Source organism: Oncorhynchus kisutch, linkage group LG1 (genome assembly GCF_002021735.2).
Source record: "Oncorhynchus kisutch isolate 150728-3 linkage group LG1, Okis_V2, whole genome shotgun sequence".
Classification (NCBI taxonomy): domain Eukaryota; kingdom Metazoa; phylum Chordata; class Actinopteri; order Salmoniformes; family Salmonidae; genus Oncorhynchus; species Oncorhynchus kisutch.
In genome coordinates, this window is record NC_034174.2 from 29,181,326 (window position 1) to 29,467,717 (window position 286,392).

Below are 286,392 nucleotides of genomic sequence, written 5' to 3' on the forward strand. Positions count from 1 at the left end.
GACGTAAATGCACCAAGGTGTTGTTGAGGTCCAGATAGTTGTCACCATGGCCTGGTATGAAAAATTCGATAGGCCCGTTATCGGTAATAGCAGAGAGAGGGGCTATCTCCACATAACTGGATCTATCTATTGAATGCTGCGTTAACGGTGCCGTGAAAAGATCAAGTTCTGTCTTTATAGCTTCAGAGGACATTCGATGTAAAAGAGCCATGTCACTTATTCTTTTAGAAAATACTTCCTAGTATTCTTTTAGCCTGTTTTGGTACAGACCTCCTCACTTTACCCCGTCTTTGACTTACTGAGGTTCTTTTAACAGTTAACCGCCGCTTTTTAGGTGCAGGTCTACGCCTTAAACCAGGAGGTCTCTTTTTTGGCCTTCGAGACAATATCATAAGCCCCGAGCCTTCTTGATGCTCCACCTCTGGTGACGCCCTTCGGGTCATAGCATTGGCTACAACCTCACTTACTATATTTTTAGCCGCTGATTTTAAATGTGGTTTGGCTATGCTGAAGCCTCTCTTCATAAACGGTAAAACCATCCTGAAGAGGTTACGGAATATACCTCCTATCCCCGAACCATACATTGTCGGCGCTCCATGATATCCTGGTAGTCCATTACCCACTTGATCCACATAGTATGAAACATAACGGTTAGGGTCGAGCTGATGGTGCTCCATAACCCTTTTATTTGTATTATGTTTATAAATATAATACAGCTATTATATATGTAGAGAGGTTTTGGTGGGTCTAAAGTGGAGTTTTACAATCGTTTTACCATAAGTAAATTCAATGTTTTCGTTCTGATCCGTTTTAAGCTCAACCAGAATGTTTTCAATATAGTTCTTGCTGACATGTACGTAGTGCGGCTTGTCATAATTGACAGTGACGATGTCCCCATCCTTGCCGTCTATATGAACTGTTCGCAGGAGGGGCACACAGCTGTCTCCGACCCTTTGATAGGTTATGATGTCGGTATAGACAAATATGTTGTAAAAGCCTGCATGTATATCCGCAGGGAATGGGAATAATTTATCGTTCACATACGTCCATTTATTGGGACCCATCCCCAACATGTAGGATAAATTACCGCTGGTCTTTATACCTCCGTTAGCAGGCCCTGAGATTTGTATCCTTTTATGGATTGGATTGTAGAATAGGAATATTTCCATCTTGTTCAGGGTTAGGTGTTCATTCAACTCTGAGACGATCCTGTCGACGGTTCTATAGAAACCTTTTTTAAGCTTAATAAGTTTCGCAGGTTCCGAGAACCTTTTGCAATAAAAATCACGGTCCTTAGCTTTGATATTATACCAACTATGGGGGTATGTAATCTCGCTGAGACCTACTTCCCAAGCCTCTGATAACTCTATAGGCTTTGGAAAATTGGTTGTATACTTCGAACTCTGATTATTACGATATATCTGTGCCGACGCATTACTGGGGAGAGTCAGGTAGAAGCCGCTGTGTTCCATGATGCCCAACTGTGTACACGCGAATGATGCGCTAGTTATCATGACTAGGGGTTTAAATTAACCCCCGTTGCCTCCACCACATCCTGCTCCAATACCCAACTGTTGAACTTTTGAGGCCAGTTTTTCCAGCGGACCAGCAACCATTTTTTACCCTTTTCTCTCTTCTGATCTAGAATCTCCTCCACGTGAAAGACTTTGTCTTTACCCAACTGGACCTTCTGTAATTCCTTCTCATAAAAAGATCCCTCTATAAGATCCCCGTCATAATCTTTTAATTTGTAGACCGGCGGAATGCGTGGCAGACATTCGGTAACGGTAAACAACTCCGAGCTAAAGCCTTGTTCGTATTTTTTGTCGAAAACACCCCTCAACTTTGATATACGCACCAAGTCACCCACTAGGAATTTAAAAGTCATTTTTTTCTTACGGCGAAGTGGGAACAAACCATACATATTTTTAAAGACTTGAAAAGAGTTTTCCGAAGAGACCTCCGAGGGCTTCATACGTATAGTCTTATGGTAGCTGTGGTTGTAACCGTTTACTAAATCCTGAACTATGTCTGTATATCGGTTGGTGTTGTGAGCTGTAAAATAGCGCCACATCCGCTCTTTCAAAGTCCTATTAAAGCGTTCCACAACCGAAGCTTTCAAATCAGAGCCTGTAGCAAAATGTACTATATTATACTTATTCATTAGCTTCTGAAATGTTTGATTAAAAAATTCTTTTCCGCCATCCGTCTGCACTTTCTTGGGGGCGCCTCCTGCCTTCAAGATCGATTCAAAGGCCCTGGTCACCTCTGCCCCGCTCTTATTTTTTAACACCCTTACATAGGCTAATTTAGAGAAAATATCTATAACCGTTAGCATGTAGCGATTTCCATCATTTTTATCGGCAAGGGACTGCATGTCACATAGATCCGCCTGAAATTGGGATAATGGATGCGTAGAAAAAACTCTATTTCTTGGAAAATGTTTTCTTACAGGTTTATGTAGAGTGTAGGCATCTTGCTCTGATAACCATTCATTCACTTTAGCATCGCTTAACAGACTACCTGTTTCTTCGACTATAGCTCTCTGTAAACGCTCTTTACCCCCATAAGACCCGGGGTTAGAGGGATTATAATATATGTTTTTCAACAGCTGCTCAGCCATCCTTCTTGCCTCTCTGAGGTACAATAACTGTAATGAGCCACTTTCATATAACGACAACATTTCAGTTTGTGAATTTTTATTTTAAGAATGCAACAATTATTACGTATACAGACAATTCAGGATTTGTTGCAAGATACAAGTCCCCGTTTTCTCAACAATCACAGCATGCAACACCCTGTATATATTGTTTAGATTTACAGGTTTGTTTCGCTGAATTTTTAAAACACACACGTCTGATATATAAGTATATAAACAACAAATATGATACACATTCACATTAAAGGGTGGTTCAAACAAATAATGTAAAATCTTAGCCAAAGTTATTTCTAGTTCTTCAGAATCCTCAACAAGCCTTGATACCATATGTGACCATTGTAAACTCTCGCCCGTATGTCGGACATGTTTCATGATTTGCTCCATTTTTAACACACGCTCTACAATAACCCCTGTATTGTGGGTTGTGTAGAACTTTACATTGTTCACTTTATTTTCAATAATCTGATGCATAACATTTGTAAGGTCTCTCAAAAGAAAAAATGTATTTATTCGCTCAAACATCGTAGACACATAGTTACCCATAGCTCTAAATAAACAAAATGTCACTCGGTCTCTTGGGATTTATTGAGCCAGAAAAGCATCACATCAGCCATCACAGCTTCCCTGTATTTGTTGTCGTCCACCAGGGTGTGTCGGATTTCTTTGAGTTTCTCATGGATGAAGAGGGCCTCCTTCAGTTCATGTAGGAAGGCTTCGGTTACCCCGTAAACTCTAGGGATAGACGGCGCAATACCCATAGACTCCAGGGCGATGACCAGCGCTGGTATAAAACGGCAGGACCACAGTCTTTTCACCAGCTCCTCAAAATGATTGAAAAAGTAGTATCTAGGAGGGTCGTAGAGGCAAGGATGACGACGCTGGCTGGGATGATTGATCTCACAGCCGATGCATTTTTCTCGTATATATTCGCCAATCACCACGTTTAAAAGTGTAGCTACAGAGGCCTTGATTGTATCCACAAAAACAGTACTGGCCACCCCATCAAACACATCCTCAGGCTGGGTAAATGTCGGGGGTGTCACGGGTCTTGCCAGGGGTGCGTAGAGTGTAGGGCTTCGTGGCATAGAGTCTTTAGTGTCGGGCCCCCATGACGTAGTGGCTTCCTCGTAGATGGTCTGGAGATCCATGGTGTATGCTGAAATGAAGAACTGTCTGCTTTTTTTCTTTTTATTGTAGAACAAGGCCCTTGGGTATCTGGGGGGGCGGGGTTAAAGCATCCGCTTACTTAGTTTTCTTCTGACGCTGTATCTTCTTGAGGCTCTTTTGCATCGTAATCTTTACGATTCGTATATATTATGCACTTCTTTAAATGAACAAGGCTCTGACGCTGTTGGCTCTGTACAAAGAGAGCATCCAACGGTTGCAACATTTTCAATTCCAGTACATCCCAACTGTTAAAAGGAATAAGCAGACGCAGTCGGGTATCCCCAGTCAGGCCACCACCCCTAAGTTTGTGGTTTCGGATTGCCTCGGTGCCGATATAGAACTCCACGCTGCCGCACGGTCGGCCATTCTTTCTTTGTATTTTCACCCTGTGAAATATTTGTCCTGAGGAGTCCGGGGTACCTTCCCAACGGGTCTCGTGGCCCGTGAACACACTATACCCCTTGGTGATAAGGCTCAGTTCAGGACACACAACCTTGCGAAAAACCGACCAGTCTTCAACACCATATTCCAAGCCTACAGTCTGGTCTGTATATTCTTCTCCTTCATCTACCGTATAGAGGGTCACTCTACAGGCCAGGTAATCAAACCGATACCCCCACTGCTGGCCATTAGACATCAACACTTGATCTGTCAGAGCATTTGCTGGCGGTATTTGGGTTCTATACACATTTAAAAAACGTTTTTTTGGCGCATCATATATTGCTGGTTGATACTTTGCCCTTGCTCTATGGGCAACCCGAAGGCCTGTTTCAGTTGTTACAGTCATCACTGCTTTGGTACCGATCCCAAATTCCATGGTTATTCTTAAGATCTTGTGCACTCTTAAACAGGTATTGTTCAGCGGCTTTATAAGGGGCCTTAACCAACCCAAACCGTGAGAAACAGTAACAGGTTGACCTGACACATGGTCACTTACTCAACCCAGGGCATGCACCCTTCTACATGACATAGGGTCATAAATCATTACATAGGGTCATAAATCAGGCTTGGGTCATCAATCATTAACGGCCTGTCAAAGGGACCCTTACTCACCCCATAGCCCCCACCTAACCAGGCTTGTCTATCAGGCTTGGGTCATCAATCATTAACGGCCTGTCAAATGGACCCTTACTCACCCCATAGCCCCCACCTAACCAGGCTTGCCTGACCAGAAGACATGCACACGTCATCACTACATAGGGTTCACATAGAGTTCACATAGGTTCACATAGGGTCATCAATCAAAATTTTGACCCGTGACATCTACTCTATTCTCTCTTAGGACATACATTATTTTTTGTTAACTAGTAAATAGTAGACTACAGCAAAGTGTGTTTAAATAATTTGTAACTTGTTAACAATTTCTGCTTGTTAGTATTTGCTACCATGTTGGTTTTAGCTTGCTTGAGCCTGCTAACTGAGGAGTGTTAATTCACCTGTTTCCATACATGTTTCATTTTAAAACATTTATCTTACAAAGGAGTTGTTTAATCTAACTGCTTAACTATTTATCTGTACATGGAATTGTATATTTGGGTTATTTTACAAAAAAAAATCTAATCTTTACAGGAAAATGCCACAGGCACTATCTGATGTGTGGAGACATTTCAATGCAGCTAATGTAGAAGGAAAAGCTGTGTACATTTGCAAATACTGTGCCAAATCATATGTGAAGAATGCAACAAAGATGCAGAATCATCTGGCCAAGTGCATAAAGTTCCCTCAGCGCTCACAACAAGCAACCTCTGACAAAAGTCCCTCTACTTCTATTCGAGTTGAAAATGATGAATCAGACACCTTATCGATAGCAACAGCTCATGGTCCTCCTGGAATCAGAAGTTTTTTTGACTCAATGGAGGAACGTAGTCAGATGAATGCTGATGAATGTCTTGCTCGAGCTGTGTATAGAACTGGTTCACCTCTGATGCTCACAGGCAATGTGTATTGGAAGAGATTTCTGAATGTTCTTCGCACAGCATACACCCCTCCAACCAGACATGCTTTATCTACTAATTTGCTGGATGCAAAGTTCAAGTGAAGGTCAAGCAAATCATAGAGAGAGAGGACTGTAATTGCAATAATTTCTGATGGGTGGTCGAATGTTCATGGGCAAGGAATAATTAACTACATCATCTCCACCCCTCAACCAGTATTCTACAAGAGCACAGACACAAGGGACAACAGACACACCATTCTCTACATTGCAGATGAGCTGAAGGCAGTCATCAATGACCTTGGACCACAGAAGGTATTTGCACTGGTGACAGACAATGGTGTGAACATGAAGGCTGCTTGGTCTAAAGTGGAGGAGTCCTACCCTCACATCACACCCATTGGTTGTGCTGCTCATGCATAGAATCTGCTCCTCAAGGACATCATGGCACTGAAAACAATGGATACAGCCTACAAGAGAGCCAAGGAATTGGTTAGGTATGTGAAGGGTAATCAAGTTATAGCAGCAATCTACCTAACCAAGCAAAGTGAGAAGAAAAAGAGCAGCACATTGAAGCTGCCCAGCAACACCTGTTGGGGTGGCGAGGTCATCATGTTTCAAATCAAATCAAATCAAATTTATTTATATAGCCCTTCGTACATCAGCTGATATCTCAAAGTGCTGTACAGAAACCCAGCCTAAAACCCCAAACAGCAAGCAATGCAGGTGTAGAAGCACGGTGGCTAGGAAAAACTCCCTAGAAAGGCCAAAACCTAGGAAGAAACCTAAAGAGGAACCAGGCTATGTGGGGTGGCCAGTCCTCTTCTGGCTGTGCCGGGTGGAGATTATAACAGAACATGGCCAAGATGTTCAAATGTTCATAAATGACCAGCATGGTCGAATAATAATACGGCAGAACAGTTGAAACTGGAGCAGCAGCACGGTCAGGTGGACTGGGGACAGCAAGGAGTCATCATGTCAGGTGGTCCTGGGGCATGGTCCTAGGGCTCAGGTCCTCCAAGAGAGAGAAAGAAAGAGAGAATTAGAGAGAGCATATGTGGGGTGGCCAGTCCTCTTCTGGCTGTGCCGGGTGGAGATTATAACAGAACATGGCCAAGATGTTCAAATGTTCATAAATGACCAGCATGGTCAAATAATAATAAGGCAGAACAGTTGAAACTGGAGCAGCAGCACGGCCAGGTGGACTGGGGACAGCAAGGAGTCATCATGTCAGGTAGTCCTGGGGCATGGTCCTAGGGCTCAGGTCCTCCGAGAGAGAGGAAAGAGAGAAGGAGAGAATTAGAGAATGCACACTTAGATTCACACAGGACACCGAATAGGACAGGAGAAGTACTCCAGATATAACGAACTGACCCTAGCCCCCCGACACATAAACTACTGCAGCATAAATACTGGAGGCTGAGACAGGAGGGGTCAGGAGACACTGTGGCCCCATCCGAGGACACCCCCGGACAGGGCCAAACAGGAAGGATATAACCCCACCCACTTTGCCAAAGCACAGCCCCCACACCACTAGAGGGATATCTTCAACCACCAACTTACCATCCTGAGACAAGGCTGAGTATAGCCCACAAAGATCTCCGCCATGGCACAACCCAAGGGGGGGCGCCAACCCAGACAGGATTACCACATCAGTGAATCAACCCACTCAGGTGATGCACCCCTTAAAGGTTGAGACCGAGTTTGCTTCTCTGACATGGGTAGGCAGACCGTTCCATAAAAATGGAGCTCTATAGGAGAAAGCCCTGCCTCCAGCTGTTTGCTTAGAAATTCTAGGGACAATTAGGAGGCCTGCGTCTTGTGACCGTAGCGTACGTGTAGGTATGTACGGCAGGACCAGGTAGGAGCAAGCCCATGTAATGCTTTGTAGGTTAGCAGTAAAACCTTGAAATCAGCCCTTGCTTTGACAGGAAGCCAGTGTAGAGAGGCTAGCACTGGAGTAATATGATCCAATTTTTTGGTTCTAGTCAGGATTCTAGCAGCCGTATTTAGCACTAACTGAAGTTTATTTAGTGCTTTATCCGGGTAGCAGGAAAGTAGAGTATTGCAGTAGTCTAAACTAGAAGTGACAAAAGCATGGATACATTTTTGGACAAAAAGTGTCTGATTTTTGCAATGTTACGTAGATGGAAAAAAGCTGTCCTTGAAATGGTCTTGATATGTTCTTTAAAAGAGAGATCAGGGTCCAGAGTAACGCCAAGGTAACGCCAAGGTCCTTCACAGTTATTTGAGACGACTGTACAACCATTAAGATTAATTGTCAGATTCAACAGAAGATCTCTTTGTTTCTTGGGACCTAGAAAAAGCATCTCTGTTTTGTCCGAGTTTAAAAGTAGAACGTTTGCAGCCATCCACTTCCTTATGTCTGAAACACATGCTTCTAGCAAAGGCAATTTTGGGGCTTCACCATGTTTCATTGAAATGTACAGCTGTGTGTCATCCGCATAGCAGTGAAAGTTAACATTATGTTTTCGAATAACATCCCCAAGAGGTAAAATATATAGTGAAAACAATAGTGGTCCTAAAACGGAACCTTGAGGAACACCGAAATTTACAGTTGATTTGTCAGAGGACAAACCATTCACAGAGACAAACTGATATCTTTCCGACAGATAAGATCTAAACCAGGCCAGAACTTGTCCGTGTAGACCAATTTGGGTTTCCAATCTCTCCAAAAGAACGTGGTGATCGATGGTATCAAAAGCAGCACTAAGGTCTAGGAGCACGAGGACCGATGCAGAGCCTCGATCCGATGCCATTAAAATGTCATTTACCACCTTCACAAGTGCCGTCTCAGTGCTATGATGGGGTCTAAAACCAGACTGAAGCATTTAGTATACATTGTTTGTCTTCAGGAAGGCAGTGAGTTACCAGGGAGCTAGTTTCTTATGAGAAATGTTTTTAGTTTTTATGGGTGCAACTGCATCTAGGGTATTGCGCAAGGTTAAATTGAGTTCCTCAGTTAGGTGGTTAACTGATTTTTTTCCTCTGGCGTCCTTGGGTAGACAGAGGGAATCTGGAAGGACATCAAGGAATCTTTGTGTTGTCTGTGAATTTATAGCACAACTTTTGATGTTCCTTGGTTGGGGTCTGAGCAGATTATTTGTTGATTTACACTGATTTACACACAGAAGCTATGTTGCACTTGGTGATCTCTGACTGTTTCATCCTAACATCGTTGGTGCCGACGTGGATAACAATATCTCTATACTCTCTACACTCGCCAGTTTTAGCTTTAGCCAGCACCATCTTCAGATTAGCCTTAACGTCGGTAGCCCTGCCCCCTGGTAAACAGTGTATGATCGCTGGATGATTCGTTTTAAGTCTAATACTGCGGGTAATGGAGTCGCCAATGACTAGAGTTTTCAATTTGTCAGAGCTAATGGTGGGAAGCTTCGGCGTCTCAGACCCTGTAACGGGAGGAGTAGAGACCAGAGAAGACTCGGCCTCTGACTCCGACCCGCTGCTTAATGGGGAAAACCGGTTGAAAGTTTCTGGCGGCTGAATGAGCGACACCGGTTGAGCGTTCCTACAGCATTTCCTTCCAGAAACCGTGAGAAAGTTGTCCGGCTGCGGGGACTGTGCCAGGGGATTTATACTACTGTCTGTACTTACTGATGGCACAGACGCTGTTTCATCCTTTCCTACACTGAAATTACCCTTGCCTTACGATTGCGTCTGAAGCTGGGCTTGTAGCACAGCTATCCTCGCCGTAAGGCGAGTACAGCGACTGCAATTAGAAGGCATCATGTTAATGTTACTACTTAGCTTCGGCTATTGGAGGTCCTGACGAATCGTGTCCAGATAAAGCGTCCGGAGTGAAAAAGTTGAGGAAAAAAAACAAAAATATAAACGGTAATTAAAAAGTAAAAACCGTAAAGTTGTCAGGTAGCAAAATAGGTTGGCAACAAAACGCACAGCAACTCGAAAACAAGTCTGCAAGTTGTGACAGTCTCCCGCAGGGGAAGGAGTCTCTCCAAGAAATGGCTATATCACAGTCTGCCGATCAAGAGGATCCTCCTGGATGATGTATTTTTTGAGAGAGTGGTAAGCCTGAAACTCCTGAAACCTATAGCAGTAGCCATTGCACTGATTGAAGGAGACAATGCCATCTTGTCTGATGTTCAGACTCTGCTTGCAGATGTAAGAGAAGAAATCCGTACTGCCCTGCACAGTTCACTGTTGCTCCAAGCAGAGGAAACTGCAGTTCTGAAATACATCAAAAGCGTGAAGTGTTCTGCCTGAAGCCCATACACGCCGCAGCGTACATGTTGGACCCCAAGTATACTGGCAAGAGCATCCTGTCTGGTGCAGAGATCAACAAGGCCTATGGTGTCATCACTACTGTGCCTCGCCACCTTGGCCTGGATGAGGGCAAGGTTCTTGGCAGTCTGGCGAAATACACTTCCAAGCAAGGGCTTTGGGATGGAGATGCAATATGGCAGTCGTGCCAACGTTTGCCAACGAGCCATCCTCAAAAAGGTTGGAAAGTGACAGTGAAGATGAGGCCTCAGTGTTTGATGTTCAATAGGTGGACATTGAGGAGGTCCAGGGAGAAGACATGGAAGCCTGAGAGGAAGACAACCAAATATTTAGTTTCTAGACTAAAGCTTTAGTTTCTAGACTATCATTTTACAGATGTATGTTGAAAATGTTTTTGGGAGATGCGATGGATCATTGGAGATCATTCAATATTCCCTTTTTTTGTTCAGTGAAATCATCCCATGTGAAGAGTCAACTCATTGAATTAAAGTTCAATGTTATTTCTGTTGGAAGGATTATGTCTACTTATGATAAGGTAAAAGGTTTATGTTTCTGCCTTGCCACATCCAACGAGCATCAGAGACAGTGTAGTAGGATTCAATCTTAGTCCTGTATTGACGCTTTACCTGTTTGATGGTTCGTCTGAGGTTCGTTATGGTCATATCTAATATGATCTAACAACATGTATTTCTAATCCACCTTGTTCAATTCTCTCCAATATCCTCAAGTCATCATCAGTTTTAATATCCTGCCTCCCAGACCTTTCCTTTTTGAGGCCTATGAGCTGGTGTCCCAGGCTTCACCTTAGCTTGTCCCCTGGTGAATGCAGCTCGGGCAAACAAGGAGGGGACCCCAGTCAGGCAGATGAAAGCAGCATGTTTTTAGATCTGGACCATAAGAGGAAACAGACCAGGGCTATCTGTGGCTTCCTCTTGATCAATGTTCTAATGTTCCGGGCAGTGACCAAGATATGATCAGGCTGCAGTACGGTGCAGTGTTAGTGTTACACCCCTACAGTCCTACTCAGACATTAACCCAGGCCCCACGGGAACAGTGGTGGTAATCCTTATCACTGGAGGTCACACAATACAGCCCACAAATGTAACCCAGTTCTTACATGTGGCAGAGTTCATAACAAATCACTTTTGAATGTAGCTATTAGTTAAAGAGTGTTTGTTTTCTGTTCTTTTTTACTATTTATTTAGGAACAGAATGTCCACTCCTGGGAAATACACAATTTATATTTGTCTGGTGTGTGTTCACTTTAGTAGTAATTGACAAAGCAGCACATAATGTGAGTCCTGGCTTGTGATTGTATATATGTATAATGTATAGATATCCTGCTGAGTTGGACACAGTGAAGGGGCAGATGTTCAGTGATATGATATTTTTCTGGGGGCTGCTGTGTGTGTCTGGGTGGGTGCCAGCAGTCGTTAACTGGCAGTAAGAATAAATGGGCCATGAATATATGGAGGACAGACTCACTGAAGGTCCAGTTGGTGGCCTGTTAAAATGTTATATGGTATGGACCATAGGATGGACAGTTCAGTGAGGCCTTCTCACTGTGTAGGGATAGCTCTGATCAGAACCAGCTAAATAGTCAGCTAGAGCAGAGAACACAGGCCTTTGTGTATGTGTATGTTTGTGTGTGTGTGTGTACGTGTGGACATACACACATTCATGTGCTCCTGTGCATCAGAAACAGGTTTATTTATACCCTTCTGGACAGTGGGCTGGTCATCTGAGCATTCAGAATCCTCTGACTAAACAAACTGGATGTTTTGAGACAGGGGTTAACTATTGGGTATTGGCGTCCAGATTTCATGTCACTCTGTCATTATGCTACAAGCTACCCCTATACACAGATATCCATCACGTGTAATTATAGCTGTATATTCTTCCCTGCCTGCCTGCCTGCTTGGTGAGTCAGTTTGACCCTGAGCTCCAGCCTTGTAGGCCTCCAGCCTCTAACCCTGACCTGGAGCATGGGCAAGCTTGGCTAGGCCTTTGGGCCCTCAGACAGCCTGCTTTGTCTTACAGAACGTAGAGATACAGTGATTGTAGTAGAAGTAGCTGTGGTTCATCAGTAATAAAACTATGAGTAGTGGTTATAGGAGCAGATTCAGGTTCAAATTATGTTGGCTCGGTGTTCATGATATGTACAATGAACCGTTCCAATTACCTCCTGAGAGAAAAGAGTAATAAAGCAAATGCAGCCCTTTCCTTTACATTGGCAGCTTGTCCTACAGTAATATAATAGAGTGAGGCTATGTGTGACTGGTCGCTCTGACTCTATGGAGGTCCACACAGTGGCAGGGACTGGATGGAAGGATATTGACATTTTACTTGAGGAACAGAGTTTACTGCAACTCACACCAACATCAGAGTAACTCATCTGGAGAAATTATAAATACTTTACCCCCATGACAGATATCAGGGGTATAGAAAAAGTAGCTTGAGTCTTCAACTTAACTCTCGATATTAAAAGGTCAGAAAATGTGCAGGACAGTAGTCCATTGCGTTTGAGTTTTCTTGTACCAGATACGGATGAAGGGGTTGGGGGACAATGTAGATGTAATGTGGGTTCAATGTGGATTAAGGTTACCTGTACCAGCACTGGAGACAAGAGCATCCCACTGCTGTCGCTTGGAGTCAGGTGAGGGTGTAGCCTGTGCACCAATCACCAGGCGACCCACTCATGATTTCAGAGGTCACTGGGTTAATCATCGTGGGAACCTGTTTTGACACCGAGGGAATCTTTATCATTGTTCTTGGTGATGAATAGTAATAATACATGTCTCGGCGTAGGGTTACAAACTCTCCTATAGACACATCTTGGCTTCTCCCTTCTCTCATTCTTCTTTCACAATTAGGTTATATCTTTCATTTTTGTTTAGCATACTCTAGTTAGTATCTATTATGGGCCTGGCTGTTTATTTCTATCCAGTACTGGTAGCATTTCCCCACTCCATTCTGTCTTCACTGTGAGGACAGGAAACCTTGTGGGACTTGATCCATGGCAATTCAGCATTCCTTCCCATTGAGCAGAATGACACATGAGCGGGACTCTGACCCAGCTTGAAACCTGGGAGCCACTCAGGTGTGTGTCCTCAGGGGGAGGATGCAGCCCCCCAGCCCCACTCTTCCTGACCCCATAGAAACGGACATGAAAACAGCCAGGACTTCCCCAGGGCCCCGGAGTCAGGTCCTTGATCTGCAGGTCATGTTCAGGTCACATTCTGTTCACAGGCAGGAGACAGGAATGTGTTATTTCCCTGGAATTTTACTCTGAGTGGAAAATCATCCTCACCGTATATGCTTAGTAGAACTACAGAAGAGGCATTTGTTTTGATATTTGGTGAATGGGGAATATAAAGCCCAGTGTTTTGGCATTTACATGTCCAGACGTTGTAAACTAGGAGAGAAATACCAGGTCTGTAATTGGCTGGTTAGTGCTGGCGGTGGCTTAATGCACTAAATATACATTGAAACAGGAAAACAACTCACCACCATTTCCTCTGGCAGTCCCAGAATCACTCCATGACTCTCCTCTGTTTATGGACATAGAGTGGGCTATAAAATGAGTAGTAGTGCCAAGCAAATACCCTCCTCCTCCTCCCCCTTTCTCTCTCATCACCCACTCATCTGTTCTTTCACAGCACTGTAGCATTCCTTCAATGGTATGAAGAAAGAAAAGCAGTCCTGTTGAAGACAGTTATATTACTTTACAGTCATCAATACCCTGATTGTACTGAATTTGTATGACCTTTGGAGGTTCACTTTTCCAGCTAAAGATAGATTGGTTTTCTGTCAGTACCTGATCCGGATCTGAGTCAGTGTGTGTATACAGTGAAGTGGAGAGAGAATACATGTGGTCAGTTGAATGACAGCTCTGACAGGCTGTGTAAGGGATATAGATGAGATGAAAACATGGTTGCTTTTTAAGGGCGCATTGCATTGCCATTATGTGATTGGCAGACTATCTGGTTGTCTGGTTTCTATTGGCTGAAATTCTGAGTTTCTCTCATCTGACCAGTGTGCTTTATTCATGTGCTGATGAAGGCGCTGGCAGGGGTTTTATGGTTACCAAGATGATGTCTTGAAAGCTTGTGGTTACATTCAAACTATGACATATATTTGAAACACATCTCAGAGAGTTGAGTTACATGAAAACTCACAGTAAGGTTGGTAAGTCAAACTAGACATATTAGGCTAATATCATAAATAATTGTTTAAACAAATCTGATGTGCCACATTGGATTACAGAGAGAGTCAGTTTTCTTACATTGGAGATTGAATATGTTGCCTAAAGATGGAAACTGGCCTGATAAGTGTTGTCATGACTTTCTGTAAGCTTTGAAGCAGCTCTTCCAAACCTCACAAACCAGACCCAAACTCATCCATGGAAGACATTGGAGTTAAACTCTATCTGACATGAAATGAAAGAGAAAGCTTTTTTTTCTACTTTTGTGGTTGAGGGAAGTTAGTTAATCAGTGACTAGCTGGTGTTCTGGCAGTTATTGCATGTCCCGTTAGGGGGAGAACATAATGATGGATGTTGTGTGTAATTTTCCAATTTAGTTAAACAAAAGGAAACACTTAACCCATCAGATATTTTCTAATTTCAAGGATAACAACAAACACTGCTTTCATTTCTTGTAGGTTATTTCTCACTCTTCAATCTTATTTCCTCAGCAATCATGATGCTAATGAATTCATGGTTATTTGTCATGACCGTGGCTCTGTCATTTAGAAGCACTGTCTCCTACAGTATTGTACTCTATTGATGTTTCTGTAACATTGGCACCATTAAGTATGCTACTGTGAGACTGATCCGTCTGTCTGTCCCTGTCAGATGTTAATGAGTGTGAGGAGACTAACGGAGGCTGTGAGGCTCTGTGCTGCAACACCATCGGCAGCTTCTACTGCAGTTGTCCCTCTGGTCAGCAGCTGAAGGACGACGGCAAGACCTGCCAAGGTAAGTCCTCCTCACCTCCTCTACCCCCACCACTACCAGCACTACTAATACCGCCACTACCACCATCAGTACCACTACCACCACCATCACTACCACCATCACCTCCAGTACTCCATCACCACTACCAATACTACTATCATCAATACTAACACCACCACTACCACCATCACTGCTACTACCACCATCACCACCACTACCACATCACCACTACCAATACTACTAATACCACCACTACCACCATCAGCACTACTAATACCACCACTACCACCACCACCACCACCACCACCACCTTCAGTACTACCATCACCACTCCTACCATCATCACCACTACCAGTACTACTATCATCAATACTAACACCACCACTACTACCACCATCACCACTACTACCACCATCACCGCTACTACCACCATCACCACCACTGCCACCATCACCTCCAGTACCACCATCACCACTACTACCATCATCACCACTACCAATACTACTACCATCAATACTAACACCCCCACTACCACCATCACCACCACTACCACACCACCACCAGTACGACCATCACCACTGCCACCATCATCACCATTACCACTACTACTATCACCACAACTACCATCCTCACCACCACTACCACCACCACTACCACCATCACCTCCAGTACCACTATCACCACTACTACCATCATCACCACCACCATCACATCCAGTACCACCACCACTACCACCATCACCACCACTACCACCATCACCTCCAGTACCACCATCACCACTACCAATACTACTATCATCAATACTGACACCACCACTACCACCATCACTGCTATTACCACATCACCGCTACCAATACTACTAATACCACCACTACCACCATCAGCACTACTAATACCACCACTACCACCACCACCACCTTCAGTACTATCATCACCACTCCTACCATCATCACCACTACCAGTACTACTATCATCAATACCAACACCACCACTACTACCACCATCACCACCACTACCACCATCACCGCTACTGCCACCATCACCACCACTGCCACCATCACCTCCAGTACCACCATCACCACTACTACCATCATCACCACTACCAATACTACTACCATCCATACTAACACCCCCACTACCACCATCACCACCACTACCACACCACCACCAGTACGACCATCACCACTGCCACCATCATCACCATTACCACTACTACTATCACCACAACTACCATCCTCACCACCACTACCACCACCACTACCACCATCACCACCACTACCACCATCACTGCTACTACCACATCACCGCTACCAATACTACTAATACCACCACTACCACCATCAACATCAGCACTACTAATACCACCACTACCACCACCACCACCTTCAGTACCACCATCACCACTACCAATACTACTATCATGAATATTAACACCACCACTACCACCATCACCACTACTACCATCATCACCACTACCAATACTACTACCATCAATACTAACACCCCCACTACCACCATCACCACCACACCACCACTACCAATACTACTAATACCACCACCATCACTACCAGCACTACTAATACCACCACTACCACCACCACCTCCAGTACGATCATCACCACTACCACTACTACCATCATCACCACTACCACTACTACTATCATCAATACTAACACCACCACTACCACCATCACTACCACTACCACCATCACTGCTACTACCACCATCACCTCCAGTACCACCATCACCACAACTACCATCATCACCACCATCACCTCCAGTACCACCATCACCTCCAGTACCACCATCACCTCCAGTACCACCATCACCACCACTACCACCATCACCACCACTACCACCATCACCACCACTACCACCATCACCACCAGTACCACCATCACCACTACCAATACGACTATCATGAATACTAACACCACCACTACCACCATCACTGCTACTACCACCATCACCACTACCACCACTACCACCACATCACCACTACCATCATCAATACTAACACCACTACTACCACCATCGTCACTACTATAATCAATACCATCGACACTACCACCACCATCACCACTACTGCTATCACCACCACTCCCTCCACCATCACTACCACAACCATCACTACCACTACCATAACCACTACCATCACCACTACCACCACCACTACCACCAACACCACCACTACCACCATCAACACCACTGCCTCCAAAGGAAAGAAAGAAAGCGAATACTGCTTGAACCCAAGTCTAATAGACAAATAAGCCACGCAGATCTAAAATTCCACTTACTCAAGGATTTTTGTTTTTGCTCAGCTTGATGTTTTCCATTGGAGAATGTCTGTAATTCGTTGAATACATGGCAGTGATAAGTTCAATATGTAGCTATACGCAGCCCTGAGGAGAAGCCTGTTTGGAATGATGTGCAGCGTGAATGCTAACTGAAGGAGCCAATAATGATACACTTTTCGAAAAAACCTGTGCTATCTAGAACCTAAAAGGGTTATTTGGCTGTCGCCATAGGATAATCCTTTGAAGAACCATTTTTGGTTCCAGGTAGAACCCTTTTGGGTTTCACGTAGGACCCTTTCCACAGAGGGTTCTACATGGAACCAAAAACAGTTCATCAATGGGGACTGCTGAATAACCATTTTTGAAATGTTTTTTAAAGACTTTATGTTGTGGTTATTAAGACTGCTAATAGGCATGTTATCACAGCTGTGGGTAATACCACTCTCTATGGACATCTGCTCTGATGTCTAATGGACAAAAACATATCAGCTCATTAGTAAGTTCATAATATTTACTGAACTTAACCTAAAAAGCCTGCTTTCAGTGCCTGTGTGGACAGCACTGTAATGGATGTAGGAAGATACAGTATGTGTATGGTATGTCTAACAGCATAGGGATGGTGAGTGCATTCCTACTGTATGACTGACAGTCTCTGTAGACGGTGCTGAGCTGTCTGAGATGTGGCAGGCCTACAGGCCTGTCCATCTCAACTAAAAACCCAGAAGTAATACCTCAACTTGTGAGGATAACAGCACTAAGACCTTTTCTAAAATGTTTTATGAGATTGGAGAACACATTAGGAAGGATCTTAGACCATTCCTCATACGGAGTCTTTCCAGATCCTTGATATCCTTCCACTTATGGACGGCCCTCTTCAAAACAAACAAACAAACCACAGGTTTTCAATGGGGTTCAAGTTTGGAGACTGAGATGGCAATTGGCAAATTATGATTTTGTGGATTTGATGTGTGCTTGGGGATATTGTCTTGATGGAAGAGTTTCAGCCTCTTGGCAGAGGCAACCAGGTTTTTGGCAAAAATGTCCTGGTACTGAGTAAAGTTCATGACACCTTTGACTTTAACAAGGGCCCCAGGACCAGTGGAAAAACAAATGTAGCCCAATAACATCAAAGATCCACCACCATGTTTTACTGTAAGTTTTTTTTTTCTCTTCTACTTTCTCATTTAGGCCCCAATCCCACCACTGGTGTGTGTGGCCAAAGAGCTCTATTGTCATGTTATACAACACATGTAAACACCTGGATTTGCTAAACCGCATTTGCACTTTGTTTGGAACGGGTGCTATGGTCAGATGACATGAAAATAGAGCTCTTTGGCCACGCACACCAGTGGTGGGATTGGGGTCTAAATGAGAATGTTTAAGTAGAAAATAACCCCATACCAGCTTCAGAGTTCTTTATATGAGCCATTTTTGGACAAATCATGACAATTGTTTTTGACCACGTTCATGCATTATTTTTCAACCCAATGAAGATCTGTCATGGTTCAGCCTCCACTGTTTAAATGTATGTGTTGGCAAGGGATGAGAGACTGCACTGAGCTCCCGAGTAGATGGGGTCACTGCAAGATTCATTATTTTCTCCGATGTTTGGTTTCGAAATATAAAATTGTACCCTTGGCACTTATCAGATCTGGCTATATTGTACTTTGGCAGTTATTTCTTATATTTCTATATCAAAAGAAAAGTTGAGATATTTTATAATAAATCTTCTTTTCACATTCCTTCTAGTACCTGCATGCCATATCCTATAAATCAATCACATTTTTTTTATACATACATCAGCCTTTGAAGTGGCAGGAAAAGCATTGCCAACTACAGTCCTAAATCACTATCATTTTAAATATTGGCTTTTTAACACTCACAATAATGTAATTTCTGTCAAATACGATATCATTATTCCAATGGTACATTATAGTAGCATGTGTGATCATAGGCTTGAGCATATGGGCTACTTGGAGGAGAGTGTGGAGGAGAGGAGGAGGAGGAGGGGGAGGGCCTTAAATGTCCAGGACATGGGAGACAGACATGGTGGAGGAGGCAGGCAGACTGAGAGAGGGAGAGACTAAAAAGAGAGAGATATAGAGTGGGGAGAAATCAGAGGGAGCAAGAAGTTGTTCTGCCTTTACACAAGATGTGACTGAAATGAAAAATCAAAACAGGGTTTAGATCTTTTGTATATTCATGTCTTGTTTTAACATATCTCAAACAGTATTGTAGTTGTCGTTTTGGCCATAAATTCATTTTTTCTATCTGTGAGAATATATAGTAGGCTAGTTCTTGGACATGGCATTGTCAGGATGGTTGATGCTCCTCGTGGGGTGTTTTGGGGCTCATATATATCCAGTCTTGGGTGCTAACAATCTGTACCACCGCTATCATAGAAGGATTTGCTATATGCCTGACTGCTTCCATGGATATAATGGCTACAATGGATACAACATGGGATATCATGGGCCAGGTGAGTGCTACAGTACACTCCACACCTCTGTTGTTATGTTTACCCTTGCATGGGCAATACTGCCTATAAACGAAATCTAAGTGGGTTTATGGCATATATGGAAAAGCCTGTTACACTATTGTTGGTTTTGAGTCATTTTAACTGAATGAAAATATACCTTATGATTAAGAGGTCATCTGGGTCAAGCTTTCCCCTATATAATATTTTCATCCAGATCATTAGACCAAGCCTGAACAACTCTTCCCATCACTTTCAGTTGGATGACTATCGTGCACTCTAGTAGGATCGTGTTTTATGTTATGTCAGCAATGCAGAGGAAGTCTCAGTGTTATCAGTCTACTCCTACTATGGAGATGGACTGGTGCCCTTGTGTGTAGCCCGGCACTGCCCACATAACTCCAGTAGAAGTGGAGGCTTCCACTTATCAGTGGAGAAATAAGAAGTCTTTACATGAAATATGCATGTAGAAACCCATGTTTAGTAATGCTAACATAAATATGACATGACTCCAGTTGTAAACTTAACAGGTCTTGTCACTATAAAAAATTACTAAACACTTTCAGTTTGAGAGTTACTTCAGTGCAGCTCTGGAAGATAGTCAAACTCTGGTTTATGTGAATGGGTTCCAATATCTTACATGCAGTACATCGTCCTATATCTGTCTGCATGAGTCAGGTGCATCCTAATTTGTATTCAAACCACACAACTGAGAATCAGCTAGAAATCCATGTAGATGTCATGCTTGCAGCAGCCATAAATACCAAAGCTAAACTAGTTTTCCATGAATAGTGAAAACTGGCCTAATGGCTCCTGGCCTTATGGCTGCTGTAAGCCTGTGGCTGCTGAGGCTTTGGGACCATGCTCTGTGGAATCATGTTCTAGACATGGAAACCAGCCTAGAGGGCTTTTACAGTATGCCATGGTCCACAGGGAAACCAGCCTAGAGGGCTTTTACAGTATGCCATGGTCCACAGGGAAACAGCGCCACATCTTTGGAGTGATTTCATTAAAAACCAAACACAAACATGCTGCATGGACAGAAAAGAGAGCACCCATCTGCCTGCCAGCTTTCCTGGATGGAACTGAGCTGAAGTTTGGCAGCAGTTTGGAGCTAAATTGGTATAATGTGTAGAGGATGTACTTTGTCCCAAAACACCATCTTAAAAGATGCCTCCAATGCGAGTGAATGGGTTCATCTATAGACAGAACTAGAGATGAGGAATACTGGTGGAGTAGGATGTACAGTACAGTAACGATTGAAATGGTTGCATGCTTCTCTAACCCACTGCACAGTGCACACTATGGCTTGGCTAAGTGTTTCTGATTATACAGTATTTAAATCTGTTCTGTTGGGGTTACAAGCAGCAAGGCCAAAAATAAATATTCATAAAATCTCCCCCTCCATTGTGTAGGTATTGTAACCCCCCAGGGGAGGGCTTCTGTTCCCTCCCAGAATCCACTGTGATACATTTTGTTCTGGATGTGGTCACAGGTTGTTAGTGTCTATCAGGCTGCTTTCATGTCAGACAGATATCGTTGGGGTGCCGTGTAATTACGGCAATGGAGCTCAGCTGTGCCAGTCCAGATCCCACATAGCGTGCCACCAGCCACCAGGGCTCTGGAAGGGGGGGGGGGGGGGGGGGTCTCTGGGCTCTCTCTTTATGGTACTGTGCCTCTGGAACTCATTTCCCCCTCCATGGCTCCAAGTGCATGAAAAGAGAAAGATTGATCATGTTAGGCACAGTTAAGTCACCACTGAAAAAAGGGGATGTGCCAGCATGACAGTGTAATGACATTAGCACACAATGACTACATTATTGTTCCAATTGAGGAGTTTATTATTGTTATGAGGGTTTTTATGTGTGATGAATGTTTATTATTGCTGAATATTACAAAGGAGAAATAGATCATGAAAAATGTGGGATTTGCCTTCAATAACTCGAGTAGTGCATAACACATGACTTCACAATTGCATATTGTTCACAATGCAAAGCACAACGCAATGACATAATTAAGTGATAATGCCCTCGAAGACAGTGTTTGGAGGATATATTGGCACGGGTGTTTTTAGGCCCAAGACAAAGTCGAAGCCCGGCAAACTGTGCTGATATATCCTCCAAACACCGGCTTCGATGGCATTATCACTTTTATACAACGGGTTACCAACATATTCAAATAATGATTTATATATTTTCTATTTTCATAGAAAAAAATATTTTGATGAATTCATTCATATTATTTTTATTTCGTTAATTTATTCATCCTTCCACAAAATATAGTCATGACAAAAATCTAAGGTTGCTACCCACGCTGGCTGGTTGTTCGTTCTATCGGTTCGGTTGCCAGAGTTGCGACTCAGTCATTAAGTCTTTTTTTTCTGTGTCTATGGATGGTACCCAGTTGTTCGTTCTCAATGTCCTATTGACATTCTGGCTGGCAACGTTCTTGTCCATTTCTTGTTAGCTAGCCAACTACGGCTAACTTATAGTCACGTCAAACAGTGCAGCCAGAATAACATAGCATTTGCATTTGTTTGAGCTGTTTTCTGGTGACATTTATTTGGATACATCAATAGAATACACCTGGCATAGAAAATGTCCTCTGTTGTTCAGAGGAGCTAGCCAACATCACAGCTAACACAATCACCTCAAACTGAAGCTGGGAAGACTGCAAACTAGCTGCACTTCGTTTCATTTGACATTTCTTTGTGTATATCCATAACAATTATGTTGACTCATGATTTCGACTGGCTGAGAAAAGCTGCCTACCTGTCGGTTTCATCCCGACACCTTCATTTCTTTGGGACAGCTGGAAATCAAATTTCAATTCTGAAACCATTTTTATTGAATTTTTTTGCCTTTTTTTAAACTAGGCAAGTCAGTTAAGAACATATTCTTATTTACACCAGCCAAACCTGAATGATGCTGGGCCAATTGTGCACCTCCCTATGGGACTCTCAATCACAGCCAGTTGTGATCTGGCCTGGATTTGAACCAGGGTGTCTGTAGTGACGCATCAAGCACTGAGAAGCAGTGCCTTAGACTGCAGCGCCACTCAGGAGCCAACAATGTTGCAAATGTCAGAGAGACAGACTGCAAGGTTTATACAAATCTTTATACAAAAGAAATGGAAGATAATGTCTAGATGCTTTTTATAGTGGAGATAAAGTTTATAAATTGTCTGGCTGGGCTGATGAGACAGTGGATTGCGCTGTCAGATGGAACAGAGTAGATAGGCATTTCAAAGTCATAACTAGCCAGTGGTAACTTGTGGAATAGACACCAGCTGGAATTATTATTATTATATTTATATTTTTTTACCTTTATTTAACTAGGCAAGTCAGTTAAGAACAAATTCTTATTTTACAATGACGGCCTACCGGGGAACCGTGGGTTAACTGCCTTGTTCAGGGGCAGAATGACAGATTTTTACCTTGTCAGCTCGGGGATTCGATCCAGCAACCCCAGTGCAGTTTTAACCAATCAGCATCCAGGATTAGACCCATTGTATAATAAGAACTAAACAATGGGAAGAGGATGATATTAGAGAAACTTGTCTACTAAGTCTTCCCTATCTTTCCTCTTGTTTAAAAAACACATTTTTAAGCTGAATTCTTCAAATAGTTTCTTCTTGAAGATAAATTCTCTGTGAGTGGACTTACTGAACTCCTCTGAGCGGCACATAACTCACTCTGCCGTAGTTATTTAAACTGGCCCCAACCATCAGTCATTTAATGGTGTGTTACTTATTGTACAGACAGTCAGATTAGCCGGAAACTGTTCACATCATAGTGATTCACAAGCCTAACATAAGGACTGTATGAAACTTCCGACATACGGAATGTTACCAGTCAAAACAGAATGGTTCACCTCTGATCTCACTGGGGGTCAGTTATGGCAGGCCTACAATTATTTGTTAACCCCTTGCATGAGCTATAAACTGGAAATTAGTTTTTAACATTTTGAAATGACATTGCAGAAAGGACAAGTAGTATTTTATTCCCCTGTTAAGTCTCCCTGATAAAGAACATCTGTCTTAATTGGTTTATAATCTCAGCATTTGGTTTGGTGGAATGTCTATGTTTTGTGTACTTCGATTTGGGTTTCCAAATGCTCCTGTGACATGTCCCTGAGACTGATAGAGAGAGTACAGGAATTTTAATTTGGATTTAACTGTTCAGTAGTTGTTACCACATGGAGGTTTTGTTTGTTTGGGCACTGGTGCACTGGCGGAGTACTTGTACCCTCATCCATCTTATTCCTTCCTCTTGGAGGGTGGCAGGTAACCTTGCAGTTAAGTGTATTGGGCCAGTAATCGAAAGGTTCCTGGTTTGAATCTCTGAGCTGACTAGGGGAAAGAATCTGTCGATGTGCCCTTGAGCAAGGCACTTAACTAGGGCTGGGACGATACCAGTATTGCAAAAATGTTTCCATGTCAAAATGAAAACACGAACACAGGCAGTTTTCCTGAAGAAGTTAAATCCGTTTTGTGTTTTATTTCCTTGCCATGATACTAACGAGTATCGAGATACTGATATCGTACCGTCCCTATACCCTACACTTAACCTTAAATGCTCTTGTAAGTCGCTCTGGATAAGAGAGTCTATAAAATGCCAAATGAAAAATGTAGGGGCGTATCTTTCTCTTAAAGCTGAGTCTAAATTCCTGTCTCAGCACATGGAAGCTTTCTGGAGCTGATTCTTCAGTGGTACCTTTCTGATAATGAGACAACCTTTAGGACAATTGCTATAAATTCCCTTCCTCGCTCTGTGTGTGTGTGTGTGGTGCGTGGCCCTGCAGATATTGATGAGTGCCAGGTCTATAACGGGGGCTGCCAGCACAGATGCGTGAACACCAGGGGCTCCTATCACTGTGAATGCAACCCAGGCTCTCGACTCCATGTGGATGGACGCACCTGCATCGGTGAGTAACAACAGCACCCAGTGGACAATTAACCTGATATCCCTATGTTATACAACATCATCATGATATACAAACCACAAACATATTATGTCATTCTAGTCAGTGGAAGCTTTTGGAAAACCCATTGCCAGGTAGGAGTTAGTATAGGCCTGAGGAACTACAGTATAGAAAGGTCTCAGTTTAGTTGAAAAGCCAATACTTCTCTACATTTCATTCTGTCAGTGTGGTATTTAAAGTCTTAGGCAATCTCATAGAGGCCGCTGGCCTAACTCTGTGAGATCCACTTACTCTCCAGCTCTCCCGCCTGTGTGTTTACGTTGTACCTGTAACTTGTCTCTATCATCGCCGAGATGCACGACTCAGTGTACAGCCCCAAGGCTTTTAAAAACAGCTGTTAGCACATGAGTATAAACTCAATCTCAATGCACACAGCAAGGAATGTACACAGGGCTCCTTCTCTGACATTGAGAATGGAAATGTATGCTGCTTTTCTTGGCTTTGGCAGAATGGATATGATATGAGTATAGGAATGAAACCGGATAGATAGGGGAACCCTAGTGTCACTGAGTTCTGTGATGGCTGCAGTGTGGAACACAGGGGATGATGACTGATTGCACTAATAATCACAATGCACATGTGGTCTGTCTCAGGGGTGATGCTTATCTGTGAGTCTGCATATCTTTCTCCTGACAGAGGTCTGGGAGCTGTGCTCTACCACTGGATGGGATGGATATACTGTACATCCCTCTCTTGCGAGAGAGCGAGAGAGAGAGAGAGAGAGAGAGAGAGAGAGAGAGAGAGAGAGAGAGAGAGAGAGAGAGAGAGAGAGAGAGAGAGAGAGAGAGAGAGAGAGAGAGAGAGAGAGAGAGAGAGAGAGAGAGAGAGAGAGAGAGAGAGAGAGAGAGAGAGAGAGAGAGAGAGAGAGAGAGAGAGAGAGAGAGAGAGAGAGAGAGAGAGAGAGAGAGAGAGAGAGAGAGAGAGAGAGAGAGAGACCAAGTCAACATATCTAGTCCTGCTCACTATACCTTATCCAACCTATTAGTTCCACCACCCACACATGCAATGACATCTCCTGGTTTCAACGATGTTTCTAGAGACAATATCTCTCTCTTCATCACTCAATACCTAGGTTTACCTCCACTGTATTCACATCCTGCCATACATTTGTCTGTACATTATACCTTGATGCTATTTTATCGCCCCCAGAAACCTCCTTTTACTCTATGTTCCAGACGTTCTAGACGACCAATTCTCATAGCTTTTAGCCGTACCCTTATTCTACTCCTCCTATGTTCCTCTGGCGATGTAGAGGTGAATCCAGGCCCTGCAGTGCCTAGCTCCACTCCTATTCCCCAGGCGCTCTCTTTTGACGACTTCTGTAACCGTAATAGCCTTGGTTTCATGCATGTTAACATTAGAAGCCTCCTCCCTAAGTTTGTTCTATTCACTGCTTTAGCACACTCTGCCAACCCGGATGTTCTAGCTGTGTCTGAATCCTGGCTTAGGAAGACCACCAAAAATTCTGAAGTTTTAATTCCAAACTACAACATTTTCAGACAAGATAGAACTGCCAAAGGGGGCGGTGTTGCAATCTACTGCAAAGATAGCCTGCAGAGTTCTGTCCTACTATCCAGGTCTGTACCCAAACAATTTGAACTTCTACTTTTAAAAATCCACCTCTCTAAAAACAAGTCTCTCACCGTTGCCGCCTGCTATAGACCACCCTCTGCCCCCAGCTGTGCTCTAGACACCATATGTGAACTGATTGCCCCCCATCTATCTTCAGAGTTCGTGCTGCTAGGCGACCTAAACTGGAACATGCTTAACACCCCAGCCATCCTACAATCTAAACTTGATGCCCTCAATCTCACACAAATAATCAATGAACCTACCAGGTACCTCCCCAAAACCTTAAACACGGGCACCCTCATAGATATCATCCTAACCAACTTCCCCTCTAAATACACCTCTGCTGTCTTCAACCAAGATCTCAGCGATCACTGCCTCATTGCCTGCATCCGTAATGGGTCAGCGGTCAAACGACCTCCACTCATCACTGTAAAACGCTCCCTGAAACACTTCTGCGAGCAGGCCTTTCTAATCGACCTGGCCGGGGTATCCTGGAAGGATATTGATCTCATCCCGTCAGTAGAGGATGCCTGGATATTTTTTAAAAATGCCTTCCTAACCATCTTAAATAAACATGCCCCATTCAAGAAATTTAGAACCAGGAACAGATATAGCCCTTGGTTCTCCCCAGACCTGACTGCCCTTAACCAACACAAAAACATCCTATGGCGTTCTGCATTAGCATCGAACAGCCCCCGTGATATGCAGCTGTTCAGGGAAGCTAGAAATCATTATACACAGGCAGTTAGAAAAGCCAAGGCTAGCTTTTTCAAGCAGAAATTTGCTTCCTGCAACACTAACTCAAAAAAGTTCTGGGACACTGTAAAGTCCATGGAGAATAAGAACACCTCCTCCCAGCTGCCCACTGCACTGAAGATAGGAAACACTGTCACCACTGATAAATCCACCATAATTGAGAATTTCAATAAGCATTTTTCTACGGCTGGCCATGCTTTCCACCTGGCTACTCCTACCCCGGACAACAGCACTGCACCCCCAACAGCAACTCGCCCAAGCCTTCCCCATTTCTCCTTCTCCCAAATCCATTCAGCTGATGTTCTGAAAGAGCTGCAAAATCTGGACCCCTACAAATCAGCCGGGCTAGACAATCTGGACCCTTTCTTTCTAAAATTATCTGCCGAAATTGTTGCCACCCCTATTACTAGCCTGTTCAACCTCTCTTTCGTGTCGTCTGAGATTCCCAAAGATTGGAAAGCAGCTGCGGTCATCCCCCTCTTCAAAGGGGGGGACACTCTTGACCCAAACTGCTACAGACCTATATCTATCCTACCGTGCCTTTCTAAGGTCTTCGAAAGCCAAGTCAACAAACAGATTACCGACCATTTCGAATCTCACCATACCTTCTCTGCTATGCAATCTGGTTTCAGAGCTGGTCATGGGTGCACCTCAGCCACGCTCAAGGTCCTAAACGATATCTTAACCGCCATCGATAAGAAACATTACTGTGCAGCCGTATTCATTGATCTGGCCAAGGCTTTCGACTCTGTCAATCACCATATCCTCATCGGCAGACTCGACAGCCTTGGTTTCTCAAATGATTGCCTCGCCTGGTTCACCAACTACTTCTCTGATAGAGTTCAGTGTGTCAAGTCGGAGGGTCTGCTGTCCGGACCTCTGGCAGTCTCTATGGGGGTGCCACAGGGTTCAATTCTTGGACCGACTCTCTTCTCTGTATACATCAATGAGGTCGCTCTTGCTGCTGGTGAGTCCCTGATCCACCTCTACGCAGACGACACCATTCTGTATACTTCCGGCCCTTCTTTGGACACTGTGTTAACAACCCTCCAGGCAAGCTTCAATGCCATACAACTCTCCTTCCGTGGCCTCCAATTGCTCTTAAATACAAGTAAAACTAAATGCATGCTCTTCAACCGATCGCTACCTGCACCTACCCGCCTGTCCAACATCACTACTCTGGACGGCTCTGACTTAGAATACGTGGACAACTACAAATACTTAGGTGTCTGGTTAGACTGTAAACTCTCCTTCCAGACCCATATCAAACATCTCCAATCCAAAGTTAAATCTAGAATTGGCTTCCTATTTCGCAACAAAGCATCCTTCACTCATGCTGCCAAACATACCCTTGTAAAACTGACCATCCTACCAATCCTCGACTTTGGCGATGTCATTTACAAAATAGCCTCCAATACCCTACTCAACAAATTGGATGCAGTCTATCACAGTGCAATCCGTTTTATCACCAAAGCCCCATATACTACCCACCATTGCGACCTGTACGCTCTCGTTGGCTGGCCCTCGCTTCATACTCGTCGCCAAACCCACTGGCTCCATGTCATCTACAAGACCCTGCTAGGTAAAGTCCCCCCTTATCTCAGCTCGCTGGTCACTATAGCATCTCCCACCTGTAGCACACGCTCCAGCAGGTATATCTCTCTAGTCACCCCCAAGACCAATTCTTTCTTTGGCCGCCTCTCCTTCCAGTTCTCTGCTGCCAATGACTGGAACGAACTACAAAAATCTCTGAAACTGGAAACACTTATCTCCCTCACTAGCTTTAAGCACCAACTGTCAGAGCAGCTCACAGATTACTGCACCTGTACATAGCCCACCTAAAATTTAGCCCAAACAACTACCTCTTTCCCAACTGTATTTAATTTTTATTTATTTATTTATTTTGCTCCTTTGCACCCCATTATTTTTTTATTTCTACTTTGCACATTCTTCCATTGCAAAACTACCATTCCAGTATTTTACTTGCTATATTGTATTTACTTTGCCATCATGGCCTTTTTTTGCCTTTACCTCCCTTCTCACCTCATTTGCTCACATTGTATATAGACTTGTTTATACTGCATTATTGACTGTATGTTTGTTTTTACTCCATGTGTAACTCTGTGTCGTTTTATCTGTCGAACTGCTTTGCTTTATCTTGGCCAGGTCGCAATTGTAAATGAGAACTTGTTCTCAACTTGCCTACCTGGTTAAATAAAGGTAAAATAAATAAATAAATAAATAAAATATCAGAGGTCCACCTAATCAAGCAGATGGATGCATATTGTGTCCAGCCAGTGTAGTTGATGGAGGGATCTAAGATTTTCAGATGGTGGATAGGCTCTGGTCTGTCCCTCACTTTATCAAAACACCATTAAACAACACCTGCTGTTAAAACCTCTACTTAATGTTCTCCCAGAGAACCAGGTCAAGCAGAGACATGCTATGGCTGCATGGGAGAGACAAAGAGATGTAGAAAGCAGAGATCAGTCAGTGAGCTGGCTCTGGCTTCAACTCATCATCTCAGAGTTTCCTTCACCACTGAGGACCTTCCTTCCGCTGTCTGTGTGATTATTGGCCCTTCAGGCCTGTTGATGGCTCTTTACTGGGTCAAAGTAGAACAAACCACTGAGGTGTTTAGCACAGTGTTTGTGTTGGTAGCACTTCTGAGCTTGCAGCCTTTCAGAAAGAGCAAAGGATGCAGAGTAAAGGTTACTGTGAAAATATAACAAAAATGTATTGTATCTGTCTGTCTGTGTCCAGCTGTCCAATCATGTGGCATCGGTAATGGAGGATGTGAGCATTTCTGTGTACAGCAGTCCCCTACTGCCTTCCGCTGCCGCTGTAGAGCCAACTACGTGCTTGCTGACGATGGAAAGCACTGCAAATGTGAGTGTACCCATCCTCTGGTCTTTCTACACTACTATGCACCCAACAGCACTCACATACTAACTCACAGATGAATAATCTATCCGAGCACTTACCAATTACTGAAATTCCCTCCATGTGAAAATAACATTTCAACCAATTAAATACAAATTAGAAATAAGCTCCCACGTCACATTTAATGGCGTTTCCTTTCACTCTCCCAGTGTATCGTTGGATCTCAGGTCTGACATGGGAAACTGCAGATGAAGTATGTTTAGTAGAAAGACTGCATAGCGGGCAAGTTGACAGAGTGTGATGTCACATTTTATTGTAAACATATACTTCTCTTTTTCAACACAAATATAGGCTACATTACTGATCGTGAATGCATACTGTCTTTGGCTGAAGTAACCACTAGTGCAGAGAGAGAGAGCAGCTTTCTGTTGAGTGACAGGCAGCTTAGAGAGAAAGCAGCCTGATACAGACATGAAACTAACTGTGGATAACCATGCTTGCAGGAGCTTTAAGCTGTAACTTTACAATTGCAACATGTCTAAGTAATGGATAGATGGAGAGGGGAGAGTGTAGGCATGATACAAGCACGACAGCATCTAGAGAGTTGAGGGAAAGGTATTTGGGAATCCAAGGTGTCCTTTTGAAGAGTTTGTCATAACAGTATAGATTCATAGCTGCCAATAGTTCATGTCCAACAAAATGTCGGAGGAAGGGTAAGTTGGACTTGATGAGAAGTTAAATTAGTGTGAATACGACCCTGATTTGAAGTGTTCACTCATCTTTCCTGTTTTCTCAACATTATGATGTTGTTTATCATAATGCTCTGACAGCCCAAGGCTCTCTCTCTCTCTCTCTCTCTCTCTCTCTCTCTCTCTCTCTCTCTCTCTCTCTCTCTCTCTCTCTCTCTCTCTCTCTCTCTCTCTCTCTCTCTCTCTCAGCGCTGAGGTGGACTAGTTTTCTCTGAGGGAAGGAAGATTATAGTTTTAGAATAATTACTGTCTTTTAGATGCTTTTATGTTGTAATGGTTGGCCAGGACCAGCTTCCTCTAATTTCTGCAGTGCTGAAGCTTCTCACTCCAGCTGCTGTAGTGTACAGGACAGGCAGACACAAGTTAAACGCACTTAAATGTGCAGAAAAATACTCAGCCCAGTGTAGAGTTGGGACCTTTGTCTTGAGTAGTTGTGTCAGTGTGTATTCAAAGTAAGCTGCATTTTAGATAAATGTCCTCCCCCTTCCCACTGATTTTAAAAATTGAACCTTTATGTAACTAGGCAAGTCAGTTAAGAACAAATTCTTATTTACAATGACAGCCTACTTCGGCCCAGCCCGGACGACACTGGGCCAATTGTGCACCGCCTTTCAATTATATTTGTTAGAAATGTAAAATATTTTTCAAGATAAAGTGCTGTCAACATTAAACATTGTGCGTCTCCTATGTTAAAGTGGGGAATCCATGTCATGATAAGAATGGCGGCTGCCAGCAAGACTGTCTTGTTGATGGTGACAAGAGCAACTGTGACTGTAGAAATGGGTACAAGCTGGCAGAGGACAGGAAGACCTGTGAGGGTAAGATGTCCACCTGTTGACTACTGCACTACTGTTCCTACAGGGTCAATCATGTCTCTGTATTTAAGTTCTAGAATAGATCCGTATATACTCTTTGTTTATCTGTCACAGATATTGATGAGTGTGAGTCTGAACAGACGGGATGTGCTCATGGCTGCCACAACATCCCGGGCTCCTTCGCCTGTGTGTGTGACACTGCCTACGAGCTGGGAGCAGACGGACGCCAGTGCTACCGTGAGTTTGGCTCCTATAATCATCATCTCTTTTGCCTGTTTGAAATGATCTGAAATGTACAAAATGTTTCAATCAGAAGTAATGGGAGAGTCATCTCGTGTTTCTGTGACAGGGATTGAGATGGAGATCGTCAACAGCTGTGAGAGCAACAACGGAGGCTGCTCCCATCACTGCCAGCACTCCACTGGTGGCCCTGTCTGCAGCTGTAACCAGGGTTACCGACTGGAGGATGACCTCAAGACCTGTGTCGGTCAGTCTAGAGACTAACCTTTACCATTCAGAGATTAACATTCCCCATTCAGCTCAGCTAAGATCAGTCTAGAGACTAACCTTTACCATTCAGAGATTAACCTTCACCATTCAGCTCAGCTAAGATCAGTCTAGAGACTAACCTTTATCATTCAGAGATTAACCTTCACCATTCAGCTCAGCTAAGATCAGTCTAGAGACTAACCTTTATCATTCAGAGATTAACCTTCACCATTCAGCTCAGCTAAGATCAGTCTAGAGACTAACCTTTACCATTCAGAGATTAACCTTTACCGCTCAGATCAGTCCTTTACCATTCAGTCTAGAAACTAACCTTTATCATTCAGTCTAGAGACTAACCTTTACAGTTCAGTCTAGACTAACCTTTACCATTCAGAGATTAACCTTCCACATTCAGCTCAGCTAAGATCAGTCTAGAGACTAACCTTTACCATTCAGAGATTAACCTTTACCGCTCAGATCAGTCCTTTACCATTCAGTCTAGAAACTAACCTTTATCATTCAGTCTAGAGACTAACCTTTACAGTTCAGTCTAGACTAACCTTTACCATTCAGAGATTAACCTTCCACATTCAGCTCAGCTAAAATCAATCTAGAGACTAACCTTTATCATTGAGTCTAGAGACTAACCTTTATCGTTCAGTCTAGAGACTAACCTTTACAGTTCAGTCTAGCGACTAACCTATACCATTCAATCTAGAGACCATTCAGCTCAGATTGGTGTTGGTCAGTCTAGAGATGAATCTTTACCCTTTAACTCAGGTCAGTTTAACATGTGCCTGGTTTGTAACATATCACAATATCATGATCATCCGAGTAATGCTTTTCATTGTGTGTGTTTTGTTTGGCAGACCTGGACGAGTGTGGAGAGGGAAGTTCATGCTGCGAGCAGGACTGTACCAACTACCCTGGGGGCTATGAGTGTTACTGCTCAGCGGGCTACCGCCTCAACTCAGATGGATGTAGCTGTGATGGTATGTTCACCCTCTATAACCTTAGAATAGTGATCTAGTGGGGCACTCATTATACAATATAACTGTTGAACCTGGAATGTGTGTGTGTGTATTGTGTAGATGTGGATGAGTGTCTGGCGGCCAACGGTGGCTGTGATCACACATGCCAGAACACCGCCGGCTCCTTCCAGTGTTTCTGCCGCCAGGGCTTCCGTCTGGGCCAGGACCGACGCTCCTGTGAACGTGAGTTCCACCAATCAAATGAAATGTTGTTGCCTAGGGCCACAGCACCATCACACCCCATGTGGACATCCTGGTAACCTAATCTCTCTCTCTCTGTCTCTCTCTCTGTCTCTCTCTCTCTCTCTCTTACTCTCTTACCCTGTAGTGCTGGGGAACACAGTTGAGGCCCTGTCTAGTGGGGGCCAGAATATTGTGGGGACCCTGGCTCAGCCCCAGCTCGCCCTGCTGCAGGACTACAACCAGCCCCTAGAGCGCTATGATGACTATGAGGATGATGATGCTAGAGAGCTGCTGGCTGAGAGCACGCTAGCAGAGAAATTTGGTGAGCCACTGAACCCGAACACAGACACTTTGGGCCTGTATCTTATTGCCTCTGTGTCTGAGCAACAGGAGGTAGACTGCCAGACCTCCTTATTTGCTTACTAGTTACTGGGCAATTAAATACCCCACAGCAGGTGGCAAATTGGTTAGCCTCATATTCTGAGGCTGTTTTTTGTTTACCTCTGTAGTAATGGGGAAGCTTATAGACTGTGGCAGGGGGCTATGGCAGAGAGCCATAGGATGTGTTTTGTGTTGTTCCTTGATTTATTCATGTGAAAACAGTAATCAGTATTGTATTATTTAAGGTAATCTCACCAGGGGTTGCTAGGAAGAATTTAGTTGAAGATTTGCAAATCCCTAACCACAAGCAGAAGGTTTCTAGAACGTTATAGTCGGTAATCTCTTCTGTCCTGTGTGCAGTGTGTCTGAACAACACGTTTGGCCATGACTGCAGCCTGACCTGTGAGGACTGCTCTAACGGAGGGCTGTGTGGCCCAGGGAGAGATGGATGTCACTGTCCCGATGGATGGACAGGCCTCATCTGCAACCAGAGTCAGTATATACACACAGTGTACACAGACACTGCCCCCTCAACACAGTACATCAGTAATCTGATCAATCTTATGTCGGTGTTTCTCTGTGGAATAACACGTCTCTCTCTGTATAATGGATAAATATATAACGTTTTATTCTACTCGGAACAGCTTGTTCCGAGGGATCCTTCGGCAAGAACTGCTCATTCCCCTGTAAGTGTAAGAACGGAGCCACCTGTGACCCTGTCAATGGGAACTGTCGCTGCCCACCTGGGGTCAGTGGAGACATGTGCCAGGATGGTGAGTCACTACTGTATGTACAGATACTGTACATACAAAAAACATTCTCAGTTATTCACACACTATTGAAACGTTCAGTTGCCTGATAACAATATATTGTTGTCTGTAGGCTGTCCTAAGGGCTTCTATGGGAAACAGTGCAATAAGAAGTGTAACTGTGCCAATAACGGGTGCTGCCACCGCACCTACGGAGCCTGTCTGTGTGACCCTGGACTCTACGGGAGGTTCTGCCATCTACGTGAGTCACTCACACTGCTGACCCCTCACCTCTAATCTCTACCTACACTGAGTGTACAAAACATTAACAACACTTTCCTAATATTGAGTTGCCTCCACCTTTAGCCCTCAGAACAGCCTCAATTCATCTGAGCATGAACTCTGCAAGGTGTTGAAAGCGTTCCACAGGGATGCTGGCCCATGTTGACTCTACAAGGTGTCTAAAGCGTTCCACAGGGATGCTGGCCCATGTTGACTCCAATGCAAGTGTTGAAAGCGTTCCACAGGGATGCTGGCCCATGTTGACTCCAATGCAAGTGTTGAAAGCGTTCCACAGGGATGCTGGCCCATGTTGACTCCAATGCAAGTGTTGAAAGCGTTCCACAGGGATGCTGGCCCATGTTGACTCCAATGCAAGTGTTGAAAGCGTTCCACAGGGATGCTGGCCCATGTTGACTCCAATACAAGTGTTGAGCGTGAAAAACCCGGCAGTGTTGAAGTTCTTGACACAAACCGATGCGCCTGGCACCTACTGCCATACCTCGTTCATAGGCACTTAAATATTTTGTCTAGCCCATTCACCCTCTGAATGGCACACATACACAATCCATGTCTCAATTGTCTCAAGGCTTAAAAATCCTTCTTTAACCTGTCTCCACCCCTTCATCTACATCCTGTTGGTCATCTATGAACATTTGAACATCTTGGCCATGTTCTGTTATAATATTCACCTGGCACAGCAAGAAGAGGACTGGTCACCAGTCATAGTTCCTCTCTAGGTTTCTTCCTAGGTTCCGGCCCTTCTAGTGAGTTTTTCCTAGCCACCATGCTTCTACATCTGCATTGCTTGCTGTTTGGGGTTTTAGGCTGGGTTTCTCTACAGCACTTTGTGACATCAGCTGATAAATACATTTGATTGATTGCTTAAAGTGAATTTAACAGGTGACATCAATAAGGGATCATAGCTTTCACCTGGATTAACCTGGTCAGTAAATGTCATGGAAAGAGCATGTTTTGTATACTCAGTGTATATCGATAACATTCAGGTCTTATTCAATATTTTTCATGTTATCTCCTTCCCTATCCAGTGTGTCCCAAGTGGGCCTTTGGACCGGGCTGTTCCGAGGAGTGTGAGTGTGTCCAGCAGAACACTCTGGAGTGTCACCGTCGCCATGGCACCTGCGTCTGCAAGCCCGGTTGGCAAGGCAACGCGTGCAGGGAAGGTTAGTGGCAGGAAAAAGTTATGATCATCTTCCTACATCACACACTGTTCTGTAGCTGTGGATGCAGCCCTTTACATCACACACTGTTCTGTAGCTGTGGATGCAGCCCTTTACATCACACACTGTTCTGTAGCTGTGGATGCAGCCCTTTACATCACACACTGTTCTGTAGCTGTGGATGCAGCCCTTTACATCACACATTGTTCTGTAGCTGTGGATGCAGCCCTTTACATCACACACTGTTCTGTAGCTGTGGATGCAACCCTTTACATCACACACTGTTCTGTAGCTGTGGATGCAGCCCTTTACATCACACACTGTTCTGTAGCTGTGGATGCAGCCCTTTACATCACACATTGTTCTGTAGCTGTGGATGCAGCCCTTTTGTAGGGATTTATGTGTCTAACTTTCCTCTCCTCCGCCTCCTCCTCAGAGTGTGACCCAGGCACGTTTGGCCCAGGCTGTGAGAACAAATGTGAGTGCCCGCTTAGAGTGTCTTGTGATCATGTGACCGGGCAGTGCCAACGCCTGTGCCCGGCTGGTCGCCGTGGAGACAACTGTGATCAAGGTAGGTTGTCCTGTTGGTCATATGGGAGGGGCATAATTCTCTGACGTCATGGGGTCACTATGTAGGAATATCGTATGCAGCCTCTCTTAGTAAGACTAGCATTGTCTCTCCGTCCTCTCCTTTAGACTGTCCAGAGGGGAGGTTTGGGCTAAGTTGCACTCAGGCCTGTGACTGCTCAGGGGCTCCATGTGACAGAGTGAGTGGCCAGTGCCAGTGTCCTGCAGGAACATCAGGAAAACGCTGTGAGAATGGTAAGAGAACAATCAGATAATTAAGTTGAGTTTATTTTATCATGTCACCCGACAACTAAGTCAAAACATTGTGATATATTGATGATGACGCTAACTCATACTCTTTATTTGTGCTATAGTGTGTGTGAAGGGCTTCTGGGGTGCGGGATGCCGTGAGGCCTGTCCAGCCTGTGAGAATGGAGGAGTGTGTGACAAACACAACGGGACGTGTTCCTGCCCTCCTGGGTACATGGGCAGGCTCTGTCAGAACTGTGAGTATGAGTGAGTCAATGGAAGAACTGTGATCAAAGATTCTTGTGGTAGTTGTGGTTTAATTTTTAGAAAGAGACGTTAAAAGATTGATGAGCTTGTTGTGGGTCATTAAAACATCAACCACACCACATTCCCCTCCGTCTGAGGCACAGACAGGTCATAAACACTGTTTTCATCAGGCGTGTTTTCACAGAGAAGGAAAATGTTATTCTTGTGTAACCAGCGGTTTTCTTGTTAAATGCCGTCAGATGCTTGCATGTCATTTCGACCAGTGTCATGGGAACTTACCGTACGGTATTCCAATATGTGTGTTCACAGTATGTAGAGTATGCGTGACTCTTTGGCTCACAGTGTTATCATACAGTATGTTTGTGTGCTGTAGCATGTCCGACGGGACGGTTTGGTGTTGGATGCCAGCTGCGCTGCCTGTGTGAAAACAGCGGGCGCTGCCACCCAGTCACGGGCCGTTGCACCTGTGCTCCTGGCTGGGCTGGATACAACTGCAGGAAAGGTAGAGTGGGTGTGGCATTGAACAACGTCTCGAAGGAATACAAAAGAAATAAATATAGCTTACGCTCACTGAATGTAAACTGTTCAATTAAAATGGCTCCTGTTTGTTTGTTTCCATAGCAGCCTGTGATGCCAGGCACTGGGGGGTGGACTGTGCTGAGAAATGTGACTGTAAGGATGGTGATGGGAGCTGTGATGCGGCGACGGGCCAGTGTAACTGTGAGGCCGGCTACACCGGGACACAATGCTATGACAGTATGTGTGTGAGAGTCCTCAACCAAAATATCTGATATCAGGTGTTTGTGGGTTGTTTCCTTTCAGTCTAGTCTTAGTACTAGCAGACTATCTCAGAGCACACACCTATCACTCCCTACTGTACTTGTGTTAATCTGTGTCTCAGAGTGTCCCGCGGGCTATTTTGGGCTAGGCTGTCTGCATCACTGTCAGTGTGACAACAAAGGGACATGTGACCATGTGAGCGGAGCCTGCACCTGTCTGGTGGGCTGGACTGGAACCTTCTGTGAGAAACGTAAGAGAACCTCCCAAAATCTCTCTAAACCTTATCCAGAACCCAAACTATAAATAGTATCCATAGACTGAACAGTATCTGTAATTATGTTCAATTAGCCTATAGGAATCATGGAGTTATTAACATTGTGGATTGATATGCTTTATTGCTTGCTGAGAAGTAAAGGATCTGTGTGTGTGTGTGTGTGCGTGCGTGCGTGTGTTTTAGCCTGTCCCCAGGGCTTCTATGGGTTGGACTGCCAGGAGAAGTGTGTGTGTGTGAACGGAGGTCACTGCAGCCATGTCACTGGGGTGTGTGTGTGTCCTGCAGGGTGGATTGGTCCTACCTGCAACCTGAGTTAGTATTGGACTTCCCACACTTCAGACAGCCTACAATATAAAACATGTCATATCAGATATGTATTACCAATGTGTGTTTAACATTGATATGATTTGTTCTTTAGAAGTAAACCGTTTCTTATCTTTTTCTTGCAGCATGCCAGGCTGGTTTCTACGGGGAGAGCTGCAGCCAAACCTGCGGTTGCCATAACAATGGTAGCTGCCACCCGGCGAGCGGGCAGTGTGTGTGTACACCAGGCTGGACAGGGCCAAGCTGCTTACAGGGTGAGTGTGGACAGGGAGAATAGGATCAGATCACTACTCCTCTCTTACTATCCACAATACATTGCATGTGTCCTGTATAGAAAATATTTGTAGGGCTATAAAGTAATGAACATGGGTCTACCATTTTCCCCCTTAGAATGCCCAGTAGGCTTCTATGGAACAGACTGCTGCCAGCGTTGCCTGTGCCAGAATGGAGCCACGTGTGACCGAATCAGTGGGCACTGTATGTGTGCCAGCGGGTGGATGGGCGCAGCCTGTGAGCTAGGTGAGTGGTACTGAAACAGCCATAGAGTCACCATGACCCTAAGTGACCATACTCATGCCTTACTACCATATAGTATCATGTTCTGTGACTGTTGACCTAAAGCATTTATCCAGTCAGGATAATTGTTCCCCATTCAGTACCAGTCAGTTACTAGAAATGCAGGCTATGGAAAAGCATCAAGGCTCTGTCTGGAGTCGTCTGGACAGACATGCCTAAGAATAGCTGAAATAGTAGAAACCCTTTAGAACAGTGGCCCTGTGGTTTGTTTTACTGTATTCTGGAAACACATTGAGTCTCCATCCTAATTTGCCCTGGTTTAGCTCATTTGTTTTTGCCTTGTGCTGTTCCCTGGCAGTGTGTGTGACACAGAGCTGCTCCTCAGACCGCAGACAGTCTGCTAGACCCCACAGTCTCCTGTCTGCCCTGTAAACATCTCACTCTAGACCCAACGCAGAGGCTCTATTTCACCACCCTACATCACACACTATCCTCCCATAGCACCCATATAAACCTTTCCATGGGTCGTCCATGCCAAACTCAGCTCCAGGCCCCTTATTCCACTCCAGGCACAGGAAACCTCTAATGCTGCTGCTGTGTTACCTAGCAACTCCACTCTGTGGCTAGTTATCACTTCCTTGAGCCAACTTTCTGCTAGGTCAAACCACCGGGTTTGGAGAAGGTATTGCTGTCCTCAGCAGAAACACTATAGGTTTCCCTGTTAAATCAAATCAAATGTATTTATATAGCCCTTCGTACATCAGCTGATATCTCAAAGCACTGTACAGAAACCCAGCCTAAAACCCCAAACAGCAAGCAATGCAGGTGTAGAAGCACGGTGGCTAGGAAAATCTCCCTAGAAAGGCCAAAACCTAGGAAGAAACCTAGAGAGAAACCAGGCTATGTGGGGTGGCCAGTCCTCTTCTGGCTGTGCCGGGTGGAGATTATAACAGAACATGGCCAAGATGTTGAAATGTTCATAAATGACCAGCATGGTCGAATAATAATAAGGCAGAACAGTTGAAACTGGAGCAGCAGCACGGCCAGGTGGACTGGGGACAGCAAGGAGTCATCATGTCAGGTGGTCCTGGGGCATGGTCCTAGGGCTCAGGTCCTCAGAGAGAGAGAAAGAAAGAGAGAAGGAGAGAATTAGAGAACGCACACTTAGATTCACACAGGACACCGAATAGGACAGGAGAAGTACTCCAGATATAACAAACTGACCCTAGCCCCCCGACACATAAACTACTGCAGCATAAATACTGGAGGCTGAGACAGGAGGGGTCAGGAGCCTGTGGTTGGTTAGCCTGTGGTTGGTTTCAATGCTCTGATGTGATGTCATGATGGTGTGTTGACGTTACAGAGTGTGGAGCGGAGCAGTTTGGGGCCGACTGCCAGAAGCAGTGTCAGTGTGAGAACGGGGGACAGTGTGACAGACAGACGGGCAAGTGCACCTGTAGTCCTGGCTGGGTCGGAAAGCGCTGTGAAAAAGGTGAGAGAGACAGAGAAGTGGACATGTTGGGTGCAGTGAACACAGCAGTGAACACAGCACCCTCTTGTGAGTGAATGTTCTTATCATATCCAGTCTCTGAGTTCCTCCTCTCTCCTTTTCCTCAGCCTGTGGGTCAGGCCTGTTTGGAGCTAGCTGTGAAGAGAGCTGTCAGTGTGAAAATGAAGCCTCCTGTCACCACGTCACCGGGCACTGCCTGTGTCCACCGGGTTGGAGGGGACCCCTTTGTGACAAAAGTAGCCCAGTTTTAATGACAACAACTTTTTATATTGTCATAGCCTGTTGCACACTGGTTATCGCTGAAAGGAGTTTCAGCCATACATGTTCAGGGTTTTTACTGCCACTCCTTTTCACCTCCAGCCTGTCTTCCTGGTACCCATGGCAAGGGCTGTGTGCAACGCTGCACCTGTCCCCAGGGTACTTCCTGTCACCATGTCTCTGGGGAGTGTGGCTGTCCCCCTGGATTCACTGGCAATGGCTGTGAACAAAGTGAGGACTGTACTACCCTCTCAGCTCTTCTCTTCTCCTCTCTGTCAATCTGGACTTTCAGCTGTAATGTCTCCTTTTTCATGTTGCTTACCTCTGTCTGTCTATCTGTCTGTCTGTCATTCTACCCCACCAGCCTGTCTATCAGGGACATATGGGCTCAACTGTAACCAGGTGTGCCAGTGTTCTGAGACCAACCAGCTCTGCCACCCAGTGACTGGGTTTTGTTACTGTGCCCCAGGCTTCCAGGGTCCAAAATGTAACCAAGGTATGTATTATACACTACCACCCTCTGCTGGTACCAACTCAGAGGCCTTGTTGTTAGAGTGTCCACCCTGAGATTGGAAGGTTGGGAGTTCGATCCCTGGTCAAGTCATACCAAAGACTGAAAAAAGGGACCTGATGTGTCTCTGTTTGGCACTAGGCATATTTTTTTCAACTAGGCAAGTCAGTTAAGAACAAATTCTTATTTACAATGATGGCCTACCCCGATGACTCTGGGCCAATTGTGCGCCACCCTATGGGACTCCCAATCATGGCCAGTTGTGATACAGACTGGAATCGAACCAGGGTCTGTAGTGACGCCTCTAGCACTGAGATGCAGTGTCTTAGACTGCTGCACCACCCGGCAGCCCCCAGAAACTACAGCCCCCTCTTGCAGCATGAACTGTCATGTTGTCCACCCAATCAAAGAGAATTAAGGTGCACACAGGTTGAGAGACAAATTTGAGGTGCCAGACAGTGACATTCAATACCGCCCTGCACAATCCTGCCTGCATCTAGCTGATATAGGGTGTAATCATTAGTCCAACAGTTGCAAACAATAGTTTCTATTGGACAAATTCAGGTATGTTTATGCCCGTTTTTGCTCCGTTTGCTTCCATTTAAGAAACAGAATCGTCGGAATGAATACACCCCTGATCACGCGCACAGTTCACTCTCTAAACAGCCACGTTGTATTCCTGCTCTTCCCTTCGCTTGTGGACTTCAACGCACAACACTTCAGCTGTATGTGACCAGGCGAAAAAAACTTCCAAGCCAAACCTCTACAAACAGCCTACATCGTTGTCACCATATTAGCTAATCTAACGTCATAGTCAGCATAATTAATAGAACTAACACGTTAGTAAACCCGCTACAATCATGCGGTAACGTTAGTGTACAGTCAGTAAGCAGTTACACCGGCGGCAATACATTTGTGATACCAAAAGCTTACCTTGACTTGGAAGAGTTCCAGTGTTGTGTTGGAAAGCCATAGCCGGCTGGCTAACATAGCATCCCTCTCTTTGAGAAGGGTCTTTTAAGTAGGCTAAACTAGCTAGATGCATTGGCTAGCTAAGTAAGTGAAACTGAAATTGAAAAAAAATGACAATCTCTCTGTCTATCTATTTCTCTCTTGCTTCTCCTTCATTTTGGAAGAAATTAATTTGTTCAATACTGTTCAACTATTGTCTTTCTCTCTTTGATTCAAATACTCAACACATTTTATACACTGCAGTGCTAGCTAGCTGTAGTTTATGATTCATTTTGATTGGGTGGACAACATGACATGTCATGCTGCAAGAGCTCTGATAGGTTGGAAGAGTTGTCATAATTACTGTGTATGTCTATGGAAGGGGGTGAGAACCAAGAGCCTCCTAGGTTTTGTATTGAAGTCAATGTACACAGAGGAGGACAGAAGCTAGCTGTCCTCTGGCTACACCATGGTGCTACCCTACAGAGTGCTGCTGAGGCTACTGTAGACCTTTGCAAAATATTGTGTTTTAATCAGTTATTTGGTGACGTGATTATATTTAGTAAAATTTTATCTAAAAGGGATAACTTAAATGTTCTACAATTTAAATTTTTATGAAATTCACTGAGGAGGATGGTCCTCCCCTTCCTCCTCTGAGGAGCCTCCAATGGTGTACTTGTACAGCAAGCTACCTCACGCTACAGAAACAGGAGAAAAGCTCCTGCTCCTTTGAGTCGTTCTGGCTCACACACGCCAAGGCTCGTGCACTTACTTACTTTACCCTCTGTTGACACCTTCATAACCTTCCATAGGGGATGTCATTGGTCTAGGGATTATTTAAGTTTTTTTTTCTTTCTCTTTTCGTGTGTTAAAAGATTTCTGGTCAAATGCTTTGTTTTGGCTCCTAGGGTGTGTGGAAGGTCGGTATGGTCCCAACTGCGAACGAGAGTGTCAGTGTCAAAACGGGGGGAAGTGCAGCTCCACCACTGGCACCTGTGAATGTACAGCAGGGTTCATCGGAGCACACTGCAACATCAGTGAGTTCATACTCAGCTTTTTAAATCACTTAATGTATATGCAGCATAGTATCTGCATTAACACTATGGTCCCTAATGCCCTGTACTCTTTTTACAGCATGCCTAGCGGGACGTTATGGGCATGATTGCGCCCGCGTGGTGCTGTGTGGAGAGGGGGCACAGAATGATCCTGTCAATGGTATATGTCACTGCAGCTCTGGACAAAGAGGAGAGGACTGTGGACAAGGTACGGTTCCTACTGAATCGAGTTGAACAGATCACAGTGCGGAATTATTTTTACAACACCAATATGATTGTGTGCGTCTCTGTCTGTCTATAAGGTAAAGAGATTTTTGTAATATGTGTGTGTTTGTAATGTGTAGTTTCTGTGTATTGGCAGGCTGTGCTCCTGGATGGTTTGGGGGGGACTGTGCTCAGCGCTGTAACTGCAGTAACGGAGGACTGTGTGACTCTGTCTCTGGAAGCTGTACCTGTGGTCTGGGCTGGACCGGGCCTCACTGTGATACAGGTGAGCGATACTGTACAATAAGTACAGTGCCTTGTGAAAGTATTCGGCCCCCTAGAACTTTGCGACCTTTTGCCACATTTCAGGCTTCAAACATAAAGATATAAAACTGTATTTTTTTGTGAAGAATCAACAACAAGTGGGACACAATCATGAAGTGGAACGATATTTCAAACTTTTTTAACAAAACAAAAACTGAAATTGGGCGTGCAAAATTATTCAGCCCCCTTAAGTTAATACTTTGTAGCGCCTCCTTTTGCTGCGATTACAGCTGTAAGTCGCTTGGGGTATGTCTCTATCAGTTTTGCACATCGAGAGACTGACATTTTTTCCCATTCCTCCTTGCAAAACAGCTCGAGCTCAGTGAGGTTGGATGGAGAGCATTTGTGAACAGCAGTTTTCAGTTCTTTCCACAGATTCTCGATTGGATTCAGGTCTGGACTTTGACTTGGCCATTCTAACACCTGGATATGTTTATTTTTGAACCATTCCATTGTAGATTTTGCTTTATGTTTTGGATCATTGTCTTGTTGGAAGACAAATCTCCGTCCCAGTCTCAGGTCTTTTGCAGACTCCATCAGGTTTTCTTCCAGAATGGTCCTGTATTTGGCTCCATCCATCTTCCCATCAATTTTAACCATCTTCCCTGTCCCTGCTGAAGAAAAGCAGGCCCAAACCATGATGCTGCCACCACCATGTTTGACAGTGGGGATGTGTGTTCAGGGTGATGAGCTGTGTTGCTTTTACGCCAAACATAACGTTTTGCATTATTGCCAAAAAGTTCAATTTTGGTTTCATCTGACCAGAGCACCTTCTTCCACATGTTTGGTGTGTCTCCCAGGTGGCTTGTGGCAAACTTTAAACAACACTTTTTATGGATATCTTTAAGAAATGGCTTTCTTCTTGCCTCTCTTCCATAAAGGCCAGATTTGTGCAATATACGACTGATTGTTGTCCTATGGACAGAGTCTCCCACCTCAGCTGTAGATCTCTGCAGTTCATCCAGAGTGATCATGGGCCTCTTGGCTGCATCTCTGATCAGTCTTCTCCTTGTATGAGCTGAAAGTTTAGAGGGACGGCCAGGTCTTGGTAGATTTGCAGTGGTCTGATACTCCTTCCATTTCAATATTATCGCTTGCACAGTGCTCCTTGGGATGTTTAAAGCTTGGGAAATCTTTTTGTATCCAAATCCGGCTTTAAACTTCTTCACAACAGTATCTCGGACCTACCTAGTGTGTTCCTTGTTCTTCATGATGCTCTCTGCGCTTTTAACGGACCTCTGAGACTATCACAGTGCAGGTGCATTTATATGGAGACTTGATTACACACAGGTGGATTGTATTTATCATCATTAGTCATTTAGGTCAACATTGGATCATTCAGAGATCCTCACTGAACTTCTGGAGAGAGTTTGCTGCACTGAAAGTAAAGGGGCTGAATAATTTTGTGCGCCCAATTTTTCAGTTTTTGATTTGTTAAAAAGTTTGAAATATCCAATAAATGTCGTTCTACTTCATTATTGTGTCCCACTTGTTGTTGATTCTTCACAAAAAATACAGTTTTATATCTTTATGTTTGAAGCCTGAAATGTGGCAAAAGTTCAAGGGGGCCGAATACTTTCGCAAGGCACTGTACACCTATGCAAAATCATAAGAAATGGCTAACTCATCCAGGAGATGAGATGGGTTTAACTGCTGTCTCACTGTGTCTGTCTGCTTGTGTGATAGAATGTCCTCCAGGGACGTTTGGAGCTAACTGCCAGCTGAAGTGTGACTGCCGGAACAACGGAACCTGTGACAGATTGACAGGAACCTGCCTGTGTATCCCAGGATACTATGGACGTCAGTGTGAAAATGGTGAGTGACACACACGTCAGCACTCAGTCAGAACAGTGAAAGCCACTGGCATTGCATCCTCTATCAAAAGTGTCCTGTGCCTGTCCTCAGCATGCCCCCCTGGTCTCCATGGCCCTCTGTGCCAGCTCCAGTGTGACTGTCTGAATGGGGCGTCCTGCCACCCCTCCACAGGCCTCTGTGTGTGTCCCCCTGGGTACCACAGCTCCCGCTGTCACAGAGGTGAGACATCTGCCACATAACTGACCTCATACTATCTACGATGAACCACCAATTGCAGGATCTATAGAAGAAAGACTAAATATGTTGTTGCTCTCCATCGTTCTCCACCATGTCAACTTTCAGAGTGTCACCAGGGTAGGTTTGGTGTGAACTGTGCCAAATCATGTGACTGTGTGGAGGGCACACCCTGTGACCCTGTGAGTGGCAGGTGTCTGTGCACCTCAGGGAAGACTGGACCCAGATGTGACATTGGTAAGAGCCAGTAATACTGTATGTTTAATTGGAAGCATTCAGTAATTTCCGTGTGATGGTAGTGCAGCAAGTGCGAACCCAATATTCCCCATCTGAGCCTATTTCCAATGATATTCTTGTGTCTGTCTTACCTGCATGTGTGTTTATTGTCAGACTGCAAAGCAAACCGCTATGGGCCAGACTGCACAGAGAGGTGTGAGTGTGACAACGGGGCTTATTGTGACCATCGGAACGGACGCTGTACCTGTCTCAACAGCTGGATCGGACTCACCTGTCAGGAAGGTAATAGTGACTCCCCAACACACACACACACCACACTTCCCTCACAGTACAGGACTGGGTATAATGAAGGTGGACTGGAGAGAAAAGTTGACTGGAACTGACATGTTTATAATGAACAACGTATTATAGTGCTGACAAGGTGTTTTGTCTGTAGTGAAATTGCACAGAATTATTGAGGTTGTATTTCTCCTCCGTGGTGCTGTTTGTCTATAATGAATGTGTGCTGAGATAAAGAGTAAACTGACAGCTCCTCTCACTGTGTGTGTCCTGTCCTCAGGTGGGCCTCCACGCCTCCCCTACAGAAGCAGGAGGGAGGATAACACACATCTGGACAATAACGCATTATAGCTCCCCCTTTTGGTTGAAGGCTCCAATCCCCTTAACGAGACTGAGGCAGCAGCACAAGCTTCACTGAAGCCGAACTGAAGTGGATTAAAAGTGTGGATATTATTATTTCAGACATACACACCCCAACAAAAGAGGATATTGCTGCACCCACAGTAGCTGGATGACAGACATAGAGAAATAGACTCTCAGGGGAAGTTTGCTCTGGGGTGGATAATGCTTTGGTGTGCGTGCGTATCTGTGTTTTGAAGAGTGAAGAGTTTTTCATTGTGTGTGTAGTATATATGTACGGTGCCCACTCAGGCATGGCCTGACTCATCAGTGATGAGGTCCTGGATGTTGTGACCTCCTTCTGGTAGTTAGAGGGAGGTCAGGTGTTACCAGGACTACCCTCCTCTGCACACTCCTATCCTGGACAAAGAACCTACGGTATATAGGAGATGTGTGTGGAGATGGGCTAAATGTCCAACACTAACACATTCTTGATTTCAGAGATCCACTGATTCACTCTGCTGTTCTTGAGATATTTGTTTTGTATACTTGGCAATGTTAAAATATTTAATGTTTATTTTTTTTGTAATTTCCCCCTGGAATTTTTATGGAATTTGTGCATATACCATATACAGTGGCTTGTGAAAGTATTCACCCCCTCTGAATTTTTCGTATATTGTTGCCTTACAACCTGGAATTAAAGTAGATTTTGGGGGGGTTTGTATCATTTGATTTATACAACCTGCCTTTCATTTTGAAGATGCAAAATATTTTTTATTGTGGAACACGAAATAACACAAAAAAACAGAAGACTTGAGCGTGCATAACTATTCACCCCTGCAAAGTCAATACTCTGTAGAACCACCTTTTGCAGCAATTACAGCTGCAAGTCTCTTGGGATATGTCTCTATAAGCTTGGCACATCTAGACACTGGGATTTTTGCCCATTCTTCAAGGCAAAACTGCTCCAGCTCCTTCAAGTTGGATGGGTTCCGCTGGTATACAGCAATCTTTAAGTCATGCCACAGATTCTCAATTCGATTGAGGTCTGGACTTTGACGAGGCCATTCCAAGACATTTAAATGTTTCTCCTTACACCACTCGAGTGTTGCTTTAGCAGTATGATAAAGATAATTATTTATTTCAGCTTTTATTTCTTTCATCACATTCCCAGTGGGTCAGAAGTTTACATACACTCAATTAGTATTTGGTAGCATTGCCTTTAAATTGTTTAACTTGGGTCAAACATTTCAGGTAGCCTTCCACAAGCTTCCCACAATAAGTTAGGTGAATTTTGGCCCATTCCTCTTGACAGAGCTGGTGTAACTGAGTCAGGTTTGTAGGCTTTACCTACACAGGTTTTACCCACACATTTTCTATAGGATTGAGGTCAGGGCTTCGTGATGGCCACTCCAATACCTTGACTTTGTTGTCCGTAAGCAATTTTGCCACAACTTTGGAAGTATGCTTGGGGTCATTGTCCATTTGGAAGACCCATTTGCGACCAAGCTTTAACTTCCTGAGTGATGTTTTGAGATGTAGCTTCAATATATTCACATAATTTTCATTTCTCATGACGCCATCTATTTTGTGACGTGCACCAGTCCCACAACATGATACTGCCACCCCCGTGCTTCACGGTTGGGATGGTGTTCTTCGGTTTGCGAGCCTCACCGTTTTTCTTCCAAACATAACGATGGTCATTATGATCAAACAGTTCTATTTTTATTTCATCAGACCAGAGGACATTTCTACAAAAAGTGTGATTTTTGTCCCCAAACTGTAGTCTGGCTTTTTTATGGCGGTTTTGGAGCAGTGTCTTCTTCCTTACAGAGCCGCCTTTCAGGTTATGTTGATATAGGACTCGTTTTACTGTTGATATAGATACTTTTGTACCCGTTTCCTCCAGCATCTTCACAAGGTCCTTTGCTGTTGTTCTGGGATTGATTTGCACTTTTCAAACCAAAGTACGTTAATCTCTAGGAGACTTCCTTCCTAAGCGGTATGACGGCTGCGTGGTCCCATGGTTTTTATACTTGCGTACTATTGTTTGTACTGATGAACGTGGTACCTTCAGGCATTTGTAAATTGCTCCCAAGGATGAACCAGACTTGTGGAGGTCTACAATATTTTTTGTGGTCTTGGCTCATTTCTTTTGAGTTACCCATGATATCAAGCAAAGAGGGCACTGAGTTTGAAGGTAGGCCTTGAAATACATCCACAGGTACACCTCCAATTGCCTGAAATGATGTCAATTAGCCTATCAGAAGCTTCTAAATCCATGACATAATTTTCTGGAATTTTCTAAGCTGTTTAAAGGCACAGTCAACTTAGTGTATGTAAACTTCTGACCCACTGGAATTGTGATACAGTGAATTATAAGTGAAATAATCTTTCTGTAAACAATTGTTGGAAAAATTACTTGTGTCATGCATAAAGTAGATGTCCTAACTGACTTGCCAAAACTATAGTTTGTTAACAAGACCTTTGTGGTGGTTGAAAAATGAGTTTTAATGACTCCAACCTAAGTGTATGTAAACTTCCGACTTCGACTGAATATATACTGAGATCATGTGACACTTAGCTTGCACACAGGTGGACTTGAACTAATTATGTGACTTTTGAAGGTAATTGGTTGCACCAGATCTTATTTAGGGGCGAAATACATATGCACGCACCACTCCATATGTCCATTACAATTTTGTCCATTACTGCATTGTCGGAACTAGAAGCACAAGCATTTCGCTACACTCGCATTAACATCTGGTAACCATGTGTATGTGACAAATATAATTTGATTTGAAATCCAAATTAAAATCCATTTAAATTACAGGTTGTAATGCAACAAAATAGGAAAAACGCCAAGGGAGATGAATACTATTGCAAGGCACTGTATATATTTGGCATTTTTGTCAGAGCAATCACTATATACATGTGTTTAGTTTTACATCATATACAGTCATTTTTTAATTTGTATGTCATCTGCTCTTACGAAGCCATCAAAGGCAATACATCACCCATCAAAACCAATCCATGTATCTATATAGTGTAGGAGAAGATGATGAATCCATATCATACAATGTAAAGCACTTTGAGCTCCTGAAAAGGTGCTTTATAAATCCAGTCCCGTATAATATGTCTATTGCAAGTTAATCTGGTTTTATCCGCTCAGATGTTCGTAGTCTGTCCACCAGAGATACATTTTCAGTAAATGCAGTAGTTATGTTTGATGTACAGTATATGAATTGACTTGTTATACACGTTGGTGCTATTGTGCTTTAATCTACTGTATGTTGATCAGTAGATTAACTACATTCTGTTCAGTACATTTGTTTACTACAGTGTTTGATTGGGCAATTTTGATCCATATCCTCAACGTTTAGTTCACCCCTTTGGATTGCAGTGAATCAGGAACCATATGACCTGAGCAGATAGTTGGCTCATCCCGGTAATATTATACAGTACTTTGTATAACATGTATAAAGTGCTCTTATATTGTATACAGGTCAAGACAATGGACAGGACTTTTTAATCAGGACACCCAGTTAATAACCCATAAGATAAAAACAATCAATGAATGAAACAGACACATGGAAGTGTTGTTTTTCAAATTCATATTTTTTTCCATTGTCATTTTATTAAAGACCGAACCTGTACATTTTGTCTAAATTCAGATTCAAGCACAGTGCAGTTAGCAATGCCCGCATATGAAAAGAAAAAAGAATGAAAAGGCAGAGGTGATCACAACCATAACTATATACAAAAAGGTCAAACTATGTACATACAAGAGATAAGACAATGCATACGCAATACAAATAAATTGCTTATTTTTGTCAATCTTTACATTGATGCAATATTAACAGAGGAAAATGCAGCACGGTGAAAGAAAGGCCAGAACATAAACAAATGATCTCTAACATACAGCATTCTGTGAGATGAGCGTCATTAATCTGCAGGTCTGATGTCATAGCAGTCGGAGCTGATAGTAACATCAATACTATAATATGTTACAGTGGCTGTGTGGAGGGGGCACTGGACAGGGGATCAAAACACACTGGAACACAGAGACCCTAACCCTGCAATGATGAGTCTACTCACTAAACAGCCTGACTTACACACACACGCACACACACACATACACAGGTCCTAGACCACCAAGGGTGACAAGCAGGTACTCCTGGAAAGGCTTGAATGGACCAGGAGATGGTAGGAACAGCCCAATGAATGCCAGTTCTACTGTGGACACAATGCAGCAAACCTATACGGACAGTAGTTCATCATGTGTGGTGTATCAATGCTGTTTAAAGTCAAACACACTACTATATTCAGATCAAATTCTGCAATAAAAATCCATAGTGCTTTACTAGTACTCCTACTGCTTTCCTAGCCCAATATGCCAGTAAGGAGCAAGCCAGACAATTGATGAGCTCTGTGGTTCTCATCAACCTCTACAGGGCAGCCTAGAGGTGCACTCAACACCATTACAATTATCACCAGGCAAATCAGTGCACAGCTCTGTGCATGTACATGTCAAATTCAATTGATATTGTGACAAAGACCACCAAAATACGTCCATGGAAAACACTCATCGTTGTGGCAATGCCTTTGAGCTATTTTATTTATTAAACGTTTGTGCTGAATATTTTTCATTAATTTCCCTGCTGAAGACAATAAGACAGAAAATCATGAACAAATATTAAACAGAGTTCTATTTTTTTTAGAAAACCACATTGGCCTTTTCTACTAATTCACTCAGACATACATTGCCAGACACAGCAAATCAAATGTACACAGTTTATATTTAACTCATAGATGCTAAAAACAAAAAGGAGCATTTGTTTCCACTATGCCAAGTATTTGTTGTCCGACCAGAGGGTCTAGCAAAGCATACACACCTCTTCACTTTGCCTGAGAAGCATCCAAACCTCACCCACCATTACATTTAGTCATACTCACTGACACTACAGTACTATACAACTGTAATCATTGAATCTGAGAATGAGATGTTGGTGAGTATTCCTTATAGTTCCACTTGTAAGCATGCCCTTGCTTGTCAGAATAATCCCCATAGGCTGGGGGACGAGGGCTCATGCTGGAGGATGTATGCATCACATGCTCTCCACTTTGTCTCACAGTAAGAGGACCCAACAGCTAGAGAGTGAATACTGATCCAGGGCAGCGTCAGATGTCTTCAGTGTGCAATGTATAGGATTATTGAAAATGTATTGATTATCATCTGCCAACTGAAAATAAACGGATCATTCCATAAGTAGTGTACAATGCATGTGTACTGTATATGTGGGTATAAGCGTAGAACAGCATGGTCAAGTGATTATGCTGTACACATGAAGAGAGTCCATAGATAATAAGCTAGATAGTACGCATTTTAAGTCGGTCGCTATACTCTTCCAACAAGCGACAGTCACTTAGATGTGTCGCTGAAAGATGTTGGAATATCTTTGGCTCAAGCCACGTGAAAATGTCTTGATTGGACATTGGACAGGTCCCCATCCACACGTGAAAATGTCTTGATTGGACATTGGACATGTCCCCATCCACACGTGAAAGACGTACACATTAAATGCAAGTACACACATTCCCTGTTCCAAATCCCTGAGCTGCTGACACAAACCAGCCCTTTCTTCCTAGCAAGCCTCGCACGCATATGTCACACATCAGTCTTCACTTTGATTGGGCAGGAACAGCTGCCACTAAAACCAATGAGTCTTTCCATATACCAGGGACCACTGTCTCAAGCCTTGTTCATAACTTGTGCCCTTTGTGATGATCTTGTCCATGATCTGATTGTGTCCACATTTTCTGAAATAGATCTAAACATGGTATTAAAATGTGTCTCATATCCGTCTACTGTGTCCTCAGATTTCCTGGTCCCTCCCTGCATGCAAATTATTTGACAGTTAGTCTTTCAAAATAATATGTATTCATTTTAAAACACATATTGATGCCGTAGGTCAATGTCACCAGTCAATGATGTTAAAAAGCAGAATAATGATCATTTAAATGGTTTCTCTTTCCAGATCTGTCTTGTAAGATATCCAGACACAATGCGTGCCTCACTACCTCCGGAATAGATCAGGAAGATCACAATGCGTCTTTTAGTCATCTACACCGGTCTGAAAATGTAGTCAGAATCAGAATGTGGACAAGATCAGGACAAAGGATTTATATCCGAACGAGGCATAAACGGGGCTCAAGACCAGTCTGTGCCCTGACTGCCAATGGCAGCTACGGGCCTGCTGTCTCAGCCCAGCACAGCTCAAAATGAGCCTAAATAAGGCAACACACACATTGAGCACAATTTAGGTAATGTGCCGTTTTCATGAGAATTTGCTCTAAAATGACTAATAAAGAGGTCTGTAAAACTGACTGAGTAGCACAATTAAGACCATTACGTCTGATGCAGTTACAGTAAAACTTCAGAAAGTAACACTGCCACACAAAGGTAAATACAGATACAGCCATCATTTTACATGGCCAGTAATTAACCCTTTCTATGGCAATCAACTAGCCTGCTCAAGGTTCTTAGTGACAGATGACAGACCTGGCGCACGAGAGAAGCAGAGCTCAGAGCAGAGCTAAATCATTCCACTAGGGGGCAGTCCTACACCCTGCTCCACCTGGCTAGTGCAGTTAGTGCAGCTCAGAGGTGGGACTCAGACTAGGGGTTAGTCTGCCTGGCAGAACCAGCACTGTGGAGACCAGATTGACTGAGGGGAACAGATAGGAAACTGAAACTGAAACAGGAGAGGAGATTCTGATTCTACACTGAAATGACTGACCATGTGTGAGACGGTTTAATTATTTCATCCTCTCACAATGTTCAATAACCTCTCAATGACTGAACTGTACAATACTAAAGTGCTGATTGTTCTGCCTGCAAGGAGGCTAGTACACAGATTCTGTAGACCACACAAATAAAACAGATGTTGAAGATAAACTGTTATGGACATGTACAGGCAATTGGAAACAGAACTCCAAAAAACAAATGTGTTGCTATACATGTGCAACAGAGTATTTGTTGTATATTTGTATAAACTTAAATTCCACTGGTAAGCATTCAGTATTTCGATTTTATTCCACCTAAAATACAATTATATCTGTCTGCCAAGCAAGCGTGTGCTTTTTATTTGATTTTTTAGAAATAATATTTTCTTCGGTTTTTAAACTGCAGCTTCGGCTGAATTGTATGTATAACAGATTCATCTAGTTAACCCCCTGTTCTCTGTATTTTTTCTACGTATCCTTCCTTCCATTGCGGAGGTCACATATCTATTTATCATCCTTTTCTTTTCCCTGTAAGTCTAAATGATGCTCACCAGGGTGGCCGAGGTGGGGCCAGACTCATGCGCCGGGGTCTCATTCAGTAAAGCTCAAGCAAACAGAGGATCAGGCAAAGGTGGGGCATGGACCTGCGCTGCAGTCCTGGAGCAGTCCTGGAGCAGCCCTGGAGCAGCCCTGGAGCAGCCCTGGCTGACTGGCGCGGTGGCGAAGCGTTAGGAACGGTAGTCCTTTTTACTGTACGGCTTGTTCCCCAGGATGCTATCTACCTCGTGCGTGATGGAGGAGGATAGTTTGGGAAGAACCTGCAGGAGAAATTACAGATGCATTGAAGGAAACAGAGAAGGCAAGAGGTAGTGGTTCACTTGTAAAGATTACACATACTTTGTACCATTTGTATATATAGTACTGTGTTGCCCCTGGTAATGTGGACATAACATTTGGAAACTAAATATCAAATGCACTGAGGGAGACCACACATATGCTGAACACACACATGCAAAAGCCCACACACACAAAGTACAGCCGTTACAGCTCTTGAACACAATGCCACACTGAATGTAGTATATAACAAAGAAGAACACAGAAGGTTCTGGTTCACAAATCCCACTTCGACTGAAATTTGAAATGTTTTGCTTTATAAAAAGGGCCATAAGGGAGAGCCATTTTAGGAATCTGACATCATTGTTATGGACTCGAAGGGGGTGACATTTTGAACCAATTAAACATGTTGATTGATTATCAAAACGAATTGACAAATTATGCAAATCTACACACTTTCGCTTGCTCAGACACACCCACCTGGACCTTCACTGTGTGGTCTCACTTGGACCCTCACTGTGTGGTCTCACCTGTATTGCTCCTATATTCTCCATCAGCTGGTCGGTGCTGGACGCCCCCAATAAGACGGAGCTCACCCCTTCGTTTCGTAGGCACCACGCTGTAGGGGACGGGTAAACAGCAATGACACCCCAATATACTACACAAACAAGTCTTTCTCTCCCACATAACCCTGTCCCTCCCCACCAGTGCCTCAAACATACTAAACACATACAGACCTCCTAACACAAACATGCTAGACACATGTACTGTATAACACTGCCTCATACGTGTCACAAACACCTAATCATGTCTCTCCACAAAATATAACTACTAGACATGCACCCCAGATACAACACCACACACAATAAACATAACCTACCCTTCCTGAACATACACACCCAGAACACAGCCCCACCTGCATTCACTAATCTTGATCTGGAGATGTGATATTGTCTAAAAGGAGTAGTGTACTTCTGTACGGAGACCTTATGCCACTGTGTTCAAACACGGTGTGGGATTAGAACCTCCAGACACACTGGTGATGATGAGACAGAGTCCACTTCCAGGAACAGATCTGACCCACCAAATCTCAGGCTTTCCCAGGATTGAATTTAAAATCCAAGGATCCTCAGGACAGGATGGGATGGGTGTAGTAGATTACATACAGTGGGGCAAAAAAGTATTTAGTCAGCCACCAATTGTGCAAGTTCTCCCACTTAAAAAGATGAGAGAGGCCTGTAATTTTCATCATAGGTACACTTCAACTATGACAGACAAAAATCCAGAAAATCACATTGTAGGATTTTTTATGAATTTATTTGCAAATTATGGTGGAAAATAAGTATTTGGTCACCTACAAACAAGCAAGATTTCTGGCTCTCACAGACCTGTAACTTCTTCTTTAAGAGGCTCCTCTGTCCTCCACTCGTTACCTGTATTAATGGCACCTGTTTGAACTTGTTATCAGTATAAAAGACACTTGTCCACAACCTCAAACAGTCACACTCCAAACTCCACTATGGCCAAGGCCAAAGAGCTGTCAAAGGACACCAGAAACAAAATTGTAGACCTGCACCAGGCTGGGAAGACTGAATCTGCAATAGGTAAGCAGCTTGGTTTGAAGAAATCAACTGTGGGAGCAATTATTAGGAAATGGAAGACATACAAGACCACTGATAATCTCCCTCGATCTGGGGCTCCACACAAGATCTCACCCCGTGGGGTCAAAATGATCACAAGAACAGTGAGCAAAAATCCCAGAACCACACGGGGGGACCTAGTGAATGACCTGCAGGGAGCCGGGACCAAAGTAACAAAGCCTACCATCAGTAACACACAACGCCGCCAGGGACTCAAATCCTGCAGTGCCAGACGTGTCCCCCTGCTTAAGCCAGTACATGTTCAGGCCCGTCTGAAGTTTGCTAGAGAGCATTTGGATGATCCAGAAGAAGATTGGGAGAATGTCATATGGTCAGATGAAACCAATATAGAACTTTTTGGTAAAAACTCAACTCGTCGTGTTTGGAGGACAAAGAATGCTGAGTTGCATCCAAAGAACACCATACCTACTGTGGAGCATGGGGGTGGAAACATCATTTGGGGCTGTTTTTCTGCAAAGGGACCAGGACGACTGATCCGTGTAAAGGAAAGAATGAATGGGGCCATGTATCGTGAGATTTTGAGTGAAAACCTCCTTCCATCAGCAAGGGCATTGAAGATGAAACGTGGCTGGGTCTTTCAGCATGACAATGATCCTAAACACACCGCCCGGGCAACGAAGGAGTGGCTTTGTAAGAAGCATTTCAAGGTTCTGGAGTGGCCTAGCCAGTCTCCATAGAGGGAGTTTGGAGGGAGTTGAAAGTTTGTGTTGCCCAGCAACAGCCCCAAAACATCACTGCTCTAGAGGAGATCTGCATGGAGGAATGGGCCAAAATACCAGCAACAGTGTGTGAAAACCTTGTGAAGACTCAGTAAAAAGTTTACTGAGATAAACTTTTGTTATTGACCAAATACTTATTTTCCACCATAATTTGCAAATAAATTAATAAAAAATCCTACAATCTGATTTGCTGGATTTTTTTTCTCTAATTTTGTCTGTCATAGTGTACCTATGATGAAAATTATAGGCCTCTCTCATCTTTTTAAATGGGAGAACTTGCACAATTGGTGGCTGACTAAATACTTTTTTGCCCCACTGTATATATGTCAAACAGATGACAGGGATTATTCACTCACTGGCCAAGGCTGCGTTTTTATGTTCTGGAATGTTCAATTCAACGAAAACAATTCTGTACTGAACGACCAGTTTAAAAACGAGGAGGGGATGCGTTGTGGGTTGTCAGCATAGCCACTGACTGCCCCCTTTAAATATGTCCCTCATTACTTCAAGCCACATCTCACCACACCCACCAAACAGGAGAAATGTAACTCAAAGTCTGTTCAAGATCATACCAGAATGTTTTGGGGAAAGGTGTCGTTTAGTACAAACTGTTCTGCAATGTAGCAAACGCACCGTAGGCCAATGCCATCTATGACGTCACACAGCTACTTTAAACATACGACAGCCCTAAAGCTAGGCTATCAAGTGTGTAAAATAACAGGCTCTAGGTAACTAACAGATACATTTTTTTCCAATGTAGCGACTCTCGGGTGACATAGAATTGTGGTCCCGGGACAGTCTCCCTCTCTCATCTGCCATGCTTTAATAACCCTCCACAGAGCTGGGAGTCTGTCAACAGGCTCCTTCCCCCTCGCCTCAGAGTTATGTCTGCCATTCCATGTTACTGCTGACGTGGGGAATAGGGACACTTGCTCATCGTAAATACACACACAGCAGTGCACGCGACAGTAAACTCACCAACAGAATCAGTAGCAAGTTATTACCACTGGCTTGATAAGGCTGACTTGGGTTTAGGAAAAGAATCCTGGCTGCTCTAGCGTCTAAGAACTAGATTACCACAAACAGACATACAACATAATACAGACAAACATTCTCACACACAAACCAACAGTTGATAACCACCAGAGGGACGAGGAACGGACAGACAGACAGAGAGAGAGAGAGCGGCAGTGTGTGTCGGCGTACCGATGGCGAGCTGGGGCAGAGTGCAGCCCAGCCGCTCTGCGATTGCCTGCAGCTCTTTCAACTTCGCCTGCTGACGCCGGCCCTCTTCGCTCAAGATCTTGTCCTTCAACCACTGGTAGCCCTGTTGAAACAGCCTGCTCAAAAACACAGCCCTGCCCAACACTGAGGCACTGTACCACCTGTGTCGAGCAGGGCCTGCTTTTAAACACGTGACTCTGTTTGGTAGACCAGGGCCTGCTTTTAAACACGTGATTCTGTTTGGTAGACCAGGGCCTGCTTTTAAACACGTGACTCTGTTTGGTAGACCAGGGCCTGCTTTTAAACACGTGACTCTGTTTGGTAGACCAGGGCCTGCTTTTAAACACGTGACTCTGTTTGGTAGACCAGGGCCTGCTTTTAAACACGTGACTCTGTTTGGTAGACCAGGGTCTGGTTGTCAACTATTGTACAGCCCCCAGCAGACAGAGAGAAGGAGGACCCTCTCTGGCTCATCTCTCATGTTTCACACACATACAGTGCAAACACACATTTGTTCCAGGATCTAAATAAATGTATAATTATTGTTGCGATTGTGTATAATTCCTTCTAAATATGAATGTACAGTCAACATATTTCAACAGGCTAAAAGCAACCTTGACAAAGGGATTTAATTTCCTGTGTAATAGCCTGTGTAATCCAATGACAAGACCAGGAACAAGCAACCCATCAGTGATTGGATCAGCCACCTACACTGTCATTGATCAGGCGCCAACACCACAACATACGAATTAATGATCCTTATGCAAAGCTCTACTCAGGAGAACATTATCCACGTAGTTAGATGGAGAAATGGTTTCCTTAACTGTACAGGGTTAAAAGACCATAGCAACCCTGCATACTTCTGCAACAACACAGGCACAGAGTAAGCCCTAGTTTCTGAATTGGTGATGCAGTATATGCATGTTGTTGTCATTTGATCTGTGTGTGTGCGCGTGTGAGTGTGCATGCACGTGCCTCTGTGTGTGTGTGTGTGCGTGTGAGTGTGCATGCACGTGCCTCTGTGTGTGTGTGTGTGTGTGTGTGTGTGTGTGTGTGTGTGTGTGTGTGTGTGTGTGTGCGCGTGAGTGAGTGTGCATGCACATGCCTCTGTGTGTGTGTGAAATGTGTGATAAGATGCTTGTGTTGACACCACCAAATAACTGCTGGTGGTAGAGTTGCTACAGAGCTGGTAAACAGAATGGATACACAGAGTTGGTACACAGAGTATGCCGTCACAGGGCACTCAAAAACAAACGTATCTAGGAGACATCAAGTTCTAGAACCTGAAAGACACAGAAAACAGCCATTAAGACAGGAACCAGCCAGGATAAGAAGAGGGCTGAGGGAGAAGAGGGGTTGACATGAGACCAAAGGAGAAACAAAAGCGGTGAACAGGGGGGGCAGGAGAGGGGTGCGGGTAACGCTACCTTAAGAGAGGCGCGGGAGTAAGGTGGTACCCCACTGTCGTATTTCCCTGAGATGATCCCACAGGCCAGCGGTGACCATGTCATCGCCCCCACACCTGAAAACATGGGAACATTGGGTCAGCGCCGTCACCATCACCACTCAGTCCAAATATGCTGTTCAGTCTATACTAAGTCGTCCAAAAATAGGAGACAGGACAGCATCCGGTATTTACCAAGAAAAACACAAAATTTACAAAGAAACCTTTGGTAGAGGCAGCATACTTTTATCTACGCAATCATAGAATTACATATTAGAGTTACAGTTGAAGTCGGAAGTTTACACACACCTTAGCCAAACACAATTAAACTCAGTTTCACAATTCCTGACATTTAATCCTAGCAACAATTCCCTGTGTTAGCTCAGTTAGGATCACCACTTTATTTTAAGAATGTGAAATGTCAGAATAATAGTAGAGAGAATGATTTATTTAAACTTTTATTTCTTTCATCACATTCCCAGTGGGTCAGAAATTGACATATACTCAATTAGTATTTGGTAGCATTGCCTTCAAATTGTTTAACTTAGGTCAAACGTTTTGGCTAGCCTTCCACAAGCTTCCCACAATAATAACAATTTTGGCCCATTCCCCCTGACAGAGCTGGTGCAACTGATTCAGGTTTGTAGGCCTCCTTGCTTGCACAAGCTTTTCAGTTCTGACCACAAATTTTCTATGGGATTGAGGTCAAGGCTTTGTGATGCATGCTTGGGGTCATTGTTCATTTGGAAGACCCATTTGCGACCAAGCTTTAACTTCCTGACTGATGTCTTGAGATGACGCTTCATTATATCCAAAATTTTCATTCCTCATGATGCCATCTATTTTGTGACGTGCACCAGTCCCTCGTGCAGCAAAGCACCCCCACAACATGATGCTGCCGCCCACGTGCTTCACGTTTGGGATGGTGTTCTTCGGCATGCAAGCATCCCCCTTTTTCCTCCAAATATAACAATGGTCATTATGGCCAAACAGTTCCATTTTTGTACGATCTTTGTCCCCAATTGCAGTTGCAAAACGTAGTCTGGCTTTTTTTATGGCGGTGGCTTCTTCCTTGCTCAGCGACCTTTCAGGTTATATATATAGAACTCGTTGTTTTTTAATTTTTTATATAAATGTATCTGTTATTTTACCAGGTAAGTTGACTGAGAACACGTTCTCATTTGCAGCAACAACCTGGGGAATAGTTACAGGGGAGAGGAGGGGGATTAATGAGCCAATTGTAAACTGGGGATTATTAGGTGACCGTGATGATTTGAGGGCCAGATTGGGAATTTAGCCAGGACACCGGGGTTAACACCCCTACTCTTAAGATATGTGCCATGGGATCGTTAATGACCTCAGAGAGTCAGGACACCCATTTAACGTCCCATCCGAAAGACGGCACCCTACACAGGGCAGTGTCCCCATTCACTGCCCTGGGGTATTGGGATATTTTTTTAGACCAGAGGAAAGAGTGCCTCCTACTGGCCCTCCAACACCACTTCCAGCAGCATCTGGTCTCCCATCCAGGAACTGACCAGGACCAACCCTGCTTAGCTTCAGAAGCAAGCCAGCAGTGGTATGCAGGGTGATATGCTGCTGGCATTTTTACTGTGGAGGCTGATACTTTTGTACCGGTTTCCTCCAGCATTTTCACAAGGTCCTTTGCTGTTGTTCTGGAAATTATTTGCTCTTTTCGCACCAAAGTACATTCACTTCTATGGGACAGAAAGCGTCTCCTTCACGGGATCCCATGGTGTTTATACTTGCGTACTATTGTTTGTACAGATGAACGTGGTACCTTCAGGCGTTTGGAAATTGCTCCCAAGGATTACCAAACTTGTGGAGGTCTTGGCTGATTTGTGATACAGTGAATTATAAGTGAAATAATCTATCTGTCAACAAATGTTGGAAAAATGACTTGTGTCATGCACAAAGTAGATGTCCTTACGGACATGTCAAAACTATAGTTGTTAACAAGAAATTTGTGGAGTGGTTGAAAAACGAGTTTTAATGACTCCAACCTAATTGTATGTAAGCTTCCGATAACTGTATAATAATGATACTATCTATACTGAACAGAAATATAAACGCAACATGAAACAATTTCAAGTTACAGTTCGTATAAGAGTTACAGTTCGTATAAGAGTTACAGTTCGTATAAGAGTTACAGTTCATATAAGAGTTACAGTTCGTATCAGAGTTACAGTTCGTATAAGAGTTACAGTTCGTATCAGAGTTACAGTTCGTATCAGAGTTACAGTTCGTATAAGGAAATCGGTCAAATTAAATTCATTATGCCCTAATCTATGGATTTCCCATGACTGGGTAGGGGTGCAGCCATGGGTGGGCCTGGGCCCACATGTGGAACGTACCGCCAAATTCAGCCAAATTCTATAAAACGTTGTAGGCACCTTATGGTAGAGAAGTTATCATGCAATTCTCTGGCAACAGCTCTGGTGGACATTCCTGCAGTCAGCATGTCAATTGCACACTAACTCACAACTTGAAACATCTGTGGCATTGTGTTGTGTGACAAAACTGCACATTTTAAAATGGCCTTTTATTGTCCCCAGCACGAGGTGCACCCATGCAATGATCATGCTGTTTAATCAGGTTCTTCATATACCACACCTGTCATGTGGATGTATTATCTTGGCAAAGGAGAATTGCTCACTAACAGGGCTGGAAACCAATTTGTGCACAACGTTTTAGTGAAATAAGTTTTTTGTGCATTTGAACAATTTCAGGTATTTTTTATTTCAGCTCATGAAACATGGGACCAACACTTTACATGTTGTGTTTATATTTTTGTTTGTAATCATTTAAAAAGGTAGACTCAGCTAAATGACATTTGCTACGAGCAGCACCACAGATATTGTGATGAGCAAGATGCAAGACAAAGTCACACACAGTATCTGCGCATGTGCAGGAGCTTGCTTCATTTTTAACTTTGCGTTTTAAGGCTCCTAGTTGTTGCAGAAATTGACCCACTATGCTGTTTACTTGGTTCATCTACGTCATATTGCTGAGTCTACCTTTAATAGCTATCTCAGTGTCCAGACCAGCTCCACTCACCTATCTTATGGAAGAGCTCTGGCAGCTGCACCTCCACCTTCTCCCTCTGGAACATGTGATACTCTGCCTGCTCACAGATGGGAGGGATCTGGTTGAACTGCCGCGCCACAGAGTACGCCTCCTACAGGACACACAGGGAACAGCAGCGGTTAGCCTGAAGAGTACTGTACAGTAGGCACTGGCTAATCAAAGCATGAACAATTTCAGGGATATTTTATTTCAGCTCAAGAAACATGAGACCAACACTTTACATGTTGGTCCCATGGCTGTGACGCCAATCAATCAATATTATGGAAGTCATGATCAGAATATGTCACAGTCAGTGAGAGGATGTTATAGTGGTGTCATGTCATTGCCGGTGCTGAGACTGGGTCTGGGCAGAATGATGACCGGAAGGAGAGGAGGCTGTTTGTGTGTGTTTGTCTCACCATGATCTCCATGGGGCTCCAGCGGGACGTGCCCCAGTACATGGCCATGCCCTGGTTGATCACGTGGGTCATCGCCCGCACCGTCTCTGTCAATCAAAAATAAAACAATACACACGCACACACTACAATGAGCAGAGAGACAAATGCTGTGTAGCAAACTGTTCTGATCCCAAGTAGAGCAAGTCAGTCAGACATGAGCAAGTGATTTACAGTTTGCCCGATGGCCATGTTTGAGCTTGTGTGCAACAAAAACAGAAAGCGCAAACACAATGAGGATGAGAGAGAAAGAGAGAGAGTAAAAGAGTGATTAGGAGAGCCTGTAACATTAACACAGCAGCAGCACCACTCTCTCCCTCTCTCTGTTCTGTCCTCAGGCTAGTGCCAGAGAGGTGCACCAGATGGCCAAAGTACTTCTTCAGGTACAGGTTCAAACCTTTCCCTGTGAACTACTGCAGTTTATCAACTGTTGAACTCCTAAAAGGGCAGATGGGTAAAACATAAGAAATGGATAAATCCAAAGCTCATGCATTTATTATTTTTACATACCAGCTATCCCTGGTTCAAGAGAGGCAGAAATAGAATGACAGGAGTAATGTTAGGTACAACAACAGCGGAGATGGTCTGTGTCAGGGCAGAGTAACAGTAACAGGGACAGTCTGAGGGTGTTGTAACCTTCCTACTGTAGCATGGCCCATAGAGGACAGATGAATACTGTATGACAGGAGAACACACAGAGTACTCTGTCATTTAAAGCTCTTCTGCAGACTTGTCTCCAACATTCTATAGGATCGTGCAGTTCCGGTTTTAAAACAATGTGTTGTCTTACAACACATTTCACTGCACCCATCCGGTGTACAGCATGTGACAATAAAACATATATTATTAGTATTATTTTTTAATTGTGTTATTTTTTGCTCCAGCAGTTTTCACTCATATTTAACATTCCCCAGGGCATTGGGAAGCAAGCCAGTAGGGAAGGATAGGGTGAAATGAGGACATAGTTTCATGCACTACACAGAAACATGTAGCCTAGTGAGTTAGAATGGACATAGGCATGTCAGAGAAGCTCATGGGATGGAGAGAACCCAGCAGGAGAATAGAGAAGAGGCAGACAGCAGAAGCCAGTGATAGAGGCAGACCAAGATGTTCCTCCTTACCTTCCATGGGAGTGTTGGGGTCCGGTCTGTTTGCAAACACCACGTCCACATACTCTAGCTGCAGTCTCTCCAGTGAGGCCTTTAAACCTACAACGACATGCATCACAGCCAGTTACACACACTATTATTGTTCAGGGACATGGTTGCAGTCATATCTTATTGAGTGTACTATTGCGAGTACAGCCCAACTGATGTTTCTGATGCCAATTAACATTTTTGGGGGGACAAAACCTAACAATAGCCAATCAAAAGAGCAATTGTCAAAGAAATATGCCTTAAATGTTGCTTTATTACATTGTGACATGAATGGCATCGTCAGAATGGCTGCAAGTGTTCAGATAAACATGACATTCCCTTTTGCCCCCCCCCTGGGCTCTAATTGCGAGGTAGTGCTTAATATTATCAAATAATGTGATTCTAATAAGGTGTTATTTTTCAGAGAAAACAGGAACTAGGATCTTTCTCAGCAAGACTCCTATACCCCAAGAGAGTCCACAATTATCAAATTGGAGTCTCTTCTCCCTGGAGCCAAAATTACTAATCAGGATGTTGTCTGATGCAATGTCAGCATTTAATTTCTCATTCTGCCCTTGCTCTGCGTGATCAAGGACAGGATGAGCTTACCTTCTATAATGTGTTTTCGGGACAACCCTCTTTCAGTCTCTGCTCTATGGATGAAAAACATATTCCAGAATCAGTTGAATTACAGCAGAGCCACAGCAAGGCTTTATTTTCTTTTCATCATATCATTCAGTCCATCACAGTAACATCCCAATATATACATTTCAGCTTGACTAAAAGCCCATTATAAACTGGGTTGCTCGAGCCCTAAATGCTGATTGGCCGACAGCTGTGATATATCAGACCGTATATCACGGGTATGACAAACCATGTCTTTTTACTGCTCTAATTGCTTTGGTAACCAGTTTATAATAGCAATAAGGCACCTCAGGGGTTTGTGGTATATGACCAATATAACACACCCCGTCGGGCCTTATTGCTTGATAATAACATCAGCACGGACTACACATAATCACATTAACCAGAGGGCCACTGGGAGGGAGGAATTATTTGCATGGCATTACATATATACTCTATGACAGTGCCAATCACTCACAGCCCCAGACACATTACAAAGAGCAGCATATTTCTCATTCAGACACACAACCAGAGAAGAGACAACATACTTTCCACCCCAGAAGATCTTTGTTGTGATCACCAGACTGGAACGTCTACATGAGAAGGGAGAGAAAACCCATTTCATGTGAGACCACACAGAACATATATAGACAATGAAGCACAGAGAGAGTGTTCCAAGGTTCTCTGGTTGACATTACAGAGAGGGTGTTCCAAGGTTCTCTGGTTGACATTACAGAGAGGGTGTTCCAAGGTTCTCTGGTTGACATTACAGAGAGGGTGTTCCAAGGTTCTCTGGTTGACATTACAGAGAGGGTGTTCCAAGGTTCTCTGGTTGACATTACAGAGAGGGTGTTCCAAGGTTCTCTGGTTGACATTACAGAGAGGGTGTTCCAAGGTTCTCTGGTTGACATTACAGAGAGGGTGTTCCAAGGTGCTCTGGTTGACATTACAGAGAGGGTGTTCCAAGGTGCTCTGGTTGACATTACAGAGAGGGTGTTCCAAGGTTCTCTGGTTGACATTACAGAGAGGGTGTTCCAAGGTTCTCTGGTTGACATTACAGAGAGGGTAATTACAGGAGAGGAAGAGTGAGGGCGCAGAAATGAAACATGGCTCATTATGAGAGTAACCTCCGTACGAACATACCTCCATCCTTTCTTCTTTATGACGTTCCCCAGCACAACCTCAGCCCTGAGAGAGAGAGGGAGAGAGAGATCAGATAATGGGCATGGTCAACTAACAACTACACATACTATGATGCAAAAGAAAACAGATCAGCCCTTGAAAAAGAAGATATCACAAAGTGTGGTGGTAACTCTTACAACCCTCACCAGTGTCTCTATAGACTTATAACAAAGCCCTCCTGCAGTGTGTGGAGTTAAACTCAGTGAACTGGCTGGTATGGCTAGTGTGTTACAGGCTCCACGTCAATCAGTCATTAGCAGCAGTGGGGGTGCCAATTAGGCCCAACGTGGCCTCCATTAGGGCTGGGATGACTCCTGTCACTGCGAGGGAGGAAGGGAGGCTACAAGGCTAACAAATGCCATGTTTTCCTATAATGTGAATTCTGTGTACGGCAAGCACAAAGTGTCTGAACTCCCCCTCTCTGTACCCCCTCTTCCCCTCTCTCTGCTTCTCTTTCCCTTGTCCCTCTCTCCCCCTCCCAATCCGATCTCTCTCTGCCTGTGTGTGCAGCCTGCTGGTTTGAGCAGAGGGAGCGGAGAGGGAGAGGGAGGGTAATTTCTGGAAGGCTAATGCCATCAATGTTCCCTCTAAGCTGTGCGCACGCTCAGTAGCACCGAGACTGCCATGCTGCTCCCTGGGTCTGCCGTGCAAAAATATCAGCCCACAGAGAGAAGAACGAGATTGAACTTCACTCAACTTTCTAGAGCAGGCCTCCCGAGTGGCTCAGTGGTCTAAGGCACTGCATCGCAGTGCTAGTTGCGAGATTCACTAGAGATTCTGGGTTTGAGTCCAGGCTCTTTCTCAGCCGGCCGCGACCAGGAGACCCATGGGGCGGCGCACAATTGGCCCAGCGTCGTCCGGGTTAAGGGAGGGTTTGGCCGGCAGGGATGTCCTTGTCCCATCGCACACTAGCGACTCCTGTGGCGCAGTACACGCTGACACAGTCGCCAGGTGCACAGTGTTTCCTCCGACACATTGGTGCGGCTGGCTTCTGGGTTAAGTGGGCATTGTGTCAAGAAGCAGTGTGGCTTGGTTGGGTTGTGTTTCGGAGGACGCACGGCTCTGGACCTTCGCCTCTCCCAAGACTGTACAGGATTTTGCAGCGATGAGACAAGACTAACTACCAAATGGATACCACAAAATTGGGGAGAAGAGGTACGGGGTAAAGAGGTACGGGGTAAAGAGGTACGGGGTAAAGAGGTACGGGGTAAAGAGGTAACTGGCCAATCAGATGGCTCAGATAACCGTTTCTGCAGGAACTTAGCAGGCATAAAAGAAAGCTACAGAAAAGTTGATTTCAAAATGTTTAAAACCATGACTAGAGAGAGAAACTGTCAACTTTATGAGTGAGTTCATGTTTAAGATCTTACTCAGCACTGTCAATACTTTTTATTCAAAACGTTTACAAGCCATAAAATGCGAGTTCTTCCTATTTCTACTCAGAGCTACAACAAGCAGTGCATCAGTAATGAATGAGTAGGAAAGTGTATCTATAGGCTTGAGTTGTTATTATTAGCGGCTTGGGTCTTTTTTAATATCGAGGAATATTTAACTTTCTCTGTTTATAGGAGTAACATGAATTTGTGCATGATGCAGTGTAACTTGAGTTTCGCCATCATCTGGAAGAATGTGTCACTTTTTGGTCAGTGTCAGTGGAGGAAAGGGAGAGTGGAGGGATGTTGAGATGCGGACCCTCAGTCTAATGCTCTTTCCCACATCTGAGACTGACCATCAGATGCAGGCACAAGAAGCCCCCCCCAAAAGTATGTAAATACAGTGCCTTGCGAAAGTATTCGGCCCCCTTGAACTTTGCGACCTTTTGCCACATTTCAGGCTTCAAACATAAAGATATAAAACTGTATTTTTTTGTGAAGAATCAACAACAAGTGGGACACAATCATGAAGTGGAACGACATTATTGGATATTTCAAACTTTTTTAACAATTCAAAAACGGAGAAATTGGGCGTGCAAAATTATTCAGCCCCCTTAAGTTAATACTTTGTAGCGCCACCTTTTTCTGCGATTACAGCTGTAAGTCGCTTGGGGTATGTCTCTATCAGTTTTGCACATTGAGAGACTGAAATTTTTTCCCATTCCTCCTTGCAAAACAGCTCGAGCTCAGTGAGGTTGGATGGAGAGCATTTGTGAACAGCAGTTTTCAGTTCTTTCCACAGATTCTCGATTGGATTCAGGTCTGGACTTTGACTTGGCCATTCTAACACCTGGATATGTTTATTTTTGAACCATTCCATTGTAGATTTTGCCTTATGTTTTGGATCATTGTCTTGTTGGAAGACAAATCTCCGTCCCAGTCGCAGGTCTTTTGCAGACTCCATCAGGTTTTCTTCCAGAATGGTCCTGCATCCATCTTCCCATCAATTTTAACCATCTTCCCTGTCCCTGCTGAAGAAAAGCAGGCCCAAACCATGATGCTGCCACCACCATGTTTGACAGTGGGGATGGTGTGTTCAGGGTGATGAGCTGTGTTGCTTTTACGCCAAACATAACGTTTTGCATTGTTGCCAAAAAGTTCAATTTTGGTTTCATCTGACCAGAGCACCTTCTTCCACATGTTTGGTGTGTCTCCCAGGTGGCTTGTGGCAAACTTTAAACGACACTTTTTATGGATATCTTTAAGAAATGGCTTCCTTCTTGCCACTCTTCCATAAAGGCCAGATTTGTGCAATATACGACTGATTGTTGTCCTATGGACAGAGTCTCCCACCTCAGCTGTAGATCTCTGCAGTTCATCCGGAGTGATCATGGGCCTCTTGGCTGCATCTCTGATCAGTCTTCTACTTGTATGAGCTGAAAGTTTAGAGGGACGGCCAGGTCTTGGTAGATTTGCAGTGGTCTGATACTCCTTCCATTTCAATATTATCGCTTGCACAGTGCTCCTTGGGATGTTTAAAGCTTGGGAAATCTTTTTGTATCCAAATCCGGCTTTAAACTTCTTCACAACAGTATCTCGGACCTGCCTGGTGTGTTCCTTGTTCTTCATGATGCTCTCTGCGCTTTTAACGGACCTCTGAGACTATCACAGTGCAGGTGCATTTATACAGAGACTTGATTACACACAGGTGGATTGTATTTATCATCATTAGTCATTTAGGTCAACACTGGATCATTCAGAGATCCTCACTGAACTTCTGGAGAGAGTTTGCTGCACTGAAAGTAAAGGGGCTGAATAATTTTGCACGCCCAATTTTTCAGTTTTTGATTTGTTAAAAAAGTTTGAAATATCCAATAAATGTCGTTCCACTTCATGATTGTGTCCCACTTGTTGTTGATTCTTCACAAAAAATACAGTTTTATATCTTTATGTTTGAAGCCTGAAATGTGTCAAAAGGTCACAAAGTTCAAGGGGGCCGAATACTTTCGCAAGGCACTGTATATGTTCACTCAGCTGTGCTTCACAAGTAATACAACAACGGATCTATGACCGGTGTGATCATAAATATATATTTTTAAATGGCCTGAACAACAATGCATTGACAGGGCAATTCAAGCAAAGCCAATATGCTACGATAACGTACGGTAGGCCTAAAGTTTACTGCACAAACTTGATTGCTACAGTACTGTTTTTAATTGGTTAATGTTCCTTAGGCTTATGTTTTTTAAGTCATGTTAAAAAAAATCTGAGTGGTAGATCTCAGCTTGAATTTTGAATCAAAGTGATCTTGACTCAGAAAAGGTTGGTGACCACTGTTCTAGAGTTTGCCTTTACTGTGGCAATTGTGATCGAATCAACACGATATTAGCCACTTTCAAAGCAACATACCGAAACAAAACAAACGACACAAGAGATTTTGTTGTCGGCAGAATGCATCGGAGTAGGATTCTTTTGCATTGACATGCACTACTCAGCTCGTACTCTACATAGACCGGTGCAGCATAAACAATCAGAGCTGCAGTAGGCTTATATGCAAATAGACCATTGCCATATATGGATCTGTGCCATTTACTTTGAACTGGACTGTGTTTACTGCATGAGCAATAGTCAGTAGATGCGCTTGTTTTGAGATCAAAGCCAGAGCTGCATTTAACCATGTGTGCACATTTAGTTCATATTCTTTGCTAGTTAGTGAGTTATTAGGGGTGAGTTATTAGGGGCTGCAGTTGGGAGCCTCTCTCCCGCTCTCTATCCACTCTACAAAACCAAAATGTTGACTTTGTGGCAAAATCAACAGTGAGGCCACTAACACATAATTATACCCATATCTAGACTCAGTCCACTTTACTGTTTGACTGACGAGGTCCTCATATTACTAGAGCTGGTGCTTCACAGAGACCGTGTGAAACGTGGTAGATATGTGCTCCTCTGTCTGCATTGAAGTCCCTCTCTTCTGGTGTGTGTGCTACACCTCGTGTAAAGCCTCTCAGCGCTGCAGTTTGCAGTAGGCTATAGGCTGTCAGGATTAGCACCCAAAGAAGACAGTCAGGGTTCTGACAGACTGTCAGATCCATTTGCATGGCACACAGATCTGTCACTCTGTTGATCTGCCAGTTCTAATGTCACCATTGTGTGGAATGATGATGGTAAAGGTCAACTTTATTTCCCTTGTCCTTCAAGTCTGCCACCACTACCTTATGTTACAGTTTGATATGTCCTCTCCTTTCCAAAGCTCAGCTACAGAAGCCACATGTAGGTGAATATTCAAAATAGTGCTGAGTGATTAGTGCTTTTTGAGGTTGGGTCTGTTTCGGATAGATTATTAAAAAGTATTCACAATTTTCCATTTCGGTTTCGATAATAAAAAAACAAACATGAAATGCACTATGCATTATGTGGGCTGAATGCTGTAATAACACAGAATAAAACAATGAATAAAAGTCTTATGATGGTAGTGACTGACCATTACTGCTTATCACTTATTAACCATTATTTATTCACATTACTACTTAATACAATATGTCAGTTGTTGTGTATATTACATGTGTTTCATTTGATGACTATTACTTCATTCCAAGTGACCATCTCATCTCTATAGAGCTACTGCCTATGGTGTCTGACAAAATACACTATTTTAGTAGTTCTTCAAAGTAAATAAGGCATACATTTATAACTGCTGAATAGCAACTATCAATAACTTAGATAATGTATTTTCTGGTAAAAATTCCTTGCGAAGCAACTGCTCTCTATGTATCCCTATTGATCGTGCATGTTTCTGTTTCTTATGTAGCAGGAGTCAAAGAAACACAGAACGGATAAGTAGGCGCGCAATAGATGATGGTAGTTAATTATCACATTTTCTGCACTAAACTATGTAGAACACTGGCCTGCTGGAAACTACAACTCCCAAATACATGGCACAGTTCGGGTGCGATCTGATTTATCTCTAGAGAAACTGCAGCGCAATGTGCGCATTGAGCTAAAAACAAACAAACAATGGAATTAAAATAATTGATCCGAAGTTGGTCAATGAACAAAAAATAGCCGACATTTCAGTTGAACACTCTTTTATCCACACGTGCCTTGGACAAGCCTGCAAAACTGTTTACATAAACATGAGTGATTAATTGCTCTGTAGCCTTGAGCTCCAGACCTGGGGGGAGAAACACCTCATTTATAACATTCATCATACTGAGTTCTAGTGGTATTTTTGATGAGAGGTCAAGGGTCGATCATTCATGATGGCTTGAATACCAGTAGAACCCGAACAGTGATATTTTGCCAACTCTAACCTTTGTAGGGCTTCATAACATCTCCTCAGACAGTTGTATACACCATTCTGGATTAATGGATCTTTGTTGTGAGGAAGGATGAACTCCTTTCCAACAGTACCTCAGATTAACAGACTCTAACTCTTCTCTAAATCCTCCCCAAGGAAATACTGGTCTCTCATTGTGGCGATATGGTATATTTCCCAAGGTGTTAATATTATGTAAAAGACTGAAGAAAGAAAATAACAAATGGTTGATGCCTTTATCATTTTGAAGTGGATAAAATTGTAAGGCCTTGTATTTGCAAACATGCCTGCCAACTATCTACGCGGGAGGCCGCAGAGGCGCACAGACTCATGGTAAGTGCATCAGTGAGCGTTTCATCTGAGCCTCTGGGCCTCAGATCCACCAAACCAGAGGTTTAATCAAATTGAATGAGTTCTCTAAAGATGTGTGATGGCCTGGGAGACTCCCTCAACGTGCTGTCGGCTAAATCATCACGACCACACTGGAAAGACTGGAGACCAGCACCAGCTTCATTGGTACTAAATGTGAGTCTACACCATATCATTTAGATGAGTCCCCCATCTCATTAATTAACACGCTCATACATTCATTGCCACCTGTTAGGTCAGCGCTCATTCAAACACACTACAGTACATGTGTTTGCCTATGCTTTGCTTGGCTATGTGGCTTTGTGTGGTATGATCCTGTGATTCAGCAGTCATTGATATCTAAGTGATGTCTGCATGAAGATGTGATGTGGACAGTCTGGATGATACTCACTTCCCTGCGGCGTAGACCTCTGCTGTGTCAAACAGATTGATGCCGTTCTCGTAGGCCAGACACAACAGCTGCTCCGCCATCTGTTGGCCGGAGAGTGGAGCGAGGGAGAGGAAAGAAAGAGGAAGGGAGGTGGTCGAGAGATCACTGATCGGCGCTTAAGTGTTTTCAACTATTAAAACCCGGTCTGCATGGGGTTGTAACCTTCCGTGCTATGGCACGCGTGTTGCTTCTCTGGCTCTCTATGTGTCAATATGTTTAGAGTGTAAGCAGTGGACTGCAGAAGCATGTAGATAGTTGTGAAATTGGAGTGTTGACTGACTGATAGAATAACAGAAAAAACACAATCCATCTGCTCTCACCTCATCTGTTATCTGCCCTCCGAACGTCACCCATGTTCCTACAGAGAGACGACAGGGAGACTGTGTTAGTAGTCTATCAGACTAGAGATACATAGAGAGAGCAGTGTTGAAGAGGCAGTGATGCCACACACTGACTACTGTAGCTGTTTAATTATAGTTGGAAGAGATGAGGCTTTGGCAGAGTTTGCCATAACAGTGTTAGTCAACAGATGGAGGTCTCAGCTTGCATATCTTCACTCTCCAAGATATTTGCTAGGAAAATTATTTGGTGTGAAATAAATTCCCTCTGTGGTTCACTTTGTGCATTTCTAGTGAAAACAACAGCAGTCTGGGTCACCTCTAACACATTTTTGTCTCCTAGCCCCTCCGCCACCCCCCCTCACACTCACCTAGTCCAAGGCAGGACACCCTCAGGCCAGACTTCCCAAGGTTTCTGTCAGAATACAGAGAAAACATTATCCTTAATATGGTGTTGATACTTGCGCTGTGCTTTTTAGTGCTGTAGCTTTTTTATATAGTCAAGCTTTGTTTAAAGTAGTTCCATGCTTCATGACAACTAATGTATCAGTGTCTCCACTGACACAGACTACTGGGAGGATGTAACAACTATGGCAGTTGACAACCATGACAGCTCACGAAAAAACATTTTGTCTCTCTGTACTCTGGATGCAGATGGAGGGTAGCAGGCCCACAGATGCCCACCAGGAACACGGATGCTGACAGTAGGATTATGTGACTTTGTGTGTGCATGTGCCTGGCCATGTGTGATTCCACAGGAGGGCTGACAAAAGAAGTGTGTGTTAATCTGGCCCAGCATGACATCCTGTGGAATATCTCAGTTCACACCAGGAAGCCTAGGCCCACGCCTCAATCCCCTATAGCCAATCACAAGCTTCGACTCCAGCTCAAACCCGTATAGCAAATCCCAGTCCCTAGAAAAATCGCAGCTCAGACACAGACTCCACTGCTGACAGACATACACAGGTTTGGTTAAGTTCTCTTTTACCTTTCAGTCTAAAAAGTCACAGGTAAAATAAATAATACACTGGGAAAATCTGCAGTAGGTAACAGGCTTATTCTAGTGTTAGAAATTCAGTGGCACAAAAAGCATATTTATTTTCTCCATCAACATTTCAAGCACATTCAATTATTAATTTGGGCAGTATTCAAAAGATCGAAAGCGTCAAGGTTGCATAGCTTTCTGTGCGGTGCATTTAACAGGCTAATATCATTTCACCAGGGCAGCTTTGTCATGGCCAATAACTTAAAAAACATTGTCATGGCAACACAGAACAGTGAACCACAGAGTACGATTTGAGGCGGAGCTAGGCTACAACCTTAAATGCTGCACTTGTCATAACAGGTACACCACAGAAATAAGTAGAACCATTTCATGCATTTCTATGGATTACACAATGTACAGTGCCTTGCGAAAGTATTCGGCCCCCTTGAACTTTGCGACCTTTTGCCACATTTCAGGCTTCAAACATAAAGATATAAAACTGTATTTTTTTGTGAAGAATCAACAACAAGTGGGACACAATCATGAAGTGGAACGACATTTATTGGATATTTCAAACTTTTTTAACAAATCAAAAACTGAAAAATTGGGCGTGCAAAATTATTCAGCCCCTTTACTTTCAGTGCAGCAAACTCTCTCCAGAAGTTCAGTGAGGATCTCTGAATGATCCAGTGTTGACCTAAATGACTAATGATGATAAATACAATCCACCTGTGTGTAATCAAGTCTCTGTATAAATGCACCTGCACTGTGATAGTCTCAGAGGTCCGTTAAAAGCGCAGAGAGCATCATGAAGAACAAGGAACACACCAGGCAGGTCCGAGATACTGTTGTGAAGAAGTTGAAAGCCGGATTTGGATACAAAAAATATTTTCCAAGCTTTAAACATCCCAAGGAGCACTGTGCAAGCGATAATATTGAAATGGAAGGAGTATCAGACCACTGCAAATCTACCAAGACCTGGCCGTCCCTCTAAACTTTCAGCTCATACAACGAGAAGACTGATCAGAGATGCAGCCAAGAGGCCCATGATCACTCTGGATGAACTGCAGAGATCTACAGCTGAGGTGGGAGACTCTGTCCATAGGACAACAATCAGTCGTGTATTGCACAAATCTGGCCTTTATGGAAGAGAGGCAAGAAGAAAGCCATTTCTTAAAGATATCCATAAAAAGTGTTGTTTAAAGTTTGCCACAAGCCACTTGGGAGACACACCAAACATGTGGAAGAAGGTGCTCTGGTCAGATGAAACCAAAATGGAACTTTTTGGCAACAATGCAAAACGTTATGTTTGGCGTAAAAGCAACACAGCTCATCACCCTGAACACACATCCCCACTGTCAAACATGGTGGTGGCAGCATCATGGTTTGGGCCTGCTTTTCTTCAGCAGGGACAGGGAAGATGGTTAAAATTGATGGGAAGACGGATGGAGCCAAATACAGGACCATTCTGGAAGAAAACCTGATGGAGTCTGCAAAAGACCTGAGACTGGGACGGATATTTGTCTTCCAACAAGACAATGATCCAAAACATAAAGCAAAAGCTACAATGGAATGGTTCAAAAATAAACATATCCAGGTGTTAGAATGGCCAAGTCAAAGTCCAGACCTGAATCCAATCGAGAATCTGTGGAAAGAACTGAAAACTGCTGTTCACAAATGCTCTCCATCCAACCTCACTGAGCTCGAGCTGTTTTGCAAGGAGGAATGGGAAAAAATTTCAGTCTCTCGATGTGCAAAACTGATAGAGACATACCCCAAGCGACTTACAGCTGTAATCGCAGCAAAAGGTGGCGCTACAAAGTATTAACTTAAGGGGGCTGAATAATTTTGCACGCCCAATTTTTCAGTTTTTGATTTGTTAAAAAAGTTTGAAATATTCAATAAATGTCGTTCCACTTCATGATTGTGTCCCACTTGTTGTTGATTCTTCACAAAAAAATACAGTTTTATATCTTTATGTTTGAAGCCTGAAATGTGGCAAAAGGTCGCAAAGTTCAAGGGGGCCGAATACTTTCGCAAGGCACTGTACCTTGTTCCTTCCTTCCTAAGCTCTCAATACAAAGAATCCAATCCAAATAGGAGATCCTTAAAGCCAGTGACCTTATCTCAAAACACAATGAACCATACCAACTAAAAACCGTGAGTAGAGAACCTCGAGTTGCCTTCTGCTGGAGGTAAGTAAGATGTGTGGGATATGGAATGATGTAATGGCTGTTGTGGGAGGAAGAGTGTGTAGGTATATGTGGGGGGCCTGTCTAATTTTGTAGGAGTATGATTGTGTGCATGTGGTTATTATTGGAATATACATTTTCGCACTTACTGTGTTTATGTATGAGAGTGTAGCCATGGCTGTGTGTGTGTGTGTGTGTGTGTGTGTGTGTGTGTGTAGGATTATGAGTGTGTGGGTGTCTTGTGAAGCCATGGAGGTTTTCTACATTGCTGTGGTGACTAAGAACAAAACAATCCATTTATGTTGCTCTGAAAAAGCAAGGGGATCCAAAAAGCCCACTTTACATGCGGACTGAGATTCAAAATAAACCAGCACCATTAACAAGCATATGCACTTGTTAATGGTGATTCTCTCTTCAAATGTCGGGTCCTTTAGGGTCTCTCATGATATCTTACCATGTGTTATCTGAAAGTCCAGCGCACTAAGAGAGGAAGAGGCGAAGCGAGAAGGCCGACTATGACCTGTGTGAAAATAAAGCATGGACGTGGGGATTTTTTGTACGGAGGTCAATGAGAGTTTCGAATTTGGTCCAAAATGAAATGTATTTGCTAACTTGCTACGTGTGGCCTATATAATCGAATAGAAGTTTCGTAACGCTAAGGTTGTAACAAATGTACTAATATAAGTGGACGTTCTTGACATAGCGCCAACTTTGCAAAAATAGATTTTATACCGTAGATGTGTCTGTTGTTGACATCCGAATCTGCCATCTCATTGGCTAGAATGTTCACGCTTCCTCCCGCCTGCCTTCTGCCTTTGCAGCCATTCATTCCCATTGTTAGTGCAGAGACTCCAGCATCTTGTAAGTATACAAAATAATATTTGGTGCAATACAGTACACAGACACACAGTCTGGTCCATTGGCTGGTCCACCTTTTGAAAGGCAACTTCTGGAGTTTTCCAGCAAATAAAAATGGAAGTTGCCTTTTCAAAACAATGGCAGGAAGATGGAACAGTAAACTTGCAAAAGGTGCCACCGATAAGTTTGCTAAATTAAGAAAGAATTGACAGATGAAGACATACAGGTGATGAAACCAGTATAACATTAACGATGTACCAGATTGTTTGCTTGCTAGCTAGCTAACATTTGTGTCTAACGAGGCAAACTACACTAACTAATTGTAAATTCAGATAAAGATAAAGATAGATAAAGATACACAAAGGTATGTGGACAACCCTTCAAATGAGTGGATTTGGCTATTTCAGCCACACGTTGCTGTCAGGTGTATAAAATCAAGCACACAGCCATGCAATCTCCATAGACAATCATTGCCAGTAGAATGGCCATACAGAAGAGCTCAGTGACTTTCAACATGGCACCGTTATAGGATGCCACCTTTCCAACAAGTCAGTTAGTCAAATTTATGCCCTGCTACAGCTGCCCCGGTCAACTGTAAGTGCTGTCATTGTGAAGTGGAAACGTCTAGGAGCAATAACAGCTCAGCAGCGAAGTGGTAGGCCACACAAGCTCACAGAACGGGACCGCAGAGTGCTGAAGCGCATAGAAAATCATATTTCCTTGGTTGCAACACTCACTCCAAAGTTCCAAACTGCCTGTGGAAACAACGTCAGGAGCTTCATGAAATGTGTTACTATGGCCGAGGCCCTTTCCTGTTTCACTATGACAATGCCCCCATGCAAAAAGCGAGGTCCATACAGAAATGGTTTGTCGAGATTGGTGTGGAAGAACTTTTTTGAATCTTTAATATAATCGTTTTTATTATATATATATATATATATATATATATATATATATGGCCTTCACACACACTCCGTGTAATCTGCCTGCTACAGTAAAGCAGTACAGTAAAGCTGTTAGCCCAGATAAATGGGGAAGCATGCTTCTGGACTACAGTCACAACAAATCGCCATAAATTGTTATTCCAGAATCACAGTATTGTTCAACTACAAGTGCAGGACAGGTGTTAATTTGAGTTAGGTTCTTCACAAAAAGTAACCGACAGTTCACACACCCAGTCTGGTCTATGTCATTGTTCACCTCGAGATGATACAGCCCTTTATCATTTCTGTGTAGTGCAAAATATTTTATCAGGCTGGCTGTTGATACTGCATGTTGGCTCTGGGCTATCATTCACCTCTATGCCCTCCCCTGCAGGAATCTGGTAGCAGTACTGTAGCAGGCTGGTTTGATCTGGGGTCAGTTTGCTGCTACGCCTCCCTGGACACAGACCGGAAGAGTAAGGTCACCTACATCTCTTACCCTGTTCAATTATGGACTACCGACGCACACTGCATTACACTACAGTCAGGAGCAGGAGTAGCCTCAACACATTGTGAGTGGACTCAATGACCACTGACTGTGTGAAAGTTATTTAACTGGCTGTAAATGAGACAAGTCAGAGCCTCCGGCCCATTTGTACTAGTGGCCTCATGCAGGGCCGGATTAAGAAATCATAGGCCCCAGTGCATTGTTAAATAAAATAAAAGTTGAGCAAAAGCGTTTTTAGGATTTCTACAGATTAACATTTTTTATTTTTTATTTTATTTTAATCAGGGCATCCCCCCTCAAGAATCAGCCTTTAAAAAACTGCATTTCATGCAATTCTATGTAATTTACATGACAGAAGACATTAGCTGAATCTTTTGTAATACCACACAAAATAATGAAATGAGTGGCCACTCTGACACTGACAAACTGAGATCAATCAAGTCTTGAATTCAAACAAATAATAGCCCAGGCCAATGACACGACACACAGATTGTACAATATTAGGAGGAGAAACAGAGCCTTGCAAAAGTATTCACCCCTTCGGTGTTTTTCCTATTTTGTTGCATTACAATCTGTAATTTATATAGATTTTTATTGGATTTCATGTAAACAGTCCACATTGGTGAAGTGAAATTAATAACTTGTTTAAATTATAATTTTTTTAAATGGAAAAGTGGTGCGTGCATATGTATACACCCCCTTTGCTATGAAGCCCCGTAATAAGATCTGGTGCAACCAATTACCTTCAGAAGTCACATAATTGATTAAATAAGTCCACCTGTGTGCAATCTAAGTGTCACATGATCTGTCACATGATCTCAGTACATACACACCTGTTCTGAAAGGCCTCAGAGTCTGCAACACCACTAAGCAAGGAGCACCACCAAGCAAGCGGAACTATGAAGACCAAGGAGCTCTCCAAACAGGTCAGGAACAAAGTTGTGGAGAAGTACAGATCAGGGTTGGGTTATTAAAAAATATCCGAAACATCCCACGGAGCCCCATTAAATCCATTATTTGAAAAAAAATGGAAAGAATATGGCACCATAACAAGCCTGCCAATAGAGGGCCGCCCACCGAAACTAACAGACCTGGCAAGGAGGGCATTAATCAGAGAGACAACAAAGAGACCAAAGATAACTCTGAAGGAGCTGCAAAGCTCCACGGCGGAGATTGGAGTATCTGTCCATAGGCCCACTTTAAGCAGTACACTCCACAGAGTTGGGCTTTAAAGAAGAGTGGCCAGAAAAAGTGGCATTGCTTCAAGAAAAAAATTAGCGACATGTTTGGTTTTCGCCAAAAGGCATTCTCTGGACACTGTGTTAACAACCCTCCAGGCAAGCTTCAATGCCATACAACTCTCCTTCCGTGGCCTCCAATTGCTCTTGAATGCAAGTAAAACTAAATGCATGCTCTTCAACCGATCGCTGCCTGCACCTACCCGCCTGTCCAACATCACTACTCTGGACGGCTCTGACTTAGAATACGTGGACAACTACAAATACTTAGGTGTCTGGTTAGATTGTAAACTCTCCTTCCAGACCCATATCAAACATCTCCAATCCAAAGTTAAATCTAGAATTGGCTTCCTATTTCGCAACAAAGCATCCTTCACTCATGCTGCCAAACATACCCTTGTAAAACTGACCATCCTACCAATCCTCGACTTTGGCGATGTCATTTACAAAATAGCCTCCAATACCCTACTCAACAAATTGGATGCAGTCTATCACAGTGCAATCCGTTTTATCACCAAAGCCCCATATACTACCCACCATTGCGACCTGTACGCTCTCGTTGGCTGGCCCTCGCTTCATACTCGTCGCCAAACCCACTGGCTCCATGTCATCTACAAGACCCTGCTAGGTAAAGTCCCCCCTTATCTCAGCTCGCTGGTCACCATAGCATCTCCCACCTGTAGCACACGCTCCAGCAGGTATATCTCTCTAGTCACCCCCAAAACCAATTCTTTCTTTGGCCGCCTCTCCTTCCAGTTCTCTGCTGCCAATGACTGGAACGAACTACAAAAATCTCTGAAACTGGAAACACTTATCTCCCTCACTAGCTTTAAGCACCAACTGTCAGAGAAGCTCACAGATTACTGCACCTGTACATAGCCCACCTATAATTTAGCCCAAACAACTACCTCTTTCCCAACTGTATTTAATTTAAATTTATTTATTTATTTTGCTCCTTTGCACCCCATTATTTTTTTTATTTCTACTTTGCACATTCTTCCATTGCAAAACTACCATTCCAGTATTTTACTTGCTATATTGTATTTACTTTGCCATCTTGGCCTTTTTTGCCTTTACCTCCCTTCTCACCTCATTTGCTCACATTGTATATAGACTTGTTTATACTGCATTATTGACTGTATGTTTGTTTTTACTCCATGTGTAACTCTGTGTCGTTTTATCTGTCGAACTGCTTTGCTTTATCTTGGCCAGGTCGCAATTGTAAATGAGAACTTGTTCTCAACTTGCCTACCTGGTTAAATAAAGGTAAAATAAAAATAAATAAATAAATGTGCGAGACTCCCCAAACATAAGGAAGAAGGTACTCTGGTCAGATGAGACTACAATTTAGCTTTTTGGCTATCAAGGAAAAAGCTATGTCTGGCACAAACCCCGAGAACACCATCCCACAGTGAAGCATGGTAGTGGCAGCATCCTGCTGTGGGGATGTTTTTCATTCGCAGGGACTGGGAAACTGGTTAGAATTGAAGGAACGATGGATGGCGCTAAATACAGGGAAATTCTTGAGAGCAGGACAATGACCCTAAGCATACTGCTAAAGCAACACTCGAGTGGTTTAAGGGGAAACATTTAAATGTCTTGGAATGGCCTAGTCAAAGCCCAGACCTCAATCCAATTGAGAATATGTGGTATGATTTAAAGATTGCTGTACACCAGCAGGAACCCATCCAACTTGAAGGAGCTGGAGCAGTTTTTCCTTGAAGAATGGGCAAAATTTCCAGTGGCTAGATGTGCCAAGCCTATAGAGACATATCCCAAGAGACTTGCAGCTGTAATTGATGCAAAAGTTATGCACGCTCAAAGTTCAGTTTTTTTGTCTTATTTTTTATTGTGAAACAAACAAATATTTTTCATCTTCAAAGTGGTAGGCATGTTGTGTAAATCAAATGATACAAACCCTCTCAAAATCTATTTTAATTCCAGGTTGTAAGGCAACAAAATAGGAAAAAAATTGACACACCTACTCATTCAAGGGTTTTTATTTTTACTATTTTCTACATTGTATAATAATAGTGAAGACATCAAAACTATGAAATAACACATAAGGAATTATGTAGCAAACCCCAAAAAAGTTAAACAAATCAAAAGATATTTTAGATTATTCAATGTAGCCACCTTGATGATAGCTTTGCGCACGCTTGGCATTCTCTCAACCAGCTTCTCCAACAGTCTTAAAGGAGTTCCCACATATGCTCAGCACTTGTTGGCTGCTTTTCCTTCACTCTGCGGTCCAACTCATCCCAAACCGTCTCAATTGGGTTGAGGTCGGGTGATTGTTGAGGCCAGGTTATCTGATCCAGCACTCCATCACTCTCCTTCTTGGTCAAATAGCCTTTACACAGCCTGGAGGTGTGTTGGGTCATTGTCCTGTTGAAAAACAAATGATAGTCCCACTCAGCGCACATCAGATGGGAGGGTGTATCACTGCAGAATGCTGTGGCAGCCATGCTGGTTAAATGTGCCTTGAATTCTAAATAAATCACCAACAGTATCAACAGCACAGCACCCCCACACCTCCTCCTCCATGCTTAATGGTGGGAACCACACATGCGGAGATCATCCATTCACCTACTCGGCGGTTGGAACCAAAAATCGCAAATTTGGACTCATCAGACCAAAGGACAGATTTCCACCGGTCTAATGTCCATTACTCGTGTCTATTGGCCCAAACAAGTCTCTTCTTCTTATTGGTGTCCTTTAGTAGTGGTTTCTTTGCAGAAATTTGACCATGAAGGCCTGATTCACACAGTCTCCTCTGTCGTTTCTCTTTGCTTATGTGACCTGTTCTTGCCATAATATGGACTTGGTCTTTTACCAAATAGGACCATCTTCTGTATACCACAACTGCCTGGCTCAACACATTTAGGAAAGAAATTCCACAAATGAACTTTTAATAAGGCACACCTGTTAATTGAAAAGCATTCCAGGTGAAGCTGGTTGAGAGAATGCCATCAGTGTGCAAAGGGTGGCTACTTTGAAGAATCTCAAATATAATATATATTTTGATTTGTTGACTTTTTGTGTGTGTGTGACTTGTTTGGTTACTACATGTTTCCATATGTGTTATTTCATAGTTGTGATGTCTTCACTATTATTCTACAATGTAGAAAATAGTAAAATAAAGAAAAACCCTTGAATGAGTAGGTGTGTCCAAACTTTTGACTTGTACTGTATGTGTGTTTATGTAATATCAATTCAGCCTGTATGAGCATCGAGTACACCACCTACATCAAGCATAAAAACAGCAGCATCCTACCTAAGAATGCACCCTGGGTCTGAATGCAAACCTATACACCCTGTCTCTATCATCCTGATGTAGTAGCGATGGGTACATGTACATGGAAATGAACATATTGCAGGCACAGAAGGCTTTCCATTCCCGAGGCTGGATCTGTCCTTTGCCTGGGGCTGGGCACTTCAAGAGGCTGAGTTAAGGTGCCCATAGGGGTGGAAATGGATCAGTTTCCCTAGGCAGGAGAGGGGTGGATCATTCATGGGATTAACTGTATACGCTAAAGAAAACTGGTGCAGAAAAGCTTACTCACTAGAGCACAGATCATGACCACACTGCATCATTTTTTGCCATATGACACTATTTACAGTAGAGTAGAACTGAAATATTCATAACACAGATAACCGTGCATCATCTTATATACTGTATACTTTAAAGGCCCAATGCAGTTCTCTCAATATCAAATCATTTCAACAGTAAGTCGAGACCCCGACTCAGTTAAAATAAATACAATTATATACACACACACACACACACACACAACCAGTCAAAAAGTGGACACGCCTACTTATTCAAGGGTTTTTCCATATTTTTACTATTTTCTACATTGTAGGATAATAGTGAAGACATCTAAACTATGAAATAACACATATGGAATTATGTAGTAACCTAAAAAGTGTTACATCAAAATATATTTTCTATTTGAGATTCTTCAAAGTAGCCACCCTTTGCCTTGATGACAGCTTTGCACACTCTTGGCATTCTCTCAACCAGCTACAGCAGGAATGCTTTTCCAACAGTCTTGAAGGAGTTCTCACATATGCTGAGAACTTGTTGGCTGCATTTCCTTCACTCTGCGGTCCCACTCATCCCAAACCATTTCAATTGGGTTGAGGTTGGGTGTATGTGGAGGCCAGGTCATCTGATGTAGCACTCCATCACTCTCCTTTCTTGGATATATACAGCATATCACAAAAGTGAGTACACCCCTCACATTTTGTAAATATTTTAGTATATCTTTTCATGTGACAACACTGAAGAAATTATACTTTGCTACAATGTAAAGTAGTGAGTGTACAGCTTGTATAACAGTGTAAATTTGCTGTCCCCTCAAAATAACTCAACACACAGACATTAATGTCTAAACCGATGGCAACAAAAGTGAGTACACCCCTAAGTATTTTCAACTATCAGGAAATAACACAAACATGTTGCACACTTTTACAGTGCAAGTTAAATCAGATGTTGTACAATATGATACAAAACCATAATTCTTACTGCACCGTGCCTTTAATGTGCTATTTACAGTCCATTATCCTTTACATTCCGTTTCCTGTGATTAAATAAAGCCTCTAAGCATCTCCCCATGGTATGCTATATTATTAAACCATTCTGCACCAATTCATTTAACACTAATCATGTCACATGGACGGTTTAAAGGCATGTTACAGAGAGTAACACAAAATGATTGTCAACATAACTGACACACTATCCTCAAAAAATATTAAAATGTCACTAATAATTTACAAATGTAAGCCCCTGCACTGTATATAACATCATCCAACATAGATGGTCTTTCTAAACAGTTTAGTCACACAATGTGGAAAACATGACATAATTCTATCTTTGTTTCCTTCATCAGCTTAGATATTGACACATATACAGATGTGCTTTAGTGGGATGTAGCCTAAGAAACAGGATGAAAATAGTCAACATAAATGTTTCCAAACATATTTGAAAGCGAAAAGGCGATTGGCATGTGAAAGAACTATTTGCTGACGGATATGAAAGCTAAATGTCTATTCCTTGCAGCACATAGCAGGATGGATTAATACATCTATTTCCAGTATGTTTAAGAAATACAATAACACGCTTAGAGAGAGGATGAAATGAGAGCAGAGTGCTGCTAACGCAGAAACACGCAGCTCAGCTCAGAGCAGCACAGGCTCTAATTAAACTGTCTCAGTCAGGCAAGGAGAAAACAGCTCTCTCCCCATTCACCTAAACATGCTCCCATCAGTGCACATCTCTCACACACATCCACACAGTGCACTTACTCAGACACAAACTCTATGCATATAGAGAGACACACACAAACATATCAATAAATTGACTACTCTACGGTTTGGCAATTCACCCTAACATGCCCCTAGCAAACAGACGCCAAGTGTTATTTTCTTGTGCATTAAAGATAGGCTGGTGTTTACAGTAAGTGGCTATGTATGTGGCTGAGGCTGCTGCAGTATACAGTCCTATCAGTGTTGGTACTGGAGTGGCTACAGTACAACAGGCCTAAGTATCCTGCTCTGTGTTCCTCTCTAAAGAGACAGATTTGAAGTAGGAGTAAAGCCCATGGAGAGCCTCTGAGTGCAATATGAAGTCCTTATGTTAGGACACCCAAATCACACACACCCACTCCTTTTGTCACAAATACCACACTGCCATCTGCTCAGGTACAGTCTAAAAACGGCAAGACTTTAAAGTAAAAACAGCCAATGCAGATGGACTGCTGAATCAGTTTTATAGGTAGGTGGGAGCAGGGTGGTGTTGCGTCTCCATCTCTGATAGCTAGCTCACACCTGAACACAGCAGTTTGATTTAAACCCCATCTGCTTAGTTCACACACAGACTCTGCCCGTTAGTTATACTGGGCACTGATTCAGTTTCAGCTTTACAACTATAACACTGGGTGTCCAGAGCCTGTCAGCAGTCCTAATTCCTGGCATCCAATTAATCTTTAACTACAGTGGGGAGGACAAGTATTTGATACACTGCCGATTTTGCAGGTTTTCCTACTTACAAAGCATGTAGAGGTCTGTCATTTTTATCATAGGTACACTTCAACTGTGAGAGACAGAATCTAAAAATCCAGAAAATCACATTGTATGATTTTTAAGTAATTCATTTGCATTTTATTGTATGACAAGATCCTTCAGGTTTTGGGGCTGTCGCTGGGCATTACGGACTATCAGCTCGCTCCAAAGATTTTCTATTGGGTTCAGGTCTGGAGACTGGCTAGGCCACTCCAGGACCTTGAGATGCTTCTTACGGAGTCACTCCTTTGTTGCCCTGGCTGTGTGTTTCGGGTCGTTGTCATGCTGGAAGACCCAGCTCAGACTCTGGTGAACCTTGTTGCACTTGGATGCTTTGCTTGGCCTTGTGGGCAGGGGAGAAGGAGATCCATAGAAAAATAATGAATTGAATATGCTTGGAAGCATCTAACCATGACAATTTGACTGATAAACTCATGGGTACACGCCATTGTATCAAATCAGATCTGTCTGATAACTCACAAACACTCATGGTATAGCTAAAAATAAAGTTTGGCAACAATATGCGGTCTTAACATTCGAAAAAGGTGACATCATCCACTGAACCACCATTCATCCTCAAAAGAGTCTGAGTTAATCTTACCAAAACCTTAAACCTGTAGCAAATATTGACTTTTTCCCATGAGCAAGTCACTAGCTAGCTAAGGTGTTCTGTGCCGGTAGAATCCGTATTTATGAAGTTCGAAATGTGCATGAAAGTTAGCTAGGTAGCGTCTGCTTGCTGGCTGTACAGTCTCAAATCAATCCATATGAAACTAAAAGGCAGAGATGCTAACAACACCAGTTCACACACTCAATGCTGTATACTCCCTCTAGCAACTAGGTGACATAAACTCATCAAAAAAAGAAATGTCCCCTTTTCAGGAACCTGTCTTTCAAAGATAATTCATACAAATTCATACAAATCCAAATAACTTCACAGATATTCATTGTAAAGGGTTTAAACAATGTTTCCCATGCTTGTTCAATGAACCATAAAAAACGAACATGCACCTGTGGAACGGTCGTTTAGACACTAACAGCTTACAGACGGTAGGCAATTAAGGTCAGTTATGAAAACTCAGGACACTAAAGAGGCCTTTCTACTGACTGAAAAACACCAAAAGAAAGATGCCCAGGGTCCCTGCTCATCTGTGTGAATGTGCCTTAGGAATGCTGCAAGGAGGCATGAGGACTGCAGATATGTCCAAGGCAATAAATTGCAATGTCCGTACTGTGAGACGTCTAAGACAGTGCTACAGGGAGACAGGACGGACAGCTGATTGTCCTCGCAGTGGCAGACCACGTGTAACAACACCTGCACAGGATCGGTACATCTGAACATTACAACTGCGGTACAGGATGGCAACAACTGCCCGAGTTACACCAGGAACGCACAATCCCTCCATCAGTGCTTAGACTGTCCGCAATAGGCTGAGAGAGGCTGGACTGAGGGCTTGTAAGCCTGTTGTAAGGCAGATCCTCACCAGACATCACTGGCAACAAAGTTGCCTATGGACACAAACCCACCGTCGCTGGACCAGACAGGACTGGCAAAAAGTGCTCTTTGCTGACGCGTCACAGTTGTCTCACCAGGGGAGTTGGTCGGATTCACGTTTATCATTGGAGGAATGAGCGTTACACCGAGGCCTGTACTCTGGAGCAGGATCAATTTGGAGGTGGAGGGTCCGTCATGATCTGGGGCGGTGTGTCACAGCATCATCGGACTGAGTTTGTTGTCATTACAGGCAATCTCAACGCTGTGCGTTACATCGGAGACATCATCATCACCTGGTATTGTGACACAATAACGTCAATGGTATTTTGGAATGTTAATTAAAATGATTCTAACTCATGTGGCTCATGCAATGGAATACCTTTTTGGAAATGTCTTGAGTTGACTCATCAAATCACAGAACAGATTGAAGGGTACACTTCCTTCTTTTACTCCCTGAAATGGGTACACTCAAAATAGGTGCTAGTTCACCCATTATGCCATCATTGACTTAATTCCATGGGGAGGTCAACCTCAAGTGAACAGCCTGCTGCCCCCAGGGATGGATCTGTTATCTTCAGATCACGGCATTTTTAAATAAAATGTTTATTTTTATTTCACCTTTATTTAACCCGGTAGGATAGTTGAGAACAAGTTCTCATTTACAACTGCGATCTGGCCAAAATAAAGCAAAGCAGTGCGAAGCAAACAACAACACAGAGTTACACATGGAATAAACAAGCATACAGTCAATAACACAATAGAAAAAAAGTATATATACAGTGTGTGCAAATGGCGTGAGGTAGGAAATAAATAGGCCATAGTAGCAAAGTAATTACAATTTAGCAGATTAAACACTGGAGTGAAAAATGAGCAGATGATGATGTGCAAGTAGAGATACAGGTGTGCAAAAGAGCAGAAAAGTAAATAAAACATGAGGATGAGGTAGGTAGATTGGGTGGACTATTTACAGATGGACTATGTACAGCTGCAGCGATCGGTTAGCTGCTCAGCTAGCTGATGTTTAAAGTTAGTGAGGGGAATATAAGTCTCCAGATTCAGTGATTTATGCAATTCGTTCCAGTCACTGGCAACAGAGAACTGGAAGGAAAGGCGGCCAAACGAGGTGTTGTCTTTGGGGATGACCAGTGAGATTTACCTGCTGGAGCGCGTGCCACGGGTGGGTGCTGTTATCGTGACCAGTGAGCTTTACCTAGCATAAATGTGTAGATGACCTGGAGCCAGTGGGTCTGGCGACGAATATGTAGCAAGGGCCAGCCCACTGGAGCATACAGGTCGCAGTGGTGGGTGGTATAAGGGGCTTTGGTAACAAAACGGATGGCACTGTGATAGACTGCATCCAGTTTGCTGAGTAGAGTATTGGAAGCTATTTTGTAGATGACATCGCCGAAGTTGAGGATCCGTAGGACCGTAGGCGGTCTGAGTGAAGGAGGCTTTGTTGCAAAATAGAAAGCCGATTCTAGATTTGATTTTGCATTGGAGATGTTTAATATGAATCTGGAAGGAGAGTTTACAGTCTAACCAGACACCTAGGTATTTGTAGTTGTCTACATATTCTAGGTCAGAACCGTCCAGGGTAGTGATGCTAGTCGGGTGGGTGCGGGCAGCGAACGGTTAAAAAGCATGCATTTGGTTTTACTAGTGTTTAAGAGCAGTTGGAGGCCACGGAAGGAGTGTTGTATGACATTGAAGCTTGTTTGGAGGTTAGTTAACACAGTGACCAAAGGGCCAGATGTATACAGAATGGTGTCGTCTGCGTAGAGGTGGGTCAGGGAATCCCCCGCAGCAAGAGCGACATCATTGATATATACAGCTCGAGAATTTAACCCTGTGGTACCCTCATAGAGACTGCCAGAGTTCCGGACAACAGGCCCTCCGATTTGACACACTGAACTCTGTCTGCGAAGTAGTTGGTGAACCAGGCGAGGCAGTCATTTGAGAAACCAAGGCTATTGAATTTGCCGATAAGAATACAGTGATTGACAGAGTCGAAAGCCTTGGCCAGGTCAATGACTGCACAGTACTGTATTTTATCGATGGCGGTTATGATATCGTTTAGTACCTTGAGCATGGCTGAGGTGCACCTGTGACCAGCTTGGAAACCGGATTGCACAGCGGAGAAGGTACGGTGGGATTTGAAATGGTCAGTAATCTGTTTATTAACTTGGCTTTCGAAGATTTTAGAGGCAGGGCAGGATGGATATAGGTCTATAACAGTTAAACATTGAAGTGGGAAAGAACTGACCCATGCAAACAAGGTTGACTTCAATATGAAGTCATGGACATGATATCCTCAACTCTCAACTGAACATGGAATGTTCTATCATGTGCAGGCAGACAAAAAAAAGAAAAGCCTACGGCCAGGTACACTGCCATAGCTAGGAGGTCTATAGGCATGTGGCCAAGTCGAACATTCTTCTCCAGTCATGGTCAAGCACAGGTTAGCCGGACAATATAAAGCTGTTCTTCCTCCATCTTTATGGTTTCATTTCACCTGGCCTGGGTCTCCATCAGCACACCTGTCTGTCCCCACATTACACATTCAACTCTAGAGAAATACCCACTAGAGAGGACTACAGACTGACTCCATGGGTTCTGTGCTTAATGAGTAGAAACAGAATTTCATTATGCTTGGAAAGCTTGTGTTTCTTTTAGGAGTTTGAGTAGTGAGGCTCTGTTTGATCCCCTGTGAGATGATTTTGCAGAAGGAAAATACAAATGAAACGGAATTGAAATTAGCTGCAGTGTGACCCATACGCCTGCTATTCTATGTTGTAACACAGAGCGAGGGGTCTCCCATGTACATTGGGTCCTGTGCTGAAATGTGAAATTGGAGAGTGTAGTGGCCCAGTTCTCTGCTCTGTAGCACTGGAGAGTTTACGTCAAGGGGCACGTCAGGGAAATGCACACTGACAAGAGCACAGAGTAGCCCAGCCTGCACCCTCCTGGGCACAGGGCTAATACTACGCTACGCTACACACACGCACACACAATCAAAAACATGTTCACAGCCAGGAAATGCTCAACACGTGCGCACACACACACAAAACAAATTGCCTTGAGCTGAGCCCATGTCCACTCATTCAATATCATCAAAAGGTCCAATGCAGCCATTTACAAATAAAATAATATCAATATCAAATCATTTCTGGATAACAATTACCTTACTGTTATTATTTTTGACCATTTAATTTGAAACAAACAAACAAAATATTATTAGAAGATAAGGGCAAGCAAGAATTTAGCTAGGACTGTCTGGGAGTGGTCTGAGTAGGGAGGGGAAAAATGAAAATGAGCTGTTATTGGCAGAGGTTAGGAACTCTTTCTTATTGGTCTATTAACTAATTTACTGCCAAAATAGCTCTTACACTTGTTGTGGAAATTTCCTCTATTTACCAAATCATGGGAGCAAACCACACACACAAGTCAGAGTTAGTTATCAAAGTCTATCTTTAATCATATCAGCTCTATCACAATCCAGTGACTCTCAGGTAATTCAGTGTCTAACCATGAATTCTCTGAGAGCCCCCCTACAATGCAACTGAGATCCTTTAATAGCAAAGAACACACATAGTCAGACAGCATAGACATAATAAATCGTTCAGCTTTGTCTCCTTACTCAAACCCCAGAACCATAAACCAATCCTCCATATCAACAGGCATATATCAAATTGTCATTTAGATACAACCAATTCTAAATACAACCAATCCTGGACAAACTCACGGAGAGGAGAATGAGGCTATAGGTTAAGATAAAAGGGACCATGAGAATGATTCCAGACACTGCCATCCTCCTTTTCCCCGATGGGAAAAATAGGGAGTGACTGATACACACATAGTGGAGCAAAAGATATGTTTACACATGATGACACTTTGACCTCTCCCCTCTCTGCGGCCCATGCAACTTAGTCTTGACATAGAACAGATAACTGCAACCCCGCCACAGCATTATACAAAAATACCATTCTGATGAGAAGTAACTTACACACATTTGATGAATATAAAACATCTTACATATGTTACCAACTAATTCTGAATCTCCCACGACACACTAAAAGGGACTTAGCAAAATTTTCACAACTGCACATTATTAATCCAACCTCAGTGTGGATATATTTATAAAACACAGGAAAATCACGTTTTTGACTTGGCCTTTCAACCCGATTATCATGGTGTCGGTCAACATGACTAAGCAGCCGCCAGCATATCAGATAAGAGCGCTGCTTCTGCACATTCAGACTTTGAAAATCGGGTCCATTCAACATCTGGCCCGTTCATATAAGTTTTCAGTGCACCCTCCCATCTTAATTGCAGTGAAAGCAATTGCTAAACAGTGGACTGATATTCAGAAGCAGCTAGAGTGGAAGTTGAGGATTGGTAAATAAGAATATCCTGAAACACTGAGCTTAACAAAGACTCCTCCTGTTCGTGCAAACATCTGCAGTTTATCTGAGTGCTGCAGCAATGCAAAAGGGATGCTCTTTCACTGGCAATGCAGATTAATCCCAGATCAATTTAACTTAAGGAAGCCATAGACATTTAGCCTAGACTGTGGGTTTAAGGCATTTCATTTGACAACCACCCCCCTAGCTTTCCAAGTACTGTCAGCTTATATGAAGAAGCTGTAATGACTAATTATTCACCTCACACAAACCATTTGCCATGTGTTTATGCAAGTAAATACCACCTTTAAATGTGAATAGTTTGCCATCTATTTTTTTGGTTTTAAAGAACACCGTAGACATTTGTACTAAATAGGTCCATTCGTGGCTCTGTTCTGTTATAATAGAAACACAGCTCAGCTTCCTTTTTGAGTCTTAAATACAGCCTAACATAGACCAGAACTAATGGAGTGTAGGTGTTAGTTGATAAGTTGAAAATATTTTTTACATCTTATTCAAACCACTAGAACAGAGAGTTGCTGATGATGGACTGATCTTTACTGAGAGGTTCAGGCTGCAGTCCACTGTGCACAGAATAATTATTAATATAGGTTGCCGGGGGAAAATTAGGTTATAATCATTTAAGAGAACAACTACCATCAATCCCAAACTATTAAAGCTTTAGAAGGCACATGACACTTTACAGTAAGGAGCTGTTTGAAGAATAATTGTACCGACAAGCCTGATTTTCATATACTGCTTACTGCCAAATACAGAACAGACCAGAAACATAACAATATGAATGATTTGTGCTGTGTTATGCATATCCATCAATTCAAATATGTCTGAGCAATTCCAATTCACATCAATCATATCCATACAACATTTAGAGGATGGCATGTAATCTATTAATAATTATGCAAAAGGAGCAGTAAAGGGGGGGGGCTCAGCATGAAACCCTTCTTCCTGTATGCAATCTGATACCAGTAAACATATATTATCTATATACCAGTCCCATTTTCGTTAAATCACCATCAGATATCCAGGTTTCGATCTTCCATACTGTGCTTTCACCCAGTAATTAAGTCTATCCTAATGTCATCACCCACATTCTCTGTATCAGGTCTACAGTGACTATGGTCTGTGCCTATGGCAGGGGTGTCAGACTCATTCCAGGGAGGGACTAGTGTTTGCAGGTTTTTGTTTTTTAATTTAAATTAAGCTGTAGACAACCAGGTGTGGGGAGTTAGTTATTAATTAGTGACTAATTCATAAATCAAGTAGGGAGGAGAGAAAATCTGCAGACACTTGGCCCTCCGTGGAATTAGTTTGACACCTGTGGTCTATGGTCTGTCCTTCCTAGGGTTGCAAAGCTACCGGTAATTTCCCAAAGTTACCGGACCCATTAGTAAGTTTGGTAATTAACAGAAAATCTGTCAATCTATCGTAACTTGGTAATTTATACTTAAATAACTTGTAAAAAATGTATTCATATACAGTACCAGTCAAACATTTGGACACACCTACTCATTCAAAGGTTTGTCTTTATTTGTACTATTTTCTATATTGTAGAATAATAGTTAAGACATCAAAACTATGAAATAACACATATGGAATCATGTAATAACCAAAAAACGTGTTAAACAAATCAAAATATGTTATATTTGAGATTCTTCAACGTAGCCACCCTTTGCCTTGATGACAGTTTTGTGCACGTTTGGCATTCTCTCAACCAGCTTCATGACGTAGTCACCTGGAATGCATTTCAATTAACAGGTGTGCCTTATTAAAAGTTCATTTGTGGAATTTCTTTCCTTCTTAATGCATTTGAGCCAATCAGTTGTGTTGTGACAAGGTAGGGTTGGTATACAGAAGATAGCCCTACTTGGTAAAAGACCAAGTCCATATTATGGTAAGAACAGTTCAAATAAGCAAAGAGAAATGACAGTCCATCATTACTTTAAGGCATAAAGGTCAGTCAATCTGGAACATTTCAAGAACTTTGAAAGTTTCTTCAAATGCTGTCGCAAAAACTGTCGCAAAAAACATCAAGCGCTATGATAAAACTGTCTCTCATGAGGACCGCCAGAGGAAAGGAAGACCTAGAGTTACCTCTGCTGCTGAGTCCATTAGAGTTACCAACCTCAGGCAATTAACTGCACCTCAGATTGCAACCCAAATAACAGACATCAACTGAGGAGACTGCGTGAATCAGACCATAATGGTTGAATTTATGCAAAGAAACCACTACTAAAGGACACCAATAAGAAGAAGAGACCTGCTTGGGCCAAGAAACACGAGCAATGGACATTAGACCGGTGGAAATCTGTCCTGTGGTCTGATGAGTCCAAATTTGAGATTTTTGGTTCCCACTGCTGTGTCTTTGTGAGACGAAGAGTAGGTGACCGTGAAGCATGGAGGGGGTGGTGTGATGGTGCTTTGCTGGTGATACTGTCTGTGATTTATATAGAATTGAAAGCACACTTAAGAGAGCCAGAAATCTTGCTTGTTTGTAGGTGACCAAATACTTATTTTCCACCATAATTTGCAAATAAATTCATAAAAAATCCTACAATGTGATTTTCTGGATTTTTTCCCCTCATTTTGCCTGTCATAGTTGAAGTGTACCTATGATGAGAATTACAGGCCTCTCTCATCTTTTTAAGTGGGAGAACTTGCACAATTGGTGGCTGACTAAATACTTTTTTGCCCCACTATACCTTTATTTAACAAGGCAAGTCAGTTAAGAACAAAATCTTATTTTCAATGATGGCCTAGTAGGGGGGGGTTAACTGCCTGTTCAGGGGCAGAACGACCGATTTGTACCTTGTCAGCTCGGGGATTTGACAATTCATGGTAATCTCGTAAATAATTCATTTAGACCAGACGATTATTTGAAACGCGCGTTTATTTTCAGAAGTGTATGCCATTGCCGGGCTATTAAAAAGGGACAGGCGGCTATTTGAGACTGCATTTAATTGAAGTTTTCAGGTATAATAAATAAAAGTGTGTACACATACACACACTTCATGCTGAAACCCTCATATTGAACACCAAATATATTCACTAAGTTTGTGGTTTATATTTAGGATAATGTTTTACAGCTTTGTCATTCTATTTGTTTATTTTAAAATCATCTTATTTAATGATTTCATATTTTACATGTGATAAGGCCACACTGAGGGCCAGAGATAATTAGACACGTGATAATCTGAAGTACCCAAAAGGGCCACGAGAGGTGATACCAAAATTCTTGTAGTTTACTGGTAAACTTAAAGTTGAAAATAATATACCCTCCCTTTGCAACCCTAGTCCTACCAATACTTCATACAGTCTTTCCTACCTGCAGTATACGGTCTGTCCTACATACACGTCATGCAGTCTGTCCTACCTATACGTCATTCAGTCTGTCCTACCTATACGTCATTCAGTCTGTCCTACCTATACGTCATTCTGTCTGTCCTACCTATAAGTCATGCAGTCTGTCCTACCTATAAGTCATGCAGTCTGTCCTACCTATACTTCATGCCGGTGCGTATGCTCTGGTCGCTGGACGTGGGCTGGCTCTGGACAGTGACCTGTCCAAGGCTACGGGCCACCATGGCCACAGCCCTGAACTTGCTGCGGGTGCCTGTGTTGGGGCTGTTGGCATTCTGGCGGTGGTTGAGCCGTTCCTCTGTACTGCGGCTCACCCCGCCACGATTGTGATCCGTACACACTAACGACACCTGCATCCTGGCTGGGACTGGGAGCCACCTGGAATGGCTTAAGGTGCTCTGGTTAGAGCTTGTGGTGGGTCAGTCTGTACGACAAGATGCCTCGACAAGACGTCTGGACAGTCTCTTGGTCAGGTCAAGCTATCTGTGCACAGAGCACACCAACACCCCCAGCTGTCAGTGTCAGGGTGGGCAGTTATGTCTGCAGAGAAAAGAGAAAAGGAGAGGAGCGAGGAGAGTTGTCTCCTACAGAGGGTGTCCTGCTTCAACACTGCCTCAGCCTGTGTGCTCTGTCTTCTTCAGAAAACAACACCCGGCCGCTGTAGACTGCAGGCACATGAACACCGTCCCGGTCCCGGCACAGACACAAAAACAGACGAAGATGCACCCTCCAAAAAAAAGTACAGCGTCCCATGAAGAGTGAAGCAGTTTAATGAATCTTCCTTTGCAGTCCCGACTGGCTTATCCTCGACTCATCCGTCTGTATCACTTACGCTTTCTGTAGGAATCAGAGGCTGACAGGCAGATTTAGTCATCCTGCAATTTCCTTTTAATCTGGAGCTCAGTGCTACAGATAACACCTCGCGCTGCAAAGATCTGAGACTGGAGACATCAGCACAAAGAGACAGAGGCAGGAGGATATGAACTATTCCAGGAGGTAAAATTCTGTTCCTTTACAATAAGTTCCCAGCAACAGCTGTCCTGGTTGTGTGAATACTCAGCAGATCTGTGTGTCAATCAGAGGGCAACCTCTCATTCAGTCTCCCATCCCTCCCGGATTAAACTTACATGTGTATGCCTCGCGCATGGCAAAGAGGCAGAGTGAGCACAGGGAGGAGAAGAGGAGAAAGAGAAAGGGAGGGAGGGATATGGAGAGATGCTATCGAGAGGAATATTGAGAGAGCTACAGTAGCGAGTGCAGGAGAGATAGAGGGGGGGGGGGGGGGTGAAGAGATGAGGGGGCCAAGAGAGGGAGACTCTCAGTGTCTACAGCTGCTGTCATAAGAGAGGCTGGCTAGTGTATTGTTAATCCACTTCTCATCTACTTCCCTGCTCCAGCATGGCTAAGTCACTATGGCAGAGTGTAGGCCTTCTTCATGGTGATCCAGCGTGGTCCAGTCAGGTTCAGTGTGACTCAGTCAAGTCCAGTCCGGTTTAGGGTTGTCCAGCTCAGGTCCAGTGTGATCCAGTCAAGTCCGGTAGTTCAGTGAGCGGCAAGTAGTTAAACTTGGTCGAGTCAGATGAGCGAGGCTCAGGAGTAGGCTGAATGCTCAGTGCTGCAGAATGGCTACTGGCCCCAGACCAGGGGACTGCTCTCACATGGGTTGGGCAACGGGGCATGAAATATTTATTATGTAACTTTATCTGCCCTGATGCATGTCTAAGCCAGGAGTGTCACAGGCGAATTACAGCTGAGTTCGCTGCATTGTTGTCTCTCCTCAGATCCCACTCAAACAATTAACTGAAAATAAATTATTCTGGGCATATTTATTCATTTGAATCATTTCATTACATCAGTAAGAATGAATAACAATACAGAGATAGAACATAGCCTGTATTCAATGACTGCCTACATCAGGTGTTACAGGCCCAATGCAGTTGTTTTTATACCTATATCAAATCATTTCTGGGTAAAAATGAAGTACCTTACTGCAATAGACTGCCATTAAAATGGGCAAGAAATGTAACAAAAAAACTATCCCAAGCAAGACTTTTACTAGGACTGTCTGTGAGTGGTCTGAGTGGGGAGGGGGAAACTAGCCGTTATTGGCAGAGAGGTTTGGAACTCTTATTGATCTATAACCGGGGTATTTTGAAATACCCACGGAATGGTTTTCATATACCGTCAATACCGCTGAAACCTTTTGACGTTTTTGAATACATTGGAATATTTTGAGCTACTTTTTAGTTAAATATCTGCAGACGACTTTTGCAATACGTTAGGAGATAAACCGCTATCTGCTTTTCATTTAGTCTGTCACATTATTTTTCACTATGAAGCTCACCGTAGTTCCCCAGAACAGCAGCCAATCATGTGTTCATTGTAAAGTCCATAGAGTTTGAAATTTATCGGTGAGTTGCTCCATGTTGAGCATTCTGGTAATAAGACGTCCAATAGGATCATTTGTTTGTTGTCTTAGCGCTCCCTTGTGTGCTATGCAGTTAATACCGTAAATCCCGAGTTGGCAGAAGAACGGTATGATGGCATGAAAATCAGTATAACTCCCCCCCAAAAAATGGTTGAACCGAAAGTAGTCTGTTCTTTCGACCAATCGATTGGTAGACATTTTTAAAAGTGTATTTTCACACACACACTATGTGTGTGGAGTTTAAATGTATTTGGCTAAGGTGTATGTAAACTTCAACTGTGTGTGTGTGTGTGTGTGTGTGTGTGTGTGTGTGTGTGTGTGTGTGTGTGTGTGTGTGTGTGTGTGTGTGTGTGTGTGTGTGTGTGTATGTATGTATGTATGTATGTATGTATGTATACACACACAACTGTTCAAAAGTTTGGGGTCACTTAGAAATGTCCTTGCTTTTGAAAGAAAAGCACATTTTTTGTCCATTAAAATAACATCAAATTGATCAAAAATACAGTGTAGACATTGTTAATGTTGTAAATGACTATTGTAGCTGGAAATGGCAGATTTTTTTATGGAATATCTACATAGGAGTACAGAGGCCCATTATCAGCAACCATCACTCTTGTGTTCCAATGGCACGCTGTGTTACCTAATCCAAGTTTATCATTATAAAAGGCTAATTTGATCATTATAAAACCCTTTTGCAATTATGCTAGCACAGCTGAAAACTGTTGTCCTGATTAAAGAAGCAATAAAACGGGCCATCTTTAGACTAGTTGAGCATCAGCATTTGTGGGTTCGATTACAGGCTCAAAATGGCTAGAAACAAAGAACTTTCTTCTGAAATTTGTCAGTCTATTCTTGTTCTGAGAAATGAAGGCTATTCCCCGTGAGAAATAGCCAAGAACCTGAAAATCTCATACAACACTGTACTACTCCCTTCAAAGAACAGTGCAAACTGGCCAGAATAGAAAGAGTGGGAGGCCCCTGTGTACAACTGAGCAAGAGGACAAGTACATTAGAGTGTCTAGTTTGAGAAACAGACACCTCACAAATCCTCAACTGGCAGCTTCATTAAATAGTACCAGCAAAACACCAGTCTCAACGTCAACAGTGAAGAGACGACTCCAGGATGATGGCCTTCTAGGTGGAGTTGCAAAGAAAAAGCCATATCTCAGACTGGCCAATAAAAATAAAATATTAAGATTGGCAAAAGAACACAGACACTGGACAGAGGAAGATTGGAAAAAAGTGTTATGGACAGGCAAATCTACGTTTGAGGTGTTTGGATCACAAAGAAGAACATTTGTGTGACGGAGAAAAAGATGAAAATATGCTGGAGGAGTGCTTGATGACATCTGTCAAGCATGGTGGATGCAATGTGATGGTCTGGGGGTGCTTTGGTGGTGGTAAAGTTGGCGATTTGTACAGGGTAAAATGGATCTTGAAGAAGGAAGGCTAGCACTCCATTTTGCAACACCATGCCATACCCTGTGGACAGCGCTTAATTATTGGAGCCAATTTCCTCCTCAACAAGGCAATGACCCAAAGCACAGCTCCAAACTATGCAAGAACTATTTAGGGAATAAGCAGTCAGCTGGTATTCCATCTATAATGGAGTGGCCACCACAGTCACAGGATCTCAACCCTATTGAGCTGTTGTGGGAGCAGCTTGACCGTATGGTACGTAAGAAGTGCCCATCAAGACAATCCAACTTGTGGGAGGTGCATCAGGAAGAATGGGGTGAAATCTCTTCAGATTACCTCAACAAATGGACAACTAGAATGCCAAAGGCCTGCAAGGCTGTAATGGCTGCAAATGGACGATTCTTTGATGAAAGTAAAGGTTGGAGGACACAATTGTTTTTAACTCATTATTTATAACCTGTCAACATCTTGACTATATTTCCTATTCATTTTGCAATTAATATATTCATGGATAACAAGGACATTTCTAAGTGACCCCAAACCTTTGGACGGTAGTGTATGTAAGTAAGGTATTTCTAAAAACACGTTTTCACTTTGTCAATATGGGATATTGTGTGTAGATTGATGAGGAAATTGTTTCATTACATTTTAGAATAAGGCTGTAATGTAACAAAATGTGGAAAAAGTCAAGGGGGCTGAATACTTTTCGAATGCACTGTATATGCTTTATAATGCTTTTGAATGACACTTCCGGTTTTGGTGGGAAATACCCGGGTTACCTGGTGGAAAAGTGATTTATTCTCGGGATGGAACATTAGTAAAATACCAGGAAAATATTCAACCCTAGTCTTACCCTGGAGGAGCCTCAGTGATGCTAAACACAAGCAGGCAGAAGAGGGTATGTTCTGCGGGGAGGGACAGATTATTCCGGTCCCTTTCTTTTCTACCCTTGGATTAGCACCAGACGTATTCCCCGGCCTGTGTAGGTCAGTTGAGTTTAGCGCTGCACACCTTGTTACGTGAGGCTTCACGCTGAATGCTCCGCAGGTCTGTCAACTCTCATGTCCTCTCTGCTGGGATGAAGCTGTAGTGGCCTGTCTCTCTCATACACTCCTATCCAGCCCTTGGGACCAGTGCCCTGACACAGCATCAATACAGCCACGTTACGTAAGCAGGCCTCCCTCTCCCCTCCTACGGTCTTCTCTCTGTTCTGCTCCACTTGGCTGCAGGGCCAGTTGAGGGGCTGTGTAAGGCGCAGTCTCATGAGGATCAGTGGCATTCAGGGTCATTGAACACAACTGACATATACTTTTTCCTGTTGATATTTTTCCTAATGAAGAAATCCTGATTTACTGACTTGATTATTATAATGGATGGGGTATTCAGGGTTGTAATTGACAACAGTAAGCTATGCTAATGATTACATCCCTGATGTCCCTTGAGAAGAGGGGCAATGGTATTTCCTGTGGTTAGGGAAGCAGTAACCGGGTCCCAAGGACTAGGAATGATAAGTAACAGATCCAGTGTTCAACCCAACACTCTGCCTTTCCACAAGATGTTGCCAGGCTAAGACAGTTGTAGCATTACTCTTATTTTAGTTTCGAAAAAGTTGACCCCTAGTTGATCTGGCTGGCTTCACTCTATGCTCGCATGGTTTGCAGTGGTGGACCTTAACCTAATATATCACTATTCCCTGCCTCAATGTCCCCTCCCCTGTTATGTCTATCTCAGACAGCCTCCTTGCTATCACGCCCTCTCACTCAATTATTGCAATCCTCTCTAATGCTTTTCAATTAAACTCTCGGCCAGCTGACCAACATTAACATGGCAACAATGTCTCGCTACTATGCTCCACACTGCAGTAACAAACACGGACTAGCCATACCTCTCACACTGTCTCAATGAGCTAAGAATTTTGGATGGAGAGAAAGAGACACAGAATGAGACGGTGGGAGGGAGTTCTATGTTTAGTGTTATACCAAACTCAGTAGAAGTTATTTTAAGACAATGATACCCCAATTTGATTACAGGCTTCAAAGGCATCCCTCTTCTCTGTGTCTGATGATCGGTGCAGTAGTCAGTAGTCATCATAGACTGCCTGGCAGGCAGGCAGAGCTACTGTGCACACACAGGCCTTGCTGGCCCCCTGCAGTGGTAGCTGTCAGTGTCGGAGCTAGCTACAACCCCAGAGAACAAATTAAGCGCCAGAAAGACAGAAAAACTTGTCTATCAACTCACAGTAGTTTTGTGGTGCCTATTATTTTATTCCTCCTGTGTTTATAAGAAGTGCATGCTTGAGAGTAGGCTAGGCAGTTAGACAATGTTATGTACTGTAGCATAGCTTTTGCTGTATAATAATCATGCAATCTTGGCAGGCTACTAGCCAGGTCTATTTCCAGCTCTACAGGGTCCGTGTCAGCAGCACAGGTTGTTGTTGCGGAGTGACTTCCCAGAGGAGTCATTATGATATGACTGCATCATCGATTGGCTAAGCTCCCTGCTGCCCAGGACAGGAGTGTGAAGGAGGACAGGCCAGAGACACTTATTTGTCAGCTGGGTGGGTTTGCGCATGTCATGTTGAGTGGCTGTAGTTGGTCAGAGAGCGAGATTCTACACTATCATTACTATTGTATATTTTTAGCTGTGAAATGTGGCATTACTTGCCAGTTCGGTTGTAGAGCTCTTCATCGCTGTGCCGCTAACAACATATGGACTATAGCCTAGCCGCTGTGCTGTAGTCGTGATCAGTGAAACCTGTGTGCACTGTTGTCCTAGTCACTGCCTCTCAAGCTCCTCTCTCTCGCTCTCCTCTTCCTCCCACTCTCAGTGAGTGGGCCCTATCAGCACACCGCACCCCTTCAGAATGATTGAGTGTCCAGGAGGGATTGTAGCAGCGTAATAGATTTGGGATAAATTCTGGTTGGGCTCTTAATCAAAGAGAGAACACAGAGAGCACAACATAAGAGAGAATGGGGATGTGGGAAGGGAGATCATGTATTTCTTCCTTTAGTTAGGGGCTTTGTTGAATTGCTGATAGACATAGAAAATCAAATGACATCAAGACCTTCCCTTCACCTCTACCAACAATAGACATAAATCGTTGATTCATTATTTATGGTAAGGATGATAGGTCTATATCTCCCACCACAACGGTGTGCTTTATCCTAAGATTAAAATATCTAGGGAAGACATGTATTCCTAAGCAAGCCCATCAACATAGTTGAACACTGGCCTGCAGTTGAAAAGATATTCAGCAACTCTTGGTAGGACAAAGGAGGTTTTCAGAAATAAATATTTGATTGTTAAATCTACATGCCTGCAGTGCCAGTACTATCGAGATTGTATTTTTATTTCTTATGGATCCTCATTAGCTGCTGCCTTACTCGGATCCAGCGCAATTAAGGCAGTTTAACCATTTTTAAAACATTACATTCACAACAGATTGTGTGCCCCCTCAGGCCCCTACTCTACTTCCACATATCTACAACACAAAATCCACGTGTACGTGTGTATAGGGCGTATGTTATCATGTGTGTGTAGTGTGTGTCTGTTTGTTGCTTCACAGTCCCCGTTGTTCCATAAGCTGTATTTTTATCAAATGTTATTGGTTGAATGAGTTACTTGATGCGGAATATAGTTCCAAGTAGTCATGTCTCTTTATAGTACTGTGGGCCTCCCATAGTCTTTTCTGGATTTGGGGACTGACCTCTGGTGGCATGTCTTGTGGGGTATGCATGGCTAGAGTATGATATAACCATTCTAATCATTATTGTGTAATACAGCAACACCTAAATGGCTCGATCCTTAAATTAATATTTTTCAAATGAAGCCCAAAGCACATCCTCCTGCCTATCCGTTTGTCCCGTGTGGCTCAGTTGGTAGAGCATGGCGCTTGCAATGCCAGGGTTGTAGGGTTTGATTCCCATGAGGGACCAGTATGAAAAAGTATACACTCACTACTGTAAGTAACTCTGGATAAGAGTATTACTGTAAATGACAAACTTATTTGTTTTAAGTCCCATATTGTTGATTTAGTTCGCTGCTTGCAAGGCCCAGGTAATATGAGGTCCAGGAGTGGAGAGAAGAGGCATTGTCATTAGGCCTATGTGTTGGATCAGCAGACTAGTTGCTACTTTGTGGCGGTTCCCTGGGTCTGATCTCTGCTGTGGGTGTTCCGTCCAGAATGTGGTGACTAGAAGAAGAAGCCAATTTGGACTATTGAGATGAGCTCACCCCCTGTGTGGGCATACATATTTATTCCAACAGACTTGTTTTCCATTCAACCCTAAACTCTCAGAGACAAGCGTGCTAAATGTGAGACACCATAAGCGGAGAGTCACCCTGCTCATTATGCTATGGTTCCTGTCACCCTGTCTCTCTGCTGCGGCTCTCCCCCACTTTCTTTCCTTCCTCCTCCACATGTCTGCAATAGCCTAGTCCAGTGTTTCTTAATACTGGTCCTGGGGACCCATAGGGGTACCATAGTATTGCCCCAGCACTACTACAATTTATTCAACAAATGATTTGAAACAGGTGCGTTGGTGCTAAGACAAAAACAAAGGTGCACCCCTTTGCGTCCCTAGAACCAGGAATTGAGAAACACTGGTCTAGTTTAATGGGGCAAAAACACATTAAAGTGCTGGAGTGGATTACATGTTGACACTATCTGGGCACCCTGCGCCACTGTGCCCTTTGTCCCAGCCTCTTCCTTGATTCTCCTGGAGCGCAGCTCCCCGTGCATTCAAGTTTCCGCAGCTTTTGGTGGAGAAGAGGAGCGTGCGTGTATGTGTGTGCCCCCCATTATCACACTTTGCTGGTCTACCATGAGAGGAGAGCTCCTCTAGCATCCTGCCCTCCAGTCAGGCACCCTGACCAGAACATTGAGAACAACCATACGACCCTGTTGCACAGAGCATGACTGAGGGTGTAAATTAGGGACTCAATGGTCTCCATGTGATGTGTCTACAGCTGTTGCTGGGAGTTACAGTTTGTATGATGAGTGTTGTGTAGAAGGAGCAGTACAGTGAAATCTAAAATTGTGCACTTTTTCTCCCCTAGATTCTATTTAAGTCATGGTGAACAAAAGTTCAGGGTTCTAAGAATAGACCTGTCAGTTTGTTGCAGCTTGTTTGCTGGATTCTTTTGATGGAAGTTGTTTTTCCACACTGCATTACTGCCTGTTTGTTCATCACAACATCTTTTGAATTATCTCCCAGCAGAACCAACTAGCTGCATGGGCCTGGTTAGACAAGGATCAGTATTAGATTCCTTGTAACGAGTGCGTCTACGGTCTCCTCACTCCTTCAACCAATAGTGTGTGGACTCCTATTACCAGTGTTGACTGTGACCTTCCACTATTATTATATTAAGCCAAGCTCCTCCACTCCCACTGAACACTGCAATTGTCTGACAGATCAATTGCACTGTCGACTCAAATGCCAAATGCAGTAAAAATGGTTTGCCCTGTGTTTTATATCATATTGTACACCAGCTGATGAAACTAACTGTAAAAGTGGAGAAAAATATTATTTCCTGATAGTTGCTGGCTGAAAATACAATCTACATTCAACCTTCTTATCAGCAGGTTTGCATAGGCGGGAGTTTCGGCTTTCCATGGTGACATCACCATGCGGTAGGCTTAGGAGTTAGTGCTGATCCCAATTAGTAAATTGTTTAGTTGATTATCTGGTCGACAAGATGTAGCATACATACAGTGCATTCGAAAAGTATTCAGATCTTTTGACTCCTGGATGCTGGCCTTCTAGGCAGAGTTCCTCTGTCCAGTGTCTGTTCTCTTTTGCCCATCATAATCTTTTATTTTTATTGGCCAGTCTGAGATATGGCTTTTCCTTTGCAACTCAGCCTAGAAGGCCAGCATCCCGGAGTTGCCTCTTCACTGTAGACGCACTGTAGACGTTAAGACTGGTGTTTTGCTGGCACTATTTAATTGAGCTGCCAGTTGAGGGCATGTGAGGCGTCTGCTTCTCAAACTAGACACTCTTGTCCTCTTGCTCAGTTGTGCACAGGAGCCTACCACTCTTTCCATTCTGGTTAGGGCCAGTTTGCACTGTTCTGTGAAGGGAGTAGTGCACAGCGTTGTACAAGAGTTCCTCTGCAGCACTCCACCAATCTGGCCTTTACGGTAGAGTGGCCAGACGAAAGCCACTCCTTGGAGTTTGCCAAAAGGCACCGCAAGGACAGAGTTCTTTAGGCATGTCATGAATTGCCGTCTTGGATGTAGATCAAAGGTGCCGGCTAACCAAAGGTTTGGTTTCAAAACCCTCCTCTCCTGGGGGTTGGCAAGTTTAATGATGGTCGTAAATACCTGGCAGGAACTGTCTCTCCATGGCCATGCAGTATTGAGGGGAAAGAACCCTTTTGTTACAAGAAGATTCTTCCTGCCAAAACTACAACATCCAAAAGTGGAGAATGAAACAATACTCCTAACACAAAAAATGTGGAAAATGGTCAGGGGGGACTTAAAGAACAATCAGGTCAGAACATTTATTGTTTGGTGATATCATTAAGACAGATATCTACATTGTGAAAGCTCTTAAAGTTGCCATGTTTCCGTTAAAGTTTCATCTAAATATTGTAAAACATAATGATTAAATATGAAACTATTTGTGAAAAGATAGCAATGTGATTTTAGCCTTCTAAATGAGAAATTGTATTTTATATAAAGTTTTATCCAGTCAGTAACCACACCCACGTGAGCACAGACATTATGCCGGCGTGATGGAATGCGCCCTTTGACCAGAGTGCTTAAAAAAGGACTCAATTTACGGGAGACCAAAACATGCCGGGTTGCTGCCAGTGTGGAAAGTGGTCTTTGCTGTACCCTGAATAATCACCCATTGAGGCCGGACAGCATGAAGCGGTGGCTACACAGCTGACAAATGGTTTAAAACTACAAGACCAGTACATTGCCAGGTTGCTACTGGCATGTAAAATGGTTTAAAACTACAAGACCAGTACATTGCCAGGTTGCTACTGGCATGTAAAATGGTTTAAAACTACAAGACCAGTACATTGCCAGGTTGCTACTGGCATGTAAAATGGTTTAAAACTACAAGACCAGTACATTGCCAGGTTTCTACTGGCATGTAAAATGGTTTAAAACTACAAGACCAGTACATTGCCAGGTTGCTACTGGCATGTAAAATGGTTTAAAACTACAAGACCAGTACATTGCCAGGTTGCTACTGGCATGTAAAATGGTTTAAAACTACAAGACCAGTACATTGCCAGGTTGCTACTGGCATGTAAAATGGTTTAAAACTACAAGACCAGTACATTGCCAGGTTTCTACTGGCATGTAAAATGGTTTAAAACTACAAGACCAGTACATTGCCAGGTTGCTACTGGCATGCGTGCAGCGCAAGCTGAATACATGACTATTACTATTATAGACTGGAATTTTGTACATCGCTCAAACCATGATAAAGAAGAGAACATGTGAATCTGGTGCAGCACGTGCGGTCTACAAATTATAGGCTAGCGAATTTGATTTTAATTTAGGAATATAAATAAATGAGGGCCTATTTGTATAACTAGTCGGCTGACGGATATACACACACACAGTTCATAATATTTCCCCTAATGTTATTAGCCTACATCTTTCTCTATTGTTGCTTCATTCCTTCCTTTCAACAGTTCAATTAAATATGTTTCGTTGTCCTTATCGTCATCATTCTAATAACAAGGACTTCACTTCTCTTCAAAGACTGAATGGTTATGGGTCTGAATACATAACTGCTATAGCCTACTGCCATTGTGCGTTCACGTTTCTTTCAAATTACCTGTGAGTTCAATTGGATGCAGTATTTAACATTCAGGGAAAAAAAGAGCCCTCTTCGAATAGTCTATTGGTATAAGAAATGCAGAAAAAAAAGTCTAGCAAGCCATTCTAGTCTAGCTTTTCCTGCATAGGACTACACGAGATAAGGAGTGTTTAAGGAGCACAGATGCGTGTCAATTGCGCAAGAGAGAGAGGCTATCAGTTAAGTTGAACGCATTACCCATCATTAATTAACTAAATATAAAGACTAATACTGCATTGAATGCATTACCTGATAGAGGTAGGCTAGGACATCTACAGTTGAAGTCGGAAGTTTAAATGTATTTGGCTAAGGTGTATGTAAACTCAGTTTCACAATTCCTGACATTTAATCCTAGTAAAAATTCCTTGCCTTAGGTCAGTTAGGATCACCACTTTATTTAAGAATGTGAAATGTCACACGTTCAGCTTTAAAATTTCTTTCATCACATTCCCAGTGGGTCAGAAGTTTACATACACTATTAGTATTTGGTAGCATTTCCTTTAAAATTGTTTAACTTGGGTCAAATGTTTCAGGTAGCCTTCCACAAGCTTCCCACCACAATAAGTTGGGTGAATATATGGCCCGTTCCTCTTGACAGAGCTGGTGTAACTGAGTCAGGTTTGTAGGCCTCCTTGCTTGCACATGCTTTTTCAGTTCTGCCCACAAATGTTCTATAGGATTGAGGTCAGGTCGTTGTGATGGCCACTCTAATACCTTGACTTTGTTGTCCTTAAGCCATTTTGTCACAACTTTGGAAGTATGCTTGGGGTCATTGTCCATTTGGAAGACCCATTTGAGACTAAGCTTTAACTTCCTGACTGACATCTTGAGATGTTGCTTCAATACATCCACAGTTTTCCTTTCCTCATGATGCCATCTATTTTGTGAAGTGCACTAGTCCCTCCTGCAGCAAAGTCCCCCCACAACATGATGCTGCCACCCCCGTTCTTCACGGTTGGGATGGTGTTCTTCGGCTTGCAAGCCTCCCTCTTATTCCTTCAAACATAACGATGGTCATTATGGCAAAACAGTTATATTTTTGTTTCATCAGACCAGAGGACATTTCTCCAAAAAGTATGATCTTTGTCCCCATGTGAAGTTGCAAACCATAGGCTGGCTTTTTGATGGCGGTTTTGGAGCAGTGGCTGCGGCCTTTCAGGTTATGTCGAAAGAGGACTCGTTTTACTGTGGATATAGATACTTTGTACCCATTTCCTCCAGCATCTTCACAAGGTCCTTTGCTGTTGTTCTGGGATTGATTTGCACTTTTCGCACCAAAGTACGTTCATCTCTAGGAGACAGAAAGCGTCTGGCATAGGCTATGCTGCAGCAAACATAGGCCTACATGTCACAAGAAAACTACATGCATTGTGAACTGCAGTCCATACTGAGACAGGCTGTCGGCACCACCCTGAGCATTGATTCATCAGAAGGAAGAGAAGCCAGATTTAGACAGAGCATATCATTTTAAAAAGTTCCATTTTACGCCATGCTGTTCATATAAATCATTTATTATAATTTTCCGGTTTCTCACAGTTATTTATCCAGGGAAAAGGGGAATGATTTGGGCGGTAAATCCTGCTAACCAGGTTCCCGCCATTCAACCCTAGGTAAGACCCTATGTTTTTTTAAGTCACTTAAAGAGTCACTTAAAGAGTTTTATAATTACAGTGCAGCCTAACAATGTCACAGTGTCCTACCCAAGACCACAACAGTGAAAAGTTTGTGTTGAACTCTTGAAGGTAAGCTACTCTCGTAAAAGAGAAACCATCTGGAGTGTCACACTCAGGCGGGTGTGACCACCAGTCCCTCTCTCTAACCAATGTAGGGCGATGTGTAGCTTATGTTGACCAGTTTTGGTGTGTTTATCTCTGGTCTTGGAGAGTGTCGACACACAGATTAGAGTTGAAGTTGAGACAGCTTGCTCTCCCATACACAGCTGTTGATAGGGTAACCCTCTGACATCTCTAGGGTGGACTTGTGACATCGGGTACCTGATGTCACAAGTCCAGCAATGGAATATATACTCCTCTCACATGGTGAGGGTGCTGCTGGAGTGATACCCAGATATACTGTTACCCACTCAGCTATATAGTTACCCAGTAAATCATTGACCTTCCTCAGCGTCTCAGTGTGGCTTGGTCTACTTTGGTGGTACTGCTAAGGGTCCCAAGGCTTAATGACACTGACACGAGGCCTTTAAATAACTCTGGGGCCGACGGAGGGAAAAAAGCAAAGCACTGCAAAGGACTGTACGGCAACAGCCTTGTTAGCTGGATCTGAGGGGGGGCTGTGAGGGAGAGGGAGGATGAGTTTTGGCCCACACAATACGAGGTAGGAGGAGTGGGCGCTGCATTGTGGATTTTTTTATTTTAAAACATTTGTCAAGTTACGCAAGTCCTGGAGAAGTGGCTTCTGCTAGACTGGATCCATTGTATTCTCCCTGGAGGGGTGGGAGACCTTAATAATACATGGGCAAAAGGGGCAAGTAGAGCAGAAAAAAAGGGCTCTATGGTCATAAGCCCGACAGAGTGGGGGTGTTGGGATTGAGAGAGGACAAAGAAAAAAAAGAAAAAAAAGAGTGGCCTGAAAACTTTTACAGATTGTTCTGGAAATTCTCAAAAAAACTTCATAGACGGGTTGGCTGATAACGTCACGAAATTGAAGCACACAGAAGGCCATGTGTTATGATTCTGAATGGTCAGATAGCTAGCAACAATGACATGAAGCTGCCACCTGGGGATTCATAGGTGTTTTGATACCATGTCTTGTTTTGAGGTGTTTTGACTCGTGTCATGTCTATGCTAATATGGCAAAAAACTTGCTAGCTAGATAATCAACAACTGTAACGACGTATTTGAGAGACAATTGATAATTGTGCAAATGTATTTGTTTTCAATAAACATTTGCAGACAAAATAGTTAACATGCTGTCAACAATCTAAGCCAACAGTCTGTCTTGCCCCATAGTTGTGCACGAGTTGGTTTTGTTGCTAAAAAACCAACCAGTCTATAGGGAGGAATGATATTTAACATGTTTTTTTTTACATTTGTACCACAAACCATTTGAGAAAATCATGATGAATGTGGCCATTTTAGGCCCCTTTTAGACCTATATTGTAGTCCAAAACATGCAGAACCGAAAGAAACAATTTGGACCAATGTTAACTTACTCTGCATTTAGTATTGCTCATGTAGGCAAAATGTACATTCATGAGAGGACTGGAATATACTGCATTTGAAAAGTACTCAAACAGACCCCTTCACTTTTTCCACATTTTGTTACGTTAAAGCCGTATTCTAGACTGGATGAAATTTAAAAATATATATCTTCAATCTACACGCAATAACCCATAATATTTGTTCAAATGTATTAAAAATAAAAACAGAAATACCTTATTTACATAGGTGGAGTTTGCCAAAAGGCACCTAAAGGACTCTCAGACTCTCTGGTGTGATAAAACCAATATTGAATACAAAGCGATCACGTCTGGAGGAAACGGGGAACAACTCATCAGCTGGCCAATACCATTCCTACAGTGAAGCATGGTGGTGGCAGCATCATGCGGTGAGGATGTTTTTCAACAGCAGGGACTGGAGACTAGTCAGGATTGAGGCAAAGATGCATGGAGCAAAGTACAGAGATCCTTGATGAAAACCTGCTCCAGGGTGCTCAGCACCTCAGACTGGGGTGAAGGTTCACCTTCCAACAGGACAATGACCCTAAGCACACAGACAAGGCAACGCAGGAGTGGCTTCGGGACAAGTCTCGGAATGTCCTTGAGCGGCACAGCCAGAGCCCGGACTTGAACCCGATCGAACATCTCTGGAGAGACCTGAAAATATCTGTGCAGCGACGCTTCCCATCCAACTGGACAGAACTTGAGAGGATCTGCAGAGAAGAAAAATGGAAGAAACGCCAAATACAGGTGTGCCAAGTTGTAAGGTCATACTCAAGAAGACTCTAGGCTGTAATCGCTGCCAAAGATGCTTCAACAAAGTACTGAGTAAAAGGTCTGAAAACTTATGTAAAATATAAAAAAATGTTATTTAAACATTTGCAAAAAAAATGTTTTGCTTTGTCATTATGGAGTATTGTGTGTAGACTGATACATTTTAGAATAAGGCTGTAACGTAACAAAAAGTGAAAAACATGTGGGGGTCTGAATACTTTGCGAATGCACTGTAAATAGCAGCGGAATAGTCACTCAACGAATTACAAGTACTTGTGCAATGAAACCCGACTAATGTCAAGGAGGACTTAAGAAAACATTCATACAGGTAGCTTACACTGTACAAGGACATGTGAATATGGAGCAACAACCACACAAACTTGGGTGCATCTTACAGGCTGGGGAGAGGAGCTACTTCCCTGTCACTCCAGTTTACACATAGTAATGTCATTTCCCTGCAGCAAACTACAGGAGTACAGGCTACAGGAGCGTACAGTCGTGGCCAAAAGTTGAGAATGACACGAATATTAATTTTCACAAAGTATGCTGCCTCAGTTTGTATGAAGGCAATTTGCAAATACCCTCTTTGCCATGCAAATGAACGGGATCCCCCAAAAACATTTCCACTGCATTTCAGCCCTGCCACAAAAGGACCAGCTGACATCATGTCAGTGATTCTCTTGTTAACACAGGTGTGAGTGTTGACGAAGACAAGGCTGGAGATCACTCGGTCATGCTGATTGAGTTCGAATAACAGACTGGAAGCTTCAAAAGGAGGGTGGTGCTTGGAATCATTGTTCTTCCTCTGTTAAACATGGTTACCTGCAAGGAAACATGTGCCGTCATCATTGCTTTGCACAAAAAGGGCTTCACAGGCAAAGATATTGCTGCCAGTAAGATTGCACCTAAATCAACCATTTATCGGATCATCAAGAACTTCAAGGAGAGCGGTTCAATTGTTGTGAAGAAGGCTTCAGGGTGCCCAAGAAAGTCCAGCAAGTGCCAGGACCGTCTCCTAAAATTGATTCAGCTGCGGGATCGGGACACCACCAGTACAGAGCTTGCTCAGGAATGGCAGCAGGCAGGTGTGAGTGCATCTGTACGCTCAGTGAGGCGAAGACTTTTGGAAGACGGTCTGGTGTCAAGAAGGGAAGCAAAGAAGCCACTTCTCTCCAGGAAAAACATCAGGGACAGATGGATAATCTGCCAAAGGTACAGGGATTGGACTGCTGAGGACTTGTCCGGAGAAAACACGGTGAGCGCGTGGTCATCGGTCCTGTGTCATGCCAACAGTAAAGCATCCTGAGACCATTCATGTGTGGGGTTGCTTCTCAGGCCAAGGGAGTGGGCTCACTCACAATTTTGCCTAAGAACACAGCCATGAATACAGAATGGTACCAACACATCCTCCGAGAGCAACTTCTCCCAACCATCCAGGAACAGTTTGGTGACGAACAATGCCTTTTCCAGCATGATGGAGCACCTTGCCATAAGGCAAAAGTGATAACTAAGTGGCTCGGGGAACAAAACATGAATATTTCGGGTCCATGGCCAGGAAACTCCCCAGACCTTAATCCCATTGAGAACTTGTGGTCAATCCTCAAGTGGCGGGTGGACAAACAAAAACCCACAAACTCCAAGCATGATTATGCAAGAATGGGCTACCATCAGTCAGGTGGCCCAGAAGTGGATTGACAGCATGCCAGGGCAGATTGAAGTCTTGAAGTCTTGAAAAAGAAGGGTCAACACTGCAAATATTGACTCTTTGCATGAACTTCATGTAATTGTCAATAAAAGCCTTTGACACTTATGAAATGCTTGTAATTATACTTCAGTATTCCATAGTAACATCTGACTAAAATATCTAGAGACATTGAAGCAGCAAACTTTGTGAAAATGAATATTTGTGTCATTCTCAAAACCTTTGGCCACGACTGTATACTTAATGACAATGACCTAATGTCGTTACACTGTTTTCTAACAGCTCTCTTTTCATTCGTCAAAATGGCAGGTGCACAGCTAGATACTGGAATTATTTGGTAGCCTTTAAGTGATTTGTTTGATATGGTTGTGTTCATGCCACAAAAGGCAATACATTTTTACAGTTAAAATACATGTTTTTACTATGTCACGGTATAATTCGCACTCTGCAGTAAGCCATTATCACAGATGGCTACTTACAAACCATTAGCCCTGAAATGAGATGACAGCCCTAAGTACTGCAGAGGGTGCAGGATAGAATACAGCAGACCAAATCTGAGGTGGAACATCTCTACCACCTAGTGGTCAACAACTCCCATTACAATTCAAGAAAAATATTGGCAACATGACACAATCTGTGTAGACTCCAAGCATTAACTATTGAATTATGGCCAACTCATGAACTAGTGTAACATTCAACTCTGAATCAACTCATGTATTAAATTGAATGTAGGCTACCTATTCTGTGTGTTCATGTGTTTAAAATTGCCTTGGCTGAGAGGGTAGGCTACCAGCAGTGGTTAGGCTCAGTGAAGGGTAAATGTAAGTAAATGCGATTTACCCACCTTAAAATAAAAAATGCACTTAAAGTATAGGAGCATGACTTTTTTCACAGTGACCGGCAATCACTTGACCCATGCACCTATTTTTTAAACACTACATCTCAGGTAGGTCTATTTGAAGTTCATGGGAATACACACTGTAGCCTAGTCTCATTAACGTACCTTGTGTGTTAGGGTGACCATCCTGTTTTTCCCGCGACAGTTTCAGCCCCATCGCAGGTGTCCCGAGTTTTCAGGCTACAAAAAAGGTCAATTTGTCAGCAAGACACGTCAATTAATGTAGGCCTAATCAATGGCAATCGCTTAGTCATGACTCACACCTTTTGGTGGTTTGCAGCAGATGTCTATTTCCATTCATCAAATGGATCTAGTAGTCTATACATGCAGTTTGAATGCTGGAATTATTTTAGAGTGGAAGAACGGTTACTTTAAGTGATATGTTTGACAAATCAGATTAAAATATCATTACTGGTTGTGTTCATGCCACATTAAAAATGTAATATATTTTTACTGTCATTATTAGGACCATTACAAAAAAAAATCTAAAATCATTACAAAGATCCCCCGAAAGCCAGGGTGTAAGTCGCACTCTGGTTAGGCCTATGCACTACCCATGATATGCATCTGCATTTAGTAAAACAAGTATTATTAAGAGATCAATATCATGCTCAGACCTCCGTTTGCTGAGACATGAGCCTCGAGAGCATCCAGTCTGCACTCTACAGTCTGGGAGGCTGTAACAACTACATCCATTAGGTGGCGACATACTCAAATTTGAGAATTCACTTTTTACAAATAGGCATAATTGTAAATCATTGTCATTTCAAGAAATAAGAAACATGATAATGAATGAAAAATACAGTTGAAAAAGAGGCCAATTCAGTAATTCCCACAGTAACACTATTTGGATAGTCTGTAGAGCATCTACAGATGGACTATCATTAACATTTTAACTATGTACTAACCATATCCCTAGTAGGTCTGAATATTTTCCCAGTATTTTACAAATGTTCCATCCTGAGAATAAATCACTTCTCTCGGGTAACCCGGTATTTCCCATTCAAAAGCATTATAGAGCATATAAATGTGTCTGGTTTTGATTAGCGCTTTGATTAGCATGAAAATTCAAACCTGATGCTACCGGAGCCTGATGAGACACATATTAAATACATTTTATGATCCCTACATTAACATTTAATGAGCAAAAGCCCAAAAAAGCCCAAATGATTTTGCCATTATCCAATACATATAGGCTACTGCACATTACGTACGACAGAAAAACATAAGCCCACAGATGTAGCTAGCTATATGCTCAAGTAAATAAATGAAACTAGCTCATGCAGGCTAATCTTTGAGTGTGAACTGTATTACTGTACTGCATTATACGGACTGGAATTACACACATCATTCAAACTATGATAAAGCAGAAGAGAACATTAAATTCTGGAAGATGAATCACCTTTAAGAAGGACAAAAAAATCTTTTTCAGAGAGCTATTCTTGTTTAGCTTTTTCCTGCATGGGCCTCTAAAAGCTGCTTGCGGAGCACAGGAGAAAGAGGCTATAAATTAGAAGCTTATCATGCATAACCCATTATAAATTAGAAAGTGGTAAGCTAGGACATATACACATATTGATAGATATCTATCTATATATAGGGCTATATAACAATTTAGAACAGGATTATTCATTTTGGATGGAATTTCAATGGAGTTGGAGAAAGTAAAAGACTGCGAGAGAGTGCTCACACGTGGACGGATTTAAAGCAATTATATTGAGTCAGAATGTTTTTAAAAAACGCTGCAGCTGCAATTTTAAAAAAGTATAACCTTAACAATTAAAAGAACAAGGTGAGCCCCGAAAGCCAGATGGAGATGGGTAAAGTAGACGTGCATTCGGTCTTTATATTACTGTAGCATAGGCTATGCTGCAGCAAATATAGGCCTACATGTCACAACTTGGATGGAAAATTACTGGAGGATAATAGCGGACGATATTGCCACTCCTATTTGCCAAATCTTCAATTTAAGCCTACAAGCAAGTGTGTGCCCTCAGGCCTGGAGGAAAGCAAAAGTTATTCCCCTACCTAAAGATAGTAAAGCCCCCTTTACTGGCTCAAATAGCCGACCAATCAGCCTGTTGACAAACCTTCGTAGACTTTTTGAAAAAATGGTGTTTGAGTAGATACAATGCTATTTTACAGTAAAACAAATTGATAAGACTTTCAGCACGCTTATAGGGAAGGACATTCAACAAGCACAGCACACACACAAATGACTGACGATTGGCTGAGAGAAATTGATGATTAACGAAACAGCCTCCCCCCCCATTTTTTTACTTCAGTGCGGCTACATTATCGATTATAGTCAGTTGCTTGAAAAACTTGTGTTATGGCCTTACAACCCCTGCTATATATTGTGGGTAAATAGTTACCTGTCTAACATAACACAGAGAATGTTCTTTGATGGAAGCCTCTCTGACAAAATCCAGGTAGAATCAGGAATTCACCAGGGCAGCTGTCTACGCCCCTTACTTTTTTCAATCATTACTAACAACATGCCACTTGCTCTGGGTAAAGCCAGTGTGTCTATATATGCGGCTGACTCAACACTATACACGTCAGCTACCACAGCGACTGAAATGACCGCAACACTTATGGCGCTGCAGTCAGTTTCAGAATGGGTGGCAAGGAATAAGTTAGTCCTAAATATTTCAAAAACTACAAGCATTGTATTTGGGACAAATCATTCACTAAACCCTAAACTAAAACTTGTAATAAATAAATGTGGTAATTTAGCAAGTTGAGACTAAACTGCTTGGAGTAACCCTGGATTGTAAACTGTCAAGGTCAAAACATATTGATACAACAGTAGCTGGGATGGGGAGAAGTCTGGCCATAATAAAGCACTATTCTGCATTCTTAACAGCACTATCAACAAGGCAGGCAGGACAGGCCCGAGTTTCGTCGCACCTGGACTACTGTTCAGTCGCCACAGAGGGATTTAGGAAAGTTGCAATTGGCTCAGAACAGGGCAACACGGCTAGCCCTTAGATGTACACAGACCGCTAAAATGAATAATATTCATGTCAATCTCTCCTGGCTCAAAGTGGGAGAGATTACCACTTACAAATACAAGTATTGATGAAGTCAATGACATGTTGAATGCATCAAGCTGTCGGTTGAACTACTAGCACACAGCTCAGACACCCATGCATACCCCACAAGACATGCCACCAGAGGTTTCTTCACAGTCCCCAAGTCCAGAACAGACATGGGAGGCGCACAGTACTACATAGAAATCTATTCCACATCAAGTAACTCATGCAAGCAGTAAAATTAGATTTAAAAAACAGATACAAATACACACAACAGCAGGGACTGTGAAACAACAAACATAGGCACAGACAGACAAACACATGGATTTTGTGTTGGAAGATACTGTACGAGGTAGTAGAGTAGGGGCCTGAGGGCACACACGTAATAAGTTGTGAAATCTGTTGTAAATGTATTGTAATGTTTTCAAAAATGTAGACAGACTGACTATCACCAAATCTATTCTATCAGGGATGGCTCCTTTACCTCATCCCCTTATGTCTATCCCTCTGCACTGGACAACTTTCCCTTCTCCACCACTCAAGATCCAAGTAAGCTTAGGCCTATACATGTCATTATTTCGTGTCAACCATTGACTAGGACTACGAGGCAATGTATAACCTTTTATATGAAACATTTGAGACCTGTGACACAACCACTGAAAATAAGTTTATTTTTACAGAATGTGTTATTCAAGCTAACAGTCATCAAGGGTGCGTTGGTAAATTCACTCTGGCGATCTACTTGGATTTCAGAGCTCTCTCGTCTGAGTGTGCCAGAGCGCAGAATAACTGAGGAATTTACCAACGTTCAACACCCATTGACTATGGCCGGTGTCCGTAAACATGGGCAAAAAAAGTGTAATTAAAACAACCTAACCAACTCTGCTAGGGTGAGTAAAATGGTCAGTGTGTTTCATTTGTTTCTGGATGTAGCTACTAGCAAGCTAGCCAACGTTAGCCAGTTGTGCGGTCAGAACGCTCGGATAAACCCTACTCCTCGGCCAGAGCGTCCAGTGTGTGCTCTGAACGAGCCGAGAGCGAAGCGCTCTGAATTTACAAAAGAACAATCTGACAACTGAACGCACTCTGGCACTCAAGATTGAATTTCCGAACACCCATTTTATAATTGATTAGTTTTCCCCCTCAATCTACACACAATTCAACATAATGACAAAGCAAAAACAAGTTGACATTTTTGCTAATTTATAAAAAATAAAAAAAACTGAAATATCACATTTGCATAAGTATTCAGACTCAGTAATTTGTTGAAGCACCTTTGGCAGCGATTACAGCACTGAGTCTTCTTGGGTATGACTCTACAAGCTTGGAACACCTGTATTTGGGGAGTTTCTCCCATTTTTCTTCTCTGCAGATCATCTCAGGATGGATGGGGAGCGTTGTTGCACAGCTATTTTCAGGTCTCTCCAGAGATGTTCAAATCGGGTTAAAGTCCGGGCTCTGGCTGGGCCACTCAAGGACATTCAGACACTTGTCCCGAAGCCACTCCGGCGTCGTCTTGGCTGTGTGCTTAGTCGTTGTCCTGTTGGAAGGTCAAGGATCTCTGTACTTTGCTCAGTTCACCTTTCTCCTCAATCCTGACTAGTCTCCCAGTCCCTGCCGCTGAAAAACATCCCCACAGCACTGTAGGGATGGTTCCAGGTTTCCTCCAGACGTGCCGCTTGGCATTCAGGCCAAAGAGTTCAATCTTGGTTTCATCAGAGCAGAAAAACTTGTTTCTCATGGCCTGAGAGTCCTTTAGGCAAACTCCAAGAGGGCCATCGTGTGCCTTTTACTGAAGTGTGGCTTCCATCTGGCCAGTCTACCATAAAGGCCTGATTTGTGGAGTGCTGCGGAGATGCTTGTCCTTCTGGATGGTTCTCCTATCTCCAGAGGAAGTCTGGAGCTCTGTCAGAGTGACCATCAGGTTCTTGGTCACCTCCCCATCCAATGCCCTTCTACCCAGATTGCTCAGTTTGGCAGGGCAGGCAGCTCTAGAAAGAGTCTTGGTTGTTCCAAACTTCTTCTATTCAAGAATGATGGGGCCACAGTGTTCTTGGGGACCTTCAATACTGCAGAATTGTTTTGGTACCCTTCCCCAGATCTGTGTCTCAACCCAATCCTGTCTCGGAGCTCTACGGACAATTGCTTCGACCTCCTGGCCTGATTTTTACTCAGACATGCAGCGTCAACTGTGGGACCTTATATAGACATGTGTGTACCTTTCAAATGATGTCCAATCAATTGAATTTACCACGTGGACTCCAATCAAGTTGTTGAAACATCAAGGAGGATCAATGGAAACAGGATGCACCTGATCTCAATTTTGAGTCTCACAGTAAAGTGTCTGAATACTTATGTAAATAAGGGATCTTTTTTTTATATAGAAATTTGCAAACATTTCTACAAACCTGTTTCGCTTTGTCATTATGGGGTATTGTGTGTAGATGGATTAAATAAATGCTTAACTCATCCATTTTAGAATAAGGCTGTCACGTAACAAAATGTGGAAAAGGTATCTCCAAATGCACAGTACTTGAGTAATGACATATTTAACCACTTGTCTATATGCTATCAAATCCACTCCTCTTGTTGATAAACAAAGGGTTGAATAAAGGGAAAATAACTTAAATCCTCAATTCGTCAGGTCATGAACTCCACAAGGTGTCGAAAGCATTCCACAGGGATGCTAGCCCATGTTGACTACAATGCTTCCCACAATTGTGTCAAGTTGGCTGGATGTCCTTTGGGTGGCGGAACATTCTTGATGCGTACGGAAAACTGTAGTGTGAATAACCCAGCAGCGTTGCCGTTTTTGACACAATCTGGTGCGTCTGGCACCTACTACCATAACCCTTTCAAAAGCACTTAACTTTTGTTTTGCCCATTCACCCTCTGAAGGGCACACAAACAATCCATGTTTCAATCGTCTCAAAGCTTAAAAACCTTTCTTTAACCCGTCTCCCCCCCATTCATCTACACCGATTTACCAATTGACATCAATAAGGAATCATATCTTTCACTTGCATTCACCTGCTCAGTCTCATGGAAAGAGCAGGTGTTCTTAATGTACACTCAGTTTATATAAAGGGCTAAGTGTTTTACAGTACAGTATCGATATCTGTCCATGTCTCATGGACTCATGACAGAGGTGTAATGTAGTGTAGCAGCCTGTCAGGTAGAACAGCTCAATAGTATTGTTCCTCTGGCTCTGACGACAAAAAAATTATGATGAGTGGCGTTGTATCTGTTGTGCTGACCTAATTGCAGACCTAATTACATAATTGTACACTGATCAGGATACAAGAGCTAGCTGGGTTATCCTTCAATATATTTGGTAACAAACACCAGTAGCTACATACTGTACCATAAGCCAGACTCAGACCTTTGTGTATACACATGGAATAGAATGAGTCAAATCCATCATGGACAACTGGGGGAAAATGACAGACTACAGAGGACAAAGGGATGAAGTCAGCACTCAGAGGGACTCTGGTTTGAAAATGGGAGAGGCACCATAGAGGTCCTTGTAACCTAATATAACTCCTTCTTACCTGCCTCATCACAATGCTCTATATCAGTCATCCTGCCACGGAACAATGAGTACAGCACATGAGCAATGGGGCCTGCAGTCCACCAATGTCAATGGCAAGCAACGCTGCCTGGTAGCCACTCAACTGCCTCTGACCCCTGGGAACAGACAGCAATCATCCCTTACTATAGCCAAAACAATAACAGACAGCACATGAGCAATGGGGCCTTGCAGTCCACCAATGTCAATGGCAAGCAACGCTGCCTGGTAGCCACTCAACTGCCTCTGACCCCTGGGAACAGACAGCAATCATTCCTTACTATAGCCAAAACAATAACAGACATCACTGGCCTTAGTCAAAACAACAGTATTCCCGGACTCCCTGCCCATCATCCAAACAGCTGCTTCAGACAAAGCAACCACCCCTGCACTAGGTTAAAACAGCAGCAGGTAGGCTACCCCTGCTTTACAGACCTCGTCATTAGTGACGATGCAGTGGGGCCTGATTCACATCATGGCTGTACTACACACATTTTTATTTATTTTTTACCTTTTTTTAACTAGGCAAGTCAGTTAAGAACAAATTCTTATTTTCAACAACAGCCTAGGAACAGTGGGCTGCCTGTCTGTTCAGGGGCAGAATGACAGATTTGTACCTTGCCAGCTCTGGGATTTGAACTTGCAACCTTTCGGTTACTAGTCCAACGCTCTAACCACTAGGCTACCCTGCCACCCCAAGGATGTGAGGTTGTGGAGCACACTACAGTTAATGCCAAACTGCACACATTATACCAGACAGTACTGAGTTTGAAGCCTTATTGAACTGCATCACTCTGGTTTAGGTTGGGGGTGAAAGTTAGGGGTTAGATTAATCTCTCGTTGATAGACTACATAAACATACATGGTAACATAGATCTGTCATGATACAACAGGATGTGCGAGATCGAGCAACATTAGTTCCAGTGTTTGGGTTTTTCATCACTGGTTAAATTGGACAAAGAACGATTTCACAGGTGTTAGCATCTTTTGAATTTCGGAAAGGAATGGGACATTTGGCCCATAGACTTTCCCGTAACGCGCAAAGAGAGGGTAGAGCTTTTCATTCTGGTTCGGATCCTCGTTTTATCGCTTCGCTTAACAAGTACGGACCCAGAACTCACTCGAGCATCTGACCAACTACGCAAAACTTTAATTTAGGGTTAACAGATTAGGGTTAGCCATGCGCAAACCACACTGCAAGAGTCGCATGTTATCACATAGTTAATGTACAGTATGTTACCTAACCTCTCAGAACACGACAACATGTCTACCATTTGACTACTCAGACAGAGTGGTGATGTGGGGCCAGAGTGACAGGGAGAATCTTCACTCTGGCTGATCAGGGGGGAAAAGGGGGGGGGGGGGGGGGAAACAGGGTCAGGTAAATCCTTATGGAACGGTGTGTCCTTCCCATCTTGTTGGGCAAATATGCCAGCGACCTAGATGATTAAAATAAAACGAGAGCCAGTACCATAAAGAGCAGTCTGGCCAGAGGAGAGTCCAACACTGCACAGCTTCATACCACTAGTGAAACAGCTCTATTCATACTTATACGTTGGCATTAACCCATACATTTGATCAGCACTGATTCATTACGTCAAAGACTTCCCCCAGAACAGGTAAATAAGCAGCTCCTTAGCCTGGATAAAAAAATGACAGAGCAAGGTGGGCAGTATACGTAGCACAAAGTAGACAATTAGAATCTGCCTGAGCCTCAGGTGGTCTACAGAACCTTCCTCACACCCACTCCTCTTGCCTGTACCCATACAGTATACTCTACCTGGTCAGCAGCAGCCTGTCTTCAGGTCTCACCTGCCCATTAAGCCAATCATTAGGTCTCACCTACCAAGCCCCAGGTATGCCCCGACCTTACCTGTACTTCATGCCAGTCTGGTAGGACACACACTCCTCCAGGGCCAGGCCGTTCATCTTCAGGAAGTCCTCCATGTTCTTGACCTGAGCGGCATGCCTCTGCTCCCTGAGGCGCTGCAGCTCCCCTGGGTCGGTGGGCCGTGGCTGGTTCAGGCCCTGGTCCGAGTGGTAGCGGCTAATGCCACTCCGCATGCTCTCGCTGTATGACATGGACAGCATCTTGCCGCTGCTGCTGCTTTTCCGTATAACACTGCCCGGCCTGCCTGCTTTGGGGATCTGTAGGTTTTCGGAATTAGCGTACATGGATTGACGCCTCACTGCCGCCCAGGGAGGATGACCCCCTGACAACCCTCCCGCAAACATCCCCCCTACTCTTGCTGTCGCCACAGCGACCCACCACTCAGTGAGAGCGAAAAGTGGGTCTGAGACAGGAGCTAGGAGCCAGCAGGACACAGCCACCTCCTTAAATAGCGCTGGACTACTCCCATAAGAGCTCTCTTACTGCTGCCCCTGAGCAGAGCATCACACAGCCATGCATCGTGTAATCAGAGTCACAGCACCACCCCCCAGGAAAGACACAATGGCAGGGTTAAACTGATAGGGTGCATTCAGCTGACCACCTTGTGGTTAACTAAGGAGCAGGACCATGCAAGAGGCATAGGTACATTGGGGACAGCAGGAGGAGGAGACATTCAGACATGGGCCAGGGCAGGCAGACACCGTTCTAGGTTTTCTACTTGGATGTAGGGGGAGAGCCAAGAGACAAACCTTCTGATAACTAGCCAGCACCCAAAACCCTGTTAAAGCTTCAAGTTATGGTAAAAAAATATATATATATTTTTAAATACATGCACCAAAAGGCATCAGTGTACACAATTTGTACTGTGAGTGGATCTGACAAAAGGTTGAGCTAATTCGATTTTCTCTACTTTCTCAGCAAAGGATTAGTCTCAGCGTCCGCAATGGATTAGCATGAATCAGACATTGTCTCGTGTGCCATAAAAAAATAGAAAAAAATACACACTATATGTCAAAAGTTTTAGAACACCTACTCAGTGTTATATTTTTTATTAACATTTTCTACATTGTAGAATAATAGTGAAGACATCAAAACTCATGTAGCAACCAGAAAAGTGGTAAAATATATTTTGATTTGTTTATATTTGAGATTCTTCAAAAAGCCACCCTATGCCTTGATGATAGCTTTGCACACTCTTGGCATTGTCTCAACCAGTTTCACCTGGAATGCTTTTCCAACAGTCTTAAAGGAGTTCCCACATTTGCTGAGCACTTGTTGGCTGCTTTTCCTTCAGTATGTGGTCTCACAAAGTCACAGCGGTTGGAACCAACCATCTCCAATTTGGACTCCAGACCAAAGGACACATTTTCACCGGTCAAATGTCCATTATTCATGTTTCTTGGCCCAAGAGAGTTACTTCTTATTGGTGTCCTTTAGTAATGGTTTCTTTGCAGCAATTCGACCACGAAAGCCTGATTCACGCAGTCTATTTGGACTGCAATTTCTGAGGCTGGTAACTCATCCTCTGCTGCAGAGGTAACTCTGGTCCTCCTTTCCTGTGGCAGTCCTCATGAGAGTCAGTTTCATCATAGCGCTTGATCGTTTTTGTTACTGTACTTGAATAAAACTTTAAGTTCATGAAATGTTCTGTATTGACTGACCTTCATGTCTTAAAGTAACGGACTGTTGTTTCTCTTTGCTTATTTAAGCTGTTCTTGCCATAATATGGACTTGGCCTTTTACCAAATAGGGCTGTCTTCTGTATTACCTCACAACATGTCACAACAACTGATTGGCTCAAACACATGAAGAAAATAAATTCCACAAATGAACATTTAATAAGGCACACCTGTTAATTGAAATGCATTCCTGTCGACTACCTCATGAAGCTGGTTGAGAGAATGCCAAGAGTGTGCAAAGCTGTCATGGCAAAGGGTGGCTATTTGAATAAATCTAAAATCTATTAAAATTTGTTTAACACTTTTGGTTACCACATGATTCCATATGCGTTATTTCATAGTTTCGACATCTTCACTATTATTCTACAATGTAGAAAATAGTTTTAAAAATGAAACCCTTGAAACCCTTGAATGAGTAGGTGTTCTAAAACGTTTGGCCAGGTCGCAATTGTAAATGAGAACTTGTTCTCAACTTGCCTACCTGGTTAAATAAAGGTAAAATAAAATAAAATAAAAATAGTGTGGAGTGGCAAGAAAAAGTATGTGAACCCGTAGGAACTCTGGAATTCTGCATAAATTGGTCTTAGATGAAGATCAGATCTAATTTTAAGTCACAAGACAAACACAGTCTGCTTAAACTACTAACACACATTATTGTATTTTTCTAGTCTATATTGAATACATCATTTAAACATTTACAGTGTAGGTTGGGGAAAGTATGTGAACCCCAAAGCTAATGACATCTCCAAAAGCTAATTGCTAACCTGGAGTACAATCATTGAGATGAGATTGGAGATGTTGGTTAGGGCTGCCCTGCCTTATAAAAATAAAAATCACACAATTTGAGTTTGCTATTCACAAGAAGCATTGTCCGATGTGAACCATGCCTCAAACAAAAGAGATCTCAGAAGACCTCAGATTAAGAATTGTTGACTTGCATAAAACTGGAACGGGTTACAAAAGTATCTCTAAAAGCCTTGATGTTCATCAGTCCACGGTAAGACAAATTGTCTATAAATGGAGAAAGTTCAGCACTGTTGCTGCTCTCCCTTGGAGTGGCCGTCCTGCAAAGATGACTGCAAGAGCACAGTGCAGAACGCTTAGTGACGTTAAGAGGAACCCTAGAGTGTCAGCTAAAGACTTACAGGAATCGCTGGAACATGTGAACATCTCTGTTGACAAGTCTACAATACGTAAAACAATAAACAAGAATGGTGTTCATGGGAGGACACCACAGAAGAAGCCACTGCTGTCCAAAAAAAACATTGCTGCACATCTGAAGTTCACAAAAGAGCATCTGGATGTTCCACAGCACTGCTGGCAACATATTCTGTGGACAGATGAAACTACAGTTGAGTTGTTTGGAAGGAACACACAACACTGTGTGGAGGAAAAAATGCACAGCACACCAACATCAAAACCTCATCCCAACTGTAAAATATGGTGGAGGGAGCATCATGGTTTGGGGCGGCTTTGCTGCCTCAGGGCCTGGACAGCTTGCTATCGTCGACGAAAAAAATGAATTCCCAAGTTAATCAAGACATGAAGACTGACTTGAAGATCAGATCAAATTTTATGGCCAATTTATGCAGAAGTTAACAACTCCTTGTGGGGGGCCGGGCGCATGCAGACTGACTTTGGTCATCAGTTGAACAGTGTTTCCTCCGACACATTGGTGCGGCTGACTTCCGGGTTATGAGGGTGGGTGTTAACAAGTGCAGTTTGGCAGGTCAAGTTTTGTTAAACGCGTGACTCGACCTTCGTCTCTTCCGAGCCTGTTTGGAAATTGCAGCAATGAGACAAGATCGTAATTTGATGTGACGAAATTAGGGGAGAAAAAGGAAATATCACATTTACATAAGTAATTCAGTATCCCTTTACTCAGATATTTGTTGAAGCACCGTTGGCAGCGATTACAGTCTCGAGTCTTCTTGGCTATGACGCTACAAGCTTGGCACACTTGTATTTGGGGAGTTTCTCCCATTCTACTCAAACACTGTCAGGTTGGATGGGGAGCGTCGCTGCACAGATATTTTCAGGTCTCTCCAAAGATGTGAGATCAGGTTCAAGTCTGGGCTCTGGCTGGGACACTCTTGGCTGTGTACTTAGGCTCATTGTCCTGTTGGAAAGTGAACCTTCGCCCCAGTCTGAGGTCCTGAACAGGTTTTCATCAAGGATCTCGCTGTACTTTGCACAGTTCATCTTTCCCTCGATCCTGACTAGTCTCCCAGTCCGTGCAGCTAAAAGACATCACCACAGCATGACCCTCCCATCACCATGCTTCAACGTAGGGATATTGCCAGGTTTCCTCCAGACATGATGCTTGGCATTCAGTGTACTGTACTGTTACAGTATCTAGAGTTTACAAAATGGTACAATAGAGATAAATAATTATACACAACAAAGAATGACATCAGTTCAATCTTGGTTTCATCAGACCAGTGTCTGGTTTCTCATGGTCAGAGTCCTTTAGGCAAACTCCAAGTGGGCTATCATTTGTCTTTTATTGAGGAGTGGCTTCCATCTGGCCATTCTACCATAAATGCCTGATTGGTGGAGTGCTGCAAAGATGGTTGTCCTTCTGGAAGCATCTCCACAGAGGAAGTCTGGAGCTCTGTCAGTGACCATTGGGTTCTTGGTCACCTCCCTGACCAATGCCCTTCTACCCCGATTGCTCAGTTTGGCAAGGCTGCCAGATCTAGAAAGATAGAGTCTTGGTGGGTCCAAACGTCTTCCATTCAAGCATGATGGGGCAATGGTGTGCTTGGGGACCTTCAATACTGCAGAATACTGCAGTACCCTTCCCCAGATCTGTGTCTCAACCCAATCCTGTCTCGGAGCTCTACGGACAATTCCTTTGATCTCATGGCTTGTTTTCTTTCCTCTCTGACAACTGTGGGTCATTATATACATGTGTGTACCTTTCCATCATGTCCAATCAATTGAATTTACCAAGTGGACTCCAATCAAGTTGTCAAAACATCTCAAGGATGATCAATGGAAACAGGATGCACCTGATCTCAATTTTTAGTCTCGTAGCAAAGTGTCTGAATACTTATGTAAATAAGGGCTCTCTTTTAAATAGAAGTTTGCAAACATTTCTACAAACCTGTTTCGCTTTGTCATTATAGGGTATTGTGTGTAGATGGATTAAATAAACACTTAACTCATCCATTTTAGAATAAGGCTGTAACGTAACAGAATGTGGAAAAAGTATTTCCGAATGCACAGTACTTCAGTAATTACATATTTAACCACTTGTCTATTTGCTATCAAATCCACTCGTTGATAAACAAAGGGTTTGTCACGCCCTGGTCTTAGTATTTTGTGTTTTCTATATATATATATATATATGGTCAGGCCAGGGTGTGACATGGGTTTATTTTATGTTGTGTTTATGTATGGGGTTTTTTCGTAGGTTTTGGGATTGTGGCTTAGTGGGGTGTTCTAGCAAAGTCTATGGTTGCCTGAGGCGGTTCTCAATCAGAGGCAGGTGATTCTCGTTGTCTCTGATTGGGAACCATATTCAGGCAGCCATATTCTTTGAGTGTTTCATGGGTGATTGTTCCCGGTCTTTGTGTTAGTTGTCACCAGATAGGCTCACGTTCCGTTTGTTGTTTTTGTATTGTCGTGTTTATTCGTCATTAAACATGTATCGTATTAACCACGCTGCATTTTGGTCCGACTCTCTTTCGACGGAAGAAAACCGTAACAGAATCACCCACCACACCCGGACCAAGCAGCGTGGTGACAGGCAGTGGCAGCAGGAGCAACCAAGGTTGGAATATACGACTTGGGAGGAAATTGACAGGTGGGCGGTCGACCCAGAGAGAGTGCCGGAGCCCGCCTGGGATTCGCTGGAGCAGTGCGAAGAGGGCTATAGGAGAATGGAATAGAAGAGGCAGCACGACAACGTGGATGGAAGCCCGAGAGTCAGCCCCAAAAATTAATTGGGGGGGGGGGGGGCTCACATGGAGAATGGCTACGCCAGGTAGGAGACCTGCGCTAACTTCCTGTGCTTACCGGGGGGCTTAAGAGACCGGGCAGGCACCGTGTTATGCTATGGAGCGCACGGTGCCTCCAGTGCGGGTGCATAGCCCGGTGCGGTACATACCAGCTCTTCGTATTGGCCGGGCTAGAGTGGGCATCGAGCCAGATAAGGTTGGGCAGGCTCGGTGCTCAAGAGCTCCAGTGCGCCTGCACGGTCCGGTCTATCCAGTGCCACCTCCACACACACCAGTCCTCCGGTGGCAGCTCCCCGCACCAGGCTTCCTGTGCGTGTCCTCGGCCCAGTACCACCAGTGCCAGCACCACGCACCAGGCCTTCAGTGCGCCTCGCCTGTTCAGCGCTGCCAGAGCCTTTCTCCTCTCCAGCGCTGTCGGAGTCTCCCGCCTGTTTAGCGCTGCCGGAGTCTCCCGCATGTTTAGCGCTGCCAGAGCCTTCCTCCTCTCCAGCGCTGCCGGAGTCTCCCGCCTGTCTAGCGCTATCAGAGCCTTCCTCCTCTCCAGTGCTGCCGGAGTCTCCTGCCTGTTTAGCGCTGCCAGAGCTGCCAGTCTGCATGGAGCGGCCAGAGCCGCCAGTCTGCATGGAGCGGCCAGAACCGCCAGTCTGCATGGAGCGGCCAGAGCCGCCAGTCTGCATGGAGCGGCCAGAGCCGCCAGTCTGCATGGAGCGGCCAGAGCCGCCAGTCTGCATGGAGCGGCCAGAGCCGCCAGTCTGCATGGAGCAGCCAGAGCCGCCAGTCTGCATGGAGCGGCCAGAGCCGCCAGTCTGCATGGAGCGGCCAGAGCCGCCAGTCAGCCAGGATCCGCCAGTCAGCCAGGATCTTCCAGATCCGCCAGTCAGCCAGGATCCGCCAGTCAGCCAGGATCCGCCAGTCAGCCAGGATCCTCCAGATCCGCCAGTCAGCCAGGATCCTCCAGATCCGCCAGTCAGCCAAGATCCGCCAGTCAGCCAGGATCTGCCAGAACCACCAGCTAGCCAGGATCAGCCAGAACCACCAGCTAGCCAGGATCCGCCAGTCAGCCAGGATCTGCCAGAACCACCAGCTAGCCAGGATCTGCCAGAGCCTACTACCTGCCTGAGTTCTCTCTCAGTACTAGGCATCCTCTCGGTACTAGGCATCCTCTCGGTACTAGGCATCCCCTCGGTGCCGAGCTTCCCCTCGGTGCCGAGCTTCCCCTCGGTCCCGAGCTGCCCCTCGGTCCAGTGGGGTCCTTGGTGAGGGTTATTAAGCCGGAGCCGCCCCCGTGGACAGACGCCCACCCGGACCCTCCCCTATGGGTTTAAGTGTGCGGCCGGGAGTCCGCACCTTGGGGGGGGGAGTTCTGTCACGCCCTGGTCTTAGTATTTTGTGTTTTCTATATTTATTTGGTCAGGCCAGGGTGTGACATGGGTTTATTTTGTGTTGTGTTTATGTATGGGGGTTTTTCGTAGGTTTTGGGATTGTGGCTTAGTGGGGTGTTCTAGCAAAGTCTATGGTTGCCTGAGGCGGTTCTCAGAGGCAGGTGATTCTCGTTGTCTCTGATTGGGAACCATATTTTGGCAGCCATATTCTTTGAGTGTTTCGTGGATGATTGTTCCTGTCTTTGTGTTAGTTGTCACCAGATAGGCTCACGTTCCGTTTGTTGTATTTGTATTGTCGTGTTTATTCGTCATTAAACATGTATCGTATTAACCACGCTGAATTTTGGTCCGACTCTCTTTCGACGGAAGAAAACCGTAACAGGGTTGAATAAATAGGAAATACCTTAAATCCATACATTTATAATTCTAGCGCAATTTATATCTATAGGCTACATTTCTATCATTATTTTAGGCTGTCTGGCATTAGTGCGTATGCCTAAGCTTTAGGGCTTAACTATACACATGCCAAATAGCCTCCACGACAATCTCCAAATGCATTTGGGAAAGGGCAAAAAAAATATCGATCCATGGAAGCAAAAAGGAAAAATCCAAGTTTAATTCAATAAGAGAAAAGCTGCTAAATGGAGAGCTGAAAGGGAGGACCAAAAAAGTCATGTTTGGAAAAGAGGTAAAAGAGAATGATAGCAGTGATAATGTGTGTGATGATTGAGAAGCACTATACATTCACAAGATGGGGACTTCAAATAGGCCTATGACATGTCAAGGGAACTGTTGCCTACTGTTCAGATGGGTGAAACTGAAATCTGGACACTGACTGTTGGTCTATAACCTGCACGTAGCCTTAATATTAACTCCTGCAGAATTTAGCATTTCTTCCACTAAAATAATACACCAAATGTAGCTGTAAGTATTTCAACCAAATAAAATATGCATCCAAGGAAAAGTGAACTCTTATCAGAAACATGTGTCATGTTTGCACGGCTTGCTATTTCCTTTGTCAAGCTGATGCCATTTGGAGACAACGCACAGAAAATCTGTCCAGTTTTTTTTGAGTAATTGCATTTTCTCTCTGGTCCCTAAACGTCATTGTTCTGCAAAAGTAGCAGAGATGACAGAAAACGTTACTGATGTCAACTAGATTGAAGCATTCAGTGTATTGATTTATGACATTCTGTTGAGCAAGTGTTTATTTAGTCTTCTAGGGCAGCATATGACAGAAGAAAGCTTTATGTAACTAATTATAGACAATTATTATTGACAAATAAATAGCCTACTAAAATGTCGCAAATTATAGGTAGAAACATATCTAAAATCAGGCACAATCAGGCACAATAAATAATAATACTGATACATTTTTTAAAGTGTCTGTTGCCTACAGTGCATTTTCTATATAACGGGTTTAGGTCGGGAGCAGGCCTGAGATTGACACTTTATCACATACTCAGGCGGTTGCAGATGGGTTATTAGCAATTGTGGACGGGTGCACAAATAGTTGACCCGTGCATCACGAAAGAGCCATGAGACTGTTCTTTTACAATCAGCAATGCTGTAGGGAAAGTGCTGTGCTCAATCCTGTCACTAGTGGGCAGCAGTGTTAAAGGTATTGTAATAGACAATACTTCTGCACAGCTTATTTCCCTTTGATAATGCTATGCAGAACAGACACTGAATGTACAAAACATTAAGAACACATTCCTAACATTGAGTTGCTCCGTTCCCCCCCTTGCCCCCAGAACAGCCTCAATTCGTCAGGGCATGAACTCAAAAGCTTTGTCAAAAGCGTTCCACAGGGATGCTGGCCCATGTTGACTCCAATGCTTCCTACAGTTGTGTCAAGTTGGCTGAATGTCGGTCCATTCTTGATAAACACAAGAAACTGTTGAGCTTGAAAAACCCAGCAGGAGTTGTACCCCGTTCAAAAAGGCGCACATCTTTAGTCTTGCACATTCACCCTCTGAATGGCACACACACAATCCATGTCTCAATTGTCTAAAGGCTTAAAAATCCTTTAACCGGTCTCAACGTCACCTACACTGATTGAAGTGACATCAATAGCGGATCATAGCTTTCACCTGGTCAGTCTCATGACAAGAGCATAATGTTTTGTACACTCGGTGTATGTCCTCAGTAACGAGACAAAAGACGAAACAGATCTTAAGATGGGCTAGCCTACAGATTATTGCATGATCTGACACGGATTACAGCATAACTTCAATTGTTATATCAAGCAACATATTTCACATTAACTATTACAATTAGTCCAACAAATAGCTTAGCTAAAACACAGTAGAAAAATAGAGAAACACCATGGCCATTTTCAAAAGCTGATGTTCAGTAGTATGTCGGATTCTGACATGGTCTTTGCTAGTGTGATAATTCAGCTCAGATTGAATACTTTATCAGTAGCCTATAGCTAAACAAAAAGTGCCAGTAAAGCACCTGAAATGTTTCAAATTACGATTTTAAAAACATACATCCTCGCTCTGGTGAAACACTGAACAAGAACCTTACAAAAGTGTTCTTATGCCCATTTTGGACAAATTAGCACTTTTCAGGCTGGGAGTTCTGTCAGCCTGTCATCATTGCCTTTGTAGTGAAAACAATAACATTGATCTTTACAGCACCGGGGACTCAGGACATTTTACCCTGTAGATCTACAACGGAAGTTCGAAGACATTAAACTGCTATTGATCCCTAAAGTATATTGACTGATGCAGACACTTGAACAGCACTTTGTTTCTCTCCCAGTCTGCTGAAGGAAAGCTGTGGTATTAACCCTGCCACAAAGCACAGCCTTCATCTAATGTCCTGCTCAGCTTAGAATCAACTGACAAAAAAGCTAGATAAAATCCTGAAGTCTTTCCATGTTTGCCATCAAGGGCGTAGGTGTCTTCCAGTTCTCCAGCTTCCCCTGTCCTTCCAGGCCAGTGGGCTCCACCGCCCATAGAGAAAGAGGGAGAGGGGTTCCAAGCCAGGCAGCATGCATCTGCTCCAAACTACACATACACATCCAGCCACCACCTCACACACAGTGCACTCAAACATATACAAGCAGTGGTCAATGGTCTTTGCTCAAACTCACCTGATGATTTCTAGGAGGCCGGCTCATGAGAGGGTGGCAGCCGGCTCTTATAAACACACACTGCCTGCAGCGTTGCAGCGTGTCCACCCAAACTGGGAGTGTCTTAAGTGTCTAAACCAATTAGTGGATGAGAAAGTGCCCTCCTACCACTCTGCCCTATACCATCAGCAACACCACCCCCCTTCCCTGTTAGATCTCATGGCGGAAATCCATTTATGTCATTTAGTGCCTCGTCTCGCTTCTGCTAACATCAGCAAATAATATCAGGCCTGAATTATTCACAAAAGCTTTTGCACTAAAAGCCTCTGTTGTTCCACAGGAAAGACTACCAAGAGCCAGTCAGAACCTAATGATTGTGTGTACAGTCAAGTACGTGCACATGTCTAGCAGTCATCATACATCTGCTAGGCTACATGTCAGCCTATAACTGACATGTAAAAACAGGAAAATAAGTTATTCACAAATACACCCAGAATCTTCTGCATTACATATTGAAAAGATAATACCTGGTCAGATCACTACACAGTACCTAGTCCATACATGTTTGAGCGGCAGGGTAGCCTAGTGGTTAGAGCGTTGGACTTGTAACCGAAAGGTTGCGAGATCGAATCCCCGAGCTGACAAGATAGAAATCTGTAGTTCTGCCCCTGAACAAGGCAGTTAACCCACTGTTCCTAGGCCATCATTGAAAATAAGAATTTGTTCTTAAGTGACTTCCCTAGTTAAATAAAAGGTTTAATAAAAAAATATGTAGAGAAAACCAAACAGTACCAAATTCAAAGAGCCTACATTTGAAAAATGTATTTTTCTCACTAAATACCAGAGTGACAGACAGAGTAGCCAACATGAGAAGTTTGGGGTTGAGGGACTACCCTTGACAGGAACACCCTCATTCCCCTGGACATAGTAAGAGGGTCAGAGCCGGAAATACTAAAAGCCTCGTTGTGTAAAATTGTAAACATTAAATGGCCATCTCTTGACTGCAATACCACCGACCAGACTGCATCACAGACTGAGATACAGTGCCTAGGGAAAGTCTATACAACCCTTGCACAGTTGTCAAATTTTGCTGCCTTAAAATTAAATCTAAAAAGTGATTACATTGGATTGTGAATTAGATTGTACCAACTCTGCACAGCTTAGGTCAACATATCCATTGTTTTTGTGAAAATTGCTCAAGCTCAGTAAATTTAGTTGGGAATCATTGATGGAAAGCTATGATTTAAGCTAATTTAAAGTCAGCCATTCTGGGTTAGGTATTGAGAAGACTGAGGCAGGTGTTCCTCAAACATTTTACCTGGGCTTTGCTCCTCTGATATTTATTTTGATCCTGACAAACCTCCCAGTCCCAGCCGGTGACAAGCATTCCATAACATGATGCTATCAACACAATACTTGAAAATACAGAGGGTTTCATAACATTGCATTTCCTTAAAATTACTGGTCTGTATGACAAAGTGAAAAGGAAGCCTTTGTTTAAAAAAAAACTATTTTTGAATTATCTGTTCAAAACAAGGTCCTGAAATAATACTGCAAGACAACGATATAAACTTTTTGGCTTAAAAAAAAAAAACTTCAGGTTTTGGTCAAAGCCAATACAACACATCAAAGTGATACCCAATCTATTTTCAAGTAATGTGTTTGCAGCATCATGTTAAGGGTATGCTTTTTACTGGTTAGAGGAAAACCTGCATCTGTCTTCTGAAAACCTAACTCTAGTATAGTGGGACATGTACACAAATTGTATTGCCAAATACACACCAGAATGGCTTTACAAGAGGTGTTGAGTGTTCCTGAGGGGGTCCAGTCTCACTCCTGAATAGAGACAATATTGCAGTCAATAATGAATCCCAACCAAATTTACTGAGCTTCACCAATTTTGACACACACAAACGGAGCAAAGAAATAAACGTCCTCTCACTGTCAACTGCGTTTATTTTCAGCAAACATAGCATGTGTAAATATTTGTATGAACATAAGATTCAACAACTGAGACAAACTGAACAAGTTCCACAGACATGTGACTAACAGAAATGTAATAATGTGTCCCTGAACAAAGGGGGGTCAGAATCAGAAGTAACAGTCAGTGCTGTGCATCTCCTCCTTATGGACTGCACCAGATGTGCCAGTTCTTGCTGTGAGATGTTATCACACTCTTCCAAGGCACCTGCAAGTTCCCAGACATTTCTGGGGGGGAATGGCCCTAGCCCTCGCCCACCGATCCAACAGGTCACAGATGTGCCCAATGGGATTGAGATCCGGGCTCTTCGCTGGCCATGGCAGAACACTGACATTCCGGTCTTGCAGGAAATCACTCACAGAACAAGCAGTATGGCTGGTGGCATTGTCATGCCAGGATGAGCCTGCAGTAAGGGTACCACATGAGGGAGGAAGATGTCTTCCCTGTAACGCACAGCGTTGCGATTGCCTGCAATGACGAGCTCAATCCGATGATGCTGTGACACACCGCCCAGACCATGACGGACTCTTCACCTCCAAATTGATCCCGCTCCAGAGTACAGGCCTCGGTGTGACGCGCATTCTTTCGACGATAACCGCAAATCCGACCATCACACCTGGTGAGACAACACCGCGACTCGTCAATGAAGAGCACTTTTTGCCAGGCCTGTCTGGTCCAGCGACGGTGGCTTTGTGCCCATAGGCGACGTTGTTGCCGGTGATGTCTGGTGAGGATCTGCCTTACAACAGGCCTACAAGCCCTCAGTCCAGCCTCTCTCAGCCTATTGCGGACAGTCTGAGCACTGATGGAGGGATTGTGCGTTCCTGGTGTAACTCGGGCAGTTGTTGTTGCCATCCTGTACCGCAGTTGTAATGTTCAAATGTACCGATCCTGTGCAGGTGTTGTTACACGTGGTCTGCCACTGCGAGGACGATCAGCTGTCCGTCCTGTAGCGCTGTCTTAGGCATCTCACAGTACGGACGTTGCAATTTATTGCATCTGCAGTCCTCAGGCCTCCTTGCAGCATGCCTAAGGCACGTTCACGCAGATGAGCAGGGACCCTAGGCACCTTTCTTTTGGTGTTTTTCCAGAGTCAGTAGAAAGGCCTTTTTAGTGTCCTAAGTTTTCATAACTGTGACCTTAATTGCCTACCGTCTGTAAGCTGTTAGTGCCTTAACCGTTCCACAGGTGCATGATAATTTTTTATGGTTCCTTGAACAAGCATGGGAAACAGTGTTTAAACCCTTTACAATGAAGATCTGTTTTCTTTAAAGACAGGGTTCTGAAAAAGGACATTTTTTTTCTCTGAAAACTGCCTCTGGAAGCAACGACACCAGAAGAACTGTTCGTTGGGAGCTTCACACACACACACACACTCAAATGTGCCATGCAACATACTCTCACATTACATCGGGTCAACACATTACCGGAAAAATAACTGCCATGTCCATTTAGTGTACAATGATGAAATGATTGAAAAGTGGTAAACTGCCCTTCCCATCACACTTCTAGCCAGTCTGTGTGAGACTGACAGAGAGTGAAGCAGTGATCGATCCTCTCTCTGTGCCAGGGTAGCAGCGGGACTCATTGCACTTAAAAAAAGGACAGAAATGTGCAAGAGAAGGCTCGGAGATCAAAACCCGATAGAGAGCTCATTACCCTGCATACACAGCGTCAGGATTTTTTATAACCAGATCAGCAGAATAAGGCTTCATCTCTCAGCCCATAAAACATGATGCCTCTCTGAAACAGCAAGACCGACAACCCGGATACCACACTACTGGGCAGGGCCGAGTACAGTACAGACTTTAAACTGAAGTATGAGGTCATTTTTACATGCAACACTTTGATAACTATTTGAAAGTCTTTGGCAGAGTGCAATGCAGACTACAACATAGCATTTGAACAACATTGCAAACAGCACAATTGGGTGTCCAGCAGAGACTAAATCTGACTGCTAATTAGCCAAACGGTAACTAGAAAAAATTCCATCAGTGCAGAGGATGATTCAGACTGACAGAAGTATGAGGCAGCAGTCCGAGCCGTGTTCCACTGTAAACACACACACAGAGAGAGACAGAGAGAGGTACCTGTAGAACTGCAGCTGTCGTTTGGGGCTCCCATAGCGTGCGCTGAGGCCAGCGGAAGAGATTAAGAGAGAGTGAAGAGGGAAGAGAGGAGGAGAGAGTACAGCTTAGATTAACATGTAGCAGAAGGGAGGAGGGAACAGCAAGCTACAAGAGAGAAAGGGGTACAACGTAGAACACATGCAGCATGTGAGAGGAAAGCCTATTTACACTACCTTTTACTATTCCTTGTGAATAACTGGACCCTGAATGTCATTCACTGACACTCAGACACCACACGAGAGGTGAACATAGACATGTAACATGTTGGTAGCATGTGGAAAAGCAGAAAAGGGGATGTGCTAGAACAGAAATGAGTGTTTCCACTACAAACAGAAGGACTGGATGGCACACGACTGCTTGCTGTTAGAATCCTGAATAGAATGGAAGTGGCATGAAGTATGGATGATGTATTTTTTATTAGACACTAAGGCCAGCTTCTTTAACTCTAACATTATAATGCTCATCTTTATTTAGCCTCCTTCTGTAGGCTACGCCTATACACGAAGTGTACAAAACAATAGGAACACCTGCTGTTTCCATGACAGACTGACGAGGTGAAAGCCATGATCCTTATTGATGTCACTTATTAAATCCACTTCAAGTCAGTGTAGATGAAGGGGAGGTGACAGGTTAAAGAAGGATTTTTAAGATTTAAGTACCTTTGAAGAGGGTATGGTAGTAGGTACCAATTTGAGTGTCAAGAACTACACTGCTGGGTTTATCACGCACAACAGTTTCCATTGTGTATATAGAATGGTCCACCACCCAAAGGACAGCCACCCAACTTGACAAAACTGTGGGAAGCATTGGAGTCAACATGGGCTAGCGTCCCTGTGGAATGCTATCGACACATTGCAGAATCCATGCTCTGACTAATTGAGGCTGTTCTGAGGGCAAAAGCAGGTGCAACTCAATATTAGGAAGGTGTTCCTAATGTTTTGTACATTCAATGTATCTGTATAGCAGTAGCCTATCTGACAAGAGCAAAAAATGCATTTCGGTGTTGGAACATGCTGCCCCTCATTCTTTCAACGTAAGTTTCTCTTTCTTTATATTTCTATATTTTGTATTATTGTCATGTATTATCGTCAAGGCTTATAGGCCTTTATGCATGCAATGCCCTGACACATTTAACACTTTAATCTACGACAGCTGAACTGTGTGGTGGACAAGTTTTGGAAAGTAAATAAACTAAAAATGCTGCACATAGAAAGACAAGAAATGGGACACGTAACACTAAGAAAAATGGTTCTCTGGCACCACATGCTGGTAGCATGTGGAAAAGCAGGAAAGGGGATGTGCTAGAACAGAAATGAGTGTTTCCACTACAAACAGAAGGATGGCACACAACTGCTTGCTGTTAGAATCCTGAATAGAATGGAAGTGGCATGAAGTATGGATGATGCATTTTTTATTAATCAGGCTTGACAAATTAACTGCATGCACCATCAGACCACCCCGAGTGTGTGTGTGTTTGGCCATGTCCGAAATCTGTCCTGCCTACTACATACTAAACTAATATTTAGAACGTAATGCTTAGTAAAAACGTATGCAGTAACAATAAATCGCAACATACTGAGGATTTATCGCGCTTGTTTCCCGCCATTCTCAAATTTGTTGAGTGCCTCCCCTATTCCCCTTTCCTTACTATCAACGGTGTTCAAACATGTGGGTGTGAAAAGACCATTCTCTTCCTGAATAGCATGCAGCAAATTCAACAAGATGAAAAGTAGAAATGAGTATAACATCCTTGCATTTAAACATACAAAATTCTTGATATTTCACATAGTATAAAACATTCTATTTTTGCATAACCAAAAAGCCTACTATTTAGAATGCAAGTATGGGTATTCGGACAGTCTGTATGTATTTGTGGACTTACTTGTAGATCATGCCAGGCGAGCCAGTTTGTCGGGAGAGGCGGGCAGGTGAGTCTGTGGTAGATTCAGGATACATGGAGGCGGGAGGGTGGGGATGTGGCCAGCCTGCAGAAGGGGTCTCTCTCTCACCGGGACAACAGGGGACTGTCTCTCACCAAACTGGGCTTCTGGAGGGGACAGAGCAAACACAGTCAGTCTGTATACTGTCTGGATGGTTATAGTGATCAGGAGGAAGACAACTTATATACATGACTAATTCAATTGTTTTTGTCAAATAGTCATTTCAGAGATGATAGAATATCACTACTATTCACCAGTCACTAGATGGCACCATTTCCACAGTTACCACAGGCAGCAGCTTCAATGCATATCAAACCAATAAGACTGCCTTCTCTGGGCTCAGTGGCTGTAACTGGGAATGTTAATAACTCTTTCATTTTGCAAACTACGGGAAAAAATGTTGCCCAGTCAGAGCTATGGTCTCTGCAGCCACATGATGTCAAAGCCCTGTACTACAACAACATCCTTATATACACCACATGCACAGACCTACCACACACCTTTACAAAGTCATGGACGTCCTCATACCTCCCCATCTTGCCCTTGCTGTGTGTGCGCTCAGAGCGACTAGTTTTGATGAATAATTCAACAGTTTTCACCCAAGAAGAGCACTGCTGAAGTAAGGGGCTATAACAAGAGAGAGGAGAGCTGGGAGGCAAGGGGAGGAGGGGAGGGATCTGTTTTTCTGTGCTTCGTTTTATTTACTTAAATTAGGGACACTCAAAATGTGCACTTGTAAATCAACCATTTTAATCAAAATACAGCTGTAGACAGAAGTCAAAGATCAAACATCACACATACAACTGATGTCTCTCCTGAGTTCTGCCCCATAGGAAAAGTCCCAAGTTATTTTATTAAGCTCGAAGTCCAGCCCCAGTGATGTCACTGCATACGTCATTACCTGCTACCAGTCAGACCAAGCCCATGCATACACAGCTATACAAACTTGCAAGAGAGATACAATAGTTCCAGTGTTTTCTAAAGTCTCAGCAGTAAATGTCCACTCCCCCAAGTTGATTTTAGGTATGTCGGACTAGCCTCATCTATTTTACTCCCCTGCAGGGTTCTAAGCTTAACTTTGAAGTGCTTTCTCACAGACCCCATGCAATAATTCACACATTTCTCAGACCATTTCTTCATAAGAGGCAAAGACTTAGAAAAGACTGTGGAACAATTTTAAAACCTTATCATGATTTCATATATATATATATAGAGTTCATCTATAGTCTAGGACCCAATAAATGTAGAGAGGTCCAATAGCCCCTCCCCTTCTATTAATACAACATAAGCATAGTCAATTATTATAATACATCAAACATTTGGTGCAGCCCCTATCATGACTGCAATTTGACCCCATCAGGACTACAGCCTGGTGAACAAAAAAAATCACAATTGCATTAAGCTGTACTGTACTCTGTGTTCCATTTCCCTTTACATTATAGTTCACATAGGACAGCATTGCTACAGTAACTATCCCTGTGTGTATGTGCAGGAGTAGAGACCGAGGTCTTTTACTGGCTGCCTGACAGGCATCTCAGCCTGACCAGCCTCTATTTCACTACACACTGAAATCATGTGAGCGGGCCAGCCATAAGCAGTCGCTGGTCTGCTGATAATGACGTGAAGGTGACTTTCTCCTCACACCAATCACAGAAAATAAGGTGTCCCCTTTTCAAAAACTAATTTAACGCTCGCTGGCCTCACCACTTCAATCATGCCAGGCAGGACGGAACAAACGCCCCTGCCTGGTCCCTTCTCCTACAAGGTGATGATGGCATCATGACTAGATGAAGCTGGGCTGTGTTGTAGATCTAAACGGACTGAGGGGATTCTAGAGGACTCCACCTGGCTCGAGAGTCATTTATCTATATCTATCTAATGCCACCGACTCCCTGATCACTAACAGAGGACGCTGGAGCTGTCATGTTGGATTTGGGGGCCCTTCCTTTAAGAGGCTGCATGGTTTCGTGGTACCAGACCTCAACACTGTATTATTGAATGGCTGGAGCAAAGGCTAAAGTGTTAGTAAATGGTATTTAGCCCATCCTGTTCAGCCTATCCTGTTCAGGAGACCTACAGTCTCAGTCAGTTAAGTGTTATGCCCTCAACACACCCCAGAAAAGTTAGGCTAGGCTGAGTGTTTTTCCCTTTGCCTTGACAGTTTACTATTGGTGCATCAAAGTCCTCTGTGTGTGTGTGGTAGAAGCATATACACTAGATGGCTGTGCTGCAGTAGGAAAGAGCGAGACACTTACTGCAGCACTGCGGTACAGACTCGTCCTGGCAGCACTTCACAGTTGGAGAGTTGAGCTCAGATTTACTGCTCTAATGGGCCAAGGTGCACTCTGCAGATTAAAACTGCAGGCAGGGAGACAGAGGTGCTCGACAGACCCTTATCGGATCAGAACCACCCTCTGGCCCAACACCACCATATGCTGATCCAAACACATCAGGACAGGCAGACTAAATAACAGTGTGAAGGAGGAGGATGGCCCAACGAGACAAGGTGGAGATGGATTTAAGTAGAGAGGTTGGAATAAAGACAAATAGAACAAATGCCTTAGTATTGCCTGTTTAGTCTTTAGCCCGTCTTACATACTGGAACCTACATAATGCTACCTTCATTCCTGTCCAACAAAAGGCAACATGGCTTTTCCATAGGCTCCAGCCAACCACACCTACACCCAGCCTGAGAGAGATTCCTCTTGAGACGGGGCTTATATAAGTAGGCAGCAGAGCAGTCCTGGCCTGGAATGTACAGTAGAGTGTTAGTAGGTGGAAACACACATGGATGCCACCAGATGGCACTGGAAGAGAGGACAGACAGGTAAATAATAATACTGAAGAGATCTCAATATGGATCTAAATAAAGTCCAGAAGGAGAATCAGAGGATTCAAAAACGGCTATATTCATGTCACGGTTCTCATAATTATTTGATAAATTATGAAAAGTTGTCTTTGTCACTGCATCCTAGTCTCATCATCATCAGCAGACAGACGGATGAGCTGTAACAGGCACGGCAGTGTGAAAATGGCCTCCTTTTTCATACATTGCAGAGAGCACTTGATTACAGAAGCAGTACAGGTCAGTCGCTGCCAGAAGAAAAGAAAAATGCTCATGAAAATAATTTGCATAAGTAGCCTATTTTTGCAGAAAACGTCTAACACCAATCATCTGCTCTCTGTTTGGAGTTAAAATCACATCCATGAGCCTCACTGTCAGGCACCATTAATGGAGGCCTACATTCAGGATAGCAACTTTGTATATCAATTAAACCATGCAAAACAAAGAGTTTGGAAAATGATCTTCAATATGGCATCATGAATGGATCAAAGGGAACACTTCATGTTGTTAGCATCTACTTCAGCTTGGCTGCTTAGCATAAACTCCATAATGGTTTGGCTTAATTACCACCATGCTACAGACCAGCGCTGTAGGGTGTACAGCACAGAGGTCTGAAGAACGATCATAATGTCCACTAAACCATCTCCTCAGGCAGCCTATGTGCTGCCTGAGTGATGAACAGTCACAGGCCAAAGATGACGACTCACCAATCCTCAGCACCTCATTCTGCTTCTGTGATGGGCTATTGGCAAATCGCTCACATGTAACGTGTTAGTTACAACACACAAACCACCGCATGCCATGTGTACTATGTGCAAGACAGCCCACATACTATGTTCTTGGGGCTGGGAATTGCCAGGGACCTCATAATACATATATCATATCGTATTGCAATTCTATATGTATTATGATTCTATATGTATTATGATTCTATACGTATTATGATTCTATACGTATTATGATTCTATACGTATTATGATTCTATACGTATTATGATTCTATACGTATTATGATTCTATACGTATTATGATTCTATACGTATTATGATTCTATATGTATTATGATTCGATACTGCGATTTGATGTTGCAAACATTGATCACTATAGGTCTGCTTCAGAAGGACAAGAGACAGCCATGAGTCTCCATTAGTGATGGAAATTTTTAAAAAGTGCTTAACACAAATTGGCTCCCTTTTTAAAAACAGTTACATAATCGGGATATTATTTACAATGTATCATATTCTTTTGACAATATCGCAATATTGTTTTCACACTAATTGGCTGGACATGCACCAAAACGCCAGTATTTATCCATTATAGCTCTTTTTAAATAGCGAGTCACACTCGTTTTCTCATGTCTCTTGTCCCTCTGCAGCAGACATACGCTGAGCAATATGTTTGGAACATCAAATCGTAATAAAATCACAGTATCGAATCGCAACAAATATAGAAGCGAGAGAATAGCAATAGATATCATATTGGGAGGTCCCTGGCAATTCCCAGCCCTAGTGGCCATCAGTGGCTGGTGAGAGCTGTTTTCTCCATTGGTTATGGAGCAGTACTAAAATGTATGGCTAACCTCAGACCAACCGTTCTCCCTCTCACCAAACCAAAGGTGCGATATTAGATAGTGTTCCATAGTGTCAGTCCAGCTTCACACATGGCGTGTGATCGGTCACTGTACAGGGGACAGAGGGAAGTAATGTTTTTAAGAGACTGTAACCTTGTTTCCCTCACTGAGGCATCCGCCTACCTAGCCACCATACTCCTACTCCACTCATTTAAGTCCATAGGTTGGCAACATGGTGTCTTCCATTTCAAACGGCTTTTGACTTCATTCTTATTTCTCACACACACACACCTTACAGTACCACCAACTACCACATACTGCAGCAAGGGAGAGAGGGCAGAGGAGACAGACTGAAGATATAAGATCTCTGCATACGTGCGCAAAATGCACAGTCAGAGGTGACATAAAAATATCTGCTGCAAACAGATATGGTGGAGCGGAGCAGATCGATCAGATGGAAACCAGAAGAGCCCAGCGGAGAGGACAGTGATATAGCAGTGAATACGAGCATACATGGTTCATCTCCTCAACAACAACAAAACACTGAATATATTCCGAAGATTAAACCTGTATCAGACTATATTACACACACTTCTGCAAATCAGACCCCTGACATTACATACCTCATTTGTATTCTAGCCAGAGGGCACAGAGATTTGAGCTGAACAATGTCGAATGAAATGGAACACTGGCAACCAGAGAGAGAGGGGTGGGGGGGGGTGTCAAGGGGAGAAGGTGATTGTAAAAGCCCTTGTTTAGTGCCAGAGAGCTGTGGTTTCTGGGCTGGTCCTGTGCCCATAGGGCTGGGCACACATAGCCTGTGAACACTGCCACTGCCCTGTTATATAAGAACCTGAGTGCCTCAGGCCAGGCCAAACAAACTTGGGAGAGGTGGAGAGTGGTTCTGACATTCAGGACAGCGTTATTGTTTAACTTGCCTGCTGGTTGGTTTGAGCTTTTGTGAAGTGAGCGAAGGATCCTGTGAGAGCAGAGAGAGAGTCACTGCAGCAGATAACGAGGCGCTCAAAAGAAACACACCTTCTGTTCTCCACCGTCGTCTTAGAAACACAGCCCTCCTAAATTATTCACACAGCAGCAGCTCTTTATACATCTTCGTCCTGTTGCTTTCCTCAACTCAGCATAAGCCACTGGCACTGCCAGTGAGGAGGGAGGGATGGAATATTCTTCCCTCAGGTTGCTAGTACTTCGCCAAAACCACTCTGATGGATGCCATTGTTAACTGAGGTGGGGGAAAGCAGAATGGTCCAGAATTCCTAATGAAATCTGCAGCCAATGCAGCCGGTGCCCGGGAAGTTCAGACCAACTGAACCAAGCTCCCCCAGAAGATATTTTCAGCCTGCGGCGACTGGCCAACACACACCTTGTGAAGGGAACAGTCCAGGGGGAAAACAGGAGGAGAAAGATATGAAAATGAATGGGAGAGAATAATGTTTTTTGTTTTTTTTAAACTGCAGTTGAAGGGAGCTTGCCTGCCCAGTCAGCTGTTCTGGGTAGGGATGAGAGAGCAGCGTGGTCTGGAGGGAAGCCCTGTGCTGCTGCAGCATGGCTTTACAAACACACACAGGCAGGCTAGGGCCATGCATCACTCCCTCCTGTGTGTCTCCTGGGCACACCTCACCTCGCTCTACTCCCTCTGGGCTCCATGCGTCACTACAGTCCCACTCAGTCTCCCAGTGGCAAGAGATCCATAGTTCAGTACACCAACATACATACACATCTAAAACACTTGTGGTGGTGATGGGGGGGGGGGGGTTATGCATATCGGGATATTCTATATGAAGACATCATAAATTGAAAATGTCACAATATTAATTTTGCACTAGTTGGCTATACTTGCACCAAAAGTCATGTATTTTTCCCATTGCTTGTTCTCAATCTTTTCAAATAGGGAGCCAATTTGTTTTCAGCACTTATTTCCATGACTGATCAGAAATGTTTCTCTTGTCCCTCTGCAGCAGACATACGCTGAGCAATATGTTTGGAACAGAATGGCAATAAAATCACAGTATTGAATCGCAATACATATACAAATTGTGAGTCGCAATACACATCGTATCGGCACCTAAGTATTATGATATCGTATCGTGAGGTCACTGGCAATTCCCAGCCCTATCTAAATTGTAGTATGTACACTGAATAAAAACAGAAGTGTTAGTCCCATGTTTCATAAGCTGAAATAAAAGAACCCAGAAATGTTCAATAAAGCACAAAAATCCATTTCTCTCTCAAATGTTCAGCACAAATTTGTTTACATCCCTGTTGGTGACCATTTCTCCTTTGCCAAGATAATCCATCCACCTGACAGGTGAGGCAAATCAAGAAGCTCATCAAACAGCATGATCATTACAAAGGTGCACCTTATGCTGGGGACAATAAAAGGCCATTGGAAAATGTGCAATTTTGTCATCACAACACAATGCCACAGATGTCTCAAGTTGAGGCAACAGAGCTGTTGCCAGAGAATGGAATGTTAATTTCTCTACAATAAGCTGTCTCAAGTCATTTTAGAGCTAGTACACGTCCAACCGGCCTCAGAACCGCAGACCACATGTATGGTATCGTGTGGGCGAGAGGTGTGCTGATGTCAACGTTGTGAACAGAGTGCCCCATGGTGGCAGGGGGGGGGTTATGGTATGGGCAGGCATAAACTACGGACAACGAACACAATTGCTTTTTATATATTGCAATTTGAATGCACAGCGATACCATGACGAGATCCTGAGGCCCATTGTCGTGCCATTCAGTCGCCACCATCACCTCATGTTTCAGCATGATAATGCACGGCCCCATGTTTCAAGGATCTGTACACAATTCCTAAAAGCTGAAAATGTCCCAGTTTTTTCATAGCCTGCATACTCACCAGACATGTCACCCATTGAGTATGCTTGAGATCCTCTGGGATTGTGTACTAAAACGCATTCCAGTCCCCGCCAACATCCAGCACCTTCGTACAGCCATTAAAGGGACAACATTCCACAATCAACATCCTGATCAACTCTATGCGAAGGAGACGTCGTGCTGCATGAGGCAAATGGTGGTCACACCAGATACTGACTGGGTTTCAGATCCACACCCCTCCTTTTTTTAAGGCCATCTGACCAACAGATGCATATCTGTATTCCCAGTCATGTTAAATCCATAGATTAGGGCCTCATGAATTGATTTAAATTGACTGATTTCCTTATATGAACTGTAACTCAGTAAAATGTTTGAAATTGTTTCATGTTCAGATTATATTTTTTTCAGTATACACAGGCTATTCCTGAGTGCACTGACAATCTGCCTCTGACACAGACCATCTGATTCAAATGGTCTCTACATGGTAGGCAGGCAGCTCAGAGGGAAGTTGTTCCTGGATCAGCTGTGGGACGGTACAGCACAGGCAGCCATGTCCCAGAAACACACACACTTAACAAAATCCTCAAGTGCACACACAATAAAAACACTGTGTTGGGTTCCATCTGTCTGATTTGATACATGTCCACACATCTGACTCACGCGCTAACAGATGCCATCGCAGGGTCACTTTCCACATACGCACCACCACCGCAGGACAGGCCAGGCTCCCACTGAGAGGGCAAGACACCCCTCTGACTCACTACGTCCAACACAATCCATTTAGCATAGGAAGTGAACAGGTTCATCTTTCAGCCTGCTGTATAAAAATAACATATACAAAGAGAGCTCTGATGTACGCTGCAAGTGCATGTTGCCGACTGAAAGCCAAGCAGGTACCCCTAGCAGCACAGTGTGTGTGTCATGGTCCATGACGAGAGGAGAGGAAATGGAATTCTTCCTTGGGGGTTATCATCATCGTGTTTGTGGCCACATGCCTGAGGCCTGGCTGTAACCTGTGTCACAGACAATCAATGTGTGGGGCCTGGCAAGTGCTTGTTTCCCAGTCTATTTCTGGGCTGTAGTGTTAGAACATGACTACTGCTAGAGTGCAAGTCTGTGTTTCACAATAAGAGAATAGACCACTGTTCTGTGTCACAGTGAAACAGTATGGGGTAGTGTGACAGGACTAGACGTCAAACACTTCAAATGTACCCAATGTTGGACAAAGAGTTGAGGTGCATCAATATGAATGGAACATCTTTCTGATCAATGTGAATGCCGCACTGTTCTCAGATATTTAATGCGAAAAAATGTGTAAGTCAAAGTGAATTGGTGAGTGTCAGTTTTACAAAGGACACAAAACAGGCTATTGCGTGATAGTGAATTGCATCTGTGTACAGAAAGTAAGCCACTCTGCATATTTCTGTTTGTATAAAGACAGTTTCTGTGTGTATCCATCAGTGTATGACTATCAGTGTGAATATCAGTGAGACATCCTCTGTGCTGTCAGGCTGTGTTCCACATGTCCTGCTGAGAGTCTGAGTCCGCAGCCCGAGGCTGCCAGTGCCACTGAGCTACAGTTTCAATGTGTCCTCTATCTCTCCCCCTTACTGGACCTGGCTGGCAGTCCCCAAATCCATGAGACAGCACAGAGCCAAGGTGGTGTGGGTCACACATCAAACACACACGCTGTCCTCCACGTAACAGAATAAACAGGCAGGCCCAGCCCATTGGTGAGTTGTCATGCAGCTCTGCAATGATTGGTCAGAGACCAGCCGCAGAGCAGTAAGCTATAGCTTTACTCAGCAATAAAGTAACGCTGCCCCGCCCTTCTCCACAAAGCCTCCCTTTGTTTATATCTCTCTCTCATACGCTTGCAGTGTTGTCTCTCATTTCTCCCTCCCTGTGTTCTGCCAGCTCTGGTGTTGTAACCCTATGCACAGCTCACACTGCAGCAGAGCAGACAGTAGATCTGTGAGCCCTACAGTAGATCTGTGAGCCCTCCATCGTGGAATTCTCCTTCACACTTCGGGCTGTCAATGTCCGACAGCCTTTCCTGTATACTGGGACAGTGGTCGTGTCCAAATTCACATACGGCAGGGTAGCCTAGTGGTTAGAGCGTTGGACTAGTAACCGAAAGGTTGCAAGTTCGAATCCCCGAGCTGACAAGGTACAAATCTGCAGTTAACCCACTGTTCCTAGGCCGTCATTGAAAATAAGAATTTGTTCTTAACTGACTTGCCTCGTTAAATAAAGGTAAAATCAATAAAAAAATAATACTTGCGTCGTAAATTGTAAGGAGTTTAATAGTATGTATGTGACATTTCAAAAATCAAGAATAGTTTAAATGACCAGATGTCATACAGTAGTCATTTCAGCTATGACAACAGCTGATCAATTCGATAAGATGCGCTACCGAAATCAACAAATGGCAGGAAACAACGCAATTGCGCATGAAACATTCTCAGTATGAGAAAAAAAGAACGTTTTATAGTAGGAATTTTCGAAAATTGTGTGTGTTAAATGCCAGGATGTTAAACCAATTGAGTCTTTTCATCAGGTAGAATTTCACAGCCACAACGCATTAGAAGAGGGGGGGCTGTGAGTTTTTGATAGCTAGATCAAGTAAACAATTTGGAAGATGGCGAAAAGCAAAGCGTCGGCAGTGGTGTTCAAATGCAAGTCGTTTTTGTTCTCCTTAAAATGGACTATTTCATCATAACGTTACATCTTTGAAAACAGATGTACTGCCTGCCGTGCCTTTAGCTTGCTATAGTGTCTTCAGAAAGTATTCAAACCCCTTGACTTTTCCCACATTTTGCTGTGTTATAGCCTGAATTTAAAGTTGATTAAATAATAGATTTTGTGTCACTGGCCTACATACCCCAGAATGTCAAAGTGAAATTATGCTTTTAGAAATGTTTACAAATGAATTAAAAATGGAAAGCTGAAATAACAAGTCAATAAGTATTCAACCTCTTATGGAAAGCCTAATGAAGTTCAAGAGTAAACATTTGCTTAACAAGTCACATAATAAATTGCACGGACTCACTGTGTGCAATAGTGGTTAACATGATCTTTGAGTGACTCTCTCTGTACCCCACACATACAGATAATTGTACGTTCCCTCAGTCAAACAGTCCACTTCAAAAAACAGAATCACAACCAGAGGGGTTTTCCAATGCCTCGCAAAGGGGTTTATATGTCAACATTGAAAAGCCAACATTGAATATCACTTTGCACGTGGTGAAGTTATTAATTACACTTTGAATGGTGTATCAATACACCCAGTTACTACAAATATACAGGCGTCCTTCCTAACTCAGTTGCCGGAGAGGAAGGAAACCACTCAGCGATTTCCCCGTGAGGCCAATGGTGACATTAAAACAGTTACAGGGTCTAATGGCTGTGATAGGTGAAAACTGAACATGGATCAACATTTTAGTTACTCCACAATACTAACCTAGTTGACAGAGTGAAAATGAAGCCTGTACAGAATAAAAAATGTTCAAACCATGCACCCTGTTTGCAACAAGGCACCAAAGTAACACCGTAAAAATTTGTCAAAAAATTTCAATGTATGGCACCCACTTGGGTGATGCCTCAGCAGCTATAGGTGCCAGAAAGCTCACCACATACAGTTAAGAGTCGCCAGGTCGCAATTGTAAATGAGAACTTGTTCTCAACTTGCCTACCTGGTTAAATAAAGGTAAAATAAAATAAATAAATAAAGAGTAATAGCCAGTCGTCTTCATTACGAGCCCTCTGCCTCATCACTGCATTCCACTACTGTATCTCCCATTGCTCTCAAGCTTCAGGTGACTCTTCAGTTTATAAGGCCTACGTAGGTGTAGACCTACTCAAGTTTACTCTAAAGACGTTCTAAATGCTATCTACTTAGCTAATGTTACCCCAAAACAACACAAAAAAGGTCACTGGGTGGGGCATAGGTGATTTCCGATTCATATGAAGCCTCAACTGATTCTGTTTCTGACTGAAAAAATATTTTGAACGGTCATCCACCTCGGAATTGCAAGTAAGAAACTTGGCAATCATTCTAGAGCTCCAACTTCGCCGACCTGAAGATCACCAATGTCACGATTTTTCCCAGTCGGAGCTCATTTAGTTCCCGAATTCCCAGTGGTCTTGAATGCACCAAAAGTAGTATATTTCGGCCATGGCATACTTTATACTAAACAGTATGTGCTAAATAGTACGATTAGTACACAGTATGCAATTTAAATAAGTAGAAGGCAAGCCAAATTTCAGACTCCGCCAGTGTCTATTTGGAGGCTACTGTATAGATCTCAGATTGCCCCAGCAGGGAGTGACATGCTGTAGCTTTTGTGTATCACTGTGCTGGAGCTAACTGGAGGCCCTGCAGCTAAATAACATCCATTAGTCCGAGTTGAGGGATGCGTGGCAAAACAAGCAAACGCACACAGCAGTGACACGAACCAGGCATCTGCTCTGTACATATTGCCTTTATCCCTCAGGGATATTGAGAGAACCTCAACCCCCTATTGACACAGAGCCCTGCACTACACCTACCTAGGGCCAGCACAGAGAAGACTGACAGTGGGGGCCCATATGTTTCAAGCATCTCAGAGTAGTAGGGCTGATTTAGGAACAGGTTTGTCTTTTAGATCAATGATTACATGGACGGACCTGATCCTAGAACAGACCCAGAGAGCACACATACAGTAGATGTAGAATCCACAGCCCACACTGAGCTGTTCTAATCAATCTGAAGCCACCGTGTCAGGAGCAGACATTTCCCTTATAACTCACATCACAAAATGCCATTGTCACATAAGTGACGTGTCTAAACCACACTAGATCATCATCATTCAGCGTCACAAAATATTGCCTAGCAGCTGTACTTCACCAGGCAGGACCAGCACACCTGTATAAAGAAGTACCACGGTGTTCAAAGTATACTGTACACACGGCAGAATTCACATGGCTTTTATATACACTGTAGTCAATAGCATAAGTGATATGTGGATTAGACTATGTGAATTTATTAATATAGGCTACCAGTCAAAGTATCTACTATTGGATCCCAAGTCAAACATTGCACTTTCTGCATTGGAACAGACAAGTTAGTCATTATCACATGTGAAGAAGCTGGGTAGGAAATTCTGAGAATGAATGTCATTTCTGTGACTTGTGAAAGTTGAAGTGTGGAGAGATGACTGCTGTGTGCAGGGCTGGGCCAGGGTCTGCTGCAGTGCGATATACAGCTAGGCCCCCTGTGAGGTGTGAACACTTCCAATTCTGATCAGCTCCGTCAGTGTCTGAGTGGGAGGTTGACATTACAACACTAACCCCAGAAAACATCAGAATGACTTTACCACGGAGGTCATTCATATGGCAATTGGCCATGCAGAGCTTCTACATTCTCATTAAGAGTTCAGTCAGACAATTCAATTCAGAAAAGTGTGTTAGTAATGCATCTGAACTGAGATAAAGTATTTACCATTGCTCAAGGTTATTTTGGCCTTACATTGCATTACTTGTTTAAATGTTGCCAAAAATGTTGAGTGGAGCTGAGCCCATCCAGCAGCTACGTCTACACTAAGCACTTTATCACTGGGAATCAATTAAGCCTTTTATTAGCCACGACATCCTCCTGCTTCCACTGAACGGCTATATTTTAGTGCTTGGCTCACTGTCATCAGGGTGATTTTAAAACCTATGAAGACAGAGTCCTGCCACACAGCATGGAGTGTGAGGCGCTGGCACAGCATTATGACAACAGCAGTAAGGGCCCTCTAGGCCACTCGGGGACCAAACCCTACAGCGAATCCAGCACTGGAAGACGCATTCTGTAGAAACTGGACGAAGCGATGTACTCAATAGGCCTGGTATCATGGCACTTTTTAGTCAGTGAAAATTCATAGCAGGCATAACACAGCCTAGCTATAGGCATCCTCAGAAGAACACCAGGAGGAAGCTTCCTCTGGGGAAGCCGTTCTTTTCTGGCCGTGTGGACTCCGTTTCCTGGGAAACAACAAACAGTATCGTCACAGAGCCAAACCAGTGTGAGGCTGTCTGTCGCCCTCTGAAAGAACACAGTAAACACATCACACTAATCCAACAGAGCTGGAACCGAGCTGAGGCTAGCTAGCGGAATCCTCAGTGAGGACAGAGAAAAGTCAACTGCAGGTCATTGGTATTTTATCCACTCTCACCAAATCAACTAGAATTTAGGTGACCAATGAGGTAATACAGAGTGGTCTTGTTAAGACGTACTGGTTAAGATGCACAGAAGGCAGTACGTAGCACTGACAGAGCAAGAGGGTCATTGAGTTGCATTAAGTTTGCTGTATAACTGTCAAGGTATACAGCTCTGCTGAACACTTCAGAGTACACGTTACACCTAAGAGGGACATATAAACCCCTCCCACAGTGGGTTGCTGTTAAGACTACTATGCATCACAGCCACAGAGGGCTGAGGAAGAAAACACACCTGCTGGGCAGATGTGTGACAATACACAGACAATATATATATATACACGTATGTATGTATGTATGTATGTATGTATGTATGTATGTATGTATGACACTACACAGACAATATATATATATATATGTATGTATGTATGTATGTATGTATGTATGTATGTATGTATGTATGTATGTATGTATGTATGTATGACAATACACAGACAATATATGTATGTATGTATGTATGTATGTATGTATGTATGTATGTATGTATGTATGTATGTATGTATGTGTGTATGTATGTATGTATGTATGTGTGTGTGTATGTATGGCCCATGAAGAGCGCTAATGACGTGAGACAGGCCACTACCTCTCAACTAGAGGATTATTACAGAGCTCTGTTTAGGGATGTCTCCCTCATGAGCATCCAGGAAGTTCTCCTCTGTGGGAGTACTGTACATCAGCCTGGTCATCCCTCAGCAGTCTGCTGCTGCTGCACAGTACGTCGGTCTCTGAAGACTACAAAGATCAGCTATAACACATCTACTTCCAATTACACCCAGTGTTCCTCTCCAATGTCCTATAGAAGGCCTCGTCAAGGCCGACCGAACATCACAGCTTTACAGTGTTAATGTTGGCTAAATGCATCACATAGTCTGTCATCTCAATATATTTATAACCACGCACAAAACATTAACGAAATTGTCATAACATTGCTGTCATACTAACTGTATAACTGACAACCACTTTCTGCAAGGCTGGTGTAAAAACTCACCTATATTCAGTATCAAAACAGAGATCTGCCTTGCTCTCCGTTCTCTGCTGCTGCTGGCTACATGCAACAACTTACTGCACCAAACCCCTGCAGCCAGCCTTTCCTGCGCTGCTCACCCCAGCCTTGGACAAGAGCCCAGAGGAAGCCTCAACGCCACTGTCAGCTGCTACAGCCCCAGCATGAGAAGGTGATGGAATAACCCACAGCCAGCCAGCCTGCCACAGCCAACTGTCACAACCGCTGGACTACAAGCATCACAACATTAGAAAATCAGGTTATTTACATGTCTTGCTGGGGTGTGTTGCATAAAGACGACATTGTCTGCAACAGATGGGCACTGCAGCATTGACAGAAGCAGGTAAGGGTTCCGGCTCAAAACTCACCACTCAGTACAGACTGTGTGCATTTGTGTCGTGCGTGTACCCTCACAGCAAAGCTATTTTAAGGTGGTTCTCTATAAATCCCACAGCATGGCCAGTCCCCGGGATTAATTTAAGAGGACAGGTCATGCATAAAACATGAGACAGACCGAGAGAGAGAGTGGGGAGACAGAGCAGAAATACACCCAGTGTCATATGGTATGCACAGACACCTCTCAGTGAAGCAAGAGCAACAAACCAAAGACTAGATCCATACGATGCTAATTACTGATGAATTGTATGTCATCTGCTGTGCTACAAGCACACACACTGAGGGAATGAGATAAGAGAAAGGGAAAGTGATGAAGGAGAGCGGCGCCTCAGCCACGATGCTGTAGTCTAACACCTACCTCTGCTCAGTGGTGCTGGCTACTGCTCAGGCAGCGATCTGATCCTCCTGACGTAGGGATGGGATGGAGGTAGAGCAGAGCAGGAACGGTACAGCAAGATTCCAAGAAGAAGGAGAGAGAGACAAGAGGAGAGTGGATGAATGAGACAGGACTGGTGGATGGCTCCCCTCTAGTATGCGTTCCTGTGTCAGTGGTTATGTTACTGAGTGACGGAGAGAATGAGCATGAGACAGCTAGAAAGAGACCGGGAGAGATAGAGAGAGGGAGAGAGAATGAATGTGTGATGAGTGAACCTTGCGAGTCAGTGAGAGTCCCTGAGAACAGATGCATTAAAAGGCACCCCCTACCTCCCTCACACCTCCTTTTGCACTGTCAGCAGCACTGGAGTAAGCATGCGGGGGGACAGGGGGAGAGAGCAAGAAACGGATCGAGTGTGATAAAAAAAAAGAAAAGGAAGCGGGAATCGGCTTTGTCCAATATTAATTAATTAAAGCGATGATTGGAGAGAACGGAGACAACGGCAGGGAACCATTTTCTCAGAGACAAGGGCAAGGCTTGTAGCTCATCACTGAAGCACAAAAAAGCCTTGAGCGGGTTCAAAGCCTGGCTGACACTGCATTATTTTTCCCTTTTTCCAGAGAGAAAACACAGCAATTAGGCTACACAATCTGACTGCCTTTCTTCTCAAAGCATTACATGAAATCTTGTATTAGACGGAGTACAAGGGCTGCAAACTACGCAATCCTTTTTGGCATCTGGTTTGAGGGGTATAGTAGTAGCGGTGTACACTGACTCGATGACTGCGTTCATCAGGAAGTGCATAGACAACGTTGTTCCTACTGTGATGATTAGAACTCATCCAAACCAAAAACACCACATTTAACCATGGCATGGTGACTGGGAATATGCATGGATGTGTACAAAACAGACCGACTATGACATCAGAAAGGCAATCAGAGGCAAAACGACAGTACAGGGAGAAAGAGGAGGAGTCGCAATTCAACTGCTCAGACACCGATGTGTATGTGGCAGGGACTCCAGATAGTCATGGATTATAAAAAGGGCAAGCCAGCCACATCGCAGACACCGATGCCTCGATTCCAGATAAGCTGAACACCTCCTTCACCCGCTTCAAGGAAAACAATGTCGGGCCACTAATGCGGGCCCCCCCACAAGCACTGTGTGCCTTTGTTCTCAGTGGCCGACATGAGGAAGTCATTTAAGTGTATTAACCCTCGCAAGGCTGCCGGCCCAGAGGGCATCCCAAGCCGCATCATCAGAGCATGTGCAGCCCAGCTGGCTGGAGTGTTTACGGACATATTCAATTTCTCCATTTCCCAGTCTGTTGGTCCCACTTGCTTCAAGATGTCCACCATTGTTCTGATAACCAAGAAAGCGAAGGTAACTGAACTAAAAAGCCTATCGCCCCATAGCACTCACGTCTCATCATGAAATACTTTGAGAGGCTTGTTAAGGACCATATTACCTCCAACTTACACGACACCCTAGACCTACTACAATTTGCATATCACCAACAGATCCAAGGACTTAAGCAATCACAATCACACCGTACACTGCCCTATCCCACCCTGACAAGAGATATACCTAATGTAAGCATGCTGTTCATCAACTACAGCTCAGCCTTCAACACCATAGTACCCTCAAGCTCATCACTAAGCTCAGGGCCCTGGGTCTGAACCCCTCACTGTGCAACTGGGTCCTGGACCTCCTGACAGGCCGACCCCAAGCGGTGAAGGTAGGCAACAACACCTCCGCCACACTGTTCCCCAACACAGGAGCCCCACAGGGTTGCATGCTCAGCTGCCTCCTGCACTCCCTGTTCTCCCACGACTGCGTGGCCACGCATGTTTGTGACAACAGTGGTAGGCATTAGAGGTCGACCGATTATGATTTTTCAACACCGATACCGACTATTGGAGGACCCAAAACAAAGCAGAAAACCGATTAATCGGCCGATTTCTTTTTATTTGTAATAATGACAATTACAATACTGAATATAACTTAATATAATACATCAATAAAATCAATTTAGCCTCAAATAAATAATGAAACCTGTTCAATTTGGTTTAAATAATGCAAAAAGAAAGTGTTGGAGAAGAAAGTAAAAGTGCAATATGTACTATGTAAGAAAGCTAACGTTTAAGTTCCTTGCTCAGAACATGAGAACATATGAAAGCTGTTGGTTCCTTTTAACATGAGTCTTCAATTTTCCCAGGTAAGAAGTTTTAGGCTGTAGTTATTATAGGACTCTCTCTCTGTACTTCATACACTGTTGACTATTGGATGTTCTTATAGGCACTTTAGTATTGCCAGTGTAACAGTATAGCTTCCGTCCCTCTCCTCGCCGCTACCTGGGCTCGAACCAGTACTGTAAAATGTACAGTATTTTCTTTAGGAATGTAGTGAAGTAAATGTTGTCAAAAATAAAAACAGTAAAGTACAGATACTTTAAAGTACTAAAGTCGTTTTTGTGGGGTATTTTACCACTGCACAATTGAGAATTTCCACACTGCCACATAGGGCTGCATGATATGGGCACATAATCTAGGACTTTTTTTAACCAAATGCTGCAGTTGCATAGTGACTTGCGAATTAGAGCAAAACTGTTGGAATGGAAATATGACTAATCTAATTCTATAGTTAGAATACAATAGTGGGCACTTTGAATACAGTGTTGTTTGAGATGACAACGAATTAAAATGCCAGTGAGGAGTTATTTTGACAGGGTCGGAACTAAAGTGTTGCTAAGTGTTTCCTAGGGGACCCTTTAAGCTTTGGCTGCATTGCATGTTCTCTTAGCTACTTCATGTAGCTATTCTTGCTTTGCATATTCCTCTTTAGATACTGTTGCACAAACATGCTGATTTAGGTCTACACCATCACTAATATTATCAGGCTGTATATCAGACAAATTATGTTAGCTAGATACGTTTGTTCTTACTCAGTACATGTATTATTATTATTATTATGTAAGATATGTAAGTTGTTGCTGGAGAAGGCGCCAGGCGTTTTACGTGCCCCCAGCCGATTGCGTTTTTTGTTCGTTCATTTGCGTTATTTATAAGTTTACTTATTTTGTACTTAACGTTGCCGCTACCGTCTCTCATGCCCGAAAATAACTTCTAGACATCAGGACTGCAATTACTCACCACGGACTAGCAGAATCCTTTTTTCCATTTCACGACTCTGACGCAAAGGATATACTGCTTCCTCGGGAACAGGTCCCGATCCCCGTGCTCAGCGTGAAGAGGAGGCAGAGAAAGAGGGGCCGAAGAGCGGGTTGCCTTCTGAGAATTCATAGGCGATCCGGAAAAAAAAACGCTTCCCTCAATTCTGCCATCAAACATGCAATCCTTGGAGAATAAAATTGACAAGTTAAACGGAAGATAAAACAACCAACGGAATATTAAAAAGGAACATCTAATGCTTCAAGGAGTCGTGGCTGAATGACAATATAAACCAGAGGCCAACCGATTAATCAGAATGGCTGATTAATTAAGGCCGATTACATGTTTTCATAACAATCGGAAATCTGTATTTTTGGGCGGCAATTTTTATATTTTTTATATACGTTTATTTAACTAGGCAAGTCAGTTAAGAACACATTCTTATTTTCAATGACGGCCTAGGAACGGTGGGTTAACTGCCTTGTTCAGGGGCAGAACGACAGATTTTCACCTTGTCAGCTCGGGGGATCCAATCTTGCAACCTTACAGTTAACTAGTCCAACGCTACAACCACCTGCCTCTCGTTGCTCTCCACAAGGAGACTGCCTGTTAAGCGAATGCGGAGTCAGCGTATATGCAACAGTTTGGGCAGCCTGGCTGATTGCGAACTCATTTGACATAACATTGAAGGTTGTGAAATGTAACAAGAATATTTAGACTTAGGGATGCCACCCGTTAGATATACGGAACCGTTCGGTATTTTTTCACTGAAATAATAACCGTTTTGTTTTCGAAATAATAGTTTCCGGATTCGACCATATTAATGACCAAAGGCTCATATTTCTGTGTGTTATAACTAAGTCTATGATTTGATAGAGCAGTCTGACTGAGCGATGGTAGGCAGCAGCAGGCTCCTAAGCATTCATTCAAACAGCACTTTTGTGCGTTTTGTCAGCAGCTCTTCGCAAGCACAGCGCTGTTTATGACTTCAAGCCTATCAGCCTAATGGCTGGTGTAACCGCACAGCGCTGTTTATGACTTCAAGCCTATCAGCCTAATGGCTGGTGTACCGATGTGAAATGGCTAGCTAGTTAGCAGGGTGCGCGCTAATAGCGTTTCAAATGTCACTCGCTCTGAGACTTGGAGTAGTTATTCCCCTTGCTCTGCAAGGCTTTGATCTCAAAACAAGTGCATCTACTCACTATTGCTCATGCTGTAATACAGTCCAGTTCAAAGTAAATGGCACAGATCCATATGGCAATGATCCATTTGTATATAGGCCTACTGTAGCTCTGATTGGTTATGCTGCACCAGTCTGTGTAGAGTATGGGTGGAGTAGTGTGTCTGTCAATGCAATAGAATCCTACTCCTATGCGTTCTGCCTACAACAAAATCTCTTGCATAGTTGGTTTTGTTTCAGTATGTCGCATTGAAAGGGTCTAATATTGCATTGATTCAAACACAATTGCCACAGTAAAGGGAAACGTTGATAGTGTTAACAGGGAAAACTCTAGAACAGTGGTCACCAACCTTTTCTGAGTCAAGATCAAGCCGAGATCTACCACTCAGATATTTTTCTTAACATGACTTTTAAAAAAAGCCTATGAAACAGTAACCAATTAAAAACAGTACTGTAGCAATGAGGTTTGTGAAGTAACCTATTGGCCCAATACATTATCACTGCATATTGGCTTTGCTTGAATTGCTCTGCCAATGGATTGTTCATTTTTGTCATTTATTTTTTATGTAGGCTATATGATCGCACCGCTAAAAGATCCGTTGTATTACTTGTGAAGCACAGCTGAGCGAGCATACATTAAAATCATTCGCTTTTTATTTTACTGGGCTGATGGTGCCTGCATCTGGTGGTCAGTCTCAGGTGTGGGAGAGAGCAGCAGACTGAACATCCCTCTGCTCTCCCTTTCCTCCACGGACTAAAAAAGGACACTGATGACAAAACTCGAGTCGCATCGCATTACTTCTGCGTCATGCATAAATTAAAGTTCTTACTCCTATGAACAGAGAAAGTGAAATATTCCTAGATATTAATACCCAAGCCGCTAATAACACCAACTCAAGCCTATCCATACACTTTCCTTCTCATTCATTAAGGCTGCAGTGCTTGTTGTAGCTCTGAGTAGAAATAGGAATGTGCATTTATGGCTTATAAAAGTGTTTAATACAAAGTGTTGACAAGTTCTTACTCAGCACTAAACATGAACTTACTCAAACAGAAGTGCTTTGTATTCGTTGAAAGTCTCTCTAGTCAGTTTTAAATGTTTTAAAACCTTACAGTATTAACTTTGCTGTAGCTTTCCATTATACCTGCTACGTTACTGCAGACATGGTAATCTGAGCTAAAGGTCGACCGATTAATCGGAATGGCCAATTAATTAGGGCCGATTTCAAGTTTTCATAGCAATCGGTAATCGGCATTTATGGACACCGATTATGGCCGATTACATTGCACTCCCCGAGGAGACTGCGTGGCAGGCTGACCACCTGTTATGCGAGTGCCGCAAGGAGCCACGGTAAGTAGCTAGCTAGCATTAAACTTATCTTTATAAAACACAATCAATCTTCACATAATCACTAGTTAACTACACATGGTTGATGATATTACTAGTTTATCTAGCTTGTCCTGCGTTGCATATAATCGATGCCTGTTAATTTATCATCGAATCATAGCCTACTTTGCCAAATGGGTGATGATTTAACAAGCGCATTCGCGACAAAAATCACTGTCGTTGCACAAAATGTTTCCCTAACTATAAACATCAATGCCTTTCCTAAAATCAATACACATTTTTAAACCTGCATATTTAGTTAATATTGCCTGCTAAAATGAATTAATTTTAACTAGGGAAATTGTGTCACTTCTTGCGTTCTGTGCAAGCAGAGTCAGGGTATATGCAGCTGTTTGGGCTGCCTGGCTCGGTGCGAACTGTGTGAAGACCATTTATTCCTAACAAGGACCGTAATTAATTTGCCAGAATTGTACATAATTATGGACATAACATTGAAGGTTGTGCAATGTAACAGCAATATTTAGACTCAGGGATGCCACCCGTTAGATAAAATACGGAATGGTTCCGTATTTCATAAAAATAATAAACGTTTTGTTTTCTAAATGAGTGTTTCCGTATTTGACCATATTAACTACGTAAGGCTCGTATTTCTGTGTTATATTATAATTAAGTCTATGATTTGATAGCATTCATTCAAACAGCACTCCTACATTTGCCAGCAGCACTTCGCTGCATTGTGCTGTTTATGACTAGCCTATCAACTCCCGAGATTAGGCTGGCAATACTATAGTTCCTATAAGAATTTCCATTAGTCAAAGGTATATGAAATACAAAATGGTATAGAGAGAAATAGTCCTATAATAATAACTACAACCTAAAACTTCTTACCTGGGAATATTGAAGACTCATGTTAAAACGAACCACCAGATTTCATATGTTCTCATGTTCTGAGCAAGGAACTTAAACGTTAGATTTCTTACATAGTACATATTGCACTTTTACTTTCTTCTCCAACACTTTCTTTTTCATTATTTAAACCAAAGGGAATGCGTTTCATTATGAGACTAAATTGATTTTGATGTATTATATTATGTTATTATAAAGGTGTTCATTCAGTATTGGTGTAATGGTTATTATATATAAAAATTTAAAAAAATATAAAATAAATATTGGCCAATTAAATTGGTATCATCTTTTTTAGGTCCTCCAATAATATCGGTGTTGAAAATCATAAAAATCGGTCGACCTCTAATCTGAGCCATCCAATTGGCCAGTGGAAGGCATAACAGTGTACTTGATATGCTCTCCGAGCCCACCGAGGAGACAGTGTGCCTTCAGCCACATGAAATGGTTAAAATGGCAACAGTTTGCCTACCCCGCGTGCAGGGCACCTGAAATTGGGTGCACCTACCACTAAAAAAATAAAGCTCTATCATTGTTTTTTTTGCAGAAATATTTGTAGATCGACTAGGCATGCTTTGGAGATCGACCGGTTGGTGACCGCTGCTCTAGAAAGTGTAGGGAAGTTAAATCGCGTGTTTCTCTCAGTGGACTGATATTTCCTTGTTCTGCGCAGCAGTCCCAGGGGAGCTGTGTGGCGGTATCGGGCTAGGGGGTAACATTTCTCCAGCTTCTGTGCCAGCTGTACCACCTCGCGTCAACCTTTGTCACATGTCCCAGCAGGGTCCCACAGACAGAAGACTAGGGGGCATAAATGCCATGTCTCTCCATTGGAAGTTGAAGGACCGCTGGATAGGAGAATGCAGCTTGGGCTTCTTCGAACCCTTTTCCATTATTAACATGATCACAGTTCCCAGGCGAGTATGCGCTGTATGCCCAGAGTGAGTGTCTGAAGTGTATTAGGATGTTCTCCTCTGGATCAGAGCCAGGCAATGACATAAGGGAGATCTGGGCACCATCTGTGCTCCTGTCCCTGACAGGCATTTAAGTGTTTGCCCTCCTCACTACCAACTGGGCACATATACACACACACACAGTTGAAGTTGGAAGGGCTGGAGTCATTCAAACGTATTTTTCAACCACTCCACAAATCTCACTAACCTTTTATGGCTGCATCCCTTGTTCTCAATTTCCACCTGAAGACATACCCTAATGCGACTGCCTGTAGCTCAGCCCCAGAGGCAAGGATATGCATATTCTTGGTATCATTTGAATGTAAACATTCTTGAAGTTTGTGGTAATGTTAATTGAAAGTAGGAGAATATAACACAGTAGATCTAGTGTTAGAAAAAAGAACATACGTTTTGTGTTTTTTTATTGTTGTAGCATCATCTTTCACATGTACTAGAATAGCCACACAGTCAGATAGGATGCTGGAGATAATTTTAATGGATAACACGAGGGCAACTGTAGGTGTGCAAAGTTTCAGACTGAAAACTTCAGGAATGGGTGAGCTACATTACATTTAGCATGAAGAACACACAAAAAAAAAGTTTATTTTAACAGTACACCCTTTGGAAGTCCTCTACACAATATTTTGCTGCCTCTGCCATGTCCCATAGCAAACTGAACAAGTGGTGCAGGTCATGCGACACAGAACACAACGACGCCTCCATGCTGTGCCCTTTTGGCCCTGAGGCATAGTCATGCCTGCAGTAATGAACACCACTGGAGGTAGAGTGGGCAGCTTGGCACCGGGGGCTCCCAGTCAGAGTCACTATCACTGTGAAAGAAAACATTTTTAAAAATTGTATTGTATGAGCCTTTTATCATCACATAAAATAAACATATGTATTGTATAGAGCAGAGGGAACGTACTTTGGTGCGAAAAGTGTAAATCAATCCCAGGACTACAGCAAAGGACTTTGTGAAGATGCTGGAGGAAACAGCTACAAAAGCATCTATATCCACAGCAAAACGAGACCTATATAGACATAAGCTGAAAGACCGCTCAGCAAGGAAGAAGCCACTGCTCCAAAACCACCATAAAAAAGCCAGACTACGATTTGCAACTGCACATGGGGACAAAGATTGTACTTTTTGGAGAAATATCCTCTGGTCTGATGAAACAAAAATAGAACTGTTTGGCCATAATGACCATCGTTGTGTTTGGAGGGAAAAGGGGGAGGCTTGCAAGCCGAAGAACACCATCCCAACCGTGAAGCAAGGGGGTGGCAGCATCATGTTGTGGGGGTGCTTTGCTGCAGGAGGGCTTAGTGCACTTCAAAATAGATGGCATCATGTGGATATATTGAAGCTACATCTCAAGACATCAGTCAGGAAGTTAAAGCATGGTTGCAAATGGGTCTTCCAAATGGACAATGTCCCCAAGCACACTTCCAAAGTTGGCTTAAGTTGGCAAATGGCTTAAGGACAACAAAGTCAAGGTATTGGAGTGGCCATCACAATCCTGACCTCAATCCTATAGAAAATTTGTGGGCAGATCTGAAAAAGCGTGTGCAAGCAAGGAGGTCTACAAACCCAGACTCAGTTACACCATCTGTCAGGAGGAATGGGCCAAAATGCACCCAACTTATTGTGGGAAGCTTGTGGAAGGCTACCCAAAACATTTGAGCTAAGTTAAACAATTTAAAAGGCAATGCTACCAAATACTAATTGAGTGCATGTAAACTTCTGACCTACTGGGAATGTGATGAAAGAAAGAAATAATTCTCTACACTTTATTTTAAGAATGTGAAATGTCAGAATAAATCGGTGATCCTAACAGACATAATTCAGGGAATTTTTACTCAGATTAAATGTCAGGAATTGTGAAAAGCTGAGTTTAAATGCATTTGGCTAAGGTGTATGTAAACTTCTGACTTCAACTGTATATAAATAAACCCACCCATTCATTTTAACCGCTCACTCACTACCCAGTGACAGTTATGCTCCCTGCATTTCTGTACGAAGACAGTCTTCACCTGGAACCAATCGGCTCTCATATCTGGATTGACAAACAGAGGGTTGCCAGTTGACGTACGACACCTCCTGGCGGATATGTTGGAAGACCACTGCATCAATTATTGACACAGTAATTAACCCAAGCTGCATGATAAAAATGCCTAAAACTAGTTGAGCCATTGCCAGGCAATATCTGTGCAGTATTTGGCTGCTCTAACAAGGTTGAAACACCAAGGAGATATGACTCAAGACCTGTCAGAAAAGAGAAGGGGGAAAATGGTTTTGCCCATCAAGATCTGGAGGATGACCTAGGGTCTGCTCCAATCATTTCATCACTGGTAAGTCTGATCAATTCCCAGTTTAGCTGTTATGCTAATATTACCTTGGCAGATCATTTGAGTTAGCCTGCACACAATGTTCATGTAGCCATCTTCAAAATATATTTGCTTACTTAAAATAGAGGACTTCTATAATTGCATCATTTAACCAATGAGTCAGTGTGACTTCACCCTGGCCCCCAACAACCCATCCAGAAAAGGGAAGGCATACAGGCCTCCATTGCTCTACTGTACAGCGCTAAATGTTAACATGACAGAAATAAGCTATCAAAGAGGATGACTGCGTAGTGACATGAATACGACAGTAGGCTAAGCTTGAATAACATACAGCATCATATGCATTTAGGTATAGGCTTATAGCACACAATATAATTTTGTAATACTATAGTGTAGATGTACACTGAGTGCACAAAACAGGAAGTGCCTGTGAACGGGGTATGGTAGTAGGTGCCTGGCGCACCAGTTTGAGTGTGTCAAGAACCGCAATGCTGCTGTGTTTTTCCACACGCAACAGTTTGTGTGTATGATGACTGCTAGCCAAGATTTAGAAAGTAAGATGTTCAATCAAAGCTACTGTAGGTATAACGTGATTTTAGGTAATTTTATCTGTGGTCAATGACCTTGAGCCCTTCTTGGATGGGCACTTATAATGTAACTCTATGGCAGCACCCAAGGGGCTAGAATTTGAGATATCTACCCTTAAACTTGGCAGTGACGTTCTGTCACTCATGGGGACACTACACGGAGCCGGTCACTGTATTTTCCGCTGGCTTGCCCCACCACAGAAAGCACTGAGCTAGGCTGAAACACGTGCATTTTGGAGCTCCCTTACTCAAGAAAAAGAAACCAGGTTTGTATGTACATTTGAAGTCCTATCACTGTCAATTGCGTTTATTTTCAGCAAACTTAACATGTGTAAACACATAAAAGATTCAACAACTGAGACAAACTGAACAAGTTCTGCAGACATGTGACTAACAGAAATTTTATAAATGTGTCCGTGAACAAGGGGGGGGGGTCCCAGGCGTGCTCAATGGAATTGAGATCTGGGCTCGTTGCAAGCAGAACACTGACATTACTGTCTTGCAGAAATCAGCTATACTGCTCGTTCTGTGCATGGTGGCATTGTTATGCTGGAGGGTCATGTCAGGATGAGCCTGGAGGAAGGGTACCACATGAGGGAGGATGATGTCTTCCCTGTAACCCACAGCGTTGAGATTGCCTGCAGTGACAAGCTCAGTCCGTTGATGCTGTGACACACCGCCCAAGACCATGATGGAGCCTCCACCTCTATCCTGCTCCAGAGTACAGGCCTCGGTGTAACACTCATTCCTTACAAGCCCTCATTCCAGCCTCTCTCAGCCTATTGCGGACAGTGTGAGCAGTGTTCCTCATGTACCAATCCTGTGCAGGTGTTACGTGGTCTGCCACTGCGAGGACAATCAGCTGTCCGTCCTGTCGCGTTGTCTTAGGCATCTCACAGTACGGATATTGCAATTTATTGCCCTGGCCACGTCTGCAGTTCTCATGCCTTCTTGCAGCATGCCTAAGGCACGTTCACGCAGATGAGCAGGAACCCTGGGCATCTTTCTTTTGGTGTTCTACAGAGTCAGTAGAAAGGTCTACAGTCTAAGCTGTTAGTTTCTTAACGACCGTTCCACAGGTGCATGTTCATGAATTGTTTTTGGTTCACTGAACAAGCATGGGAAACAGTGTTTAAACCCTTTACAATGAAGACATGTATAGTTCTTTGGATTTTTACAAATTGTATTTGAAAGACAGTCTTGAAAAAGGGATGTTTCACACACACACAGTTTTTTCTTTATTTTCTACATTGTAGAATAGTGAAGACATCAAAACAAGGAAATAACATTTGGAATCATGTGGTAACCAAAAGGGTTAAATCACAATAAATGTTAGATTTTTCAAAGTAGACAACCTTTGCACACTCTGCATTCTCTCAACCAGCATCACCTGAAATGCTTTTCCAACAGTCTTGAAGGAGTTCCCGCATATGCTGAGCACTTGTTGGCTGCTTTTCCTTCACTCTGCAGTCCAACACATCCCAAGCCATCTCAATTGGGTTAAGGTCGGGTGATTGTGGCGACTAGGTCATCTGATGCAGCACGCCATCACCCTCCTTCTTGGTCAAATAGCCCTAACATAGGCTGGAGGTGTTTTTTTGAGTCATTGTCCTGTGGAAAAACAAATGATAGTGGGACTAAGTGCAAACCAGATGAGATGGCGTAATGCTGCAGAATGTTGTTGTAGCCATGCTGGTTACAACAGAACTCCTTGTCGATGGTTCACGGTGGGAACCACACATGCAGAGATTATCCGTTCACCTACTCGGCATCTTGCAAAGACAGCGGTTGGAACAAAAAATTTCAGATTTGGATTAATCAAACCAAAAGGACAGATGTCCACGGGTCTAATGTCCATTGCAAGTGTTTCTTGGCCCAAGCAAGTCTCTTATTACTGGTATCCTTTAGTAGTGGTTTCTTTGCAGCAATTCAACCGCGAAGGCCTGATTCATTCTGAACAGTTGAAATGTGTCTGTTACTTGAACTCTGAAGCATTTATTTGGGATGCAATCTGAGGTGCAGTTAACTAATGAACTCTGGGTCTTCCTTTCCTGTGGTGGTCCTCATGAGAGCTTGATGGTTTTTGCAACTGCACTTGAAGAAACTTTGAAAGTCAATCTGGAAAATTTCAAGAACTAACCTTCATGTCTTACAGTAATGATGGACTGTTGTTTGTCTTTGCTTATTTTAACTGTTCTTGCCATAATATGGACTTGGTCTTTTACCAAATAGGGCTCTCTTCTATATACCACCCATACCTTGTCACAACACAACTGATAGGCTCAAAGGCATTAAGAACTAAATAAATTCTACAAATGAACTTTTAACAAGGCACACCTGTTAACTGAAACCATCCCAGCTGACTACCTGATGAAGCCGTTAGAGAGAATGCCAAAAGTGTGCAAAGATATCAAGGCAAAGGGTGGCTACATTGAAGAATCTCAATTATATTTAGATTTTTTTTGGGTTACTACATGATTCCATGTGTTAGTTTGTAGTTTTGATGTCTTCACTATTATTTTACAATGTAGAAAATAGTAAAAATAAACCTTGGAAGGTGTGGTGGTGTCCAAACCTTTGACTAGAAATTTAGAGGTCAACCAATTATGATTTTTCAATGCCGATACCGATTATTGGAGGACCAAAAAAGCCGATACCAATTAATATCCCAATTTCTTTCTTATATATACAGTGCCTTGCGAAAGTATTCGGCCCCCTTGAACTTTGCGACCTTTTGCCACATTTCAGGCTTCAAACAAAGATATAAAACTGTATTTTTTTGTGAAGAATCAACAACAAGTGGGACACTATCATGAAGTGGAACGACATTTATTGGATATTTCAAACTTTTTTAACAAATCAAAAACTGAAAAATTGGGCGTGCAAAATTATTCAGCCCCTTTACTTTCAGTGCAGCAAACTCTCTCCAGAGGTTCAGTGAGGATCTCTGAATGATCCAATGTTGACCTAAATGACTAATGATGATAAATACAATCCACCTGTGTGTAATCAAGTCTCCGTATAAATGCACCTGCACTGTGATAGTCTCAGAGGTCCGTTAAAAGCGCAGAGAGCATCATGAAAAACAAGGAACACACCAGGCAGGTCCGAGATACTGTTGTGAAGAAGTTTAAAGCCGGATTTGGATACAAAAAGATTTCCCAAGCTTTAAAACATCCCAAGGAGCACTGTGCAAGCGATAATATTGAAATGGAAGGAGTATCAGACCACTGCAAATCTACCAAGACCTGGCCGTCCCTCTAAACTTTCAGCTCATATAAGGAGAAGCCTGATCAGAGATGCAGCCAAGAGGCCCATGATCACTCTGGATGAACTGCAGAGATCTACAGCTGAGGTGGGAGACTCTGTCCATAGGACAACAATCAGTCATATATTGCATAAATCTGGCCTTTATGGAAAAGGGGCAAGAAGAAAGCCATTTCTTAAAGATATCCATAAAAAGTGTCGTTTAAAGTTTGCCACAAGCCACCTGGGAGACACACCAAACATATGGAAGAAGGTGCTCTGGTCAGATGAAACCAAAATTGAACTTTTTGGCAACAATGCAAAACGTTATGTTTGGCATAAAAGCAACACAGCTCATCACCCTGGACATATCATCCCCACTGTCAAACATGGTGTGGTGATGGCAGCATCATGGTTTGCGCCTGCTTTACTTCAGCAGGGACAGGGAAGATGGTTAAAATTGATGGGAAGATGGATGGAGCCAAATACAGGACCATTCTGGAAGAAAACCTGATGGAGTCTGCAAAAGACCTGAGACTGGGACGGAGATTTGTCTTCCAACAAGACAATGATCCAAAACATAAAGCAAAATCTACAATGGAATGGTTCAAAAATAAACATATCCAGGTGTTAGAATGGCCAAGTCAAAGTCCAGACCTGAATCCAATCGAATCTGTGGAAAGAACTGAAAACTGCTGTTCACAAATGCTCTCCATCCAACCTCACTGAGCTCGAGCTGTTTTGCAAGGAGGAATGGGAAAAAATTTCAGTCTCTCGATGTGCAAAACTGATACATACCCCAAGCGACTTACAGCTGTAATCGCAGCAAAAGGTGGCGCTACAAAGTATTAATCTAAGGGGGCTGAATAATTTTGCACGCCCAATTTTTCAGTTTCTGATTTGTTAAAAAAGTTTGAAATATCCAATAAATGTCATTCCACTTCATGATTGTGTCCCACTTGTTGATTCTTCACAAAAAATTGTTTTATATCTTTATGTTTGAAGCCTGAAATGTGGCAAAAGGTCGCAAAGTTCAAGGAGGCCGAATACTTTCGCATGGCACTGTATGTATGTGTATATATATATAAATAAAACAATGACAACTACAACAATACTGAATGAACACTTACTCCAGCTTAATATAATGCATAAATAAAAACTATTTAGTCTCAAATAAATAATGTAACATGTTCAATTTGGTTTAAATAACCTTGTTGGAGAAGTAAAAGTGCAATATGTGCCATGTAACATTTAAATTCCTTGCTCAGAACATGAGAACATATGAAAGCCGGTGGTTCAATATTCCCCGTTAAGTTTTAGGTTGTAGTTTTTATTGGAATAATGACGCGTCGACTATCTCTCTATACCATTTGTACTTCATATACCTTTGACTATTGTATGTTTTTATAGGCACTATAGTATTGTCAGCCTAATCTCGGGGGTTGATAGGCTTGAAGTCATAAACAGCGCTGTGCTTCAAGCATTGCTAAGAGCTGCTTGCAAATGCAGGAAAGTGCTGTTTGAATTAATGCTTATGAGCCTGCTGCCGCCTACCACCGCTCAGTCAGACTGCTCTATGAAATCATAGACTTAATTATAATAAACACACAGAAATACGAGCCTTACGTCATTAATATGGTCAAATCCAGAAACTATCATTTCAAAAACAAGACGTGTATTCTTTCAGTGAAATAGAGAACCATTCCATAATTTAGCAAATGGGTGGCAACCCTAAATCTAAATAGTGCTGTTACATTGCACAACCTTTAATGTCATAATTATGTAAAATTCTGGCAAATTGGTTCCCAGTTTGCAACGAGCCAGGCGGCCCGAACTGTTGCAAATACCCTGACTCTGCTTGCACTGAACTCAAGAAGTGATAATTTCCCGAGTTAATATTGCCTTTTAACATGCATTTCTTTTAACTAAATATGCAGGTTTAAAAAAATATGTCTGTATGTATTGATATTAAGAAAGGCATTGATGTTTAGGCAAACATTTGTGCAAAGATGGTGCTTTTTTCAGCAATGTGCTTTTGTTAAATCACCCGTTTGCGAAGTTGAAGTAGGCTGTGATTCGATGATAAATTAACAGGCACTGCATTGGTTATATGCAACGCAGGACAAACTAGTAATATCATCAACCATGTGTAGTTAACTAGTAATTGTAAAGGTTTTTTTTTATACGAAGTTTAATGCTAGCTAGCAACTTATCTTAGCTCCTTGCAGCCAACCAGGTCCTTTTGACGCTGCACTCAAGTAACAGGGTCAGCCTGCAACGCAGTCTCCTCGTGGATTGCAATGTAATCTGCCATAATCGGTGTCCAAAAAGGCTTGAAAATCGGTCAACCTCTATACATTATACACAAATGTATGTGGACACCTCTTCAAATTGGTGGATTCAGCTATTTCTGCCACACCTTTTGCTGACATGTGTATAAAATCAAGCACAAAGCCATGTAATCTCCATAGACAAACATTAGCAGTAGAATAGCCTTACTGAAGAGCTCAGTGACATTCAATGTAGCACCATCATAGGGTGGCACCTTTCCAACAAGTTAGTTCCTCAAATTTTTGCCCTGCTAGAGCTTTTCAGGTCAACTGTAAGTTCTGTTATTGTGAAGTGGAAACATATAGGAGAAACAACAGCTCAGCTGCGGAGTGGTAGGCCAAACAAGCTCACAGAATGGGACCGCCGAGAGCAGAAGCACGTAGAAATAGTCTGTCCTCAGTTGCAACACTCCAAACTGCCCCTGGAAGCAACGTCAGCACATGGTCGAGCAGCCACACACAAACCTAAGACCACCACGCGCAATGCCAAGCGTATGCTGGAGTGGTGTAAAGCTCACCGCAATTGGAAAAGTGTTCTCTGGAGTGATGAATCACAATTTACCACTTTTTTGTAAAAATACATTTTAAAAAAATTACATTTAACCTTTATTTAACTAGGTTAAGTCAGTTAAGAACAAATTCTTATTTACAAAGACGGCCTACCGGATCTAGGTTTGACGGATGCCAGGAGAACTGCAACTGCGAGTCAGGCCTAAATCGCCCAACATCAGCTGTATCACATCCGGCCGTGATTGTGAGTCCCATAGGGCGGCACACCATTGGCCCAGCGTCGTCCGGGTTTGGCCATCATTATAAATAAGAATGTCTTAACTGACTTCCCTAGTTAAATATATAAATAAAATAAAGCAGTGCCCGACCTCACTAATTCTTGTGGCTGAATGGAAGCAAGTCCCCATGGCAATGTTCCAACATCGAGTGGACAGCCATCCCATTAGTGGAGGCTGTTGTAGAAGTAAAGGGGGACCTATTCCATATTAATGCCTATGATTTTGTTTTAAGGTGTGTGTGGTTCTCCATCCATCCCCGATTCAGAATATACAATATTCAGTCATGGCATGCTTAATTTAATAACTATCGACGAGGGAAACCCGAATATCCAATATAAAACAAATATTATCTCGGTGAAAAAAAATATTCATTCTACAAAGTGAATCTGAAGACTTGGGTTCCGACTCAAGACAACCCATAATGGCATACAAGGCTCTGCTTCATGAGCGGTCACGTTTGCTTTGAAGAATCAATCACTAGTTGACTGCGATTACCGTACGGACCCAAAATCAAAAAGGCATCCATTAACAGAGATTTTGTGTAACCTTATGCCAGTCTCTCGTGCACTGTTATTTTTTGTAAAGCGTGTCGTGGTGGCACATAACGTCACTGTACTGTAGCTGACTAGCGAAACACCCTGAGTCAAAGCACAAGTAATGTTTTGTATACCAATTTACAATATTAAATTACTGTTAGTTAATACAATATTACATTGTAGACAACTACTAGTTCATCCAGCATCGAGTTGGCTGGCTAACTAACCCACTAATTTGCTTGAGAACTTGTATTCTGGAGGTTAGCTAGTTCAAATGGCTGAGTGAACAATACTACATTACCACATTCGTGACATTGCACAGCGACAACGTGATTTGGTACCGTATACAGTAGTGCGTTTACCTTTGTATTTTGTCAAAAATCCTCTGCTCGTCAATTAGTTAGCGTTTACCTTTGTATTTAGTTTAAAATCCTCTGCTCATCAAGCTGAACCACCAGCCCTTTGTTTTTACCGCGTTGACACTCACCATGCGCTGCTGCAGACCCACTCCGGTTTATTTGGGGCAATGCTTTCATTGGCTATTTACACGACACCACCATGCAAAGCTTTTCATTGGCTATACTCGTTGTCAATCAATTTAGCAGCTAGGCTTCCCACGCCCACCTGTGTTTTCGTAATCCATTTTACTGCAATCAGTCAAATCATATGTGAAGCTCTCAAATCTGTTGTTTAGCCTGCAGCACTGTCGATTCAGTAAGTTATTCAGCCATAACCTGATCGGTAGCCATTTATTTGTGTGGTGAAACACAAATATAACTTTGAGTTCATGCTGCGGCTACATTGTTGATGGCTTGATGATAATTCTAACGAAAGTCGAAGGGCAGTAACTACTGCTCTTGTTATTTCTGACTCGTGTCGAAAGCATACTCTCATATTACCTCCAGTGTCATTGTTATAAATATACACATACCGTCACTGTACCGAGAGTCTGAAGGGGGCTCAGTTGACTTTAATGATGAAGCTACATCAGTGCTTTTGGACAGTGAAGACAGCAATATATTTGATATTTAAATCAATACAATTTAACATTGGTGATTTTCCTATACAAAAGCAATAACAATCCCAAATCACTGATGCTTAAAGTGCAGGGGCAACATGTCCCAGGGAAGGATAGAAGAGAATAATAAAAATGCATATTCTTACTATTGCACATTATCCTGTAAATAATTATTCTTTGTTCACAATAATTGGCATTTGTACCATGATGAACAGTGCAGAGTACTTAGGGTTTAGTTGACAGTGCTTTAGTTTGAAAGGCTCAACACCACTCAGTCTTTCAGAACCAGGGGTGCTTTGACAGTAGCAGCAACTTCAGCCCCCATGAGCTCCTCTACAATGGCCAGGGCAAACTCAAAGCTGGTTCCTGGCCCGCGGCTGGTAATCAGATGGCCATCCTTCTGGACTCGAGCCTCAGAATACTTGTAGTGGCCTAGGGAGTGGAGAGGAACAGTGGTGAAGAGAGAGAAACACCATTGTGTAATACTCTGCAAATGGGGATTATTTAGTACCACTTGTTCAAATCAAGTTATTCATTGGTTTAACCTTCTTGCATTTATTACGTAATTTAACTTGTGTATATGCAGTCTTTCTTTGAATTATTTATGTTAGTGTTTACTGATTGAATCTGATCAAATGCTGGTGCATAATGACCTTGTATTGATGAATATCATAAAGTAAGAAACGTGTTACAGCATCCTCTGCTGGACACAAAGGACCACAATCGTTTGTCACCACTGTTCAGTAGTACTTGGGATCTGCTCATTGTGCTGCATTTCCTGCCACACAGCCTGCTGAGTCATCATACAGGAAGATTTCCTACATGTGCATGTATTTTGTGTAACATCCAACTAACAAACAAGTACCACAGTGGCTATCAACTAGCTATAGAGTGCAGAGATTAATCAACCTGAACTAGGGTTGCACATTTTATGGAATATTCAGAGGTGGGAACTTTCTGTGGAAATATACGCAATTTAATATTAATACCATTTAAACGTAGATGTTTTTTGCAATTGGATATATTTACAATATCATATGGAGACAAGGTAAAAGGTTTGTTTCTAAGTAGACAATTGAAAATGATTAAATCTTTCCAACAGAAATGAAGAAAAACATTTTAGTTCAATTTAACTTTAATTAAATGAGTGGACACTTCACATGGGATGATTTCACAGAACAAAATAAAGGGAATATTGAATGATCCCCAATGATCTATCGCATCTCCCAAATATGTTTTCAACATACATCTGTATAATGATAATATAGAAACTAAAGCTTTGGTTGTCTTCCTCTGAGGCTTCCATCTATTCTCCCTGGACCTCAATGTCCACCTCTTGAACATCAGAATCTGAGGCCTCATCTTCACGGTCACTTTCAAACCTTGTTGATGGCTTGTTGTCAAGCTCAAAAAGCTTCAGATTTGCCCAGATGGCCACCAATTTTTCAACCCTTGTATTGGTCAGCCTGTTGCATGCTTTGATGTGTGTGTTCCCAAACAAGGACCAGTTGTGCTCCGAGGCAGCGGATGTTGGTGGGATTTGGAGGATTATGGAGGCAACAGGGGAAAGAGCCTCAGATCCAAAGTCCTGATGATACGCTGGCACGACTGACATAAAGCATCTCCATCCCAAAGCCCTTGCTTGGAAGTGTACTTCGTCAGACTGCCAAGAACCTTGCCCTCATCCAGGTCAAAGTGGCGAGACACAGTAGTGATGACACCATATGCCTTGTTGATCGTTGCACCAGACAGGATGCTCTTGCCAGCACACATGGGGTCCAACATGTATGCTGCAGCGTGTATGGGCTTCAGGCAGAACTCTTCACGCTTTTGATGTATTTCAGAACTGCAGTTTCCTCTGCTTGGAGCAACAGTGAAGTGGGCAGGGCAGTACAGATTTCTTCTCTTACATCTGCAAGCAGAGTCTGAACATCAGACAGGATGGCATTGTCTCCCTCAATCCATGCAATGGCTACTGCTATAGGTTTCAGGCTTACCACTCTCTCCCAAAATACATCATCCAGGAGGATCCTCTTGATGGGGCTGTCCATATCGTCAGACTGTGATGTGGCCATTTATTGGAGAGACTCCTTCCCCTGCAGTAGTCAAACATGATGACATCACCACCCCAACGGGTTTTGCTGGGCAGCTTCAATGTGGTGCTCTTATTCTTCTCACTTTGCTTGGTGAGGTAGATTGTTGCTATAACTTGATGACCCTTCACATACCTAACCATTTCCTTGGCTTTTGTAGAGTGCATCCATTGTTTTCAGTGCCATGATGTCCTTGAGGAGCAGATTCAATGCATGAGCAGCACAGCCAATGGGTGTGATGTGAGGGTAGGACTCTCCCACTTTAGACCAAGCAGCCTTCATGCTCGCTGCATTGTCTGTCACCAGTGTTAATACCTTCTGTGGTCCAAGGTCATTGATGACTGCCTTCAGCTCATCTGCAATGTAGAGAATGGTGTGTCTGTTGTCCCTTGTGTCTGTGCGCTTGTAGAATACTGGTTGAGGGGTGGAGATTATGTAGTTAATTATTCCTTGCCCATGAACATTCGACCATCCATCAGAGATGATTGCAATACAGTCTGCTTTCTCTATGATTTGCTTGACCTCCACTTGAACTCTGCATCCAGCAAATAAGTAGATAAAGTATGTCTGGTTGGAGGGGTGTATGCTGGGTGAAAAACATTCAGAAATCTCTTCCAATACACATCGGCTGTGAGCAGAGGTGAACCAGTTGTATACACATCGAGCAAGACATTAGTCAGCATTTCTCTGACTACATTCCTCCCTTGTGTCAAAAAAAAAACCTCTGATTCCAGGAGGACCATGAGCTGTTGCTATCGATAAGGTGTCTGATTCATCATTTTCACCTCGACTAGAAGTAAAGGGACTTTTGTCAGAGTTTGCTTGTTGTGAGCACGGAGGGAACTTTATGCACTTTGCCAGATGATTCTGCATCTTTGTTGCATTCACATATGATTTGGCACAGTATTTGCAAAATGTACACAGATTTTCCTTCTACATTAGCTGCAGTGAAATGTCTCCACACATCAGATAGTGCCCGTGGAACTTTCCTGTAAAGATTGAGATTTTCTTTTGTAAAAAAACAAATACAATTCCATGTACAGATAAATAGTTAAGCAGTTAGATTAAACAGCTCCTTTGTAAGATACAGTGCCTTGCAAAAGTATTCGGCCCCCTTAAGTTAATACTTTGTAGCGCCCACCTTTTGCTGCGATTACAGCTGTAAGTCGCTTGGGGTATGACTATCAGTTTTGCACATCGAGAGACTGACATTTTTTCCCATTCCTCCTTGCAAAACAGCTCGAGCTCCGTGAGGTTGGATGGAGAGCATTTGTGAACAGCAGTTTTCAGTTCTTTCCACAGATTCTCGATTGGATTCAGGTCTGGACTTTGACTTGGCCATTCTAACACCTGGATATGTTCATTTTTGAACCATTCCAATGTAGATTTTGATTTATGTTTTGGATCATTGTCTTCTTGGAAGACAAATCTCCGTCCCAGTCTCAGGTCTTTTGCAGACTCCATCAGGTTTTCTTCCAGAATGGTCCTGTATTTGGCTCCATCCATCTTCCCATCCATTTTAACCATCTTCCCTTTCCCTGCTGAAGAAAAGCAGGCCCAAACCATGATGCTGCCACCACGTTTGACAGTGGGGATGGTGTGTTCAGGGTGATGAGCTGTGTTGCTTTTACGCCAAACATAACGTTTTGCATTGTTGCCAAAAAGTTCAATTTTGGTTTCATCTGACCAGAGCACCTTCTTCCACATGTTTGGTGTGTTTCCCAGGTGGCTTGTGGCAAACTTTAAACAACACTTTTTATGGATATCTTTAAGAAATGGCTTTCTTCTTGCCACTCTTCCATAAAGGCCAGATTTGTGCAATATACGACTGATTGTTGTCCTATGGACAGAGTCTCCCACCTCAGCTGTAGATCTCTGCAGTTCATCCAGAGTGATCATGGGCCTCTTGGTTGCATCTCTGATCAGTCTTCTCCTTGTATGAGCTGAAAGTTTAGAGGGACGGCCAGGTCTTGGTAGATTTGCAGTGGTCTGATACTCCTTCCATTTCAATATTATCGCTTGCACAGTGCTCCTTGGGATGTTTAAAGCTTGGGAAATCTTTTTGTATCCAAATCCGGCTTTAAACTTCTTCACAACAGTATCTCGGACCTGCCTGGTGTGTTCCTTGTTCTTCATGATGCTCTCTGCGCTTTTAACGGACCTCTGAGACTATCACAGTGCAGGTGCATTTATACGGAGACTTGATTACACACAGGTGGATTGTATTTATCATCATTAGTCATTTAGGTCAACATTGGATCATTCAGAGATCCTCACTGAACTTCTGGAGAGAGTTTGCTGCACTGAAAGTAAAGGGGCTGAATAATTTTGCACGCCCAATTTTTCAGTTTTTGATTTGTTAAAAAAGTTTGAAATATCCAATAAATGTCGTTCCACTTCATGATTGTGTCCCACTTGTTGTTGATTCTTCACAAAAAAATACAGTTTTATATCTTTATGTTTGAAGCCTGAAATGTGGCAAAAGGTCGCAAAGTTCAAGGGGGCCGAATACTTTCGCAAGGCACTGTACATGTTTATGAATTGCAAGCTAAAACCCACATTGTAGCAAAAACTAACTAGCAGGAATTGTTAACAAGTTAGAAAGAACTTGTTAACAAGTTCTAACAAGTTAGAAAGCAACACATGTTGCTGTAGGTTACTATTTACTAGTTAACAAAAAATGTCATAAAATATTTTCACCCCATCCAGTATTGTGATCAAAACTTACCAGAAAGCATGTAATCCTTGGCTCAGACACTGCACATGTGACGGAGGAGTGCACTGCACATGTGACGGAGGAGTGCACTGCACATGTGACGGAGAAGTGCACTGCACATGTGACGGAGGAGAGCACTGCACATGTGACGGAGGAGAGCACTGCACATGTGACGGAGGAGAGCACTGCACATGTGACGGAGGAGAGCACTGCACATGTGACGGAGGAGTGCACTGCACATGTGACGGAGGAGTGCACTGCACATGTGACGGAGGAGAGCACTGCACATGTGACGGAGGAGAGCACTGCACATGTGACGGAGGAGAGCACTGCACATGTGACGGAGGAGAGCACTGCACATGTGACGGAGGAGAGCACTGCACATGTGACGGAGGAGAGCACTGCACATGTGACGGAGGAGAGCACTGCACATGTGACGGAGGAGAGCACTGCACATGTGACGGAGGAGAGCACTGCACATGTGACGGAGGAGAGCACTGCACATGTGACGGAGGAGTGCACTGCACATGTGACGGAGGAGTGCACTGCACATGTGACGGAGGAGTGCACTGCACATGCGAGGGTTGCAATTCCATCGAATTCAGGATAGTTTCACCAAAATATGCCACAAGATCTAGAATTGCCTTTTTTTGTGGGATACACAAGGTTCACTGTTATAAGATAACTTTTTTTAATGAATTTAAGCAAAATTCCAAATTCCTGGGCTTAACTACCCATGGAAAATTTCCTGAAATTTCCCAGAAAGGTTCTGGCCCTTTGCAACCCTAACCTGAACCTTAGCCCTGTGGCAGCCAGGCTGTTTGTGTAGCTTTACCACCAGTCATCATTTTGTCCTTGGCACCAGGGTGGGTGGTGACTGTGCTGCCGTAGGCAATACCGTGTGCCAGGAGCGCTGTGGGACCTGAGGTGAGGAGGGAACAGGAGTTAGACCAATATCTTTCTCTGTATTCAATTCAAACTGTTCAAAACAGACATGGCACTCACTGGACAACAAAAGGTGTCAAATTATTCCTTCTCAAAAACCCAGAGGTGTCACAATCAATACACCTTAACTTTTGTTTGCATGTTACATTGAGGTGACATCCCAACTAAAAGCCAGACTCATTAATAGACATCACACTACCATAAAATAGGATCTAAAATTAACCACATAGCGTATACGGTTTCAATCCACCTCTGCACACCATATTTAGAGGAAGGGAGAAAACAGAGACTAAAAATAATAGCGTTTGTGTCTGCTGCATTAACATTGGCAATGTCCTAGCACTGCAGTAAGCTCATCCTCCGACTTAATAAATAGAAAGCTATTGATCATGGTCCTTGGCTGCCTTCCCATGCAGTCTAAAGATTAGACTCCTCTCTGGCAGGCAGAGCAGAGCAGGTTAAGTAGAGCCCAGCTCCTCCCGTTACATGCCTGCCTCCGCTCCGTCCTGAGGACACCAGGCTGGACAAACGGCCGTCTCCAGAGAGAGTGCCTGGCCAGGGCTGGGACAGCAGGAGGCAGTGCATCCCTCTCTCAGATGACGATGAAGATTATTATGCACAAACTTATAGTCTTCTAGTCTTTCCACTTATAGTCTTTCCACTTTTAGAAAGAGAAATATGAAATGGGAGACCAGAGGGTCTATGACATTACCTGCTATACATGGAGTAATTGAGTCAAGCACTTTTCACACTAGAAATAGAAAGCATTATTTTCACTTAAGCAGAGCACAATGTGACACTGCTGCTGGTCATCCATTTGGCAGGTTCATTATATATTCCTGTGGGAACAGATGTTTTCTAGGATGCCCTTTACTCTGCTCTGACAACATCCTTTCAGTGCCCTTCATCAGCACAGCAGGCAGAAAATCTCAGAGGTAGTGGGCTTTGTCAGTGGCACTAATATCTCGTTCTATCGTAATCTCATTGTGTATTGATTTCCTGCTTACTAATAATGGAAAGGTGGCAGCCTTATACTACACTCCCTGTCTGACAGAAATCACTGGTTACATATTTCACTCAAGATAAGCAATCTTGCCCCAGCTGTGGTCATTGGCACAGATACATCATGGAGTGTGTGAGCCATAATCTAGAGGTGGATTTGTACATTCTCGCAGAAGGAACAGTACCTGCACAGATGGCAGCGATCAGCCCTTTCCTGTCCTCCTGGTCCTTCAACACCTCTTTCACAGCAGGTGACTACAAGAGAACATGGAGGCCACATACAGAGAGTTGAGTCACTCTACACTCTCATACAGAATGTGTGTTATAACACTGACTTTTCAGTAAATAGACAGTCTGATAAATATTGAGGGCAATAGATGAGTCAATGTTTCCAGCAAGACTGAAAATCAATTTAAAGTTATTGTGAAACAACTTTCAGAGCTTGTAGTTGTAAGGGCTAAAACCATAACATTAATTAATTAAGCATCATATAGTCACTGTATATTTGCTTGTTTTTATAAACAAGAATAATCTCAAGAACATACCAATTAAATTATATTTAAAATGTAGGAAAAATAGTTCATAAAAATATATTTATTGTTTTTCAACCAAAACATGAACAAGAGACAAATGTTACAGTATCTACCTGCAACATTATATTGCCAATGCCAGGGACACACAGGAGAGATTAATCTGCAGCTAAAAGTTTTTGCAATGAATGCCAAACATTAACGGCATCCCTACCTCTGACAGGTGCTGGGCACCGAGAGCTCCCCCTGGCAGAAAAACCACATCATACGGACCCTGCATCAAAAGATACAAGGTCACGGATAACACATTTACAGTACCAATTTCCAATGCATCAACCTTGTACATTAAATCAATGAATAAAGTTTTAAAGTGGGAAAACATTTGATTCAGAATGCATTGTAAACGTTATGCAGTCAGAGAACAGCATGCTGTGTAGACTAATATGACTGCAGGGTCTGGAGGCAGGACCTGACCTGCTTGCGGGCATCCTCCAGGCTGGCATCAGGAACAAGGTAGACATCTCTGCTGCACTGCACAGGCTCTTTTCCCGTCAACCCTGCCAACATCACAGCAATCTGCAGGATGTGGACACAAAAAAAAGCACAACTACTTCAATGACCATCAGCAGACATTGCCCCTTAACCATAAATTCCCAATAATCAAAAGGAGTATGGGACTTTTCCTATCCTACAGTAGTTACAGTGCAGTCACCGTTGACATTTGCAGTGGCCTTTTACTCACCTTACATGTTTTGAATGTGCCAACACACTAGCTAGCTAGCTAACACAATGACAACACATTAGCTAACTAACCATGGATACAACTGTCGTTGTTCATCATGTCTGTTATATTTGGCCAGCTAAGGTAGATAATAGTTAAGTACAACATAAAGTTAGCTTGCTAGACTTGTTATAGCGGTGTTCTAGCAAGGTAGGTAACGTTAGCTACTTAGTGCAACAAATAAGGAGATGTATGTATGTGTGTCGAACTTGGACTGCAGCTTCAACTTGACTGTGGCTAGGTAAATAAAATATCTGCTAAAATACTAGCTAACTAAAATGCAGCTTTTAGCAAGCTAAATTGAGCCAGCCAGCTAACGTTAGCACAATCTCAAATTAACTATATCAGTGTTTGGTGTGCGCAACCCATTTAGCTAACTTGATAAGTTTACTAACCCCAGCTCTGCGCATTACGTCCACAGGTATAACTGTTTCCATCTCTTCTGCACCTTTAGAGAGGATTACTAATGCCTTTTTCCCTGCCATTCTTGAGAGAGTGGGTGTGTGACTGTCAGCAACAGGAAAGCAACTGTTTGTGAGAGGACTTTTATCTTGGCAGGAACATTCATACACGTAAGTTACAGCTACGGATTCGCTGAGGTGACAAACAATACGCTTGGATGAATTTATCAAAGAATATCACAGAATTTATTAGACCATTTCTATACACCGTAGCATATTTGTAGTCCTACGTAATTTATTATACGGAGTGTAAGATAATACATTTTCATTTAGATATGATGCAACATAATTCACTTTAAAATGCAACATATCTGCACTGGTAGGTTCAAGTACATCCACCAGGGGGAGGCATTCACCCATAAATTGTCAATAAAACTACTGTAAATATAGGTGTTTATAAAACAAGCCTTCAATTACGAGCATTTGTTTGCCCAAACATAAATGCGATTGAGGTTTATATTATTCAATAATGATTTAAAACCGTAATGTTTATTATACAGTGGTTAAAAGATCTGAAAGAAAACTAGTTCAAACTAATATGTGATTTTCTCAAGATTTTCTGAAATGAGGAAATGAAGGTAACTAAAAACTTGAAGCTCTGTCTAAGAACTTCTGCATCAAATCCCTCTCAATTGAAGAAGACATCTCTTAAAGCACCTCAGGGAATTATATTCCAGTGTAAATCCCAGATTTAATGTCTGGGGCTTTAGTGTGCCGACACTCTTCCCAGTTTAATGTGCAACTGTGCATTCTGCCGCAGAGATTCACTTTCACATTTGTGCGAAGAACAAGATCCCAGTGAAACAGCAGATTAGGCAAAGTGTAGGGGGTGCTGGCGGATTTTTTTTGTTGCGTGCCTTTGAGCCAATCCAAAAGGCACCGGTGATTACCGACAAATGCAGCTGGGATCAACTGAGCCAGACCCACAGTGGTACACCAGCTCATTTGCCTAAAACATGGATTTATTTATCCATTTACTCATTTCTTTACAGAAGGAGCTCATGGTATGTTTATGATCAAACTCAGGAAACGCCTGTTAGTGATTTGCAAACCAGGTAACCTGGTAAGAAAGTGGATTAGGCTGATACACTGACAATGCAAATTCAGTCTCTGAGCCATCTGTGCAAGGCCACAACTACTCAAATATTGCAGAGCAGACACATCTTTCCTGAATTTTATAACTTTATGAAGTAATCCTTTGTTGTTTAATAGAGAGATATTTTGCCAAATATAAGAAGGCCAGCATTCCGGGGGTCAATCTCTTCACTGTTGACGTTGAGACTGGTGTTTTGCTATTTAATGAAGCTGCCAGATGAGGAAGTGAGGAGTCTGTTTCTCAAACTAGACGCTCTAATGTACTTGGCCTCTTGCTCAGTTGTGCACCGGGGCTTCCCACTCCTCTTTCTATTCTGGTTAGGGCCAGTTTGCGCTGTTCTGTGAAGGGAGTAGTAAGCAGCGTTGTACCAGATCTTCAGTTTATTGGCAATTTCTCGCATGGAATAGCCTTCATTTCTCAGAACAAGAATAGACTAATGAATTTCAGAAGAAAGGTATTTGTTTCTAGCCATTTTGAGCCTGAATTCAAACCCACAAATGTTGATACTCCAGATACTCAATTAGTCTAAAGAACGTGCCATTGGAACACAGGAGTGATGGTTGCTGATAATGGGCCTCTGTATGCCTATGTAGATATTCCATTAAAAATCATCCGCTTCCAGCTACAAGAGTCACTTACAACATTAACAATGTCTACACTGTATTTCTGATCAAATTGATGTTATTTCATTGGACAAAAAATGTTATTTTCTTTCCAAAACAAGGACATTTCTAAGTGACCCCAAACTTTTGAACGGTAGTGTATATACAGTCGTGGCCAAAAGTTTGAGAATGACACAAATATGAATTTTCACAAAGTTTGCTGCTTCAGTGTCTTCAGATATTATTGTCAGATGTTACTATGGAATACTGAAGTATAATTACAAGCATTTCATAAGTGTCAAAGGCTTTTATTGACAATTACATGAAGTTGATGCAAAGAGTCAATATTTGCAGGGTTGACCCTTCTTTTTCAAGACCTCTTCAATCTGCCCTGGCATACTGTCAATTAACTTCTGGGCCACATCCTGACTGATGGCAGCCCATTCTTGCATAATCAATGCTTGGAGTTCATCAGAGTTTGTGGGGTTTTGTTTGTCCACCCGCGTCTTGAGGCTTGAAGACAAGTTCTCAATGGGATTAAGGTCTGGGTAGTTTCCTGGCCATGGACCCAAAATATCAATGTTTTGTTCCCAGAGCCACTTAGTTATCACTTTTGCCTTATGCCAAGGTGCTCCATCATGCTGGAAAAGGCATTGTTTGTCACCAAACTGTTCCTGGATGGTTGGGAGAAGTTGCTCTCGGAGGATGTGTTGGTACCATTCTTTATTCATGGCTGCGTTCTTAGGCAAAATTGTGAGTGAGCCCACTCCCTTGGCTGAGAAGCAACCCCACACATGAATGGTCTCAGGATGCTTTACTATTGGCATGACACAGGACTGATGGTGGTACTCACCTTGTCATCCGGACAAGCTTTTCTCCGGATGCCCCAAACAATCGGAAAGGGGAATCATCAGGGAAAATGACTTTACCCCAGTCCTCAGCAGTCCAATCCCTATACTTTTTGCAGAATATCAGTCTGTCCCTGATGTTTTTCCTGGAGAGATGTGGCTTCTTTTCTGCCCTTCTTGACACCAGGCCATCTTCCAAAAGCCAGATGCACTCACACCTGCCTCACACCTGCCTGCTGCCGTTCCTCAGCAAGCTCTGTACTGGTGGTGCCCCGATCCCGCAGCTGAATCAACTGTAGGATACGGTCCTGGCACTTGCTGGACTTTCTTGGGCGTCCCGAAGCCTTCTTCACAACAATTGAACCACTCTCCTTGAAGTTCTTGATGATCCGATAAATGGTTGATTTAGGTGCAATCTTACTGACAGCATTATCCTTGCCCGTGAAGCCCTTTTTGTGCAAAGCAATGATGATGTCACGTGTTTCCTTGCAGGTAACCATGGCTGACAGAGGAAGAACAATGATTCCAAGCACCACCCTTTTTTTGAAGCTTCCAGTCTGTTATTCGAACTCAATCAGCATGACCGAGTGATCTCCAGCCTTGTCTTCGTCAACACTCACACCTGTGTTAACAAGAGAATCACTGACATGATGTCAGCTTGTCCTTTTGTGGCAGGGCTGATATGCAGTGGAAATGTTTTGGGGGGATTCCGTTCATTTGCATGGCAAAGAGGGTATTTGCAATTAATTGCAATTCATCTGATCACTCTTCATAACATTCTGGAGTATATGCAAATTGCCATCATACAAACTGAGGCAGCAGACTTTGTGAAAATTTATATTTGTGTCATTCTCAAAACTTTTGGCCACGACTGTACACTAAACAAAAATCTAAATGCAACATGCAACAATTTCAAAGATTTTACTGCGTTACAGTTCATAGAAGGAAATCAGTCAATCAAAATAAATGCATTAGCCCCTAATCTATTGATTTCACATCACTGGGAATACAGATATGCATATGTTGGTCACAGATACCTTTAAAAAAGGTAGGGGCGTGGATCAGAAAACCAGTCAGTATCTGGTGTGACCACCATTTGCCACTTGCAGTGAGACACGTTTCCTTCGCATAGAGTTCATCAGGCTGGTGATTGTGGCCTGTGGAATGTTGTCCCGCTCCTCTTCAATGGCTGTGCGAAGTTGCTGGTTATTGGCAGGAACTGGAACACGCTGTCGTACCTGTCGATCCAGAGAATTCCAAACATACTCAATGGGTGACGTCTGGTGAGTATGCAGGCCCTGGGCCATTTTCAGCTTCCAGGAATTGCATACAGATCCTTGCAAAATGGGGCTGCGCATTATCATGCTGAAACATGAGGTGATGGCAGCAGATGAATGTCACAGCAATGGGCCTCAGGATCTCGTAACTCTGTGCATTAAAATGACCATCTATAAAATGCAATTGTGTTCATTGTCCGTAGCTTATGCCTGCCCATACCATAACCCATCCTCCACCATGGGGCACTCTGTTCACAACGTTGACATCAGCAAACTGCTCACCCAAATGACACCATACATGTTGTCTGCCATCTCTTCAGCATGCTAGTGGCCAACAAAGATGAGCATTTGCCCACTGTAGTCGGTTACGAAGCCAAACTGCAGTCAGGTCAAGACTCTGGTGACGACAACGAGCACACAGATGAACTTCCCTGAGACGGTTTCTGACAGTTTGTGCAGAAATTCTTCGGTTGTGCAAACTCACAGTTTCATCTGTTGTCCGGGTGGCTGGTCTCAGACGATATGCCACACCTGTCAGGTAGATGGATTGTCTTGGCCAAAGAGAAATGCTCACTAACAGGGATGTAAACAAATTTGTACACAAAGTTTGAGATAAATAAGCTTTTTATGCATATGGAACATTTCGGAGATATTTGTTTTCAGATCATGAAACATAGGACCAACACTTTACATGTAGCATTTATATTTTTGTTCCGTGTATATATCATATTTATTTGTTTGTTGTTGTTGAGATTTCTCTCTCTGGTGTTCTGCTCATTGGGCCACAGATGAGATCTTCATGCCGATGTCGGTTAGAGGAGCAGGAGCACGAGTGTTGATCAGTGAACTCTAGCTTATTATTTTCCCCAGCGAGTTCTGCCTCCTGCATGCCAGGCCATGCCAGGCCTTCCCTCTGCTCTGCTTTATCTGGCACACCACAGAGGTCTACTCATAAACCTGAAGGGCTTCTGGAATCCAACCACTGGGGATTCTACACTACAGAATCATTTTCAGAAAGAAAAAAAAACCAAAATCCACTGACTGAAATGAGGGAATTCCACCAATTACCGTTTGTCACAAAGTAATCCTGTTACCATTGCTCTGAATATGAAACGGTGTAAACATGGAAATAAACTCGTTTTTGCGACATGAATGTACATGCAAAGGCCCTGTTGGGTTAAGATACACAGCAGCAAACCCTGCTTCAGAAACTCAGGAAAGAGGTGCCACTACTCAATATGGTCACAGTAAAATTGGCTCTATGGGGAGAGATTAAAACATTTGAGGAGAGTTTTGAAAATACATTGAATTGCTACATTTCAGTCATAGTGTGGTGGTGTGATTCAAATCATACATCCACTACTCTATGGTAACTACTCTTGGTTGGGTTTTTACTCCCACTCAGGTAGAGCCTGTACCACTACAGTTGAATATGGGATGAATATTTAGTGACATTTTATCTGCCGATCTGTGCATAAGCTTTATCTTGTGTCTTTTTCACGCATTGTGAGCCTCCAAGAGCAGGCGATGAGTGGCAAGCATATAATCTTGATTGCATCTCGATGATATTACCTTATGCTACCAAGTGCTCAGGTGACAGCTGGAGGCCTGTGTGTGGAGGGATCTGGGGAACAAGGTGACAGTGAGTGAATGTTAAACACCTGGATTAGCAGATGGCCATTCAACAGACACAAGGTGGCGCCAGCTCAGTAACTTCAACTTTCAACAAGGAACCTCGATTTCAGGGAACTTAGATTTCCGAACTTCCATATTGTCAGTGTTTGCAGTCCAAAGGATACCATAAAAGAAAACTAATTTCACTCCCTTGGTCTAACAAAAGTTAGAAACAACATAATACTTATCATCAAGTCAAACAGAATAAAATTGTACCACTCACATAACTTATTTTCCAAGTTTTTATGTGCTCAAAGATATCCATGTAAATCCAGTTGAGAACATGTTGTTTACATCCAACAGAGACAATGTTGCAAATTGAAGCAGCAGCTCATGAATGTGCTGTTTTGATTAGAGTGTGTGTAACGACTCAAACACACAATTGCCCTAGAGCCATTTATGGTTGCAGTAATCTCCCTGCCCTCAGACTATGCCCCCTCCCAAACTATTTTGAGGGGGGTACAAGTGACACGGCCTGTCTCCCAACCCCCCCCCCCCCCCCCCTCTTTCTATCCCATTTTGTATGCAGTCTCTCTTTCTGTTAGTGTCTATATCTCTCTCTCTGCCTCCATTAGATCCCCTAATGCCATGCAGCATGGCCTATCTTCAAACACTAATGCTGATGACTGGTCCCTGCAGCGGTACCCCCTCCCCCCCAGCCACCCCCTAGCTCCTCCACAGAGAGGGTAATAAAGACACAAGCAGGATTAGTGTTTCGTGCCTAACGAAGTGGTGACAGAGAGAGAGGCCATGCCCACGGGCCGCTCCCCGACCCTGCTCTGCTCTGCTGAGGTCTCCCCTGCCTGTGCTTCCCTCTGGTCCGCTCTCTCTCCTCTCTCACAGGGTGCTCTGTGGCTCGCTGATAGACTCTGAGTGGCTGCATTCATAATATTCACATTAGATAAGCACAGAGTGACAGTAGTCTTAAGTGGCTTAAGTACTGTGAGTATCTACCCTTAACCAAGTAAATGTACTGTATGTGAAAACAATTGAATTCTCCATTCGCAAGAGTTTCCAGGTTTTCTGACAACATTCTTCCTGTGCAATGAGAAAGCATGTTTGAATTCATGTGCAGTTTAAAAAATGTCTGTATTAGGCTTTACATATAGTTGAAGTACATAGCTGTTTGCTGGTGACCTGGTGACTGGAGGTCATGGGGCCTATGTTTATGCGTATCATTCTTAAATCACTGTGGACTTAAACAAATGGAAAACCCTATCATTCTACATGTCTGCAGAACAGTGGGACTGGGATCTTGTAAATGTTGTCACATTAGATAAGTGTTACATGTGAGATTCCTTTGATTGTACACAAAGGAAGGTGCCGGCCTATGAAAAGGGAAGAGCCAGTGTTGATGGAGAGCCGTGTACAGGACAGGACAGGTGAACCATGCAGCTGCTGCTTCCTCTGTCACTCCCCAAAAACACAGCATGACCGATCAGGGCATGGCTTTCACACACAGCGGCCCACTTTCACACGATAGCTATCTCAGACCACGTTACGCACATCTCTTGGTTGGCTCACGTTGTGGGTTGGGTAATGTAATTTACTGTAGACCCCCAGTCTATGCACTACAGACATATGGTGACTATCAATGTTCTCCCTTCTTCAATACAAAACCCCATTATGGTCTCTCCCGCCTGTCTGTTTCAGGTCCTTTCCCCTCCTCAAGCTTTTTGCCTTTTACCTTAGTCACGCTAGTGTGGATTCACACGCCAGCAAGGCCCACTGTGTGTGGAGGAAAGGCCAAATTCTGTTAATACTTGGCTAAGCTTACATGTTCATTCACACATGATTATATGGAAAAGCCGATGCTTCTAAATGTTGATTGAAGAATATTGGTAAGGCAGAGAAACAGAGGCCTCAATTCACTCCCACTCATTATTTCTTATCAGATCCACAGAGCATAAAGAACTACACTAAAGATTGACTGTATGATCATTTAGATCACACTAAAGTATGATACATACAGGGAACTCCAAAAGTATTGGGACAATGACACATTTTTGGTTTGTTTTGGCTCTGTACTCCAGCACTTTGGATTTGAAATAATACATAATACAATGACTGTGAGGTTAAAGTGCACACTGGCAGCTTTCATTGGAGGGTATTCTCATCCATCTCGGGTGAATCGTTTAGAAATGACGAATAATCCTGAATGAATCGTGAGTAATGATAATTGAGAAAGTTAAAGAGGCACAAATATCATACCCCTCTCCGACTCATCATTACTCACAGTTCATTCAGGACTATTGTTAATCATGGTAGCATCCACATTAATGTAGAAGTGTTTAGAAACAAATTCTATTATTATTTACAATAGATGTGACTCCAAAATGACACAATGCATTATTTACCATTCATTTGTATTGGGCACAAAATCATCTGAAACACAACCAAAACAAACAGCAAATGCATCCAACAAGTTTGTAGAGTCACAAGCTTGATGTGATCATTGCGTACTAGGAATATGGGACCAAATACTGAACTTTGTACTACTTTAAAACACATATAAGTACATTTTTCCTGATACTTTTGGTCTCCTAAAATGTTGGGACTATGTTCAAAAAGTTCTGCACATTTTATACGGTTCACCTGGATGAAAATACCCTCAAATTAAAGATGATAGTCTGCCATTTAATCACAATTCAAAGTCCTGGAGTACAGAGCCAAAACAACAAATAATGTTCCACTGTCCCAATACTTTTGGAGATAACTCTATTACCTCATTGAGTAGCATCCCACTGGGCAAAAACTGGCTGAATCAACATTGTTTCCACATCATTTCATTTAAAAATATGAAATGTGATGATATTGAATCAACGTAGAAAACTGATTAGATTTGAAAAAAGTTATCAACGTAATGGAATGTTGTCTTTTTTTCATCCAAATGTTCAACTAAATCCAATGATTTGAAATGTTTTGTTGATTTAACATTGAATTCACATTAGTTGACAACTTGACCAAATGTAAATTAAAACGAGATGTTGAACTGACGTCTGTGCCCAGTGACATGGCTGGTTCTATTATTGATAAGGGCTGAAATTTGGAGGTAAAATATTGTTTCTTACTTTCTTTGTATTTGTAAATAATTGGCCTCAACCAGGGGCTTTGTGCAAGCGAAGAGGCATGCAGGTTTATTCTCTTTTTACCAGTATAAACCTTGTAGATTAACATAGTTTACCTGTCCCTGGTATGCTTTTGCTATTCTATCCACTAACTCCAGCTCAAATTAACTGGATTCCTCACATTTATTCCCACACTTTTTATAGTAAATGTGACTTCAATGTCTAAAACATTTCCAAACAATTTTCCCTCAACAACTTCTCAAAACTAGCATGAAAATATTTTCCTGAAATGAATGCTCTTTTTATTATTGGTGGAATGGACACTTTCAGCTTGGAGTGTAATTTTCCTGGCATTTGGATATAAAGTACCTATGGACAGATACAGTGGTATCTTAATTATGTCCACTTTTCTCTTTCTATTCACATACTTTTGATTTCCACTTAAAAGAGAAAGGTGATATATTCCTATGATTGGAAATGTTCAATGCCTCTTCTTGAAGGGGGTGCGCTGTCCTGTGCAGATAAGGCTGGGCATGCGAGATGTGCCTGTCTGAAATGAAACCCTGACAAACAGAAGAGCGCTGTCTTCCCAGACACAGTGGGAGAGGATGAGGCTGGGATGGAAGCCTTTGAGAGCAGTGCCTTTAATATCTGCACCGCTGTAACATCAGTAAAGTGACATTTCGGCAGCACCATCGAGATCCAACGGTGGCCATGCTGCTCCCACAATCAATTATCCATGCATAACATCCTGCCAGTGTGCGGACATGAATCAGTCCAGGACCAGGCCTCTCCTCCGCCTTGATTCACAAGAAAAGAGATGGGGCCTTTCATTCGACCCCTAAGAAAAGAGAAAAACACTCTGTTTGCTGATAAGAGGGAGGAGAGAACTTGCGAATAGACCTAAATCATTTTGGGATTATTCAGTGATGGTCAATGTGATTGCTTCACCAATGGTGCAATCTGATGGGCACTGGAATAATAATGACTATAAATGGAAGGAAGATATTCTTCATATGGCTCAATAAGGTCTTTCCTGATAAAACTGATAACTACACAGATAAGAAATATGGAGTGCTCAACGAAAACCAATACATAGATTGTTGCTATAGACAGGACATACAGAGGGTTTCAAACTGTGTTCTAATTCTATGGTCAGTCAAAGGTCAACTGGCCCTTTTGCGTTTTCCATCTCTGCTATTTCACTTTTCACTTCAAAATGTAGTGTATTTAGGGCTCTAAATAAAAATGTTTAATTGGTAGCATTACTGCTACTGAAGCACAATTTTAAAAAGTTAGGAGCACAACATAAAATGTAGGAGCACCAGAAAATAAGATGTTTTAACTTCCACTGAGATACAGTATTGCCTATATGAATTCTAGCTACTTCTGAAGCACATGATGTGCCCTAGAAAGTCATATATAACCATGTAAATACATTTGTTTATTACAAAAAGCAAAAATATTTCAAACAAATACCTGTCATTGAAATGAAAATGTAATTTGTGGAATATTAGGTTTCTACATGATGTAAAAGCACTATTTTTCTATTGAGATGCATTACATAGAAAACGGTACACTGTCCTTTAGAACGTCTGTGATGATGACGTGCAAGAGAGCTGAGGGAGTTTGATTCAAATGAACCACGGTACACCGGTCTATGGCCCATGACGTGAACAGGCAAAAGAGGTGAGGGAGGAGTGCCTTTCTCAACTCGAACAGTAGGCCTCATCTGTGTCGCTTGTTCATGTTGTTAACAAGGCAGGATGGTGTATCGTTCAGAAATTATTTCAATTTCAACATATATGTTCACATTTTCAAACTAGTTTTCATTGGGAAGGTAGATGAATAATTATCTGGGTGATTGTTTTTAGAGAAACACTTGTGCTCCCATAAAACAATTCCAGGTCGCACAGCAAAATATTAAGGAGCATATGTGATCAAAATGGTGGCACTTTAGAGCCCTGAGTGTACTGCTTCAGTGGCTCCCATGTATAACTATACCATTATTTGTCTTAAAACTGTGAGGTGTTTATTTGTTTATTATATCCCCATTAGCTTTTGCAGAGGCAGCAGCTATTCTCCCTGGGTTCCACAAAAAAAACACAAAACATGACATTTAAAATACTACGCTAATACAAACATTTAGTTTTATATAATAATACAAACAATACAACAACAACAATAATGTGTGTGTTACAGTGTGTCTGTGTTTGTTTGTGTTTGTTTGTGTGTGTGTCCCCTCACTGTCCCCGCCATTCCATGAGATGTTATGTAGTGAGGTGTACAGTATAGGAGTGGGAGTGATACTTTTATGGTCACAGTAGGCCTATATGGATGTTTAGGTAATGAGTTGTGTTACAGTGTGTGCCACGTGCAGCTGTGTGGTGTACATTGTTTTGAGTGATGAGCAGTAGTTCATCAGAAGCCAAGCCGGCTGTACATTTCCCAGCATTGTACAGTACTGCGAGGATTCAGACTCTGCAGCCAGTCAGCCAGCCAGCCAGCCCTGCTGTTTCTGACAAACAGAACCACTCCACTCCACTCCACCATTTCATTTCCATCTGTATGATATCACTGGGCCGTCAGCGGCCGGATTGGCCTGTAGTTTGCAGGATGAAAGGGGGGAGATCCTGTTGAGTGAATAATCTTGCCAGTTTACAGAAGAGAGTGGATGTCGACTTGATAGGCTGTGGGTTGGTTGCACACAGATTTGGGATTCATGGGCAATCCCATAGTCCCTTTAAGTCTGGACGTGTGAATGTGAAATCAATGGTACATCCATACAACAGTTTGTTTGCTGGGCTCTGAGACGCTTTGAGATGAAAATGAAAGTCATGGATCTTCACCTTAAGGCTTGAGGACATGGAAGAGAGAACCTTAACAATGTGTTTAAGCATTGAATATTCCGTTCTCTCCAACAATATGTTGAATTTTCCTGTATTATTTAAGTCTTTCTGTATTTTATAAAACAATACAATTAAACTAATAATTGTATATTTTTTGTATATGGTTGTTGGCATTAAGGTAGGCTATACATGTAACGTGGACCTCAGACAATACAGTGCATTTAGAAAGTATTCAGACCCCTTGACCTTTTCCACATTTTGTTATGTTACAGCCTTATTCTAAAATGGCCCTAAAATGACAAAGCCAAAACAGGTTTTTAGAAAGTTTTGCTAATTTCTAACAAATAAAAAACAGAAATACCTTATTTACATAAGTATTCAGACCCTTTGCTGTGAGCCTCGAAATTGAGCTCAGGTGCATCCTGTTTCCATTGATCATCCTTGAGATGTTTCTACAACTTGATTGGAGTCCACCTGTAGTAAATTCAAGTGATTGGACATGTCAAAGTGTGTACAGTACAGCCGTCTAGTTCGGCTAAGGCTCCCCATATTATGCTGCTGTTTACTTTATATGCAAAGTATGTCTGCAGTCTGTTGTGCTCCATGATCCCTGGTTAAAGTACTTTACTCTGAACATAACCCATAGTGGCAGTAGCAGGATCAAGGCCAGGACCGAGGTGGCTCTCTGTAATGTATAATACATTTAACTACCCTCCCTATTGATTGTCTGCATTATCTGCAAACAAACAGGAGGCAAAGCAAATAGGGAGGCTACTTTTCATTACAGTTGAACAGTGACAACATCAGAACAAGTCTTTCATTACTGTGTAAGTGGCCCTCCCATTCACATCAAGGTGTAAGCAGAACAGAATTGATGACTACTTACAGTGGTTATATTATTTATTGAAACTTAGTTGTACTGCATTTAACTGTAATTGAATATCAATAGAGGTGGGGGGGATCAATATACTGAAATATGACTCATGAAATCTGAATTATGAATATATATGTTGGCTGTTAAGACGGATACATTTAACCTTCCACCACACCCTCCACAACACTGCCTTAAGCCCAGTACGGTCCTCTTCCTTCCCAGAGTGCACCAGTGCAGCCCCAGACCCTCTCCAGCCAGCAGTCCATGCCACAGCAAAGTGCATGGAGGAGAGCATTATTCAATTGGCTTTGTGTAGGGCCTCCAGGTAGCTCCCTGGACCAGACGCAGAGAGAGTGGGAGGGGGCTGTTTAGTTGCTTATTATTAAGATGGATGGAGACTTAAGCCCCAATACGGAGCTTCAGCTCTTTTTCCCAGACAGACCCTCTTTTTTTCACTTGGCTCTCTCAAAATACAGAGCCTACATGCTGGAATTCTACAATTTCCTTTATCTTCCGTTATCATCATCAACAAGCCTATTTGTAGTTGGCTGAACCAATAATCAATAATAGTCATTAATAATCATTTCCACTGGAAAGCAGTGGGACCAATTATTAGAAACACTTAGTGTGTGCATGCGTGCATGCCTTTATGGTGTGTATGTGTATCTGCGTCTGTCTGTGAATGTATGTGTGGGCTCAACTGTGTCCCACTCAAGGTTCAGGAATAAGAGGAAAATGTGCAACAACAAAAAAGGAGTGATGGTTACACCCCGAGCAGCTCACACACTTTCTCACAGTTGTGTATATTGGAGCCAGCTGTCCCTTGATGACATAACGTCCTTCTCCAGCAGTAATGGTACAGTGACAGTAACATGTGTAGGCTTGCTTTTACACTGACACTGGAACACACAACATCTGCTCTCAACAAAGGAAAAGAAATCAGGAAGAAAGACCCCAAAAAAAACAAATATCACTTAACCCTCGCTACCAATGTTAACCTCACACCTTTCTGAACCTCTCCACAACCTCAACAGTAGAACATCACAGATGGGACTATTATGAATTGAGCAACTTACCAGGCATTCGTACAAAGAGCACTTTCTATGAGGTCTTTACATACTTTACAGGTATAGTACCTTCATACTAATCTTGGCACCCAGAACCAAATCTTGTATGCTGACTGGCCAGCTAGTTGATTCATATGTTACGAGAGGCTACATTTACACTGAGAGTACTGGACCTGTACAAAGTTCTGTCTAGAAGAATGCCTCTCAACTTTCTTATTTCAAAATGGTCTCATCTGCCTGCAGGGGAGTGCTGTGTCAAACCCCTGTTGTCACAACTGCAAAGCTATACCCACCTGGCATGGCATCACAGAGGGGGGGAGAGAGAGAGAGAGAGGGGGAGAGAGAGAGAGGGGGAGAGAGAGAGAGAGAGAGAGAGAGAGAGGGGGAGAGAGAGAGGGGGAGAGAGAGAGAGAGAGAGAGAGGGGGAGAGAGAGAGAGACAGAGAGACAGAGAGAGGGGATGGAGGGAAGAAAGGAGGGAGTAGAGTGGAGAGACCCAGCTGTTGTGCTGTCAGAACCCTGGGAAAATCTTCCCTCTCTCTTTCGTCTTGCCATGCAGGTCCAGACACTGTAGTTTTTCATGTATAGTGAACAGTAACACCTCTCTACTACACCAGCCTGAATACTTCCTAACACCCATGTTAACAGGCGGAGAACAAGGGAGAGGAGGGACATGGCAGTTCTCTCCTCATTGCCAAAATGGCTATCTCATATAAAATGGCTATCTCAGATAACTTTTAATGGCCTAGGTAAAATATAAATAAAATAAACAACAACACAATAATATTTATCCATGATTCAATCCAAATGTGGAACATAAGCTTTCAGTTAACTGAAAATGATGGTTTATTGCAATATACTGATAAAAAATAATGTTCAATGTTGAAGCATTACAAATCTCTCCTAAGGTTTTCTAAGGTGCAAAGCAGGGGGGGGGGGAATATTATATACAGTCTTCTCAATTTCATGAATGTTTCATTGAATAAAACAAACACTCGAGACTACTCGATCTACTTCTGTGCCTAACGTCTGAAATGAGACTTTATGTTTCATACCAACAGCATCTCGGTTCCACCAATAATCCTGCAAATGAAATCGATTTCCCCTCTCGCTCTTCCAATTGTGATCACAGCTGGGTTTCCATATGGTATTAATGGGGTTGAGCAGCCAGCTCTGATCTAAAGCCGGGGTATTCTGGGCACATCACTACATCAAATCCCACTGTAATTACCTTCATGTAAACACAGGGCCCTCTCTTACACAATATGGGTTTGAATAAATGGAATTTGTGGCCATTGTCTTGATGGTAAAATAAATCTTGAAAATTGTTTGATGCAATTTGTAACATACTGTTGCAATGTGCAATATTCACTTGGATTAAGGTGGACCACTAACCACGATTTGTGCTGGCATGCATGCCTTGAGAAAGCTAAAAAAAACTAGCAGTAAAAAGTCTTTGTGAGTCCCGTATGTAAATGCAATTGGTTTAGTTTTTTGCTTGACATGAAATTCTTCAAATCGGAGGTGAAACTAATTTTCTCCATAAAGATAGGTTAGCCATGGGATCTTTCCATTGAGCTTTTGTGTGTATTTTGAGCCCAATGTTGGCACAGTGAATGAAATGCTTTTTTGTTGTAACATTGGTCAGTGTATTAGATTAGGTTGGCTAACGTACAGCTATTGTTTGAGTGGCCTCAGGCACCAGTGGAGAAAAATCACTAAATATGTGGAGGGTGAGACTATATCCTGTTTTACAGACTTCCACATTTCATCCCTATCCCACCATCCCATCCATCCCACCATCCCATCCATCACACCATCCCATCCATCCCACCATCCCATCCATCCCACCATCCCATCCATCCGATCCCAACCCTCTCTGTCTCTCCAGCAGGTGGGGGTGGTCATGCACTACGCAACAGGACCACAGTGGCTAATCTGCATCTTGAAATGACGACTTCTTCTGTCTGTCACACTAACTTACTGGAAGAGAGATGAGTTGGTTCATTTCGGGTACTGCAATTTAAACAAACTGAATAGGCCAAATATTTGAGTCAGAATTATTCAAAAGTCAGAATTATTCAATAGAGTCCTGACCTTTTTTTTCATCACTTTCATGGCCGTTCCATTCACCGTAGGTTAGTGTTTCTGTATTTGAGACAGAAAATATTCTTACTGCTAATGTGAGTGTTGCAGCGAGAGAGATAAAGAGAGAGAGAGTTTGTGCGTTCATGCATTTCACATGCAGTATATCTTTGCAGTCTTGTCCATAGTAAAGGGTCTGACCTGGTCTTCTGCTCCGGGGTCTCAGGTGTGTGTTATCTCTGTCTGAGCCCCTGGGAACAAACCATCCACAGATATGCCTGTCAGTCAGCCCAGCCAGGGTTGAACTGCTCTTGTAAATGACTCACTAAACAGCCCTACCCTGGATTCTGCATTTGGAGGAAAATCAATTATTTTACACCCCCCCCATACATTTCACAGTCCATTTGGAGCATGCTAGGCCCAATTACACCCCAGCAGAAAGACCAGTTTTTATACCATTCCCACAATGACCACCATCTAGCAGTGCCACACGGAGCACTGCTAACTAACCCTTGGGCCAATTAGGAGCGTACTAATGCCCTGGTTACCAACACTTTAGCCCCACCATGGACACAGCAGTGGAGAGCACTGGACACTGCTGCCTCGTGCCGCTCATCCACTGTAGTGTCTACGGGCTGGGAGATGATCACCCCGTGTCCAGTGGAGGTGTGCGAACGGCGTTGACGCTTTGACAGGCCTAATGAAAGCTGATTACCAGGAGGCATCTATTCATTTGTCACTAATCATGACAAAGAGAGTTGCTGGCTAACAGCTGTGAAATGGCAGCCACCGCAAGGAAATGAGGCAGGGGAAAGGCCGGGGACGTGGGGTTAGGGCCTGCGCCGTCATCACCGCCTGCCATTGTGTGTGCTCGCTCAGAGCTTAGCTACAGGTAACTCAATAAGCGAACACGCAGGGGACTTTATACCAGGTCTTTGTGAGGGACCATCCTGGAGGATTCTAGACGGCTGGGGAGAGAAAGAGAGGGGATTGGTTTGCATGGCCTGAGTGGGAGCTCTTATGATCCAGGTGAGAAGCTGACTGTAACAGGTTTAAGCCCTCCTCCTTTATCTGCTGAGAGTAAGGGATTTGTCATGGACTCCGTTCTCAACTGAATGTACTGAGGAAGCCCGTCAGTGTGGAGTGTGAGGTAGAAGACTAACCTTTGGGCAGAAGGTTAGAGGGCTACTGTTAACAACCACATGCGTAGTCAAAGCTTCTTATGGGCAATTCATGAACCTCAGAAGAAGATAGGTTTAAATTCATTTCCTAATATCCAGAATTGAATAATGGTGTAAATTAGGATTGTGCCTGACAATAAAAAATAAATGATCGGCCTACATATCCCATGAACGATATATACAGACATCACCAAGTGCAAAGTAACATGTTAATGGAGTTATCAAATTCATACATGCTGAGGTGTGTGTTTAATAAGTCTCTATGTCTATGCTTGACTCTCCTAGCGACCAGACCACTCATACAGAACATTTTCCCATCCCTCATTCACAGATGCACTGCAGTTTGGTGTTCAGGGGAGGTCTCCTCACATAAGCCTAAATCAACTGCCTGGCTAGTGGCTAATGTGGTTTATAGGACCGTAGGGAAGCTCTTTTCCATGGCTGTCATTTAAGGCCTGCGATCTTACAACACACAGAGCGTTTAACCAACACTGAGCATTTCTCATTCTCCTCCTGATCTTCTTATTGTGCCTGTTGGCCAAGTAGAGAAGAGTTGGCCAAGCAATTGGCTCCTCTCTCTCTCTCTGTCTCTCTCTCTCTGTCTCCCTCTCTCTCTCTCTCTCTCTCTCTCTCTCTCTCTCTCTCTCTCTCACACACACACACACACACACACACACACACACACACACACGCACACATACATACACACACATAAACACGCACTCACCCCTAAATACACTCATGGTCCCGGGCACAGCAGCGGGGAGGGGGGTGGATATCCCCCCCTGGCAGAGACTGGCAACCACAGCACAGAGCACAGTTACCTTCCATTATGGGCATAATTAGGGACCTGGGGTGCCAGGCTGCTGAAAAGAGGCTTTTGATGTTGTCCCCTCTTAGTGTAGCGAGGGAGGGTGGGAATCCAATACCAGGAGGAAATCACTCATCTGAGAGTGTTGAAAACATCCTCCCACATTTAGGTAGGAGTAAGAGATGTGCATAAATATTATTTAGCCTTGAGAGTTATTTTACTGTAAGTCTACATATTACAGTAAAAATATGATGTTTGAGCCAGAAGGTGTTGATAATTGTATGACCAATCGGCAATCCTTCTATTACACCACAGTTATCTCTTTCGCTTTGGACAATTACTTGTATGTACCAACATGCCTGTAATGGTAACACACCTACAGTAAATGCCGTTTTTTAAATTGCTTTGGTGCTATTTTCAGTACAAAACTGGTCACAATTCAAAACCTGTCATTGTGCATTCCTTTGGATTGTAAACATCTCTCACCATACAACTATTGATTAAAAATGTACATTTATTCTGAAATGTAATGAGAACATTGGTTTACTCACCTTTAAAACACAACTTAATTATATATTTTCAATTTAGTAGTTTTAACTACCAGTTCATCCAATAGCAAACAATGCAAGATAGGTGTTTCAAATCACCCTTAGAAGTGATGAAAGTAATATGCTACAATACTGTAAATTACATAATAATAATTCACAATAATCAGTACACTTACATTACCCAACAAAATGTACAGAAAATCAATAATTTCCATAATACTCTATCTATCCAATGTGTGATCAATGAACACGTCCTCTACAATCATTCATGCAAAAAAATCATTTCGATCTTTCAGATAATTGCAACATAGGTGTACTGTCTGTAATCAAATGTAAGAAATTAAATGAAACAACTTAAATCAATGAAAATAAACATAATGTTTAGCATGCATTCATATGCATCAAGCCTGTCTTGAGCATTTGGCCATACATTTTCATCCACATCACAGTGAATGTCCCCATTCATGCATCGCGGGAAAAAGCTTTTGACATGGCGAATCCAAGCTTGACATTGGTCTGCATTGAAGTCATCGCATGCCTCATCCATAGCCAGAAGGAGGGTGGCACGCTTATGGGGATGGCGATATTAGGGGGCAGAAAAAAAATATGGGGGCAGAATCAGGGATGGGCCAAGAAACAATGCCTGAACCATCTATGCATGGTGGATGTCATTCCAGGCCCCCACCATTCCACCCATGCCCAGTCCTGCTGGTTGGTCAGCACACTACCACGGCCACCACCATGGGTATATCGTACTGTAAGAATACTGGAACATGTTTGGTCAATTTGCATGTAATGTCATTTACTGTAAATGTAATGGTAAAGCATAGTGCATATTCTTGGCGAAATGTTCTCATGATCGAATTGACATGGTCAACTACGATGTCCTGGACTTCATCAGACAGTTCCCTGTCCTCTGCCTCCCGCTCTCTGATGTCCACTTCTTTGATGGGGCTCATGCCCACCTCTTTGAACTCTTTGACGGGGCCCATGCCCACGTCTTTGAACTCTTTGACGGGGCCCATGCCCACCTCTTTGAACTCTTTGATGGGGCCCATGCCCACCTCTTTGAAATCTTTGATGGGGCCCATGCCCACCTCTTTGAACTCTTTGACGGGGCCCATGCCCACCTCTTTGAACTCTTTGACGGGGCCCATGCCCACCTCTTTGAACTCTTTGATGGGGCCCATGCCCACCTCTTTGAACTCTTTGACGGGGCCCATGCCCACCTCTTTGAATTCTTTGACTAGGCCCATGCCCACCTCTTTGACCTCTCTGCCGGCCCCTTGTCCACAAGCTCTTTGAGTTCTTCCTCTGTCAACTTCCAATGTCAAGTTTCCACACATCCCCTTTTATATGACGACCAATTGTGGTTACCACTATATGAAATGAATTAGACATTTTTTATTTTATTTGAAACTTTATTTAACTAGGCAAGTCTTTTAAGAACAAATTCTTATTTACAATGACGGCCAAAACCTGGGCCAATTGTGGGCTGCCCTATGGGACTCCCAATCACGTCCGGTTGTATTACAGCCTGGTAGTCATAACAAGTAGTCATTATTAATGGTTCTCATGTATTATATATGTCATTTAGATTTTTATACTTTACAAACAAACATTTTCATACACACTCAAAATCCATACACAGTAGACAAACCAGTTTAAATATATAGGTTCACCAGGTTAAACAATGATTAGGTTTAGTGAAAAAAGTTATTGTGATAGTTTGTGTGTTGTGCTTAGTCAATTCCAAATGTGCTTAAAGTTTTGAAAAAACAGTCTTTGATGATCTGTTTTGAGTTCAGTACTAAGTTTTGTGAACATTTGACCACATTCCTATGAAAATAGTACCAAAGCAATAAGACAAACTGTAATATGACTTTTGTTTTGGTTTTCATTTAATAGGTCATTTCGCAAAGTATCGTCATTTGTACTTTTATTCTTTATACTGTATACTGTATCAGCGTACCTTTTATAGAAGGTGTTTGGAGGGCCATACATGAATATGATGGTGTAAGAATATGTCGAAAATAAATACACAACACAGAAACAGAGGACGAGAGGCTCAGCGTACCTGTATCTTCTACACAAGGTGTTTGGAGGGCTATACATGAATACGATGGCCAGGTCTGCCCTACAGTATTCCATGCATGTCTGCATGTTAGGCAAGAGAGGATATGTTGATAATATTCTAACTTAAGTGGGTTATCTGATAATGTTCACATTAACAACCTCATCCTAATCTCTCCCTGGTAGTATTTCAAATAGTTGCAATTACCAGCTAATCTACTCTAAGAAATTATGTTTCCTTTAGTGGTCTTATAACATTCTTCAATTAGCAACTTTTAGGTAGGAGTCTTCTTGATTCATCCTAAACTTGATTTAACAAATTAGTGCTTTCTAGAAATACTTCATGTAGACAGTCTCAGAGCCAGAAAACATTAACTAGCTGGGGAGGAGAGTGCAGAGCTTGGTTGTAATATGACAAACAAGGCAGAACATTTGGTTTGGCGTCATATGAATTAATCAGTCAAAATGGCAGACATGTTGAGCAAACAGTAATTTGAGTCTCTGCTGAGACGCTGATGGGGCCACTGATTTAATTAGAGGGCCCTTAAGACTCAACCAACAGGTCTTCTAGGCTGGGAGGGCCGCGGAGGGGACAACAATATGCAGCTGGCTACCAGGGGAACCTAATGCAGACTGACAGGCGAGGAGCACCATACTGTATGTTCCAGGACACTCGCTGCATATCACTTATTATTTCATTGTTGATAGCAGCAGGAGCTGCATATGCTTTACCATTATAAATGAAATAATATTGGGCTTAATTATGAATTCATTACTGTTTCATATCATGAAATTATAAATAAACCACATAATGATGTATTGGTGGATAAAGACTGCCCAGTGGGTACACCAAGTCAATTTAATGTGGAAATGTGTGTAATATTTGGTAGAGAAGTTGATCAAAACCTTTATCTACCCACTCAAAAAGACAGTCAGAAGTTTGTTGAATTCCCAATGCAACTATGTATGCTTTCAACCATCTACTATAAAAGCACAACCAAAGTCGAAAAATAATGTCTGATTTTTGGTTTAGCTGTTATCTAAATGTGTTATCACTGCTTTCAACTATTTAATAGCACAACAAAGTTCAAATGGGAATACAATGTCAGATATGTTGTATTTATACAACAACTTAATGTATTATCACTGTGCTTCATATAATAGCACAACCAAATGACCTGGATTGCGGTTGGGATGTCATTAAGTACATAGTGCAAGTGATCAATGCTGTTCGAGATTCTGCACAGATTATTATAAGAACTTGTGAAGATTTTTGTGAAGCTCTCCACCGACCTGTGATATTTGCATGCTATTTTGAACATGTACTCTTTCTATGATGACATTAGAATACGTGTATAGTCACTGTAGGCTAACCTGTGGCCATGGATGTGTTACTCATTTTAAGGTTGAATAAATACTGTGACAGTAGTTTGTAAGGTAGTCTTAAATTTAGGCTATTTACTGTATTACAAAAGTAGTATTGAATTGTGTTTGGTTGTCAATGCAACCAAATATAAACATTTGAAGGACATCTAATGCTTGCATAGTTTCATCTGAGCCACTGGCTTAATCCTATTCTTTAACTTTAATGTTGGTTTAGTTGGAGACTTGAATCCAACATATCATTTGTTAATAGGCTATTTACTGTATTGCAAAAGTGATATTAAACTGTGTTTGGTTGTCAACGCAACCAAATATAAACATTTGAAGGAGATATATATTTTGTGCCCTTGACTTTAATTCCAGTTTGTCTTCAAAGTAATAATTCATTTTTTTAAACATTTATTTAACTAGGCAATTTAGTTAAGAACAAATTCTTATTTTCAATGACGGCCTAGAAACAGGGAGTTAACAGTCTTGTTCAGGGGCAGAATGACAGATGTTTACTTTGTCAGCTCTGGGATTCAATCTTGCAACCTTTCGGTTCCTAGTCCAACAATGTAACCACTAGCCTACCTGCCTCCCCACATATGTTGGATTCACGTCTTCATCTCAACCAATAATCAAAGTTAAAGAACAGGACTAAATCCAAATACATTTTTATGTAAAGTGCATTTAAAGTTTGATTTGATTTAGTCCTATTCTTTAACTTATATTTTTGGTTGAGATGGAGACATGAATCCAAGTTATTAATGTCAAATCAACCAAAGCTTGAAACCCAAGGCATATATGTATTGTCTAGTTGTAGTTGAACCCTGGGTTGAATTTAAACAATAGCTGTTGATGACTTTGCAAATGCTATATAGGACTAAATAGCATAATTTATGATAGATCACGTATAAGGTATGGTTACATTTCATTTGCTCTGTTAAACATACCCTTAAGAATGACTTTGATAGCAACAGGGAATATATTTAGTCATATCCGCGGGAAGTAGGGGTGCTGAGGGTGCTGCAGCAAAACCTAACAAGTCACATAATAAGTTGCATGGACTCACTCTGTGTGCAATAATAGTGTTTAACATGATTTTTGAATGACTACCTCATCTCTGTACCCCACACATACAATTAATTATCTGTACGTTTCTTCAGTCAAGCAGTGAATTTCAAACACAGATTCAACCACAAAGACCAGGGAGGTCTTTTTCCAATACCTCACAAAGGAGGGTAGATGGGTAAACAAAAACTAAACAAAAAGCAGACATTGAATATCCCTTAGAGCTTAGGTAAAGTTATTAATTACACTTTGTGTGTTGTATCAATACATCCAGTCACTACAAAGATGCAGGCATCGTTCCTAACTTAGTTTCCGGAGAGGAAGGAAACCGTTCAGGGATTTCACAGTTACAGAGTTTAACAGTTACAGAGTTTAATGGCTGTGATAGGAGAAAACTGAGGAAGATTGTAGTTATTGTAGTTATGCCACAATGCTAGACTTGGCACTCCGGTACCGCTTGCCGTGCGGTAGCAGAGAGAACAATCTATGACTGATATTGTACAATCCAGGCATGCAAAGCTCTTAGAGACTTACTCAGAAAGACCCACAGCTGTAATCGCTGCCAAAGGTGATTCCAACATGTATTGACTCAGGGATGTGAATACTTATGTAAATTAGATATTTCTGTACTTCATTGTCAACAAATGTACAAACATTTATAAAAACATGTTTTCACTTTGTCATTGTGGGGTATTGTATGTAGATGGGGGAGATTTTTATTTGATTTGATCCATTTTGAATTCAGGCTGTAACACATACGTCAAGGTGTGTGAATACTTTCTGAAGGCAATGTGTCTGTGTATTGTCCATTACTTCATTTCTGTTTAGTCTCATTGATTATTTCCACAGGTCATGTCCACTTTCTTAGCATTTTGACATAGATTACGATCATTTTTTCACAGTTTGTATAAGAAAACAACAGCTTTGGATAGGGAACTTGATCTGGTGCAACATTTTCCTTTTACTGATGTGGGTAATGTTTGTTATCAGATTCTACAATATCTGCATACTACAATTTTCTGAAAATGTATTAAAATTGCATTCACTAGCTGTGAGGATGTCAAGCATCCATCAGAAGATAATATTACCATGGCCTGCTGCACCATTTCTCTTAAGTGCACCTTAAAAGACTCTTAAGCCCCGTTACCATGGCAGCCACACAGCTTTCTCAATGCAGCACTGCTTGTGTAACAGAAGTTGGAGTAGGCATCAGTCTTAATTAGATCATTACAATAGCATACATCCTGGTTGCTGCTCAACACTGGGTTAGGAGGCCTATTTACATAAGTTAATGACAAGTCCACCAGTTGATTGACACATATTTATAACCTGGGAAGAGATGATTTGGTGATAAAAATGTCACAATACACATCTTAAATAAATCTAAAAAGTGCCTGATGAATCTTTAGTAATAAAGTATTTGAATATACTACATGGTGGAGGTAGTTATGTGCCATTTGTAGGTTATACTTGATATCACTGTGCATATTGATGTTGGATTGTCAAATGATGGAATGTTGTGTGATGCGGTGGGTTAGGGGGAGAGGGGGGAAAGGCGGTATTCATCTTTGGGGGGGGGGGGGTTCTCTGGTGCTGCCCTTCTCATTCAAAAGAGGAGGCTCTCCTCCCATGCTAAGTTCTCAGAGTCCAATATTCAGTTAATATGGAGGTCGTGACAGCGGGTGCACAGGGCCTGGTAGGACATAATGGCTATGGGATTGTAAATATTAGTTTTAGAGAGACACAAATGGGGGGCATGCGGAGGTAAATTTCCATTGAATATGTGGCGGCATTACTGGAGGCCCTAGTGCAGCGGAATAGATTTTCCATTTTCTAGTGTGTCACATTAGATTTTCAGAGGTGCTTGGTGGCAGGTACATGTCATTAGTAACACTTTAGCGCGGTAATGAACCTTTTTATTTATCCGGTGCTTCTCTCATGAATGAATAAGGAACCGCTCTCCAGCTGTGCCCAGTCGGGAGCAGTGAGGAGCAGACAGGGGGAGGCAGAGAGACAGCCAGGGCCGGGAAACCAGAGGAGAGGAGAGGACAGACAGGGGGAGGAAGAGAGACAGCCATGGCCGGGAAACCAGAGGAGAGGAGAGGACAGACAGGGGGAGGCAGAGAGACAGCCAGCGCCGGGAAACCAGAGGAGAGGAGAGGACAGACAGGGAGAGGCAGAGATACAGCCATGGCCGGGAAACCAGAGGAGAGGAGAGGACAGACAGGGGGAGGCAGAGAGACAGCCATGGCCGGGAAACCAGAGGAGAGGAGAGGACAGACAGGGGGAGGCAGAGAGACAGCCAGGGCCGGGAAACCAGAGGAGAGGAGAGGACAGACAGGGGGAGGCAGAGAGACAGCCATGGCCGGGAAACCAGAGGAGAGGAGAGGACAGACAGGGGGTGGCAGAGAGACAGCCAGGGCCGGGAAACCAGAGGAGAGGAGAGGACAGACAGGGGGTGGCAGAGAGACAGCCAGGGCCGGGAAACCAGAGGAGAGGAGAGGACAGACAGGGGGAGGCAGAGAGACAGCCAGGGCAGGGAAACCAGAGGAGAGAAGAGGACAGACAGGGGGAGGCAGAGAGACAGCCAGGGCCTGGAAACCAGAGGAGAGGAGAGGACAGACAGGGGGAGGCAGAGAGACAGCCAGGGCCTGGAAACCAGAGGAGAGAAGAGGACAGACAGGGGGAGGCAGAGAGACAGCCAGGGCAGGGAAACCAGAGGAGAGGAGAGGACAGACAGGGGGGCAGAGGGCTCTTGGGACTGGTGAGGTGGGTTGAACAGTCATTACACACACACACACACACACACACACACACACACACACACACACACACACACACACACACACACACACACACACACACACACACACACACACACACACTCTCTCTCTCTCTCTCTCTCTCCCTCTCTCTCTCTCTCTCTCCTCACCTCTGTTCCCTGGGGTGCTGATCTGACACTCTATTTGCACACTTTCCCCCCTCCTTCATGAACCTGACAGCCACTTAGCAATACATTACTCAGAGGAGCTCAAAACCCAGAGGCTGGGTAACCAAACTGTCATCATCGTCTCTGTGTTCATTCACAAAACATAAAGCACATTCACACTCGAAACAGATAACAGAAATGTTTAATAATTACAACATACAAATTCTTACATTTTGATGTAATGTTTTTTTTATTTCCTATGATTGTTTATATTACAGACAGAAAAAGACACATTTTTTGATGCCCAGGAGCTGTGACATTGAGAAGTGATACAGCTACACCTTCTCTGATACGGTGGGTCTTTTAAAGCAACGCGTCAGTCTAACTCTCAATTAGACTCTGGCTGTGGTAAGTGGAGCTTGTAGCTTTCCACCTTTGGGGTCAGTTTGTCAGTAGCAGTGATTGTAAGTCAGTTCCTTGTCCCTCTAGTGTTTTTTTGCGGGATCAGAGGGCAGTTGGGTGCCAGTTTCTCAGGTGTGTGCTCCAGTACCACTCTCTCTCTATATACCCTGTCCTGCCCAGTCTAGCTTGGTAAAGAGGTCAGAGTGGCATCCACTGGGGTGGTCAGGGTTCCAGGTCACCCCTAGCATCCTCACTGTTAATTTCCCTTCCATCTTGAGTGTGAAATTGCTGCCGGTGCGACGCTGACCCCAGTATTAAGAGGTCAACTATTTCAATCTGATGTGTGCCTTTCTGGCTGAGGGAGTCTAAGATATTGAGGGGAAAAGGAGAGAAGGATGGAGAAAGAGGTGATCACTGTCTGAGCCTTGACTGGCCAGGGAGGGGAAGGATAGAATTTATTTTCAAGTGAACTTCTCTAGGGCTGGGGTCTTCCACCCTATCCTACAAATAGGGAACAATAGCATTGATTGACCACAATGGAGCCATCACTTATTTCCACATCCAAGTAAGTTTGAGAACAAATTATAATTTACAACAACAACCTGGGAAATAGTTACAGGGGAGAGGAAGGGGGATGAATGAGCCAATTAGAAGCTGGGGATGATTAGGTGGTCATGATGATCAGATTGGGAATTTAGCCAGAACACCAGGATTAACACCCCTACCCTTACCATAAGTGCAATGGGATCTTTAGTGATCACAGAGAGTCAGGTCACCCATTTAACATCCAATCTGAAAGATGGCACCCTATACAGGGCAATTTCCCCAATCACTGCACTGGGGCACTGGGATATTTTTTTATACCAGAGGAAAGAGTGCTTCCTACTGGCCCTCCAACACCACTTCCAACCGCATCTGGTCTCCCAGCCAAGACCAACCCTAATTAGCTTCTGAGGCAATCCAGTAGTGGGATGCAGGGTGGTATGCTGCTGGCTGAAAGATGTACCACAACGGTCTGCAAAAATGAAACCCTAGCTCTCACTACCATCAAAATAATAACACTCAGTCTGCAACATAAAATGCCCAGTTGTATAAGGATTTTTTTTACAAATAAAAAAAATAAAATCAACTTTGTTTCTCAACTTCTTAATCTATTCTCAATTGAACGCTCAATCTTTGTATGAATCCTCTAAGAAAGCACTTATATGATACAAACATCATAACAGTCTAAGGTCTTGTCTCATATTTCCCATGGGCTAGACTTTCATCCCCCTCTCTCTCTATCTCTCTCTCTTTCTTTCTATTTTCTTCCCCAGACCTTCCAGCACCACTGCCCAAATAAGGTGCTTGCTCCATGCGAAACCCTCCTCTCTCAAGAATCTCTTGGGTTCAGAATCTACCGAAACTTTGGATCTCAAACACAAAACATATTTTATTCAAAGGGTGTCTGTAATCACAAATAAACAGCATTTGTGGCAATGAGCGCAGAGCAGAGCTGGAGGAAAGAGAGAGAGAGAGAGAGGAGCCTATCTCATGCTGGAGCAGATAGCTAGTAGATATGATTCCCTTGATAAGGAACCGTAATTTGGCTTTTAGAGATAGCTCCGGGGGCCGCTGTGCAGAGCCACACCACTGACTTACTGTGTACCCATGTGTGTATGTTTTTATCTCTGGGGTTGAAGAGCTTTTCATCTCTGATGATTTTCTCTCTTTTTTATGTATTTCCCCCAGAAGGTGAGATCACAAACCCACAGAAGGCAGAGTTGCATGTTTTAAAGCGATGGACAAAATACAAATATTTGAAAATGTATTTCATGGTAATTATGTCAAGTTTCATGGCCCTGGCACAGTACTGAGGCACAGCCTGGATGCCTTAATTTGTATAGAAATTGTAATCATTTGTTCATTTCAAGGTGAAAATTGCATTTTTTAATTTAAATTGTATCCTGCGTGATAGGCTATTATCTAGAAAAATTGTCTCTGTCTATGGCGGTCTATGCCCAGGCGTCACGCCTGTTAGGAGCCCACTTCTCCTGAGAAAGGACTTATGTATATATCTCCTGACTGAATGAACCGAGTTTGTTCTTTACTTAGGGGCCGCCACTGTCTGCACTCATTTCCATTTTTGTTATTAATATTAATTAGTCTGAGAGCACAGCACAGATTTGAAATGTAAATCAAGCTGGGCTTCACAGTGATTTTATCTCACTCTCTTAGATTTACAACTTCACTTGGCCTTTTTTTTCTCCCTCATCTCCCTTTCAAACTCCTTCAGGGGGAGGTGTGTGTGTGTGTGTGTGTGTGTGTGTGTGTGTGTGTGTGTGTGTGTGTGTGTGTGTGTGTGTGTGTGTGTGTGTGTGTGTGTGTGTGTGTGTGTGTGTGTGTGTAGGCGGGGGGATCCTAGAGGTGTCGAGCAGAAATCTGCGGCTCAGGTACACAGCCTATGCTGGAATAATTACAGGATTTGGGGGATTATTATACTGTAAGTGCTTTCATGGCGACAGCTGGGAGCTTTTTTAGTCCACATGACACATAAGCTCAAAGAATAAAACCCTGTCTTCCTAAAGCCTATCTTAATCATTCCTCAGCATGTACATACACACTGCTTTGAACCCCTGCAGAGAATACTATTAGAAAACTATTAGCATATTCCAGATTCATCACTTATCATTGTGGAGTTTTGAAATGCCCCCCAACGTCTTCTTACTATATATTTAGATGATGTTTTGATGATTCTTTTGGTCCCATAAACTTTTAGAGTTATTACAGGCAGAAGGTTTCCTCATGAGGGAGAACTCTCACTGGTTGTTTCCTTCCTACCTTTCCTCCTCATTCTCCACGCCTCTCAATCGTCCGCTCTTCAATTGCAGGTTTTACATTACAGCATGGCCAAGGTCCTCAATTAGATCTGAATCACAGCCTTTATGACTCACTCTGGAAGTGTGTGGCTGGCTGGTTGGCTATACTGTAGCACTGACTTCTCCATCTGTCCATCCCTGCCTCCTGAGTGATAGGGCCCCTTGGTCTTCTCTCTCCACTCTGAGGCTCAGGAGTTTCATTTCCATCCCTGTGATCTAAACAAACCCATTACCTCCAGCAGCCACGTAGCTCTGCACCAGGCAGGACACAAGCCCTGGGCCCAGGACTGACTCGCTGAATGACTGACACAGCCCAGAGCTAAGCCACCGTGGCACACCGCACAGCCACCTTCAATGGCCCTACGTCCGTATAGGAGAACTATATAGACAGGCCCTCTGCACTTTATCTAAACCATTCCAGAGAGGCGAGGGGAATCGGCTCTTGTGGGCTCTGTTTATCCCCTGCTCCTGTAGTCAATCAATTAGGGGATCAAAGGAGGAGAAGAGTGAAGTGTCACAAAGCTGCACCCATACACCGCTGGCTGGGGCTGCCACCCCGGCCCTCGTCCCTATCTGAGTGACAGCAGCCCAGAGGAAAACAACAGTCCCAGGCTGGGGCTTCAGGACCACGTCAGACCAGAAAGGACAACTAGAACACATGCATGGGTTTCATCTGGACACCCACACACACTTTAGAAGGATGGGGTTTACCATGACACACTGAGGAACGATCCTGATAACAATGCACATTGGAACAATGTCAGGACAAAGCAGAGGTCCGTTGACATATATGACAATTAGGGCTGGTGTCAGTTCTTTTAAAAAATCAACACAAGAATACAGTTTTGTAGTGAATTGCAATGGAAAAAAACAATTACAGAACAGTCTCAACAGCCAATTATTGCAGAATGTCCAAGGATATGCAGTAACAACAACAACCAGTATTTCAGTTCTCAAATCATAGCACCATTTTCTCACACAACTCTTTTCAGTCCAATTACATTAGATGATTTTAGATTTTAACAAATTCTATCAAATAAATTAAAACATAATTTCCAATTCCTCTACCAATTCCTTCAATTCTCTCACTTCAGAATCAAACTCTTTTTCTGAAATAGATGTTGAAATGGACAATATTTGGTCCCAATGACATACCTTATTTACTGTGCAGCAATCTCCGAGCTGATACACTGTTAGCGTTTGAAATAATATTTTGCTGTTGTGTAACATTGACTTTTTATTGTTTGATGACAACCAAGATATGAAGGATAAGTATGTGTTTTAATTGTAAATAAATAAAATACACAGGATTCCTGCTGAGTATAAATACCTCATCATTCATTTCATTGTTTGCATAAATGACAGTATGATGTATTATAAAGAAGTAGGCTGTAGTATGCTGTATTTCTAAAAAACTAAAACACTTTGTTAATGATCAGTAGGATCCTTTATGTACACTGCAACTGCTTGACCCTTGTTAATGCCTTTGGAAAAAGGTTGAGTGGACAGTTCATTTTCAATCAATATAATAAACGTGTTGTGTAAGAGAGTTTGATGTAGTGTCAGCACTGCCAGTTACAGACCACATATTACCCCGGGAGACAAAGGTTCAATCACAGAGTTCATCACTTTACTCACTACAGTATGTCCCTCTCATTGCCCCTGTCATTCATTTCCCATCTGTCTCCATCAATAAAACTATATAATACATTACAGTAATGGACTGCTGAAATGTGTAAGTGTTTTAAAATGAATGTGTTTCATTGTGGACATACCTAAAGCGCTATCCCCATGCCATTTAACAGTGGGAATGGTAAGAGGAGCTTTGCTACTGTAATATACAGCACAGATGACAGTCCCAATGCCACACTGGACAGATTCCTCAATGCTATTAGCATACCACTGAGATTTGCTGTGACTGTATGCAAACATTACAAAACACCATTCCAGAGCACATGGGCCCTAGCCAGCCAGCCAGACAGACAGACAGACAGACAGACAGACAGAGAGGAGATCATAGCTGGACAATGTACAGAATGAATGACTTCCTACAGCTGTGCTCTGCAACAGTCTTGTGCAGCTCCCCCAGGGTGTACCTCTTTCTGGGACTGCTCAGCTCTCTCTTGCTCTCTCTCTCAGACAATGCACACTGTGATGGAAACAGACATGTTCCCTGAAGCTCATAGAATGTAATACACATGTGCACGTGTCCATGTATGCACACGTGTGTACTACACTACACAGAGCAAGTGGGCATTGTAGGGAAAAAAGAGGTGAAAAGTTCAGATGAATCCCCATCAGGCTGAATACTCATGATACACATTTTTCTTACATAAAAAAATCACCAATTTGGAGTCTATGTGACTTTATGTTGTATTTTTGTATTTTGATACGAAAGCTCAAAAAGGACAAAGCACAGCGCTGGATCTGTTTTAGAGCTTTAATTGATAACAGTTACGCCAGTGTTACAGTAAACACACCAACAGGCTGAAGGTAGTAAATACCAATACAAGTTCCCACTACTCTAATACTTCATACAGCAGAATAAATTATACCATGGTAATATCCACACATGCGGAACAGGAAGGGAAAAAAGAAAAACACAGATGCCATAAAGCAAGTAAACAGGTTAGGGGTCAGAGAGAAGGTGGGGAGAGGAAGAGTCAAAATGATTTAAATATCCAAATGTCAATTAACGCAGGTGTTAGAAATGGATTTGAAACACTAAAAGCATTTTTAAAAACTTTTTTTTTTATATACACAATAATGTGGCATTTTAAACAGATATTTTAGACCAGCCTGGGTTCAGTGCTTCAGAGTCATTACTTTCAGTGAGGTGTTCTCCACTGGAGCCTGGCTGTACACACACATAGCCAGAGAACACACTGGTCGGTCCACCATTCTATTCTAACCTCTTTCCCAGAAAGGAAAGGTCACCATCCTTCATGGCATCAAAGCTGTGCTGCTGAGCCCCTCGACAATGTTTCACACTGAGAGGTCAGAGGTCAGATAGATATGTATGGTCCACGGTAAGGTCTGCACTCAGATCATGAGTCCATAAGATCAAGTGCTGGAATACACCTTCCAATGCTCCTGGCTGCACAGGTGTGGTATAATAGGTTCCATCTGGTCACCATCAAAACACATTGGTCCGAGACACTCTCTCTCTCTCTCTCTCTCTCTCTCTCTCTCTCTCTCTGTCTACTAACTTAAATCCACTCAGTTGAGTTTCAACCTCTTTTATACAATTATTAAATCGAGGAAGTTTATTGGAATTTTTCCTAATTTAATATACAGAATTCCTTACTTAGCTGGGCGCAAAACACTGCATTTTGTTGAAAGAAATCAATACAATATAACACAACCAAAAACAACAGAAGGAAACCAGTAAATAAAAAATACACTGACTTCCGCAGATCTCTTGCTTTAACTACCACTGAACATTGTTCTTGTTTTAGTATAAAACATACTTTTTATAATCAAACAATTCACAATCTACCCGTCTACTGTATCATGTCCATGTATATGCGACTAAGGACTAAATCCTGACTTGAAATATGCATACCTAACTCACTCCAACTTTTGCAAAACAATCACACACTGATGTCAAAGGGAGTTATGCAAACATATCTCAAGTTAGAATTCAGCCCAAAATAGATTGTGTTAAATGTCAACTACAAGTGCTACACAGATGTTTCATATTTGCTATTCTAAAAAAAATGGTTTGTTTTAGTACATTTCTGTGAGTGTGTCGGTCAAAGCAGGAGTTGAATGTCCAGGGGACTAGGAGGAGGGAGTATTCAGTCAAAGCCAGAGAGGGGGCCAGCCAGGGCTGTTACCTGTGCCCTTTCACAATTGACTGGATTATTTGATTTGCCAAAGTGCATGTGACTGGCACAGCTTGTGTACTCTTAATCTCATCATGAGCAGAAAAGGAATGTGACTTGAGTTATTCAACCATCCTGGAGGAATGTTTCACAGGAATGCGGACTTGGTCCACACCAAAGTGGTAAACAGCTGCATGTGCCTTTAGAAAATGTCTTAATTATCCTAAGAGAATATTAAAGGTGGCTGGTAATGAGAACGGTAATTATGAATTAGCTTTGACAGTATGTTTGTGTCATTTTATCTCCTTTACTCTCTTAAAGTCACATAGAGTTCTGTGGTAGATGGGGTTTGGGGGATAGGGGGTTCAGTCCTCATTGGCAAGGTCCATATTTCTAAACAGAAAAAATGAATTTCCCCAATCCTGTTTTTACAAACAATGCCCTCCTCCCCATGAAGTACAGCTAAGGATGGGATAGATGTTGGGAGGGGGGAAGCCATTGGCCGCCAAACCGCTGCCAATTCCCAGTAGAATCCGCCCAGCCAGACTTCCCACAGAGTGGCCAAGTTCTTTAGGAATGTCAAGTTGTATATGAAAGTGAGAAGGTCAAAACGCTTTCTAAGATTAGAGCTCAGGGAACAGGCAGAGGAACAGCAGTCTGGGAAACAATCAGGTATTGTATACTATGGTAAAAATACTATAGTATTCACTGTAGGGTTTTTGTGGACTTTACTGTAGCATCTACTGTAATATTTACTGAAGTATACTGTAGAAATTACAGATAACTATAGTACTGTAGTAAGAAAAAAAGTATATACTACATGAATAAATGTTGTGTTTTTGGGAACTGTAGAATACTGTATAGTTTAGAAGTGGAAGCTTTCTCCTTGTATGTAGGTAGGTACGTAGATCTGGGGTCTGAGCCGTAGTTCAGAGAGTCTGCTCCCTTCTATCACCTGTAGGGGACAAAACATATTTTCTATACTTGGCATGTAGGTTTCCATTTATGGGTGGCACAAATTACGATTTGTGTGTGTGTCTGGGGGGGGGTTCTACAGTATACTACAACATTCAATAGTAAGTACTATACATGGTCGAGGGATACTACAGTGTGTAGTATAGTATTCTACAGTATACTACAATTTACTATAGAATTCGATAGTAAGCACTGTATTATTCTATAGTAAACTGTAGTATTTTCTCATGTGGGAGCATCTCTCTCTGACTGGGCCGCCACACGCATGAACGTACGCACACATCCACACACACACACACACACACTCTGCACCACACTACACTGTATCACCTCAGTCATCTGCTAGCATCACACTGACATGAAGAGAATAAAAAACAAAATCACATGAATCATAATCATAATCATAACAGCAATAATAATATAAACAATATTGATATAAAACAAGAAGGATTATCATTTGAATGACATTGGCTTAGTGAACTACTATAAACAACAAGGTCAATGTACATTTGGAAATGGCTCTGAGTGTGGACTGGACTGCAGCCAGGGGATTGTTCTCCATGCTGGCTGGAGCCAATGTCTCTGGGATGTCTGGATAGAGCCAATCAGGGGTGAGGATGGTACAGGGGAGGTGCAGAGCCAAGGTTTACACAGCCTGACTGCCTGCTGGGTGAGGAGAGAGAGAATGTGTGCTGGTGCAGTGGATGGGCTGCAGGGTGGGGCGCAGCAGTAGCGTGGTGTATGTACTGTAGGGGGGTGTTGAGTTTAGACTGGGTGGAGTCAGGCAGAGGCTGGGTGTTTCAGTAGGCCTGTCCCGTCTCCACCTGCAGCAGTCCCAGGACAGCAGAGTGGTCTCCCAGCTTCATCCTCCTCTGGGTGGACAGACTCACGTTCTTAGCCAGGTAGTCAACTGCAGCTGGAGAGAACAGACACACAAAGATTCACACATTTGCATGTGAGGGATACACACACACACACACACACACACACACACACACACACACACACACACACACACACACACACACACACACACACACACACACACACACACACACACACACACACACACACACACACACACACTCACACTCACACTCACACACAACACACTCACACACAACACACAGCCAACCCTTATGTCCATGTTGGTCACTGTTGTTCATTTCATCTCTCTGTCTGACTCTGTTCTAAATCAGTTCTGACAGAACCAGTGGAGTAAAATGAGAAATAATTTGAAAACAAAACAATCTCTTCCAATGCCCTGTTTGAGGTTGGCATAGACTTGGCACGGGCATGTGCCACCTCATAGTGTCTCCATGCTGTCACTCAGCATGGTCCCAGAGTGTATTGTGTGTGCCAGTCTTCATTACACTTGGCATCTCTGATTTCATGCCCTCCACACTTCCCTTCCCCGATCATTTTCATCAGTAGACAGCAGCTCTCTCTTTTCTCCTCCATTCATTAGCCAGCCACTGTGCTCAATCACTGTCTTAATTAACCACAGATCAGATCACATCCACACGGCCATCAGTCTCTCTGCTCTGCAAGCTGGCTGCAGATAACACTACTGTCACACAAACTCATGCACACAGACACACATGCACACACACACCTAAACAAACACGCACAGGTATACACATGGGACCAAAGGAGGCTGGCTGGGGAAGTGTGCTACAGTTTACCCCTTATGAAGGGTTGTGACAGCATCAGTCAATAATTATGCTAATCTAATAGATCAGCCTGTTTCCTGCCCCGAGGTGTGTGTGTGTGTGTGTTTGTTTGTGTGTGTGTGTGTGAGATAGAAAGAGAGAGAAAGGGGTGGCTAAAAGGACAGTGTGGCCCCTCAGGGTGTATTAGTGCCTTTGAAGTGGCCCTGTCCTCATTCCCAGCCAAGCAGAGCAGAGCATAGTGTGACTAAGCTAGACAGCACCGAATGGGAATCAGAGGCCTTTATCAGGAGCACGTGTCTGCTCTGACAGACCAGAAGTCAAAGGTCAGGGGGCAGCCCGGCCTGGGAGGTGGTGGTGGTGGCACCATTTCCTCTAACTACCACTGGTCCCATGTAATATGAGATCGAAGACATGCAGGAGACTTGGAAGGAGGTCAGATGGGAAAGGCAAAAGACATCCACTCATATACAAACACACACACTCACTTTCTCACATTCACACATAAACGCAGATGCAGTACTTACTCTGTCCATACTGGCTGTACTGGTATCCAGCGGTGACAGGGTCCACACTGTAGCTGGTGGCGCTGTAGGTAGGGGGGCAGTAGGACTGGGAGGAAGCCAGGCTGTCCACCCCCTTGATGGAGTCAGAGCGCTGGCTGCAGCTGGCTGAGATGGGGTTGGAGGACTCCAGGCTGCCATGGAGGGGGGAGATGGAGAAGTCATGCTGGGACTGGGAGGGCACCGCGTTGGGGTTACTCAGGATGCTCATCACCTGGGGGGGAGGGCAGAGAGGAGACAGAGGGGGAGTTAGAAAGGCTAGGGTACTAAATAACACATGGATGAGATTGAGTGACTTCACTATTGAGTTGTACAGAGGCATCTTAAAAAACTTTTTAAAGTATTTTAACCTTGAAACATGGACCAACAAAAAAAGGGGGGAAAAGGAAAGGTGCGAGATGCAGGGAGATGTAGGGATGTAGGGAGATGTAGGGATGTAGGGAGATGTAGGGATGTAGGGATATAGGGAGATGTAGGGATGTAGGGAGATGTAGGGATGTAGGGAGATGTAGGGGATGTAGGGAGATGTAGGGATGTAGGGAGATGTAGGGATGTAGGGAGATGTAGAGATGCAGGGAGATGTAGGGATGCAGGGAGATGTAGGGATGCAGGGAGATGTAGGGATGCAGGGAGATGTAGGGATGTAGGGAGATGCAGGGATGTAGGGATGTAGGGAGTGGTAGGGATGTAGGGATGTAGGGATGTAGGGATGTAGGGATGTAGGGAGATGTAGGGATGTAGGGAGATGTAGGGATGTAGGGAGATGCAGGGATGTAGGGAGATGTAGGGATGTAGGGATGTAGGGATGCAGGGAGATGTAGGGATGTAGGGAGATGTAGGGATGTAGGGAGATGTAGGGATGTAGGGAGATGTAGGGATGCAGGGAGATGTAGGGATGCAGGGAGATGTAGGGATGCAGGGAGATGTAGGGATGCAGGGAGATGTAGGGATGTAGGGAGATGCAGGGATGTAGGGAGATGTAGGGATGTAGGGAGATGTAGGGATGCAGGGAGATGTAGGGATGCAGGGAGATGTAGGGATGCAGGGAGATGTAGGGATGTAGGGAGATGCAGGGATGTAGGGATGTAGGGAGATGTAGGGATGTAGGGATGTAGGGATGTAGGGATGTAGGGATGTAGGGAGATGTAGGGATGTAGGGATGTAGGGAGATGTAGGGATGTAGGGAGATGCAGGGATGTAGGGAGATGTAGGGATGTAGGGATGTAGGGAGATGCAGGGAGATGTAGGGATGTCGGGAGATGTAGGGATGTAGGGAGATGTAGGGATGCAGGGAGATGTAGGGATGCAGGGAGATGTAGGGATGCAGGGAGATGTAGGGATGCAGGGAGATGTAGGGATGTAGGGAGATGCAGGGATGTAGGGAGATGTAGGGATGTAGGGAGATGTAGGGATGCAGGGAGATGTAGGGATGCAGGGAGATGTAGGGATGCAGGGAGATGTAGGGATGCAGGGAGATGTAGGGATGTAGGGAGATGCAGGGATGTAGGGAGATGCAGGGATGTAGGGAGATGTAGGGATGTAGGGAGATGTAGGGATGTAGGGAGATGTAGGGATGTAGGGAGATGTAGGGATGCAGGGAGATGTAGGGATGCAGGGAGATGTAGGGATGCAAGGAGATGTAGGGATGTAGGGAGATGCAGGGATGTAGGGAGATGTAGGGATGTAGGGAGATGTAGGGATGTAGGGAGATGTAGGGATGCAGGGAGATGTAGGGATGCAGGGAGATGTAGGGATGTAGGGAGATGTAGGGATGTAGGGAGATGTAGGGATGTAGGGAGATGTAGGGATGCAGGGAGATGTAGGGATGTAGGGAGATGTAGGGATGTAGGGAGATGTAGGGAGATGTAGGGATGTAGGGAGATGTAGGGATGTAAGGAGATGTAGGGAGATGTAGGGATGTAGGGAGATGTAGGGATGTAGGGAGATGTAGGGATGTAGGGAGATGTAGGGATGCAGGGAGATGTAGGGATGTAGGGAGATGTAGGGATGTAGGGAGATGTAGGGATGTAGGGAGATGTAGGGATGTAGGGAGATGTAGGGAGATGTAGGGAGATGTAGGGATGTAGGGAGATGTAGGGAGATGTAGGGAGATGCAGGGAGATGGAGGGATGTAGGGAGATGGAGGGATGTAGGGAGATGGAGGGATGTAGGGAGATGTAGGGATGTAGGGAGATGTAGGGATGTAGGGAGATGTAGGGATGTAGGGAGATGTAGGGAGATGTAGGGATGTAAGGAGATGTAGGGATGTAGGGAGATGAAGGGATGTAGGGAGATGTAGGGAGATGTAGGGATGTAGGGAGATGTAGGGATGTAGGGAGATGTAGGGAGATGTAGGGATGTAGGGAGATGTAGGGATGTAGGGAGATGTAGGGAGATGTAGGGATGTAGGAGATGTAGGGATGTAGGGAGATGTAGGGATGTAGGGAGATGTAGGGATGCAGGGAGATGTAGGGAGATGTAGGGATGTAGGGAGATGTAGGGATGTAGGGAGATGTAGGGATGTAGGGAGATGTAGTGATGTAGGGAGATGTAGGGATGTAGGGAGATGTAGGGATGTAGGGAGATGTAGGGATATAGGGAGATGGGGTGAGAGAGGGAGATGGGGTGAGGGAGGGAGATGGGGTGAGAGAGGGAGATGGGGTGAGGGAGGGAGATGGGGTGAGGGAGGGAGATGGGGTGAGAGAGGGAGATGGGGTGAGAGAGGGAGATGAGTGAGAGGGAGATGTGGTGAGAGAGGGAGATGGGGTGAGAGAGGGAGATGGGATGAGAGAGGGAGATGGGGTGAGGGAGGGAGATGGGATGAGAGAGAGAGATGGGATGAGGGAGGGAGATGGGATGAGAGAGAGATGGGATGAGAGAGGGAGATGGGTGAGAGGGAGATGTGGTGAGAGAGGGAGATGGGGTGAGGGAGGGAGATGGGGTGAGAGAGGGAGATGGGGTGAGAGAGGGAGATGGGGTGAGAGAGGGAGATGGGGTGAGGGAGGGAGATGGGGTGAGGGAGGGAGATGGGGTGAGTGAGGGAGATGGGATGAGAGAGGGAGATGGGATGAGGGAGGGAGATGGGATGAGAGAGAGATGGGATGAGAGAGGGGAAGAAACAAAAAGACTGTTCTATTAGTGGTGCCAGTGAGTTCAGTGTTAAACGCAGAGACAGTGTGGGGACAGTGTGGGGACAGAAGGGTCTTAGAGTGATAATAGAGCCACTGACAGACAGAACCTCTATGTCCCAGAGCCTGGAGGTTGGAGGAGGCCCGAGGCCTACTTCACAACAAGCACTGAGGGACTCCCTAATCCCCAGCCCCTAGCCTAGCCATCTCATGAATAGTAATGAAGTTGGAAGCAGTAAACGATCCTCTTAGATCACATCCCCACTGAAATAGTCTCCACTAGCCTCACTGAAGGGCCTACTGCTAGTATGAGTTAGGGTTATGGCTAGGGTAAGTATTAGGGGTGTTATTTATACAGCATGAGTACATTTATTTCAATACTCTGTAATCTCATCTAATATACAATGATGAGTTAACAAATAATACACTTGTGGTATGGATATGATTATCTCCATGAGACAAGAGGCACAGACCATCGCCACAATGCAATGCAGATGGAGGTTTCTACTGAGCTTCTGGCCTAAATTGAAACGTTAGAATTGGACTATAATGTCCCTTTTTATAAAACTAGAAAGGGCCGGGGAGATTGTGAATGGGGGAAATGGTCCCACACATGCTTCCCTTATATTGCATGGAAGCATCCTCCCCAACATCAGGTTCACGTTGTCTCGTTACGCTGGGCTGGCCTTTGGCGCTTTGGCTGCTAAACCAATTAGCCCATCATGGAGGTGGTTAAACACACACACACACACACACACACACACACACACACACACACACACACACAAGGTTTAAACACAGTTCACAGAGCTGATGCTGTTGTGCAAAATATCCTACAGAAGGACAGGGCTCCAGTCAATCTCCAGAGTGGACATCCAAGCAACCATTATACTGTAGAACCTCTTCACCTCATACATACGCAGCCCTACTGCTCAGCAATAGCCAGACACACACACCGGATAGGGAAAATGTATCTTATTCCACAAATTAATCCTATTCTGCAAAAACTGTCTCTGAGGAAATATGAAGCACTTGAGGCACATCAGACATAAAGGCTGTTTAGTGATTTCCTCATGTTAATTCTATCAGGATGGAAACCCCCCACCATCCACCAGCCCCACAACTTATTCAGACAGAACATGTGACATGTATCCATAAGAGGGAGATTTATGGCTCTCTGCATGCAGGACACATGGGACGCTCTCTCATATATGGACTGGAGCTGGAAAACAGACTCCTTCTCAGTGTGGAACCTCCTATACCCTGCTGTGCTGGGCTGTGCTGTACTGTGCTGGGCTGTGTTGTGGTGTACTGTGCTGTGCTGGTCATGTGACTGGGTGTGAGGAAGTGCTAGTTGGGGGTCCAGGGAGACAGCTGGAGGGGTGGTGCCAGATATAGTCATCAGTTAATTGAAGCTTGATTACATCTCTTCCTTATTTAAACATTAAATAAGAAAATGGCCAGCAATCAGGGGCTGTGCTAAATTGAGCCTAATTACTATTCATAGATTTCACCAGTTCCTCAACAGAGATGGCCACTTTTCATGGACAATGTTATAATTATTTTTTTTCCACAAGATTGCAAAAAAGTTTGTAAAAAGACAGTATTGTCTGGACGGTTGTATCCTTGAGATGCCCTTCCTAAAATTGTTCAGAAGGTTTTGGTTAACTGATGCTGGAGGGGGGAAAGGTAAGCTCCTCGATTGAGCCTGGGTTCATATTCGCTATCTGTAATGTCCTACTGCTTTCACACAGCTAAATAAAAATCAATGCCATTTCACCACTTCCCCCTATGATCTGATGTGGGTGGAGATATGGTTGATGCTGAGTATCAGCTGCAGGGTGTAAAACACACCCTCAACAGGCCTTTAGACCTGCTCTGCTCCAGAACAACACCACTCAATACACACTTAACACCCTCACTCCCTTTCAGAACAGTCCTCCACTACACCCCTTCCTCCCTCTCCCTCTCGCTCTCCGTACAGCGTCCTCAGTGTTCGTTTGTTGTTTGACTTTGTGCTAGGGCTGTTGGAGGAGATAATGTGAGCCAGGACCAGTTTAAAGGACACTGCTCCAGGGCGTTCCCTGCCTCTCTCTATACAGATAGATTACTTTATAAATAATAATAAAAAACTCATTAATTCTCTCAACTTCTGAGCCCTCCAGCCCTGCGGCAGAGTGAACAGGGAACTGGAAGTTGATACAATGTGAATCCTTTCAAAAAAATAAATTGAGCATTTGCCACACAAAAATACATTCTTTTATACCCTGCTAATTTCCTTAACAGTCAAATTATATTTTTTTGTCTACTTAAATGTTTGACGAGCCTTTGCTCTTTGTTGGATTTGCTTCCTGAATAAAATAACTTGACTTACTGTGAGGAAGTTGACTGAATGAGAAAGCGGAAGGCAATATTTTCAAAAATTGAAAAAATTGCATAATTTTCTTACATACAATACTCACTAAATTCCCTACAGTGACATATTCAAGCCACAGCTTCAAAGAGATGCCTTATGTCACAATGTTATTTATTAACCTTTATTTTCACTATATATGAAGTACACAATCAATGCAATATCCCTAAACAATACTTACATGATGTATATACGGTCATGTAATGTGCTTTGCTCATCTTAACCCTTGAATGACCACATTAGGTCAGAGTGCACCTGTGCTCACTGCTCACCCAGTGACACGCACTAGTGATGGATGAAAATGTTCACGATACGTTTTTTTCATGTTCACAAAAATATTTCACAGACAAAGTTTTTGCATCTGAAAGAAAGTGATACAGCATAAGGAAAATAATAAAGAGAGTATATAGATATAAAGAGAGTATATAGATATAAAGAGAGTATATAGATATAAAGAGAGTATATAGATATAAAGAGAGTATATAGATATAAAGAGAGTATATAGATATAAAGAGAGTATATAGATATAAAGAGAGTATATAGATATAAAGAGAGTATATAGATATAAAGAGAGTATATAGATATAAAGAGAGTATATAGATATAAAGAGAGTATATAGATATAAAGAGAGTATATAGATATAAAGAGAGTATATAGATATAAAGAGAGGGGGGAGGAAAGAGGAGAGAGAAGAGAGAAAGAGAGAGTGAGAGTGTGAGAGAGAGGCTTTGGGAAGTACAAAGACTCCTGTAGGACTGAGTTGGCCTGAGGGCCAGCCTGCCTGGAGAGCTGATAGGACAGCCCTGTGTTCCATTCTCGGCGCCAGCGCCCTCGCCAACACACCCCACTCCACAAACACTTCTCTTAATCTGCGCAAGACTGGATTAGCTCCCCTGTCACCGATAGCTCCCGTTCTGCCCAAATCGAATGCCCCCAAGACATACCTTTAAGTTCGGTAGAGGTCACTGGGGCAGAGAGGAGAAAATAAGCACTCCAAATGTCTGGAAGTTATCTGAGGGGAGCAGAATAACATCGCACACCTTGGCAGATCTGCCTGGCTGATACACGCCTCAGCTGGGAATGACTTAAGATCAGGGATGACGATGACACCAAATTTGGGCAGATGTTTTTTTCAATGTCAGTCCTAGGGTGTGATTACAGAGAGTAAATGTATTGTTGAATTTACTGACCTGTAAGGTAAGAAGTATGAGCACACTGAATGGTATTTCTTGGTTAATTGGAAATAATTCAAACTTGCGCAACGGCTAAAATTGAATAAAATATTGAATATTTACAAATTATTTCTGAGAACTGATTAAAAAAAACGTGATGCACATATTACTCTAAATCTAGTAGAAACATTTTACTGATACTGTACATCGAAGGATGCTGGCTAAAATGATTATGCACAAATCAAATAAACAACAGCATCAATTTCTTCATTTTGAAATCAACTAGGAAAGAGAATTAAAAAAGAAAAGATGAAGGAGTTTTTCTAAAGAGTCAATGGACCAGTGCAACCCCAAGTCCACCCACACTCCCCCTCAGCCCTCCCCCTCCCCCTCAGCCCTCCTTCTCACATGAGAGGAACAGCCCAGCGGGCAGTAAGGCCCCTCATCTGAGCAGACATAATGACTATTTAAAAATAACAGCGATTGCATAAATTGAATTAGAGCGTTTTGGTCACGGTGGAGGTGATGGCAGTGGTAGGGGAGCTGTGTGGGGCCGTGCCGCAGACTGACGTGTTGGTGGCAGGCAGCAGATGACGGGCCCTGGCCTGTGAGTCAGTGCATTAATTGGCTGCGGCACGTTAATCAAAAGTGAAAAGTGTCTTCCGCCACCAATGCTATGGGACGAGGAGAGACAGAGACAGGATGAAGAGAGGGTGAGAGAGAGGATGGGAACTGGAGAGAGAGAAATAGGTTTTTGAAGCATGTGGGTTGTACGGGCGGAGGGGGGGGGGGGGGGTTAATTGTGTTCAATTAAGTGCCTGATTGGCACTGACAGAATCTGGGCATTGACAAGCTAGGCACAGATGAGGACGATTAGCGGGCATTGGAACAAGCTGTCACTTCTCACAACATGTTAGCCATACTACCACAGTGTCCCCCAGTCTCTCAACTCTGCTCTCTAACACTTCTCCCCACAAACACTGAACTGCACTATTTTATCTATCAGCTAAACTCGAGACCTAAACACACACAATATCAAATGAAATTCCACATGATCTTAAATAAATACTAATTCCAAAATGTTTCATAAAATGTAATTGGAGAATAATAGTTTTGACAAAATGCATTTTCTTCCCTGACTCCTTCCCTGGCTCCCACCCGTCTTCTCTAACCCTGTGTTCAATGGAGCACAGCTGCCTGCTACTAGCCAGAGAAAGGTCTCCCTCCCTCCTAAACATCCAACAGTGCATGCAGGGCCCCTCACTAAACAGAGGTTAATATGCCGTCTATTGGGCTGCAATTGGAGAACGTGTGGGGAGCAATCCTCTATTCTCTGCTAGTGATATGCTTGAGTTACTGTGGGATGGATTCAGCCACCAGGAACAAGAGCAACCCCCTCCAATACACAAACGCGCGCACACACACACGCACGCACGCACACACACACACACACACACACACACACACACACACACACACACACACACACACACACACACACACACACACACACACACACACACACACTGCAACTCTCCTCACCTCGCACCACCGTCTCTGCCAAATTAAACGGCAGATTTTCTGATTCCAGCAGAGTGGTTTCAGTGAGGCAGGCCTATGTGTATGAGGGAGGGTGCAGCTCGGAGAGGACAGAGAGGCGTATCGGGGAGCGGGGAAGTTGGGGGGAGCTGGAGGGGTTTGTTTGCTAAAAACAGCAGGGGCCAGGCCTAGTGAAAAATGTCAGGTCAAATTGTTCTTGACAGTGTTAATGTTTGCACCTCATAGCCATAATTACATGTAAATAAATAGTGAAATAGCTCTCAGCTGGAGACTGAGAGGAGTGGGCTGCAGCTCCAGACTACCAGCTGGGGACCCAACCACATCACACATTTTCATTTTACTGGCCCATGAGAAAGAGGAAGAGAGAGCAGGGAGAAAGAGAGGGAGAGGAAGAGGGAGAGGAAGAGCGAGAGAGAGAGAGAGAGAGAGAGGGGGGGGGGAGAGAGAGAGAGAGAGAGAGTGAAAGAGAGAGAGAGAGCGAGAGTGAGTGAGTGAGTGAGTGAGTGAGTGAGTGAGTGAGAGAGTGAGTGAGTGAGTGAGTGAGTGAGTGAGTGAGTGAGTGAGTGAGTGAGTGAGTGAGTGAGTGAGTGAGAGAGAGAGAGAGAGAGAGAGAGAGAGAGAGAGAGAGAAACATTCTATGTGATGTTTACAAAAATATCTTAAGTAACAAAATTATATTTTTGTTTTAAGCTTGAAATAAATATGCTTTGATGTCCAAGGTTATCAGAATAATGTTCTAAAGATGCTGTAAAATATAACACTGAGCAATACTGGGCTCCATTTCACTTTGGTGGGAAGCTGAGATATGTGGGTGGTGTGTTGGATTAGGTCTATCTCTCCACTGAGCACCATAGGGTTAGACTGGGGGAGGGGGAGGGGAGCAACAGGGATAGTGTGCCAATGAAGGACTCAGAAAGAGAGAGAGGAAGAAAGAGAGGGAGGGAGGGAGGGAGGGAGGGAGGGAGGGAGGGAGGGAGGGAGGGAGGGAGGGAGAGAGAGAGAGAGAGAGAGAGAGAGAGAGAGAGAGAGAGAGAGAGAGAGGGAGATGACCAGAGAGGTATTAATCACATCCATGCACCTGTCAGAGTGGCATCTGGAACTAACAGGAAACACATGCAGCCAGACAACATCCCAAACCTCCAGACAGACAGCTAGCAGGGCAGGTTGACTGCAGCCCTGCCCTGCTGCGACTCTGCCACCCCCTGACCCCTCCCACAGAGGTCACACTGCGCATGCCTCACACACCACACACTTCACCTGCCTCCTTTCCTGCCCCAACAAATGGAAGGTATGAGACTGCATAATACTAATAATAAATTATAATTATAATTATAATAACAAACAAAATATTGATGATGATGATGTCGATAATAATAATCATTATCATAATCATAATAATAAGTAGAAGAAGCAAATAAGTAGAAGAAGCAAAAAACATTGTTAAGCGATGGAAAATAATGCAACAAATCTATGGAATAAAAACGTCTTGAGCATGTTTCACAGTGTACGCCTGTGTGTAATTGGTATTCAAGATAGGATTGATGTATGTGCCTATACTTTAATAAAGGCAATACCATTCTCAATCTTATAGGCATTTTGTCTGCGTGGGACACACAGCATGTGAATCAGTCTCAGTCATTTCCTACTTAAATCTTCTAGGATTTACTGAAATGTATATTGGCTGCCTCTCCAAGATAAATGTAAATCGCATTCCCTTATATTTACTATTTATCAGGATACAGCAGCTCACTTTCTGCAGGAAATATCTTTTACCCACAAACACCATTGCATTTAAATAGCATTTTTATTGTCGCCATAGCCTTTCATCTGGGCGCGGAGAGTAGAGCTGCCTCACCAGGGGGAGAGAGAGTGACGGAGAGAAAGAGAGAGCGAGGGAGAGAGACAGCCAGAGAGTGAGAGAGAGAGAGCGAGAGAGAGAGACCTACTATTAGCAGGAGTTGCCAAAAAAAGGAGACAGGTTGGTAGGTGAAAAATAGATAAAAACCACATCCAGAGATATTTATGTTAAACAAGAAGGCAAAGAGCGTATTGGTTTAACTTAGCTGTTCTAGCGGTGTTAGAGGTTGAGCGATAGAGAACACAGGCATGGAACCAACCACAGAGAGCCCACTAACTGGTTAAGAAATCAAAAGCCTGTTTAGGAAAAACTTTTGCCCTTGCATCATTTAACATACACACACTAAAGGCACCTAAAACCCTATTCAATCTTGGCAGACAATAAAAATGCTATTTAAATGAGATGCATACAGTCAAAAGCCCCATATTGCCAATGTGTGTATGTTTGTGACACCAGCAATCCTTTCCTCTGAGTTCAGAAGTGTTAAACAGGCAGCAAGCCCTAATAATCTATGCAGAAACATATAGCCAGTGGATATGATTTACACTCGCTTGATTTTCTTGGCAGCTGCCAAGAGCAGGTCTTATTTTTTCTATTTTTTTTTGAAAGCCACTTATATATTTTTTTTATACTTGCCAAATTGAAACAGTATTTGTTTTAATGGAAGTTCTAATTAACGTCGATGTATTCCCACTCTTGCTCTGCGAGAGGCTGAGCTATGAATGCAGGCTATGTGTTCATCCCCTTTGATTAGTTGTCAGAAGAGCTTGCCAGCTGACATGGTGCCCGGTGAGAGGCTTAATGCCCAACTTTTAATAATGTGGGGGACTACATGAATCTCCCTCTCTCATTGGTATTCAGGTGCAGGAGGTGTTGTTAGAAGTCAGAGAGGGGGGAGGAATGGAGCCAGAGCCTCTAGATTGTTCCTATATTTTCCCTTTCCCTCTTTTTGGCAACGACTAGTGTTGTCGTCTGAAATGGAATTCATCCCGTTTTTTAAAGAAGCATCAGTGTGCTCGCTAATGGAAGAGAAGAGCGGCAGCGGCAGCTCGGAGTCTCCCCTGGCTTATCTATGTCAGACAGTTGTGGGGAGTCGCTAGCGAGGCGAGCATAGCGTGGTGTCAGCGTGCGTGGTGCGGTGCAGAGCAGCGCGGGTAGCCAGGCAGGCCTGGGGACACGGATCAAAGGGAGGCAGGGGTGAGAGCAGCTCTGCCTGTCTCTGATCCCCTGTGTGTGTGTGTGTGTGTGTGTGTGTGTGTGTGTGTGTGTGTGTGTTTGTGTGTGTGTGTGTGTGTGTGTGTGTGTGTGTGTGTGTGTGTGTGTGTGTGTGTGTGTGTGTGTGTGTGTGTGTGTGTGTGTGTGTGTGTGTGTGTGTGTGTGTGTGTGTGTGTGCGTGTGTATGTGTAGGCCCAGCCCACTTCCACAGCACCACAGGCTCTCCTCACACATGGCATCCATGGTCCCTCTCACTCCAAAACACACATCACTTCCAGGACAGAGAAAAATGGAGAGTTAACTTACTACCATGATTTATTATCCAACATCCAGCACCAGTCAAAAGTTTGGACAGACCTACTCATTCCAAGGTTTTTCTTATTTTCTATTTTCTACATTGTAGAATAATAGTGGAGACATCAAAACTATGAAATAACACATATGGAATCATGTAGTAACCAAAATGGTTTTAAACAAATCTAAATATGTTTTATATTTGAGATTCTTCAAGGTAGCCACCTTTTGCCTTGATGACAACTTTGCACACTCTAGGAATTCTCTCATCCAGCTTCAGGAGGTAGTCGTCTGGAATGCTTAACAGGTGTGCCTTTTTAAAAGTTTATTTGTGGAATTTCTTTCCTTCTTAATGTGTTTGAGCCAATCAGTTGGGTTGTGACAAGGTAGGGGTTGTATACAGAAGATATCCCTATTTGGTGAAAGACCACATCCATATTATGGCAAGAACAGCTCAAATAAGCAAAGAGAAATGACAGTCCATCATTACTTTAAGACATGAAGGTAAGTCATTCCGGAAAATGTAAAGAACTTTGGAAGTTTCTTCAAGCGCAGTCGCAAAAATCATCAAGCGTTATGATGGAACTGGCTCTCATGAGGAATAACACAGGAAAGGAAGGCCCAGAGTTACTTCTGCTGCAGAGGATAACTTCATTAGAGTTAACAGCCTCAGAAATTGCATCCCAAATAAATGCTTCACAGAGTTCAAGTAACAGACACATCTCAACATCAACTGAGTCCAAATTTGTGATATTTGGTTCCTACCGCTGTGTCTTTGTGAGACGCAGAGTAGGTGAATGAATGATCTCCGCATGTGTGGTTCCCACTGTGAAACAGGGCGGAGGAGGTGTGATGGTGTGGGGGTGCATTGCTGGTGACACTGTCAGTGATTTATTTAGAATTCAAGGCAGACTTAACAGCATTCGGCAACGATATGCCATCCCATCTGGTTTGCGCTTAGTGGGACTATTATTTGTTTTTCAACAGGACATTGACCCAACACACCTCCAGGCAGTGTAAGGGCTATTTGACCAAAACGGAGAGCGATGGAGTGCTGCATCAGATGACCTGGCCCCACAATCACCCAACCTCAACCCAATTGAGATGGTTTGGGGTGAGTTGGACCGCAGAATGAAGGGAAAGCAGCCAACAAGTGCTTAGCATATGTGGGAACTCCTTGAAGACTGTTGGATAAGCATTCCAGGTGAAGCTGATTGAGAGAATGCCAAGAGTGTGCAAAGCTGTCATCAAGGCAATGATGGCTACCTTGAAGAATCTAAAATATAAAATATTATTTAGATTTGTTTAACACTTTTTGGTTATTACATTATAGCATATATGTTATTTCATAGTTTTGATGTCTCCACTATTATTCTACAATGTAGAAAATAGTGAAAATAAAGAAAAACCCTGGAATGAGTAGGTGTGTCCAAACTTTTGACTGCTACTGTAGGTTATTTTTTTCAAGCTATTGCTCAGACTCCTAACACATCCTAACACATAGAAGCCTTGAATTTTATGTCATGTTTAATAGTTTTATTTTGCCCTATCAGTTCTCTTGTGTGTGGACCTGTTTGATCCATTCCAGGTTTAATCAAAAAGGTCCAACATGTCTATTCATCAATTATTCACAGTAATGTGGTTTTAAGATGTGCTATGATCAACAGCCCAGTACACCTGAGTGTGGTTGATAGACTGACTTGTAGCAGTTTTTCCTACATGGATGTATGTTATTTCACTCTGAGACAATGCATCGTGTCCCTCTGTGTGTTATCCTCAACTTCAATATCCCTGGGATTTGTCTAAAAACGTTGCAATGTTTGTATTTCATTACAGAGGGCTTCTTCCCTTGTAGGGTTTGAACACAAACTCCAACTCTAGCTCTTGGTACTACTGGAGCCTCATGAGCAGCAGTTGTTTTCTCCCCTCTCCCAGCAGGTGTCCCTGTCATGCAACAAAGAGGAATTTAGCCAAAACGGCTGCCAAAGAACACATCTCCCAAGAATAACTAGGGCTTCAAAGGCTTATTTGAAGATAGTGGCCATAGAGTTGTATATGACCTGACATTGTTTCTGGGGAGGATGTAGACCACCTCAGCTTTGGATATGTTTCCTTTTACAGTGCTGCTGTTTCACCATGGCATAACCAGGTACAGCAGGCTCTGTAAATACAATGCAACTACCTGTGCTTAAAATGTGTAACAGATCGACTGTTCGAACTTGGAACAATTAGAACAAACGCAAGGCTACATTTTATGAGGACAAATGTACAATTGTATTTATTGTGCTCTAAGTAATTTTGTTTTTAAGGAATGGAGAGCAGAGAGAAGGACATGTGTCGAGCTAAATTGTTGGTAATGAGTTCTTCAATCGCATGCCTTAACTATTTGCCCAATTACTGTTATTTAAGGCCCTGTGAAAGGAATCGCAACAGAAGCTTTCATCACAGCATGGAAAACTTGGTTACGGAGACAAAAGCACAGATTTGTATATTTATCTTGAAACAACTAGTTGTTTATATGTCACTATCCAAGTTTCCATCCAACTGTTTTATGCAAGTAATGTAGATGACAAATAAAAATAATCTGGCCCTTTTTTCATAATAATAATCTGATCAGGTGCTCTCTAGCCAACAGTGTGCAGATAGAGCTGTTGGCTAGAGAGCACGTGCCAATACAAGAGTAGACACACTTGCTATATAACGCAACATTTTTTGTGAGTGGAAAATGCGATGGAAACCCATTTAACTTGCAAGTTATTATATGTGCACTTCGTCATCACGAACAGTTTCTCATCTGCAACTATTACATTTGAGGGAAACATCTCAGGGTGGGAAAATGCAGATTTTTAGATATAAATGATTTAAGAATATTCACCAATTGGATGGAAACCTAGCTATTGTGGGTATTTAGGGTCATTTAGACTTCAAAAATACAATGTTTCAGAAATTAGTTTGGGAAATATATGTTGTGAAAGAAATCCTATCAGTTCTTCAAACCAAAAGAGTGCCAGTTGATTGACACACAGAAATATTTCTCCATCAAAAAAGCAATAATAATGTTTTCAGCCACTGCTGATATTTCTGCTCCCTGCCTCCACCTCATACTCCTGGCCTTTCCTCTATCCAACACCTGCTGTGACACTAGATGAAACAGGACCAATACAACATCTCTGTGCTCATACCTCTAGCCCAGCCAAGCACAGCTTAACCCACCTCCCCACCCCTGACATAGCTTGCGCCTCTCTCTCGCAAACCAACCAAATTTATATCCCACACGACAACAACCCCAGTGCCGGTGCGGATGGCTTTTCCAGCGGCCGTAATGGGAAAATGTGCGCTGTCGGGAAAGGTTATGGGATTGGGATGGGTGCGAGGACCTGTCGGCAATGCTGAACGCAGCAGGATTCCATTATAAACTTGGCAGTTGGCCACCGCAGCCCATTTACTGGGAATCACAGAATTTTTGTCAATCTTTACCAGTAAAGGGTAGCCCATCAATACCAGACACTAGAGAAAATAGCTCACACATACCAACACACAGGCATATCACCTCCGGACAGATGCTGTCTGAAAAACCACAATATAAAATTCTCATTTCCATCACGATGGAGAGTCTATTTGTATAGTTTTTCCATTACATAGAGGAGAGGAAGACAGGATAGTGAAAACATACAGTATATAAACAACCTAATAAAAAATCACAGTCTCAATCTATGTCAAACTAAATCTATGTCAACAACAAATCTCTAACATTCCAGATGAGTTGCCTGAATGAACTGGACACGACATCTATTAAACTACAGATAGATAGAGTTAGACAGGCTGAGTTGTGTGTTTGTATGTGCGTGTGGTGGTAGATTTGTTTGTGTGTGTGTGTGTGTGTGTGTGTGTGTGTGTGTGTGTGTGTGTGTGTGTGTGTGTGTGTGTGTGTGTGTGTGTGGTGGTAGATTTGTTTGTGTGTGTGTGTGTGTGTGTGTGTGTGTGTGTGTGTGTGTGTGTGTGTGTGTGTGTGTGTGTGTGTGTGTGTGTGTGTGTGTGTGTGTGTGTGTGTGTGTGTGTGTATGTGTGTGTGTGTGCGTGCGTGTGTGTAAATGTGTATGTGTGTGAGCACTTACTACAACAGCAGGACATTGAGGGAGTGTGAACTCTGATTCCTCTGTCAGAGAACATCCATCTCCCCACAGTGAAAGAGTGATAGAAAAGCCACATGTTTTCCTGTTATAAACATCACTGCTAACTACTATTTACTTCACCACAAATATAACAACTAATACAATACAATAACTCACATTTAGCTTAAAATTAACTAGAAAAAATATATTTTCTTCTGGTTCAATATTTTGAAAAATTCAGACCCACTTTATAGACTAATTGAATATTGAAAATCCTGTTTCTATGATTATCCAAGGTCCTAATCCCCAGTGCTAAACAGGAAACATGTATTATCCAAACACATAGTGGAATGCCTAGGAAGAAAGGGAGAGCGCTGCTGTATCGTCAGCCCGTATTATGTACTGGAGAGCCATTAATGGAAAAAGCATTCCATGTTCCTGGTGTTTTCTGCAGGTCTGCAGTGAGAGCATTAGCACTTAAAGCCCCTGTGCCATGATTAACAATCAAACACGCTGTGAGCCTCCATGTTATCCTCCGACGCTCCAGCAGGAGAGAAAATCTCTGTTTTGTCACCAAAATCCTTAATTATTTATTCTCTGAAGAAAGAGGGGTAATACCAAGAATGTTTCCAATCTGCTTTGAGAAATATTTGAAGAAGAAAAAAATCCTAATAAAACACGTCTGAACGAGGGGGTAATTGTGGACAAATGCAGCATTGAAATTCATTTTCAACTCTTTACACACCATTTCAATCTTATTTTCTGCTTGTTAACCACATCTTGTTGGCGAGGGTGGGCAAGACTGGCCAGTATTGATGGGTAATTGTGTATAACTCACTTCTCAGACACGATTTGCATCACTACAAATGTTTCCCATTCTGTGCTACATAAGGCTCAACCCCTTCCATAGAGTAGTGTTTTAAATGCTTATTAGTGGAGGTGCCCAAAGAGGATAACATGGAATCTCCAGCTTTTCAGAAACACACCAAACACACATTTGTTTTACTATCCTTTTAGGGACAAAACAATTGATTCCCATTAAAAATAATTTTTACTAACCACTAACCCTAAACCTAACCCTAAACCTAACCCTAACCTTAACCGCTAACCGCTAACCTAACTCCTAACCCTAACCCCTAACCCTAATTCTAACCCCAACCCTAAACCTAAACCTAACCCCTAAGCCTGAAATTGCCTTTTTCCTTGTGGGGACTGGCGAAATGTCCCCACAAATGTTCCTTGTTTTACTATCTTTGTGAGGACTTCTGGTCCCCACAAGGATAGTAAAACCAAACACACAGACACAGACACACACACACTTACGCACGCACGCACGCACACACACACACACACACACACACACACACACACACACACACACACACACACACACACACACACACACACACACACACACACACACACACACACACACACAGAGGCAAAGCAATTGCATTTTATATGACAGAAGAGGATTGCTCGGTTAGAGGGGAATCTAATGCCTCCTATTGATTCAAACCCCAATTAGGACAGCAGCGCATCTAATTACTCTGCCTAATGCTCCACAGTATTTTCACTGTGTGTGGAGGGCCGAGCAGAGAGGAGAGGAGAGGAGGGAAGGGGAAGCAGCATGACTGGGAGGGTTAGGAGGCCATGGAGGGCAGCAGAGTAGCCCTACACAGCCACCCACATATTCACAGCCCCTCCTCTACAAGCCTACCGTAGCTCTGTAGCTACAGATAGACACAGTACAGGCTGGGAGCTGAAGAACAGTGATACAAGATGAATGGAATAACATAGTACTAAGATCTACCAACTCTAAACAATTACTTGTAGAAGATTTAGCGCCTACATTTCTAAGCTTTAGCTAATTATTTTATTCACATGTGTTTCTCATGTTCGGAGTAAGATTTTGGTGTCCCAGGAAAGTGGAAACTGCTGTTTTGGAGCAGATGTGCCTCTATCAAGATTCATTTTAATTTGTTGATGTTAATCCAATTGTTTTAACATTATAGCAATTTACATGAGCCAATGAAAACCCAGAGCTTTAGAAGCTAGAAGAAAAGACCATGGATCGACATACAGTATTACTTATTAGTTGCTTCTGGTTCAGCAAATTGCAATTATATACATAATTTAAACCTTGGGTCATTGAATCATTTAAATGGTCAGATGGTAATACCATGTCTATATCAGATTTTTTTGGTAAAAATGTAACTTTATGTAGCTTACGGCCTCAGGAAGTGAGGGTGCTGAGGGTGCTGCTATACCCCCTGATAAAAATTAAGAAATACAATCATAAGTGAAAAGAATTATGAAAATAACAATATACCACAAAATTTGTGAACTGGTCCTTTATTAGTCCTGTATTAGCGGAGATAAATACTGCTCAGCACCCCCAACCCAAAACATCTTCCCACGGCCATGGCTTATGGTACACATCAATTATTGTTACTGCTTGGATAACCTTATCTACTAAAATGTATGGATTTTTTTCACCCATTATTTTCACACTGCGCAGAACACCGGAAGAATTATCAATGTGAATTATCACTGTGAATCATTGTAATGTTTGTTTATGTGTCAATTAATCCCGTAAGAGATGGGTTGCCAACAGGCGATTTTATACACAAAGAAAATGTAATTCGATCATTCATTCATCAAAAGAGGTGAGACGGAAGAAATAGGGAGACGTGCCCTTGGCCTTGAACTGACCTGTGGGGAGAGGCCGTTGCTGACCGGGTTCATGTGATTGCTGGCCGCTGATTGGCTCATGAAGCTGTCTGAGTAGCTGGAGAAGCTGTGGCGATTGGACGAGAGGCCGTAGGCGGAGCTGCCATCAGAGAGTCCTCCCTGGTGCATTGAGGACGGAGGCAGGGGCTGGGGCCGATGCAACGTACTGCTGCCATCTGAACCAATAACAACAACACTGAGTGAGGATGTGAGACAAGAGAACCACAACCAAATACACTGCACACATAAAGTTCAGCCTTGTTCACAACCCTGAAAAATGATTTACACACCCCAGCCTTTAGAGACTTATGCCCCAAAACGAACCACTAAAAGAGATACAAATGTTGTATTAGAAAATTACTCAAAAAATACCTTTTGAAATTGTCATGTTTTAGTGGCTTGTGCCTCAGACACCATGTGTCTCTTTTTCATGTGCTTTATGTCGGTTAGAAATATTCTGCTCTTGTAATTGGTAGCAAACTCCGACAAAACCTTAGGCTGTTTCCCTGTCATCATGTAACAAAGACTTAACTACTGCCTGTATGGATCCTATACGTTGCATATAACTGCTATATGATGGCTCAAGTGCTACCTAGATAAGATGAAAACACAACCATATAAACAAACATTTGAACCTGAAACAGCCTCAGGGATAAGCAGATGTGGAGGCTTGTGTGTGAGTGTGTGCGAATGTGTGTGTACGTGTCTTACCCTGTGACAGTGTAGTGCCGGGGTACGAGGACTCAGGTAGCTGGTAGGTAGGTAGACTGGGCATCCCCGTGGGCGGGAAGCCTCCAGGTAACAGGTGGTTGAAGGCAGCCAGCTGATTGGCTCCTGCCTGCTTGCGCCATCTGGCCCTTCTGTTGCTGAACCACACCTGGAGGGAAAAACACAGATGAGGACAATATGGAGAGGACAAACTACAGAACAAGAGAGCCAGAGAGAGAGAGAGAGAGAGAGAGAGAGAGAGAGAGAGAGAGAGAGAGAGAGAGAGAGAGAGAGAGAGAGAGAGGGGTACTACCCCTCAGGTTTGCTCCTCTATGATAAACTGTCTGTAAGAGCTAAGCACTCTCTCTCAGCAACCCCTAGGTTGTGCATACTAGAATATATGATTCTCGGAATGCTCCAAATGAATTTACTGTGTGGTCCTGCCAGCTGTGATTCATCTGCCTGTGTGAGAAGTGGTGGTGGTTGTGGTGGAGAAGCTAGCTAGTCCCTGTGGGAGCCGGAGCCAGAGCCGGCATGGAGGCTCAATGGTTTGTCCCTGTTTTTCTTCTTAAGTGGCTGAAGCTGTGATCTGTGTCAACAAGCTGCCCTAAGCCCTCTTCAGATGGAAGAAGTCATTAAGGGGTCAGAGGTAGGGGCCACAAGCAGCAGCATCAGACATCTCAAGTATGTTTGTGAACCTATTAGACATTTGGAGGGAGGCCATAAAGAATGCCACTACAACAGTACACACACACTCTTACTCTCTCTCTCTCTCTCTCTCTCTCTCTCTCTCTCTCTCTTTCTCTCTCTCTCTCTCTCTCTCTCTCTCTCTCTCTCTCTTTATCTCTGTCTCTTATCTCTCTTTCTTTTAATCAGATACATGCAATTGCAAAAATATACCAAGTGAATTATTTCAATTATATTATAAAAGGTGGAGGGATTTAGCAGTTTATTTGTAATCGACACAAAACATAAATGAATATTCCTTTGTACAGTCTAGCATGTAAATAGCTCATCCTGTAGATCTTAGTCTTCTTAAGATATCTAAATCAAATGTAGAATTGTACCGAAATGCACACAAAATGTCCAACACCATTATCAACTTTCAACCACGAATTCACAATGTCAACTCCCTGAATGGGAGAGACTAAAGAGGCTCCTTTTAAACTGCAGTGATTTACACATTTTAAAAAGGCTTCTGCTTCAACAAAACATGAATATAATCAGGCCCTTTGAAAAGAGCAGCCATACAGCCAGCAACCTGTTCCATTTAACCAAGACAGGGCCTGGGCCCAGTATGTGCTAAAGGTTGAAGGACACTGATCTATGCCTCGCACTGGCAATTCATCAGAGTTTAATACACTGTCAGCGCAGTTCATCTGCTGTTGTGTTTCAAACGGCCTGGCCTATTGTGAAGCCAGATGAAAGGATTGGACAAAAGGGCTTCCATACGCCAGGCAGAACACTGGGCACAAAGAGGGGGCGTCCCTTTTAAACAGCTCTTAAAGAGCCTAACTTTCAAGGGAGTAACACAGGGACACACTCACTGCTATTGGGGCCTCTCCTTCTCCTGAACACAAACATATGCTACACATAAACTCACATACACAGAGATCTCTCAATCACAAAAAGAGAGATCTCGGTTTGAATTGTGAGTTATACAACGCACTGTATCTCTTAGGCCTTAATCATGTCTGCATCTAGTTTCAATTTCATCAAGAGCGTCTCATGTGATAAAAAAGTGACTGAGATGTCAAAATACCCCACTGTACAAGCACTCGCATGAATCAAGCCTCTCAACTTCTAACCCCAACCAACAGGGAGCCTCTTCTGGAAGCAGATCATTTCCTCACACTTCCCATTCAACAAACAAACTCTTCCAGACCAAATAAAGCACTGCGAGGGCTCAGGGCTACTCTGGTGCCCCCACTGATATGACTGCCATTGGGATGTAGTGGAGCGTGGTACTGGTTCTGAGCTGGAGCTGCTGATTTCCCGCTGGGGCTAGACAAACAGCTGCCTGCTTCCCGGGATGGGCATGGGGATACACCCCTTCCTTCCAGAGACGCCCAATCACCTGGCCCTGTAGTGCCACCCTCACCTCCAACCTCTGAAGCTCACCCCACCCCTCTTTAAAAGTCCTTATTTTTATGTCAGCCTCGCCACAGGCAGGAGGTGTTCCATCATGCCATACACAAAACACACAGAAATGCCTTTGCCACTTTCTCTTATTCCTTCACTTCACTTTTCTCTTTCTAATACTCTGTTTTGTTCTCTCTTTTTCCATTTTGCTCTCTCACCAAAACACATTAGCAAACTCTTGTCTTCTGAAGTCCTCAGATACATAATTCACACAATTTCCTGATAGAATGTCCCTCTCATCCTCATGTCAGTATATAAATACATAATAGGATGTAGTTAAGAGTGGTGCATGGAGATGTCTCAACATCTCCCTCCCCTGCCCTGTGGTCTCCATAGCCACCCTTCTACCTTAATGAGAGGGGAGCCTGTGAAGAGCATCTGTCTAAGTGAATTTACTCTGAGGCTTTGAACGAGCCCGCCTCGACGCCGATCTACTCAAGTCAACTAAAATGCCAAAGGCTGCAGCCCTATCGAGTTAAAGCTGGCAAACATTGGGCCCAATGTGCCCAGGTCAATACCGTATTGTTGGGCGAGAGGGGGTCATGCGTCAGTGCTGCTTCAGAGGAGATGGAATGTTTTACTTCAGCAGCCATGGGTTTACAGCAGAAGACTCTGAGATAAACATACACACAAGACCTGGGTCCAAATTCTACTTAGGGTATTTCTAATTACTTTCAAAGACATTTGGAAGTAAGCATTTAAATATTTTTCATTTGAACAGACAAGTCGTTAGATATTGGAATGTATTTGAAAATACTCAAATACACTGACTCAAATATACTCCCATGCATTTAACCCAGGTATTTGAAAATACTCAAATAGTAGACTATTTAAAGAAAATTATTTGAAAATACTTCCAATAGAGGTAGGTGTCATAAAAAAATTAAATACAAATTCACATGACCCTCCCCTTGTACGGAAAAATATACACCCTCCCCCCATAGAATGAACTCAAAATAATGTTTATGAACAAAAATAACAATAACTGTAGCGACCCTGTGTTTCTAATCGTGGATATGGACTTTGCACTTCGGCATGCTTTTGTGGCACAGTCGATGCCACACATGGCTACGGCCAGAAGGTTGAGTGTTTGCCGACCATGACAGACGAGCTCACTCTCCCTGCCTGTTTCAATACATTACGATCAGAGCCAGCTGCAGACAATGATGAGCTAGGGGGAAATCAGATTCTCAACATTTTGATGCTATATTGATCATTATTTTAAATATACGCAAAGAATTCCCCTCCAACAGGTTTCTGTGCCAAAGCACCACACAACCAATAAACAAAGCATACCAACTTCAGGCCCTTCAATATCATGGTTTGTGTTTTCAACACCACAATCAATAGACTATGTCAATCTTCACAAACAGAAAATATATACCTTGTAGGCTTCTCCAGTACCAAAGGCTTGGCTTGACAATCTCTGAATGTCATTAACCTTGTTGGTGTTTTGTAACAGACGTCTCTTTCCATTCATCTATTGGCTGCTGCACAGTTTGGATTGATTGACTTTATTTGTCCGTTTAACAAATACATATATACTCAAAGTTTTTTTTAAGTGACCGGGATTGTACAATAAAGTCGGGGACTTATTTCCATTGTGGCCCCAATTTTTACATAAATACAATTACATTGATACAGACACATTACAGATACGAAAACATGCTCAACCTCCAGATGAGTATGAGGGGAGAGTTTAAGTACAATTCTTACAAGCTTGTTTATCTGGTAGCGTATACTTTAGATGTTTGGGGCTGCTGGTGAACCATGGTGTGCAGGCATAATCAAAGTGACGCTGGACTAGCACACTTGCCAGAGTCTATAGTGTGTCTATAGCTAGGTTTCCATCCAAATGGCGACAGATTTTCATGTGAATATCATGTAAACAATATGCCATTTCAGAGTTTTCTTTAGGAGGATTTGGCGCTAGACAACATGACAGGGAAGATTTTAATGTCCCGTACATTTGAGAAATTTAAGGAACATCCATATGCATTCAGATCCAACCTGGGGCAGCCAGCGCCATCAAAAACGAGGGATGTTGGCCAAATGAGACACATTTACATGTCCTTAAAAACAGCTATAACAAATTACAAAAACACTATTCCGTGTGTGTCGGTGTGTAGCATATGCAAAACTATAGCAAATTTTGTTTTATGTTTTTATGCTACAATAATTGTCCACCTCACAGTTCAGCTGTAGGAGAGTCGGAAATGTATCAGGGAATTGCAAGCATAGGCCTATAGGCTTAGGTGTCCACTGTATGACATGAATATTTTAATATACACTGCCGTTCAAAAGTTTGGGGTCACCTAGAAATGTCCTTGTTTTTGAAAGAAAAGCAGATTTTTTGTCCATTACAATAACACAAAATTGATCAGAAATACAGTGTAGACATTGTTAATGTTGTAAATGACGATTGTAGCTGGAAACAGCAGATAGGCGTACAGCGGCCCATTATCAGCAACCATCATTCCTGTGTTCCAATGGCACGTTGTGTTATCTAATCCAAATGTATCATTTTAAATGGCTAATTGATCATTATAAAACCCTTTTGCAATTATGTTAGCACAGCTGAAAACTGTTGTCCTGATTAAAGAAGCAATAAAACTGACCTTCTTTAGACTAGTTGAGTATCTGGAGCATAAGCATTTGTGGATTCGATTACAGGCTCAAAATGGCCAGAAACAAAGACCTTTCTTCTGAAACTCATCAGGCTATATTTGTTCTGAGAAATGAAGGCTATTCCATGTGAGAAATTGCCAAGAAACTGAAGATCTCGTACAACGCTGTTTACTACTGTCTTCATAGAACAGCGCAAACTGGCCCTAACCAGAATAGAAAGAGGAGTGGGAAGCCCCGGTGCACAACTGAGCAAGAGGACAAGTACATTAGAGTGTCTAGTTTGAGAAACAGACACCTCACACGTCCTCAACTGGCAGCTTCATTAAATAGTATCCGCAAAACACCAGTCTCAATGTGAACAGTGAAGAGGCGACTCCGGGATGCTGGCCTTCTAGGCAATTTTCTATCTAAATATTTTGTATAAAGATAAGCATTATATTGTTAGATTATGGGAGTAACTCTGGCAGGCCTGAAACATTCTTCCTCACCTCAAGTTGAACTGTCGGAGTCAGTTGGAGCGCTGGGGTGGACTGCCTTCATATCATAGCCTTGCAGTAGTTAAAACTTAATAATAGCCACACCATAACAAACCTTCAGAAATTCAAAAAAACTTTATTAAGGTAATATCAAAAGTAAGTCAGGCCATTGTTTATAGGGAAAATATGAGCAGATGAGTGAATGTAAACCAGGGGAAAAATGCACTACCTTCCCCTGTGCCCAATAAAAAACACATGAAATTCCACAAAGCAAAATATTAAGTTTGACAACCCTCCCCTATTTTGGACCACCCTCCCCCCCAGTGAATTTAGATCTGTCCTTAAGTATTTAAAAAACAAATGCCAAAATATACATGTATTTCAATCCAGGTCTGTTAGGCAGGCGTGCGTCAGACACACACACACACGCACGCACACACACACACACACACACACACACACACACACACACACACACACACACACACACACACACACACACACACACACACACACACACACACACACACACACACACACACACACACACAGCCTGCAGCTGAGGAGGATTTGAAGCTGTACTCTGGAACCCAATCACAAAGTCACCTTGGATGACAGATTCTCCTCTGCTCTCCCCAATCCGGTTTAATTCCTCTACACTACAGAGAGAGAGAGAGCTTCATCCCTCCTCCATGTCTCCCTCCATATGTACCTCAAAGTCTGCATCTACAGCATCCATGTCAGTCCTGTTTTGTTTTGTCAGTGTAAGAGGTTTGCTGGTTGCCTGGCTTCCTCTATACTGGGGCTAACATGGACTCTATGTGTGAATCCCTGCAATATACTGGAGGAAGTTGGAGGGTGGGGGAGGGTAGAAAACCTGGGGAACCACCACATCTCCTAGGACTAGAGCTTACTGGAGCCTGGGAGACAAAAAGAGACCCGCTTTAAAGTGGTTGAGCTACTGAGCTGAGCTGAGCACAGACATGGAGGGGGTGGCAGGGACTGTAGCGGAGGTTGGGGGACATGAAGGTTGGAACAAATGTCAGGCAAGTTGAAGGTCCTGAAAACATGTCCCCGGGTCTAGTGAAGTGAAGGTGGGGAGAGATAGGTGTTAACAACAGTTGCTTTGATATGGCTTTGATGTGGCATGTACATATCCTTTAATATAATCTCTTATCTGAGAGAGTGGCATTTGCCTGGGTCTGTATTCCACCGTTTCTCTTGGCCTCACTCAATAATAAACATAACACAATGGAATCTATAGAGCTGAGGATCTGATTCGGTAATCACTGATCCTCGATAACACTAACACAACACTGCAATGCATGACATTACATTGCATTCAAACCCTTCCTAAAATATCCTTTGTCTCAAATAGAATCTAATCGTCTTCATTTAATTTCAGACAATCGTGAAGAGCGTTTTTGAAAGGGAGTTATTGTCAGAATGATATGTTTCTTAAGCCAACGGTGCCACATGTGCACCTTCTACAAAGTGAACAATGCGCCACAAAAACAAGAACGAACCTCCTTCTCATGTCTTTTCAATGGCGCACTCCACAAACAGACAACGAACACAGTAGTGCAAAGAGGCGAAACAACATAGAAATCCTCATCGGTTTTATACCACATACTACCCACCCTCACTAGCTCTTGCTGTTTCTCTCTATGCCTGCCTGCCTCACTGCCTGCCAGACTGGCACTATGCTAATTAGAGTAGCTGGGAGTGAGAATTTGAGAGGAGAGTGGGATTAGCTCGATAAGTATCAGGAATACAGAGGGACTGAAGGAAAGTCATTTCATTTCTAATAATAAGAAACTGTTAGAACATTCACACAGATGTATTGCAACAATTTCTCCTCCACAATCTACATAACCCCTATTTATTCCTTTATGGAACCGACATAAAACCAGACTGGTGGGAACATGGATGACTGTTGGATTGGGTGGGCTCTGCCATTGTTACTAGTGAATCCTACTATTCCGTTCTCTCCTGCCATTGGTAATCACCTAGCGGGACAACAACCTAGTAAATCTCTATTAAATCTCTATTTCACATCTCTATAGCATCATTATGTTTATCCTAAACTAAATTAAAGGAATATACACTCAGTGGCCAGTTAGTATTAAGTACAGCCATCTAATACCGGGTCGGACCCTCCTTTGCCTCCAGAACAGCCTGAAATCTTCAGGGCATGGATTCTACAAGGTATGGTGTTCAAACGTTGATCAATTGGTATCAAGGGACCTAATGTGTGCCAGGAAAACATTCCCCACACCATTACACCACCACCGTCTCCCTGAACTGCAGGCAGGATAGGGCCATGGACTCTGCTGCTTGCGCCAAATCCTCACTCTGCCATCAGCATGACGCAACAGGAACCGTCATTCGTCGGACTAGGCACTGTTTTTCTACTCCTCAATTGTCCAGTGCTTCTTCTTGGTTTTAGCTGACAGGAGTGGAACCCGGTGTGGTCATCTGCTGCAATAGCCCATCTGTGACAAAAACCAATGAGTTGTGCATTCTGAGATGCCGTTCTGCACACTACTGTTATACTGCACTGTTATTTGTATGTTTGTGGCTCGCCTGTTATCGTGCACGATTCTTGCCATTCTCCTTCGACCTCTCATCAACGAGCTGTTTTTGCCCACAGAACTGCAGCTGACTGGATGTTTTTTGCTTGTCACGCCATTCTCAGTAAACCCTAGACATTGTTGTGCATGAAGAGCCCAGCAGGCCGGACGTTTCTGAGTTACTGGAACGGGCGCTCCAGGCACCGACGATCATACCACGCTCAAAGTCGCTTAGGTCATCAGTTTGGCCCATTCTAATGTTCAATTGAACAGTAACTGAATGCGTCTATGCCTGTATGCCTGAGTTATATATTTATATATAAAAGTATGTGGACACCTGCTTGTTGAACATCTCATTCTAAAATCATGGGCATTAATATGGAGTTGGTCCCTCCTTTGCTGCTATAAAAGCCTCCACTCTTCTGGAAAGACTTTCCACTAGATGTTGGAACATTGCTGCGGGGACTTGCTTCCATTAAGCAACAAGAGCATTAGTGAGATTGTGCACTAATGTTGGGCGATTAGGTCTGGCTCCCTGTCAGCATTCCAATTCATTACAAAGGTGTTTGATGGGGTTGAGGTCAGGGCCCTCTTTAGGACAGTCAAGTTCTTCCACACCAATCTCTACAAACCATTTCTGTATTTACCTCGCTTTGTGCATGGGGGCACTGTCATGCTGAAACGGGAAAGGGTCTTCCCCAAACTGTTGCCACAAAGTTGGAAGCACAGAATTGTCTAGAATGTCATTGTATGCTGTAGGATGAAGATTTCCCCTCACTGGAACTAAGGGGCCTAGTCCGAATCATGAAAAACAGCCCCAGACCATTATTACTCCTCCACCAAACTTTACAGTTGGCACTATGCATCGGGGCAGGTAGCGCTCTCCTGGCATCTGCCTAACCCAAATTTGTCCATCGGACTCCAGAGAATGTTTCCACAGCTCCAGAGTCCAATGGCGGCGAGTTTTACACCACTCCAGCCGACGCTTGGCATTGCACATGGTGATCTTAGGTTTGTGTGTGGCTGTTCTGCCATGAAAACCCATTTCATGAAGCCCCTAATGAACAGTTATTGTGCTGAAGTTACTTCCAGAGGCAGTTTGGAACTCGGTAGTGAGTGTTGCAACCGACCACAGACGATTTTTATGCGCTACGTGTTTCAGCACTCGGCGGTCCCATTCTGTGAGCTTGCGTGGCCTACCACTTCACAGAAGTCCCGAAGTTGCTCATAGAAGTTGACCAGGGCAGCTCTAACAGGGCAGAAATTTGACAAACTGACTAGTTGGAAAGGTGGCATCCTATGACACTTTCACATTGAAAGTCACTGAGCTCTTCAGTAAGGCCAATCTACTGCCAGTTTTTGTCTATGGAGATTGAATGACTGTGTACTCGATTTTATACACCTGTCAACAATGGTTGTGGCTGAAATAGCCAAATCCACAAATTTGAAAGGGTGTCCACATACTTTTGTATATATAGCATTTATATATATATATAATAAAGTGTCAATAATATTGATCTGCACCACAGAGACAAACAAAGCAGGATCCTCTTCTCTCTGTTTTGCGGTTGGCATCGGACGCTTAGCACACTCTCCAGTTAGAGAGGAAAACGTCTTGCCAAATTGATTTCTACGCTGCATAAAAGGATACGCTTATACCTTATTAGATTCCTCTAACTATAATAGCTACATCTAGAATGTTTATTGGGAATGAAAGGGGATCTATGTGTCAGATTTGCTAAGCGCCGCTCAGATGAGCCTCCTCAGCAGAGGTGGGAACCTCAGCCTAAATAGAAGAGAATGTAATTCATTTCAAGTGTGAGGAGCAGAGGATTTACACTGATTTACAGCATTTACAGCCTCTGCCCTCCCTCCCTCCCTCCCTCGCTCAACAGAACACCCCCCTCCCATCCACCTGGCCCATACCTCTGAAGGATAGACACAAGTGACGCTCTTTTCTGTTCTTAATAGTCTGTGGAAGGACTCCACTGCCTGGTCCAGTTCGGAATGAGTGTTTTATTTCAGATGCAGAATGGACAGCACAGAGAGTGGGGTGCTCAGATCAGGAGACAGATATCTAGCTTTATAGGGACAGGTAGCCTGGAACTAATGGCTGTAAGATGTGGATCAGATCCCTTAATTTGTCAGTTGGGGTGATAAAACAGTAGCGGTTCCAGGGGGGGGCTGCTGGGAGCTGTGTTTTAGAGGGTGGTGGGCCTGATGAAGACGGATGAGATAGTGTGATTCAAGATGGCAGGCAGGGGCGAGGAGAGGAGGGGGTTTGGGTTAGCTGAGTTTATAGGGCAGTGAGTTTGGGCTGTGGAGTCACCAGTAAACCAAACACTTGTCACTTCTCGTTAAACCAGGAGGCCTCTTGAGCACCATTCCACATAATAACTCTCATCTTGGAGTGGGCCCATATACCCTCACAGCCAATAGCAATTTTACTATGTGTCCCTGCAGTGTAAACCACAAACACGGGTTAACAGATTATTACAATACAACAGGGTAAGCTGTAACCACAACCACAAATCCTACTGAAGAAGAGATGGATCTTTAAGATCCTACAACACTGACCCTCTGCTTTGGGTTTCTGACTCACCCCTACTGCCCTCTTAGCCTCCCCACTCGCTGACATCTGGAAGATGCGTCATTGCAGCTGTGCTGGAGCAGGTCGGCTCTCGGGCCAAAGGTCCTTCTGTCCAGCCCAGAGATTGGCCATTTGGGCACCTATGTGAAACCCCAGCTGGCTGACATCTTCAAAACGCATGGACACTAAAACTGTCAAGTTCACACATCGAAATCCAGCCTTTGGCCCCATGTCTTTTTCAATGTATTGATTCAATTGGGAGCAGTTTTAGAGAAGAGGCTTTACCGTTTTTCTTATATCATCATGTCTGCAGTGGTCAGTGTGGCCAATTAGGACGTGTCTGAGTACTTCAGCAGGCTGACGAGGAGCAGGGGAAGTCCCTGGTGTGCAGATGCAATGGGGCAGTGCTTTGGCAAAGCCAATGAAAAAAACACACGACTCTTGAAAAAGAAACAATTACACAATGGGCTCCATAGTCCATCCTAAATCCTCCTCCCAACTCACTTGCCAAACAACTGAGCAACATTGAAGACTGATGTCCATTATTTACTTCCAGAGTCAGTTTCTTGGGGTGACCTTCTCAGAAAATTAAGTTTGAGTTGACCTTAGGAGACTTTAAAAGCGTTTTAGAATTAGATTATGAGGAAAACTGCATTAACAAATTATATCCTTGTCTCAAATACCTCAGGTTTTCACATGACATAATTAAGCTATATTATCTTGCAGGAGTTTCCTTTCAGTTTTCAACCATGTATTTTCTCTTTGCGTTTAGACTTCAAATTACCACCAGTTTCCATAAATACTCTAGAGGCAAATGCTTGAAGAGATTCTCTCTGAAATTGAAATGTAATTGACCTACAAATAGGGCTGTGAAGTGCCTGGAACATGGACAAGACAGAGGACACTGTGATCTCTAGCCCACATGACACTCTGCCTGCTCAACCAATCAGAGACAGGTTTGCTGGATCTTTTCTTCTACAATCATAATGAGCTTCACAAAGAATTCAGCTCCACTCTACAAGGTCTAATATTGATGCTACATTTAAACAAATTGAACCAAATGAACAGCATAGTAAATACAAAGCATTTTAACCCATCTGTTATTATTCAGAATCTATGAGACATGCATGTATTTTCCAGATGTATTTCATGAGACCGCCATTACACTGTAATGGAGGACAATCTTCAGAAAAAGATATTCACCAAATAATGACTGAAAGACCTTCCCACTTCCCTTTCCAAGTTTGCCTCATAAGTATATTTGAAACATTCTAAAACGTAATATATCGCAAGAAAATACACATGAAATAAATCTCTCAGCATCATCCTGAGTGCTGCATCAACCATTTTGGCATACACCTTTCTGTTTGGAGGGTTCGCTAGACAGACAAAGACATGTGTGGAATCAGTTACCCCTAACCGCATGTCTGGAGTGTGAGGAACAGTTAGCACGCGGGGTGGTTCAGAGTTTGGGAGGTTTAGGGGGAGTGAGCGAGGGGCTGTGGTAAGAGGAGAGGGTTGCCCCGGTCCTTTTTTACTAACGTCTGATTGATTAATGTTGTTGTCAGTGCATGGGGTCCCTGGAGAGGATGAGAGACCCTATGTGATATGCACAGGGGTTTACAAGCAGAGGCATGCTTGAAAGTGATAGGAGAGAGATCCTGGCCAAAGGCCGAAATGAGAAATCCATAAGGAATGCATTTCTTCTCTCTCTCTCTCTCTCTCTCTCTCTCTCTCTCTCTCTCTCTCTCTCTCTCTCTCTCTCTCTCTCTCTCTCTTTCTCTCTCTCTCTTTCTCTCTCTCTCTCTTTCTCTTCTCCCTCTCTCTTTCTCTCTCTCTCTCTCTTTCTTTCTCTCTCTTTCTCTTCTCCCTCTCTCTTTGTCTTCTCTTCTCCCTCTCTCTTTCTCTTCTCCCTCTCTCTTTCTCTTCTCCCTCCAGAACAGCTGCCGCTATAACTCTACTGTATTTTCCTTCAGTGTTACATAAAACCAAATGGTACACAAGCTGTCGGGCAGGTTCTGGAATAGAGTCTTGGGTGTGAAATAAATGGAGAATCCCCTGTCAAGGCCTTCTTAGAACAGATGAGAACTCACAGATAGCAGTGAACTCACAAAGGTGAGGTGGGGGGGTAGAAATATGGGGAAAAAAGAACTGCACTGGGAAGAATAAATATATCATCGCCATGTGTGACAAACAGCAGCAGGAGACCAAGAAGAGGATAAATGGAAAAATAAGAATATAAAATAAGGTCCAATTGGGCATGACATGGATGCATTCAAATGTATTTATGCAAAAACATTGGCAGCATTTTTTACTCCCAAATTATGTTATTGGCAAATGGATGGCTTCGATTTCAGTGAAGTGGGATGAATTGGAAAACATTTTGGGGGAAAAAAAACATATCTATCTAAACCACATTATAGTCAGCTGGAAGCATATTGCATTAAGGATGGCAAATACATTTTCCACGATACAAGTAGTTTGTCTTACATTTGATGAGCTAATAGGGAACATAGCCTACTGATAAACTATTCCTGAAAAAAATTCCTGAAAACGTTAAGTCCAAACGTATCTAAAATAACTCTGTAAACTCCATTAACTCAGATTTGGTTAGATGTAAAAAACTATACCAGGATATTATAACTAGTGTGTCAAAGTACAGGAAAACAGTGTTTTACATCAGTGTCATAAACACCTGGATAATTCTCAGCAGCCATGACAGTGTATGTGTTGATTGTTTGTGTGTCTAACTAACCTGTACGCGGGCCTCAGTGAGCTTGGTCCTCTGGGCCAGCTCTTCCCTGGTGTAGATGTCTGGGTAGTGTGTCCTCTCAAAGGCCTTCTCCAGCTCCTCAAGCTGCTCGGCTGTGAAGGTGGTGCGGCTTCGGCGCTGCTTCCTCTTCAGGGGAAGGTCCGGCTCCGACTCCACGTCTGAACCCTCGTCTGTACGATTACCTGGGCCAATGGGGAGGGAGGGAGAGGCCAGCTCAGTTAATATTAGGATTACACTTGAATAATATAGTGGAAATTAGCAACAATGAAAAGGAAGTCCATTTTATTGGTTATTCATCTCTTCGGTTGTCTGTTACCCACACGCCTCTGTTCAGAAAGAAATTAGTCACATAGTTGATTAACCAATGTCATTGAAAAGGCAGTAGAAAGTATGGGTGAAAGCCTGAAATGGTCCATACAAGCCATGTTCTGTAGTTTGGGGGCAGAACCACTCCAGAGGCTATGTCGTTTGCTAGAATCATATTATTGAGGGGGAGAGGCTACAAAGAGGATTCAAATGACAGCTTTCCCTCTCTCTGAGCACAACAGAGCAAATATTATCTTAATCTGTGGATATTTATACAGAATATAAGAGGCCTGATACCCAATCCTGCCTGAGAGAGAGAGAGAGGGAGAGGCCCCAGAGGGCTGCAGAGGGCTGCAGGCGGTAAGGGGGAGGAGGGGGTGCTGGGTGGAAGGGTTAATCTACCCAGGCCACCTTGCGGTTCCTCACCACACTATTCTCTCACAATGGCCCAGGGCACACTGCTGCTCAAACAACAGCACAGCCAGAATATACAGAACATAACAACAATATCGCGCCAGAACCATTCAATCCCATATTCTGTGTTTCCATGATGCTGCTGTCAATAAATGAATTACAATATATCTTACAATACTTTTAGGCATTCAACTAAGCTGCTGCATTTTCGCTAGAGGAATATAGATACTGCACAAAGCCATCCAATCCAGGCCAAGAGGAATGTTTCTGACAGTGAATATGTATTACCACAGTGCATTACCATTATAACTGAATTTAGGAAATTGCATCATTTTCACCTCCTCTGCATGTCTATTCAAACTACATGGCCCTTTTCATTTCCTGTTATAAAATTCATATTTTCACAAATGTGCTCAATGAGACATTGACAAGCCAGTGTGACTAGCCAGTGTTGCTCCAGGCCTTGTTGGATTTCATCAGACATGTACAGTCCAGAAGGAGTGAAGGGTAGAGACCAAAACACGAGAGATATAGAAGTAGAGCGTTTGTTGAGAGCTCATTGTCCTTTCTACCCATATAATGACAACCATAACGGTCTTCTGAAAGTTAGCCCAGGTGAATCCCCTGCAATAGCTATGGGCACAACTAAACTCAGTTTAACAATGTCCTCTAGAATGTTTCAACATACCACATGGACAAACGGAAGTCAAATAGCCTCAAAATAACAACTGTGAGAATAAAAGAGCAACCAAATCTGTCTGGGTCTCAAGGCCGGCTCTGGAGTTTAATTAAACAAGGAATTATGGGATTATATGGAGACTATCATTACAGGCCACTCGATGAGTCTTCTGAGAACGTCTTTTTGTCGCCCTGAGCTCACGCTCAACGATTCTCTGCGGATTACATGCGGCCGCAGGACATGAGGCCGCATTCATTAAAATCAATTATTTTGTCTTACTCCTTTAAAGAAAGATTGATTCTCCAACACTGGCTACCACTATTGCAGAGAATACCCTTGAACATACAAAGTTGAATATGTACATATATGGCATATCCCTTTGTTGGTTTTCATGAGGATGTGCAGAGCGATTTGCAGCTAACTAGCCATGACAACACTTGAGACCAGCACAGCGGTCCATAGATCACTTTCCAAAGTCACCTCTGTGTCCTATGGGGGGACGAGGGGGGCGAGGGGGGAACAGGGGGACAGAGGGGAGGGCTGCTCAACGACGACATAGAATTCTGCTTGAGTTATTTTCTTTTGCTCATATTTCTCATCCTTTGTTTATCTATGTGAGAGGGTTAAGAAGTACAAGTGTGGCATATCGTCTAGCCGCTATGTCCAAAATTCCAAAACAAAATCATCCCCCTATATTCCAATCTAAGCATTTTGCAAAGGATTTACAAACAAACTGCATGGCAAACAAGACTAATGAGTATGTACTGCCACCTGTCACTGAGCCCTGGTTACAGTGACATATGTGTCATGGCACACACAGCCAACACGTACGTCTGTTTGTGTGCACGAACTACAAGCAGCAGGCAGCACGCTCTGGGTGAAGGTCAACAGCCCTTTCAGTAATGAGTTTGGGAAACAGGGATGTGAGAAGCAAACCTCATCTCTATCCAGAGCATTCTGCTGAACGGGATGCCAAGATTCATCAACAACACTGGGGCCCCCACATGTACCAAAATGGGTTGTGACAGAAACAGAATTTCTGTCAAACATATGGTTCCTCTCAGAGTTGCATGGCTGTCTGGTTAACGCATCTTACTGTAACTGCACTTTTGGCCACCCTACGAAACCCTTCAGCAGACAACACTATCTACATACACATATATTATGACACTGGATGGATTACACAGAATCCAAATCTTTTTATTTAAATGGTTGTTGGATATTTATGGATGCGGTGCCTCTCAGCCTAAATTATGGAAGAATAAACACTTACTATCTGTTTCCAAGACAACAAAGCTTTTGAATTTGAATAACACATGTCTTCTTCTTGGTTTACAAATCTGTCAATGTTGATAAAGGACAAAACGGTGGATGATTAGCTTACTACCTTGGAATAAAGTCAATCCCTGTGGGCATCGAGGTCAGCTCTCTAACACTTCTCGCTGCTTTGAAACAATACGGTAAATCCTGATTAGACCTGGGTATAATGCTCGGCTGTAATTCCATTGGAAGGTTCTGGGGATATTGATAAAGCACTCGTGCCTCGCCTCATCAGTTATAATAGCAATTAGAGACTAATTATGTAGCAAACATCCAGTGGGCATGATTAGACAGCCATGTATCCTCCATCAGGGCCCTCTGAGGGCCTACTCAATACTGATTTATAAATACAGCGTTGTTTAAACAGAAATTAACCAGGTATTGACCATGTCTTCTAAATTAGAAATGTTTTGTTTACGATTCAAGTAACCTTTATGGACACAAAAAGGAAAACAAGTAAACATATTATACCAAAAGAGCAAATTGTTTTACTAACAGACTTTAATTGAATATCATTACTAAGGAATGGAACCATATGTTTCCCAAAGAGATTGTTTAAGCACTCTGTTACTTCTGAGAATCAAAATCATTGCTTTTTCACAAAGCACTGCTATTTCTAATAATATCCAGTCAGACAGAATGTCAACTCAAGTCAGAACACAACCAACAACAGGGGTCTTGTCTCTGAGAAGCTTAGCAGTTGGTTAATAGTTTAGCGGTGAGTTTAGTGTGAGGTTTAAAGATGGTCCTCCCTCTCTCCTGATGCTCCTCACTGCTGACCCCATGATCTGCTCAGAGCTCAGACTGCAGGCAGATGGAATACTCATCACCCCGACCCCTCCAAACCCCCTCCCCAGCCAGCCCGCCAACCCCATGGACTGTCTTCTTCTCTTCCTCCCATCCTCCTTCTGAGGAGCCCCTACTCTCTCTGTTCTCCATAGGAGAGAAGCTCAGGTAATATGGCATAGATGGACTGGTGTCCAAGGCTGTAGAGTCAATAAAGACTGCTGGGGTCCAGTGATCCACAAGAACATTGTGCTACAATAATGTCAAGCCCTAAAATAGCAGAGACAACATACAATCACAGTCCAGAAAATGATCACACAAAAAAAGCATCTAGGCTACACTCCAACACCATCAACTCCAACTGATCACCACAACACTCCAACACCATCAACTCCAACTGATCACCACAACACTACAACACAGGAGGCTACTAGCAACTGATCACCACAACACTAGAACACAGGAGGCTACTAGCAACTGATCACCACAACACTACAACACGGGAGGCTACTAGCAACTGATCACCACAACACTACAACACGGGAGGCTACTAGCAACGCTTCCACATGATAGCAAAAAAACAAAACAATGCCAAGATGTCTAATATGGTCAAATGTTAACCAATATAATCACATCAACGTGTCAGTGAATATTTAGGTCAAATATAGAAAATATAGATCAGAAATGGATACTTGGACAATGCATATAAAACCTGTGAGGTATTTAAGGATAACAAGTTATAAAGAAGCCTCCATGATGACATGAAGGGAAGCATCATTCCTTGTCTCTCAGATTAACTCTGAGTCAGTATTAGCTCAACAACACTATGGTGTGTTTCCCTAACCCTGTCCCATGAAGGCTGTTTTTGATACCGGAACCAATGGCCTCAATATCAGCTGTACCTTTGCAAACTACCCAAGACATAGGGACAAAAACAGACAGGGCTCTGGCAGTGCAGCATTAGCTCATAATGGCTCATTTTGAAAAGCATATTAGTTCCAGCATAATTACAATCAGGCCTCACGCTCAGTGTTCTGCAGGCATTCACAGGACCAGCCTCAGAGCACCCAGTCACACCAGTTGACTGTGACTGACAGCACATTTTGTTTATTGGTCGTTTTATTCCCTTCATTCCCACAGGACAAAAATAACAGCACATCTTTTCTCTCTATTTATGTTTACTTGTTTATTTTGTGCATGCCTTTTGTCGTAGTTGATGTTGCAATTATACTTTTTGTCAGTCGGAGGGGAGGAATATCAAAAGGCCTAATTATGCAAACAGGCCCTGTGATAAGCAGCAAACGCCTGGATTGGGATCTGCTATCTCTGACATCCATCTGTCTCTGTGCTGTCTCCTGCTCCAGGCCTGAATATAAACATCTCTTCCTGTCCCCAGGATTGCATTGGATTCAACCCCACGTACTGGAGAGGGATGTTTTCGGGGGCGGGGATCATGCAGCAACATCAAATAGCTGACAACTTCCCAATTTGCATTTTTCAGAGAATGAGGCGGCATTTGTCTGTGTGTCCCTCAGTGTTTGCCAAGTTAGGAGAGCCATAGGAGATTATTCAGTTGTGTTACTGAAGGATGGATTTAACATAGAAACCTTATAGTACTGCATTAAAACAAACCTTATAGTACTGCATTAAAACAAATCTTATATTACTGCATTAAAACAAACCATATAGTACTGCATTAAAACAAACCATATAGTACTGCATTAAAACAAACCATATAGTACTGCATTAAAACCTATCTTATATTACTGCATTAAAACCTATCTTATATTACTGCATTAAAACAAACCATATAGTACTGCATTAAAACAAACCATATAGTAATCCATGAAAACAAGGGACATGAGGAACTATACACTCAGATAGACAATGAGCCAGAGACTGAAATTAAAACCTCAATGGTTAATTTAGCAGAATTCTTCAAAAATAATCTAATCTGTTAGTTACCTAGGTCGCCAACCAAAAAACCTCTTCAACGTGAGAATAAGACAAGGAGAATATGACAATATAGCAAGGATGTACCTACCTAATGTTAATATACTGAAATAAATTTGAATCATCATCATCTCCCCTGGTACCAGTGACCTTCTCAGAGCCTGGCTTGGCATTTATCACTAATTGAATCTGGAGATGAGCAACCTCTAGTATGGTTACTGTTATCTGCTTGCAATAAACAAAAGTAACATGTGTCTACTGTAAATGAAAACATTTGAGTCACAGTATTGCACAATTTAGATTATAAGTGTGTTTGAGAGTCCACAACAATGGACTCTCAAACAAGCCCTGACTGTATACATTTTCTTAAATTACATCGCATTGAACTTCCCCTCCTCTCTCAAATGTACAAATCAGTTCTGTCCACTGATTAACTGGTGTCTAAGGACCAAAGGCAGGTGTCTCCCGAGAGTCTCATCAGTAAGTAGGAACCACCTCACCAGTGTACATCTCACACCACGTCAGTACTATGATCTAGAGGACCATACACTCTTAGAAAAAAAGGTGTGATCTTTGGCTGTCCCCATAGGAGAACCCTTTTTGGTTCCAGGTATAACAACAGACTGTTCTACATGGAACCCAAAAGGGTTCTATCTAGAACCAAAAAGAGTTCTACATGGAAACAAAAAAGGGTTCTCCTATGGGGACAGCAGAAGAACCCTTTTGGAACCTTTTTCGAAAGACTGAAAAACAGCTTCTACCTCAAGGCCATCAGACTGTTAAATAGCCATCACTAGCCAGCTACCACCCTGTTGGTTACTCAACCCTGCACCCTAGAGGCTGCTGCCCTATGTACATAGACATGGAATCACTAGTCACTTAAAAATGGAACACTAGTCACTTGAATAATGTTTTTCATACTGCTTTACTCATCTCATATGCATATACTGTATTCTACTGTATTTTAGTCAATGCCTCTCCGACACTGCTCATCCTAATATTTCTTAATTCCATGATTTTACTTTTAGATGTGTGTATTGTTGTGAATTGTTAGATACTACTGCACTGCTGTAGCTAGAAACACAAGCAATAACATCAGCTAAATATGTGTATGTGACCAATACAACTTGATTTGATTTCTATGTGTGTAACGTTTCCCTATGACCCCCCTCCTCATTCATTTGGAATTAAACCTGAGCCTCACATCCAACCAACATCCAACCTTAGACTGTTTTCTTGTGTCTCATTGCTACTGTCAAAATGAGTCTCTTTTCCCTCTGATCAACGTACCAAAGGACAATTCTGATAGTTTACTTTGCTCTGCTCTGTGATAGAATCCCATTCCTGCAAAAGAGGAGAAAAGGGCAAGGGGAGGAAGAAAGACGGAAGGCTCTATAATCTTTGGCTCTCACAACAAACAATTAGCACCCTTTTCTTTATTTGAGGTCGGGCAAGAAATGTCGAAGGGAGGAGAACGAAGAGAAGAGAGGGAGAAGCAGCGAAGAAAAGCGCTACTCTTTTATGGTTCTTGTCATATGGATGAAGGCGCGGTGCGTCCATGAGAGCGCTCGCTCACCTTCAACAACAGGGTGTCCACTGGGCCTCCCGGCTCTTTCAGCCCAGAGAGACAGACTCCTCAGGGGGCCATTAGAGCATGAATAGAGGCCTGACAGCCCTGTGCAGCTCCGCAGGGCATCCATAAACGCTGACATATTGACTCCCCAGGCCTCTGCTCTGCTCTCTCTGCCTGAGTGTGAAACCGTGAAGGGCTTGAAGGGTGCGATTCTTCTTTTTTATGCATACATTCTACCGGTTGGACGTGGGATATTACTAACAATATGATTGTATTACTTTCAGAAACAACTTCTTATTGTGTAAGAGAAAATACTGTTACTCAGAAAGGGCGTAAACTGGTGTAGTCACATCTTTATAAAACGTAAGATTTCACTTTCGTTACATTGTTGATATTTGTACAAAGGCAAACTTGACAGGAAAAGTTATTGTAGTTGGAGTATTTCTTCACTCTTTGTCAAAACAGGGAAAGCAAAAATGTATATTCTTTCAATTCTGATGGATGTCTGGGAAAGTTTTCACAAACAAGTCTGATTTAAATTATATAACTTTAACTTTAACTGACTAATGACTAAAAACTTTAAGTGCCAGGAGTAAAATGCACTCTCCCATTAAAGCGGTATCCCTCTCTCTGCCGACTGAGCCCAGCTTCGCTTTCCAATGGAAAGTCATTTCCTGGGCTAGGGTCCCTGCTAATTGAGGTCACAGTAAAAGTAATGAAATTAAGAAGCAGCGCAGAGCAAATGGAGTCCACAGGGTCCCCGCCAACTGGCAATGGAACTAGAGCCCCAGTCCCCCAACAAAGGCTCCAGAACCTACCCAGGAAATCACACAGTAACTCAGGGCTATGAGTGGAGGTCTCCGGGAGGAACAAATCATTTTCTCAACAAAGCCAAGGAGAGATTACTTTACACAGAATAGGAATGCACAGTGGACAATTTTTCATGCCCCAGGGAAGTTTCCTAATTTTCTGGACAATACCAGGCCGTAAACATTTTTCATTGTGCAGAGGTTTTTATGGTGCCGGGGACAGCTGAAAGACTATTTTTGATCACAGTCTATGTGAGTGCAAATTCACCAAACATAATATCCATAATCCATAAACAACGTCCATAATTTTAAAACATGTTGGCAGTCTTGCTTGAGGGACATACCACTACACCACACACCATCAATCTGACCATAACTACCTAATGGTGCCTGGGGCTTAACCCTATACTAATGATGCCTCTATTACAACACACATGGGACCCAGCAACCCCAAGGCCTAATTAGGACAGATAAACAGTTCATGATGCTGGGCATGATTCTGTCACTAGATTACTGAGGTCATAACCTATGTGGACAAACACGTGAACAAATAAATAAATAAACATAACAAAAATGTATTGTGCCGACAGGTAAATGAGAGACCATCCCAAAGATATTATAAGCAAGAATTAAAGAAGTGAAATGTCTTCTTTCATTCACGCTTTCATTTTCAGATTCAGTGAATTCAAAATGAACACACACTAGTGTATCTCCAAATAGTTCCTGAGGATCCAAAAATATATAGATATTTCCTGTTTGGAGGGTTGGATGGGGACATCAGTAAGTCGTCACAGTGCTTGATATTAACATCTGAGTTCTGTACTCCATATTGTGGCTTTACAATGTAACGGAGAAGCAAAGCTTTTGAAATGAGAGAACATATTCCCCAAGGAGAGAATGACAGAGGATGCAGAAATAAGCCCATTAGTTGAAAATGGAGGACCAGGCACCATTTGAAGTTGTTATTTTTCAGGCTGGAACGGCAGCTCCACCCCACCGTTTCAACTCTCCATAACATTTTAACTGGGTGGAAAAAAACACATTTCTGATTTGCAACACTTACCGGAACATGTTTATTGTCTTTGTGCGTGTCAAAAAATGTCCACATGGACAATTAAAACAAATGAAGATTGCAGTTGCAAGGCAGATTAGGAGCATAAAATGGGAAATGTTCTGGCCCTAAGTAGCATAGGCTAATGGTGATTTTTAAACTAGCAGACCATGGTCAATGTCTCTCATTCATCACTAAGAGAGCTGGGCACACTGCTCTAAACGTAATTACTGTTGCACATTATGGAGGCTATTCCTGTATTGTAATAAAATTAGCCAGAAATGCTTGTTGTCTTTTCTAATGCCACTCCGTGGTAACCAGCAGATTGGTGTAATGCAGCGCACTGTCCTGATCTGTGTCAGCTGTCAAACACAGACAATTCTGGCAGCCAAGGCTAATCAGAAGAAACAGCGTTTTAAGTCAATTCTCAGGAGCTGAACACCTACTGAACATCTATAATTTACTGAGGACACAACCAAGAACGCCAGATAGCCTGCTGTACTGTATTCATTCATATGTCATATGCATTCATCATTACTCTAGCCACTCTCTCAATTCTACTGTTTGTCAAAATAATAACGCTTAATCACCCAGGAAAATGTATTTGTGCCAGTGGTTTCAGTTCTTACACTGTTTGTCTTCATATGTTGTTATGACTATATAAGAAAGGCATGGGAGTCATGTGATGGTCTACACTACATGTTCTCCTCAGCAGCACAAACATCTACATAAACAGTCTACATAATAGACCACACAGAAGAAACTAAATCCCTCAAAAAAAACAAGACTCCTAAAATTTGAATTTTAAAATAAAAAACAACATATATTTCAATATGTTCAACTGAGTGAGACAATGTATGGACTAGCAGTGAATATAGAGTCAAATGACATGACTCTGAATCACAAACAAACAATCGCAAACCTAGATAAACACAGTAAATATTATCTGAGGTGTAATATATGAGGAGATTTCTAGGTATTCAACAAATCTAGCTCATATGTGAAGCACAAGTATAGATCTATGGATGGCCTTGAGTGGGAAAGTTGAAAGCTGCTTGTTTTACTGGCACAGTCCTGTAATGTATGCACCCTATAAAACACTGGTAACACAGCACTGGTAATGGAGCAGAAACCAATGGGAGAGTTACAGAGACAGGTGTTTTGTCTAATGGGATCATAAATACTTAATAGTACTGTCTTTTATCTGATGGAAGCCATCAGATGGCTGAAATCAAAGAGGCCATTGCATGCTTAGGCTCGGCTCATGATCTGTAAGGCCTTCATAGACACACTATAAAAACAGAGACCGACAAATTACAATGACCGTTTACAGATTCATGGGCCATTGGAAAGGTTGCTGGTTCGAATCCTCGAGCCGGCAAGGTGGGAAAAAACTACTGTTCTGTCTAGGCAGTTATCAAGGCAGTTAACCCCCCCTCCCCCACCTCTCTGACTCAGGGGGGTTGGATTATATGCAGAAGACACATTTCATAGGGCAGTGCTACTAGGACTAATATGTCCTCACCAGGGGCTACTCCTCGCTGGTTTGTGATCTCTCAATACCCTGAACGCCTACCACCAGTTTATTGCTAGCTAACACTATGATGGGTATTTCATGACAACAACCCCCAAATATCTCAGGGGGTCATTGGGTGAGTTAATGTGTGCTTGTTTATTGCTGCCAATGGTGAGGGCTTAGCCAAGGATGCGTTTGCAGCAACTTCCCAAAGAGCTTTTCTCCAGGGGGTTGTTTGTGTTGACTTATCATTACCGCAGGATCAACGAATGGCACCCAACAAACACCACAACTACCGGGTCCTCCTGGGAGTTGTGGAGTACATGCTACACACACCACACAGGTATAACAACCCTCTATGTTGTATTTGTTTTTCAAGAGACCTGGAAGAGGGTGTCAAGGGGACATCTCAAACCAAACAATTAAATGAGATTGTTGTCTCTTCCAAAAACAAATACTACAGGTCTCCTACTACTGAAACCTTTCCAACTAATCTCCACCACTGAGGAGAACCCGTGTCTCTTCTGGTGGCATGGCCTAGAATCAGCAGTGAGTGAGAAATAAATGGGCTTTAAAAAACATTGCTTTTCTTGTCAAGACAGATACCCACTCAAGAGCGGCAACAGTCCAAATGTCAACTCATTCCCTTTCCAATCCCTCTCATGTGTTTAAAGTGACACCTCTGTCTCTGTCTAATGAGAGAGAAGGGCTGTGGTCCCCAAGGGCCAGTGGTCCTGTCATCACTGAATGTTGTTTTCCTCTGGACAGCCCAGTGATTGTCCACTATCAACGTTAATACCCTCCAACCAGGATTCATTATAGCTCTAAATCTATGAATGAACTAGCCACGGGCTGGAGCAAACCAACCATTAACAAAGCACTGGCCACAAAATAAATAGGTCTCCAAGGACTCCAGACTAAATTGGATTGCCAATACGAACCAAACCACAGACGTTTGAGAAGTTGAGAAAAACAATAGAAGAGAGAGAAATACCCCAGAGCCCATCATGACTCCACTTGGTAAACTAACACAGTATTGATTGTCTAGTTTTTTGTTTGTTTAGAAAAGCCTCATCCCTGCTAATAGCTGTCTGAGAGTTTAATCTCTCCCTTGTCCTCCCCCTCTCCTCTCCTCCCCACTCCCTTTATATGTCTCCTTTCACTGGGCCTCACATAGTTTGGGTTCAGTGTGGCGCTGTGGCTAGCGTACGGGGCATTGGACTGGAGAGCGATTGTGTTGCTAATGTTGACACCTGCCAGATCAGGCCGGGGCTGTTTGGGGCCCTGCGCTCTACGAGCTGGATGCTCCCCCTCTTTAGCCAGATTAAGTATGGGTCGCTGGGGTCACAAATCACAGGACTCCCTCTGATGTTGGGAGGCAGAGAGCCAGAGACTGACGGGGCTAAAGAGAAGGGCTGGCCAGAGAAAGAGAGTGAAAGATAGAGAGAGAGGTATAGAAAGTGACACACCTTTCTCTAATGAAAGAAATGAGAATAACGTGTCAAGATGTATACAACAAGGTTGTTGTGCTATTCTCCAAATATGACAGTAAATCAAAAGCTCCTCAGTAATATGTTATCAACTTTTTAAGAACATTGATAGTGTTCCAGACAGAAGATAAATTAAATATTGCTTTCCACCAGAGCAAAGACAGAAAATAAATGTTTTAAACACAGCTAAAACACAACTAACCAGCACATTGCTTCCCACTTCGTCTGTTTGAGATAAAACTAATAGCTGATCTATTTTTTTAAAGTGGAAATAAGAAAATAAATAAATGCAGCGTATTAGATTGTCTTACCATTACTCTATGTTGCAATTTCCTTACAGAACTGACTGAGGAATGGGAAAATGCACTTGTGTTTTCTCCTGGAAGAGGGCAATCGTCAATTTGTCATATTAAGTTGAATTAATCGAATAATTTTTTCTTCATGTCAAATGTATATCTAAGTGTAAAGGGAGAAAATCACCCTGGCCATGACAGTCAATGCCTTCCCAGATCATTCTCCCCCTGCCTCTTCTCTGCAGATGAACATTAATGCAGGAAAGGAGAGATCTGAGCTGCAGAAGAAGAACCCTCTCCTTTTAAACTGTTGCTGTCCAGCCTGATCGTGTCAGTTTGAAGGCCCCATTCAAAAGTATTCATGCATCTGCCTTTGAGGCACAATGGCAGCTAGTTTATAAACTGTCTGCCCTGGAGCCCAAAGGCTTTAGTTCTTATTGTTTTCAGCCCCTTAATAAACTTTTTGGAGGAGTTCATCAACTCGCCTGAATAGCCTATGCAGCGAGTCTCAAGATAGAAAATAACAGAAGGTTCTTTTCTCCTCCCTCTTCTTTCTCTCTTCCTTCTAGTGTCCATTCGTCTGACAATGGAGAGACTAGGCTGTCAGACATCAGAAGGGGTTTAGTCCCAATAAAAGAAAAAAGGTATTCAATTAAAAGAAAAAATTCTTTCAAAAAGGGCATGGAGACAATTGAACTTCCACTTCTTCTAAACCAGAGAGAGGATGATTCAAGCTCCAAAGTATATTTTTCAATGGAAAAAACACAAAACTATACTCAAAAGACAAACACACATACACAAACTTAGATAATATATTTGGGGCGGCAGGGTAGCCTAGTGGTTAGAGCGTTGGACTAGTAACCGAAAGGTTTCAAGTTTGAATCCCCGAGCTGACAAGGTACAAATCTGTCGTTCTGCCCCTGAACAGGCAGTTAACCCACTGTTCCTAGGCCGTCATTGAAAATAAGAATTTGTTCTTAACTGACTTGCCTAGTAAAATAAATAAAATAAAAAGTTGTCTCGTGGGGCGTAATCAGTCATGAAATAGCCTACACTTGATTTTTTAAATAACAATTTTATAAACACACTAGGAATAGCAAAACATTTGTTTTTTTAGCTACAGTACCAGTCAAAGGTTTGGGCACACCTACTCATTGCAGGATTTGTCTTTATTTTTACTATTTTCTATATTGTAGAATAACAGTGAAGACATCAAACATATGAAATAACACATAAGGAATCATGTAGTAACCAAAAAAGTGACTGCCTGGTACTCAGCCCTCTATTGTCGCTCTAATCACGCTGACATCAATGGAAATGTAAGCGAAAATCTAATCAAACACTTCATGAGAGCCCATGAGCTCATATTGGGCAACATTTCTATAGGCTATGCAATTACATGAGAAAACAGAGTCATGGCCTCTACTAAAAATAGGAGGATCCCATCAGTATTCTATAGACTAGGCCTACTATATTTATTTCTCAACTTTCCGAACATAAAAAAAATGGCTTATCTTTACAACAGGAATATAGCCTACCTGGCTGTCATGAAAATTAACCATGAGAAAAGCGTCCTCCAGTCGCAATTTAAGTGCATAGATGACTTTCTTTTTTTTTTACGCTGCCCCTGTTGTGACAGGTGCATGATAATGGTCCATTCTAAATCAAAACAAATTTCACACATACAACACCAGTCAAAGGTTTGGACACACCTACTCATTCCAGAGTTTTTCTTTATTTTTACTATTTTCTACATTGTAGAATAATAGTGAAGACATCAAAACTATGAAATAACAAATATGGAATTATGTAGTAACCAAAAAAGTGTTAAACAAATCAAAATATATGTTATATTAGAGATTCAAAATAGCCACCCTTTGCCTTGATGACAGCTTTGCACACTCTTGGCATTCTCTCAACCAGCTTCATGAGGTAGTCACCTGGAATGCATTTCAATCAACAGGTGTGTCTTCTTAAAAGTTAATTTGTGGAATTTATTTTCTTCTTAATGCATTTGAGCTTATACGTTGTGTTGTGACAAGGTAAGGTTGGTAAACAGAAGATAGCCCTACTTGGTAAAAGACCAAGTCTATATTATGGCAAGAACAGCTCAAAAAAGCAAAGAGAAATGACAGTCCATCATCACTTTAAGACATAAAGGTCAGTTAACACAGAAAATGTCAAGAACTTTGAACGTTTCTTCAAGTGCAGTCACAAAAACCATCAAGTGCTCTGATGAAACTGGCTCTCATGAGGACCGCCACAGGAAAGGAATACCCAGATTTACCTCTGCTTAAGAGGATAAGTTAGTTAGAGTCACCAGGCTCAGAAATTGCAGCCCAAATAAATGTTTCACAGAGTTCAAGTAACAGACACATCTCAACATCAACTGTTCAGAGGAGACTGCGTGAATCAGGCCTTCGTGGTCGAATTGCTGCAAAGAAACCACTTCTAAAGGAAACCAATAATAATAAGAGACTTGCTTGGGCCAAGAAACACAAGCAATGGACATTAGATTGGTGGAAATCTGTCCTTTTGATTGATGAGTCCAAATCTTAGATTTTTGGTTCCAACCGTGTGTCTTTGTGACACACAGAGTAGGTGAATAGATGTTCTCCGCATGTATGATTCCCACCATGAAGTATGGAGGAGGAGGTGTGATGGTGTGGAGGTGACACTGTCTGTGATTAATTTAGAATTCAAGGCACACTTAACCAGCAATGCTACCACAGCATTCTGCAGCGATACGTCATCCCATCTGGTTGACGTGTCCGCTTAGTGGGACAATCATTTGTTTTTCAACAGGACAATGACCCAAAAACACACCTCCAGGCTGTGTAAGGGTTATTTTACCAAGAAGGGGAGTGATGGAGTGCTGCATCAGATGACCTGGCCTCCACAATCATCCAATCTCAACCCAATTGAGATGGTTTGGGATGAGTTGGACCGCAGAATGAAGGAAAAGCAGCCGACAAGTGCTCAGCATATGTGGGAACTCCTGTTGGAAAAGCATTCCAGATGAAGCTGGTTGAGAGAACCAAGAGTGTGCAAAGCTGTCATCAAGGCAAAAGGTGTCTACTTTGAATAATCTCAAATATAAAATATATTTTGATTTGTTAAACACTTTACTGGTTACAACATGATTCCATATGTTTTATTTCATAGTTTTGATGTGTTCACTAATATTCTACAATGTAGAAAACAGTAAAAAAAAAAAAAAAATAAACCTTGAATGAGTAGGTGTGTCCAAACTTTTGACTGGTACTTTATATTTTTTGTTTAAAAATAGAAAAATCCTATCACAGTTTAGAAAAACGATTAAACGTATGTTTTGGGTTTTAGGATCTCTAGGACATCAGTTAGATGGGCAGCACACATCATGGGGATGCTATAAAATGTCATATTGGCTGTCAGCCATTAACCCACTGTTACACATTTTAATCTGTGAAATAAAAGGCAACATTTCAAGAGGTTAATAATGTCTATTCTAATTAATGTAATACCTAATTAGCACGCACTGCCAAAGTTCATGCGCCGGCTGCCTTGTTTAGCCCGCTGGATGGCCATATAATTGACACAGTAGCGGGAAAAGACTGGAGAAAAAAAAGACTATCCTTCGAGCAATCCATTTCCAAGCGTCCTCATGCTCATTCCCCTCTCCGTCTCCTCAAAAAGGCTCGAAAGCCGCATTTGCTGGCCTTGACCAACCACCCACTGTTTCCCACCGATACACTTGAACGTTTAAACGCCCTGATTAGATCTGACAAGTTCAACGAGTTGGTTTCAGAAAAGGAAAAGATGGTCAAGTTATGATTTCCGAGTCAGACTCACAGGGGACCCCAAGCTTACCCCTGTCAGCCTCGCTCTGTAGTCTCAGTCTCCAACAAACGGAAAGCTAAGAATGTCACAGAGGCATGCAACGATAAATACGATTATTGCTAATTAACAATGGATACCTTTAATCATAATAACAATCAAGAAGAAGATTAATAATGATAATAACCATAAATAATTCAAACATAATACTGTGAGCTTATGCAACGCATTGCTCAACATTAGCTCAGGAAGAGAAAACGAACCAAATCTTTAGACCAAATATATTTAGTTTGTCCCCCCCCCCCCCCACCCTTTAACATTTCATGGGTAACGTTGCTGAAATCAAACCGTGTTATAACACGCTGTTATATATTATAGTAATCCGTCATCATAATCACACAACTGCTAAAAACTATAAAAAGCTCAACCTAACCTGTGCCTTCTTGCACAGTAGCCGATAGATAGCTCAACCTAACCTGTGCCTTCTTGCACAGTAGCCGATAGATAGGTCAACTGAAATCAGTGCCTTCTTGCAGAGGAGGCTTTGTTGGAGACAAGTTATTGGAAAAGTTTGCTGAAAGAATTAAGATACCTTGAGTACCTGGGGCCCTCTCCCTGGGATACCAAGATGAATTACAGGGGAAACCGCAATGAGTTGGATTTGTAGGGGCCCCTGCACCAGTCAAATACCTGCACAGCGGTGTATAAACCAGCCATGCTGAAGTTAAACGAAACAATCTAAATGCAACTGAAATATGACATGCAGCATTGTGGGGACTAGTTTGGGAAAGTTTGACATGAGTTACTTGTCGTATAATGTTATAAAATTGATTACTATTTCATTATTGTACTATAAGGAGATTGTCGATAGAGGGTAATCGATAGTCTATAGGCCTACGTGTGTACAATACATGCAGCCCACTTGTTGCAATAGGCTAACTGAAGCGTTACAGGCAATATTGAACAAAGTAGCATTTTGCTAAAAAAAACAAAAACAATTTCTATCTGTTTTCCATTATGTCCTAATTATCTTGGAACAATAAGGTATCGAAAAAGAATTGCACAAAAATAGGACTTGACTCAATATGTCTGCAGCACCTTATCATCAGCATTGAACATGTGATAGGGTCACCAAACATTAAAGTCAAAACATGGCTAAATAAGACAGAAATGATAAGAACATCCTGCACACTACTGCTATGAGCGGGGGCCTTGAGGGATATACTTCCTTCATAATTTGTACCTTATGTCTTGGCCCGGTAATCGGTTCTGTGACCCCCATGCACACTAAATACCGTGGTGCTAACAGGACGCATTCAACGTATTGACCACATTAGGGAAATGTGAAACGAGTTAGTCTACAATAGATTAAACAGATAATCGTCATCATTATCAACAACGACGACGAAAACATGCATGGATTAAAACGTCCGGAATTGTTTTAACTAGAACACAGTATAGGACAATATTTTAATATTTTTCAAGCATGAAATGTTAACCTTGAAATGAAACTATTGTATTCAATAACAATGTGTGATCATAACCCTAAATGAGAGGGGAAATTGAATCATTTTTTTACGTTATTAAGCAGGAAAGGATTATGAACTCGTCTTTATAAATGAGATAAAAATCCCCATGTCTTCGTCTGTACACTTCTCAATGTCCCCTAAGTAGCTGGAGAGGAAAGATTGTCCCTTATGGAGAATCCCACATTACAAGAGATCGAAAAACCATTATCCTAAGAAGTGTGCGCATGAGAGGACGCGTCCCACGTGACAAGCAGTGCTTTAATTAATAGACCGGCAGGCTTGAAAGAGCTGTCTGCAATGATGAACTCCCCCACTGCGCACATACGTCAATTTAACGTCTATTCTACGTGAGTTCAACGTAATTTAATTGCAATGACGTGAAATGACGTTGATTCAATCAGTGGGACCATTGTGTTTGAGCAGTCACAATAATGTTTCTGATAAGCAAAAGGTTGGAATTCCAAAAGCTTCTCCATTTCTTCCAGTTAGCTGTCCACGCCTAGGCTACTTTCTATATTCCATTGCTCTCTCTGATTTGTCTCTTTTTAACATGACTGTGGAAAACGAAAATCCTGCACATAACATTCGGGGTCCTCCTCAAATTCACAGGTCGCCAAAAACATTGGGTATAATTGCGCGTTAATGCTCCTCCCGAGGAGAGAACGAATCGTTCAAAGGTTGTCTGTATAAATGGCCATCTATCCGTTTAACGTGTACCATCGGTTGACGTGTGGTTGTTTGGAAATAATGCCAGGGGCTCTCCAGATGCCGTTCCATTCCGCCATTGCTCAGCTTATTTCAAGTTTCACGAGTGAAGACAAAAGCAAACCATGACATAAATCACTATGTGTACAGATACAAATACGAAGAGTAAAAATAGTGGCGGCTAAATTATTAATGGGGTCCATGTACTGTTAATTGTATAAGCGCTTGTAAACCATGACCCCTGCGAAATGTCGAAGAAATCGGCTTCGCTGCAAACGATTTAACATAAATGAGAAAGGATTGTGTACGTTTTAGAGAGCGCGGATTCTATCTTAGCCTGCAAGTGATTGAACTGATTTACGCGTATTGAGACTCAAAATTCAGTGTCCTGTCAAAATCAAGAAAAAGCTTTCCTAACAAACCTGTTTAAATTCCAATTACGAAAAACTGTGGTTGGTTTGGGTAATTTGATTGCAGTGGAGGCTGCTGAGGGGAGGACGGGTCATAATAATGCTTGGAACGGAGTTAATGGAATGGCATCAAACACATGGTTTCCATGTGTTTGATGTATTTGATACCATTCCACTAATTTTGCTCCAGCCATTACCACGAGCCGGTCCTCCCCAATTAAGGTGCCACCAACCTCCTGTGTTTGATTGGTTCCAGGATTAAAACATGGTCTTTAACGTGATTTTGACTGCCCATTTCCATACAATAGCTAATTACACGCTACAATAATATACGCTAGTATTAAATTAATTTACATTATTTGACAACATTTGGTAGGCTACAATTTATTTAAAATATATTTTTTAAAGTGTCTAAATAATGCGCTTTCTTATAGGCTACAAGTTGCAATTAATATATTGGTTAGAATCAGAAATTATTATTATTAGGCCAATTATTAATTATATGATTATTATAATCTATTTTGTTATCAATAATATCATAATCGATTATATGATTAGCTGTAGCGAGGGCTTTAAACTTTACCCCCTCTGTGTGCAAGAAATCCACCAATGTAAATTTCAGTGAAATGTGTCGAGAGCAGGCTGCGGGGAAAGGGGAGGTTAATCCGAGTTTAATGCAGTGAAGCACATCGCAGGGTCTGGGCTATGATGGGTATGTTATCTCTGCCCAACATTTGGGTATCCCTCTATTTCAACCCAGCCAAATAGCTGGAAGAAAGTGCAGATGGAGTTACTCTCAATGCCCGAGGAAAAATAATAGCTAAATAACTTCCCCATACTTTCACTAAATCTCTCTCACACGCTAGCCTATTCCAGATGGATTTGTTTGAAGTGGGTTCTCGCTTCATTCCCTGTCCTTCTCATTCAGCACGGCTTTAGACCCCGAAATATAGCTACATTATATTTCCGTAGACATAGAGAGAGAGAGAGAGAGAGAGAGAGAGAGAGTGTGTGTGTGTGTGTGTGTGAGTGAGTGTGTGCGCGCGCGCGTGCGTGCGTGCGTAGAAGACACTAATTGTAATACTTATTTATTTAGGTCTTTACATATTTTAACTTGTCTTGTTTGTTTGTCATTTCAAAAATGCTACACATGTTATGTTATCTCATAGATGATGTGATTCTTTTCTGTCCCTTTGTATATAACATCCATGTTCTTAATCGGCACCCATGGTCATTTAATTGAATATGCACAGAGAAAGCGAGCCCGGAGCCTCGGATTGCCTGACACCACAGTGGCTCTCCGATGCTCTCTCTCATTATCCCTTCCCAACGCCCAGAAAGCCAGTCTGGCCTCTGTTTGATTAGATTGAGAACCTCAGGTAATCCGACGATTTTCTGAAGTGTCCATTGCCTCCACCTCGCCAATTCATGCTGGCTACAGAGGACCGTTTGTTGGTTTAGTAATTGCAGATGGTCCCTTTTAAAAGAACGGTTTCATTCTTTCCCTGGCGGTCTGACCAGTCATCCACAAACAATATATCCAAGACTGAGAACATGCCGTTTGGCGTTTTGTGGAACCGCTTCACCTCGTTGGTCGCCTATTGAAACTTGGCACCGTCATCGCAGCCCCTCACTATCACTCTGCGTTATTGAAGATGGCAGGTGGATGCTCTTTAATTGTGGAAAGCATATATGGATGAATATTCTTATCAAAATTAGATAATGAGCCTGCGTTCCATTTACAAACATGGAAGCGCAGTACAACTTTGTAAAATCTCCACAGACCATGGTGATCTATCTCCATACCCTTATTTAGTCTTAGCCTATTGCAACTTGCTTGAAATTTTACAGAATAAAATAGCCTACTTGTTTTATCACGTCAGATTACAGAGAGAAAATCTGTGATGTAAAACTAAAATAAATGAATACACAAATAAATACATGTAATACATCTAAAGATATCTGAAGTGAACCGGAAATGTAATGAATGTGTGCCCAGGGTGAGCCACTGTGAGCCCCGCTCAGAGATGAAAGTGAAAATAAATAAAAGGCTACATTTAATCTGCTTTAAAACCCTTCAACACAACGTTTGTGCTTCCAACTCAGAGAGTGAGGGGCTGATTGGGGATAAATACATTTCTTACCATGCCTGCAAGCTATTACACCCCACTCCAACACAGCCGCCTATTCAACAGACACCGTATCCATTAGACCTACTTGCTCTAATAAGTCTTAACGTTATTCAATGCAATTTGGATGGTAAACTGCATTAGGGAGAAGACGAATCTTTTTATGAATTAAAAAGCACATTTGGTGTTCTGAGTTAACCTATTGAGGAAAGATCTGACGCGATCATTTCCAACATTCTGATGTGACACTGTTGCAAGCAAAATCATATCTCAGAATTAATATATCAGAAATCCGGCCGATTAAATTGTTCGATGTAAAAGGTGGTAAACAGACTCCTGTTTTTTTTATTCGTGTATAAAGCATCGAATAAGAATGATTCAAATTATCAGAAAAAATAGCAATAAGATTCAGAATGCACTTAAACATTCGGCAACAGTTCACCTTGGATTGCAAGGTGAAATCAGAGACCGACATTTTACAATGGGTCAATTTGTCTGAGGTTTTAAGCATATCTGTTTAGAAACGGAAAGACCAACATGTTTCCATGATTAAGCACACCATACCATACAGAGCTAAGAAACACAATGGTCCGACCTCTAAATGAATACATGGACACAAGCCATTAAAAAAAGAAAGAACCGTTTTGCACCATCAAATGCGCTTTCTCCTCCAACAGACTATTCCTTAATATTACAAAACTATCTACCAGCGGGGTGTACTGAATAATTCATTTCCCTTTATATCTACCCTGCCCTTTGTCCACACTTTTTTTTTATCTCTCTCTCTTTGCGGGTTTTTGAATGAGAATGGACTGACCCTTTTGCTGCCATGCTTTCTAGGATTTACCTTTGTACCTTGGAATCTTCACTTCAGAAAAGCGTCAATGGATGAGAGAGGTTGTGCGACTGAAGTTCATCTTCACGTGTGAAGAAGTTTGGCAGTGTCTTTTATGGGGAAAAGCTTTCTGTGAACTCTTATCTAAACCCTATTCAAGGATGTTTGATCATCTTAAAGGGCGACCTTTGTCTCTTTCAGGAAAGGTTTGTATAAGCACTGTGATTTCTCTCTCTCCCTATAGGTTACTCAATGATAGACAGCGCACTGACAAGTGGCACAAAAGCACGAACCTACTAACTCAATGAAGTGTTTCATATAGGCTTATATAAAAATATAAATTAACAATGAATCTGAGTTATCTTAAAATACTAGCTAAATAAATCAATACTGTCATGCATTCCTATTACCTAATGTTAAAAATAACATATTCATATTCTCAATAAGAGTTTGTTTGTATGAAAAATGTGTGTTACAAACGAGTGAATGTGTGCATGCCTTAATATAATTGCCATGAGTATTAGAGGAATATGGCTGCAGAGAAGTTGCCCTCTTCGTCTCAGTTTAACTGACAAGAGATGTAGAGCCTCTAACTGACATTGATTGTCAAATGGGTCAACTGTCAGCTGTCGTTTAGGGGATCGTTAAAAGAGCGCGAGAGGAATTTGTTACACAAATTAATTTTCTGGAGCTAAATACCTTCCGTCAGGCTCACATAAATAATTGAGTAATTGAGTAAGGACTGGCTGGGACTTAAAAGCAGGAATGAATGCACCAATCTGTGAGAGGCTCTTCAGATGTACCGTAAATGTATAAGAATTTCCCAAGAGATATATAGAATTTGTTTTTAAATAAATTGTTGACCTAGTTGAAAACGATAAAAGATTATCCGAATGAACAAGTGCAATAACGTAACATCCAAATAATAGAGTAATAATACTTCGTTGTATAATAGGAACGGATCTACTAAAGTGTAGTAATAATAACAACAACAATAATAATAACAATAATAACAACAATAATAATAATTATGGTTGTTGATGATGTTGCTATTGCAATAATGAATCATGGGCCTAATAGAGAATTATTGTGTGTGTGTATAGGCTACCGTACATTGTATTATTGTTTAATACCACAACAATTAATGACACAATTTAGTCACAATTTATAGCTAAATAAACTGACGTTTTTCTTTGTTGGCCTACCTTTATCACCGAGAATGCCATCTATGCTATGCTTTGTTTTCTTTTCCCCGTCTTCATCCTTCTTATCACTATCGTCGTCGTCATCTTTCTTGCCGAATCGCGCCCTCAGAACTCGGCTGATGGAACTCACTGAAAACCAAACAAGCCTTGGATTACATTGAAGTCCTAGTACTTTTGTGTATACATGAATTATATATTTCTTCAAATTTATAGGTTCATTTCAAGACAAGGTGAACAATTCTGAAGTCACAAAAAAATAAGTAAAATAAGTAAAAACTGCATTCCAAATGTGTGCATACCAGACAAGTCTTACAGTAATCACCATAAGAAGGAAAAGTTGCTTACCAGATGAAGCCTCACCTGAAGGAACAGTGCTTCTGTCGCACACCCCGTCCTTCAGCAGCTTGTCCCGAATTTCCCAACTGAACATCCCGGGGTTTTCTCGCTTGTACTCTTCAATCCGCTTCTCCACGTCCGGAGTTGCTACCTGCTGTGGGTTTGAACATGTACAACGGCCGAACACAGAGAGGGGAAAGTCGAAGCAATTTTTAAGTCACATGAAGAACATGATCTTGTAATGTATATGGATACAAATACACATAACAAACCTGATATAAAGACTTGTTTCCCTGAGGGGGAGTTTGAAATGGAGGCGCATGCCTTCTTTCGACATTACAAACCAAGGCCTATAGACGACTTCCTGATTGTAAGCCTAGTGACTTTTTTGTTATCGAGTTGTAGGCCTATGGTTCATGTCTTCATAGGCTACCTCACAAATCATACCCACACAAAACTGCATGTATTTTACTCTATGCAATACCTATAATCATAACTTCTAGACTATAGGCCTAACTAATGTTTCTATGTTGAAAATGTTGCCTCATGCATTCATGCAGGTGCGTAAAATGCAAGTGACATAATAACTGAAGAAGACGAAGAAGACGAAGAAGAAGACAGATACATTGACACGGATGGCAGGTCAATGTGTATCTGAAGTTTGTCGATTGTGAAATAATGTAGAGACTAGTCCTCCACTCACCCTGGGCTTGCTGCCTCCTATAGCCCCGGGACGAATCGAACCGGTCTCCTGGTACCGACAGAGGATTTTGGAGACGCAACCATGGGAAACTCGTAGCTGTCGCGAGATTACGCAGGGTCGGATGCCGTGGTGTGCCATCTCTACTATCTTGTGTCGGATATGATTTGGCAGCGGCCTCCCGTTGATGAACACTCCACCGAGCTGGTTCACCCGACCTTGGCCAAGGGGGGTTGATACTGTTCCACAATAAACATATTCAGGTCCTGCATATTGTCCTGATGATATTGATATTGTTAAAGTTTAATGCGAAAGAGATCAAGTTAGACAACAATGCAATGACAAAGAGGGCATCGTGAAAATAGGCTTATGATAAACAATTAAATATGTGAAATTGGTTTGGTGCTATATAATTCATTGATATCTTACTGAAAGTTATTTCACATAGACAATAATTAAAATCAAAATTGGTAGTCCTAGGCCTGTATAGTTCTTGACAATCAAATGCAATCAATTCAGATAGGCTACTCACATACGCATATAATAATGATGATTATAATAATTATAATATTAATAATAATCATTGTCGTCGTCTCAACCATGATAACATTACATTAGCCTAATAATAATTGTATGGACGTGCCGAATAGCAGTGACGTTTATGATAATATACCATAATGTAGGCACTTTCAAACATATCCCACAGCTCATCCATTCTCACTAGAGAACGCAGACAAACTCATTCCCAGTCAGCCTGTCTTGCAGGATGTATAATTAGAGCCATAGAGCACTCGAGCATCCAATTTCGCATTCAAGAGGCACTAAAGAGTGTGACATTTTCCACCTTGATTATTCCTAGTCATGCTGTACAAATATTGATGTGATCCTTTGAGCCATCTCTTTGCTGTGTATTTTATTTCCATTTGTAGCAGCAGGATACTTCAACAAATCCTGGAGCGTCAGTAACTTGCAAGCTACGTGGTTTTGTGGATTTTTGTTAAAAGCTCTTGAGCACGAACGAACTCGCTGTGACTGGGAACGATTCCCATAAATACATGCAAATACAAATTGGTATTTTTCCGCGAATATGCTAAGATATTGTTTGTATTTCCTCGCATAGTTTATCATTTAACTGATACAATTATCTTAGCAACAATGTCACCATTGGTTTGGTAACTTGTCAATAAGGAGGATAGTCTATTATGTATTAAAAATTAAATGAAGTCAAATGTTGATTATCCATTCTGTCATTGAACATTTGCATAAAGTAAACATAATAAATTATGCTTTAAAATGAGTCCTATACCTCTAAAATCAACATGTAGGCCTGTCAAGCAATGTTAGACTGTCTACTCTGATATATAAAACAACAAATTCAAGTCCTTGTAGGCGTAAATCAATAGACAAATCGAAAACACAATTGGCTAATATTTCACAAAGATGATCTACAAAAAATTTAAAACACAATTGCCCAATAGTTCCTAATATTTTACAAAGATGAGCTATAACCTGCCTCCAAGCTGACGAGTTTGTTTTTCTTACAACTCTCTGGAAAGATTTTCCAAGTAAAAAAATATGACATACCTTCCAGAGGGAATCCGGTGCGGGGGTAGTTCTGGCCTGGCGCAGGGCGCATCATTCGAGGCACTGTTCCTGGTAAAGTAGCCATTCTAGCTACTGGAGAAACACCTAGTGGGCACTGGTACCAAATTCTTACTCGCGCAAAGTCCAGACAAGAAAATGTAGGTATTTGCGGATAGGATGTAACGAAATGTCTTCTCTCAAAAGGATAAAAAAATCGAACTATAAATCGTAGTCCCAGACAGAGAAACTCGTAAATACTAAAACCCCTCCAACGTAAAAAGTGTTGATGTTAGTCATGCAGAGATGCCGGGGTAAAAGAAGACCCCAATAGTGAGGAGGTTTGTGGTGTGTAAAGGGAGGGGATACACCTTGCACTCAAATGTGTAAATGGGCAAAGGTTATTTAATTCTTTGCCTTGATATACTTAGTGGTCAACAACTCGTTTTGATAACGTCTGCTTGCTGGTTGAAAGTGTAAGTGGCCAACTTTGGCGCACGTTGTAGGAGGAGACAGTAGAGCCCGCCGATAGGCTCGACGGCCTTTCTTTTATTCATGATGGGAGAGTGGGTATAGCCACGGATCTGCCGACCAATCACACAACGGCATAGGACGTAAAGCACACATTTCGTTTTGAATTCATTGCATCACTACCTTTACTTTACAAAACAAAGAAACTAAACTAAACAGATGTGATAGTAATCCTTGTACCTGGGAAAAAAACGACTCATTTGCTCTGTCCACACGTGAGTCAATCATTCAGAAAATGTGTCAATGTTATGAATACATATCTGCATGTGTGTTTGTAGGCTACATCAATATTCATTAAAGCACATTTTATGTGTGTGTGTGTGTGTGTTAGGTTGTGTTTGTGTGTGTCTAGAAGACATACGTTAGTAGCCTAAATTCCAGGTTGAAATGATTTCTTCAGGTCAACTTTTTATAACATCAGGCATTGATTTGAGGTGTAACACTATAGGAAAAAGACTACATTTAAAGGGCAAGGAAGGTTAAAGTTCACTAAATATTAGGCCTACTCCAAAAGCAACTCTATTCCCTCGCGCATCGCTACCCACATTACCATGGGGATGGATTGGACCTTTAAGTTGAGGGACTGAGGTGTCTTAGCAAGCTTGAAGAAATCTGGCACAGCGGGCTATGACGCCGGACCACACCAATAAGCTGCATTCATTTATTGAAAGGGAACTTTGCCCTCATAAATCGTAGAAAGGGGCCCAACAAGCAAAACGTAAGTGGCCTAACTGTGAGTTGCAAAGCATGCAATGACCAATAATTGGGATTAGTAAAGGCCTATCTGGTTTATATCTGTTTCAACGACTTTTCAATTGCATATTTAAGTAATTGGAATTGAATGAATTGAAACAATTGTCTGACGGGAACTTGTATGTACAACGCACTCAAACAATACAAATGGAATATAACATATAAATAAAGTCTTTAAGAAAAGTTAACTTCCAGATGTAGACTATTAGAGGTGATTTCTATTGAAACTAGCTCACAGGAATGTATCATTCTAAATCATGATCTGACGCACAGCTTACATTTTAAAAGACACATTTTTGAAAATTTGGCAAAGGCTAATTCAGTATGATCTACTAGTTATCAGCGTTCTCTGTTTCAGATGACACCTGTGGCTAGCCTAGGCTCCACATACATCTGTGGAATTCAATAGCACAATATAGGTTAAGAAATGTAATTTTGGATGTTAACATTTTAACTTTCATTAGGCCTAAAATTGCGTGTCAAGAATGTCAAATCGTTTTAGTAATACGTGCAAGCTTATTGGTATAGTCCACCACCCATTGTGGTAGTATAACAACAGGTAGTCATAAAGAACATTTACAAGAGGGATCTTTCGAATAGCAATAGCTTAAAGCCAATTGTAATAAAATGAATAGGTTAAAACTATTACATTCTTAAGTAAGAAAGAGTTGCGTGTGTCAACTCTGTGGGCCTGCCGTGCATAGAAAATTGTGTGACAATCGCCGTGGAAAACACTCCTGGAGGAAGGCAATTTCACAAATAATTTTTGCAACAATTAGGGAGTGTGGAGGGGTGAAATGGCGATTTCACATGCAGATGCGCCGGTGGGGAGGACCTGGTACCCTGCCGAATAGCTATGACTCTCACTCTCCCGCTTTGGTTTGCTTCACATGGGATAAAAAGGCACAAAGAGCCCGCCTCACCCTCCTGGGAAGACTCACCGAGCATTAAGTCAAGCATCAATCACTTGAAAACCAAACAAAAGCGTTTTCCAGAAAAACATTCTTTAGATGGAAACTTCGGCAGCCCCTCTACAAGGTCTGGGTACCTCCTCTCTCTCTCTCTCTCTCTCCGTCTCGATCTCTCGATCTCTCGATAAAGAGATGTCTGTAAATCAACTTCCCTCAAGTGTGTATTTTGAACCTCTGGATAATGTAAGGCATCTTCAGTATGTTTTTTACTTAAAGTGTCCTTTCAAGATTGTGTCTTTGCTTTTTTGAAATTCCTGTAAAATAATATGGAACATTTTAATTGTAGAACTATAAAATCAATAAACAGTGAACATTCACATTTTGTTCCATCTACACTTTGGCTTTCTTTAGTGTGGTCCTAAATCAAATGCAAAAATAAATAAATGCTGATGACCATGATGATAATAACAATGATTCATATTATTTAAAACAATGTTACAGATAATATAGTTTTAACAATGTGAATATCAACACTATCAGGCAATATCATTGATACAATTGTGTGTTTTGTCTGTTCCACTTGCTTTTAGGTTTCCAATAAGGGCTATGTAAAAATAACAGGACTACACTACCGAAATAACCAGCCATTATCACTCAATACATTTATTTGCGATCCACAACCACAATTCAGCCACATGACTAAAATTGAGAGTTCTCATAAAATATTATTTTCTGAACTCGAGACACCAAAAGACTTGAGACTTTTTTTTAGGTGAGTGAAAATGAAGCATTGTGCGCCATATCATTTACACAATCGTTGTGTTCTCGTTTTAGCTGCATGATCAGCTCAATACTTTTAGGCGCGTGACGGATCAATGAGGTGATCTCTGTCCGCTAGTGGGCGACGATGTCGTAACTTTACAACGCCTCTCTATGTGCTCTTATATTCTCGAGGTAAACGAATGGCTGATGAAAGTACAGCAAACTACTACATGAAGGATCATTTCTGGTGAGCCTTTCTGTCTGCCCTCCTGCCATAGCACAGGAGGGGGATGCTGGGTATTTGTCCAGAGAAAGATGTCTCATTGTGACCTTTGACAGTTGATTGACACTGGTCCTCCAGGCTATACAACATGTTTACCATCAGGGGTATTCACATCCAGCCCCTCTCTCTGCATCTGATTCCAAGAAGGGACTGTCACTTGTTCTTTTTGAAATTCACAAGCCAGAGAACACTTCTCATTTTATCATATTGTCTCCAATCTTATCTTGATCAGGGGTTTGTTCTTCAAACACTTTGCTACATAGCCTCATTATTTGTGACATGGCAATTACCCAAGTTTCTTTTTAGCTCATAGGTGAATACTGCTGTTTCTCTGCAAGGCATCCTATCTCCCTCTTTCATCAACTCATAGTGTGCCTTGTACAATATTTAGCTATTCATGTTGGAAGTACACAAAGAAAACCTTTGGTGAGAGGCATTGCCTATTTAACCATTATCTTTCTGAACAAAGTCAAGTATTGCATGAAAAGCTTCACTTAATCTTGTGGGGTTACCGTCTGTTAGTATTCATTCCCAACTGCCACTTCCCTTAGATATTACTATTTTCCCAGTGCAGTTCTCTCTTTCATTTAAACGTCTATCTCCAGCACAAATATGGAATGCTTATCATTTTGTTGGTGTGAAAATGTGTACATTACTGAATTGTAACAAATTGTACACTGTATAGTGTACACTACCCACTGCAAAGGAGAAACATATATTTGCAACATAAAACAAAATCGGATACAGACAACCAATTCAACTATTTCCCACAAAGAAAAATAGCAAATCTTGGGTCCTTGACCAATCTCCAAAACTTGAAAAACACAAGATATGCTGTTAACCAGTAATCATAGAGCTTCTTGTTATTTTACACTCTTATAAGAACATACTCCTTCATACTACAAAGCTCTATTTGTTTCTCTCTGGAGTCTCTGACTTCTCACGCAGCTTGTGGGCTCCACTTTGCATGCACTGTTTCTTTAATTTTGAGCTATACTTGATGTATCTGAAAACGATCATGTTGAAGAAAAACACAACAATGTTACTTAAAAAATATGTCATGTCCATATAGAGGTGATAGAACAGTAGAGCGGTCTCTATCTCTCCTCTGTGGCCTGGTCTGTGTTCAGACAGGTGTGACTGCTGCAGAGCACTGGCAGGAGACCCAGGCTCGGGAGACGGCCCTCCCACTTTCAGAGAACGTAACGTGGATCTGCAGCTCTGACACTGTGACGCTGTCTGCTCTGCTCTGCATGTCCAGTGGAATCTTGTTAACTTGCTGAGGCATGTTCACATCTGCTTGGAATTATTCAAATGTTTTATTGCTTCCTTATGGGAATTATTTGATCAGGATGCGGAGAGAGAGCATATATATAAAACAGTCATGTAAGAGGGAAGGAGAGCTGCTTTCTAAACTTTGTGCTTTCATTAATCAGAGGGTGCTACTCAGAGATGCTCATCTCATTAGTACAGACAGACAGACACAGGCTCCAGGGAGACACTGGACAATGTCAATATCAAAATCAAAAGCACATCATAAGGGGGAGGGGATGAGGCACACAAGATAGACATGACCATGACAGATTAGAGTGGAGGGCAGGTGAACTCCATCACTATCCCCCAAGAGGAGGGGAGAGAGGAGCGGGGGAGTGGAGGTGACATCAGTCAGGCAGCAAGTGTCCCCAGCTGGATGGGTGGGTGGGGGATGAAGGGGGTGGAGGGTGATCCATGGCAGCGTGGGTGACATCCTGTCACTGCTCATTATTGCATGAATCCTGTTGTCGTATCATAACATAACAAGCTCACTGGATTGGTATACAGTAGACATGTCACTGGCAGTAGACAGAAGCATTGGAGATGAAGAGCCTGCCCAACTAGTTTGTTTTAGGCCATTTGAACTTGGAAAATAGTTGGGTGTTCCTATCTGTGTGTGTAAGGTGTGGCATGTTAACGTCCTGCCACTGAGAAAGAGAGGAATAGCTGTCCTTTATTCTCACAAAATAACCTACAGAGGCACAAACAAGCTGATCCTGGCATAGCCAAAGGTCCTTATCGCCTTGTGGCAGAGCCTACCTGTCCTCTTCAGTTAAACACTAACACAGTCCAATGCTGCCCTAGTATCGCTCTACTGTTAATTTTAACTCCACTTGTGTGCTTTGTTAGTGTACAGGGCCTTCGGAAAGTAGGGCCTTGGACAGGGAGGTAACCAAGAACCCCGATGGTCACTCTGACAGAGCTCTAGAGTTCCTCCGTGGAGATGGGAGAACCTTCCAGAAGGACAACCATCTCTGCAGCACTCCACCAATCAGGCCTTCATGGTAGAGTGGCCACATGGAAGCCATTCCTCAGTAAATAACACATGACAGCCCGCTTGGAGTTTGCCAAAAGCCACCTAAAGACTCTCAGACCATGAGAAACAAGATGATCTGGTCTTATGAAACCAAGATTGAACTCCTTGGCCTGAATGCCAAGCGTCACGTCTGGAGGAAACCTGTCACCATCCCTATGTTGAGGCATGGTGGTGGCAGCATCATGCTGTGGGGATGTTTTTCAGCGGCAGGGACTGGGAGACTAGTCAGGGTCAAGGCAAAGATGAACAGAGCAAAGTACAGAGAGATCCTTGATTTAAAAAAACCTGCTCCAGAGCTCTCAGGAACTCAAACTGGGGCGAAGGTTTAACTTCCAACAGGACAACGACCCTAAGCACACAGCCAAGACAACATAGGAGTGGCTTCGGGACAAATCTCTGAATGTCCTTGAGTTGCCCAGCCAGAGCCCGGACTTGAATCCGATCTAACATCTCTGGAGAGAACTGAAAAAAGCTGTGCAGCAACGCTCCCCATCCAACCTGACAGAGCTTGAGAGGATTTGCAGAGAAGAATGAAAGAAACTCCCCAAATATAGTAGTGCCAAGCTTGTAGTGTCATAGCCAAGTAGACTCAAGACTGTAATTGCATCCAAAGGTGCTAAAACAAAGTACTGAGTAAAGGGTCAGAGTACTTATAAATTAGCCAACAATTCTAAAAACCTGTTTTTGCTTTGTCATTATGGGGTATTGTGTGTAGATTGATGAGGAAATGTTTTTTGAATCCATTTTAGAACAAGGCTGTAACGTAACGAAATGTGGAAAAAGTCAAGGGGCCTGAATACTTTCCAAATGCACTGTATGTATAGTGTTGTGGAGGTATCATGCCTGTTCCCCATAGATCTGCAAAGCAAGGTATTTTACCATAAACTGTTTAATTGCATATATACAATTATTTGATGATTTGCATCACACCATCACACGAACATTAAGATAACAGGTACATGGTGTAAAACAAGTCCTGGCTGTTCCTGCTGTGTGTTGAGTAGGAGGACAGCCTGTAGAGTCATTGAGATAACAACTTGGTTGGTTTGTCTGTCAGGATTCCCACATGACACAAACCTGACCAGAGGAGGACCATGTCAGTCTAAGTGTTTTGTTTGTTGTATCACTGAAAGCCTAATTGAAGATAACTTATGGAAGCATCAAACATTGAGCAGATATTACCTTATTTTAATAGTGACGCAGGTTTGTATATGAGTAAACACTCTCATTTTATGATTGCAAACACATCCCAGAATCTTGACCTAGACCATATATTGTATATATTTAAAGTGTTATTCTATTATCTCAATTTCATTTCTTCTCTAAAGAGGCCATCAATTCATTATAATTGCCAAGTAAGAGTTAGTTTATTAAAGTTATATTACTGCTAAAACACAAAGTAAAGATCAGAGCAAGCATGAGATTTCATTCCGAGAGCATGTGAGCATGAATATTTCAAACAATATTTCTGTGACTAATTTAAGTGGGAATCTAAAACCTATTTGATTAATTTCTCTTGGTTGATGTCTGATAAATTCCACTAAATCCCTTTGCATATTAATACAAGAGATGTATACTCAGTGTACAAAACTTTAGGAACACATGCCCTTTCCATGACATGGACTGACCAGGTGAATGCAGGTGAACGCTATGATCCCTTATTGATGTCACTTGTTAAATCCACTTCAATCAGTGTAGATGAAGGGGAGGAGACAGGCAAAAAAATGTTTGAGCCTTGAGACAGTTGATACGTGGATTGTGTCTGTGTGCCATTCAGAGGCTGCATGGGCAAGACCAAATATTTAAGTGCCTTTTAATGGGTTATGGTAGTAGGTTCCTGGCGCACTGAGTTGAGTCAAGAACTGCAAAGATGCTGGGATTTTCACACTCAAGCATTGGGCCAGCATCACTGAGGAACGCTTTCAACACCTTGTAGAATCCATGCCCCAATGAATGGAGGCTGTTCTGAGGGCAAAAGAGGATGCAAAGAGGGTGTTCCTAATGTTTTCTACACTCAGTGTACATCCTGAGTGGTTTTTGTATTAGCTAATTAATACGTTGTATAATTTGAAACTCTTATCAAACTCCACTTCCCTCTCACCACAGTCTGTAACCTGCTGTAGTGGTCAACTAAGCTAATTGCCCACATTGTCCATACCTCTTTGGCATCAGTTAGCTCCATTAAGACAACAGTGATAAACAAGCAACAATCTATAAACCAAAATGTCCATCATACCCTTCACAACTCAATGGAGCTCAATGGAGCAAAACAGAAACATCCATTATCCAGGAGGTGAATGAGAGTTCCATTGTTTTGTGAAGGGTAAGACGGACATGATGGTCCCTTTAGTTTAATCTGCTTCAGTCTGAGATGTGCCTGTAGTCTGGAGTGGTGCAGACAGTAGCTGGTCTGCATAGTCACAGCTTGTTAAAGGGATTATGTTTGGGGAACACAGTCCACTCACTGTGACTTCTCCTCAGGGGTCAGGAGTCACGACCTGCTCACCATCCCAGGGTCCACAGATACAGTGGGGCAAAAAAGTATTTAGTCAGCCACCAATTGTGCAAGTTCTCCCACTTAAAAAGATGAGAGAGGCCTGTAATCTTCATCATAGGTACACTTCAACTATGACAGACAAAATGAGAACAGAAAAATACAGAAAATCACATTGTAGGATTTTTAATGAATTTATTTGCAAATGATGGTGAAAAATAAGTATTTGGTCACCTACAAACAAGCAAGACTTCTGGCTCTCACAGACATGTAACTTCTTCTTTAAGAGGCTCCTCTGTCCTCCACTCGTTACCTGTATTAATGGCACCTGATTGAACTTGTTATCAGTATAAAAGACACCTGTCCACAACCTCAAACAGTCACACTCCAAACTCCACTATGGCCAAGACCAAAGAGCTGTCAAAGGACACCAGAAACAAAATTGTAGACTTGCACCAGGCTGGGAAGACTGAATCTGCAATAGGTAAGCAGCTTGGTTTGAAGACTGTGGGAGCAATTATTAGGAAATGGAAGGCATACAAGACCACTGATAATCTCCCTCGATCAAAAATCCCAGAACCACACGGGGGGACCTAGTGAATGACTTGAAGAGAGCTGGGACCAAAGTAACAAAGCCTACCATCAGTAACACACAACGCCGCCAGGGACTCAAATCCTGCAGTGCCAGACGTGTCCCCCTGCTTAAGCCAGTACATGTCCAGGCCCGTCTGACGATTGCTGGAGAGCATTTGGATGATCCAGAAGAAGATTGGGAGAATGTCATATGGTCAGATGAAACCAAAATATAACTTTTGGGTAAAAACCCAACTCGTCGTGTTTGGAGGACAAAGAATGCTGAGTTGCATCCAAAGAACACCATACCTACTGTGAAGCATGGGGGTGGAAACATCATGCTTTGGGGCTATTTTTCTGCAAAGGGACCAGGACGACTGATCCGTGTAAAGGATAGAATGAATGGGGCCATGTATCGTGAGATTTTGAGTGAAAACCTCCTTCCATCAGCAAGGGCATTGAAGATGAAACGTGGCTGGGTCTTTCAGCATGACAATGATCCCAAACACACCGCCCGGGCAACGAAGGAGTGGCTTCGTAAGAAGCATTTCAAGGTCCTGGAGTGGCCTAGCCAGTCTCCAGATCTCAACCCCATAGAAAATCTTTGGAGGGAGTTGAAAGTCTGTGTTGCCCAGCAACAGCCCCAAAACATCACTGCTCTAGAGGAGATCTGCATGGAGGAATGGGCCAAAATACCAGCAACAGTGTGTGAAAACCTTGTGAAGACTTACAGAAAACGTTTGACCTCTGTCACTGCCAACAAAGGGTATATAACAAAGTACTGAGATAAACTTTTGTTATTGACCAAATACTTATTTTACACCTTAATTTGCAAATACATTAATTAAAAATCCTACAATGTGATTTTCTGGAATTTTTTTTCTAATTTTGTCTGTCATAGTTGAAATGTACCTATGATGAAAATTACAGGCCTCTCTCATCTTTTTAAGTGGGAGAACTTGCACAATTGGTGGCTGACTAAATACTTTTTTGCCCCACTGTATCTGCTGGACGAGGGGAGGCTGCGGAGCAAGGCTGGTTGATTTTGAGAGAGGACGAGAGGATTTGGCATGCACGTCAGAGCATGGTGACACAGCATAGGGTTCTTTCACATATTGCACACACATCACATGCACATACACAGACACACACAGACATGCACACGTCTATTTGTTGAACTGTACACTATATTCACAATGTGGTACACGGAGCACATCATTTTGGTTTATAGATTGAAATTGTTATCTGTTCTTTTCATGCCTTTGCGCTTAAGTACATGTTTCTAAAACATAAGATGTGCTGCATGTACGCCAGAAGACATCAGAAGGCCATGTGACCATGTCCATTTACAAATGGTCTAATAAAGATGTTGATGCTGTTTTAGAGATGGATGCATCCATTTAGCATTATCTGCTCGACAGTCAGAGGCAACAACAAACTCCTAGCAGCATGTGATGGACTAGTCGTGTTTTGCTCTTAATCAGTTAAGGAAGCCTCTCTTTGAAAAAGCCAACGGAAGAAAGCAAGTCCTTTGTTTAATGAAGATGAAAGTAACAGCTTCCATTTTGCATGCTGACACAATTAGTCTCACTGAATCCATCTGAGAGATCATTCTGTGGAAAAATCCATCATTTGATCCTCAACATGTGAGAGCCAAAGTTCCCCTCTGTCTGTCTCTGTTGGGCCCATGGGTCTGTAGAGGGTGGATGGCACCACTGTAGCTGGACAGAGACAATTCAAAGAGCAGGGGACTGAGTCAGACTCAAGACTTTGAAATGAACTGATGGGCTGGTCAGACATTTATTGATGTGGGGAGTTATTGATTCAACATGTTTATCACTCTGAAAACTATAGAAGTTCTACAAGGTTGAGGAGTTTTGGTTATGACAGGGATTCTTTCTAATGAGATTAACTTAACGTTCAGGTCTCGGCCATATATAGAGAGACATGTGGATTTGGATCTGAATACTTCTCCAGTAAAGTTATGAAAATTTGACTATGTTCCAAAAGAATAATGATCTATTTCTGTCCTTTTCTGTAGACGATGATGTCCTGATTCAGTTCAAGCTCCCGTAGCGCACAAACTTAGAGAAAATCTAATGGAATCGTATTGCAGAGCGGTAGGTAGCCTAGTGGTTAAGAGCTTTTGGCCACTAACCGAAAGCCGGATGGTGAAAATTCTGTCAATGTGTCCTTGAGCAAGGCACTTAAACCCGAATTGCTCATGTAAGTTGCTCTGGATAAGAAGGTAAATTACTCAAATGTAACTCTAAAATGTCTTGTAAATCACACTGAAGACAATGTGGTGGTTTCTGTCAAGATGTGAAACGCAAATGTTAGCAGAACAGACAATCTAATTGGCGTCATGGGAGAGTGTGGAGCTTCATCTGGCCTCCTTGGCACCCCCTCTCCTCAATAATCTGCCTGATAAAATGCATATTTGGCAAAGAAAATCTGGTTAAAACATTATCCCATTGAACGTGTGAAACTGGCTTACTGGTCCTACACGGAGTCAGTTCACCCACCTATCTGTTTTCTGAGTCGGCATGGGCTGTTCACTCTTTCTGGGAGACCATTGAGTCATGTCTTTTCATCAAGCCCAATGTCTGGTCCAATCCACCGGAGGGGACCTTTAAGTCTTAGCTATATTTTAGCTTGGGTATATTTTACAGTTAACTGCATTTACACACTGTGTTATTTGCAGCCATTATCAGCTTTTCAAACATGATCATAATTTCTTTAGGTGGACAAATTCTATCGCGACATATACAATGAATTTAATTTAAGGCCTTGTCTTAAAGTGATCCTTTCTAACTCTTTCCTGGTACATTATCTGGTCATCTGAGCGTCTCTAACTGAACAGTCACAGACGATTACAGCAGGAACAACTCGTCTTGGTGTCCCAAAGAGCATGGGGTCCTCATGAGAGTATCAGCTTCCAATGGAATCAATGTCAGTGTTAAGTTAATCACGCACTGCAGATTCACCATGTAAGATGCATTTTGCTTGCTGTCAAACTGTGAAAAGTGCCTATTCATTTAAAAAAAATTGCACAGAAAAGTGGTCAGCGTAATTATGACGTTGTTACCCTGAATACCATCTCTAGTCCTTTAATGGCCGTCAACAACTGCACATGACTGGGCCTCTTGGATTACAAATGAACTAGTTAACCAAATGATCTAACGTGCATCATTTTGGGTTATGTACTTTAGAAGTACACATTTGTTGAATAATATTCAAACCAAAATGCATGTGTGGTCGTGTCTCATACAATATCTAAATAATAACCAAACAATAACATGCTATCCAGTCACTAGGTGTAAAATAATTATATTCATATGATGGAAATGCACATAAATAAGAGACATTAATAACATTACAGCTAAATACAGAATCATCTATTCCACAAAAAGATATTATCCAAAAGCTAATTCAATGGACAACAATGGGTGATTTTGAAATGTTGTACCATGTAATGATAATTAGTGGTGGAAAAAGTACTCAATTGTCATACTTGAGTAAAAGTAACGATACCTTAATAGGAAATCACTCAAGTAAAAGGGAAAGTCACCCAGTAAAATACTACTTGAGTAAAAGTATAAAAGTATTTGGTTTTAAATATACTTAAGTTTTAAAAGAAAATGTAAAAGTAAAAGTATGAATCATTTCAAATTCCTTATATTAAGCAAACCAGATGGCACAACAGTTTTTTATTTTCAATTTAAGGATAGCCAGGGGCATACGCTAACACTCACACATAATTCAGAAACAAAGCATTTGTGTTCAGTGAGTCGCAAGGTCAGAGGCAGTAGAGACGACCCGGGATGTTCTCTTGATAAGTGCGTGAATTTGACAATTTTCCTGTCCTGCTAAACATTCAAAATGTAACGAGTACTTCTGGGTGTCAGGGAAAATGTATCGAGTAAAAGGTACATCATTTTTTTAAAGAATGTAGTGAAGTAAAAGTTGTCAAAAATATAAACAGTGATGTAAAGTACAGATACCCCAAAAAACGACTTAAGTAGTACTTTAAAGTTTTTTTACATAAGTACTTTTGATGATGACATGATCCCACTGGGCACAGACTTCAGTTCAATGTCTGGTTTGGATTTGCATTTGGTTGAGTTCACTAAGGTGAATTAAACATGAAGACAACAAACATTTCACCATGTTATTGGATTTGTGAAGTTGGGTGAAAGAAAATACAAAATTCCCTTACATTGATGACTGTTTGCGAATCCAATCAGTTTCCAGGTTGATTCATTCTCTTCACATTGCATGTTTTTGTTGGAATGACATAAGAAAAAAACACAGATTCAACAACTGTTTGCCAGTGTTAAACCAGTGTTTGTCAGTGTTCAACCAGTGTTTGCCAGTGTTCAACCAGTGTTTGCCAGTGTTCAACCAGTGTTTGCCAGTGTTCAACCAGTGTTTGTCAGTGTTCAACCAGTGTTTGCCAGTGTTCAACCAGTGTTTGCCAGTGTTCAACCAGTGTTTGCCAGTGTTCAACCAGTGGTTGTCAGTGTTCAACCAGTGTTTGCCAGTGTTAAACCAGTGTTTGTCAGTGTTCAACCAGT

General features: G+C 42.8%; 4 protein-coding genes across 23 annotated transcripts; 1 reads left to right on the plus strand and 3 right to left on the minus strand.

Annotated features, from left to right (window-relative positions):
• The first annotated feature begins 31,885 nt into the window (after nt 1-31,885).
• LOC109874968 (multiple epidermal growth factor-like domains protein 6) lies at nt 31,886-47,244 on the plus strand. Its single transcript, XM_031815851.1, has 29 exons — nt 31,886-32,017; nt 32,889-33,011; nt 33,111-33,233; nt 33,379-33,555; nt 33,975-34,106; nt 34,259-34,387; nt 34,497-34,625; nt 35,692-35,826; nt 36,260-36,394; nt 36,520-36,645; nt 36,765-36,896; nt 37,280-37,408; nt 37,528-37,662; nt 37,808-37,936; nt 38,144-38,272; nt 38,410-38,538; nt 38,675-38,803; nt 40,164-40,292; nt 40,418-40,546; nt 40,671-40,799; nt 40,933-41,064; nt 42,939-43,067; nt 43,165-43,293; nt 43,447-43,575; nt 45,300-45,428; nt 45,519-45,647; nt 45,771-45,899; nt 46,053-46,181; nt 46,459-47,244. The coding sequence occupies exons 1-29, from the start codon at nt 31,888-31,890 to the stop codon at nt 46,527-46,529; spliced, it is 3,744 nt and encodes a 1,247-aa protein (XP_031671711.1). The 5' UTR covers nt 31,886-31,887; the 3' UTR covers nt 46,530-47,244.
• A 2,870-nt stretch (nt 47,245-50,114) lies between these two features.
• Nucleotides 50,115-170,605, minus strand: LOC109896352 (voltage-gated potassium channel subunit beta-2). 13 transcript variants are annotated; one of them, XM_031815984.1, is made up of 18 exons: nt 170,452-170,599; nt 152,688-152,734; nt 137,360-137,524; nt 135,439-135,480; nt 72,869-72,912; nt 72,480-72,517; nt 72,121-72,200; nt 65,631-65,675; nt 65,036-65,080; nt 64,473-64,516; nt 63,849-63,935; nt 63,238-63,246; nt 62,692-62,777; nt 62,264-62,384; nt 59,169-59,263; nt 57,724-57,844; nt 54,668-54,756; nt 50,115-54,121 (listed from the first exon to the last, which is right to left on the minus strand). In XM_031815984.1, the coding sequence occupies exons 3-18, from the start codon at nt 137,431-137,433 to the stop codon at nt 54,032-54,034; spliced, it is 1,110 nt and encodes a 369-aa protein (XP_031671844.1). In that variant the 5' UTR covers nt 137,434-137,524; nt 152,688-152,734; nt 170,452-170,599; the 3' UTR covers nt 50,115-54,031. The 13 variants fall into 13 exon arrangements, with proteins under 13 accessions (XP_031671844.1, XP_031671893.1, XP_031671890.1 ...); XM_031816033.1 differs by lacking the exon at nt 152,688-152,734 and having other exon boundaries at nt 170,501-170,605; XM_031816030.1 differs by lacking the exon at nt 152,688-152,734.
• A 427-nt stretch (nt 170,606-171,032) lies between these two features.
• On the minus strand, nt 171,033-179,716 carry LOC109896428 (protein/nucleic acid deglycase DJ-1-like). The gene is made up of 6 exons (XM_020490685.2): nt 179,570-179,716; nt 178,868-178,969; nt 178,608-178,667; nt 178,049-178,118; nt 176,752-176,838; nt 171,033-171,539 (listed from the first exon to the last, which is right to left on the minus strand). The coding sequence occupies exons 1-6, from the start codon at nt 179,657-179,659 to the stop codon at nt 171,379-171,381; spliced, it is 570 nt and encodes a 189-aa protein (XP_020346274.1). The 5' UTR covers nt 179,660-179,716; the 3' UTR covers nt 171,033-171,378.
• A 31,022-nt stretch (nt 179,717-210,738) lies between these two features.
• On the minus strand, nt 210,739-273,653 carry LOC109896310 (paired box protein Pax-7). 8 transcript variants are annotated; one of them, XM_020490584.2, is made up of 9 exons: nt 273,162-273,653; nt 271,581-271,855; nt 270,902-271,031; nt 270,542-270,670; nt 247,705-247,892; nt 234,544-234,709; nt 233,815-234,008; nt 215,312-215,561; nt 210,739-214,030 (listed from the first exon to the last, which is right to left on the minus strand). In XM_020490584.2, exons 1-9 carry the CDS (start codon nt 273,244-273,246, stop codon nt 213,915-213,917), a joined length of 1,533 nt encoding a protein of 510 aa, XP_020346173.2. In that variant the 5' UTR covers nt 273,247-273,653; the 3' UTR covers nt 210,739-213,914. The 8 variants fall into 8 exon arrangements, with proteins under 8 accessions (XP_020346173.2, XP_031672594.1, XP_020346183.2 ...); XM_031816734.1 differs by having other exon boundaries at nt 271,581-271,816; nt 273,162-273,652; XM_020490594.2 differs by having other exon boundaries at nt 247,705-247,904; nt 271,581-271,816; nt 273,162-273,652.
• Between the last annotated feature and the right edge of the window lie 12,739 nt (nt 273,654-286,392).

Excerpts from the sequence above, each read along its gene's own strand:
- LOC109874968 (XM_031815851.1), top strand. The coding sequence starts at position 31,888 with ATGGAGATCGTCAACAGCTGTGAGAGCAACAACGGAGGCTGCTCCCAT. Across the intron at positions 38,273-38,409 it reads TGGTCCTACCTGCAACCTGA|CATGCCAGGCTGGTTTCTAC; the intron begins GTTAGTATTGGA and ends TTTTTCTTGCAG. Across the intron at positions 45,429-45,518 it reads TGGACGTCAGTGTGAAAATG|CATGCCCCCCTGGTCTCCAT; the intron begins GTGAGTGACACA and ends GCCTGTCCTCAG.
- LOC109896352 (XM_031815857.1), bottom strand. The coding sequence starts at position 94,896 with ATGCAGGTGTCGTTAGTGTGTACGGATCACAATCGTGGCGGGGTGAGC. Across the intron at positions 63,936-64,472 it reads CCGAAAACACATTATAGAAG|GTTTAAAGGCCTCACTGGAG; the intron begins GTAAGCTCATCC and ends ATGTCGTTGTAG. Across the intron at positions 54,122-54,667 it reads AGAATATAGGAGCAATACAG|GTTCTTCCCAAACTATCCTC; the intron begins GTGAGACCACAC and ends TTTCTCCTGCAG.
- LOC109896428 (XM_020490685.2), bottom strand. The coding sequence starts at position 179,659 with ATGGCAGGGAAAAAGGCATTAGTAATCCTCTCTAAAGGTGCAGAAGAG. Across the intron at positions 176,839-178,048 it reads GATCGCTGCCATCTGTGCAG|GTCCCACAGCGCTCCTGGCA; the intron begins GTACTGTTCCTT and ends TCCTCACCTCAG. Across the intron at positions 171,540-176,751 it reads GGACAAAATGATGACTGGTG|GCCACTACAAGTATTCTGAG; the intron begins GTAAAGCTACAC and ends TCCACTCCCTAG.
- LOC109896310 (XM_020490569.2), bottom strand. The coding sequence starts at position 273,246 with ATGGCTACTTTACCAGGAACAGTGCCTCGAATGATGCGCCCTGCGCCA. Across the intron at positions 270,671-270,886 it reads TTCAGGTGAGGCTTCATCTG|TGAGTTCCATCAGCCGAGTT; the intron begins GTAAGCAACTTT and ends TTTGGTTTTCAG. Across the intron at positions 247,905-270,541 it reads TGGCATTCTCGGTGATAAAG|GTAATCGTACAGACGAGGGT; the intron begins GTAGGCCAACAA and ends CCATTGGCCCAG.